The 288,358-nt window shown below is 45.3% G+C and overlaps 2 protein-coding genes across 5 annotated transcripts in view; both read right to left on the bottom strand.

The window, feature by feature from the left end:
• The window catches only part of RBL1 (RB transcriptional corepressor like 1), a 60,691-nt gene extending 50,705 nt beyond the window's left edge, over window positions 1–9,986 (bottom strand). Inside the window, exon 1 of the mRNA XM_068263488.1 lies at window positions 9,550–9,986. Coding sequence (XP_068119589.1) covers window positions 9,550–9,714 — 165 coding nt within the window. The 5' untranslated portion in view covers window positions 9,715–9,986. The remainder of the gene's footprint in view (window positions 1–9,549) is intronic.
• A 12,278-nt stretch (window positions 9,987–22,264) lies between these two features.
• CHD6 (chromodomain helicase DNA binding protein 6) lies at window positions 22,265–211,125 on the bottom strand. Of its 4 annotated transcripts, none has more exons than XM_068264246.1 (38): window positions 211,045–211,125; window positions 141,700–141,749; window positions 138,696–139,189; window positions 131,180–131,327; window positions 130,454–130,603; window positions 130,260–130,325; window positions 127,890–127,948; window positions 127,675–127,792; window positions 127,487–127,573; window positions 124,238–124,372; window positions 114,321–114,442; window positions 111,696–111,939; window positions 109,177–109,353; window positions 106,213–106,356; window positions 92,378–92,633; window positions 90,796–91,006; window positions 89,660–89,855; window positions 88,762–88,926; window positions 86,274–86,453; window positions 85,665–85,775; window positions 85,380–85,582; window positions 82,693–82,895; window positions 77,446–77,605; window positions 74,661–74,750; window positions 70,230–70,333; window positions 69,430–69,556; window positions 69,242–69,314; window positions 66,438–66,495; window positions 66,081–66,294; window positions 64,365–64,573; window positions 62,090–63,541; window positions 51,746–51,894; window positions 51,027–51,227; window positions 47,790–48,233; window positions 45,232–45,408; window positions 41,090–41,209; window positions 39,019–39,960; window positions 22,265–22,311 (listed from the first exon to the last, which is right to left on the bottom strand). In XM_068264246.1, the coding sequence occupies exons 2-37, from the start codon at window positions 141,730–141,732 to the stop codon at window positions 39,067–39,069; spliced, it is 7,974 nt and encodes a 2,657-aa protein (XP_068120347.1). In that variant the 5' UTR covers window positions 141,733–141,749; window positions 211,045–211,125; the 3' UTR covers window positions 22,265–22,311; window positions 39,019–39,066. The 4 variants fall into 4 exon arrangements, with proteins under 4 accessions (XP_068120347.1, XP_068120345.1, XP_068120346.1 ...); XM_068264244.1 differs by lacking the exon at window positions 22,265–22,311 and adding an exon at window positions 165,686–165,787 and having other exon boundaries at window positions 36,028–39,960; XM_068264245.1 differs by lacking the exons at window positions 22,265–22,311; window positions 211,045–211,125 and adding an exon at window positions 144,501–144,534 and having other exon boundaries at window positions 36,028–39,960.
• Window positions 211,126–288,358: the final 77,233 nt, after the last annotated feature.

The following is a 288,358-nucleotide window of genomic DNA, read 5'->3' on the forward strand; positions in this document are numbered from 1 at the left end:
CAGTAATTCTGCTAGAAAATCTCATAGTGTAATTCAAGTAAAGTGAAAGGTGTGTGCTTCTGACCAGTTTCACCTGACTTATACTGGCTGCCTCAAGTCTAATGACTCATTCAAATTTAAACTGACTCTCATCTAATTAAAATGGCAAAGCGTTGCAAGCTGCAATCGCCTACCAGATTGTGCAGGATCTAAGGCTACCTTCCTGACATTCCTGCAGGAGTTGGCCCACACAAATTCTTGCATCTCAACAGCAGGGCTGTGGAGTCGGTCCAAAAATCCACCGACTCCGACTCCTCAGTTTAGGATTCCACCGACTCAGACTCCTCGACTCCGACTCCTCTAATTTGCATATTACAATTTTGTTGATTAACAGTATGTAACGTGAAATTCTTCTCTTAACTGCCAATGCTTAGGAATTTTACAAGACAACTGAAGTGAGAACGATATGGAGACTACTATATTTATTCCCTTTAGACTAAAATTAGTCCTTGGTAAGAGTACTTGTAAAAGGTACAGACCGGAACAAAGAACATCTTATCAGGCCCTAGGCAATGTAACTGTGGGTGCATGTAAGAGTGATGTGCAGGTACTCTGCAGGGGAATGAGGAGATTCTTCCTCTATTATACATTCTTCATGCACAATCTGAACAAGGTTTATGAGTGACAGACTATACCTCTCTGTTCAATGTGCACAACATTCTCAGTGGATTCCCTGCAGCTCTGTGGGAAGTGCATATGTAGCGTATAGTACTACTGTGTAACAAAGTAAAGCTGAGACAGATGAAATTAAAGTTTTATACATACCTGGGGCTTCCTCCAGCCCCCTTCAGGCTAATCAGTCCCTCGCTGTCCTCCTTCGCCACCTGGATCTTCTGCCATGAGTCCAGGTACTTGAGCCAGTCTGGTGTAGTGCGCATGCACACACTCCGCCGCCGGGGGCGTCCTACACCTTCGCAGCACTATTGCGCAGGTGCAGAATGCTCCTGGCTGTGGAAGCGGCACGTAGCCAGACAGCTCTGACTGGCTGAATTACCGGGACTCATAGAAGTTCCAGGTGGTGAAGGAGGACAGCGAGGGACTGATTAGCCTGAAGGGGGTTGGAAGAAGCCCTAGGTATGTATAACACTCTTCTTTTCATCCGTCTCAGGTACCCTTTAATTTGTAGTCACCAAACCAAATTTTAACAACATATCAAATTATTTGATTTCATGAGCAAAGAGAATGCATACATTTGCATAAACCAGCATCAATGCAGAATTATTTCCATCTCATTGACCATCTCTATTAGTGACACGGCTACACATCAGGCTTTATTCTTACAGCATAGATGTTATTTAGTATATATAAGAGATTCCTGTGTACACATCATATATACTGTACAGTCACAATCAGATATGCATATCTGACTTTAAAAATACGGGGACTGCTTTATTGAAGCAGCACAAGTAACTAATTTTGATTGGTTTATTTCATTTTTGTGGACTGAGCACAGCTATTACTGTATATATACATTATTTTTAATGACTTATCTGAGAAATAGAACATTTTATCATATTTTCTATTTTAATTACAGTTACAAATTCATTAGGAGTCGGAGTCTGAGTCGGTGCATTTTTTCCCGACTCCGACTCCAGGCACCCAAAATTGCTCCGACTCCACAGCCCTGCTCAACAGGGGCGCCGCGTGTAGGCCTCCTTGTACCCCCAAGAAATGAGGGGCAGCGCAAACACCCCCACAAAGCAACCACTGCCTGGGAGCGCCACAAGCAAGAACACATGAACGGTGTACTCCCCAGACGCGGCTTACACCTAGGGGGAACCATCCATGCTGCTCCCCCAAAGGATAGATGCCCTACTCTTGCGTATTTTGCTTACCTGTAGTGCATATGCGCATCCCGGGAGCGAACACACCGACAATGGGGCGGGGACGGAGCGCAGACAACCCCCCCGGCAATAGTGTTGCACCGGGGGGGGGGGTTGTCTGCGCTCCCCCCCCTCGCCCCATTGTCTGTGTGTTCGCTCCCAGGATGCGCATATGCAAAATACGCAAGAGTAGGGCATCTATCCTTTGGGGGAGCAGCATGGATGGTTCTCCCTAGGTGTGGGCCGCGTCTGGGGAGTACACCGTTCATGTGTTCTCGCTCCCCCCCCCTTTGGGGGGCAGTTGCGGCGCTCCCGGGCAGTGGTTGCTTTGTGGGGGTGTTTGCGCTGCCCCTCATTTCTTGGGGGTACAAGGAGGCCTACACGCGGCGCCACTGTTGAGATGCAAGAATTTGCGTGGGCCAACTCCTGCAGGAATGTCAGGAAGGTAGCCTTAGATCCTGCACAATCTGGTAGGCGATTGCAGCTTGCAACGCTTTGCCATTTTAATTAGACGAGTCAGTTTAAATTTGAATGAGTCATTAGACTTTATTGCAGTAAATATAAACTAGTGCACTCACAATTTCTCCAGGGCCCCTGATGAGTGCGCATGCACGAAACGCGTAGGGCGGAGCTACGGGCGGACGGAGCTGGCGTGGAGGATTTTATATGACCTGCTTGATTTTATGGAGAAATTGTGAGTGCACTATTTTATATTTACTGCAATAAAGTGTATGGTTTTACGCTATGTGGAGCCTTTCAGTTAAGAGGCTGATGTGAAGCTTCTGTTCATTGGAGTTCTATCTGCTGAAGAAGTGGCTGTGAAAGATCCGTTGGGAGTTTGAGCGCAGTTGCTGTCTTATAACTTGGGCAGCAGAGTAGAAGGTGAGAGGCCACATATGATTCTCTGAGGGCCACCTAGAAGCACTGGGGAGAGTGTGCATGTTCCAGAGTTTAGAGGTGTTATTGTTGCTGTCTGTGGTTGGCAGCGACATCACATGGTAAGGACCTGTGTAACCTGGTGATTTGTGGTGGACGCACGAGTAATTATTGCTAATAGCACCTGGTGTTAAGGGAAATGGCACAATTATAAGACAGTATCACGCTATGGTCTTTTATTATTTCTTTCATGTTTGAGTGATACAACTATAAGAAGATTACAAGCACATGTGAGCGCAGCATCTTAAAGGAGAACTATCCACGAGTTATACTCCTCCATTTTCACGTGACCTATAGGTCTACGCAACCCTTTCAGATAAGAAGAACAGGTAGAGGAATGTCAAGGGCCGAAATTGACCATAAAATATTTACAGCCATGGAGAAGTCAGTCCACCGTGGGGTCAATGACCCCACTATCCAGTTTCACATCAGTTTAGCTCCCTCTTTCAGCAAAATACCACCAGAAAAAATATTGTGTGCCCAACTTACTAGAAATAAGGCGATAGAGCCATTTGTCAAACCAGAGCCACCTAAAGAACCCCAAGACACATCTTATTATAGCCAAAGTCATATGGGTAATCCTAATGCTCCATACCGACCCCACTACAGCCATCTTATGTCAAATCTAGATATGACCATCAAAACTATTCAGTACCAACTTATTCTCCAAGGTCTGCACAACCATACTATCCACCCATAGCACCAGATATGTCTAAAAGACCAGCTAGTCCCCTTGACCCCGATCCTGACACACCACTCTTAAAGGGACTCCGAGCACCTCTCATGGGTATTCCTAGAGACTCCGACCAGTACTGCAAAGTACTTAAAGGGAAGGTTCAGGGTAGCTCTTAAAAAAATAAAAATGCCCATCCACTTACCTGGGGCTTCCTCCAGCCGTGGGCAGCCAGGACGTGCCCTCGGCGCCGCTCCGCAGGCTCCCGGTCCCCTCCGGTGGCCGACCCGACCTGGCCAGGCTGGCTGCCAGGTCGGGCTCTTCTGCGTTTCAAAATGCACCTCACGGGGGCGCGCTGACGTCAGCAGACGTCCTCCGGGCTGTACTGCGCAGGCGCAGAACTACTGCGCCTGCGCAGTACAGCCCGGAGGACGTCCGATGACGTCAGCGCGCCCCCGTGAGGCGCATTTTGAAACGCAGAAGAGCCCGACCTGGCAGCCGGCCTGGCCAGGTCGGGTCGGCCACCGGAGGGGACCGGGAGCCTGCGGAGCGGCGCCGAGGGCACGTCCTGGCTGCCACGGGCTGGAGGAAGCCCCAGGTAAGTGGATGGGCATATTTATTTTTTTAAGAGCCACCCTGAGCCTTCCCTTTAAAGATGCATACCATTCTGTAGCTTGTGCTCTCCTCTTTCATTTGAATCGCCATTTTACAGCAAATAGTTTCCGTTCGATTTCAATTTAAAAATTGCAGCTGCCATCTTGGCTTTGTTATAACTTCCGTGTCACCCCTTTCTTCTCTGCTAGAGATGTGCATCACTGAATGAAGCAGGAAGAGTAAGTGACTCCGCATGGCCATTGCAAGAGTGGTCATAGCACAACTTTGTTGGAAGTCGTCTGGCTTGAAGACATACCCATGAGAGGTGCTCGGAGTCCCTTTAACAGACCTAAGTGGGCTTGGTAGTGGACATAAACCTCAAGAAAATGATTCAGAAAGTGAGACCATCAGCATGTGTCAATTTCTGTTTGTAGAGTGAAATGTAATATGGCCTACTTACATACACACACACTGGCCATTAGGGTTTGTATGTAAAGTTTAAAGTTTAGTTTGTTTAAAGAGACACTGAAGCGAAAAAAAAATTATGATTTGTATGTGTAGTACAGCTAAGAAATAAAACATTAAGATCAGATACATCAGTCTAATTGTTTCCAGTACGGGAAGAGTTAAGAAACTCCAGTTGTTGTCTCTATGCAAAAAAGCCATTAAGCTCTACGACTTTCAAAGTCATGGAGAGGGCTGTTTTCTGACTTTTATTATCTCAACTGTTCCTGAACTATTTACTTTTTCTCTGCCAGAGGAGAGGTCATTAGTTCACAGACTGCTCTGAAAGACTCAGTTTGAATGCTGAGTGTTGTGTAATCTGCACATATTATAGAATAATGCAATGTTAGAAAAAACACTATATTCCTGAAAATAAAAATATGAGAATATTTTCTTTGCTGCTAATCTTCTAGTAATTATTCATAGTACACAACCAATTCACTATATCATATATTTTTTTCGCTTCAGTGTCTCTTTAAAGTGAACCAGAGACGAAGTACCCTCATGTATTTTACCATATATATCAGTGGGAACATTAGAGAAAACACCTACCCTGCTCTCTGTTTCATTCTTCACTACTCAGCCTGCTTCTAATCAGCCCTGCACTTGGATCTCAGGAGGGGTTAATGACTGCACTGTTAGTGCTTACAGTATTGCAGCCAATAACCCCTCCTGTCCCTTAAGTGCTGCCAATACCTCCTCCAGGCCCCCCAAGTGCAGCAATTTTTCACTTCCTTTTATGCAGCTCAGTATTTCCTCCCCGTCCCTTTCCTTGCTAACTGTTGTGGCCAGGACTTTCTGACCCGTGTTTACTTGGAATTTCCTTTCCTCAAAGTGTCACTTACCACTAGGTACCATTGCTGCAAATGGGAATGTCACTATTAGTACACACAATCAGTATGCTCATTGTTGCCCGTGACTCGTGTATAAGTCGACCCCTATACTTTTATGAAGGGAATCAGAGCTAAATTTCTAGACTTATACTCGAGTATATACAGTATACTTATTCTTGCATGAAGGTATGCTCTTTTAATGGTTTTTATCTTTAGGAAGCATTGTAGCGCCCTTTTCACACTATACAAAAGACATAAGTGTTCAATTTTATACAAGGTGCAGCAGCTAGTGCAGGGGGTGAGAAAAACTTTTGACTTGCTAGCCACATAGGCTTCTTAAATTTAACAGAGGGGCCAGACTTATACAGGTAGCCGATGCGCCCCCAGTATTAGGCAGCCACCAGTACAAATAGCCACAGTATTAGTGTGCCCCCCTCCCCAGTGTAGGTAGCCAAGTGTGCCTCTTCCTCCCTATGCAGAGTTGTGAGCAGAGCATAAATTTAGTTTGCGCCCTGCAGCAGCATGACCAGCATCCTCTCTATGGCCACAGCATGTTGCTCTTCATGTGACCTGCTTACATGTGCTGGCAGTGGGTCACATGACCAGGGCTGTGGAGACTGTACAGAAATCTGACTACAACTTCGACTCCTCAGTTTATGAAACCACCACCTCCAAGTACCCAAAATTGCTCAGACTCCTCGACTCTGACTCCAACTCAACAGCCCTCACATGACGTCGCTGTAGCCATGAAGATAGAATGCTGGTTGTGCGGCTAAGGAAGATCGGCACTGGAAGCTTAGAGCAGGTGAGTAACTTCAACTTCATAAGACCCAAATCCACGACGTGAACCGACAATACTTTGAGCAGCGAGCGGTTGTTTCCGGGATCTCGCAACATGGGTACAGACACACAAACATTGTTTAACGTTACGCGGCAATAAAGACCATCACGGCGGATCTTTCTAAAATCCCCGACTCCTGTGCAAAGTACCTCGAGCGCTTGAAGTCTTGTTCGTGTTCATCGTGTGCCATCACGCATACCCACCAGAAAATGGACCGGGGATCGCTCATCGACGTGGCACGTCGCACGGATCCTCTCTTCCTAGGTCGTGAGGGGAGTATGTAGCTATAGGGAGGCTGAATTCGGCCCTGCATCTGTGGACACAATTACTTTGCCCATACCCGAGTTAGATCTCATTCACACGTAAAATCGCAAACGCAAGCATTTTTGTGGTGCTCCACTTTTCTAAGTGCGTTTCCAGAGCGGTTTTGTAATTCACTCACTGACGCAAGTCAGAAAGTGAATTCTTCGACCTGGAAAAGAATATATACAATGTATTTAATATAAAAAAAAAGTGAATGCAATGGCCACATAAAACGGTTTTGTAAATATAGAAGAGGCACAAGAGAAAGTAACAAAGGTCGGCACTACAGCTAGATCTACATAAAATGCGAGGGACCAGCAGGGTCACGGCAGGGCTGACCTGTGGCACAGTCAGCGTACTCAGCCTGGAAGTGAACAGTAGCTGAATGGAGGAAACGAGGAGTACAAAGTCGGCACTGCTGTTAACTGTACTTTAATCCACAGGTGGAATCACATCACATAGCGTGCAAATAAGAAGAGGTACACATACCATGAGGTGGAGGCTGTGAGCTAGTGGTGGGTGCTGGTCACAGGTTTAGCCTTACGGCCGTTTTTATGCGCTTTTACGTAGGCTGTACCGTAAAACGGTTTTGTGAGCGTTTAGCGCTCTTCCTATACCTTCCATTAAATCAAAAATGCCCCCAAAATGGTACAGGCACCAATTTGCTGAACGCACAGCGCACGAATTGCGCTGATATGAACCTTCTCAGAGATTCATTGCACAAGCGTTTTGTGGGCGATTTTAAAAATAGCTTGCATTTATAAAAAGTCCAAAAACGCCCCTAGTGTGAACGAGCCCTTACTGGATTTTACTCAGTCTCACTACTGCCAATGTGATTTGCTGCTACAATTCATTTTTACTCTAGGTAGCTATGCCTCATACACGAGGTGCTTGTTGCATAATATGTGATGATGGTTCGCTAATAACGGATATAGTGACTCGCTACTGGGACCCTTTCAGGGCAGCCTGCTCTGTCCTATGAAAAGGATGGACAGACAGTAACCCACAACAAATTTGCAGAAGGTATGACAACAGTGCTCAGCAGACTGCTAACAGGTAATGAGTCCACACTGGCCGACAACTGTACATATGGTAGAAATGCATGGGGTTACTGAGATTACAATGTAAATGTCAATAATTAGCTTCCAAATATGACTAGCCTTTCACAACTAGTATAATAATAAATGCAGAGCATTTTGTTGATTAGCTGACCACACGCGTTTTCAAACTACAATCAGAGAGGTCATCTAAAATTCAACTGAAATTAGCCCCCACCCATTCTGGTTCCTGCAGTGCAAATGTGAATGGAGTAAAATCTTAAAGATGAACTGTAACGAAAAATAACATCATGAATAAAATTGCTTATTTTTTTTTAATAATAATATTCACTTACAGATTATTTAGTCAGTGGTTATGCCCACTGTAAAATCTTTCCTCTCCGATTTACATTCTAAAAATGTATTACTGGTCTTGCCAGTAGAACTGACAGTTCTACGGAAAGAGGCAGTTGTAAAAAGGTGTTGTTTCCCACAATGCAACGAGGCTCACAGACAGCAAACTGTAAGGACTATGGTAATGACATCACACTCTGGGACACCATAATATCAGCCATACAGAGCCCCCTGACAATCTATTTGAGAAAAGGTAAAGATTTCTCGTGGTAAAGGGGTTATCAACTACTGATTGGAATGAAGTTCAATCCTTCGTTAAAGCTCCTGTTTAAACTCATCTCTGACCTCAGTTATGTGATTAACTACTACAGACAACACACTTTTCTATAGGGCACTAGGAATAATGTTCCAAGATAAGCACAAAGAAAATTTGAGCAATACTGGAATATTTGCCAGGGTAACCAGGCTAACGCAAAAACGCGAAAGCAAGGAAAAAAAATTTGAATCGCATATGGCAGAAATCGCATGGTTTACTGGACAGACAAGTATGCGCCCAGCCTCAAGAAAGATGCAAAATTGGAGCAGATGCTTATGGCGGCCACTAATGATCCAATCTTTTTTATCCAATCTACAATTTCTATGTAATATAAGGGAACTGCCTACATTATCCATTCAATATATTCATTCAATTTACCCTTATACTACATAGATTTGGTAAGATTGGATAATTTGAGGCCACCATTAAGGTGGCCATACACTGGTCGATTTGTCATCAGATTCAACAAACAGATAGATCCCTCTCTGATCGAATCTGATCAGAGAGGGATCGTATGGCCACCTTTACTGCAAACAGATTGTGAATCGATTTCAGCCTGAAACCGATCACAATCTGTGGAGCTGCCACTGTTGCCGCCGCCGCCCCCCCCCCCCCCCCTCATACATTACCTGTTCCGACCGGCGCGAGTCCCCTGGCCCCGCCGTCTTCTTCTCCGCTCCGGGCTCCAGATAGTTCCTGCAGGAAGTTCTGTGTAGTTGCAGCCGGTCCGGAACCCAGCGCGGAAAGAAGACAGCGGGGACCAGGGGACTCGCGCCGGCCAGAACAGGTAATGCGGGTATCGCTGTATTGCGTCGGTCATCGGGCATTCGAACACCGCTATCGACGCACTCCCGACCCGCCGGCGATCGAGAAAAATCTTCCGCACGGACGATTCGACAGGCACGATCAATTTCGGACGGAAATCGTTCGTTCTGTCAGCGGTGTGCGCGGCGATTTCACAGCTGATTCGATCACTGTGATCGAATCAGTCATATATCAGCAGGAAAATCATTAGGTGTATGGGCCCCTTTAGAGTGACCGACCGGAATCCCTGGGTCTGGACATATGCTAAAGTATTGCTCCAGATCTCCCTGCACAAGTTGTGACAATTATCCTCTAAATTCCCCCATCTGGTGCTAAGCAGCAGCGTGCTGTAACCATGGCAACCAACCAGCAGCCATTTTGAACCAGTGGGAATGAAGTGCAGCGGATGCTGATTGGTTGCTATGGGTTACCACGCTCGGGGTCTTCTGGACCTGGAGGGCACGTGGCTGGCCCCGCCCCGTCAGCACTCACCTCCAGGCTGAAGGTGCTCCAGGTCCGCGTGAAAGTGCTGAGGGTGCGCGCGGCGGTCTCCGGCTCCAGATTCAGCTCTGCGCACAGCTCCTCCACCTGCATCCGCGCCTCCTCCCCGGCTTCCCCCTCTGAGGACCCGGAGGACTCGCCCCCTTTCCGCTCCATCCCCGTCAGCGTTATCTACCGGCTTCTATACAACTATCCCCGGCCGGCCAAAACTCCCAGCACTTCGCCTCCTTCCCACAATCCTCCACGGTGGCAAAAAGGCGCGAAAACCAGACAGGCTCACGCCTCTGCTCTGACTGTGTCCTTCCGCGGCTGCCCGGTCTGCCTGCATGACTCCGCGTAGCACAAAGCAGAGCAGAGCCTGTCCTGTCGCACCGCGCTCTCCACATTCTATCGTCCGGTACATACAGCGCCTGCTGCTGAGGGAGAAGTGCTGAGAAAGCTGCAGAGCCCGGGCGGCGGAGGGATTCCTAAAGATCGCCGCACTGCATCCCGGGAGCTGTAGTTTGCTTCGCAGAGTTAAAGCCCAGTTAAAGGGTAGGGCAGTTTGCGCTTCATTACATGCCCTCTGTATGCTGACTCTCGTGCAGTTAGTAGATAAAGATAGGTCAGCCTCTCTTCCTAACAATCTAGGGCTAGAAAGAAGGACAAACTAATTTAAAAAATTTTTTTTGACTATCGCACCTTCTGCATTTTAATAGAAAGTACAGTGGGGGGGATGGGGGCTTTCATATTCAAATGTAGTATTAGGGCTGGTTCTGTCAGCGTGTCTTTAAACTGCCTTTCCGCAAGCGCTTTTTCACCCCTGCAGGAGACACGGTCAGTAAGTGACCCTGGAAGCAGCATGTTGCTTTCAGGGTCTGCCGAAATGATGGAAAACAAAATGGGATCAGAATACAGTGTTTGTGAAACCTACAGTAGACACTACCTATTAGTGTTGTCCGGATCATGAACGATTCGGATCCGAATCTATTTTGTGAGTCGAATCATCAAAATGAGTGATTCGGATCGCAAAAGGGGCGGGCCCAGCAGAGACACGCCCCCTCTCAGCGGACGGGAAGTTCGGATCTTTTCAATGATCCGGATGATTCGAATCGGATCATTGAAAAGATCCGGATCTTTGATCCGAATCTCGGATCATTTTACTACCGATGCATTTTGAGGATGAAATGACTAACAGGACAGGTCTTTCTCTGCTGTGGACAGGAGAAGGGGAGAAGATGGACAGAGGGCAGGGAGTGGACAGAGAAGGGAGGAGGGACGAGCAGAAATGTTTGTTTGCACACAATACCCACATGCTGCAATCATATGCTTTACATGTATTTCACCTATATGCTCATCTGTGTACTTTCAATGCAAACGTCGCACAGTGAAAGAAAGCATTCCCAGAAGATAAGTGCAGCTGTATAGAGCGAATGCAGGAGGATCATATTGCAAAGCAATCACAGTCCCTGCAAAGTTACTGAGCTGTGCTGAGCCAAAAGCTTACCATGTGATCACTGTGCAGCACTACGGAACAGACAGCCTATAATGGGCAGCACGTTATAGCCAGTATGTGTGCTCTACACATATCTGGCAGTGGCACCCATATCCCCTCTCTCTCATCCAGGGACGGATCTAGGGGGGGGGCAGGGCAAGCGGGTCTCTTGCCCCAGGCGCAGTTTGTTGAATTCTTAAAAAGGCGGCAAAATTTGGATGGGGAATGGCAGTTTAGGCGCCTAAACGTGACCTTGCCCCAGGCGCAACTTGGGGCAACTTGGTCTAGATCCGTCCCTGCTCTCATCTACCTGCTGTCCCTGCAAGGCTGGCTCCCATCCAACAGAGCGATCCATCTCAGCTCTGCTTCCAGGACCCCGCTGCCCGCTGAGAGGGGGCGTGTCGCTTCTGGCCCCGCCCCTTTTGCAATTCGAATCACTCATTTTGATGATTCGGATGATTGACTCATAAAATAGATTCGGATCAAAGATCCGAATCGTTCATGATCCGGACAACACTGGAGCAGAGATGGATTGCTCTGTTGGAGGGCAGCCAGCCTTGCAGCCTGGGACAGGTAGAGAGAGGGGACATGGGTGCCACTGCCAGATATGTGTAGAGCACACATACTGGCTGAAATGTGCTGCTCATTATAGGCTGTCTGTTCCGTAGTTGTGCAGTGAACACATTGGAAGCTTTTGGCTCAGCACAACTCAGTAACTTTGCAGGCACTGTGATTGCTGTGCAATATGATCCTCCTGCACTCACTCTAAACAGCTGCACTTATATTCTGGGAAATCTTTGGGGAAAACTGTGCGACGTTTGTATTGAGTACACAGATGAACATATAGGTGAAATATATGTAAAGCATATGATTGCAGCATGTGGGTATTGTGTGCAAACAAAACATTTCTGCTCTCTGCTTGTCCCTTCTCTGTCCACTCCCTGCCCGTCTGTACATCTTCTCCCCTTCTCTGTGTGTCCACCCCCCTCCCCTTCTCCTGTCCTGCTAGTCATTTCACCCCTGAATGCTTCGGTAGTAAAATGATCCGAGATTCGGATCAAAGATCCGGATCTTTTCAATGATCCGATTCAAATCATCCGGATCATTGAAAAGATCCGAACTTCCCATCTCTACTACCTATTCACTTGACATGGTTCCCGATCACAGATCCGTGTCACCAGCAGAGAAACCGAAGCTCTCTTACTAGAGGCTTCAGTCTTCCTGCAAAAAAAAAGTTGCCCCCAGTATAGGTTAGTTAGGTAGGCGCCTCCAATACAGGGAGCCAGTATAGTTGCCACCAGTATTGGGTAAGTAGGTAGGTGCCCCCAATACAGGTTAGATAGGTAGGTGCCCCCCAGCATAGATTAGATTGGGTAGCTGCTGCCCAGTATGTTAGATTAGGTAGGTGCCCCCCAGTATAAGTTAGATTAGGTAGCTGCCCCCGCCCCTAATGGAGGGGAGAGTCGTAGCTACTGGGAGAGCAGCCCGACCTGCCCAGGGCTGCCCTCCATGCTCCCCCCTCCCAACTGCAGACTGAGAGCAATGTGCAGGGTAGCCTGTACTAAACTACTCACCTACCTGGTTCCAATCGCTGCTCACTAGCCGCAAGTCTCCTCTCTGCATACGCCGATACACACGCTGCTTCCTGTTTAGCCGGAAGCAGCGTGTGTATCAGCATATGCAGAGAAGACCAGCGGCTAGTGAGCGGCGATTGGAACGCAGGGAGGTGAGTAGTTTGGTACAGGCTTCCCTGCGCATTGCTCTCAGTCTGCAGTCGGGAGGGGGGAGCACGGAAGGCAGCCCTGGGAGAGGTCAGGCTGCCCTCCCCGCGGCTGCAGCTCTCCCCTCCATTACAGCGCACCTCTTCTAGGGCGGCTGGGGTCACCCCACCTGTTGTGGGTCGCACCCCCGTCACAATGCTAGTGTCCCCGTCCTTGTGCTTCCGGTGATCGAGAAGCACAAGGAGAGAAAAATAAACTCAAGGTGGCCAAATAGTAAAACTACATCTACATACATCTTACATTAAAATGTACACATATAACAACATTAAAAAATTAACTATTTCCCACAACAAACTATTACCCAAATAACATTTTTAATGGAAAAAAAAAATTACAATAAAAAAAAAAACAAATAGTTACCTAAGGGTCTGAACTTATTAAATATGCATGTGAAGGGGGTATACTACGAACATTTGTTAAATTATAAGCTTGTAAAAAGTGATGGACGCAACGAAACAGAAAAAATGCACCTTTATTTCCAAATAAAATATTGTCACCATACATTGTGATAGGGACAAAATTTAAATGATGTCATAACCGAGGCAAACGGGCAAATAAAATACATAGGTTTTAATTATGGTAGCGTGGATTATTTTAAAGCTATAATGGACAAAAACTGAGAAATGTTTTTTTTCCATTTTTTTTCCTTATTAACCTCCCTGGCGGTAAGCCCGTGCTGAGCACGAGCTATGCCGCCGGGAGGCACCGCTCAGGCCCCGCTGGGCCGATTTGCATAATTTTTTGCTGTACGCAGCTAGCACTTTGCTAGCTGCGTGCAGTGCCCGATCGCCGCCGCTATACGCGTCACCGCAGCCCCCCCCCCAGACCCCGTGCGCTGCCTGGCCAATCAGTGCCAGGCAGCGCTGGGGTGGATCAGAGTCCCCTTGGACGTCACGACGTCGGTGACGTCATCCCGCCATGGCGACGGGGGAAGCCCTCCAGGAGATCCCGTTCTTTGAACGGGATCTCTTGATCTCCGATCGGAGGGGCTGGGGGGATGCCGCTGAGCAGCGGCTATCATGTAGCGAGACCTACAAAAAAAAACGTATTTGCTGCCCCCTGGCGGATTTTGACAAACCGCCAGGGGGGTTAATCCTGTTAAAATGCATTTATAAAAAAAATAATTCTTAGCAAAATGTACCACCCAAAGAAAGTCTAATTAGTGTCGGAAAAAACAAGATATAGATCAATAAATTGTGTTAAGTAGTGATAAAGTTATTAGCGAATGAATGGGAGGTGAAAATTGCTCTGATGCATAAGGTGAAAAATCCCCGCGGGCTGAAATGGTTAAAGTGTACACAAGCCGAAGCTTGGGTACAACAATCAGAGACCTGAAGAGACCGAAGCCTCAGGATCCTTTTGACACTTTCCTCAGTGCTCTGATGTTCCCCGTCGCTGAGTGCGGAGCCCTAGAAGATCAATTAGCAGGGTCACGCAGCTCTTCTTAATCCAGCATGGCCACGCAATAGCCGGCCCAGCCTGCCCTGCCTGCGTAGTAAGCCGGGGCCGTGGGTTGTGCTACTGCGCAAGCGGACTCGCACGGCTAGTGCGTGGCCCAGATCTGGAGGGGGCCACGCTTAAAGTGAACCTTAAGTGTCCCAAAAAAAATGAGTTTTACTCACCTGGGGCTTACCTCAGCCCCCTGCAGCTGATCGGTGCCCACGACGAGTCGCTCTGATGCTCCGGGTCCCGCTGGCGGCCACTTCCGGTTTCGCCGTCAGGACCCGTCAGGCTGGGGAACGCGGCTGATACTACGCGTTCCCAGCCAAAATAGCACCCCTATGCGGCCATATGTCCGCATACGGGTGCCTATGCGGACATATGGCCGCATAGGGGTGCTATTTTGGCTGGGAACGCGTAGTATCAGCCGCGTTCCCCAGCCTGACGGGTCCCAACGGCAAAACCGGAAGTGGCCGCCAGCGGGACCCGGAGCATCAGAGCGACTCGTTGTGGGCACCGATCAGCTGCAGGGGGCTGAGGTAAGCCCCAGGTGAGTAAAACTCATTTTTTTGGGGACACTTAAGGTTCACTTTAACGAGGGGGCTTCTAATCAGTGAGGGAAGCTTCAATAGGATCTTTTAAAGGACAACTGAAGTAAGAGGGATATGGAGGCTGCCATATTTATTTCCATTTAAACAATACCAGTTGCCTGGCAGTCCTGCTGATCGGTCGCAGAAAAAAAGGGCGCCGGTTGAGGGTGGACAAAAAGGGCGCCACCATAGACAGACATTAGAACATTAGCGTTTTTGAAGTATGTTATCGTTTTAGAAGCTTGCAACATTATAGTTTTAGTCATATTATTTTGTATGTACAGATTTTAGGTTTTCAAATATATCGTGTTTTTTTGTGTGTAAAAGGGTGTTTCTGCAGAGGGAGTGGTTAGGGTTAGGCACCACCAGGGGGTGTGGTTAGTTAGGCATCACCCGGGCAGTGGTTAGTTTTAGGAAACACCCGGGGGGGGGGGGGGTTAGGGTTAGACACCACCAGGGGAGGCTTGTGTGTGAGAGTAGGGTTGGATTAAGCTGTATTGTTGAATTACGTAACAATATTTAATGTTAATATCTTTTCGTTATTTCTCGTCTGTTTTTACAACGGTATTTATCGTTAACCAAGTTTGACAACGATGTTTATTGTTATCAGATTTCGTTATCCACCAGTGCCATTTTGTTATTCAGCCGGTCCCTTTTTTCACTGCGCCCTCTTTTCATGCACGCTGCTGATCTATTTGGTTGCAGTAGTGTCTAAATAACACCAGAAACAAGCATGCAGCTAATCTTGTCAGATCTGACAGTAATGTCAGAAACATCTCATCTGCTGTATGCTTGTTCAGGGTTTATAGCTAAAAGTATTAGATGCAAAGGATCAGCAGAATAGCCAGGCAACTGGTATTGCTTATAAGGAAATAAATATGCCAGGTTCTATATCCCTCTCGTTACAGTTGTCCAAGATTCATTAGTAAAATTTAGTGGCCGTACAGATGCTACTCCCAAGTGTTTATTTACCTGTCAGCCACAACATTAACCTGCTGGGCGGTCTGGACGAGCTCAGCTCGTCCAGTACCGCCGAAGCCTGCCGCTCAGGCCCTGCTGGGCCGATTTGGCTGAAATAAAAAGCAGCACACGCAGCCGGCACTTTGCCAGCCGCGTGTGCTGCCTGATCGCCGCCGCTCTGCGGCGATCCGCCACGAGCAGCGGCGAAAGAGGGTCCCCCCAGCCGCCTGAGCCCAGCGTAGCCGGAACAAAAAGCGCTAAGGGCTGGATCGGAGGCGGCTGACGTCAGGACGTCGGCTGACGTCGATGACGTCACTCCGCTCGTCGCTATGGCGACGATGTAAGCAAAACAAGGAAGGCTCATTGCGGCCTTCCTTGTTTATTCTGGGCGCCGGAGGCGATCGGAAGAACGCCTCCGGAGCGCCCTCTAGTGGGCTTTCATGCAGCCAACTTTCAGTTGGCTGAATGAAATAGTTTTTTTTTTATTAAAAAAAAACCCTCCCGCAGCCTGCCTGGCGATCTTAATAGAATGCCAGGCAGGTTAAAGGGAACTTTAACTGAAAAAAAAGTTTCACTTACCTGGGTATTCTCCCAGCCCCCTGCAGCCATCCTGTGCCCTCGCAGTCACTCATGGCTCCTCCGGTCCCCCGCTACTTTTGTTTTTGCCGACTCAGAGTAACGAAACTAGCTGGTGGCGGGGGACCAGAGGAGCCGTGAGTGACAGCGAGGGCACAATATGGCTGCAGGGGGCTGATAGAAGCGCCAGCTAAGTGAAACTTTGAGTTAACGTTCTCTTTAAGGCTGGATTTACAGTGGTCAGTTGCATAACTCATTCGTTACAAGAGGAACAGAATGTATTCAAATACAGTTTAAATACCATTATTGGTGATCCATGTGGCATTCGCAAGTCTTTGGAGAAAGTCCAAGATGGCCGATTGCTATAGAGGCCAAGAGGACCTTTGTGTGAAATAATCCAAGTGTTTTTTTGCCAGTGTCTAGCTTCTGTCGGATGTTATTCGAAAAGGATTTTAGATGATGGACTCTAGACCTTGGAGGAGGACTTCTCGGTCTCTTTTATCCCCCTATACATTCCTAGTGGTTTGGGTCACCCCGAGCTGCTTGGTTACTGTGTTACAATGACTGATCTGCAATGGAGAATGGTCATAGACTTTAATACAAAGCCTGCATGCAGCGAGTTAGAAAAACGCAATCCGTTACTGTGAACAGGCCCATAGAATTGAATGGGCAGTGAGTTGATATGCAGAATTTTTCTGCAAGGTAACTGAGCACTGTGAACCTAGCCTAAAAACGCCTGATTGCTTGGCTTCCCCTTGTGCTGCCTTTTTGTGCCCATTAACCTTAAAATATCAACCATCCTATCCAATAATTGAGATTAGAAGGAAATGATGGTAACTCATCGATCGGCTTCATAAATGGGATTGAAAATATGACCAATCCAATCATTTTAGATAGAATCGATCCACAAAATAGATAGATAATCCAATCATTTGATGCCGATTGGCACCATTAACACGCCTTAGTCTGATCGCAATTATCAGATCGAAAGGTTGATCGTATGCCAAATTGGACTAATAATGGCCACAATTACAGTGGTCATCTACATAAATGTTTATGGTCTGATTCACACCAAAATCGCTAGCGCTTAGCAATTTTAGACAGCGATCTTCAAATGAATGAGCGTTTTTGCATATTAATTCATGCAAGGATTGCTCAAAAATGCTACATGCAAGCTGTTTGCAGATTTAAAAAAAAAAAATCACAACACTGCTGTGGGAACACTCTCATAGCGCTTGTTCACACATAGGGCATTTTTTAGCCTCTTTTAAGCGCCAGCGATTTGCAAAATTGCCCTATAAGCACTTGTGCAATGATTCCCTATGAGAGTGTTCACATCTAAGTGGTTAGATTCTGATCCGCACACCAAAGGGCTGCCTAAACCATTTTTGGGGCGATTTGCCTCAATGGAAGGTATAGGGAAATTGCAAAAAACGCTTGAAAAAGCACTTTGTATAGCGATTTCCCCAGCAATTTTAAGAATAAATACATTGTATTTATCTTTTTCGTGGTCAAAGAGTTCACTTCCTGACTAATGTCAGGAAGTGAAAAAAAAACAAATCGCTCTGCAAAGGCAGACTTTACTTTGCTGCCACAAGTGCCTATAGGCTATAGCTACCGTTTCTGTGGTGCTGTTACAGGAGGTTGATGGAGAAGAACCTGGTTTGGCTGCAGTGTTTTGGGAGCTGAGGGATGGGAATAGTTTTTTTGGCTCCACCACTGAGGCATCTTCATTTTTCTGAGGAACACAAGATTTTTGCAGGGAAATCAGACTGAACAATACCAGAAAGTCCTTTTGGGAGGCAGGCAGGAGCAAGTCCTTCATCTGAGTCTATGTTGATATTGGAAGAGCTGCAAATTAGAGACAGAACAAAAGACATCTTTAAAGGAAAGATAATCCAATTTTCAGATTGATTGGGAGACTTTTGTCTGGTAGTCTTCCTGGACGATCGTTTATACGAATGATCAGAACTAACGATCGTTCATCAAATTGAATTGTTAATGCCACCTTAACAGCACAATTGATGTCCTGACATAGTTCAGTTATCCATCAAATATATACAGTACCAACACACAAGAAAAGAACTGGCCCTACAAAACACCGCACCACTCGGTATGTACAAAAATGAAAAAAGCCTGTATTAAATCCATGACAAGGAATAAAACCATAAAAACAATGGTAATTATGACACCCTAATAAATGCAATAAAGAAGTTATCATGAACAGTATAATGCAATATAAAATGTATATATATGTGCTGAGACCTGACACATGGGCCTCAATTCATAAAAGTGCTGTCGGTAAGGTAAATTCGAGCGGGGAAACACCGCTGTCGGTATTTCAGCCTTCTGGGTGGTCATTCATAAAAATGTTTCTAGTTGTGATAGGAGTGCGGAGATATTACGCTGTAGGCTGGCGTTAGGCTGTCGGAAACAGGAGAAGCTGGCAGAGTCCCTCCGTGCGGTGTTGTCTCTGCTGCTGCTTGGGAGGTCTGTCCCATTCACTGCAATGTATTCCGCACGCTTCTCGCCACATCAGAGGTAGCGGTAATCCCCGTCTGCATACCGCTTCCTCTAATCTTTATGAATTGACATTTGTTACTTTTCTTAAGATAATCACCGCGCAAGGCGGTGATTTATCACTCTGCTCGCGAATGTCGGCTTTTCATGCGGAAAAAGCCTTTACGAATACAAATTTTGCTATGTGGTCGGTAAAGTGAGCTGTTTTCAGCATTTCCGCATGCGGGAATGCTTTATGAATCGAGGCTATGGGGTAAACCTGAAAAAAAGAGTTCAGAGTGTAGCAAGCAGAGAGCAGAAAAGGTGAAAGTGTGAGTGCCCTACGATGTAGCTGTGCGAACAGGGCGAATGGACTGGAGACCGAGGGTCTGAGGACCCCAGAAAAGAGAACAGTGCATAGACCCCGGAGAGGGGAACAGTGAATGGACCACAGTGAGGAGAGCGTGGTGAGGCCACACAGAGCGGGTGAGACGGGGCAGAACTGCCCAAAGATGAGAACGCCAAGTGGGGAGTGCAAGGCCTACCATCCGTAGACAGGAGGAGGTTTACCCATGTGTCAGGTCTCTCAGCATATATATATATATATATATATATATATACACATTTTATATTGCATTATACTGTTCATGCTGACTTCTTTATTGCATTTATTAGGGTGTCATAATTACCATTGTTTTAAGGTTTTATTCCTTGTCATGGATTTAATAAAAGCTTTTTCATTTTTGTACATACCTAGTGGTGCGGCTAATTGTTCTGCAATACTGTAATACCAGATAAGGGTATACAGTAAAAGCTTGGATTGAGAGTACTTGGTTTACGGGCTTGTTCACACCTAGGGCGTTTGCTATTTATTTGAGCACCGCCGATTTGCAAAATCACCCTGAAAGCACTTGTGCAATGATTCCCTAAGAGAGAGTTCACATCTGAGCTGTTTGTTTCCGATCTGCTCAGCAGAACGCTGCCTGTACCATTTTTAGGGCGATTTTGCTACAAATGGAAGGTATAGGAAAAAGTTAAGGTACAGGCGATTGCGTTCACGCTTTGATGAATACATACATTGTATTTATTCATTTCCGTGCCAAAAAATTCACTTCCTGGCTGACGTCAGGAAGCGAAAGAACAGAATTGCACTGCAAAAGTGCTTTGAAATGCGTTGTACACAAAATGGAAGCGCAGGTAAGCCCCGGGAGGATAAAAAAAAGTGCAAAAAACGAGAATCGCTGGCGTCAGCGATTTTGATTTTAGAGGTAAACAAAGCCTACTTGGCAATACAAGCAAACATTTTTGGGAAATTTTGACTTGATATACAAGCAAAAAAAAGTCTACATGCATCACATCCCAACTGAGCCGATAGTTCTCCTTTTAGCGCCGCAGGATCTGAGTGTAGAGATTGTGCAAAGTCACATTTCCATAAAATAATCAAAAGTAACTGTTGTTGGATAAGTTCCTTGTTACAGCCAAGCAAAAAAAAAAAAAAAAATCATTCTGTTAGTTATAGCGAAAGCCTTGTTTACATTTTTATCTTATACTATTTTACTATAACCGGTTTTGGATTGTGAAACGAATCAACTGGGTTTCCATTAATTTTTATGGTGAAATTCCCTTTGATATGAGTGCTTCGGTTTACAAGCATGTTTCCGGAACGAATTCTGCTCGCAGACCAAGGTTCTGCTGTATATAGTGCAGTACACCATGTTTAGGGACTTTATTCTTTATCATTTTGGGCTATAAAACACATTGGTAGTTTTGCAAAGCCAGATGTATCAGGTTTTACTTGGTTGATGCACACATTTTCTCTTTGTTGTTAACCGTGATGTTAAACATTATAGCACAGATGATGGTTTCTGTATTGTTATTGGAAGGAATATGTGACATTTATAAGATTTTGCCCCATTTCCACTGCAACCGATTTCCGGATACTGAAAGCGGGTGAAATTCACACTGGGTGTAACAGCCATTGAAAATCATTGGTCTATTTCCACCTCATGTGGGTAATTGTGACCATTTGTTTCCGTAAAAAAAAAAAAAAATCCCGAGGTAAAATGCACCTCCCCCACGACGCACACATTTCACATTCATACGTGCCTTGTCTGCATATCTATTGATGGAGGCATTTTGGAATGAAGAAGCTTTGAACTGTAAATTACATGAAGTCCTTTGTGATTTGGAAAGCTCTTGCTAATGTAAGACAACCCTCAAGTGGGTGTGATCCCACTTGAGGGTTGTCATTTTTTTTAAATCCCCCATAGCTTTACAAATCACAAATGCTTGGAAAAGCGCTGCTAGTTGGTCCCAGGCCTGACAGCCTTTTTTGTTGCGCACAATATGGACTCTGATCCGAGGAGTGCTGTGGGATTCTGAGGTATTGCAAAAGGCAATGAGGCGTGCAATAATGTTTCTGTCTTAGAGAGGAGCTGCAGGGAAAATAACTTTATGAAGAAAATTGCTTTTTTTTCTTTTACAATATTAATTATAAATTATTGTATGAGTGTTCAATGAGTTGCCCATTGTAAAATCTTTCCTCACCCCAATTTACATTCTGAAATGTATAACATGTGGTGACATCTTTAGCCCTGCTAGGTGATCTCTTTGCATAGAACTCTGTTAGGCCTGGTGCACACCAGAGTTGTTTTTCTGAGCGTTTTGAGTTTTTAAATCTGCTGCTAATGTTATCCTTTGTGTCTGTGCACACTGGAGCAATTCATCTGCAGATCAGATCCACCAGGGTGGATTTTCAGATCTGCGGATGATTGCTTGATCTGCAGATGAATGTCAGTTAAATCATGTGTGTATGATGATCTGCAGATCTCATAGACTATCATTGCAATTTGCAGGAATGGATTTTTGGCAGGAACAGATCTTTTGCAGATACTGATCTTTTGTGTCTGTACAGCATCTGTGTGTGCAGCATCTTGCAAAGATTTGTTTCTGATGGGGAGTTCAGCTCCATAGAATAGACTGTGTAGAGTATGGCTCTCATACTACATGGAAGGGTGGTAAGATTGGTCTGTGATCTTTCATTTTCCAAAGACTATAGTCTGATGTGTGTATGCACGTTTAGGGTGAGAGTGCAAGAACTGAGAAGACCTGAAAGACACCAAGGGACCTCAAAGACTAACTGGGGCTGAAAGAGGCCCTAGGTAAGTCAAATTTTTCTCCTGCCAGGCCATTCAGATCCACTATGGGTGAATTCCAGTCTACTATACAGTATATGTCAACCTACCACATGGAAAATTATTGGGCATTGCATTTATACAGCGGACTCCAAAACATATCACAAAAATCAACTTATTCAACATCCAACACTCAAGCTCATGTAAAAAACCCACATCCAAGCATCCCAAAGCTGTGACGCAACACAAGAATTATTAACAGCATTTTTTTTATGTAGTAAAGTCCCGGATGTCAGCATCTGGATGAAGAAAACATATCAGTTACTTGCACAGTTAACATAGCCTTTCAAGGTCTTAATTTCAACATATACATCATTAATAATCCCCAAGTGTATAAAAGACAAGTGACAAAAAAAGAAAAGAAAAAAAAAATCAAATAAATAACTCAAAGGCTGAAATGTTAGGTCTGTTGTGGACACACTCTGGACCGTTCTGATAAATTAGTAACACTACAACATGAAGCAAAATGATAAGGAGAAAACACAAAGTAGAAGCAAAACCTGTGAGCACCAGATATGAGACTGAGTAACAGAAAAGGGCTTTAACACTTTAACAGCTCATCCATGTCAAAGTATGCAGTGTACAAAAACACAAAGTGTTCATTAAACATTCACAACGTGATGCCATTTTTCAATCAAGCTTCTGGAAATGTTGTATATATGTGCGTGTGCATGAATGTATATACATATATCTTATTACAGATTTATTGTGCGTTTCAAGAACAGGATAATGACTAGAATAATCACTAGAATGTGATCGGACCTTATGAACATTGGGGGTGGAGTAATCAATGTGCAAGTGACAGCGATTCGGCGTTACGCCAGTCACGCCCCCAAATAACACCTAAAAAACGAGAGGCTGTCTCAGCTGCAAGTAGCCTCATATAGTAAATAAAGCAAGGCAGCCAACATGATCCAGGCCTAAGCTAGTAGCTTCATGTGCAAATATTTTTCAGGACTCCAGGATAAAAGTTAAGGTGTGTCACCCCCGTTTAGAGACATCAGTTTTCAAATTAAAAACATAAAAATGAAATAAATTGAGTGTTTATTTGATATCATCCTCCCTTTCTAAGCTCCACAACCCTATAAGGGGCGTGGCTGAGACCAGGCTTGAGGCACTAAGCAGACCTGCAAACATATATGGTCTCCTGGCTGGCAAGAAGCTACACATCTTACATAGTTATGCTCAATATTTGCTTTGGTGTTTGGTCAGCTGCGTTTATTAATGAATGCAGCTGACAGCCACATTTAAAAAGTTAATAATATACTGTTTGGAGTTTAGACTTAAAGCAGAATTACAGTCAGTGTCACTTCTGCTGTGTCAGGTTTCCCATATTACATTAACTGCTAAGTACAGTAACCTGTACATGGTGCCTGAAATTATTAATAAGGCTACTTTTATTCTTCCCCGGAGCTTGCGTAATTAGACAGACAGGATGCGGTACCCTACTCAGATGTCATGTTATCAGATTTTCCTTTGAAGTACAAATATGTATAAACATTGTTGATGTGAGAGCAGAGAAACTTACACTTGTTCGATAAATAAAGCTGGAAGCTTCTGGATGACAGCTACACTGATCCCGAGTAGCAGTCTGTTTTTTTTTGTCTCACAGAAACAGCTCTCTCTAAACTAGCTGACATAACCATGCAATATGGCTGCTTCCAATACTAACTGTACTGTGATCTGAAAGGAATTGTGTTTTATACATAATTACTTTTGGATAAAGGGAGATCAGTCCAGAAAGTGAGGGATTAGAACTTGCCAAATGATCTGAACCCTGGGGTTTTTACTGCTGTATGTCCTTTCTCTTCTGATTACACCCGTCTTGGAAGGAAGCAAAAGGAAGTTCCCTAAACCAGTAAGCAGACCACAAAACCAAAGAGCAGCTCTAACCCTTACAAGTCTGGGCATTGCTCCACTAAATTCTGCAAACAGCACAACACTAAATGCAAAGTGCACCAATTGAGATTCTTGTTAATGATGTCATGACCATACAGGATAATGTCTGATTGGTTGTGTACAGCACTATGCTGTCAATGCTTTTTGCCTTGCACAGTCTTACTAAGTAAACCCACTCAGCTCAACAATACTATTGAAGGCAATACGAAAATTCATTGCAACATTATTTTAGGGTCGGAGATTAGCAAATGCTATTACTGTATTTCTGACAACTTTCTACCTTTCTACTACAATTATTGGTTCCACTTAGATGCAACATACACTGGTAGCCATCTGAAACTGCCCACCACAAAGTGCATATTCTACTGTTTGAGATCTTTCTGCTTAGTACTCCTTTGTAACACTGGTGTAAAGGAGGTGACCCAAAAAGTATGAAATAAAAACTGGTTAAAAAGAAGGAAGGTGCTGGCTTATCTTTAAAGCCAATGGGTACCGTTTAAAAAAAGAAAAAGTCAGATACTCACTTAAGGAGGGAAGGCTCGGTCCTAATGAGCCTTCCCTCTCCTCTCCCGGTGCCGCGCTGGCTCCCCGTTCACGTCCGCCGCCGCCAGGACTTCGGAGGTCTTCGGGACCACTCGGGCTTCCGAAGACGGGCCGCTCGATACTACGTACGCGCGAGCGCGTCATAGAGGGCGCTCGCGCATGCGTAGTATGAAGCGGCCGCGTCATCGGGAGCCTGAGTGCTCCCGAAGGCTTCCGAAAGCTCCCTTCGGCATGCGGAAGTGGCAGTATTTGACCGAACTGGTCGAATACTGCCACGGGGGATCCTGCGTGGGACCGGGCACCGGGAGAGGAGAGGGAAGGCTCATTAGGACCGAGCCTTCCCTCTCCTTAGGTGAGTATCTGGCTTTCTTTTTTTAAACGGTAAACATTCACTTTAATGACGACAAGTGTTCGATAATTTAGGACAGTTTATTATAAAAAAAAATGCTCTAAATTATTGAACAGTTTAGGTCATTGAAGGTAAGCCAACACCTACCTTCTTTTTAAAAAGTTTTTAAATATTTTATACTTTATGGGGCGCCTTCTTTTCCTATACACGAGTGTTTCTACCCCAGTTGGGGTTAAAATTTGAACATTTGTTTTCCCAGAGATGATACCATACTCACATTACAGAAGGCCAAGTGGGGACTGTACTATCCACATGCGCATATACTGCTTGTATGTAGGGCAACCAGAAAAGTATGAGTCCCATTGACTATCTCTCTTCTATACTGATGCAGTACCACAAGTACTACACTAGATTGGGCCCTCTTTGTACGCGTGTTAAGATTTACATATTACATGCTCCTCTGTAAGGGCCCATTTCCACTATCGTGAATTTGCATGCATTTTTCGCATGCAAATTCGCATAGCAATACAAGTGAATGGGACTGTTTCCACTTGTCAGGATTCCTTTGCGTTTTTCTGTGCAGAAAAAAATTTGCATGGCAGAGCCATCAGAATTCGCATACCGCTATGCGAATCGCATACAATGTATTTAATAGCAAATTCGCATGAGGTTTGGGTATGCGAATTTTCATGCGAATTCACATATAAACAATGGAAAAAGCACACCAGCGCTGCCATGGTTAAATTCGCATACATCATCATCCATGCGAACTCGCATGAAAATTCGCATAGACCCGCATGCGAAATTCACATCCGCATGCACATTTTTACTGCGGCGATTCGCACCGCACAAGTGGAAATGCAGCCTCACAGATGCTGCCCTTACTTTCCTGGTCACTGGAGGCAGCTGCTTAAAGGGAACCTTAACTGAACGGGGGTAAAGAGTTTTACTTACCTGGGGCTATTACCAGCCCCCTGCAGCAGTCCTGTGCCCTCGGAGCCGCTCTGGAATCCTCTGGTCCCCCGCTGTCACTTAGTTTCGTTTTTGACGACTCACCAGTCGCCGGCCGCCATGCGTATTATTGGACGCATTCACCAATGCAATTAGCGCTATTGCGGACCGCAACGCGTACAAAAATACGCGTTGCCGCATATCTACGCGTGCGGAATGCGGCAACGCGTATTTTTGTACGCGTTGCGGTCCGCAATAGCGCTAATTGCATTGGTGAATGCGTCCAATAATACGCATGGCGGCCGGCGACTGGTGAGTCGTCAAAAACGAAACTAAGTGACAGTGGGGGACCAGAGGATTCCAGAGCGGCGCCGAGGGCACAGGACTGCTGCAGGGGGCTGGTAATAGCCCCAGGTAAGTAAAACTCTATACCCCCCGATCAGTTAAGGTTCCCTTTAAGGGCAGGAGAACTTAAAGAGGAACTGTCAGGAAAATCTTAAATTTTAACACATGCAAATAAGAAGTACATTTCTTTCAGAGTAAAATCCATACATTACTTTTCTCCTATGTTGCTGTCACTTACAGTAGGTAGTAGAAATCTGACAGAACCACCAGGTTTTAGATTAGTCCATCTCTTCATGGGGGATTCTCAGCATGGCTTTTTTTCTTTATAAAGACACTACCTTAAAAAAAGATTTATACAAAGCTGCTGGCCGCCTTCCTGCACACTTGTTTTGGCAGTTAGACGGAGCAACTGCCATTCACTAAGGGATTTTAAAAATAAAGAAAACCTTGAGAACCCCCCATGAGAATATGGGCTAATCCAAAATCTGTCGGTACTGTCAGATTTCTACTACCTATTGTGACAGCAACTTAGGAGAAGAATAATTTATGGCTCATTTTACTCTGGAAGAAAAGTACTTATTTGTATATGTTTACAGGTATTTTAAATTTTTTAGATTTTCACAACAAAGATCCTTTAAAGAAAGCCTGTGTGTTTCTCATTTTTAAGAGTTTAATATTTTACATTTTTATATTTATTTTTTATAGGCTGTTGAAGTATCCACTGAATGTTACAGAAATACTAAGCCTTTACTCAAGGGCCCACCATACTCTATATCACAGGTGTCAAACACGAGGACTGCAGGCTGGATGTGGCCGCAAATGTCCATCACTGTAAGCAGTAAAAGAATAAGACTATGCTGCCTTCCCATCCAGAGGATGACAGGGTTTCTGGTAAAAAAAAAACATTGTCACAAAAACATAATACCTTGGCGGATGAGCTTTTTGTCCCTAGGCCTTCTCAAAGGACTAGAGGACATGATCTGCGCATGGAGGAAAAATGTTTTAGCCATTTATTTAGGAAAGGGTTCTTTACAGTAAGAGTGATTAAGATGTGGAATGCATTGCCACAGGAAGTCGTTATGGCAAACTCTATACCTGCATTTAAAGGGGGCTTAGATGCTTTCCTTGCGTTGAAAGACATCCATGGCTACAATTACTAGGTAATGCCTAATGATGTTGATCCAGGGATTTTATCTGATTGCCATCTGGAGTCGGGAAGGAATTTTTCCCTTTAGGGGCTAATTGGACCATGCCTTGTAAGGGTTTTTTTTGCCTTCCTCTGGATCAACAGGGATATGTGAGGGAGCAGGCTGGTGTTGTACTTTATACTGGTTGAACTCGATGGACGTATGTCTTTTTTCAACCAAAATAACTATGTAACTATGTAACTATGTCACTTTGAGCCTAAGTACAGTAACATCCCATGGGCCAAACCCCCTGCTAAATTAACATGTGGCCCCCTCCTTGGATCCAAATATTTACTTGCTCCAGTGCTGCATCAAGTCTCTTCCGTTTTTCCCGGCAAGCTGCATTTTTGATGCCTGCACACCTCCAGCTCCTGATCATGTGACATGACTTCAGGGCCAGAGGTATGCAGCAATGCCACATGGAGCATGTGTCGGCCAGGAAGCACCCCCACACACTGTCACTATAGTTATACCACCTTATTTGAAACTGTCCAATAAATGTTACCGGTAAATCCTGATAAAAAAAAAATGTGGCCCGTGACTTAGACTATGTTTTAGATTTCGGCCCCGCCTGTGCTTGAGTTTGACATCTCTAGTGTATATGAATGTCTTCCACTGGCTACTGTAGTGCAAAGTCACCTTAAAGGGAGTCGCTGCATATCTAAAATTTCATCTACATCAAGTAGTAATCATTCATGGATAGATCTTTCATTACCCATACACCTGGAAGAGCAGCCGGACATACCGGCATGAGGGGTCAGAATAAGCTGGAAAAACCAAACCTCCTGAAGTGGGCTAACTGGCCAAGCCATCCACATGTATGATTGCCTGATCTGTGTTTTTGTCATCTCCCGCCTAGGGGTAGCTTAGGGATATTGCAGAGAAGACTGCATTGTGTTATAACTGAAGGCTGTCCTGTAACATGTACATACTGCTGGTAAAAAATACTTGAGATCTTTCAGATTATCACCATCAAAATGCTTCAACAGGACAACATTTCTTTTTTTTTTTTAGGCTTTCTATTTTAACTAGAAAAACTTTGTTTTGATTTTTTTAAATATATATTTATATAGACTACTCTTTTACTAATTCAATAGAATACTTTATATCGTTTTCTTACGTTATGGATAAACAACATATTACACTGCAAAAGCATACTTAATTCTATGCGGCTATATACACTACACTACATATTTATATTTGAATTGATGCACACACCCACACACATTAAAATATTGCATTGAAGAGTTTAAATATTTCATATACATACATATATATATAAATATACATATATACACACACACATATACACAGTAGGAGTGATTAATAGTCAACAAGATAAAAAAAAAAAGAACAGGAAATTGCACCCATTGAAGTCTCAGTGATTTTGATGTGAGGTCCTAACTCCGCCCACCTGTCACTGCCATAGGGAGGAGGTCTCCGCCTCCTTCCGAAGATTCTCTATTGTATTTCTTCTCCGCGGGAGCATGCAGACTCCCTTGTTGGGTGAATTAGGCTGCAGCAGGGGCAGCACTAAAACTAAACCCATAAGTATCCACTCAAAATTTAAAGTTTTGTGTGCACTTGAGGTGCCCTTGAATGATACAATCTTCAGTGTACAAACTTACCAAATCTATGAAGTAGAAGGGTAAACTGAGTAAATACATTGTGGGTGGATATTTTAGGTCATTCCTCATATTGCATAGAATTGGTAAGACTGTACCATTAGTGGGCACCCTTAAATGTGGCCATATACAAGTTACAATCCAATTGTCTGACAGGTCAATTTGACAGTAAGATTGAATCAATCATAAAATTGAAGTCAAATCTTGCCTTCGACATCAAACGATCTTTTGATCAGGAAAACAATTCACAAGTAGAAAATTACAGTGGTTTGAGAAAAACAATCGTTTGTAGTTAACCACATATGTGATCAGTCACAATTTTGCTCTCAAGTACTCTGATCAAATTGTTCAATCGATCATTTCAAAGATCGCCCCATGAATGGCCACCCTTGGGCTTCAAAATATAACCAGCCAATAAGACACAAGAGTAAACTTTGAGTGGCAGTTTTTGTCTCAAGTGTATTGGAACTCTGAATAAAAATATATCTGCAAGTTCACCAGTAAAGCAGGATTAGCTGCATCGCTTTACTCTGTCTCTGTTAAATCCCATTCCTCAGATTCCCACTTCCTGCATGTGGAATTGCTTTCAGTTGACAGACAGGAAGTAAGAATATCTGAGGAACGGGATTTCACAGAGAGAAAATGAAGGTAAGTAGTTGATTCTGCTACAGATTAGGACATAAAAATACTTTGTATTTAAAAAAAAAAATACATGGCAAGATTAAAGAAAAGCTAACAGCTACCTAAGAAACTAAGCTAAATATCTCCAAAGGATGCAAAGGAGACATCTAGCTTAGTTTATGCTAGTCTATGCTAGTAGCCATTAGGTGAACTTTGCATCAAAATATCTGTTCATAGCTAGAAAGAGGGGCATTTTTACTCAAAATAATAAAGTCATTTGGCAATACTGATGTGTCCTTTCGATTATTTTCGACGGAGGTCTGCTTTAAGTGAATAAATATAAATTAAAAAAAAAAAAAAAAAGTTGATGGTCAAATCAAAAAAAGTGCTTTACGGAATACAAAACAGGCATTATTTCAAGTGTTGCCAACAGATGCCAACAAACTGCAAGTAGCCTATACTCTCACAAGACAAGCATTAGACCGGTTTTCGCTTTTTTTTTTGTATTCTGATAAAATATATGAAGGGGAACAACGGGAATCTCAGGCGGTGAAAGGAGATTCTTAGCAGTAAATTATTAGGACTGATGTAAATTGTATTCAAGTGCCATTTTATAATAAAGTATAGGCCACGACCCATGATTGCTATTAGAAAGAGGTGTGCAGCAACATTTCTTTATTACCACGTCAATCAACCAATCAGTGCAGAGCATGTTCTGTTATTGTTGGGGAGTTTCACTGAACCGGATTGGTTAGCTTGTCTCAGTTAACCTGATTGGGTGGCGTGTTTCACTTAACCGGATTGGTTTGTGTGTTTCAGTATCACAGTAAAATGTCACTGCACATCTCCTTTTAGTAAATCCCTCAATAGTGTTATAAAAGAAGAGGCTGAGAAATAACCAGAAGAAAATGCGTACTACCATGTTTCTTCTCAACCTGGCATGTCTCTAAGGCACCCCGCATGAGACCTTAATCCAAACTAGTTATCAATGTATTTATTTTTTTAATATTACCCATTACAGGATACCTTAGTGCTTAAGCTTTTTTTTTTTAAAAAGGACGCCTACTGTGTGTGTGGGGAGTTGTGCAGATGCTTACCACACCTCCCCTGCCCGGTGTTTCCGTCTGTTCTCCTGTAATTGCCGAAGTACTTCACTTCCTGGTCGGCGCAGTTGGTGCCTTCTGACCCGGACACACTACGCTGCGCATGCGCAATACATCCGCTTGGGAGCCTTGCGACTACGCTCCCCAGCAATGCCATATGACTTGAGCTCGCTCACAAGGCGCCCTAACGGACATACTGTGTTTGCGCAGTGTAGTATGTCTGGGTCGGAGGGCAACAACCGCACTGACAAGGAAGTGAAGAACGGCGGGAGACACCAGGACACAGGAGGTGCAGTAAGCATCTGCACAACTCCCCACACACAGAGTAGGCGTCCTTTTTTAAAAAAAGACAGAGCGCTAAGGTACCCTTTAAGGCTAGTGTACACAGACTCTGACATCAGTTTGAGTTGATGGTGATCACCACCAGATCAACATGGGTTCACTAGTTTGAATTCAGGTTATCAGTTGTACCTCGGTTTCTCTCTCTTCTATAGCCGAGGCCCATATCTTATATCAAACTGAAATGCAACTGATCACAAACACCCATATACACAAGACCTAAAGGTTTTATTTATCTATTTATTTTCCATTGCATTCATACATGAATGCATAATTGGTTCAGGTCATTGTTAATATTCAAATGCTTTTAAACTGAAGGTGGTATAGTGCAGAGAGGGAGTGTTTTCTTTTACTTCCTGTCCTGAGATTCCAGAAGACAAAAAAAGTTATTCTGGCTGGAGGCTATCAGGGCAATAGTGTGGAAGCCAAAAGCCAAGTACAAAAAAAACCAGATGGCTGTCACATGTACAAAGCCTTATCCAACAACCAACATTAAAGATGTGCTCATGAATATTGAGCCTGGCCAAGTGTGCAAGTTCATTCCTACTGTGAGGAAGAGGGGCAGTTGACCGCCCACTGTGAGGTAATACTAGAGCAATTGGCAGAGCAAAACCCAGCCAATCGCTATTTGTCCCAATAGGGTCAATTTAGGCATCAGAGGATACTACGGCAGATGTATGACCACCAAGTCAGTTTCTATGTCTGTACACAGGCAAAGTCATACAAATTTCAAATCTCAATTTAAGTGCAGGACTGTGGCTTATTACATAGCAGGGAAATTTGCAAGAATCTTTCTAAAAAATTATATTTTTTTTACATTTAGTGGTCTTTCAAATCATCAGGAACAAACTGACCAGTGCACTAAGTTTGATGGCTGCTGTTCAGGAGGAAAATATGGTGATCAGCTGACTGCAGACAGCACCATGTGACACTCTACAAAGGGTGGTCTACGTACTGTAAGCCAATCTGAACCCAAACTGAAAAAAGCTAATTCATAAAGCACTCTTGTTGAATAGTGTAACTGATTAGCTTTCGAACAAGCTTTCCAGTTGCATAAAAAATAATAATTAAGAGGTAGCTAGCTCTGCACCTATCCACACAGGATCACAACCTATTTTGTTTTTACCATACTGTTACCAAATAGAGGTCTTACAAGTGCTTCCTGTGTCTACACGTTTCACCTCCTCATATAGTCACTTGGGGCCATGTGCAATTACTATTTACTCCTGGGTTTTCTCCTAAGTGAAATTTTAAAATAGTCATTAAATTGCACCTTTAAATCACCAGCAAGCAAGAAAATACTTAAAATAGTTTTGATAGTATTTTTCCACCTACTTGTTGGTACTTTTTCAATTGCAAAGTGCTGAAACGTTATTCTAAATAGAATATGAAAAATGTTTTCCTAGGAGAGAACTCATGAAAAAAAAGTGAATTGCATATAACCCATGGTTTGTACTGTAATACAGGTATTCTGAGAATTGTAGTCTGGTATCTACTGGCCTTCACACTTTGGCTGTCACATGGTCACATCTGACTGATCCACCCACCAACTGCATCCAGAGAAGAGAAGGACCGAGCTGTAGTGCAGTGAAAGCACAAACAGGTATTCTATCCACCACTTCATTCACTACACTGTTTATATTCACATATCAACCTTGTTCCTAACAGAATTTGCCTTTTACAATTTTGGGTGTAGTTGGCCTATAAGGATTGTAATGCTTATTTGAGCTTAAAGTGCACCTGCAGTATTTGAGAAAGAGATATACTCCAAAGGAAGTAGAGAGGAAGGCAGTCAGTGGCTTTATTTTTCAGTTGTAGGGGTCTCAGGGTGTTTTGGAAAGCTTATATCAAGCTCTCCACCCTTTGTTCCTTAAGCCACACCCACCCATACTAGGTAAGGTCTGTCTCCCTCTAGCGTTGAAGTCCTTGACCAATGATATGAACATTTTTACGAGTTTATGCAAATGTATGTACATTTTTATGCAAATAGGTGCAGCATGAAATTGGACCAATCAATTTAAACCCAGGTTTAAATTGATTGGTCCATTTTCAAGCTGCACATATTTGCATTAAATAAAAATACATTTGCATAAACTCAGAAAAAAATTGCACATCATTGATCATCCCTAAGGCCTCTTTCACACCAGGACATTGCGTTAGAGGGGACGTTAAGGTCGCATAACGCGCCCCTAACGCAACGCATGGTGATGCGGGAGAGGATGTTAGAGTGAGCCGCGTTAGGCAGCTCTATCCGCATAAGGTCTACCAGAGTGGCGCTGATTGGCCGGCGGGACCTCGTGATGCGGAGTGAGACACTCCGCATCACGTGGTCCCGCCGGCCAATCAGCAGCCGCCAATGCAGTGCATATTAAGTAGCCATGTGCGTGGCTACTGTAGCGGCATCTCCCCGCCTCCTCTCGCCCCCCACTGAGCATGTGCAAACAGTCTAACGCGGCTTAGCCGCGTGTAAAGTACTGCATGCAGTACGTTATGTAGACGTACTGCGTTACAATGTAACGCAATGTGGGCACTGTGAACAGCCCATTGATTTTTCGTTGGGGTGCATTACAGGCTGCTCTAACGTGCGCCTGTAACGTCCTACTGTGAAACCAGCCTAAAAGTAAATAAGATTTGGATGGCAAACCACTGCTGAAATAAGCAGCGTTTCCCGCCCGACTCACCTGGTTGGGAAGCCATCTGAGGCATCTTTAGTAAACTTTTTTGAAGAGTACACTTCTCTTTTAAACCCAATACTGCCCCCCAAAAACCCCAACAAATCCTCCAACATAGGGAAAACCAAATACATCATGTACCGCTGCCATTCTCCTCATATTTAAGCACTACTTACGCAATAGGTGCACTTTAAGCTCTTAGATTTTCCTTTTTTCCAAATGTTTCAATTACCCAAATTATATCTAAAATAAAAAATGATGATTTAGGCGAATGGCGCCTATAGCAATTGGAAATCTACTGTAACCGGTCCACGGCAAGAATCAGGCCAATGAGAGTATTACCGTTGGTTGCTGTGTGCGGTTATACCCATGCTAAATGCTAAAACCCTTGTGACAAAAGTGCAGAAAAAAAATCAACAGCAACTATGTGCAAAACATAAAAGAAGAAACAAAGTATCACCAACAAAAATTGTACAAAGCAATCTGCGACGATGGGGGGGGGGGGGACACAGTAAACAGTAACAATTACACGTCAACGGCTTAAAAAAATAGAACACAGCCCCTCTTAAGTGGCTGCATCGTTAACTACTCAAGGACAAAATCTTTCTATTTACTTTTTTCTTCAGAAAATAAAAAAAATGAATATATGCTTCTCTCAATCATTCATTATATATATTTTTTTATCTAAGCTACCAGACTAGTAACCATAATAAAATATGGGTAAAAATCCCAAATTAAAAAAACAGAAAAAAAGCACTTGATTCTGTAGTGATTTCTTGGAAATAACCTTTCAGATTTAAAATGGCATCTTTTTCATGTGGTACTTGTCCCCAGGATGACGCAGAACAAGAGGTGGCAAACAGTTTAAAGTGTTAGTGTACTTATTATACTCAGACAGAAGCGGAGCTGAAAATTATAGGGTTTTCTGACCAGTCACCGCCCCTCCCCCTGAGATTCTAAGGGCTTGAGGACCAACCTCCATGCATCATATAGTAAGGTTGGCCACTGTATCCCCTCCTCCCCCCAACAGTGTGTGGTTGCCATGACTACTTGCCATGACTACCTCCACACATAGCTAGTGTGGCCACAACACCTGCTCTGGAAGGGGGTTGTCACATGGTCACACCTAACTGGACCCGCCCACCTGGCTGCAGAGGGGAGAGGAAGGGAGTTGTAATGCAGTTTGATAATCACATCTGGTCCACAACGCAGGTATTTTGTCCAGCATGTTGCTTCTATGCACTGTTTTTATATTCACGTATCCTCCTGGTTGTTATTAGAATTGCCTGGTTCAGTATTGGGTTATTTGAGCATAGCTTATAAGTATAATAACACTTTAAATCCTAGCGTGTAAGTCGAGCATGAAAATCTTTCGCCAGCAGGGGGTCAGCTTGGGCCTAACACGATAGTGTGCCTATAACTCACGCTCGTCTGACACTGCGCTTCTGGTTCCGAGAGATTCCGGGCTTAACAGGCCTCAGAGCTTCTCACTGTGCTTAAAGGGGACCTGAAGTGAGAGGAACATGGAAAGCACCATTTTGGCCGTGGAGCGATTCACCTTAACCTACTGCAAACATTATTTCAGCCCCATCATCGTGTTTAAAAAGCAACTGTAGTAAAAAACATAATGAATAAAATTGCTTATTTTTACAATATTCAATTATTTAGTCAGTGTTTGCCCATTGTTAAATCTTTCCTCTCCCTAATTTATATTCTGAAATGCGTATCTTGTGGTGACATCTTAAGTTGTGCAAGGTTATTTGTACAGAATGTTCATTACTGAGAGTTCTATACACAAAGGGAGATAATGGTTGCTTGGCGGGTTGGAAAAACCTGTTACTTCAACAAGGTTCACAGACAGCAAACTGTCAGGGCCTTGGTCATGACATCATACTGTGGGAGGGGTTTCACCACAATATCAGCCATACAGAGCCCCCTGATGATCCATTTGAGAAAAGGTGAAGATTTCTCATGGGAAAGGGCGTGTCAGCAAATGAATGGGATGAAATTCAATCCTGGGTTAAAGGGCTGGTGCACACCAAAACCCGCTAGCAGATCCGCAAAATGCTAGCAGATTTTTAAACGCTTTTTTTTATTTTTATGAGGCGTTTTGCTAGCGTTTTGCGGATTGCTGCTGCGGTTTTCAGTATAGTAGATTTCATATATTGTTACAGTAAAGCTGTTACTGAACAGCTTCTGTAACAAAAACGCCTGCAAAACCGCTCTGAAGTGCCGTTTTTCAGAGCGGTTTGCGTTTTTCCTATACTTAACATTGAGGCAGAAACGCACCCGCAATCCAAAAAATGCCTCACCCAGGCATTTTTCGTTTCTGCAAAACGCCCCCCGCTCTGGTGTGCACCACCCCATTGAGATACATTGACCAAGCAGATCCGCAGCCGCAAGCGGATCTGAAAACGCCCAAAAAGCCGCTCGGTGTGCACCAGCCCAAAGTTCCTCTTTAAAGAAACTGGAAGATATGAGTGTAAAAATTCAAGCTTGTGTAGCGGAGTATTAACTCTAGCCGTGCCCAGCCAATTACTTATACAACTAGGTGACGGTTTATGAGCACTCCAAGTAGACTGCTGTTGCCTTAGCTTAGCTGCAATTAGCTGAGGGCAAGCTGAATGGAAAGATCATTTTTAACAACATTTAGTTACAAAAAGATCTGTAGCAGGGCTCTGGGCTGACAGCAAATGAATAACAAACTGAAATTTTTAAAAAAAGTGAATAACGTCTTAGCCTCTGTATTCCTTTTACTTCAGGTTCCTGTTAATGCAGGTGATAAGACATATCAGATGCTGAATGAATTAGAAAGATGCAAGGAAAGATGGGACAGAAGTGGGGCACCTATATCTATACGCAGGTGTACTCTGCGGCCCCCTACTGGAAGCCTGTACACCAGCGCTAAGTGCTCATAAGCCCCTCCCTCTGCCCGCCTCCCTAGCCAATCATAAATTCAGCAGGCATCTTTTCTCTTATACGTGTGTTAAACACTAAGTTATGGCCCTTTATGTATCCTCAGCTTCATATGACTATCTGAGCGCCTGATCCACGCTGACTCTGTTGTGACCATCTTACTTATTATTTAAAGCAGCAGCCCCTCCTAAAAAACTTGTACTGATGCATCCATTTTTCCTTTTCCTAAATTGCCAATGCTACTCTACAGTGATTTCCTACCTTTTAAATTCATATATAAATCTCTCTATATATAATTTGCCCAAAAAGGCCAGGCCTTTGATAACTCACAAAATAAGGTGACTTTTTTTGGGGGGATCAAGTGCTCCTTTACATTAATCTAATGGAGAGTAGGTTGTTTAGGGAGTGTTAAATTGGGGCAAGTCAAAAGTGCCTCACAAATTCAGGGTGCTTAAGATTAAGGCATCTGTTTTTAAATTGCTGTCTGAAGAGAATCAGTAAGGGATAACACTCCAGCTGCTGTTGAACTACATTTTCCCATCATGCTCTGCGGTTTCTTGAAATGCGTCAAGCTGCCAGTATGAATACGGAGCAGCTTGATATAAAGCTTTATGAATGCGCTCAGAGAAGGTGGAACAAAGAAAAACTATGAATAATTAGTAGGACTAATCACTAGGATTATGGCACCACCAATCAGAATCCATTTCACATTTGAGCCATCTGTAATATACTGAATTCTAATTGGTTGGTTTGGTTGGCTAAAGGGGGCAATGCACATGGCAGGGAGTGTGTGAAGAACAGCATTTTCCACCAGGGCGGGAGGAAACTTCTTGCTTGATCCCTGGGCTGTGCTGTGACCTAACAACCATATTGCTACATACATTCACAGACCACACCTGCACTCAAACATAAGTGGTCAGCAATCAGTGGTTTCCCATCTAAGACACTTGGATGATGAAGTCAATGGGATAACCTGCCTTTTACCTGGCAGCCTTTTTTCTTTTTGTTTAATAACAATGTTAACATGACCTGCCCATTACTATAGTACACGCCCTCCGTTCCCACCAACCCAACATACAGATTATTTTTCTTGCGCTAATCCTCATACGTACAGGAGGTGGGAAAAATATTAGTGTTTTATCAATGTGATTTAGCATTTTGTGTGCATAAAACACATATTGGTAGGGATTAAAGAAGTTTGGGAAATAATGGTTTAATGTAAACCCTTAAAGGAGAACTATGTGGAACATAGGTTGGGATCCACAGAAAGGTGCATATCATACTTGTTCTCCACTGTGATGATCCAGAGGACCACTAGGCCAAGACTGGGTCAAGCTTCCTTCAGAGACATGAATGTCTATAACCAATATGATTTGAAGTAGCCACATACTTCATGATGATTTTATACAGCTTCGATGTTGCTCAAGAAGCTAAAAGAACATTGTGTCATTACAGAAGCTGCCTGAAACCCAGTTTTGGAGCAGGAGTTATCTGGATTGCCATAATGGAGTAAGGCGTAATTTCCACCTTGGTAATGAAGTACCTCCCCGGGATCCAGAGAACTTCATCTCATGAAGTCCTTCCTTCAGAAGGAACACATTACCTATGTGCTTGAAAATGTCCCATAAATACCAACCCAACCCGTGCAGCCCTGTCATGGTACAAAAATGGTGTGCTTTTATATTGTTCTCTACTGAAACCTGGGAGTTCAGAGTTGAAGACCTAAACAGACTTTGAGCTAATTCATTCTTCCTGTTGAAGTGCCTTAAACCTCATGACGGGCATGTCTTTCCTCAGCTGCAGACAAAACACAATTGATCCTCCTAACAGCTTTTTGGATCTCAAGCTTAAAACGTAACAACAACAAAATATGAGAAAACAAAATAATATTTTGTCCAACTTTTGGTAGCTTCCTTATCATGACGCGTTGTTTAGAGGGCTCTTTTTCTAAAAGGTGTTGAAGAGCCACGCTTTGTAAGCAAATAACACACCGAAGCAAAACAGTTTTCCTTTACAAACTGATTGAGGACAGCACCAGTTCTATTGCTTTAGCCAAACGCCTATCTTTGGATGTAGGGATTGCTGCTTTAAGGCCTTGTGCTACACTGTGCCTTGAAATCAAGAGGCTGCTATTATGACGTAATGGGAGAAAAATGTGCGTTGATCAGAAATGAGATGGAAAGAAAAAAAAATTAATGGAATGGAGAAAAAAGCTAAAACTCAATTATTTTCAGCGTTCTTACAACACCTACGGGTTGTGGGTTTTGCCTACTCCATAAAGTACAGAGCTGTTACAGGCATACCAGGGAGAGAAAAGGTAAAGTGGAGCAGTTTAGGTAGAATTTACTGATGGACACACCAGAGAGTTAGAAATATTCATGAGCGAATGAACTCACAAAGTCACAATTTCTGAGGAAGGGATGAGGGGTGGGGGGGATCAAGTTCTAAACGCTATTGTCTGGAGTCTCTCTTAAACCAGAATCGTCCTCGTCCTTCTCCGATGCTGGGGTTTCGCTTATATCTACACAGTTCTGACCACTGAGAGACTGCTGCCCCTGGTCCGTGGCTTCAGATAAGAATTGTGACTCAGACTCAGGAGTCTGGGAGTCCCCCTTAACCTTCTTCCTCTTCCTCCGCTGTGAGTCGTGAATGCCTGCCTCCGTTGTACGGTTAGATTGAACACCTGGTATTGCCATGCCGATGCCTGGTGACAAAAACATGGAGGGGTAGAGCAGACTTGGGGACATGCCAGGGATAAGGAATGGGTTAAAAGCTACAGGGCTGCTGGTAGTTACTGAAGGTTCTGCCTGTTCTTTAAAAGGGGTGCCTGCAGCTTTCTTTGGAGTTGCAGGATCGTTGGGACTCTCCTGGGAGATATCCTTGTCCTCAGTGGCTTTCTCCGTATGGCCGGCACCACCTTTTATTGTGCTTCCTAAGGATGTTGGCACAGAAGAAGAAATGGGAGAGTTGATAATCCCTCCGACGCCGAACATCTGAGGCATGGTGGCCATGCCCGGGAGCATCATGGGCAACATACTCAACGTGTTCTTTACATCCTCACTGGCAGATACAGTTGTGAATCCCGTAGGAAAGCCTACAAGCCCCGTTAAGGGAATACCCTGCATATTCCTCATGTTCTGCAATCCCACTATATCCATTCCAGCAATGAGGCCGTTCATGAAAAGAGGGTTCATGCTCGAGGATGAGGAATCCGATCCCACTGTTCCTGGGGGCTTTATCAGATCGCTGCGGGGTCTCCTGCCTCTTCTCCGGACACCTGCCTCGTGAAGAAGGGGCTCAGACAACAGCCGCCCAAACTTTGTTTCCGGGAGGAACCCCTAAAGATGAAAATGAGAAAGTAAAGAATTAGTGTGGATTATTGTGTGGATTGATAACTGCTTCAAGGTTATTTCAATAACATGTAATTAAATTAGTTGCCCCCTTCTTGATCACCCCCAGCCCAGGTTGACAAGATGGTTAAAGGATCTTCAACCACAACATCAGTATTCACAGCATTGAGGGGACAGGTATTTGTCCATGCAGCTCCCTAAACTAAATCAGACCCTCAAAATTGGGGGCTTATTACATCCTGTGCTTGGGGGCGGGACATCAGAAGGCCCGAGAAGTATATTAGAGGACACCCGAGGCGAAAATAAACTAATGAAATAAACGATTGTATCCATCTTCCTTCTCCTAAAAATGACTTTTTAAGATAGTCTACATTTTTTTTTAGGTTTGAATCTAATTTTTAAGTTTTAGCAGTTTTATTGGTTTTTCTTAATGACACATTCATTGAAGTATGGCAGAGCTAAAATCTATGAACTATTGACCCTTTTTTTTCCCTCTTTCCTGCTCTCAGAAGCCATTTTCTGCTAGGAAAGTGTTTTATAGTTAAAAATGTCTCATCAGTGAGGGTCACACTGCAGTCACTTCCTGTCTGAGTCAGGACTGAGCCAGCCACTTACATACCTGATATTTAACTCTTTCAGGCAGAGAAAGAAAAAAAAAGGAACACAGCATAGTTATTTGTGTGCTAGGCACTGTACATACACATGTCTATCTTATCAGGCCACTTCGGGTATCCTTTAAATGTCATTTACAGGTTGTTTTTTTTTTTTTTTAAAGGAAAAGCTGATGGCTCGATTGATAATTTCCGACAGGTCTGATCACCGCGCGTATCGATTCCCTGCTCGATCCCCACGGGCGGACAATAGAGGGGAATCGAGCGTAAGATAGGGAAACACCCGCGAAGACGAGGGGGATTCGATCCGGGGAGGCCGCGGCGGGAGTCGATACGGCAGCTAATCGAGCCGCCGGATCGCTCCGTGTATGCCCAGCATGAGATTGAACAATACTGCATGTTCTATGACCGGCCTTACCAATCCTATCCCCCTTTTCCTTCACCTTATTACAACATTGCTCTAATATCGATACGCTTGCGTAGGCAGCATTGGAACACTTAGTTACCCGGCGTCCTGTTTCTTTATTTACAGCCGAGGTCCTCTCTTCCGCAGCCAGCATGCTGATGTCCAGTTTGACCGGGTCCTTGCACCGCTGACGTCTTGGTTTAGGTTTGTCTGAAAAACTCTGGTAACAGAAACACATCAATACATGTGTCATTAATCTAACCATACAAGATCATGAGGTTCTCCAAGAAAGAGCCAAGCTCTGCTTATTCACTCTCAGCGCAAAGCTTCCCTGAAATAAGCTAGGGGGCTGTGAGAAGTCTGAGCCCTTTTTACAAGAAGCTACTATAGAGAACTCTTCACTTCCTTCACCACTTATAGCAGGACATATAAGTATGAATACATGGTGGATTACAGTCGCCCAAAGCACCCTAGCTTTGTAAGAACTACTGTCATTTGCCCACTTTTTCCATTCCTAGTGACATACTGCACCATTTGGGCTCCTTTTGTCCCTATGCTTTCTTTTAAAGGTGGCATCTTATCCCTCTCCAATAGTTGAAGAGGAATCCACACTGGCGCTAGTTTATTAAAAAAAAGTGATGTCATTTCCTGTCCAACCAATAAAGCTAAGAGGTAGACAAGGGAATAGAACTTCTGATGGTAGGGGGGAGAGTCACTCACAATCAGGGAGAGGTTTCAAGCATCACAAACACAGCAGCATTCCCAACCACCAGAAGCCCTGCCTCCTGCCCACCACCTAGATTTTCTGGGTAGGCAATAAACATCACTATTGTTTAAATTTCCCACTGTGGACGGAGATGGTTGCTAAGCCCCAGTGGCCAGATTTTGGTAGCTGTGTAGTAACTGTGCTTATATGAATAAGTAAAGTTATCCTCAGCAATGGTGACCACAGAAAAGAGCTCAAACAGTAGTCATGTACACGACCATAAGGGCCCGTTTCCAATGGTGTTTGTGCTGTGATGCGAACGCCGCCTCACATCCCGCTGCAGGTACTTCAAGTTGTCGTCTGAACAACCGGACGTGACGTAATGCGGCTTCCTGTTAGCGGCAATGGGGATCCGTGCTGCGGAAATCTGCAGCATGCTATGCATAATTTCCCCCACTACGCATCGCAAAATTTGCGTCAATAGCAACTGTTCCATTACGTGAGCTGCAGATTAAATGCGGTGCGATGTAATGATCACACCGCATGTAGTGGAAAACAGCCCCCTACTGTAATGCCATGCAATTTCCCGGCAGATGGACGGGTCAAAATTATTATTTCCGACATGTCTGATCTGATTTCCGATCATTTTTTAGATTGATTTTTCAATCACTTCTACACAAAATTGATCAGAAAAAGGATCAGAAATCAAATTGGACATGTCAGAAATAAAACATTCGACCTGTCTATCTGATGGGAAATGGCATGGTGAGCACCAGGCATAAGGGCGCATGCACACAACAGCTGTTGTCACCTGGAGGGATTGGGGCTCGATCCCGTGGGCATAAGATCAGGGGCCAAGTGCTGTAGGCCACGGTGGTTTGACTAAAGCTTGACCACATGAGCAGTGTTCTCCCCAGGCTCTTTTAGCCGGGTGCTCCACCCGGCTAGATTTGGTGACCACCCAGCTGTCATCAGCTCACCTTCTCACCTCCTCCTATGCTGTAAGCAGAGTTGCCCTGCATTTTCATCTCGACCCACCCGGCTACTTTTTCATGCCACCCGGCTACTATTCAATGCCACCCGGCTGGGAAAAAATTCTGGGGAGAACACTGATGAGCTTCATGCTTGTTTCAGGTGTGAGATTCACGCACTGCTAAAGTCAGTGAGATCACCAGAACAGCCAGGCAACTAGCACTGTTTAAGAAAATGTGGCAGTCAAAGGTCATTCAAATGATCTTCCTTGGTCCTTCAATAGATGTGACAGCTCTGGAAGAAGACCAATCTCACACATATGTTTCTTAAAGTGGACCTGAACTCTTGCACAAGACCGAAGAAAAACAGAGAGAAATGCACCCTGTGTGTATTTAGAGAGTTTAGCCTGTCTAATTCCCCCTCATCTGTGACTAATCACAAGTTGTAATTTGATCCCTCAGAGGTGTCAGCTCAGGAATCTCCTCTGCCACGTCAGAGGAGCTCATTTAAAAGCACAGGATGTTAACAATATGTCTGCTTCCATGAAAGCAGGAAGTAGAAACAGCAGATTTTTGTAGGATTTGTATCAGCTGCAACAAAGATATGTGGTTATTATGCTGTTGCATATCTTTTAAAGCAGAGAGGAAGTTCTGAGCTCAGGTCCACTTTATGCTTTCTACACACACTAGATGAAACTAGGCTGAGGCTGCTGATAACAACCAACTCTGCTGAGAATCTAGCGTGTGTCCAGCGGCCTGTGACCCCCCTCAGTGATCAGAATGCATTTGGACTATAAAGACGCAGTGACTTTTGTACCCCACTTTTGGGGGAGAAAATGTGAGTCTTATAGTCCAAAAAATACAGTAAGTTTTAGTAATTATCACACATACTGCCCCTAAGGAATGCCCCATGTAAGTGGACTCCCACTTTCACTGTGCATAAAGGTCTACAGTAACTGGTATGTTATATGACTACTCATCAAGAGTACTTCATCAAGACAGGAGCAAAGAAAACTGGAGAATAGGGTGAGCAGTTGCAATACCATTTCATTCATTCACAGTATATAAAACTTGACTGGAGTGCTTTGGGAACCTACACTTATGTTGCTCAACTTTTCTTTGCATCTGCCTTAAAGTGGAATATAACCCTGCATTTCAACTTTGCTCTAAAACATTATTTACAGCATATTATATGCAAAAAGCATTTTTTTTTTTTACTAGACCAGCATTGGAAGGGTTAAACACAGAGGTTTAAAGTTCCGTGGAGAGATATGCAGAAGTTCAGATTTAACTAAATAGAATGTGACAATGTATCTATTAATAAATGTTACACACTCTTTGGCTGTCCTCCAGCTCCTTCTCAGTCAGAGAGAGTGAGTCACATTCAACACTTAGATACATTTATGTAAACAAAATGTATCTATGTCAGCTTCGGATGCGTCTGCAGAAATCTCCAGGAACCCTTCCAATGCTGGTGTAGTAAAAAAAAAAATATGCTGGTTGCATATAATATACTGTAAATAATTTTTTAGAGCAAAGTTGAAATGTAGGGTTATATTCCGCCTTAATAAATCAGCCCCACAGAAAACTCTGGGCCTGATGCAGTAACCAGCAGTAATATTGGCATGCGGAGAAAGCGCATGGCAACATTACCAGTACTACCACAGCAGTGTACCACGAGTTACGCTAATAGCGCAACCCACAGTACTTGAGTACCACAAAAGTGTCTATGGTAACGTGTTAAGAACGTGCATCACTGTAGCAACGCTCCCATTACTTGAGTCACGCTAATAGCGTACCTCGCGATACACTGCTGGTGGTAGCGCCGGTAATATTGCCATGTGCTGTCTCTACACAGCAATATTACCGCTGGATACTGCATCAGGCCCATTGCTACTCGGTTGCCCTGTGCTATAAAAGGTATCTAAGACCTGCAGTGGGTATATCATAAATGATCAAGCACACATGGACATAAAAGGGGATGCAAACCCCTGCAATATGAATCAGCCTTCACAAATAACCTAGCCAAAATAAACTGGATAGGACCAGTGGTCAATAGTATACCTTGGGTAGTAAAAAACAAAAAAATACTTTTTTTGTTGTCTCAATAGCCCCCCCCCCTTCCCCCTTATTCCCGATGATAAAACCAACTGATGTAGCCCACCAAGTAATAACTAACTCCAGCTTGTCACTTCCTGTAGCTAATTCAACAAAGCGCATGTGCGCACATAGCACTGCAGTTTAGGCTGCTAAAGTCTCCTCTTCCCTGTGACAGGGTGATTTCTGTGTGATTTGTGCGTAAGCAGAAGCAGCAGCCTAGAGTAAGCAGACAAAGCAAAGCTGTAGATAATTTTCCAGTCAGTGGTATAGAATTTAACCAGTGGAATAGAAATAAAAAAAAAAATCCCACAGTGCAGGTGTGATGGATCGGTTAAGATAACACCACTAGAGGTAGCTGGTGATCTCTAGTTAATCAGGCCCGGTGAGTAGAACATGAGAAACTCTATGCCTGTGCTCAGTGTTGGTGAAAACACAACTCAGACTGGCAGGATATCGTGCACTTACACCTCCGTATGTTGGCATGTCTATTGTGCAGTCAGACTGCTGCCGCAGCCACTCTAGGAGGCTCTTGTTGGGAAAGACCTTTTCCGAATGCAGCTTGGGAACTGTACTGGTGGACTGGGAGGGCGACGGGCTTTCTGAATGCGTAGAGACCAAATGGCTGGAGTCTTCCCGCATACCCTGTGGGGAGAAGAGAGAAGGTTAAAGTAAACCTGTCATGAGAGAAGTACGGAAAAGGCAGCTGTTCAATGCCGCTGCACAAAAATGCTGGCTGACCGGATGTCATATCAGTCCTCTGGCTTTAGAGCTTCAGCCATTGACCTGTAACAAGTATGCAGTTCAGGTGTTACAAACATTAGATACTTTCCTCAGTAGTGGTAAGCATTTGGATGGTCCAGAGGCCTTCCAGATCCATCTCCAGCCAATCATTCTAGCACTGGGCCCACGCTTTATCATCTGGCCAGGAACATGCACATCCATATTGGGCATACACAACTACAGTCAGTCTGGGCATGCCCTACTGAGCAAAGCTGCCTATGTGTGGATTTTTTCCTCTGAGCAGGAGCGCTTTGTTCTACTGGGCATGTGCGGACCTTACTCGTGCATGCCCAGTGTGCGCTTGTTCAAAACCATGATCCCAGTCAGAAGAAGCATATTCAACTTGCTTGGTCATATATGTTTAGGGGGACCCATCGCTTGAATTATGGGTTGGATAAGGATGCAGGAAGCCTCTGAACCACCATCCCATTTTTCCCCACATGGGATGCGCGTTGGCCATACCAATGTATTCCGCCTCATCCGAAAAATGGGGAAACTTGTGAAAAATCATGTGCAGGAAACGGGATTGCCAACGCACTATGATGGAAAACCGGGAATTGTGGGGGAAACCGCCCCTGCAAGTGTCTTCCCTGCCTTATTTGTATGTAGCTTCAGTGTGGGAACGATATCTAGCATCAAACTGACCAAGCCCAAAGATAATAAGAGTCAATGAGAACAACAGATTGGGCTTGGTCCTGCCTGTCCTGCCTGCAAGAATCTCTTTATCTTAATTGGTACAAAAGGCTTTGGAAATGGTTTACGGAATTACACAAAAATAATAAAAGAAAACCACCACAAACTAACTTTCCAGGTGCAGAAAATCATTCAAGGGGGATTATAAGTGAAGACTATTCAAAAATAAATTGGGGAAAAAAAAAAAAAAAAAGACATGGAATGGTATTAAAACACACCTGGAACTGAGAGGGAATTGGAGGCTGATAATTTTTTTTTCTCTTTTAAACAATGCACACTGCCTGGCTGTTTTTTCTGACTGAAGTCTGACTAGATAAGCTACATGCTTGTTTCAGGTGGGTGACTCAGATACTACTGCAGCCACAGGGATCAGCAGAACTGCCAGGCAACTGGAATTGTTTAAAAGGAAATAGATATGGCAGCTACCATATACCCCTCAGCTCAGGTGTCCTTTAATCCTTTAGCAGCCAATTTATTTAGAGGCTTGCAAGTTCTCCAGACCAATTTATTTTAGCACTTTTTCTATTTCTTATTTGTTACATTTCCCTGCTTCTAATTAGTACATCTGTAATGTGTATTTATGGCCACTTGTCACTAGGGGGCAGTGTTAGAGTGAGACAATAACAGAGGACTTCTGCTTTCAGTTTCTATATATTCTGCTACTAGAGAGAGATCAAAGCATTCCAAGAATTTACAGCACAACAAATTCTGCCGACTGAAGTCAAAAGCAGTGCACTTCTCTCAAAAAAGCTAACACTATTGAAGCTGCTGATGGGTTAATGTTATTTAATATGATGGATGGCCTCAATTACTAATAGGACAGTTTAGAAGGGCTGGTGTCAACCTATGCATACAGGTATGTCTGCTGGTATATTTATGTGCTGCTTGAACAAACTAGAAAAGGAACCATGAAATATACAGGGGGATTGATGAGGCATCCATGGCTTACCATATATTTGCAAATACGTGCAAATAATGCCTGTTCTTCATTGCAACTAGAACACGTCCGATGTCTGTCTGCAGTACCTCCTCTGTGCCTCCAATGCCCCCCTCGCTGTCACCTCTGTTCCCCTCTGCCTTCATTGTCCCCCTCTGTGCTACCTCTGCCCATGTGTCATCTCTGTCTCCGTTCCCTCAGTGTCTCCATCTGTGCCACTACTGTGTACCTCTGCCTTCACTGTGTCCCTCTGCACCACCTCTGATCTCTGTCCCCCTTTTTGCCTCCTCCTGTGTCCCTTTATCCAGGGCTGGATATAAGGTCTGCTTTAAAATGTGTAAGCAGAATTTGGAACTCTCTATATAGTATAGTGTACAACAGCAAAATGCCATTTTACTGAGTTTAAAAAAAATTCTTAGAATTTTCTAAAACTGATTTTCTCAAAAACTATAAGGTCTATTTGCAAAACATTTTTTTGATTTGTTCCATTTTTGAGCTGTTCGTAAAGGCGGGTCGGTCGTAAGTCAGGGACTGCATGTACACCCAAATTTGTATAGTATTATAAGGTGTTACAAATACATTACAGGCCTGTTTAGAAGAAGTCTCATCTTACCACAATTCCGGCATGCATTCCCCTGTCCTTCAGAAACAGCAGGTCCATCCCTTCCACATTTTTTCTCCTTCCTCTCCTCCTCCGGAGTGCAGACTCCTCCCTGCGCAGGCTGCCATTCACTATCTGGCCTGTCACAGGATGGATCAGACCGGCCTGCAGGATCCCAGATAGGTCCATGCCCAGAGATCCCTGCAGCCCTCCTATCCCGGCCAGCTTGGGCGAGCTGCTGCTGAGGGAATAGGCCGAGCTGCTGGCTGCTGTCTGCTCTCTGCACAGCTCCATGGCAGTCTCTCTCCAGCCGTTAATGGCGGCAGCGCTCCTTCCGTGAGATGGAGTGAGATGCTGGACGAGGCGGGGCTTAACATCCGACCGCTCGCCATCAAACTCAAACGGTCTTCTGGGCTTGCGCTCATCATTCGAGAATGCCGGGGCGGTTATCGCCTCCTGCAATTGTAAACAGCGTGAAATCATTTTGCAGAATTACTTTACTCAAAATCTTTTTCATGTACTTTCATTAAAATAACTTTTTCATTTAGTAATTGTGTAAATTTTAAATATTAATATTTAAGCCAGCAGGTGGCAGTCTTAACCCTCCCTCTACTGATGCCTAACCCTCAACCCTCCCTTTACCAATGCCTACCCCTCAACCCTCTCCTCTACCGATGCCTAACCCTCAACCCTCCCTCTACCGATGCCTAACCCTCCTTTTACCAATGCCTAACCCTCAAACTTCCCTCTACCGATGCCTAACCCTCAACCCTCCCTTTACCAATGCCTACCCCTCAACCCTCCAGCTACCGATGCCTAACCCTCAACCCTCCTTCTACCGATGCCTAATACTTAACCCCTCCTCTACTGATGCCTAACCCTTAACCCTCCCTCTACCTATGCCTAGCCCTCAATCCTCCCTCTATCGATGCCTATCCCTCAACCCTCCCTCTACCGAAGCCTAACCCTCAACCCTCCCTCTACCGATTTCTACCCCTCAACCCTCCCTCTACCGATTCCTACCCCTCAACCCTCCCTCTACCGATTCCTACCCCTCAACCCTCCCTCTACCGATGCCTAACCCTCAACCCTCCCTCTACTGATGCCTAACCCTCAACCCTCCCTTTACCAATGCCTACCGCTCAACCCTCCCTCTACCGATGCCTAACCCTTAACCCTCCCTCGACCGATGCCTAACCCTCAACCCTCCCTCTACTGATGCCTAACCCTCAACCCTCCCTCTACTGATGCCTAACCATTAACCCTCCCTCTACTGATGCCTAACCCTCAACCCTCCCTCTAGTGATGCCTAACCCTCAACCCTACTTTTACCAATGCCTACCCCTTAACTTTCCCTCTACCGATGCCTAACCCTCAACCCTCTCGCTACCAATGCCTAACCCTCAACCCTCCCTCTACTGATGCCTAACCCTCAACCCTCCCTCTACTGATGCCTAACCATCAACCCTCCCTCTACTGATGCCTAACCCTCAACCCTCCCTCTACTGATGCCTAACCCTCAACCCTACTTTTACCAATGCCTACCCCTTAACTTTCCCTCTACCGATGCCTAACCCTCAACCCTCTCGCTACCAATGCCTAACCCTCAACCCTCCAGCTACCGATGCCTAACCCTCAACCATCCTTCTACCGATGCCTAATACTTAACCCTCCCTCTACTGATGCCTAATACTTAACCCTCCCTTTACCGATGCCTAACCCTCAACCCTCCCTCTACCTATGCCTAACCCTCAATCCTCCCTCTATCAATGCCTAACCCTTAACCCTCCCTCTACCGATGCCTATCCCTCAACCCTCCCTCTACCGAAGCCTAACCCTCAACCCTCCCTCTACCGAAGCCTAACCCTCAATCCTCCCTCTACCGAAGCCTAACCCTTAACCCTCCCTCTACCAATGCCTATCCCTCCTCAACCCTCCCTCTACCGATGCCTAACCCTCAACTCTCCCTCTACCGATGCCTAACCCTCAACTCTCCCTCTACTAATACTTAACCCTCAACCCTCCCTCTACCGATGCCTAACCCTTCACCCCCCCCCTCCAAGTAAGCATAACCCTCAGCTACCCCCCACTGCAAAGCCTAAACCTTAAGCTCCCACCCGCTGCAAAGCCACACCCACTATGTAATGGCACAATTTGCATAGCAGGAAGCCTTTGTACACACTATTTTATCGGGCAAATCAGTGCACCTAAATTTACTCCAGATGCCGTAAATTGTGGCTTTTATAAAGGGCACCTATAGCGTTGCCTTTCTTTCCTGTGGTGCTTTTTTTACCTGGCTTTGCAGAGATACTGCTTCTGCCTCATAACCAAGGCTTTGCAGGATCAATTCTGGCTTACTCCAAATGTATTCAGCTGCCTGAAACTTACACTTTACTTCTGAATGTGATTTCACCTGTTAAGCTCCCACAGACAGCAGCGAGTGCGTGAGCAGAAAAAAATAATATGTTCAGTTATACACAACAGCATCCCTGCTGATAGAGGCAAAGGAATGTAAGATGACATTAGGGTCAGACCATGTAGTGCACGGGAACACCACTTTGGCTACAGCTGCTTCCTGACGGGAAATCAGCGGCTACTTGCAGGCATTTTTTCTAAGCCAAGCCCTATGAAGAAATGTATGCTGTGCCTATTACACAACTGATTATAGGAATATTAGAACAGGATACATTTTGCCATAATGCCCCTTCAAAGTACCCCAAACCTGGTTTCAAACAAATTACTTTTCATAATGTTTTATTAGTGGTGCTGTAAGAGGAAGTGTCAGTTCTTCCTGTTCCCTGGTCGTTCTTAGTTACGCCCACTCCACGGGCCGTTAATAGTTCCTGAAATGTATGTATTACTGCACATAGCTGTATTAGTACACTATCATTCTGACCTCAATTACCACAAGCCCGCACACAGCAGTAATACATACATTTCAGGAACTATTAACGGCGACTGGAGGGGGCGGAACTAGGATCAAGCAGAGAGGAGGAAGAACTGACACTTTCTCCCCGCCCGTCATCCACATTCTGCTCAGTTAAATATTACGGCTGAGCAGAACACAGGGGGTGTCGGAGAAGGAGGATGGTGCTGTGACACATATGTCACAGCACCACTAATAAAACCGTATGAAAAGTAAATAATTCAAAACCCGGTTCAGGGGTACTTTAATTGTGAAATATCTGTGAGTGGAATAACCACAGGCAGCGCCCATATTGCCCTCCTCATAGCTAGTGCTGGCCTCACCTTGTGCACATGTGAGCTGCTCGGGGAGCCATTGCTGTAGGCTTGTGCTTCTGAAGTGCTGTAGTTGCTCCTCACCGATGTATTGCTGTGTAACACTGACGGGACCATGCACTGTGCTTCAAACTGCTGGCTAGACGACGGCCATTTTCCCTTCAACACTGAATGGCAAATGTTGTCTATCCGGTTAATGATCACTCGATCCTATAAAGTGGGAGCAAACAATAAAGAGGCACCGTAGTGACAAAGGGACATGCAGTACATTATTAAGGATACGCCCTTTTATGGTAACTTTCCTGGTTTCAGCATCATAAACACTTCCTATATCTATATATTGGGTATGTAACCCCACCGTCCCCAGTGATGTTTAGCCTAGGTTGTTTAGCTATGTGGCATTCTCCTCCCAGAGCATTCTGGGAGACCGAGCATTATTTTTACTGGCTTCGGAATTCTCAAGAACAAACATTCTGCAGAGCTGCATCTGATAGGACTTAAGATGTCGCCGCCTGTGATAAATTTCAGATTGTAAAACAGGATCAGAAAAGATTTTACAATGGACAAACACTAATTTAAAAATGAATATTGTTAAAAATAATGTTTTAGTAATGCACACAGTAAAAAAGTTGCAAAAACTGGGGCTTTAGACAAACTAAACTTGTACTATGTATTTGCCTGAAATGTTCCTGAAAAGAAAAGGTAAAGAGAAGGTAGGGGATAAACACCTTGGGCCATTCAGAGAAGGAATAGAGGGTCTTCTCCTGAAGAAGCTGAGCTATGGTGGGGGCTCGGCCATCGTGGAAGTCCTGCGTGGCTTCCCTCGACGTGGACATCGGGCAGCTTTTTACTTCTTCTGGATATTTATCAAGAAGATCTATAAAACACAAAGACCAGAAAGCATTACAAGAAAAACAATGCAATGAGTAAGAAGGAAGAACTCCCATCACAGTCTCTCATATAATGGAGCAGAGTGGTCTGTACATGCAGATCAGCACCCATGTCAAATATATAACATTGCATTCTTTCCTTATTTCATTAATTTTTATCTTTTGATTTTCTTTTAGGTCATAGACTCAAAATTACTGCTGAAATGATTAATCAGTTTTTATATAACCAGTTTTTGTATCTTGCTTAAAGAGTAATGATGTGAAATTATTCTCATTTATTTCCAAGCTGAGAGTGACCTAACCGATAGCCGAAAAATTTTAGCAAGCACATTAGCTAAAGGGACTCCGAGCAGTGCAGAAACTATGGAAAGATGCATATCATTTTAAAGCTCTCTTTCTCCTTTTTCCAATGATATATAAACTGTCGCCCTACGCCTTTTAGTTTTCGCTATTTTCGCGATTGAAATTGCCGCGGCCGTGATTTCGATCGCGAAAATAGAGAAAACTAAAAGGCGTAGGGCGACGATTTAGGTGTTGCCAGAAAGAGAGCTTTAAAATGATCTCCATCTTTCCATAGTTACTTGTATTACACAGGACGACACTTTCCCCAGTGTCAGCAGCTCCATTCAGCAGAATGGAGCTGCTGACTTTAGGAAAAAGTCGCCCTGTGTAATACAATGTAACTATGGAAAGATGGATATCATTTTAAAGCTCTCTTTCTCCTCTTTCTGGCGACACCTAAATCGTCACCCTACGCCTTTTAGTTTTCTCTATTTTCGCGATCGAAATCACGGCCCCGGCAATTTCAATCGCGAAAATAGCGAAAACTAAAAGGCATAGGGCGACGGTTTATATATCATTGGAAAGAGGAGAAAGAGAGCTTTAAAATGATGTGCATCTTTCCATAGTTTCTGCACTGCTCGGAGTCCCTTTAATACTTGGCTGAGGTCTCCTAGTATGACTCATAGGTTAGAAAGAGAAACTGAAAGCAGATTACATTTCAGAAATTATTTCTGATGATGTAATTTGCTATGACATACGCGTATGTTAATTAGCAGGAGGAGTTAGTCTCATTTTCTGTTTAACACTATAAGATAGAGGTAACAAGACAGAACTCTATGCTGTTGCTCTGCTACGTTATACGCTCTTAGGAACTGGCATGCATTTCATGCAATATATTTTGGTGGACATTCTAATATGTTAGCAGATATCTTAGCAATAGGCATCTTAATCATATCCTTTTTATATGCAATTTTTGTATATTCTCTGTACATTATCACAAGAATACATTATATTTAGTGATAATTCTCTTGTCTGTGTGTTCTAATTATTTCAATCTGGGATATACTGAAACAAATCTATATGCAAGCTTTCAGTGGCTTAACACCCATTGATATTAACAGCTGGAAGCTGTAACGCTAAATTATGAGTTGCACTTCTTATCTGTTAGTAATCCTTTATAAAGTATAGGAGCTGGCACCCAGTATAATAAGTTAGAACTCTACTGAAGAAAAAGTGCAGAGATAAATCCTACAACACCACCAGGAAATGCAGCCTACTTAGAACAGAGAGGAACACAGAATGAACAGGAAATCACAATACCATAGAGATCACTGCAGCATAGAACAGACAGTAACATCTTGTGGTTGCTCTACTATACTGCAGTTTAAATTAATTCTGTTGATACCAACATGTCCACCTTGTTTCAGCCTCCAGTCCTGCCTACACATGCGAACAGGGCAGAAAGCGCTCCTATAGTAATAACTCCCTACATGATGTCTCTAGAACAGTGTTTCTCAACATTGTATTGGTATGTACCCCTTTTAAAACCCTGTACTCACCAAGTACCCCCATAATAGTAAACATTATCACAAGTACCCCTTGACAAATACTGTATATATTTAATCGTAGTACATGTTAATTGGTTCTAAACAATTTCCAAGCATTTACTATTGCTTTAATTACCGGTAATTAAAATGCTAATTTGGTGTTGTTTAACCATTTCAGCCCGCGGGTATTTTTCACCTTATGCATCAGAGCAATCTTCACCTCCCATTTATTCGCCAATAACTTTAACACTACTTATCACAATGAATTGATCTATATCTTGTTTTTTCCACCACCAATTAGGCTTTTTTTGGGTACATTTTGCAAAGAATTAATTTTTTTTTATTAATGCATCTTAACAGGATTAATAAGAAAAAATATGGAAAAAATTCATTATTTCTCAGTTTTCGTCCATTATAGCTTTAAAATAATCCATGCTACCATAATTAAAAACTATGTATTGTATTTGTCCGTTTGTCTCGGTTATTACACCATTTACATTTTGTCCCTATCACAATGTATGGCGCCAATATTTTATTTGGAAATAAAGGTGAATTTTTTTCGGTTTTGCATCCATCACTATTTACAAGCTTATAATTTAAAAAATGTTCGTACTATACCACCTTCACATGCATATTTAAAAACTTTAGACCCTTAGGTAACTATTTATGCTTTTGGGTTTTTTTTATTGTAATTTTTTTTTCCATTAAACATTTTATTTGGGTAATTTTTTGGTGTGGGAAATAAACAGTTAATTTTAAATGTTAAAATGTGTGCGAGTTCCCTTCAAAAATGTTTGTAGATGTAGTTTAACTATTTGGCCAAAAGATGGCCACCTTGAGGTTTTTTTTTTTTTTTAATCTTGTGCTTCTCGCTAACTGGAAGCACAAGGAGGACAGGGAAACTTTTTTTTTTTGGCAGAAAGACTGCAGCCTCTGGTAAGAGACCATTGTTTTTTCTGCTGGGGATTTTGATCAGTGATCGGGAACCATGTTCCCGTTCACTGATCACAGGGCTACCGGGGAACACACGGCACCGCAGCAGAGCAGCCAGCCGCCTGGACGTGAGGATCACGTCTAGGCGGCTGAAATGGTTAAAAAAGTTCAGACCCTTAGGTAACTATTTATGTTTTGTTTTTGTTTATTTTTTAATTGTAATTTTTATTTTTTTCCATTCAAAATTTTATTTGGGTAATTTTTGGTGTGGGACATAAATCGTTAATTTTAAATGTAATGTATGTTTATTTCATGTAAAATGTATGTAGATGTAGTTTTACTATTTGGCCACAAAATGGCCACAGTCAAAAAAAAATTTTTAATCCTGGAAGTGAACGCTCTCGCTTCTAGAAAGCGTAAAGACTATGGGAAACTTTTTTTTTATTAGAAAGACAGCAGTTTCTGATAAGAAGCCATTGGTCTTTCTACCGGGACTTAGATCAATGAAGGGGAACCATGTTCCCGGGGGGTGGGGGGGCAACATGTCCCACGCGCAGCAGCGATAGAGCAGCCGTGACAATCACGTTCAGGCGGCATAAATGGTTAAATAAGATTTATCATTTTCTAAAACTCTAAATTTGTTATTCTTGGTTAAAGAGAATCTGTATTGTTAAAATCGCACAAAAGTAAACATACCAGTGCGTTAGGGGACATCTCCTATTACCCTCTGTCACAATTTCGCCGCTCCTCGCCGCATTAAAAGTGGTTAAAAACAGTTTTAAAAAGTTTGTTTATAAACAAACAAAATGGCCACCAAAACAGGAAGTAGGTTGATGTACTGTATGTCCACACATAGAAAATACAACCATACACAAGCAGGCTGTATACAGCCTTCCTTTTGAATCTCAAGAGATCATTTGTGTGTTTCTTTCTCCCTGCAGTTCTCATGCACTGAAGTTTCAGGCTGCTCTTTTTTCTCCTGCAAACAGCTTTGCCCTTGTCTGTAATTCTTCAGTATGTGAAAGCCCAGCCAGCTCAGAGGACGATTTATCCAGCTTGTAAAAGATAAGAGAGAAGAGAGAAGCTGCTCTAATCTAAATAATACACAGGCAGTGTGCATAGAGGGGCCTGGAAGGGGGAATTCATAGCAGAACCACAACACTGAAGAACTTGGCAGCCTTCCAGACACAGACTGACAAGTCTGACAAGAGAAAGATACATTGATTTATTACAGAGACTGTGATAGCAGAAAGTGCTGCAGTAAGCCAGAACACATTGGAATAGCTTTTGGAACTTGTAGGATGATAAAAAACAGGATGCAATTTTTGTTACGGAGTCTCTTTAAGTACATCACGTACATCACGTACATCACGTACATCACGTTAAGTATCCCCATGAACTATCAGAAGTAATCCCTGGGGTACGCGTAGCACATGTTGAGAACCTAGGCTCTAGAAGACTCCAGTCTATGGCATTTTATCACAGATTATAGCACCAGACAGATAACAGATAAAGGACTGTAGAAAAGCTAGTGTGAGTTGCTTTATTTTTAGGATACAATCTGTGGGGCAGAGAGGACAAAACTGCCCTCTGTCACTGCAGGTTTTAATGACCCATCACAGATGGAAGACTGCTCAACCACAGAAGGTGAGTATTGTAGGAATCTAACTTAGACACTGAAGCGAAAAAAAATTGATATAATGAATTGGTTGTGTAGTACAGATAATTACTAGAACAAAGAAAATATTTTCATATTTTTATTTTCAGTTATACAGTGTTTTTTATAACATTACATAATTCGCTAATATTTTCAGTTTACACACTACTCAGCATTCTAAATGATTTTACAGAGTAGGCTAGTGAACTTTGACTTGTCCTCTGCATAGAAAAAGAAAATACAGTGACTGACAGTTGAGATAACAAGCTTCAGAAGACTGAGCTCTCTGCGACTTTGAAAGTCTTGGAGCTCAATGGCTCTTTTGCATAGATAAATGAAGTTTCTTAACTCTTCCTGTACTGGAAACAATATTAGACTTATGGGTCTGCTCCTAATGTTTTATTTCTTAGCTGTACTACACATACAAATAATTATATCATAATTTTTTTTTCACTTCAGTGTCTCTTTAAATGTGCAAACTTCAGACAGCACACACGTAGTGAGGATGTACAGGCAGTGTAAGGAAACAAAGCTGGTTTCTGGCCCTCCTTATGCTCAAATGCCAGTTATACCATCCATAATGGGGCCACAGTTTAGCAGCTGGCATAAATGTGGGAGAAAGGTGTTAAAGGGTACCTTTAGTGAAAAACACAGAGCCTGACATGTAAAGTTCTTTGTAAATTCTGCCTGGTAGGTCTCAGCATTAATATCTCACCCACTGGTGCGTAATTCATTACACAGGTGAAGCTTTGCCCCCACCATCGACAAGACAGTTGCAATGCTTTTTTTCCCCAAACTTTGGCCACCCCCACCTGCGTTGTCACGGCCTTCCCCCACAGCTTAATAGCCAAAAATTAGGCAGAGGCTGTCACACTAGGGGCAGGCCGCACCAACGCGGCTAGGGGTGGCCAGAGCTTCAGAAGACATTCAAGAAAAAAATACCACAGCAAGTTTGCTGAAGATGGGTGCAGAGTGTCTTACATTGATAAATTAAGGGCGAGTGGGTGAATTATTAACCCCCAAGACCCACCGATCCTGGCAGCATTAAAGGAATATTGTGGGGGGGGGGGGGGGGGGGAGAAAATGAGTTGAACTTACCAGGGGCTTTTAATGCCCACATAGGTTATCCTACGTGCTTTTGTCCTAAAGTAATGTCACCTGTGAAAAAATCACAAGTGACCCCCAGCTCACAGTACAAAGTTGCTAGGATCTGCCACTGCATGATTATTGTATCATCAAATTCATTCCGAAATCTAGGAGAGCTGCTTTATATATGGACAGAAATGCATACAGAATTTTCCTCACCAAAGTCACAGGATCCTGCAGGAATACATCCCTGCTGTGTGTAAAGTCTTGTGCGGACATATGAGAACTATCAGGAATTGCGACTCCTCCTGTGACAGTGTGGGCCAAGGCTCTACATACACATTGCTAGCCTCCAGGCTAAGGACACACTGTTGCTATGGAGGAGGGCCGACAGAGTAGCACAGAGCCTATGGGGCGAGTGGGGAGAACAATGCCGTCAGCCAGAGCTCGGCCTCAGACGATCTACCAATTTCTGGCAGGGGCTTCGAAGGGGTTCAATGGTCGCTGTACACACGCTAGACTGTCCGCCTTGGCCAAAAAAGGTCTAGTGTGTGTACAAGGCTTTTATCACATGCAAATAGTGTTTAAAGTGGACCTGAACTCTTGCACAGGACAGAAGGAAAATGTAGAGAAATGCACCCTGTATATATTTAGAGAGTTTAGCCTGTCTAATTCCCCCTCATGTGTGACTAATCACAACTGTAATTTGATCCTCCCCTGTGTCACGTGACTGCCTGTTGTGTATCTTTTAGAGCAGAGAGGAGTTCTGAGTTCAGGTCCGCTTTGAAGCACAACTTCTGGGGCACTGCGCAATGTAACGGATAAGCTTCAGAACAAAGTGAAATGCAATCTCGATTTACTCTTTCAGTACCTTTTCAAGAAAGGTTATCATGGTGTAGCTAATCTTTTATCATGGCGGAAGTTCTGTAAATAGCTCCACTTTCCAGTGTTAGTGTACTTATACTGAAGGGGGACTAAAAGGCTTTAAAAGGAGCTCTGATCGATAATGCAAGGTAGCTATAATTAGCTCTATTTTCAGATGCTGGCAAAGTACTGGCATGGGATTCACACTATCCAGATGAAGAAAATACTCTTCATGAAGCTTTGTACACACGTTATGCTAAGCTTGGCTGAGGCAGCCAAAGGAAAACGATTGAGAAGTAGGTTTCTTCCAGTAAAATGCACTATAAATTACTTTTCTCCTTTGTTGCTGTCCCTTACAGTAGTTAGTAGAAAAAAACAGATATATCCAGGCACATTGCCTCTAGTTAGGACATTAAATAAATGATTAAGGAAAGGGAGGTGCTGAAGGGGGTGTGGCCAGAAAACAGCAAAAATCTATTAACCCTTCGCACTCTCGCATGCAAATGTTCAAACAAATGCATTCACAGATTCACTCATCCAGGCACCACTGTTATCCCTACAGCTAAGTTAAAGCCGGGGTCTTAGTTCACAGAAGAATGCATTCCTATGCTTAGTCACATATATAGCTCCCTTGTGCGATTGGTAAGATGCACTATCTGTCCCAGGAGAGGACGTCAGGATGTGTGCTCCTAATCCATTGATAGGTTTGATGCAATGAATGTGTTTGCATGTCTGCACTATGCATGTTACAGGGCCAGAGTTAGGACACCTATGGTTACCTGGGTACTTCTGCGCAGTATAGGTGACTAAGCATAAGAATGCATTCTTCTGTGAACTAAGACCCCAGCTTTTAACTTAGCTGTAGGAATAACAGTGGTGCCTGGATGAGTGAATCTGTGAATGCATTTGTTTGAACATTTGCATGCGAGAGTGCGAAGGGTTAATAGATTTTTGCTGTTTTCTGGCCACACCCCCTTCAGCACCTCCCTTTCCTTAATCATTTATTTCATTTCCTAACTAGAGGCGATGCGCCTGGATATATCGTTTTTTTCTTGTTACTGACCCCTGTGGCTAGGGTTTTAATTCAGTGCACTCCCTCCTTCCCCTGTGTTTGTCAGCATGCACACAGCTTATGCTGGTGTATGTGCATGGTGTGCATGGATACATTACGTTAGCTCCCTTGTGCGATTGGTAAGATGCGCTATCTGTCCCAGGAGAGGAAGTTAGGATGTGTGCTCCTAATCCCTAGATAGGTTTAATGCAATGAATGTTTGCATGTCTGCACTATGCATGTTACAGGGCCAGAATTAGGACACCTATGTTTACCTGGGTACTTCTGCGCAGTATAGGTGACTAAGCATAAGAATGCATTCTTCTGTGAACTAAGACCCCGGCTTTTAACTTAGCTGTAGGGATAACAGTGGTGCCTGGATAAGTGAATCTGTGAATGCATTTGTTTGAACATTTGCATGCGAGAGTGCGAAGGGTTAATAGATTTTTAGAGTAGTTAGTAGAAATCTGACAGAACTGAAAGGTTTTTGACTAGTCCATTTCCTCACGGGAGATTCTCAGTAATTTATTTAATCTTTACAGATGCACTTCAAGGAGAGGATCTATACAAAGATGCAGGCCATCCTCCCCATCAGTTTGCAGACTATTCTGGCAGTTGGACTGAGCAACTGCCGTTCACTATAGTGCTTTTGAAAATAAAGAAAACCGTGAGAATCCCCCATGAGGATAAAACTTGTCAGTTCTGTCAAGATTTCTACTGCCTACTGTAAGGGACAGCAACATAGGAGAAAAGTAATTTATAGTACATTTTACTCTGGGAGAAATATACTTCTTATTTATGTCATATTTTCATGCATTTTAGATTTTAATTGTAATTTTTCATTATAAAGGAATCTGCCAGAGAACGATGCCGCAATCTGCCCAATCATAATTTTGATTAAAACTATCAGTTGCATGGGATAAAAAGAACTCGCTTGAAAGGGGGGCGGTAGGATAAACTGCGGTAGACTTCAGGACAACTGACAACTAAGCTGTATCCTTGTGAAGGGACTTGCTAGCTCAGTGTACAATTCAATTTCCATTCAACTTCAGGAGTAGCTGGGCTCAGTACAGCCCCCTTACAGCGGACCTGAACTCAGAACTTCCTCTCTGCTCTAAAAGATAAACAACAGCATAACAACCTTCAAAGAAAAAACATTTCTTTGTTGCAGCTGATACAAATCCTGCTATAAATCTGTAGCGAGTCTACTTCTTGCTTTCATGGAAGCAGGCAAATGATTAACACCCTGTTTTTACAAATAAGCTGCTCTGCCCAGGCAGCCAGCTGACACAGCTGAGAGATCAAATTACACAGGTGCTTAGTCACCGATGAGGGGGAATTAGGCTAAAATCTCTAGATACATACAGGGTGCATTTTTCTGTTTCCTTCTGTGCTGTGCAAGAGCTAATTTAATGAACATACCCATTACTTACGTTGGTAAAGGTACATACTATGCAGCTTTACCACCAGTTGGTTTACAAGAATCCACTACAAGATCACTTGTAAGATATTAGTTGGGTTTGAAGTCTTCTTAGAACAATTAGAGTATTACTGTGAAATTAAGTAGAGCCTTCTGTTAGAGTATTGACTCAGCTTATGTGTCCACCAGTATCAGTTCTAAACTGCAGGTTCTGACTTCTAAATCCAGATACTGCCACAATTCTTGCCATTCTCTGATTGGTACACACACAAAAGAGGGTAAACAGGTCCTATGATCAAAGTTTATTCTACTTTGTCAAAAATCATCCCCCCCCCCCCCAAAAAAAAAAAAATCTCCCGTGGTGCACTAGACACGCTGAAAGATTCAAAAGCTACTGCGAAGAGGTAGGTTCTTCTCCCTGTCTTCTCCAATTAAAATTCCACAGGCAATCTGTCAGAGAAGGAGAGAACAGTGGTATTGTGGGAAAACCTGCTGGGGGGACTTCAGCAGGCTCTAGATTGAGGGCAACACCTAGAGGCCTGCATTATTTCCCATAATTCCCCCATCCGCGCACCTCCTGATTGCGCTCCCTTGCACAGTACGAAAAATCTTTACTGTGCATGCAACAGAACACTCTCGGCGATGGGAGCATGATCGAGGACGCTCGTGGCCATGCAAGTGCAGTGGCCCGTCGGCTAAAAGAGGGTCGCTGCGGGGGACTGGAGGAACACTTAGCGAGAGCGCAGGCACAGGGTGCCTGCAGGGGGCTAGAAGCCCCAGGTATGTTAAACTTGTTTTTTGTTTTTTTTTTTACTTCGGTTTGGGCTTCCTGTAATGCTGGTGACTAGTATGACTGGTGGCAGCTTCCTAACCCCCCCCCCCCCCCTGTCGGCAGCCTCTACACGCTCCCCCTTCCTCTGCAGTCACAGTGACACGATCCATGTCATAGAGGCGTAATGGCAATCTCCACCACTGCTACGCCTCTCTTTGTTCTAGTTGGCAGTCAATGGATGCCAACATTTCTGGAAGCATTTTCTGTACTACTCACCAGACATAATCACTTACCTACACTTCACTTTTCAACAAATGTAAAAATGGGCAAATCAAAGTCACAAACTGACAGAGTTTACTTTCAATTAATAACTAGGAAAAAAATGCCACAACTGCAAACTTTGCCAAACACATTTAGCCCCTCCAGATATCATTATCGCTCTAGTTCTTCATGCTTCTACTTCTGTGTTAGGTCCATAGAAAGCACTGTGTAAAAACATACAAGTATACAAGTACCAATGTGAATTACAACATGTCAATGATCAATACACTTCATAACCCAAATGCTTACCTTTACATAGATACTCCTCCTCATTCTCCGTCTTAACCTCACATTCTTCCAATTTTAAATTTCCATCAGAAGTAGATTTTGATCCCTCAGCGACTTCCTCTTCTGAGTTTTTCATTCTTAATTCCTCACCATTTTGCTTTAATAATCCAGAAAGCATCTGGCCAGTTTTGTACCTCAGCTCTGAGTCTTTATCTTCCAAAGGAAGAGCAGTGCACTCTTGGTCTAACTTCAACACATCATCCTGCATACTCAAGTCCTTTACTTTGTGCTCTTCAAGGCCTTCTTCCAAAGGAAGATCCTTCATGTCATCCAATTCTTTCTGCCATTTGACAATAGGGTCATCTTTTATTTCCTGCAGTTCAGCTCCCCAGTCCACTTTATCTTCCACTGGAAGATGGCTACATGTTGGGCTCTCTGGACTCTCTCTCAATAGGCTACAGTCTTTGTCCTCGTTTACATTGGGGCTCAAAGTTGAATGTTCATCGTAGGTTTTGTCCAGAAACTCCAGATCAAGACCTAAGGACTGCTCAGCAGTCTGGCCAAGATCAGTACAAAAATGGTTATCATTTAAAGTCTCAGTGTCCCTCTGCCCTATGCTTTGATGTTCATCCTCCTCTGCTGATAAACTTATATGGTTCTCATGGGTGTTAAACGGTTTGCCCAAGTTAGTATCTTGCACTTCCAAAAGGTCCTCCTGCTCACTGGTGCCCAGAAAGCAGTCTCTAGAAACAGGTTCCTCACTTTGTGATAAGTTGTCCACCTTGGTCTTACTCAGAGAGTAGTCAGTCGGCTCAGACTTTTCTTCCAAGTTCAGGAAAGTGTCCCGAATTAGGGAGCTCTGTTCACTAGTACTAGCTTGAAGAAGAGAGCTACTGCACGCCTTCTTGTCATACATCATACATATGAGAGAGTCAGGCACAGAACAGTCATCATTATTTGCCAATATCTCGCCAACTTGGGAGGGAAAGTTTCCTCCATCTTTAGAAGTGCAAATGGGCCTTTGGATTGGTTCTTCCACAGCTTCGATTTTAATCTCATTTTCAGCCTCCACCTTGGCTGCATCAAATGTCCTTTCTAAGTGGCAAATAGCAGGTTCATAAATCTTGGAAGCCAGCTGGTAGTGGCAGCACATGTTGTCGCCACTGCTTCTCTTATGCTGAGAGTAATTTCTGTAGGCATCTAGAAAGGACAGCTGAGAATCGTTCATAATGTAGTAATCTGTGCGGCTTAGTCCATGCTTTGCAGTTCCAATGAGGAGGTCTCTATCATGTTTCCCGCACTCCCACCACACAGGTAGATAAAGGCTAGGCCTACAAAGCTTGAGGCGCTCATTTAGCTGAGGGTGTCTGAGGACCTGTTCCCGAACCTTACGGAGCAGTTCAATACGATATAATGTTCTTGCTGCGCGCTCTTCTGTTATCGGATCCAGGTAAATTGAGGGATCAGCAGAGCCTGCAGAAATAAAACAGACAGGGCATGTATTCAGTTATTAATGGTTATTCAGGATTTGGAAAGGCCAAATACAGACCATCAAGTCAAAACAGGATCAAAGATGAACCCCAGGAACAATTTAAAATAATCACTGTATTCCCAGATGCCTAACCCTGCCCATTCCAACCACCCCCCTTCTTCTACCCTGCTACTAGTGCCTACTGAAAAATAGTCACTGATTTTTTTACTTGCAGATGGCCACCTGCAAGTGAACTGCTACCTTAAAGGGGACGTTAACAGAGAGGGATATGGATGTTTCCTTTTAAACAATACCAGTTGCCTTGCTGTTCTGCTGATCTCCGAGTGCCATAGTGGTTGAAACACAGATCTGAAACAAGCATGCAGCTAATCCAGTCTGACTCCAGTCAGAGCACCTGATCTGCATACTTGTTCAGGGGCTGTGCATGAAAGCATTAGAGACACAGGATCAGCAGGAGAGTCAGGCAACTGGTATTATTTTAAAAGGAAAAATCCATATCCTTCTCAGTTTAGGTTCCCTTTAAATTTAGCTGCCATGCAGACAAATCTTTTTCATCAGTACACAAGAGTGTTTCTCAGCCCCACAGTGTTTTATAGCCTCTAATTAGTTAGCAGTGAAAGTTACACAGTTCCAAACTGCAGAGAACTGGATGAACATATGTTTATCTCATCATTTTACATGTGATTTCAGATAATTCCACTTCCCTTACTTCTAGATGTTAGACAGGAGGATTCTAAGAGCAGTAAGCTGGCTATACCTAAATCACACGTTCCTTTAAAACAAAAGGTTTTGTTCTCCTCTTACCATCGTCTTTTCGGAGAGGGAGGCGGCACACATTCCTGCACATAGCTACAAAGCTGTGGAAGTATTTCTCTAAGCTCTCATCTGTCTTCTTATCCAGACGTGATAATGCACGGAATTGCGTCCAATCAAATAGCTTCTTATCTGAGTCAAATATAACTCCGAAAGACGACACTGTTCGATAGAAATCAGCTTGCTCCCTTCTTGTCCACCTATAAAATGAAACAGTATCGAGGTCTTTAGTAAGTAAGAGACAACTTCCCAGTATACTGGTGTATATAGGCAATGTACAGTAATATCACAGCAGCCATAGTGGTGGCACGTGACCAAAGGCAATCACAACAATAAAAGCTGATGATTTTAACGAGAGCCCGAGTCAAATTTGACAACATAAGAAAGGTTTTATGAGGCATAACCATAATCTCTGCAGTGTTCATTACAGATATCCTACTACCTAATTCCGATATAAAAATATAAATGTTTACCAATATTCTACTAACACCTTACTTAACCATATTCTCATATGAGCCCTCCCTCTATTGATGCCTAACCCTATCGGATCCCCCGCCACAAAATTTGCTGATATTTACGCCTGACCCTAATCCACTCTCACACAAGCACTACCTCTACTGATGCCAACCCTAGCCAATTCCCCCCCACCCCCAGAAAAATACCTAACCCTAACTGACCAGACAACCAAAGCAGTCTTCACCCACCCTCCCGCCAGAAAGTAGCTTTGGTGGGTCGCAGTACAAAAATGCAAAAATGGAGGGCGATGGAGAACGGGTGGAGCAGTGGGCACGAGGAGAGCCCACCGGACATGCCTGCTCCCACCATTTTTAATTTTTGTTAAGGTATCCTTTAAGTGTTTACTGTATGGAGAGAGCTGCATTAATTAGACACTTTGATCTGGCTAAACAGAACACAAAGCAGTACATTTCTTCAGCAACTATATGTGTAATAAAGACACTTCATTGTGTGCTGTGCAAGAGTTTGGTCCGCTTTACCCTGCTAAATAGCTTGGCTTTACAGGCTATAGTTTTATTTGAAAAAATTATATTCAGTAGCCTTACAGATTAAATAAATTTAATAAAAAAATTAAAAAGTTCTATAAGGTAAAAAATTAAGGGCTTGGTTTATACTGGCAGCCGTTTATTTTCATATACATACAATATGTTGGATACATTTTTACCATCGCTAACTCCGGTAACCCAAGAATTGCTTCAGGCAAAGCACAATGCAGCTTTACCCTTAGCGGTACGGTTTTGGGTCTGACACCGACTCACTGCATAGTAACTAGTGGATCATGAATACTGTAGATAGTTTCTATTTGTTCTGGAGTACAGAGAGATTATACCCGAGGCAACTTGAAACTTAAGTGTAAACTCGGCAGAGAACTGCGGCATGTCGAGGTGGCTGCGACCGCGCTCAGATCTCACTCCTGGGGCGGCGGGGGGGCGCCTGCACATGGTTGGTACCAGGAGCTAACAAGCGCCCGGACGGTGAAGGAGAGCAGCTGACAGGCGGTGACGTCACCACTTGTCAGCTGTCCATGTGAAAGGGGGGCGCCTGTACACTGTTGGTACCGGGAGCTAACAAGCGCCCGGACGGTGAGGGAGAGCAGCTGACAGGCGGTGACGTCACCACTTGTCAGCTACCCGTGTGAAAGGGCCCTTACTGAGTGCCACCTTTTGTAAACACAAATACACCACTGAATACCTTTTCTGCATTTCCTTCACAATGGGGTCAATCTCTGCCCTCCGGACCATTTCCTCTTGCAACCAATAGCTATGGTTAGTCGGAGCCAGAATCTCCGGCCGAGAGATCTCCTTGCGGGTGCAGCGTTGGTAGACGGTGATCAGCCGCCGCAGTCTGGCAGTCAGGGCTGAAGCAACGGGCCACAGGAGTTTGTCTGACTCAGGGCTATCCTGGGCTTCAGACACCATAGGAAACATGAGCAACAGACAGCAAAACAACACAAAGCGGGAAACAATCATGTGACAGAATAACATATCCTCCTACTGCTCAATAAGATAATGCTAACGTTAGGTGTGGTGTCACAGCTCATAGCCTCACCTGCAACGCTTTCCTCCTCCACAGGTTCCATACTGGTCTCCGGGACCTTCGGGCTCTCCTACAATGACAAATATTTTAACAATAATACTAATTACTTGGTACTGGCAGAATTCCTCAGGTTATGGCGCTTTCACACCAAAAATCGCAAAAAACAACCACGTTCTGCATTTTGCATTTTTCACTATGTTGGTCTCAATAGAACAGCAAGAAAAATGCAGCAGAACTACGATTGCCTTTTTAGAAAATCGAAAATGCATTCAGTATGAAAGCATTCCCACGATTCCAGTTGTAAATTTACTGTACTTGTGTTCGGAAAATCACAAGCCTTTTCGAAAACAAGACAGAACGCAGATGGTGTAAAAGGCTGTTTGGGGTCCGATCCAATTTTTGAAACACATACAGTTTGCTGATCGCAAGAATTTCACTGAACACACAATCCGAATAGATGAGCCCTACTACCTTATATAGTGTTAGTGAAAGCTGCTGAACAGCTATTGGTGCCCTCAAATCAAGCCTGATAATCCCTATACTGTTAGCAAGCACTGCTGTATCAGAAGATACAAAATAGGGACAGAAAGTTATCAGTCCCCCAGCATCTACTGTTTGCATAGCCAGATGAGAGGGTCACAATCAGGGCCAGGCTGAGGTAGAGGCGAGAGAGGCTCCAGCCTCAGGGCGCAGTGTAGGAGGGGGCGCACAATTCACTCAGCTTTCATTCCACTATTGTGTTTGAAGCAGAGAAATAAGAACAAGGGATACATGGCAGAGACTGCAAGCCAGATAACTAGAGCACTGAAGGACCTTGTCCCTGCTCTGCCCATTTACACTTAATTCTCCCCCATTTATACTAAAAACTCCTCCATTTATACTAAATACGTCCCCACTTATTCTAAATACTCCCCCACTTATACTAAATACTCCCCCACTTATACTAAATACTCCCCCACTTATACTAAATACTCCCCCACTTATATTAAATACTTCCAATTTTATACTAAAAACTCCCCCATTTATACTACATACGTCTGCATTTATTCTAAATACTCCCTAATTTATACTAAATACTCCCCTATTTATACTAAATACTCCCCCATTCATACTAAGTACTCCCCCATTTATACTAAATACTTCCAATTTTATACTACAAAAACTCCCCCATTTATACTAAATACGTCCCCATTTATTCTAAATACTCCCCGATTTATACTTACTACTCCCCCACTTATACTTACTACTCCCCCACTTATACTTACTACTCCCCCACTTATACTAAATACTCCCTCACTTATACTAAATACTCCCTCACTTATACTAAATACTCCCCCACTTATACTAAATACTCCCCCACTTATACCAAATACTCCCCCACTTATACCAAATACTCCCCCACTTATACCAAATACTCCCTCATTTATACTAAATACTCCCCCATTTATACTAAATACTCCCCCATTTATACTAAATACTCCCCCATTTATACTAAATACTTCCAATTTTATACTAAAAACTCCCCCATTTATACTAAAAACTCCCCCATTTATACTAAATACTCCCCCATTTATACTAAATACTCCCCCATTTATACTAAATACTCCCCCATTTATACTAAATACTCCCCCTTGTACTAAATACTACCCCATTTATACTAAATACTCCCCCATTTATACTAAATATTCCCCATTTATACTAAATACTCCCCCATTTATACTTCATACTCCCCCATTTATACTTCATACTACCCCCATTTATACTTAATTCTCCCCCATTTTTACTTAATTCTCCCCCATTTATACTTAATATTCCCCATTTATACTTAATATTCCCCATTTATACTTCATACTCCCCCATTTATACTTCATACTCCCCCATTTATACTTAATACCCCCCACACCCTTATACTAAATACTCAGCCATTTATACAAAATACTCAGCCATTTATACTTAATTCTCCCCCATTTATACTAAATACTCCCCCATTTATACTAAATACTCCTCTTATACTTATACTAAATATTCCCCCATTTATACTAAATACTCCCCCATTTATACTAAATACTCCCCCATTTATACTAAATACTCCTCTTATACTTATACTAAATATTCCCCCATTTATACTAAATACTCCCCCATTTATACTAAATACTCCCCCATTTATACTAAATACCCCCCCCCCACCCTTATACTAAACACTCCCCCATTTATACAAAATACTCAGCCATTTATACTTAATTCTCCCCCATTTATACTAAATACTTCCCCATTTATACTAAATACTCCCCCATTTATACTAAATACCCCCCCCTGTACTAAATATTCCCCCATTTATACTTAATATTTCACCATTTATACTTAATATTCCACCATTTATACTTAATATTCCACCATTTATACTAAATACTCCCCCATTGTCAGAACTGATAGTGCTGATTCAGGTTCAGGAATCAGACCAATGAAAATGTGTACTGCTGTCTGGTTGCATGGGGTGGGTCATCACCTGTTGATAAGAGCAGTGGCTCCTTACCTACAGCAGTTTCACCAATAAATCCCCATCTACTGTTGTATAGCCAGAGAGGTGCAGTAGAGCAGACCTGATCAGGCTTGGCTATTTACGCCAGAGTAAAAAGCCACTAGTGAGCTTGCACTGACAAGGGGATTTTCGGGGCTGCCAGTGCTGGATCCCTGAGGGGGACGGGGGAAGCCTTTTTAGGGCCTAGAGGCTTTCCCCTCCCGAGAGGAGTACTCGCTAGGGGAACTTTCTTTCCCCATCGGGTACACTTTAAATAGAACCAGGACCACTTTCTTACCTCCTGTTCCACCTCCTGCACCACCTCCTGCGGCTGCTTTGCTTCATTGTTCTCTTCTTTTTCGGTAACCGGCCTTCACAAAATAAAAGCAACGGCACCATCATTCTACAGGTTCCATATACGGTACATCATGCTTATTTTTTATTTAAGGACACCAATCATTTGCAAGACTGAACACAGTCACTTACCTCTCTACCAGTTCATTAACGGCATCATTAACCCCATCAGCCGACAAGGAGCTCTCATCTGGCATGCCCACTTTTTCCAGGAAGCAGAGGGCAGGATCTGCTCGCATGGCATGGTAACGCTCATATCCTATAGAGGGCAGCGATGGGCACATGACACAAAGACACAGTCATTGGTGGGCTCCATTATTGTAGATATATCATAAAAATAAATATTTATCAATACAAAGTGACACCAGGTAACCAACGTGTGCGCGTGTGTGTGCGTGTGTGTGTGTGTGTGTGTGTGCTGGGGGGCTACTTCTCTGAAGACGTGTATGTGGAGGTGAGTATTAACCGTATAAACTTCCTGAAGAAGATAGCTCTACTCCCTACCTTTTGTTTCTATTTACATTAGGGAATGAAAATATACTATAGATGGTCCAAGTAGCAAGCTATGTATTATATTTTTGGAATATAAGATGCTCCGGGACTATAAGACACACCAAGGTTTACAGGGCAAAAAAAAAATTTATACTAAAACTGGTGCGGCTATGGTCCAGGAGCGTTTTGTAGATGTTCTTCACCAATTATGGTTTCCCCTTGTACCTCCTGTGTCCTAACACCCCGAGGTAGGGATCTTTACAGTGTAGTGCCAATGTTGTACAGATGCGTCACCAGCCTCCTGGCTAGCGATGTGTCTGTTGCTATGGAGAGGGGTGGAGGGGAAAATGAGCAGATTTTGTTGTGCAGCAATACATCTCACACACTGCAGAGCCATTAGATGATACAGGAAGGAACCCAACACTGGGTGGTATACCTACCATGCTTATAAACACCAAGCAGCAGCGACTTGTCAGCTTCAGCATCCCACCACTCCACAGGTATCTCTACATAATCTATGTCCGGTAACAGGACATCCAAGTCTCTGAAATAGAAGGCAGAACGTCACGGGAGGTCCTATAACCAACGGGTAAAAAATGAGAGGATAGAACACAAGGTTACAATAATCCAAACAGTTGTATAGCGCTTTTCTCCTGTTGGACTCAAAGCGCTCAAGAGCTGCAGCCACTAAGGATGCGCTCAAGAGGCCACCCTCTTAGGGAGTTAGGGAGTCTTGCTGTGAACTCCTTATTGAGTAGGTAGTGACCCTAGCCAGGATTCAAACTCTGGTCTCCCACGTCGAAGGCGGCTCTGTTAATGGCAGGTGTAACAACATGTGATCAGGCTCTGCACCAATGTTTTTATGGGGCCTCTATTTTTAGGAAAACATCTCACCTCAATAGAAGAAGTTAATTTGTAAATAGGTTGATAGTTATCTGGCCTCACATAGAGCTGCACCCTTCCTGCCTATAGAATATTTGACAGCAAGGGGGGAAAAAAATGCAGTACCGTATATTCCCCTCAAGCATCTGCTCTATTCCTCAATTGTCCATCGTTTTGCATTTAGTAGTCACATAAAAAGAAAGAAAGTATCTCTATAAATTTAAAGTGGAGACATGCACTCTGTATGTCTTTACAGAGTTTAGCCTGTGTAATTTCCCCTCATTTGTGTCTAATCCCAAGTTGTCATTTGAGCCCTGTGTCACATGACTGCCATGGCATAGGATGGCAGATAAGCTCATTTGAAAGCACAGGATGCTAACAATATGTCTGCTTCCATGAATCAGGTTGAGTTTGTATCAGCTGTAACATAGAAATGGTTTTTTTTGTTTATGGACACCAGTCATAAAACCCCTTAAAATGTTTAAAAAGTGTTTGGGGGCAGTGGTGGGCTTACCCCCTATAAGCAGACACTGGAAAAATGTCTATTTCAAAAATAGTACACTCCAAGGGGGCTGCAATGCGTTTCACAGGCGTAGACCAGCTTCCTCAGGCAATACAAATAGGAGTACACAACTGGAGACAATGGTAGACAATAGTGTATATAAGAACCTAATACATTCAAACAGGGACAATATATGATATATACAAAATTGTGCACGTTATAAGGTAACGTAAGACAAATTATGATCTAACTATGTGATTACCTTGTGTAACACTAAAGGCTGCAAAAAAGTGTCACGTGGTATCGCCGTACTCAGGAGAAGTAGTATAATGTGTTTTGGGGTGTATTTTTACACATACCCATGCTGTGTGGGAGAAATATCTCTGTAAATGACAATTGTTTGATTTTTGTACACACAATTGTCCATTTACAGAGATATTTCTCCCACCCAGCAGGGTCTAATCTGATGGTTATGATGGGTAGCAGTGACAGGTGGTAACAGGGGGTGATTGATGGGTGATCAGTGGGTGATTAGAGGGGAGAACAGACGTAAATAATGCACTGGGGAGGTGATCGGGGGGGGGGGGGGGTCTGAGGGCGATCTGAGGGTGTGAGCGGGTGTTTGGGTTCCCGCAAGGGGCATATTAGGGGTCTGATCTGATGGGTAGCAGTGACAGGTGGTGACAGGGGGTGACGGGGTGATTGATAGGTGATCAGGGTGTGATTAGAGGGGAGATTAGATGCAAGCAATGCACTGGCAAGGTGATCGGGTGGGGGGGGTCTGAGGGCGATCTGAGGGTGTGGGCGGGTAATTGGGTGCCCGCAAGAGGCAGATGAGGGTCTGATCTGATGGGTAGCGGTGACAGGGGGTGATTGATGGGTGATCAGTGGGTGATTAGAGGGGAGAACAGATGTAAACAATGCACTTGGGAGGTGATCTGAGGGCTGGTCTGCGGGCGATCTGAGGGTGTGGGCGGTTGATCAGGTGCCCGCAAGGGGCAGGTTAGGGTCTGATCTGATGGGTGGCAGTGACAGGTGGTGATTGATGGGTGATTGACAGGTGATCAGTGGGTGATTACAGGGAAGAATAGATGTATACAGTACATAGGGGTGTGTGTGTGTGGGGGGGGGGAGGGTGATCAGGAGCCCCCAGGGGGCAGTTTAGGACCTAATCTAAAATATAGCGTTGACAGATAGTGACAGGGGATGATTGATGGGTGATTATGGGGTGATTGGGTGCAAACAGTGGTCTGAGGGGTGATCAGGGGGGGTCTGAGGGGTGCTGTGGGCGATTAGGGGGCAGGATCAGTGTGTGTGTGCTTACTAGGGGGGCTGCCTCCTGCCCTGGTGGTCCCTCGATCACTGGGGCCACCATGGCAGGAGGCAGCCTATATAATACGCTTTGTATACATTACAAAGCGTATCATATGCTTACTATGCGGCATATCAGGGGTTAACAACCCGCTGGCGCTGACAATTGGCCAGTCGGTTGACGTCACTGGTGGTCAGAGCCTAATGCCGGCGGATGTGCGTGCATCACTTTGCACGATCCCCGGCAATTCAGTCCCCCAGGAGCCTACGCCAATTGGCATTACGCGGTCCTGGGGGTGCCCCTTTGCCGCCGCTAATTGGTAGTGGGCGGTCGGCAAGTGGTTAAAGGTTATATTATGCTGTTGCGCATCTTTTAGGAGGACGTTCTGAGTTTAGGTCCGCTTTAAAGGTAAGAGCTATATGGTGGCTGAGATCTTTATTTCATTTTAAACAATGCACATTGCTTGGCTGCCCAGCAAATCCTCTGCCTCTAACATGTTTAGCCATAGACCCTGAACAATCTTGTAGATCAGATGTTTCTAACAAAAATCTGACAACATAAGCTGCATGTTTATTTCAGACAAAAATCTGACAAGATTAGCTGCATGCTTGTTTCAGTTGCGTGTTTCAGACACTATTGCAGCCAGGAAGGTTGGCAGGGAATCCAGGCAACTGGTATTGTGTAAAAGGAAATAAATATGGCAGCCTCCATATGTGACTCACTTCAGTCACCCAAAAAAAAGAGTTTTACTCACCTGGGGCTTCCCTCAGCTGATCGGTAGCTGTAGCTGATCGGTGCCCTCGCCGTGTCTCTCCGATCCTCCCGTCCCCGCCGGCGGCTACTTCCGGTTTCGCCGTCAGGACCCGACAGGCTGGGAACGTGAGTGATTTTTCGCGTTCCCAGCCACAATATCTCCCCCTATACTGCCATTGCGGCCTTCCTTGCCACGGGACACGGCGAGGGCACCGATCAGCTACAGGGGGCTGAGGGAAGCCCCAGGTGAGTAAAACTCTTTTTTTGGGTGACTTAAGTGCCTCTTTAAAGAGACACTGAAGCGAAAAAAAAATTATTATATAATGAATTGGCTGTGTAGTACGGATAATTACTAGAACATTAGTAGCAAAGAAAATATTCTCATATTTTTATTTTCAGTTATATAGTGTTTTTATAACATTGCATCATTCTCTAATATTTGCAGTTTACACACTACTCAGCATTCTAAATGATTTTACAGAGCAGGCCAGTGAACTTTTGAACCCCTCTCTTTAGAGAAAAAGAAAATACAGTGACTGACAGTTGAGATCACAAGCTTCAGAAGACAGAGCTGTCTGCCACTTTTAAAGTCGTCAAGTTCAATGGCTCTTTTGCATAGATAACAACTGCATTTTCTTAACTCTTGCTGTACTGGAAACAATATTAGACTTATGTCTCTGCTCCTAATGTTTTATTTCTTAGCTGCACTACACATCCAAATCATTATATCATATTTTTTTCCACTTCAGGGTCTCTTTAACTTGATTAGCTTGACATCATAGATTGAACACCCTGTTCAGTCTATGCCACAATGTTTCGGTCAAACAAAGAAGTCCTCAGCCTTTCCTATTGTAGCCCAGTGATCTAGAAAAATTGTCTGCATTTATGTTTTGAATCAAAATGTTGCTTCCTGGCTGTAGACCCTCTTTTACACTGCATGTTGCAAAACACAATCGCTAACGCAATGGGGCTGATACATGAAGCTACGCTGCCATAGCAGCGCGAGCTCCATGACCAGCAGCGCACTAAATTCAAGGCTGCACACTACGCTCGCTCTTGTAGCATAGCGTACCTACCTTAGTTACGTGTGCTACTTACCTAGCAACGCGCATTCTTTTAAATGCCAGCCACTGCTGTGATGTATCACGACCACAATACTTCACTAGCGCAGCCGCTACTATATTAATTAAAATGGTTACTATGTAAACTATGTCAATTATGTTAGGAACACGAGGAAAAACACAGAATACAATTCAGAATGCCAGACTTTTCCAATCAGGCAAAATCAAATTGCAGTGGTATAGAACAGTTCCTGTGATTTTCATTACTTTGCTGATGTCTTTGCCTTTCGCCGTTTGCATGTTATTGGAAAGTGCAGCAAAATCGCAAGCAGTATAAAACAGCCATAAAAAATAGCCTTACCTGGCATTTGTACCTTCCAAAGCCTTGGCTGCCGCTTCCCCGAGCACCTCTGCCTTCAGATAGTACAACATCCGGACACGCAAGAGGACCCTGAGAGGAAATAGAGAGATTAAAAATGCTGTGCAGCCGTCTCAGCTGGATTTATCTTCTGGTACCAGTTCCTTACCACTAGTGTAGGTGTTTTGAATTCGGTGTAGTGAATTTGAACACCCGAATACTCCCGACCGCCGTTCAGCACCAGAACTAGCGTACAGGGCCAGGAGGAGGTCACTGACCTGCGTGTTGCATTGTGAGTCATGTGATACTTCCTCTCACCAAACCACATCGTAACTACGGTATACATCTAAACCAGATTTTGGGTCCAGTCAATATTCAGACTCACACCACTTACAAACATTAATGGGGACATGCATATGAAAATTCATGGCTTTAAGCCATGAAAAATGTCTAAGTGTAGGGACCAATTTACCACAACAAAATATTGCCATTACATTGGTCCCTACATTCATTAAAGGAAGTCTGAATCGAAAATGATAAAAAATACAGATACTCCCCTAAGGAAAGGGAAGGCTCCGAGTCCTATAGAGCCTTCCCGTTCTCCTCAGGGTGTCCGCGTTCCCCCGTTACCAGACTACGACCAATTGGTCGTACACTGCTCTCTTCCGCTTCCACAGGGCGGAATCTCCCGCTGCAGGGCTTTGGCAGTCTTCGGAAGCACTCTGGCTCCCGAAGATGGGCTGCTCCTTGCTGCGCATGCACACGCACCTTCTCCCCACTCGTGCATGCGCAGTACAGAGCTGCCGGTCTTCGGGAGCCAGAGTGCTTCCGTAGACTGCCAAAGTCTCCCACAGCGGGAGGTTCAAACGGAGGAGCCTGCTGGGGAACAAGGACACCATGAGAATGGGAAGTTTCTATAGGATTTTTTTTTTTTTGCTTCAGACTTATTATAATACAGGCTGCTGTAGTTGTAAACTAAAATTCTCAGTTTTAAAGAGAGCCTATAGTAAAACGAAGCCACCCAGTTTATCTTGCCTGGGGCTTCTTTTAGCACCCTGTAGTCCCTTCTGGTCCCTCGCTGTTGTTCTGGTCTAATCCATTCAGCAGCTTTCCAATCTGAAAGCTGCATGTGTGGACCCAGGCCGTGTGCCACCTCAATCGTGCTACTGTGGCCAGGAGTGTTCTGTGCTTGTGCAGTTTATAAACATTTCAACAGTACATGCGCCAGACTCTCCCAGCAACAGAGCGTGATCGAGGAGGCGCGTGGCCGTCACTGGCCCAGTCAGTCAGCTTTCGGAGGGGCATAGTGACTGAAAGGAAAAGGGCAGAACAATGGTGAAAGACCAGGAGGACTACAGGAGTCTGGAAGAAGCCCCAGGTAAGTCAAACCGAGTGCTTTTGCTTCACTTTAGGTACTCCTTGAAAAGCATTAGAAGTGGTTTTATTACTGGTTGTGAAAAAGGCAACTGTGTGTATGAACTTCAGAGCGGAAAAGATTAACATGTGTATGTGTTGTCTAGTACTTCAGCTCCTCCCCAATTCCATCTTAAAAGACAGCTATCTATTAACATTTTTTTAAACTAGGGTGGGAATAGCTTGTGTAACAACTGCTGTATATTTGCCCCTGCTTATCGTTTCCTGTAATGTTATCAAATTTCTTTCATGGGGTGGTGTTGGACCAGGGCACCCATTACAATCATGAGGGTAGTGGTGGGGAACCCCATTCCCTACATCTGTTAACCCGTGTGCACTTTACAAATGCAGTGTCAACTGCAAAATAAATAGTTTCGTCTCTCTGAGTAGCTCATTCAGAGAGACAAAACTCGGGCTTTAAGGTTTGGCTGTCTGAAAAGAATAATGCACTGACATGTGCCGAGCTAAAAGGCTTAAAGGGGTTCTGTGGGGGTTGTGCAAGAGAAAAACGGACACTTACCTTGGGCTTCTATCAGCCCCGTGCAGCGGTAATGTCCCACGCCGTCCTCCTCCCATCTGCCGTTCTCCGCCGCCGGCCCCGGTCTAAGCGGCATGGGATTCAACTGCGGCTGCGCTAGAGTGGCCGTGCACCCGCTCGCTTCCGCCTGCGTCATCGGAAGCTTACTGCGCAAGCGCAGTACAAGGCTCCGTTGTACTGCGCCTGCGCAGTAAGCCTCAGATGACGCGAGCGGAGGCACGGCAACGCGCATTATTCGTCTGTATGTCAGACGAATAATAGCCCGGTGCCGGCTGCGGGGAACGGCGGATGGGAGCAGGACGGCGTGGGACATTACCGCTGCACGGGGCTGATAGAAGCCCAAGGTAAGTGTCAGTTTTTCTCTTCCACAACCCCCACAGAACCCCTTTAAATGTATCTATCTACAGCATAAATAAACATTCTTTTTTGTGTATGAAACCTGATACTAAGGCACAATGTTCATGCTAAAGTGTTTTGTTTTTGTTTTTCTGTACTCTGTAGTCTTCTGAGAGATGCAGAGACCAGCACTGGCTGTATTGTCACTTTTCTCAGAAAGCTCAGACTCCCCTTTGCTAATAAATCATTCCAATGCAGCAAAAACCTACACACAACGAATAACCACTTTTGCCTCTATTTAACATGAAAAGTAGGAAAATGTTACACAGCTACTTAGACATAAAATTGCACATTGTAATTTTAGAACACTTGGTTATGGATAGTTGTCCTTTAATGTCCCCATTGATTTGTGTGTGTGTGTGTGACTATAATCCTGTCAGATGCAGTTAAAAGTGATGCAGTCAATAGATATACATGCTGAATCTCTCCACATGTACTCACTTGTTGCAGTGCTGTTTGAGATGCTTCTTGTAGCTCTCATCATGCAGGACTATTTCAGGGTTACAGGTAGCCAGCCAATCGGCATTCTTAATCTCTGGCAGAAGCATCTGGTTCTTCATTTTCTTCCCTTTCCTTCCACGGGGGACAGGGGCTGACAAACCTTCAAATACCCAACATTCACCATCAAACACCTAGCTAGAGACATTAAAGTGGACCTCAAGTCTGCATGTTGCTAGGTTAAAAAGGGAAACGCAAATTGTGCATATATTGGCAATAATAAACCAGGCATTCCCTACAGGAAATCTTTCTTAGCACCTGACCTATTTTTTTCTCAGCTTAATAAGGAGAGAATGTTGTTTGAATACCTAGGGATTGCGTGTACACATGCTTGATTCCTGGCTGAGGCAGCCATGAATGGCAGCCCTTCCCAAGCTTAGAATAACATGTCTATGCACCTTAAAAAGGGAGCCGATATCCCCTTTACCATGAGAAATCTTTACCTTTTCTCAAATCGATCATCAGGAATGTCTGTATGGTTGGAACCCCTCCCACAGTGTGGTGTCCGGGCCATGATCCTGATAGTTTGCGGTCAGTGAACGTCGTTGCATTGTGGGAAATAACGGCTGTTTCCAACTGCCAAGCAAACAGCATCTCCCTCTTTGCATAGAACTCTCTATAACGAACATTCCGCAGAGATCACCTAACAGGACTAAAGATGTTGCCACCTGTGATACATTTCATAACCCTGAGTAAATCATTTATAAATGAAGATTGTAAAAAAAAAAAATCAACATTATTCTCACTACAGTTCCTCTTTTAAGAGACACTGAAGCGAAAAAAAAATGATATAATGAATTGGTTGTGTAGCACGGATATTTACTAGAACATTAGTAGCAAAGAAAATATTCTCGTTTTTATTTTCAGTTAGAGTCTTTTATAACATTGCATTAGTCTCTAATATTTGCTGTTTACACACTACTCGGCATTCTAAATGATTTTACAGAGCAGGCCAGTGAACTATTGACCTGTTCTCTGCAGAGATAAAGAAAATACTGTGACTGACAGTTGAGATAACAAGCTTCAGAAGACAGAACTCTCTGCCACGTCTTTTCCATAGATAACTGAAGTTTATAAACTCTTCCTGTACTGGAAACAATATTAGACTTATGTCTCTGCTCCTAATGTTTTATTTCTTAGCTGTACTACACATACAAATCATTATATCATTTTTTTTTCCTGCTTCAGTGTCTCTTTAAGCTATCTGGTAGAGGGTGGGGAAGGGGATTTGCCGTCACAGAGGACAAGCTTTCTCTTCTGTACTGCAGACTATACAGCACACAATTTATTTATTTTTTTATTTCATTAATGCATGAAACTGAACAAAAATTGATTTAAAACTAGACATTAATTCAGTCAAATGATTTTGATGGAGTTATGGATTGAAAGCTGACTGCAAAATGTGGTAATTTTGTATGAATCAAGAAGAGCGGAGGAGGGGTGGCAGTGTATTTCCAGTGGAATAGCTTTGTAGTACAATTAGTGCAAAGCTAGCGGATCATTTCTGGAAGAGAATTTAGAGCTGTTAGGTTGAGGGGACTCAGAAGGAAACCTCATAAGTAAATTCAACTAACGTGATGTTTGAGGGAGTAAAACAATTGTAACTCGCCAATTCATTTATTGGTCATCTACCAAATGATTGCAGGGCCACATATTGTAGGTCTACCTAAATCTACACTTTTCAGTTATCACTTGATTTTGTTTTTAATCGATATTACGATACGTTATTAAAGCTAACCCTGGGGTGAACTCCCCCCTTCTCCCCAAACAACAAAATACCACCCAAAACAGCAACCTACACAGAAAACCAATCCAGTGTTTTCAATCCGTGAAATGGTGCTGACCTCCTCCTTGGTTTACATTTGATAATGCCGTAAGACAGCTCACCCTGCTGCAGGTAAATTGCTGGGTGTCATTAGTGCTATTACCCCTCCGCGTTGTCGCAACTCAGGGGAATAAGTACTGTATATTCTGGCGTATAAGACTACTTTTTAACCCTTGAAAATCTTCTGAAATGTCAGGGGTCGTCATACGCCGGATGTCATTGATGCCGGGTGATACGCCCTATCCCGCCTCTCAGATCTCGCTGCTGAGGACTGTAGTGAAGCGGCGCAGGCGCACATGTGCGAGACTGGAGAAGCAGAGAAGGAGGTAAATAGGATACAAGGGTGGACCTGACAGGTGAAAGAGGTGTGTTTTATGGGCACAGCACGATCTATTCTTCCATATCGCTCTGATAAACAGGTAGACAAGGAGAGCTGACCAATCCACTTAGGGAGAGGGAGAGTTGACCGATCCAACCAGTCAATTGCCCAGGGGCGTAGCAATAGGGGGTGCAGAAGTAGCGACCGCATCTGGGCCCTTGGGCCAGAGGGGCCCCAAAGGGCCCTCCCTCAACTGCAGTATTAGCTCTCTATTAGGCCTGTGCTCATAATGACTTCTATAGATAATTTTAATAGTGGTAATCATTAACAAACTGTTCCCCATCCCCTTCTTGCACCTCTGACACTGTAGTTGCCATTGACAGGTTTTGGTTTGCCACATCAATTGTTATGTATAGAGTGCTTGGGGGGACGGATTGTTAATCTTGCATCGGGGCCCACAGCTCCTTAGCTATGCCACTGCAATTGCCTATATACTGTTATATACTGGGTACCACATACAGTACAGCACCAATATCTGTTCATACATAGCACCCGTATATGATGTGAGTATATCCCAAACTCTATATTTTAACTGGAAAAGTGTGTGTGTGTGTGTGGGGGGGGGGGGGGGTCATCTTATACGGCCCGTCTTACACGCCGGAAAATATGGTAATTAAGGGCACCGGCTTTTGCCAGTGACCGAATTATCTCTTCTTTTTTTTTTTTTTTTTCTTATTTGAGCTCCAGTTATTGCCGGCGCTCAAATTAGACAACTCTGGCTACTGGTTCTTCTGTGCTAAGTGCGCATGCAGAGATGGGCAGCGCAGACAGAGAGGAGGACTGGAAGAACTGCGCATGTGCAGCCATACAACTTCCAGGGCAAGGCCTTTGAATGGATCCAGTCTCTACAACTACCAGAGGGGATTACCAGGTCATGGAGCATTTTGGCATGCAACAGACACAGCGGTAAGTCTGTCTCGGTTTCTGCTGTTCTGGTTGTCTCCGGTATCTTTTAAGGACTAACATTGATCAAAAGACTGATCCGCTATGTTGGTTTTTAAAGGAGTGCCACTGCCTTGCAATCAGCGTGGACAGATCAGAGAGGGCAAAATTGTGGTGGCTTAGTGCAAGGTCCAAATGGTACAATTGAAAGCCCTGGATTTCCACATGGGTATCCAAATTATGCAAACTAGACTTTTATAATAATTACTGGTGAAAGAAACAGGATACAACTGTCATTTCACAGTTTTGCTCTAGAAGCAGAGATGTCAAACAGGTCCTTCGAAAGGCCAGGATCCTCACAGATTTTTGACACAGCTCAAATGAATTGAAGGGCCTGAAGCAGGCAAGGTGTGGTCCATCAGGTAGAAGACATTCCTCTCTTTCTCAGTCCATCCTAAACACTGGCTCCTAAACACATCTGGCCCTCCAGGCCTGGAGTTCCACACCTGTGCTCTGGGGGAAGATTTTTGCTATTCTCTCAGTTTATGATGGACAACCCCAGCAAGGGAACTTAAAAGTCAGGTACTTGAATGGAGATTCCACTTGTTCCACTGACAACCCATTTGAGGAGACAGAAGAAACAGCCCAGCACCTGGAGTGATCAAGGGGAGTCCAAAAAGCGCATTATGACCAATCTAACAGTGGTCACTACAACCGGGTGAGTTCTCTCCCACAAGTAGTGATCGGTGGTGGAATTTTAAAGGATCATAATTACTATCGTGATCGCAAACAAAAATCGAGCGATTATTGAGCAGTGTATGCCCAGCTTCAGTCGTGATCAACAAAAAATTCTAACTTGTCAATTAGCTTCACCAAGAAGGTGGATATTGGAACCAGCAATTACCGGAGTAATAAAAGAGGATCTGTAGTGAAAATAAAGAATAAAAAAGCATATTTTTTCAATAATATTAATTTATATAGATTATTTAGTCAGTGTTTGCCTATTGTAAGATATTTGCTCTCCCCGATTTACATTCAGGTGGCGACGAATTTAGCGGTGCATTACGGCGGAATGTTTGGGTATTCTGTGTGCCAAAGCCAGTAGATATAATACCTAGACTCCCACAATGCCTGGTGAGGAGAATTCCCCATAGCTAAACAGCCTAGGCTATGAAATCACCAGGAGAGCAGGGCTACATATGAGTATGCAGCAATATATAGATATAGCAAATGCTTTTGATGCTGAAACCAGGATAATGTAAAAGTGGGTATACGGAACGTGCGATTATGCAAATCCGCATCCAAATCCCTCTGTCATGCCAACCCAGCAGGTTTTATCCCCTCCACCCCGAATTGGAAGCATCCTATCTATTTCAATAGGCTGCTGCGATTCCACATCAGAATATGCGTGTGCAAAACCAGAGGGGATCACAGCCAATGGGAAAAGGCCATTGCTCAAAGCAACTATGTGCCTTTTTTCTATTCTCCTCAGTAATGCATCATATGCATCTGATGAACGCAGTCCCGGAAACTATGATGGCTAACTGGTTGGCACTGGACAGTATGGTTGCTAACTGGTTGGCACTGGACAGTATGGTTGCTAACTGGTTGGCACTGGACAGTATGGTTGCTAACTGGTTGGCACTGGACAGTATGGTTGCTAACTGGTTGGCACTGGACAGTATGGTTGCTAACTGGTTGGCACTGGACAGTATGGTTGCTAACTGGTTGGCACTGGACAGTATGGTTGCTAACTGGTTGGCACTGGACAGTATGGTTGCTAACTGGTTGGCACTGGACAGAATGGTTGCTAACTGGTTGGCACTGGACAGAATGGTTGCTAACTGGTTGGCACTGGACAGAATGGTTGCCAGCTGGTTGGTACTGGACAGTATGGTGGCTAACTAGTTAGCACTGGACAATATGGTTGGTAACTGGTTAGCACTGGACAATATGGTTGCTAACTGGTTGGCAGTGGACAGTATGGTTGCTTACTGGTTAGCGCTGTTACCTTGCAGTGTTAGGTATCTGAGAAAGGACACTATCTGCATGGGGTCTGAATGTTCTCCCAGCTGCCAGAAGGTCTGGGCAATAGGACAAGTACCTGAGTGGTTCTGTAGGGCCTGGTTGTGGACGCCGTCCTTTGTGGGAGTGATGAGGTCCCATATAAAGCTTTTGATCTTGTCGTCTCCCTTGTAATGTTTAACACAGTAAACCAGTAAAGCTCTGCAGATCATCTCCATATCCTTCTCGTTCAGGTGCCACTTAAACCGCCCCAGCGTAAGGATGTCCTTCCAGCGACCCCAGCTGCAAAAGGAAAACAGGTGTATGAAAAAGGTGGGAATGTAACACAGCCATGATTGCCACTGATTTCCTGTAAGGAGCGTACAGTAGTCAGGAAATGTCACCAAGCATTGACAGTAGCATTCGGTGTTGAACTTCGGATAGATTTCGAGTAGTTTCCTTCTCAAAATCACTCGAATTAGAAACGTTAATAGGAGCACCTGAGTGGGGGCGGCTGAGGGAGAGTTAACTTGCCCATGCTGCCGTCTGCTTTAATTCGCTTCAACTGCGTCCCAAATCGCATTCGCGTCACTACCATACTTCCTCCTTTAACCTGGAAGAAGGAAGCACGGTAGTGACGCAAATGTGACTTGGAATGTGGCGTAAGACGCAATTGAAGCGCATTAAAGCAGACGGCAGCATGGGTTAGTTAACCCTCCCTCAGCCACCCCCACTCAGGTGCTAAAATTAACATTTCTAATTCGAGTGATTTTGAGTAGGAAACTACTCGAAATCTATCCGAAGCTCAACACTAGTAGCATTTAAAGTGTTCCAGAGGCGAACCTTGGGTTTATCAATGAATATAACCAGATCTTGCGTATAAGTCTACCTCAATATCAGACCCTCATAAGCTTGAATCTTTCAATGAATGTATAAAGTCTATCCAGCAAAGTTAATCCTGTGCGTTTTGATAACGTGCGGCGCACAACCGCGGGAGGGTTTTTGTGACCTAATTTTTTTTTCCATGTAGCTAGCCTATCGCTAGCTACATGATTCCACCCTCCCTGCTCTCTCCCTCCCACCCTTCCGATCGCCGGCGTAATTCCCTATCAGGAAATCTCGTTCTGAACAGGATTTCCTGCAGGGCTTCCCCCGTCGCCATGGCGATAAACGGAATGACTTAATCGGCGTTGTGCCGTCACAGGGAGTCCCGATCCACCCCATAGCGCAGCCTGACGGTGATTGGCCAGGCTGCGCAAGGGGTCTGCGGGGGGGCCCTCTTTCGCGGTGGGTAGCGTCGGATCGGCTGCGAGCGGCGGCGTTCGGGTAAGACGCGCAGCTAGCAAAGTGCTAGCTGCGTGTATAAAGAAATATTATGCAAATCGTCCCACCGAGGCCTGAGCAATCCACCGCGGCGTTACTGGACGACCTGAGCTCGTCCATAACGCCCAGGTGGTTAATGGCTACACTTTGGGACCAGGAAGGGTTAATAACTCCACTGCATAAAGTATTGCAGCTATTAACCTCTCCTGGTCCCGAGAGCAGTTCCTTAGTAGGCAATGCAGCCAGTATCTTTACCCCTACCCTATGTAATCAGCACAACCAATACCAGTCTCTATCCAACCCCCCCTCCCCCCCGGGTGATCAGCATTGCTAGTGTCTGTCCCCATTCCCCCCAGGTGATCAGCGTGGCTAGTGTTTGTCCCCATTCCCCCCAGGTAATCAGTGTGGCTAGTGTCTGTCCCTATTCCCCCCAGGTGATCAGCATGGCTAGTGTCTGTCCCCATTTCCCCCAGGTGATCAGCGTGGCTAGTGTCTGTCCTCATTCCCCCCAGGTGACCAGCATGGCTAGTGTCAGTCCCTATTCCCCCCAGGTGATCAGTGTGGCTAGTGTCTGTCCCCATTCCCCCCAGGTGATCAGCGTGGCTAGTGTCTGTCCCCATTCCACCCAGGTAATCAGCGTGGCTAGTGTCTGTCCCCATTCCCCCCATGGGGGTGATCAGCGTGGCTAGTGTTTGTCCCCATTCCCCCCAGGTGATCAGCGTGGCTAGTGTGTCCCTATTCCCCCCAGGTGATCAGCATGGCAAGTGTCTGTCCCCATACCCCCCAGGTGATCAGTGTGGCTAGTGTCTGTCCCCATTCCCCCCAGGTGATCAGTGTGGCTAGTGTCTGTCCCCATTCCCCCCAGGTGATCAGCGTGGCTAGTGTCTGTCCCCATTCCCCCCAGGTAATCAGTGTGGCTAGTGTCTGTCCCCATTCCTCCCAGGTGATCAGCATGGCAAGTGTCTGTCCCCATTCCCCCCAGGTGATCAGTGTGGCTAGTGTCTGTCCCCATTCCCCCCAGGTGATCAGTGTGGCTAGTGTCTGTCCCCATTCCACCCAGGTAATCAGCGTGGCTAGTGTCTGTACCTATTCCACCCAGGTAATCAGCGTGGCTAGTGTCTGCCCCCATTTCCCCCAGGTAATCAGCGTGGGGCTAGTAAAAAAGGGCGCACAGGGATAGTGGACAAAAAGGGCGCGTTTATTTAACCTATTCAGCACTAAATTTTCGTTTACAATCCCTTAAAAGAAAAATATGGTTTTGCATTAAAACTTAAAATTCCGGCTATACCCCGCGCCCTTTTTTCCAGGCGCCCTTTTTTGATACACGCAATCAGCATGGCTAGTGTCTGTCCACATTCCCCCCAGGTGATCAGCATGGCAAGTGTCTTTCTTCATCATTGTACTGAATAAACCTAATTCAAATAACATATTCAGTGTTAGTCCCGTACTGCAGCAGCCACATACCCGAATATCAGCAGGTTCTTCTCCACCCTGAAGCACTCCGCCCGTAGATAACGACGCGTTTTTTCATTCAGTCGCCGTGACCTGGTGGGCCGCTCCTCGGAGTCACTTTCCAGCTCTGAGAATTCCATCAGCTCATCGTCCTCAAATGAGTTGTAATGCTTGGTTTGCCTCCTGACACGAGGGCGGTCAATAACCAGACTATCCTATACCAAGAAAGTGTAAAAGGTTAGTTGCAGTTGAGAATGGTCACCAGGAGGGGATGCTATTATACAAGGTTTTGCTTACTTTCTCATTCTTGGCATCGGTGTCCAGCTCAGCAATCTTTGCCCATTTCTGCCAGAAGTTGGGGTCATCTAGGGAGATGTCTGTTCTGTTGCCGGCAGATACAAAACTGGCCTGCACAAGAAAGAGTAATGCAACATTTTAGGTGACCCTGTAGTGTAACCGATGGTATGGAGTCGCTAGTTTCTAACGGCGTTTGTCTGACAATAGAGCGGAGCATGTGTACGTGATGTCACGTGGTGGAGCGGTGTGCACAATGAAGTTAGTCGTCGCTGGGGATGAGTTGATCCGTAAGGTGGATCGCTTGCAGTTGTGGGCCGCAAGCCCCTGTACACACACCTGATTATTGGCTGAGGTGGTCCTTATCGGCCATCTCAGCTGACTTTAGTCAAACATGTGTACTAGGCTTTGCAGCGTTCCATACTAATTTATTATGGTGTTTAATTCATTAGTGCAAAAATGTTATGTTGAAAGTAATCACACTTTTACAGAACCTCAAGCCCATGGCTCTGCATCCATAGTTCTCTGAAAGACATTGTAGCCAAGTTGCGGTGCAACCTACACACACAGATTCCTTAATATGGCAACAAATCAACAGTTTGACTGGATTACCTTGGCGAATGTCGAGCCTTTCCCTTCAGACTGAATGGTTATGGTTTGTGTTCTACGCTGGAGAATCTGATCTATGTCTTCTTCACAGAACTTAGAACCTTCATCCTCCTCATCCATTAGAGCACCATACGCTCCCTTCCGGAGAAGATCCTCAACCTCTATTTTGGACAACGGCTGCACCTTGAGAGATGGGACACACCACAAAAATGAGAACAACCACATCTTTGCCATCAGCTGTTACAATAGAACTCAATGCTATGTAAAAAGTAGACATGAGAAGTAAAGTTTACTCTACAACCTTAAAGTGTACCTGAGACGAGAAAGGGGGGGGGGGGGGGGTATGTATACATACCTGGAGCTTCCTCCACCTTGTCGCTCTCTTGCCACCCTCCTCCAACTCCTGGATATTCAGCACCTGCCTCCGAATAGTATTGCAGTTAGGGCCAGTTGGCACAGACGCAGTCCGGCCACGCCCACTCCCCCGTTGTTCTCCCATAGCCAGGAGTGAGACGGGTGTGTGCGTGCGGCCGGGCATGCACAGTGCACCTCAGTTCGAAGGACTTTCCATGGCTAATTTGAGAAGATCCAGGAGGTGGAAGAGGGCGGCGAGGGAGCAATTAGCCTGGAGGGGGCTGGAGGAAGCCACAGGTATGTTTATAACTTTTCTTTCCTTCCCTCATAGGTTCTCTTTAAATCACTTCTTGAAGTCATATGAGCCCTTAATGCAGCCACACTACTATATATAAAGTGGTGTGTTTGTGGGCCCACTATGAGTCACCTAGACAGGTCAATATTTTTTAAGAGAAAGCAGAGAATCCATTTAGTACATCAATTATTAATTACAATTTATGGAAATCCCCCCAAAAATCCTGAAGTTTAACTTGGTTTTACTTTTGCAGAAGCCTCACTATAAACTATAAGGAGAGCTACCTCCTCCAGCCAGTATTCACAGTTGCTGATAAGAACTAATTAGACACATTGATCGGCTTAAACAAATACAGAACACAGAGAAGTGAATTTCTTCAGCAACGATATGTGGAATAAAGAATTTTATTGTGTGCTGTGCAAGAGATCGGGTTTGCTTTAATGATCTGATGAAGGTCAATTAACAACTATCAAATAAGTTTCTGCTAACTGCCATCAATCCTAGTCTAAAAAACATGTTTAGGTAATGTTAAAGGATACCTAAAGTGACATGTGACATGATGAGATAGACATGTGTATGTACAGTGCCTAGCACACAAATAACTATGCTGTGTTCCTTTTTTTCTTTCTCTCCCTGAAAGAGTTAAAGGAGTTACCAGGGAAAATTGAATAAAATAAGTGCTACTTACCGGGGGCTTCCTCCAGCCGCAAGCTCACAGCCTGTCCCTCACCTTAACTCTACATATTATATCCCTAGGGTAACTATGTTTTTTTAACTGTCACTTTGTCTCTCTCTCTCTTTTTTATTTTCTTTTTTTTTTATTGGGGGGGGGGGGGGGGAATACTTCGGAGGTGGGAAGAGGAGACAGAAAGGGTTAATATCTATGAGAGATGTATTTTTTCATGTACTTTTTATCCACTAGCTGTCCCCACACACTTTATCTTTTGTGCTTAGAACAGTGTTCTGAGTTCACAGGTAATGTTTGTGTATTAATTTCAATGAATGATCACTGGCTTATGGCTGAAGCTGGAATCATTCAGGCACAGAATCTGTCTATGGGTGTCAGCCTGCTTTGGAAACACAAGTTCTCATTCACCAATCACTGCTGAGTCCAGCTTTAAATGCGCCACGGGAGCACACATCCAGGCCAGGTGTCGCTGATTGAAATGGCGTGCCTGTACATCCTGTTTGCAGCAAAGGTAAGACAGAGTAACAGAGCAGCTCGGGGTGACCCAAACCGCTAGGAATGTATAGGGTGATAAAAGAGACCGAAAAGCCCCCCAGCAAAGGTAAGCAAACTGGACTCGCATGTAACAGAGGTGCTGTACTTGGCTAAACAACTTCCAAGTTACTCCTATCTGTATTATTGCCAGAGGACCCGCGAAACGTGTTGGATTTGTTCTGGAGTATGAATTAAATCTTGTTGAAACCATACATAGTGGTTGTGTTTGGTTTTGGGGAGGTAAGTCCATCCTTGCCCCCCAACTTTTATCTGTTTTTACTATGATCAATTTTTACTCTGCTGGCGCCTCTGTTCCCATTGCAATTATTGTTAGCCACCTGGTGGATGGGTGAACACCCCTTGTTTCCCTTCTACAGAGAGCGACTTTTTAGCCTGAGTGGGGACAGGCCTAATATCCCCATAAGTGCTTTAAGTGGTTGCCTGAACCCGGCGGCAACCCATACTTGTGAGTATATTTGTATTTGCTACTACCTTGGCATTCCTTTATCATTAATAATACACTATTGGGGGCTCTTGATTGTGTTTTTCCTTTCTTTTACATATAGACTTGCATGTACTTCCTGTTTGCGATAAATGGTTAAGCAGTTCATGAAAATTACCCCATTTGTGTTTCCTTTCCTGTTGATGTCTTGTAGGACTGCCTTGTCCAATCCCAGCTTTAGGCTGGCCTTGTCAAACATCTCCCGCTCGTAAGAATTCCGCGTGATCAGGCGATAAACTTTCACTGCCTTGCTCTGGCCAATACGGTGGCAGCGCGCTTGGGCCTGAAATTATTAGGATACAACATAATAATTCATACTATGAAAATCCAAATGCATGGCCGACATTCAACATTACAAAAGACATTATTACAAAATTCCAGGAAGCAAGTCACGAATACACGGAGGCTGCAATGTGTGTAGGAAGGAAGGCAACACTATCCTTTGAACCTCCTACTTTAATATGTAACGCTCTCCATAATCTTTCTCTCCTATACATCACTTCACTGGTTTCCATATACCACCCCAAACACCAAACTTCACTCTGCGCATGACCTTCTGCTGCTCTCCTCGAAAATCAACTCTTCATGCTCATATACACACACAAGACTTCTCATGAGCCACCCCCTTCTGATGGAATTCCTTTCCTAAGAACGTCTGTCACTCTCCAACTTCTAAAACCTTTAAGTGCACCCTTTAAAAAAACTCACCTTATCAGATAGGCATACAAACTAACTTAGGCTATTCACACTCAGCCCCTGACAAAGCCCTATATTAGAAACCAATATTAAGAAGAACATGCTTTAATGTAGGAAGAATGGTCCTATTCATTTCCAACTTCCAATAGTCTGCTGAGGAAACAGCAGCGTAATGGCTCAAAGAATTCAACATGAATTGAAGTTTATAAGTAGTACCATTATGAATTAGTACGCGAGACTATATTGAGCTTTTTTTTTTTATAACTGTTAAGTTTCACTGAGGATACTTTGGGTGGAACGGCAGATCCCGTAACACTTGCCTGCAGATCATTTTGAGGGTTCCAGTCAGAATCGAAGATGATGCAAGTATCAGCAGCTGTCAAGTTTATCCCCAGGCCTCCAGCACGAGTGCAGAGCAGGAACACGAATCGATCAGAGTCTGGTTTACAGAATCTGTCTATGGCTGCCTGTCGGAGATTACCTCTCACTCTTCCATCTATGCGTTCATAGGTGTACCTGTAACCAAAATAAACCAGTACAGTGATCAGGACCTGATCCCCTTAGGCAACATCACTGGGCGAGGCTGCAAAAACGCACAGTGTTGCTATGCGGGGGGAAGGCATGTGTGACGACATGCGGCAGAGTGGCGTGAACAATGGGATCAGTGTCGCTGGGGTTCAATAAATCCGCTGGGCGGATTGCTAGCAAGTTGGGGATTGGAGGCTGCCGTACACACGCCTGATTATCGGCTGAGGCAGTCGTTATTGGCCACCTCAACCGACTTAAGTCAGGTGTGTGTATGGGTCTTAAAGAGAACCCGAGGTGTTGTGGGGGGAGGGGGGAGGCAGATGGGACACAGAGGCATGTTATCTGCCTCATGACATGCCTCTGTGTCCCCACACCGCTGCGGTTTCCCCCCAGCCCCCTCCTCCCCTTCAGATTAGCAACAATATTTAGAGGCGTTCATGCAAAGTTTTCCGAGCTGCCATTGGGCAGCTATCTCTCCCTGGCCACGTCCCCTGCCGCTCCTCCGCCTCCCTGCACACTGTGAGAGAGAAACAATCTCTCCTTCCAGCGTCGTGACCCAGAGGTCACGAAAGTAAAAGTGGGCCAATGCGGCCCACAGTAACGGCGGCGTGAGGCGTGGATGGCGGCAACCTTATCTGCTCAGCCCCCTGGATCAGGAAGCATAATATATATATATATATATATATATATATATATATATATATATATATATATATATTTTTATTTTTTTTTATGAGCCCACCTCGGGCTCTCTTTAAGGATGTATTCTTTTGTATGTAGAGATGTTTGTTTTGTTTTTTTGTTATGGAAAAAAAACATACCAATATTTGCTGATGGGGGGGTGACAAGTTGTGATTTATTATGGCACCAAAAAGGGGCAGAAACAGCCCTTCTCATGCTTTCCTCACATTCCAATGATAGGCCTCACCTCCTCTGGATGAGATAGTCCTCCAGGATATCCAGGCAGCGAACCATCTGGGAGAAGATGAGAACTTTGTGTCCTCCAGCAATAAGCTTTGGCAACAGCTTATCAATCAGCACCAGCTTTCCTGCCCCTTGTATCATAGCCTGGAGCTGGAAATCTGAGGCATCAGGGTTGTGCGCCTTGCGAAAATCCTCTAATATCTTTTCTTCAGCACCTACGGAAAGGATGGAATTTTGTTTTTACAGCGCACCTGAAGTGAGAGCAATACAGAGGCCGACATTCTTACTTTTCCTTTTAAACAATGCAAATTGCCTGCCTGTCCTGCTGATCTTTAAGCCATACCCCCTGAACAAGCATACAGATCAGGTGTTTCTGACTGACGTCCGACTAGTTTTTACACATGCTTATTTCAGGTGCGTGATTCAGACACTACTGCAGCAAAACAGATCAGTGGGACTGCCAGACAACTAGAATTGTCTAAAAGGAAATAAATATGGCAGCCGCCATGTACTTCTCACTTTAGGTGTACTTAAACCAATAAACTTCTCCAATGATTTATCCGTCTTTTTTTTTTACTATAAAGAAAAAAGTAGTGGTGGTGAAAATGCTGAAACAATGTCTGATATTACGACAAACTTTTTTAACAGCAGACCCTGAAAAATGCAAAATCTAAGCAATGTAACAAAACAAAACAGAGCTTCTGAAACATGAGGCCTTACAACTGTGAGGACTTAAACTGCACTAATGATGCCTTCTAGGACTGTAGAAAGACCAGTTTTCTAGCAAGACCGCCTTTCTCTCCCTGGGTTACATAGACTTCTCTGTTTCTTGCCACCATTAGTAAAGCTGAACTGGGTGGGTTTACATTTTAAAGAGGACGACTCAAAACAAATTTGCCCAGTCATCTGGTGATTTAAAAAGTTAGATATTTTATGCTGGAGGTACACAATTTACAAACCTTCAATGACACTTCCCTTCTGCAATCCAGAGGCACTGTAAGTTTTATGGTCACAGTATTCATGCTCATACTGAACCTCAAAAGGACTGGAGGGCATACAAGATCTCTGACTCTCCTACACGAGGACCGGTGGCGGGGAACGTTGCATCAGAAGAGGACGGCGTGGGACAATCCAGCTGCATGGGCTGATAGAAGCCCCAGGTAAGTGGCAGTTTTTGTTTTTTAAAAGGTCAACAGAAGTCAGTATCTGATTGTATTTGCCTCGAGTACACTTAAAGTGCTCCTGTAAATGGCAATCAATGTGTTTAGATGACTTGGGAAGCCTATAAAGCTTCCTCATAGGAGGCCAGGCTACAATTACAACAGCATGGCCAGGGTATAAGGTGTGGCTGGCTGAACTTCCAAACCAGAGAGTCAAGCCAAACACAAGGCGTCCGTGAGGTAAAGCAGAGCCCTGTTAGTGGCAGCAGTCTGCACTGCTGAAGTGATAATACTGCTCTATGCAAATTCACCACTAGATTTCTGTCATGCAATCCTCTATTAGCTCATTTAGTAAATTCTGGACCTCCTTGTTACCAGCAGTTAATATGAACTGGACAATGATAGTGACTGTTACACCGAACTCACCATTTATCAAGTACGGATGATTGCAGCACTTTCGTAGTTCCATCATAGTGTTAATAAGATTGGGCATGTTATGCTGGTTGGCCCCCTTGGCCAGGAATGTGAAGTTCTTCTCCAGGATTGCCCGGTAGTACTTCTTCTGAATATTGGTCAGCTCCACCTCAATGATGGTTTCTTGCTTTGGAGCCAGGTTCTTCTCAACGTCATCCTTCAACCTCCTCAGCATCATCGGCTTCAGGATGGACTGCAGCCTCTTCACCTGAGGAAGTGCCAAACAATTTATTGATATATTCGAGACAAGAAGCCTTATACCCAAAAGCAACAGATTCCACAACTCCTGGCAAAGGAACACAATTTATGATGCATTCACTGAAATCATCACATTTCTAAATAAAACTAGCAAATTCTGCATATCTAAGAGCTTCCTATAATTCCCTGCACAGCTGGACTCATCCCAACTCTGTAAGGACTGCAATACATAAATTAATACTTCCATTCAATCGTGCACTCTCAGTCTTTCAACAATTTGAATGCTAATGCATTCTTTTATTTTTGAATGTGCATATGTTATGCCTCTCACATAACTCAGAAAGGGAGTCCCTTCATTATCACAATTAAGCAGCTTGTTCCCTAAATAACACAAGCTATATACAGGTCGTCCCCAACTTACGAACGCCCCGCTGATACGAACGGCATGGATTCAGTGTTTCCATGAGAACAAGCACAACATTTTTTTTTTTCCAAAATTGGACTTCTAGTTTTTGAGAAAATCAATTTTAAAAAATGCAAAGAAAAAATGGCTTTTAAACTGTTATAAGTATGCACAGAGGGCAGAGGTGACACAGAGCGGGACACTGGAGGCACAGAGGAGGTACAGGGGACAGAGATAACATATTGTTCCGACTTAAGAACAGATTCAGGTTAAGAACGAACCTACAGTCCCTATCTCGTTCGTTAACCGGGGACTACCTGTACTTCAAATAACACGCAGAAAGCAGACAGGCATGTCCCCAATGAAAACAATTTGACAGCATGGTTCTCAAATAACATAATTAACTTCCCTAGCAATCAATTTCCCCAGGATTTCTGTGCAAAAAGTGGTTAAGTTAATTTCAAATCATTTTCAAGCATTTTTTTGTACTTACTTTTTTTAAAGGATACCCTAACTGAAATGTGACATAATGAGATAGACATATGTATGTACAGTGCCTAGCACACAGATAACTTTGCTGTGTTCCTTTTTTGTTTTTCTGCCTGAAAGAGTTAAATATAAGGTATGCAAGTGGCTGACTCAGTCCTGACTCAGACAGGAAGTGACTACAGTGTGACCCTCACGGATAAGAAATTCCAACTATAAAACACTTTCCTAGCAGAAAATGGCTTCTGAGAGCAAGAAAGAGGTAAAAAAGGGGAATTTTTTATCAGTGAGGGTCACACTGTAGTCACTTCCTGTCTGAGTCAGGACTGAGTCAGCCACTTACATACCTGATATTTAACTCTTTCAGGCAGAGAAAGAAAAAAAGGAACACAGCATAGTTATCTGTGTGCTAGGCACTGTACATACACATGTCTATCATTATGTCAGTTGGGGTATCCTTTAATATTGAATTCAATATAGGTTATTGTATTGAATTCAATAAAAAAAAAATAGTTTGCCGCCAGATGTTGATGACACAGCGTGACCCTGGCGTCATAAACACTGATCGCCAGGGAACATGTTATCGCCGAGAGAGACGCGAATCTGCCGAGGGACATGTAAGAAGATGCGGGGGGAGCTATCAGAGGTACAAGAGGCATCAGCACGTGAATGGTGAGTATAAACCCCAGTATAGGTTAGCCAGCTATAGGTGCCCCAATATAGGTTAGCCAGCTTTAGTTGCCCCAGTATAGGTAAGCCAGCTATAGGTGCCACTGTATAGGTAAACTAGCTATAGTTGCCCCAGCATAGGTAAGGCAGCTGTAGTTGCCCCAGTACAGTTAGCAGCCAAAATCTCCCCCTCCCTCCTGATCCCCCGATGCTGCTGTGAGTAGAGCCGGCGAGTATTACTCACCTTGCCTCTCTCCAGTGATGATCTTACATCCTCCACCGTACAGCTCAGGGCTGCTGTCACAGTACCGGGGACGCGGAAGTACCGGGGACAGGGAATCACAGTACTGAGGGTGCTTGATAAAATAGCGGACGCCGAGCCTTCCCGCTATGCAAATTACAGCTCTGCATAGTGGGCGTGGCGCAGATATTGTTGCCATAGAGAGAGAGTGTGAGTGCGTTTCCTTATGTGCAATTAGTGGTGTTCGGTATCGACTCCTACTACATGTACCATTATTGGCCTTTGCTTTTAGTAAGGTGGGATTGGTTTGGTTATAGGGGATGTGTTCTTATGTGCAGATATGCACACATCACTTCAAGGGGCGGAGCTAAGGCACCGGGAAACCGGACCGGCGTGGCGTAGCCATTCTGAACCGCAGTCAACTGTGAGAGTGTTTAAGATTGATTACTCTTGGGTAAGATACTTTATTAGCCTCTGAGGAAGTGTTTGTAACGTTAAACGTCTGTCAGGCTTGTTAACCTCCACTGCTAACCACGCTGTCTGTATGCATCGGTGATTAACTACTTGTTGCACGCCATGCAGTATATTCAAGGCCCTGCAAAATTGACAGGATGCACCAGGGCCATGAATACAAGTCTGCAGCGGCGTGCAGCCGACGCTCACTCCCGTTCGTCCGCGTGCACCACCGTTACCGCCGCTTAGAGGGGAAGTTAATAAATGGGACCGCAGGTGCTTATGTAAGTGAATCGGAAATAATGACTGAGGACATCTTGTGGCCAAATAGTATATTACACCAAAATTCATTTTGTTTAATAAAAATCCCCACACTGACTTTTATAATTAACTATTACCCTCCCACACCCTCTCATAGTACCCAAGCATACATATATACACACACATATAATATATTATACATATATATATATATATATATATATATATATATATATATATATATATATATATATATATAAAACATTAAAAAAATATGTATAAGTAGTTACCTTAGAGACTGGACTTTTTAAAAATGTATGTCAAGGCGGTATATTACTATTAATTTTTAATTTATGGGCTTGTAATTAGTGATGGACGCAAAACTGAAAAAATGCACCTTTATTTGCAAATAAAATATTGGCACCATACATTGTACTAGGGAAATTTTTTAAACGTTGCAATAACCGGGACAAACGGGCAAATAAAATGTGTGGCTTTTATCCACAGTAGAACGTTTTATTTTAACACTATAATGGCCCAAAACTGAAAAATAATGCACTTTCAATTTTTTCTTATTATTCATGTTAAAATGCATTTAGGATAAAATCATTCTTGGCATACTTTACCTCCCAAAGAAAGCCTAATTGCAGGGCTGTGGAGTCGGTACAAAAATCCACCGACTCAGACTCCTAAGTTTAGGATTCCACCGACTGACTCCTCGACTCCGACTCCTCTAATTTGCATATTACAAGCTTGTTGATTGAAAGTATGTAACATGAAATTCGTCTCCTAACTGCCAACGCTTAGGAATTTTAAAAAACAACTGAAGTGAGAAGGATTTGGAGACTTATTCGCTTTAGTCATAGACTAAAACTAGTCCTTGGTAAGAGTACTTGTAAAAGGTACAGGCCAGAACAAAGAACATCTATCAGGCCCTAGGCAATGTAACTGTGGGTACATGTAAGAATGATGTACAGGTACTCTGCAGGGGAATAAGGAGATTCTTCCTCTATCACACATTCTTCATGCACAATCTGAACCAGGTTTATGGGTGATAGACAACACCTCTGTGTTCAATGTGCACAACATTATCAGTGGATTCCCTGCAGCTCTGTGGAGAGTGCATATGTAGAGTATAGTACTACTGTGTAACAAAGTAAGCCTGAGACAGATGAAATTAAAGTTTTATACATACCTGGGGCTTCCTCCAGCCCCCTTCAGGCTAATCAGTCCATCGCTGTCCTCCTCCACCACCTGGATCTTCTGCTATAAGTCCAGGTACTTGAGCCAGTCTGGTGTAGTGCGCATGCACACACTCCGCCGCTGGGAGCGTACTACACCTGCGCAGCACTATTGCGCAGGTGGAGAACGCGCCTGGCTGTGGAAGCGGCATGCAGCCGGACTGCGCTGACTGGCTGAATTACCTGGACTCATAGCAGAAGATCCGGGTGGTGGAGGTGGACATCGAGGGACTGATTAGCCTGAAGGGGGCTGGAAGAAGCCCCAGGTATGTATAAAACTTTTCTTTTCATCCTTCTCAGGTACCATTTAATTCGTAGTCACCAAACCAAATTTTAACAACATATCAAATTATTTGAATTCATGAGCAAAGGGAGTGCGTACATTTACATTTGCATAAATCAGAATCAACGCAGAATTACTTTCATCTCATTGACCATCTCTATTAGTGACACGGCTACACATCAGGCTTTATTCTTACGGCATAGATGTTATTTAGTATATATAAGAGATTCCTGTGTACACATCATATATACAGTCACAATCAGATGTGTATATCTGACTTTAAAAATACGGGGACTGCTTTATTGAAGCAGCACAAGTCATTCATTTTGATTGGTTTACTTCATTTTTTTGTGGACTAAGCACAGCTATTACTGTATGTATAAATTATTTATGATGACTATTATCTGAGAAATAGAACATTTTATCATATTTTCTATTTTAATTACAGTTTAAATTCATTAGGAGTCGGTGCATTTTTTCCCCGACTCCGACTCTAGGCACCCAAAATTGCCCCGACTTCGACTCCACGACTCCGACTCCACAGCCCTGCCTAATTGGTGGCGAGAAAAACAAGATATAGATCATTATGCTGTGATTAGTAGTAGTTAAGTTATTGGTGAAAGAAAGGGAGGAGCGCTGACAGATGAAAATTGCTCTGGTCCACAAGGGGGAAAACCCCTCAGTCATCAAGTGGTTGAAAGGTACCGATAGCATTCACTGTGCCTCCTTCCCTCTTCTTCATTCAGATGTGCACATATGCAGTTGTGACCTATAAAGATTTTGTACTTTTCTAATTACTAGTGAGTGCAACCCTTCTTTTTTGTTTATGAGTTACACTGAGAAATTTTCCTGCAATGGACAGACTTCCTGTGCCCACGTACATCAAGCATGGATTACAAAAGATTACAAAAAATACAGACCACAGAAAAGAAATCAGAATTGTATTTTATTTTTTTAATACCGGTTCACTGTAAATTGTTCCAGCGATCTAAGCTGTCCAAGGAAACTAAATGAGCTCTCTCTTGAAACACCACTGATTGTGAAGCTGAGAAAATGATTCTAGACCTTTTCTAACACAGAAAGAGCCAATCATTAAATTCATTACATGCGGTTACCCTCCTATAGTGCAAATAGACTGTCTACCGTGCCAAATTACAACCTTCTCTGTTCAGAAATACCCTGCAGCACTGATCTCCACTCCGCAGCTAATTAGTGGAAACAATCCCCCAAGCCCGTGAGCTCAGGGAAATCCATCTCGGCAATAATCACCATTTTCTCCACCGCCGCATGCAATTTTCACCATTAAAAACTTTACAGAAAGTGACGACTACCAAATCCGTTCACAGGTTCTCAGGACCTCCGACCGCTGTAATTACACTGTAAGACTGTAAACAGTGCAGCGTAGGAGGTGTAACTGATGATTAGTGCCCTCGAGTCTCCTCACCTGTGCCGCTAAGTGTTTTACTGTAATACAGAAACTGGGAGGAACGAGAGGTAACAGAGAATAATTACTCAGGCCTTCTTGTCAGATTGAATCAGAACAGCGATAAGAGGAATGCTGCATGAGGCACTTCACCACAGCTGCTCTGAATACTAATATGGAAATCTTATGAAGCGCACAAAAATGTATCATGCTGCCTGAACTGTCCACTCCATCCGCATCTCCTAATATGCTACATCAAAATACAACAGGGGCACAAACTTTTATAAGGTATGCAAAGACTTTCTTAAAGGACAAATGAAGTGAGAGAGATATGGAGGCTGCCATATTTACTTCCTTTCAAACAATATCAGTTGCCTAACAGTTCTGCTGATCTATTTGACTGAAGAAGTGTCTGAACCACACACCAGAAACATTTGCTTAAAAGGAAATAAACATGGCAGCCTCCATATCCCTCTTGCTTCAGCTGTCTTTTAAAGGATACCTGAGGGGACGTGTGACATGATGAGATAGACATGTGTATGTACAGTGCCAAGCACACTAATAACTATGCTGTGTTCCTTTTTTTCTTTCTCTGACTGAAAGAGTTAAATATCAGTTATGAAAGTGGCTGACTCAGTCCTGACTCAGACAGGAAGTGACTACAGTGTGACCTTCAGTGAAAAGAAATTACAACTACTTAACCACTTGAGAACCGTAGGGTTTACCCCTCTTAAGGACCAGACCCTTTTTTTCCATTCAGACCACTGCAGCTTTCACGGTTTATTGCTCGCTCATACAACCTACCACCTAAATGAATGTTGGCTCCTTTTCTTGTCACTAATAAAGCTTTCTTTTGGTGCTATTTGATTGCTGCTGCGATTTTTACTTTTTATTATATTCATCAAAAAAGACATGAATTTTGTCAAAAAAAATGATTTTTTTAACTTTCTGTGCTGACATTTTTTAAATAAAGTAAAATTTCTGTAAACATGCAGCACGAAAAATGTTGCCAAACATGTTTTTGATAAAAAAAAACCCATTCAGCCTATATTTATTGGTTTGGGTAAAAGTTATAGCGTTTGCAAACTATGGTGCAAAAAGTGAATTTTCCCATTTTGTAGCACCACCTGTCTGACCACCTGTCATGATTCATGAAGGGCTTGAGTTCCAGGATAGTGTAAATAGCCCCCAAATGACCCCATTTTGAAAAGAAGACATCCCAAAGTATTCACTGAGAGGCATAGCGAGTTCATAGAAGATATTTTTTTGTCACAAGTTAGCAGAAAATGACACTTTGTGACAAGGAAAAAAAAAAAAGTTTCCATTTCTGCTAACTTGTGACAAAAAAAAAAAAAAAAATGAAATCTGCCACGGACTCACCATGCCCCTCTCTGAATACCTTGAAGTGTCTACTTTCCAAAATGGGGTCATTTGTGGGGTGTGTTTACTGTCCTCGCATTTTGGGGGTTGCTAATTTGTAAGCACCCCTGTAAAGCCTAAAGGTGCTCATTGGACTTTGGGCCCCTTAGCGCAGTTAGGCTGCAAAAAAGTGCCACATATGTGGTATTGCCGTACTCAGGAGAAGTAGTATAATGTGTTTTGGGGTGTATTTTTACACATACCCATGCTGGGTGGGAGAAATATCTCTGTAAATGACAATTGTTTGATTTTTTTTTTTTTACACACAATTGTCCATTTACAGAGATATTTCTCCCACTCAGCATGGGTATGTGTAAAAATACACCCCAAAACACATTATACTACTTCTCCTGAGTACGGCGATAACACATGTGTGGCACTTTTTTGCACCCTAACTGCGCTAAGGGGCCCAAAGTCCAACGAGTACCTTTAGGATTTCACAGGTCATTTTTGTTTCAAGACTACTACTCACGATTTAGGGCCCCTAAAATGCCAGGGCAGTATAGGAACCCCACTAATGACACCATTTTAGAAAGAAGACACCCCAAGGTATTCCGTTAGGAGTATGGCGAGTTCATAGAAGATTTTATTTTTTGTCACAAGTTAGCGGAAATTGATTTTAATTGTTTTGTTTCACAAAGTGTCATTTTCCGCTAACTTGTGACAAAAAATAAAATCTTCTATGAACTCACCATACTCCTAACGGAATACCTTTGGGTGTCTTCTTTCTAGAATGGGGTCATTTGTGGGGTTCCTATACTGCCCTGGCATTTTAGGGGCCCTAAACCGTGAGGAGTAGTCTTGAAACCAAATGTCGCAAAATGACCTGTGAAATCCTAAAGGTACTCATTGGACTTTGGGCCCCTTAGCGCACTTAGGGTGTAAAAAAGTGCCACACATGTGGTACCGCCGTACTCAGGAGAAGTAGTATAATGTGTTTTGGGGTGTATTTTTACACATACCCATGCTGGGTGGGAGAAATATCTCTGTAAATGACTTCTCCCACCCAGCATGGGTATGTGTAAAAATACACCCCAAAACACATTATACTACTTCTCCTGAGTACGGCGATACCACGTGTGACACTTTTTTGCAGCCTAGGTGCGCTAAGGGGCCCAACGTCCTATTCACAGGTCATTTTGAGGCATTTGTTTTCTAGACTACTCCTCACGGTTTAGGGCCCCTAAAACGCCAGGGCAATATAGGAACCCCACAAGTGACCCTATTTTAGAAAGAAGACACCCCAAGGTATTCCGTTAGGTGTATGGCGAGTTCATAGAAGATTTTATTTTTTGTCACAAGTTAGTGAAAAATGACACTTTGTGAAAAAAAAAAAAACAATAAAAATCAATTTCCGCTAACTTTTGACAAAAAAATAAAATCTTCTATGAACTCGTCATACACCTAACAGAATATCTTGGGGTGTCTTTTTCTAAAATGGGGTCACTTGTGGGGTTCCTATACCGCCCTGGCATTTTACGGGCCCAAAACCGTGAGTAGTCTGGAAACCAAATGTCTCAAAATGACTGTTCAGGGGTATAAGCATCTGCAAATTTTGATGACAGGTGGTCTATGAGGGGGCGAATTTTGTGGAACCAGTCATAAGCATGGTGGCCTTTTAGATGACAGGTTGTATTGGGCCTGATCTGATGGATAGGAGTGCTAGGGGGGTGACAGGAGGTGATTGATGGGTGTCTCAGGGGGTGGTTAGAGGGGAAAATAGATGCAATCAATGCACTGGGGAGGTGATCGGAAGGGGGTCTGAGGGGGATCTGAGGGTTTGGCCGAGTGATCAGGAGCCCACACGGGGCAAATTAGGGCCTGATCTGATGGGTAGGTGTGCTAGGGGGTGACAGGAGGTGATTGATGGGTGTCTCAAGGTGTGATTAGAGGGGGGAACAGATGCAAGCAATGCACTGGCGAGGTGATCAGGGCTGGGGTCTGAGGGCGTTCTGAGGGTGTGGGCGGGTGATTGAGTGCCCTAGGGGCAGATAGGGGTCTAATCTAATGGGTAGCAGTGACAGGGGGTGATTGATGGGTAATTAGTGGGTGTTTAGGGTAGAGAACAGATGTAAACAATGCACTTGGGAGGTGATCTGACGTCGGATCTGCGGGCAATCTATTGGTGTAGGTGGGTGATCAGATTGCCCGCAAGGGACAGGTTAGGGGCTGATTGATGGGTGGCAGTGACAGGGGGTGATTGATGGGCGATTGACAGGTGATTGACAGGTGATCAGTGGGTTATTACAGGGGGGATAGAGGCATACAGTACACAGGGGGGGGGGGGGTCTGGGGAGAATCTGAGGGGTGGAGGGTGATCAGGAGGGAGCAGGGGGCAGTTTAGGGAATTTAAAAAAAAATAGTATCGACAGATAGTGACAGGGAGTGATTGATGGGTGATTAGGGGGGTGATTGGGTGCAAACAGGGGTCTGGGGGGTGGGCAGGGGGGGGTCTGAGGGGTGCTGTGGGCGATCAGGGGGCAGGGGGGGAGATCAGTGTGATTTCATGCAGACTAGGGTGGCTGCAGCCTGCCCTGGTGGTCCCTCGGACACTGGGACTACCAGGGCAGGAGGCAGCCTGTATAATAGGCTTTGTATACATAACTGTCACGGAATAGCCGTGAGAAGCGCAGGTGAATCTAGAGAATTCACAGTGGCTTTCCTGATCGCTCCCTGTCGGATCTGAGCAGTCGTGCAAGCGATCCGAAAATGACATTTTGTGTTATTTTAAATCCAGAGATATGTTCCCCTGTGAGCCAGAGCAGTCCCCTCACCCCTCCGGAATGTCGCACGTGGCTGGACTCCCTGCAGGGCCCAGCTCATTCCCCCTACAGCAGATGTCCCCATGAAAAGGACCAGGAAACTGGCTCCACAGGGGGGCCATAGAAAGCCAGCCGATCCGGCACCGAGCATGGGCCATAAGGAAAGCATGGGTGATATGATTTCCTGTCGGCATACGAAAACCATATGTCGCACAGCTATAAAATTCATATCGTCTTGTCCGGTAAAATCTGGCCATCGTGCTGATATGAAATTCCTTGGGATAGACCGTCCGGTTATCGAGATATGAATCTTCTCAGGAGCCTGACCCGCTGGCTTAGCCGTGTCTGATGTCATATTAATCTGTATTTTCCAACAAGTCTGAAGCTGTTACCCCCCTAAATATACCGTGTATGGTTCAGGAGTTACAGCATTTCATAAGTTTAGCCCTAAAATCTCTCAGAGGGAATGAACTGTCATTGGTGGGTGACTCAGAGGGGCCGGCATTGCCACACCCCCAAACCAGCTTCATCAAAAGCACCTGGCCAGCAGGAGGGCATCAATTCCTCCCTTTACCATCTTCATGACACACGGCCACTATGAGGAACAAGTGGTGGCCATCTTGACAGAGCTGAAACAAAGGACATCCTCCATTTTGTTTGGATTTTAAATCTTGCTGAACTTTACTCTGAAACAAAGAACTCTAAGAACTTGAAACCGTTTTGCTTGAACTGATGATTTTCCCACAAAAAGGACATCTTTCCAGGAACTAAGTATTTTTCTCCCTTCTTTTATTTTTTATACTGGCTATTACCGTCTTAATAATTGTGATTTTAATAATTGTCTGTATATATTAATTATTTATATTGTGTGAATAAAAGACTTCCTCCAAGTCATTCACTGTTCCGCTACCCTGCTTATCAGCACACACAGAACTGATCCCGGGTCTCTGAAGATACGCTACCGTTTGTTTGTTGTTGGCTAGACAGAATATCGTGTGTTTAACCGTTTTATTCGCAGGACTAGTCAGTTAGTGGGCTCCACGGTCCCATGATAACCGCGGTGGTGGCAGTTTACAACTTCACCCACTGGTTCAGAGTAATCACCCGTGTCTCACAGGCTCCCTTCTGAGTTGTCTGCGGCTAATTCTTAACGGTTCCTGCGCATTGACTGCGACCAGAGTTCGCACGATCTGTGCGCTGGCACCGTTTAGAAGGCTAAGTGCGGTCAGCCACTAGGGCTCCTGTGACAATAACAAAGCCTATTATACGCTTTAATTATGCGGACGTGTATTCCTCCGCCCGCCGGCGCTGCTAAGTGGCCAGCGAGCTGGAGGCTAAATCCCCGGCCATCGATCCCCGGCGGAGGATCGCGTCACGGATGACCGCCGCCTCTGTGCAGTCCTTGCGGGATCCACTTTCCGGCTGCCCCTGTGCGGTGGGCGGTCGTTAAGTGGTCAAACATTTTCCTAGCAGAAAATGGCTTGAGAGCAGGAAAGAGATAAAAAGGTTCAATAGTTCACAGATTTTAGCTCTGGAATACTTCAATGAATGTGTCATTGAGCAAAAACAATAAAACAGTTAAAACTTAAAAAGTAGCTTTAAACATAAAGTAAAACTGTGGAATATCTTAAAAAGTCAATTTTGGGAGAAGGAAGATAGATACAATCGTTTATTTTCGCTTTGGGTGGCCTTTAAGTTTTGCAATGCCCTGAGCAAAACTAAACTTTGCTGACCTCTCCGCAGATTTTAACCCACGCTGTTAGCAGGATTGCTACGGCTTTAGGGAAATGCTGCTACAGAGAATACTGTGTTCTCGCTAGTTGCAGGTGTTCAGTAGCTATGTATGCCCCTAGATTCTAGTATTAGGAAGCCAGTTGTGTCCACCAAATAATATTAGGCAGTCAAATGTGCCCCCCAACAGTGCTAGATGGCCAGAGGTACCACCATTACAACATGACTACCACCTAAAGCATGCATGCACACCACAACTGCCGCAAATGACTCAAACCCCACCTCCGCACAAAGCCTGCACAGGTGCACACCAAAGCCTGTGCCCTCTCACCACAACTGCTGTGCAAGCTTTGCTGTTTGGATGTCACCATAATAACTTCCGTCGCCTCTGCCTGCAGTTCTCGTGGTGCCATTTCTTGCTGTGCGTAGTGATCACGCAGTGATGATTCTAGTGGGCGGCTACATAGTGCAGGCTTTTTTGAAAGACAGCTCAATGCAGCAGTTTTGGTGTGTGCGCACGGGCTAGTGTGTCTGTGCCTTCAGTTAGCATAAAGGATGAATGAATATGTAAGAAAATACAACAATTAATCTAAGTCTGGTAGGCTCTGATAACAAAACAATTTTTTTAATTCAACAGAAATTAGGACAAAACTAAAACTGCACAGAGCTAACAGGGATACTGCTGGAAAACAAAGTACAAGCAAATAAGTAAATAAATACTGGCGTTATGAAATGGAAGTCTCCTCCTTCTGACAGTTACCTATAGCAGGGTCAATAATTTGCACGAAAAAATATGGCTATTTTTCGTGTGGATATGATATATTGGTGGATCCCTATTCGCAGCTGAGTCTTATATCTAGAAATCCAGTGTATTGTTCTACCTGTATAATGAACTATTAGATATTTCCATTCTTTCTAGTAACTGCAACTTCATTCTATCCAAAAAATATATCAAAATTGCACAGCTCCAATTATCTCCTTCAACCTAAAAACAAGGTTAATAAGCTATAGTAGAGCCCCCACCTGAGAGCACAAATGAGAAAGATTTTATACTTACCCAAGGCTTCCTGCAGTCCCATGAGCACATCCGAGTCCTTCGCCATCCTCCCACGTGCCTCCGTTCAGCCGCAATCAGCCCCGGTAACAGGCTCGGTCACGTCAGCAAGACTCTTCTGCACATGCGCAAACGGCCACGCATGCGCAGAAGAGCCAACTGGCGTGACTGAGCCAGTTACTGGGACTGATACCACGTGAACGGAGGCACTCGGGAGGATAGTGAGGGACTCGGCGGTGCTTATGGGGCTGGAGAAATCCCCGGGTAAGTATAAAATCTTTCGTATTCGTACTCTCAGGTTTCCTTTAATAGTAAACTCCAAGGGACAAGGAAGAGTGGTTTACTATATCAGAATTGGTCATACATTGAATATTTATACAGTCCCATTTGCAGGGACCTGAGAACTGAGATACTGCATTACTATATCCAGAGGTTTACTATATAAGAGTTTACTACGAGATTCTACTGAACCTTCCAAATTAGCCCTAGACTATAGTAGGGATATAAGATTGTGAGGACAGTTAGGGACATGTAATGAGAAAAACCTCCCCTGGGGGGTGCTCACCTCGGGTGGGGGAAGCCTCCGGATCCTATTGAGGCTTCCCCCGTCCTCCTCTGTCCCACGGCGGCGGCGAAAATCCTCCCGGAACAGCGGGGATGTAAATATTTACCTCCCGGGCTCCGGCGCAGTATCAGCTCTCTGCCTCGGAGATAGGCGGAAATAGCCGATCGCTGTCGGGCCGCTCTACTGCGCAGGCCACAAGTCTCCTGCGCCTGTGCAGTAGAGCGGAGCCTAAGGAGATCGGCTATTTTCGCCTATCTCCGTGTGGAGAGCCTTACCAGTGCCCCCACTGTAGCCAGGAAAGGTAAATAAATCAGCGCTTGCCGAGGGAGGATTCCGGGACACTTCGAGGGAGACAACGCTGAATTGCTTGCAGCTACAGGGGAGTGGGGAGCCTCATTGGGACCCTGAGGCTTCCCCCTCCCAAGGCGAGTACCCCCAGGGGAAGTTTTGTTTGTTACAAGTTCTCTTTAAAGAACTCTGTAAAGCCTTACAGATAATGTCAGCACTGTATAAATGCCCAAAAATACTATAATCAATCAAACTGTAACAACCAAATCAGTCTTCTAATTGTACTAAAGGACTGCAAAACGTGACGTACCTGATCTTCTGTCTTCAGGTCACCAAACTCCTCCAGGAAAGTGCTTTCAGAAGGGAACTGGTTAGGCTCTAAGAAATTGAGCAGGCTGTACAGTTCCTCCACCGAGTTCTGCAGAGGTGTTCCAGTGAGAAGGACTTTATGTTCCTAAGGTGCAAAGAACACTAAATTACTATTTATACAGGGCTGATATTTTATTCTTGAAAAACTAAATTGCTATTGTGTGACGTGGAGCTCTGGTCTAGGCCAACTAGAACACTAGAACAGGGGGCAGTCTTGGCCAGTTGTTTGATCAGAGGGACCAGGCCCAACTGCTCCTCAGGTGAGGGGCCAAGCCAACTACCTGAGCACAGATTTAGAAGTGTAAGCTCACTGCCTCGTTCACATCAGGGCCGTTTCTGTGCGCTTTCCACAGCGCACTGCCCTGTGCGTTCAGCAAGGTATTGATTTTTCCATGTAACTAAATGTAGCTGGTTCACATCTATGCGCTGCGCTGAGCAGCGTTACAGAAACGTAGTGTTGCAGGCATTTCTGTGCGTTGAGCTGTAAAGCGCACAGCAATGCAAGTGAATGGGTCCGCTTTTTTAGCGCATAGAAGCGCGTACAAGCGCATAGAAGCGCATGCGTTTTTTACCCCTAATTGGAGAAAAAAACACATTTACATACAAAAACAAAGTTTTATTGATAACTGCTGCTGCTACAGTAAGCAAAACGTGCTTTAAAGAAGCGCAGCGCAACGCATAGAAACGCGGACTAAAGCGCGCACAAGCGCATGCGGTTTTTACCATGCGCTTTAACACGTTTTTCAGCGCAGCAGATGTGAACGAGGCCTAAGAATGTAGAAGCAGACTGGCAATTCAACAATGCAATAAATTGTTTTTCAGATTTGCTTATCACGGTCTATTGTAGGTTTTTACATACAATTTATTTACATAAGTTAACATGTGTTTCTGGTGGCGTTTCACGCGGTGAAACAAAGCGCCCGCACCAGCGAGCTGTGTCTAATGTATTCTCTCCATCTGGGCATAGGAAGAGGTTAAAAATCAACTTGAACTATATCTAAATAGAGTCAGCTTATTACTACTACGGAGATTCATTATGATTTTAAACTCTGCGAGTTCTGGAATCTATTATAATTATCCTGATGGCTGTGATCCCCAGTTTGGATACAGACTTTGTGCCTACTGGACTGTAAAGTAGTACATTTCCTACCCCATCTGTCTTTCCCGGCTCAATTGGAATGATGTGGTTAAAACCCATTTAAGACTATGAGACATGCCACACTGTTTTCAAGGGAAGTGCTACAGACGTCGCAGAAGTTATGCACAAGCTGCAGTTAGTCCCATCCCTTTTCCTACCCTCCTGTTCCCTATAACCCTCCCATACCCCTAAAATGTGTCAGCTTACCCTATTGCAAGGCATTCTATTTTGTGTTAGGTTTTGTTATTTTCTCACTCTCACTGATGCTCTCCCTGCGTTGGGATTCAATGAAATAGGACTAACCCTGCTGTTCATGCTTTATAAGATTCAGTAAACACCCTTGAACCTCAAGAAGTACGGTATATTTGAAAATGTACTTTTTCACTGAGCCTCCGAGGAAGCAGCATTTTGGCCAGGAAATGTGTGTCATGCATTGGTTATGTAATGCACTATGAACATTGAAGTATTAGGGAGAAAATGTTTTTGCATGATCTGATGAAGTGTAACATACTGATAAACTTGATGTGTTTTTTTGTTGCTGTGGTGTGCGTGTGCATTTTTTCAATTGCGATAGGAATTGTTTTGGAAGTGCTGATAAGTACTTGTGTATACATTTGACTGCTAATCTCTGTTTACTGTTCTCAAATTCCTTTCACACTTCCCTGACGTGGATTCTGATGGGCCAGTGAACCTTGAAAAGAGGGGGGACTCCCTCACACTACATTTGGTAACCCTCTGTGTGAGAAAGCTCTCAAGGCAGCTGCCTGTCTCTGACTGAACTGTGTGCAGAAAACAGAGGAAATGTATCTTCTGTGCAACATAAACATTTGTGATAGTATGTGAAACCTGACACCAGAGCCATTTCATATAACTCTGCTTCAATATTACACTGTTCTTAGCATGTCAGACTGCAGAGATTCACCTATGCAAATGAGGCAATCCAAACGTAGCTATAATCTACATACAGTGAATTACACCTTTTGCCTCTGATATTTGACATGAAAAGTAGGAAACTGTTTACACAGCTACTTAGACATTATTTGTACATTGTCATTTTAGAACACTTGGTTTGATAGTGTTCCTTTAACAGTTGTAAACGCCTTTTTTCTGTTTCAGTGCAAGCAATCCCTTACAGTACATCTGCAATGTATTGCAAAAGTCTTCCAGGCCTTATAAGTAAAGTATACCATGTATGTGGTCCATTGTTAGTGGTTTGTTAAGGTAAACCTGAACCGAGAAAATTATTTAAAATAAACACATGACGTACCTGCAAATGAATATTACATACTTACCTCGCTGTTAGTTCCTCTCAGAAGCTCACCATTTCCTTCTTCCAATGATTCCTTTCAGCTCTGACAAGATTTTGTCAGAATTGAAATATATCAGTTGCTGTCAGTTATAACTGAAAAGACAACCGATGAGCAAGGAAATGTCCATATTTTCCTATGGCTGGAGTGGGTTACATTATATTTTAACGGTATGCTGACTAGGAAGCTGTTATGGGGTAATGGCCATTTTCAAAATGGGACAGATAATTCCATTGATCATAGTGGACCAACAGGACGCAGGAGATGAGAAAGAGATTGATGAGTAGACTACACCGGAGGCAAGTACGACGTGTGTATGTTTATTTTTACTTTTCAGTTCAGGTTTGCTTTAACACCAAGCTTGCATGAAGATCATTTCAGAGCTCAGTGTAGGAAGCATCGACTATTTGGGCCTGTTTTGTGCTGTATTACAGAGTGCTGCAGAGCTGCCTTCACTCACCAGTGCCATAAGTTTGAGGCCCTCCAGAAGTTTGCAGTTCCTGTTCTTCAGCCGGTGGGCCTCATCAATGATGACACAGCTCCACCTGAGTTTCTTCAGCTCCGGGCAGTCAGCTAGTATCATTTCAAAAGTTGTGATGACCACCTGGAACTTGAAGATTCCTGGGACCGGCGCTCCCTTTAAATAGATTAAAATGGATAAAGAGAGGAGTAATGAGAAAAGACAATGCATGTTACAATTATTACACACTTGAAAAATGTCTGAAATGCTTGAAAACATGACTAGTGGTGGTGTTCAAATTCAGCATCGCCAAAACAGAAGAACGCCTGAATTCTCCTGAATGTTGCTGTTCAGCACCGAACAAGTGGACGGGGTCAGAAGTTCACTGGCTTGCGTTTCACTGGAAGGCATTGCGTTTCACATATGCTCCCTCCTTCCAAACTGAAAGGAGAAAGTATTGGAGTCAGGTGAATTCCTCCTGACCATGTCTGCTCGTTCGTTGCTGAACAGCAGCACTCGGGAGTATTTTGGGGTTCTGAATAACAGGTACATTGTGGTTCAGCAACATCGCTACATTCTCTCTCTGCCAGTACACTGCAGTCTCTCTCTATGCAACACATGTGCAGTATTACATGCACTGCTTCACGTGATGGGTGCACACATGCTAAGATCGTGGGAAGACAGGAAGTATGAACATATGAACAAAGAGTTAAAACTGCACTACTGGCATTGTGACATTCAAGTATCGCCACAGTTCAAAGAGTGCAGACTAAATCTAGGCGCATACAAAATACTGCTGCGCTCTCCAGACCCGCGCCGTCCACTGTTAGGTATAATAACTGTGTCCTTCACCTGCAATGAAAACTTCACATAGGGTGATACCGTTCTATAACATTAAAGAAGGTCTCTTCAATTTACACTCAAGTTCCACCAAGTGAAAAATTCCCCTCCGTGTTCAGTGCTCTCACTCAGTGCTCACTCCGTCCCAATCCCCAGCCAATGTGTGCCAAAACGCTCACCAGATGTAGCCCACCTCAGATTGCAGGTGGAGATTTCACTTTGGCTCACTGCCAGTCAATGCCACAACACTATGTCACCATAAGTCTTCATTTATTCCAATAAAAGCAGCTCCATAAAAAACATATAAAAAAATGACATAGCGTAATACTGTCAACCACAAACTCCGGGCGCATCTACAATTGCACTTGCGCGTCCCGGTGTCAGAATCGCATGTAACAATATCCTCTGCCAGTGCCCATTCGCCTGTATGTGGGATGGATGTCCACGTTAGTACCGCTCCTGATCCTCCCTCTAACCGCAGGGTGTATGCCGTTCAAACGTACTGCTTACTCTCGACCGGCCGGTCAGCTTACTTCCGTGTGTACGTCTCGACGCTCTCTATCAGCTCCGCCCTACGCACGTTTCGTCCTCACATCCAGACTCATCAGGGGCGAATGGGCACTGGCAGAGGATATTGTTACATGCGATTCTGACACCGGGACGCGCAAGTGTAATTGTAGATGCGTCCGGAGTTTGTGGTTGACAGTATTACGCTATGTCATTTTTTATGTTTTTTATGGAGCTGCTTTTATTGGAATGAATGAAGACTTATGGTGACATAGTGTTGTGGCATTGACTGGCAGTGAGCCAAAGTGAAATCTCCACCTGCAATCTGAGGTGGGCTACATCTGGTGAGCGTTTTGGCACACATTGGCTGGGGATTGGGACGGAGTGAGCACTGAGTGAGAGCACTGAACACGGAGGGGAAATTATCACTTGGTGGAACTTGAGTGTAAATTGAAGAGACCTTCTTTAATGTTATATAACGGTATCACCCTATGGGAAGTTTTCATTGCAGGTGAAGGACACAGTTATTATACCTAACAGTGGACGGCGCGGGTTTGGAGAGCGCAGCAGTATTTTGTATATGAAGTATTCCTGAACTGGACTTTCTGTAGCGATCTCTGACACTGGTGCAATAGGTTTATGCTTAAATTTGAACTGTGGCGCAACGTTTATCGATTGATAAATCTAGTCGCAGGTCGCTATCGAGCAAAATAACAGGCACACAGAGCATATGTGGAGAGAACAGGTACAGAGTTGAGTGTCTGCAAACATGTACCAGTGTGAACCAAGTGTCAGCTGGCCTCAGGTGAGTATCTGGATCACAGGGAGTTCTAGTGGAATGAGAGACCCATCACACCACTCTTAGCAGTCCAAACACACAGCAAAAAATGTTTTCCACAATGGACTCAACCCTTCCTTGCATAATTATCCAGCTTCTTTATTGCATTTCAGTGCGGATGCAGCATACAGATAGCACAACATTTCAGGCCAACCGCCCTTTCTCAAGTGCTTATTTATCCAAGGAAGGGTTTTTGCTGTGTATCTGCAAACATGGCCACACCTCTATATGGCCTAAATTTCTCCCCTTCAGTTCACCTCAGTTATCCTTTAAAAAGTGTAGAGACTAGTATGACAGCAGCAGCAGCATTAAATAGGGTGGGCATAAAGCTCACTTGAGCATCCCTGTAGAACATCTCATACTGGTGGATCATTTGCCGACTGATCTGGCTCCCGTGGTAGACCACTGCGTTCATCTCCGTCCACGTCCGAAACTCCCGCTCCCAGTTGGTGATTGTAGACAGCGGAGCAATAATCAGGAATGGTCCCCTGATGCCCATGAAGAAAATCTCCGATAGGAAGGTGATAGACTGGATGGTTTTACCAAGACCCATCTCATCGGCCAGGATACAGTTTTTCCTGTAATGTAAACAAACATTATAGATGGCAGCGCTTATGGCACAATATATCACCCACCTGCCTGATAGCATCTCTTCCATCCCTCAGTAGGTATATGTTGTCTGCACGCTTAAAAGAACCTGACATATTTGAATAAGGGGGGTTTTCACTAGCGCCGGCCATCCATCTCCCACAATCGGTGTGCCACTTGTGCACACCGATTACCAACCTGAATCCCTGTAGCTGTGCAATGCACGTCTATGGGGATTCGGATGGGCTGTACGGAATTCTGAAGCAGTGCTTCAGATTTTTTTTCACGCGCACAAATTCAGAAGCAGCCTATTGATTTCAATAAACTGAGATTCCAGGCCCGTTTTTGTGCACGCGAATTCGGGCACAGAGTGGAAATGGGCCCTAAGGAATAAAACAAACCTCCCCTACAGGAATGCTCACTAACCCTCACCCCCCCCCCCCCCCCCCCAACACACGTCATTTATGAACCTCAGGAGCAATCATCAGAACGCAGTTATCTTTAATTGATAACAAAGCTTCCAGTCATAGAATAAGACAAACTCATCTATCTATATGTAAACAGCGCCCTCTAGCATCCAGTAGATTAGAGATACTGTACTTTTAGCAACACGCTCATTACCAACTCCAGCATATTTGATAGATGGAAAAGTAAAAATGTTTAAAGCGGTATTGTCACCATAAAAATAAAATTTCAACAGCAACTGGTCTGAGTGTATTAACTGATAAAGATGCTAATCCTGCATTCAAAACTTGCAAAACTTTTTCTGCTGTTATGGTTTGTAGTTATCACATACTTTAGGAGCACTGACCCTATTGCAAAACCGTGCCAAAGAGTTGAATGCTGGGAGTTCTTTTTATCTATAATATATTCCTCCTCTTCTATTTATTTCCCTGCCTCGCTGCTTATCAGAAACACCCTTTGATTACTTGTGTTTACAAGCAAGGCTGAGGTGAATCAGCGATTGGAGGATAAGACAGTTTAGTTCCTAGTATACACCTCAGTGGGAGTGTCTGAAGACTCCGGGAGGAGGGCAGCTAATGAATACACAATGAGCAAGAGAAGGGAGGGGGGAAAACAAGAGTCAGGGAGGATATGATGTCAGCATTAGCTTTGCAAGATGGCCACAGCCTAGAAAATGATTTTCTGCTTTCCCTTTATAAAATTCACAGGAATCATTACGTGGATAGCACAATGCATGTGTTATGTAAGTAGAAGTAGTATTTATCTACTTATATATGTGTTTTTTATTTCTAGGTTAGCATGGGTGTCGCTTGTTCTTTAAAGTGGGCCTGAACTCTTGCACAGAACAGAAGGAAAACAGAGAAATGCACCCTGTATGTATTTAGAGAGTTTAGCCTGTCTAATTCCCCCTCAATTGTGTCGAATCACAAGTTGTAATTTGATACCTTTGCTGTGCCAGCTGTCTGCCTTGGCAAAGCAGCTAATTTGTAAACCAAGGATGTTAACCCCATGTCTGCTTCCATGAAAGCAGGAAATAGACACTGCAGATTTATTGCAGGATTTGTATCAGTGGTAACAACAAAATGTTTTTCTTTAAATGGTATTACGCGGGTGCTTATCTTTTAGAGCAGAGAGGAAGTTTTGAGTTCAGATCCGCTTTAAGGACACATGAATGTCCACTGCAATCCAGCGCTGCGACCCCCTAACAGCGGCAACATAAATATTTACCTACCATGATCCTGCGCATGCGCAGTAGCGGCTTTTCGTCCAGGCTAAGGCAGAAACAGCTGAGCCCGATCATATGCTCTATAGAGCGCAGGCGCAAAGGACTATTTTCGCCTTAGCCCGCACGAATAGCCGTTACTGCACCTGCACAGGATCGCGGTAGATAAATATTGCGCCACTTGTCTAGCCTTGTCGAGGAGGTTTCAGGGGGAGCCAGCACTGGATTCCCCCAAGTTACAGCGATCGGGGAAGCCTAATTGGGACCCTGAGACTTCCTCCTCCCAATGTAAGTATATCCCAGAGGATTTTTTTCATTACAGAGTTTCTTTAAAACAGAAGGTATTTGCGATAATTCAGCTGCAAGTGAGTAGCTGTGCCATGACAAAGAGGACCCTGTGTGGCCCCAAAACGATCACTGGTTTTATGATGGATTGTGTGTATATGGCGATGAAGCAATAAAAAGTTCCCGTGAAAGTGGCATGTGAGCCTTCTGTGGATACTTGATCCATACAGGAAGTAAGACATCACTTCCACAAACCAGTGTTGCTTTAGGAGAATTCCTCAAGCTAACATGGCACTAATCAGATTTGATGCCCTTACCAATATAGTTTTTCCAACTCCTGCAGCCAAACTTCAAAAATACTTTTGATTTTCAAGCACTCCCCTACACAGGCCGCCTCACCTGTTGAACCAGTTGAAGAGCAGCCAGTTCATGCCTTCCAGTTGGTATTCCCGCAGCTCGTTGTTATTTCTGTAGGTGCGTGAGCACTCCAGCTTCTTCCACAAGTCAGAGGAAGGCCGCTCCTAGTGAAACAAGAGGATGACAATAATGATACACCTGTCACATGGTACACTGTGGCCACCCGAGGTGAGAGGGGTATGGAGGCTGTCTTACTTATTCTCTTTAATGCACACCGCCTGGCAATCCTGCTGATCCTCTGCCTCTAATAAGTCTTGCTATAGACCCAAACAAGCATGCAGATCAGATGTTTGGCTGAAGTCAGACTGGATTTGCTGCATGCTTGTTTCAGGTGTATGATTCAGTACCTACTGCAGCCAGAAAGATCAGCAGGGCTACTAGGCAACTGCTATTGTTTATAAGGGCAGCACGGTGGCGTAGTGGTTAGCTCTCTCGCCTTGCAGCGCTTGGTCCCTGGTTCGAATCCCAGCCAGGGCACTATCTGCAAAGAGTTTGTATGTTCTCTCCGTGTCTGCGTGGGTTTCCTCCGGGCACTCCGGTTTCCTCCCACATTCCAAAAACATACGGATAAGTTAATTGGCTCCCTCTAAAAATTGGCCCTAGACTACAGTACTTACACTTCATAATATAGACATATGGCAATGGTAGGGATTAGATTGTGAGCTCCTTTGAGGGACAGTTAGTGACAAGATATATATATATATACACTGTACAGCGCTGCGTAATATGTCGGCGCTATATAAATACTAAATAATAATAATAAGGGAATGAATATGGCAGCAGCATATATATCTTTCCCCTTGGGTTCCTTTTAAGCTTTGAATAGTGTGGTAGTGCATTAGAGGAACACCATTTGGATTTTTTTGCTGTCCTGTGTCCCACTGAGAACTTTCAAAACTTCCTGTTCTACCCACACAAAAGTAAGAACATTTCTCTAAGAGTGATAGCAATAAGCATACAACATATTTTGTAGAGATAGATCAGCAGGGCTGCCAGGCAACTGGTATTGTTTAAAAGGAAATACATATAGCAGTCTTATATACAGTGGGATGCGAAAGTTTGTGCAACCTTGTTAATCATCATGATTTTTCTGTATAAATCATTGGTTGCTACGATAAAAAATGTCAGTTAAATATATCATATAGGAGACCCGCACAGTGATATTTGAGAAGTGAAATGAAGTTTATTGGATCGACAGAAAGTGTTCAATAATTGTTTAAGCAAAGTTAGGCAGGTGCAGAAATTTGGGCACCACAAAAAAGAAATTAAATCAATATTTAGTAGATCCTCCTTTTGCAGAAATTACAGCCTCTAAACGCTTCCTGTAGGTTCCAATGAGAGTCTGGATTCTGGTTGAAGGTATTTTGGACCATTCCTCTTTACAAAACCTCTCTAGTGCATTCAGGTTTGATGGCTTCCAAGCATGGACAGCTCTCTTTAACTCACACCACAGATTTCCAAATAAATATATATATTATATATATATATATATTATATATATATATATATATATATATATATATATATATATATATATATATATATATACACATACACACACACACACACACACACACACATACACATACATATATATATTTATATTCAGGTCTGGGGACTGAGATGGCCATTGCAGAACATTGTACCTGTTCCTCTGCATGAATGCCTTAGTGGATTTTGAGCAGTGTTTAGGGTCATTGTTGAAAAATCCAGCCCTGGCGCAGCTTCAGCTTTGTCATTGATTCCTGGACATTGGGCTCCAGAATCTGATACTGAGTGGTATCCATGCGTCCCTCACTTTGACAAGATTCCCAGTCAGGCCCGGATTTACATCACAGGAGCCTATAGGCACAGATGTCCTGGCACCTTAGACTTCACTCTCCATGAACCTACAAACCCCACCAAACCGCAGAGCAAGTGTCCTGGCTATTCTACCGGTCACTTCTCCCTTTGTTTTCTTGCCCATCGTAGGTAGCTATAAGTGCCCCTTAATACAGAAGGTACCTCTGGCTACCTAATACTAAGTAGCTAGAGATGCGCCTTAGTATTAGGAAGTCAGAGCTATCCTCAATATTAAGTAGCTAGAGGTGCCCCCAAGTATTAGGTAGCTAGAGGAACCTCAGTATTAAGTAGGTAGAGGTACCCCCAATTATAAGGTAGCTAGAGATGCCCCTGACTGAAGGGTGGCTAAAGAGGTAGGAGGCGCCCGTGGACATGAACCACTAATTTCAGATCAAATATACAAAGATTCCAATATAGTACTAAGGTTCCTACCTTATAGCAGTAAACCTCACTGGTAAGGCAGTAGTAAACACTTCGAAATTTATTTGGGGCACAATTGACAACGCGTTTCACGGTTAAAACCGCTTCCTCAGGTCTATAGAAGTGCCTGGGAGAAAAGTATCCTGTTCCTGGGCACCAGAGGCCTCTTAACCGTGAAACGCGTTGTCAATTGTGCCCCAAATAAATTTCGAAGTGTTAACTACTGCCTTACCAGTGAGTTTTACTGCTATAAGGTAGGAACCTTAGTACTATATTTGAATCTTTGTATATTTGATCTGAAATTAGTGGTACATGTCCACGGGCGTCTCCTACCTCTTTCGCCAGTCTTCTTTACTCCTGTACAGGGGAGTGTACACTTGGAAGTCCTTCCAGTGACCAGCCTGTTTTTGGAGTAGCGACCTCCCACAATATCAGAAGCAAGGCCGAGTGAGGACGGTACTTCCTCACATGCGAGAAAGGTGGTTGCCGTTTTTTTGGCAACCCAATTTTGTGAGTATAATACCTCTCATTACATATATATACTCCTGGTATTCCTCGGATAATACACGATCGGGTTCCCGGTCTCCCTGTGTCCCCTTTTTTGTCTTCCATAAGAGCCTACCTGAATGAAGGGAGATCTGGTCAGTGGAATGCCAAGAGCTGCGTGAGTTACCTCTCATTTACAATCCACTCGGGACTCTGCATAGGGAAGGTGGGAGAGGGACACTAGGGTAGGGAAGGGAGCCGCCTTTCCATCATCAGGCATCTGTAGGCACGTGCCTACAGTGCCTTATGGTAAATCCGGCCCTGTTCCCAGTCCCTGCACTGGCCATACAGCCCCACAGCATGATGGAACCACCACCATATTTTATTGTAGGTGGCAGGTGTTTTTCTTGAAATGCTGTGTTATTTTTCCTCTATACATAACGCCCCTTGTTATGCCCAAATAACTCAATTTTAGTTTCATCAGTCCACAGCACCTTATTCCAAAATGAAGCAGGCTTGTCCAAATGTGCTTTAGCATACCTCAAGCAGCTCGGTTTGTGCTGTGGGAGGAGAAAAGGCTTCCTCTGGCATACAGCATCTCTTTGTGTAAAGTGTGCCGAATGGCTGAACGATGCACAGTGACTCCATCTGCAGCAAGATGATGTTGTAGGTCTTTGGTGCTGGTCTGTGGGTTGACTGACTGTTCTCACCATTCGTCACTTCTGTTTATCCGAGATTTTTCTTGGTCTGCCACTTCGAGCCTCAACTTGAACTGAGCCTGTGGTCTTCCATTTCCTCAATATGTTCCTAACTGTGGAAACAGACAGCTGAAATCTGAGACAGCTTTCTGTATCCTTCCCCTAAACCATGAAGGTGAACAATCTGTCTTCAGGTCATGTGAGAGTTGCTTTGAGACTCTTATGTTGCTACTCTTCAGAGAAAATTAAAAGAAGCGGGAAACTTACAATTGACCCCCTTAAATACTCTTTCTCATAGTTGGATTCACCTGTGTATGTAGGTCAGGGGTCACTGAGCTTACCAAGCCACTTTGAGTTCCAATAATTACTTCTAAAGATTTTGAAAATCAATAAAATGAAAATAGTGCCCAAATTTATGCACCTGCCTATTTCTATTTAACCACCCTGGCGTTCTATTAAGAGCGCCAGGGTGCATGCGCAGCAGTATTTAAAAAAAAAAATTCCCTATCATGTAGCTAGCCTAGCGCTAGCTACATGATGCCCCCCCCCTCTCTGCGCTATCCCTCCCACCCCTTCGATCGCCGCCGGCGCACTCGCCCATAAGGAAATCCTGTTCTGAACGGGATTCCCTTTAGGGCTTCCCCCGTCGCCATGGCGACGATAGTGATGACGTCATCAATGTTGTGACGTCATCCGGTGTTCTGATCCACCCCACAGCGCTGCCTGGCACTGATTGGCCAGGCTGCGCAGGGGTCTCGGCGGGGGGCGGCAGTTACGCGGCGGATAGCGGCACATCGGCGGCGATCGGAATCAACACGCAGCAAGCAAAGTGCTTGCTGCGTATTCGAAAAAAAAAAAATAGTGAAAATCGGCCCAGCGGGGGCTGAGCGGCGCCTTCCGGCGGTAATCCGCTAAGAAGGTTAAACAATTATTGTGCACTTTCTGTAAATCCAATAAACTTCATTTTACTTCTCAAATATCACTGTCTGTGTCTCCTATGTGACATATTTAACTGATATTTTTATCGTAACAACCAACAATTTATACAAGAAAATCATGACGATTAACAAGGTTGCCCAAACGTTCGCATCCCACTGTATATATACAGTATACCCCTCTCACTACAGTTGCCCTGTATCCTTCCCTGGTGGTAACCCCTGAGTCAAGCTCAGGGTGGAAAAAAGGAGCCAGGAGTGGTAATCCCGAGCCTGAATCGGGGAAGCCGCCGGGAGGTCTATGCAGAGCCTGAAGCGCAGCAGGCGTTTCAGCTCACCTTCCCCGGGATCCAGATGCTGACAGCCATTCTTCTTCTGGCCCTCAGAGATTCTGTGTCATTTAGGTGAGATTGCCGTTTGTGGTTATGATGACAGTTGGCGATCTCACTACAGGGTTACATCGCCACTGGGAGGACGGAGGGAGAATTCCAGCGCTGGATCCCAGGGAGGTAAGTGCAGGGGCTGCCGCAGATCTCTCTGCGGTATGATTTTTTTCCTGGTTTTAGGGTCTAAAAGTGTGCAAAATTTGCAGCGCTTTTAGACCCTAAAATCCGGAAATAATCACACCGCCAGGTAGGATAAGTTACCATTGTTCATCTGCTAAGCACCCGGTGATAATTGTCAACATGCCAGGAACACAGCTGCTGGCAACAGATGTGGTCAATTAGTCTCTCATTAGCAACAAAGTGCCACCTGGGAGCAATTTGTGGCTACACCGACCTGCTCTGCAGCCAGCCACAAGATCAACTCAGAAGCCATATACACATCACTAATGAGAGTGATTTATAAAAGTGGATATCTCTGCGGCATGACACCTCTGTGGCCTGGGCTGAAGTAAATATTTACCCTAATTCAAACACAACTTTTAGACACATTTGTATTAAAACCTTTCAATGTAAAATCTGTATGAAAAGTTTTCTTACAAAAAACAAAACAAATAAAACAGTATTTGCTAAATACAAAAGAGAAAAAAAACTGGTGCACCAATTCACACATCCTCATCTCCTCCTCCAAGACCTAGGAGCTGCCTGCTTACACCCAGTCATTCTGAACCACTCCCTCCCTGCTGGGTACACACTATGAGATTTTATGGTCGATTTACTGTCAGATCGATTATTTCCAACATGTCCGATTTGCTTTCCGATCGATTTCCGAGCATTTTCCGATCGATTTCCTACTCAAGTTAACAGAAATCGATTGGAAAATGCTCGGCAATCGATCGGAAAGCAAAACGGACATGTTGGAAATAATCGATCTGACAGTAAATCGACCATAAAATCTCATAGTGTGTACCCAGCATAAGTCACATGGGCATAGTGTGCAAAAGGACTGAGGACTGCTCTGTCAGCTGAAGCCTCCCAGCTGACTGATAACCTATCATGGTTGCCACTCTCAGAGGCCTGGCTTCAAATTCACCAAGATGGATGAGGCAGTGACCAGGCAGCCAGAAGTTTCTGAAGAAGAGAGGATGGATAAATGAGTGCAGCATGTACTGTATGTAACATAATTTTACTGAAGCTAAAATAATTTTATAGCAAATTCATGTAAAAAAAACTGTGCATGAAGTTAGGATTTAAACATAGTGACCATTTAAATGTGTTACATTAAAATTAAAAAGCACCCCGATTAGCAATGCAAGTATTATTCTGCCTCACTGAGAGATCCTTGCTGTTTACATGTGCTTCCCCTTCTTTACCAGCCATCCGTACACTTACACTAGCATTGCTAGTGACATTCTCATGCCTTTACCCACTTCGGCTCGGTCCACACTATGCACGGTTGCAGAATGTAATCCGTGGTCCGGGCTCCAATTTTCTAAACCTAAACGCAAAACGGATCCATGCTGCCCTTTTGCAGCATACGTTTCAGATCCGTTTGCGTTTGTCTGTGGGTGGGGAGGGGGCCGCCATGCTGGACAGGGTAGCGGGCAGGAAGGGGGACAGCGGGCACAGCAGCGGGGAGGGGGGTTGCCCCCCCCCCCCAATCTGGGACCTCCCTTCCCTGCTCCCTCTCCAGCTAGTTTCTTTTAAAATAATTTGGGCAGCGAGCGAGGAACTCACTCACTTCCTTATTCCACAGCTCGCCACCTCCCTTTCTGCAATGCCGCCCACTGAAGTACAGAGATGTGAGAAAAGCGACCCCCCCCCCTCCCAGCCCCTGTGCCTGCTGCCCCCTTTCCTGCCTGCTACCCCCTCCAGCAAGGCGGCCCCCTCCCCACCCACAGACAGGGCTGGGACACTGGAAACTAATCCGTTTCTGTGTCCGCAGCTGTCTGTGTTTTTGCATTTGGTTTCACCACCCCTGCGTATATCCGGGGTACGTGAAAACCCTTCAAATCCGGACCCTCCATTCAGTTTTCATAAGCGGATCCCCTGGATCGCCCACCGATCCGTTTTTTAAGTGGGTGAAGACAGCCCCTATTTTAACAGTTGTATCCATGGCTCCGGTTTTGGTCCGGGCCCAAAAACGGAGCCCACGGGTATGTTATTAAAACAAGTTAATGAAAATGTACTGTGTATAGCTAAATTTTGACCACAGTCATCCAGTGAGTAATTGTGCAAAGTTTGGAAAGCTTGGCATTTCAAATGTGATAACGGTAGCAGTATATGTTTTAAATCTGATTGGAAAAAAAAAAGGTGGGCCAATAAAACAGCCAATCGATTAACCCCATTCACCCAGTGCCCAACACGTTAAAGTTTGGGAAGCCAGGAGTTCAAAGTGTAAAAATGCCCGCAGTTTTCCTTTCCCAACTGAAAAGCAGTGAGTGAAATTTGATTAGTTGGTGGCTCCGCCCACTTGCTAACCCTAAAACAAAGTCACCCAATAACCAACTGTGTTAACTTTGGGGTTCTTGGCATCAGTAATGTAAAAATGGGAGCAGTTTGAATCTCTCCATTGAAAACAATAGGTGAAATTTGTTTGGGTGTTGGTCCCACACGCCGTTTCAACATTTTACACACACCCCTCCCCTTCCCGTGACATTGTGACTAAGTATACAAAGTATTCGGACTTTGACATTAATACTTTTGTAAAATGGCAGCATTTTTTTATTATCCCACTGAGTAGAAATTCAAAGCTATGAGAGTGACAGCAGTTGGAAAATTTAAACTGTCACTTTCACCTGCCATAAGGCAGTTTAGCTGCTGATGATGTCAGGTGGATGAGATGGTCCAGAGGTTTAATGTCACTGCCTGCTAACCGCAAGGTTAGCGGTTCAAGTACCACCCATGACATGGGGAGGCAGGCATAATTTCTGAGCCAAGGACACCACAGAATTTTTGTTTTTATGTCACTGTAGTTTTTAGACAAAGCATAGCAGAGACTATTTTACACTACATCGGGTCAATGGCCCTTGTGCTGCATTGGCATTTAAAAAAAATATAAAAATGAATGCAGCAGTGGTTTTAACAAATGATTGCTTAATGAAAGCCCCTTTGCACTGGTGCCCGGTTGTTTTTCCTCTGTTTGTTGCGGTATAGCGGACAGTGTTGACATGGTAGCCAGACTGCCAATGAAGCAGCTTTACCAGTACTACCAGTCAGCATTTTAAATTAGCAGTAACTTAAATTACTTTGTGCATTGTTACCTCTTCCTAATGGCTCCAACAGGAATTCTAGGAGTTGGTTTATGTAAATTGTGCCCTTGAATGTGGTATGAGTGATTTTTCGGGCAGGGTGTTCCTGACGCCCACTATTTATGGGGCACTCAAATTTCTGCTTTTGGCACCTAATAGCAGATATTTGTGTTAGCGACAATAGCAGCGCCCAAATTTTCCATTAACCACTTGCGCCTAAATTTGCTGCTTCTGAAGGGAAGACCACTGTAGCGACTGGTAAGCTGGTGAGAGCCAGGTGGATTAGTTTTACACTACAGATGTTCTTTATGTTAATTTTGTGTGGAATAACCTGTTATTTCTACCTTACCGGGTAGAAGATTCTTGTTAAGTGTTGCCAGTAAGTACTCTCTGTGAAATTTGACAGTACTCTTCATCTGCTCAGGCAGCTGCAATGAGGTTATTAGGCACATAAAAAGCTTTTTTCAGGCCTTTTACTGTGTTTTCAGACAAGCATAATCTGATAAAACTGAAAGGTTTATAAATTGTAAATTATCTGCGTTCTCTATATAGCTGTAATGCATGTATCATAGGACTTGTTAGTGGTCCAGAAGTACAGGTTTGACAAATATTATTTAAAGTTTATTCCTCAAAAATAGTTCTACCTTTTATTTTTCTGGTTTAGAAGACCCTTATTGGAACGTGTGCTCTCAAAAGGTGCCCTGTTGAAACTACCTTATTAATGATCCATGAATCCATTTTCTAGTTTTAATGATTCATTTTGTTTTGTTTTGTTTCTGTTATGACCTTTTAACTGAGAACCTTCACAGGTGTAATGGTTTAAAGTGTAGCTGTAGTGGAACTTCAGCCTTAACAAACATACTGTCATTAAGTTACATTAGTTATGTTAATTAAAATAGGTTATATATTCTCTTAACCACCATGTTTTAAAAGAATAGGCAAATGTTTGTGATTTCATGGGGCAGCCATCTTTTTGGTTGAAAGGAGGTGACAGGGAGCATGACAAAAAAAAACCTAATTTGCACCAAAACAGCAGAAGGAGAACAACAACAAAAAAAAATTGCACGATGGTGTAGTGGTTAGCGCTCTCGCCTTGCAGCGCTGGGTCCCCGGTTCAAATCCCAGCCAGATCAACATCTGCAAGGAGTTTGTATGTTCTCCCCGTGTCTGTGTGGATTTCCTCTGGGCATCCCGGTTTCCTCCCACATCCCAAAAACATACAGATAAGTTAATTGGCTTCCCCCTAAATTCACCCTAGACTATGATACAGGCATTACATAATACATAGACATATGACTATTGTAGGGATTAGATTGTGAGCCCCTCGGAGGGACAGTTAGTGACAAGACAATATATACTCTGTACAGCGCTGTGTAACATGTTGGCGCTATATAAATACTTAATAGTGTGAACAGAGCCTTCTTCCAAACCTACTGGCTACTGCCCATTACAAGTATTACTTGAGAAACACAACTGTGATCTGATACATGCACATCAGAAAGGCAGGGAATGGATCACAGAAAGCAACACATAAACCTAATAAGCAGATTACAGATATGCAAGTCAGAAAGCAAAAACCACAGTAGAGCCATTTATAATGTATAGACTGCTGGTAAAGGAGATCACATGTAAACAGTACGCACCCAACGGATTCTCAGTTCTCTTCAGGGGACAGAAAAACACAGTCATTTGATGTAGCAAAATTTTTTGTTCATTTACCCAAAACTTAGGAGACATTTTGTAAAAGTTTGGAGTTTTTCTGTACCACAGATATCAGTTGTGTCTACACTACTACTAAAGTAACAATACATTCTGGCCTCCACAGAATCTTGCCTGCTTTTACTGTAGTGATAGTATAAGGAACATAAGCAGAAATGTACTTACTGTAAGAAAATGCTCTGGCACAACCTGAAGTGTCTCAAACTCCTTGACTTTACCGGGATCTACATCTTCCTCCAGCTCCCAAGTGCTTTCTTCATAGGACAGTGAGCACCACTTCACCAGGTAATGCGTCACTTCCTAAGAAAAACAGATGACAAACATATTTCCACATCACACATATCAACAAACATCATCAAACACACTTAGAGAAACCGCAATTAAGAACTGAACTTCATCCCAATCATTGGCTGATACCCCATTTCCCACGAGAAATCTTTTCCATTTCACAAACGGATCATCTCTGTATGTCTGATCAGGGGCGTAGCAAAAGGGGGTGCAGAGGTTGCGACCGCATCGGGCCCTTGGGCCAGAGGGGCCCCAAATGGCCCTCCCTTAACTGCAGTACGAGTTCTCTATTGGCCCTCTGCTCATAATAATCACTTCTACAGATACCGTACTTTGAATAGTGGTAATCATTGTGGATATTTGAATAGTGGTAATAGTAAATACTATCGATTCACATATTTTTTTTCAATTGACACAGGAATTGTTTGGGAAGTGCTGCTAAGTACTGGTGTATACATTTTAGTAGCAACTTCTTTGTTTACCGTTATCAAACTTTACTGACGCCAAAACTGATGGCTGACTGAGCGATGAGGAGAGGGGAAATTCCCCTCACACTTGATCAGTTAACTCTATGTGTAGCTCTGTGTGTGACAGAGAAGAGGTCTCCCAACAGCTGCAGCTCCAGTGTCCTGTGTTTCTGACTGAAGTGTCTGAAGAGAGAAGAGGAAATGTAACTAATTGTCACAGCTTTTTCATACTGTTTTTGCTTTCAGAGTTTGATATGTTTGATATTTACTTTCTGTAGTCTGATATGCAACTCTGGCTGTGCATTGAAGCAGACACCCCTTCTGCAATTGATTTGTCCCAATATAGCTAAATCCTACCCTCAATAAATTACAGCTTTTGCCTCTGATATTGAACATGAAAAGTAGGAAAATGTTTACACAGCTACTTAGACATTATTTGCACACTGTCATTTTAGCACTCTTGGGTATCGATAGTATTCCTTTAACAAACTGTTCCCCATCCCCTTCTTGCACCTCTGACAATGTAGTTGCCATTGGCAGCTTTTGGTGCACCGTATCAATTGTTATTTATAGAATGCTTGGGGGCCCCATTGTAAAACTTGCATCGGAGCCATCGGCTCCTTAGCTACACCACTGTGTCTGATATTGTGGTGAAAGCCCTCCCACTGTGTGACGTCAGGACCAGGGTGCTGACATCACACTGTGGGAGCCTTGTTGCATTGTGGGAAAAGAACAGCCGTTTCCAACTGCCTTTAAAAATGCATAATCTCTTTCCACAGATATTAACTGCCAGTAGTAAAAAATGTCACCATGTGATAAATGTCAGAATGTAAATCAAGACGAGGAAAGCTTTTACAATGGGCAAACACTGACTAAATCATTTATAAATAATTATTGTAAAAATGTAAGCACTTTTTTTTCATTATGCTATTTTCACTGCAGTTCCTCATTAACAGTGGCACTCCACTAGCCTCCACAATGTTTTTATTTCACTAAGTGTCAGGGGGGGGGGGGTTCTTCCTGACTTCCTGTACCTAGGGCTGTGCCAAACCTTCCTGTTTTTCCCCGTTCAGAGTTCACTCTTCACATCCAAAGGGTGCCGACCTTGTTAGTTGCTCTGTAGTAGATACTCCTAATGCTGGATACACACGGTGCGTTCCAGCACTCGATGTGCCGCTCGATTACCGGCCGCTCGATTATATCCAAGCATTTCCGAGCACATTTCGATGATTGTTAGGTCGATTCACATGTAAAGTATGCCAAATCGACCTAACGATCCATCAAAACAAGAATCGGACATGTCGGAAATAATCGAGTCGACGCGAATCGACAGGAATTGAGCGGCGCATCGAGTGCGGGAACGCACTGTGTGCATCTAGCATTAGGTATCTTTGCAGAAAGCTCTCTACAGAGTAGAAACAGAAAGTTCAACTAACAGCAATTACTATGGTGTCACCATAGTAGGAAGCGAAGGTAAACCAGCGTTTAACAAAATATCTAATCCTTCTCCACTAGCTTATTGTCCAAGGTGGCAGCAAACACCCATCTAAAGATTGCCTAGCATTTGTGTGCGGCTTTAAGCTGGCCGTACATCTAACGATATTGCTGCTTGATCCAGCATCCGATTCGATAATTTTATCAAACTGTATGAAATTTGGTGCTACAACAAGCATGCCAGATCAACAATTTGACCAAATTCATGCTGAAATCCATCAAATGTATAGATCGAGCAAGCTGGAAAATCTCTGTCCAACGTGGATGAACGGGCGGGCAGCGGTAACTGCGCGTGATATTGCGACATCAAACAAACGTGATGGACCCCAGGCTGCTGTCCCTCCAAATGCTTTTGTAAATCTCACCTGCTCTAGCAGTGGTGACTCCAGGTCTCGTCTGCTCGTCCTCCCAAGCAAGGCCAGGCACGTGTATGTGATGTCAAACACACGCCACGTGGTATACGTGCCACCGGCTGTCAGGGGAGACAGCGAAGGAGAGTGGGAGTCAGTGTAGCTGAGGTTACAATGCACGGGCAGAACTTGGGGTGGCATCACAAGACCGATTCCTGAGATATTTCATACTGAAAATTATCGGGAATCAGCTTGCCGTATATAGGCAGCCACTGGATCGCTCTGATCAGATTGAAATCAGAGAGATGTGTTTTGATCGGCGCAAGCATCACTAGATGTATCAGTGTGCCTCTTAGTGTGGGCAGTGCAATCGTGGAGGAAGGCTTTGGTGCAGCGGTGCCTTAAGCTCAACACACACCATACAATCTTGGTTGTACAGATTTACCAAATCTATGTAGTATAAGGGCCAACAGATTGAAAATACCTTCAATGACTGATTGGATAAGCTCTTATACTACATGAAAGTGGTAAGATTGAACAACCAAGATTGTATGGTGTGTGTTGAGCCTTAGTGTGGGCATCACCTTAGTGTGGCGGCTGTGGTGTGTGTGCTGCACGCAATTCTTTTGAAAATCAGGGACTTCCTGGTAACTGTATATATGCCACTGCAGGTGCTGTTAAAAAGCTGCTGTATAGATGGTGGTGTAAAATATACTATACAGTACCCTAATTTTCACACATGTAAAAATTGTAGAGAACACCCTATCAAAACAGTCTCATTCACTATATTCTGTAAAGAGACAGAGAATCCTCACCTCTCCCGTGTCAGTGTCCTTCGTATGAGCCACTTCTAACACTCTGTCCACCTCCACATAGTCTGGATTGAACATGTCTTCATCTGGCTAAGGGAGAAAAATGACGATAACAGAAACAACTCCGTCATAAAAAAGGCATAGGTCTTCATCACAACAAAACGAGAAATGAGGAGATCTGTTAAGCTGACCTCAGTAAATATATGCTTCATCTGAGCCTGCTTGTTACGGAACCGCTTGATCTTCTGCTGGATCCTGGGGTCTTTCTCAAGGTCTTCTAGAGTTGCCCACTTGCAGTGGAGGTATGAGCTGTGAGGGTAAAACACATACCAATCCTAATAAATTCAACGCAATTAAAAGGAGGCTATTATCCAAGTGTGTGGAAAAAACATAACTGTTGACCTACAAGTTTCTGTACTTGACATAAAATTCCTCCACTTCCACGGGCATTCCACCCAAAGCGTGCTGGAAGACAAAACACAAGAGTATTCTGGTAAGTAATGTGAATTTCAGGCGACATATCCAGAGTGATGCCAACATCTTGTTAATGGCACAATGCATTAGCATACTGCCCAAAATGCTCACTTCCCCAACTCTACATTTCTCCACCTGCTGTGGCAAAGCCCTCCTCTGGAGAATTTCTGGAAACAGGTGGTTAACTTTTTGCAAGACAACATGGGCACCCCAATCTCTTTTTTATTTTAAACTTTACAGATGACGATCTGCCCAAGTATGATACATCTTTTCTTAGTACAGTCCCAGTGAACCAGAACTTGACCAGCCAGAAGTCTTAACTAACTGGAAGTCAACGATGGAACTATAGGGGCATGCCTTTTGCATTCTGCAGAGTAGTGCACAGCGGAAACTTACAAAAGCTCCAGGGGTCCTCTGCTCTCCTGCAGCTGCCAATTGCTCTGCTGCATCTTTATACAGCTCCTGGCGTGTCATGTGACCCACATCGGGTCACATGCATGCATCGGGAACTGTACAGAGTGGATGCAGCAGAGTAGCTGGGAGCTGCAGGAAGTGAAAGGGACCACAGAGTTTTTGTAAGTTGTTTATGCTGCGCGCTGCTCTACACTTAATCTGTGGGGAAGGTTAGTGTTTAATTTAGGCCCCAGTCACTTGGCTTCTCAAGCAAACTGCAAGAACACATACCCGGCAACAGGCAATCCCCACTGATGCCAGATACACGGGACAGTGTATGTCCTTTTGTTGGCTATCCCCACTAGCCCTTCCCTTGAAGACTGAAGTCCAAGATCAAGGCTACACTACCATTTAAAAAGCTGGTTAACAAAGGGGTTGCCCCAAAAAGTACTCCAACTTTTGGGACAAATGGTCAACCAACCCGCATTTATAATAATATTAATCTCTGTTTTATATCATCACACTTTATAACAACATTTACTATGTGCTGTTTGCAAATGTTGCTACGTTTTTTTCTTTGCACAAATTGCATTTTTTAATATTTTCTGTAGGATTCCTGTATACATCATCAATTCAACAGCATTTTAATGTAATGTTCTTTTAATAGTTTTCAACAAACTCCTTTGGTTAATGAAAAATAATTTTAAAAAATTAAAACTCTTGGTAATGGCTTGAGATATCATCAATGAAGTTAACCTTGACACCCCAGAACTGCCCCTTGGCCCTGCCTTATCCAGTGACCATGCTTATAGCAAAGGTTCCTTCCCATTTGTGACATGCACCATGAAGTTATTGGGCGTATGCCAGGGATGCAGTTGGCTACAGGGGCTATGATAATGGAACCCCCCTTAGGCTAATATGTAGTAGCCAGCTGTGGGGGGTGAACTTTCAGGCTGCTCAAATGGAACTTTAGTATCCGATCAGGTTTCCCTTCATTATTGTAGAGTCACCATAATCCTTTCTCTGATTAAATCCCAAAAATAGCCTTTCACCTGACTGTACATTAACTTATGGGCAAAATGATCGATAATCCTGACTTCACATCAAAGTGTTCCTTTAAAGGTGGCCATACATCTCTAGACTTGGTGGTCGATCGACAATTGGATTTCATAATTATTGTCAAAACTGATCTCGGTGCCGCCAAGATCTTGCCTGATCAACAACTGTAACAATTTCAGGCCTAAATTAGTTGCATGTATCGATTGGACATGCTGGAAAATCTGAGGTCAATATGCGCGATTGGATGTGCGGCGGTAAAGGCATATAATAATTGCGGACGAAACAAGAAACCACCGATCGCTGTCTTCCCTAATGTTTTATGTAACCCCCGCCCCCCGTGCAGCTATACTTTACCTGTCTACGCTAAGTGTCCAAGCACTATTACCACATTCGGGCCCCACATGACTACCGGCATAAAGCATGAGGGGTGTGCGTGTGACCTCACACACAAGTCTCCCGTGCTAGAACGCTGGGAACCATGTGAAAGCACAAACGTGAAAGTACAATGAGGACAGTGGACAGGTAAAATATAACTGCACGGGTTCCGAAGGGGCAGACATAAAACATTAGGGGGGTAGTGGCAAGGTGGTGTCACAAGGCCATTTCCCAAAAGATTTCATGCTTGGGAAATCGGCCTGCGGTTTATGGTGGCCAACAGGTGTCTTTCTGGTCAGAGAGAGATCTGTCTCTTGGACCAAACCAAAAACACAAATATCTGACAGTCACATACAACAAAGAGTTACAAATGTCACTGGACGTTTTAGTAGCCTGTTTGGATAGAAAATACACAGGAAAAAAATAAATATAGCAACAGTAACAAGTAGACAAAAATAATACTAAATAGATTTACCTCTTGCTGAACAATTCTTGAGGACAAGATCCTTTCTATTATGTTAGCATCATCTTCGGGCGGCTCCTACAATATACAGAAGAGCAGTGATTCCCAACATTAGGGAGACTTTATAGAACAAATCTACACTACATCAAGCATGGCAACAGCCTGTACTGTAAGCAGTGACTTTACACATTGCCTAAATGTCTGACCTCAGCCTGCCAGGCCAGTGTGGATGCAGTCAGTGCAGACGCTCTTCCGGCTCCTAATACAGCGATGGTTTCTCCATCATCGTCCACCACTTTAAAATCTAGATCTTCATTGTACTTCCGCCTCTTCACCTGCCGGCCAGACCTCCTCTTCTGTATTAAAGCAATAAATGGAAAAGAGTTAGTTTCAATACTGTGCAGATATTACAGTTTTTGAATATCTGTTTGCTTTTGTCTGAGACGTTGTAACTGGGATGAGTCTCTGGTGTAAAAAACATTAGACTCCTCTGTGCTCTGACAATGGTATGTTCTATAATCAGGGAGGGTAATGGGGTACCTGACTATCCAGTGACTCTATAGACTCCTCTGTGCTCTGACAATGGTATGTTCTATAATCAGGGTGGGTAATGGGGTACCTGGCTATCCAGTGACTCAGACTCCTCTGTGCTCTGACAATGGTATGTTCTATAATCAGGGTGGGTAATGGGGTACCTGGCTATCCACTGACTCTATAGACTCATCTGTGCTCTGACAATGATATGTTCTATAATCAGGGAGGGTAATGGGGTACCTGGCTATCCAGTGACTCTATAGACTCTTCCGTGCGCTGACAATGGTACGTTCTATAATCAGGGTGGGTAATGGGGTACCTGGCTATCCACTGACTCTATAGACTCATCTGTGCTCTGACAATGGTATGTTCTATAATCAGGGTGGGTAATGGGGTACCTGGCTATCTAGTGACTCTATAGACTCCTCTGTGCTCGGACACGCTGAGTTCAGCATAGACATGTCACTCTCCATGCTCTCTTCACATGATTCTACTTTCCTCTTCCCTTTCTTCTTCTTCTCTACCGGCGTTGGTCCCTGTTCTTTGCTGAAAGGCAACACACAAAGTCAATGCTTTCCTATGAGTTCCGCTGGAGTTTGAATCATACCTGCTGTCATTTATAAAGGGTTACTAAACATGGATACATAGCATCACTATATAAACCACCATGTAACAGAATGTCATTAAAGTGGATCCAAGCTGAAAAAAACAACCTACCGTCTTTCCCCGAATATAAGATACTGTCTTATATTCTTTTTGGGGAGGAAATGTGTGCTTGGGCTTATTTTCGGGGGTGGGAGGGGCTAGACGCTGTGTGTATGGGCAGGTGCGTGGCCTCTTACCGCACCTCCCTTGTGGCTGCGTCCCCCTCCGTTCCTGGTAATTCCTCCGGTGGCAGCGGCATTGTAATGGATCTGTGAGGGCGCCCTTTGACCTTCACGCAGTACGCCAGGCCGGCTCTGCGCTGGCGCTCTCTTCCTGTCATCATGTGCGCCTGGCAGATGCGTCCCAGGCGCACATTGATTAATCAATGTGCGCCTGGGACGCATCTGCCGGGCGCACATGATGACAGGAAGAGAGCGCCAGCGCAGAGCCGGCCTGGCGTACTGCATGAAGGTCAAAGGGCGCCTTCACAGATCCATTACAATGCCGCTGCCACCGGAGGAATTACCAGGAACGGAGGGGGACGCAGCCACAAGGGAGGTGCGGTAAGAGTCCACGCACCTCCCCATACACACAGCCCCCCCCCCCCCCCCCCCAGCTAGGCCTTATTTTCGGGGTAGGCCTTATATTTCAAGCATGCTTGAAATATAAGGGAGGCCTTACTTTCGGGGTAGGTCTTAAATTAGGGGAAAGACGGTAGAACAACTGACGATTGTACCAGCAGCATTATAAATATAACGTACAACAGTACTATCTAGCTAAACCTCACCCACTGTTGAAAATGTCTCAGTTTCTGTATCAAATTTAGCCTACCACCATCTTAAAAACGCAGAACAAGGTTTTTCATACTGCGCAGGACGCTCCTGGCAATGGGAGCACGACGCAATGGCCGTCGACTTGTTATTTGGTGAAACTGAGCTGCTGCGGGGGACCGGAGGTCCTGTTTGTCCCGGCGCAGGCACAGGACGTCTGCAGGGGGCCGGTAGAAGCCCTAGGTAAGTTCAACTCTTATTTTTTTTAAATTCATTACAGGTTTCCTTTAAAGACAAACTGAATAAAATTGCTTATTTCTACAATATTTATTTATAAATTATTTAGTCAGTGTTTGCCCATTGTAAAATCTTTCCTCATCCCAAGTTACATTTTGAAATGTGGTAGCATCTTTAGACCTGTCAGGTGCAGTTCTGCGGAATGCTTGTATACTCTGTGTTCCAAAGCCAGTACAAAATATTCCTGTTATCCACGGATGTTCTGAGATCAAAATCGATCGATCGCAAATCGATTGACCGATCGATCGATTTGCGGCCGATTTCAATCGATCTGACATGCTGGAAAAACAAGGTCGATCTGTTGAGATTGCTTATCATTTTGCATTGGGCCTAATGGAAATCTGATGGCAAAAAATGCCATCAGATCGATTTTCAATAGATTTCATCCTGAAATCTATTGGAAATCTGTTCCTAGTAAAAAATGTTCCTAAACACATCAGATAAATCAGAAATCTATCTGATGATCTAGCTGCTGCTAATCTAACGAGCGTATGGCCACCTTTAGTGTCAAAGACTTCTCATCTGTCTGGCACTTCAGTTCATAAGTCTGCTGGAAACAGGAAGTGAAATGTATTGCTGCCTTCACACCTCGGATTTGCTTACTTTACTACGAGGACACATGCATTCCACAGTGAGGATTGATCCTACACATATGTAGAAGTGCTGGGGTGGCTTTGTGTATAAGGCAGATGGAGTAATCACTCGCATCTCAATAACAGCTGAGAGCAAAGCAAGGCAACTTTTGCAATGAAGCGTATACAGGTCTGCAGAGGAGTGGCTTGGGAAACACCAAAGTAATACCAGATATATAAGTAATATATTTCAACTATGTTAAGATGATTTGATCATTTTTTTTTTTTTTTTTGAGGAAACAATTTGTACGGTTATGGTGCCCAGTAATGATGAAATTTTACCATTTCTATGTAATATAAGGGACAACCTAAAATATCTCTTCAAAGTATATTCACTCAAGTGATTTCAGCAGATTGTACAAAAAAGGATTGTATCATTAGTGGTCACTTTAAGGCCGGTTATGCACCTGGCCATTGGGTTACGGTGTAATGCTCCGCCTCAATCGCATCGCAGAAAACCTCATACATGTGACCCCGCAGCAGAGTACAGCGACAGGGTCACATGCAATAGTGCAGCCCCCCCCTCCCCTTCCTGCCCCCTCATCCAGTGCTGGACAGGAAGTACGTCACTGGGATTCCCAGCTTCGCCATTGTATTCACGTCATTCTGCAGCTGCCAACATATTTACGGTTTCTGTGCCGCCCATTGCCATTAATTACTTCCGCTGCCACCTTCTGTAGCCTCAGAAGTCCAACGGTAACACGCTAATGACTTTATGGTGGCTCAGCGGCCAGTCGAGCACTTACGGGTCGGATGCAGTAGGTGTGCTAAGCCCCATTGCCTTGCATTGTTGTTGCATTACCCTGCAGTAAAAGTGTGTGAGGCAAGTGTAAAAGGGGCCTAAGGGTGGCCACACACCATACAAGTAGTGGGTAGGATGGAGGCGCCCAATGTGCGTTCTATTTTAGCATTTTTAAATACAAATAAATTATATAACAAAAATAGAAGTAATTGCTTACCTCTCCAGAAGATATAGACACCAGTTCAACTGGAAAAGTTTTTATCCAAAAAGCAATCTGACAACACGTTTCACGGGTCATGGCCCGCTTCCTCAGGTCAATACAAAATGCCTTGATAGCATAGGGGATAGAGTGTAGGCGCCTCTAATGCAGTTTAATAATGCTGTTACGCAGGGACGGTTAATTCCCTGCAGGCCTATATGGTGGTTGCAGGAACTGCAACCCACCTTTGTGAGTATATATCTATATAAGTGTATCGTACCTATACGTGACGATACTGCCAGGGCTGTGGAGTCGGTACAAAAATCTTCCGACTCCTCAGTTTCTGAAACTACGACTCCAACTCCGACTCCGGGTAGCCAAAATTGCTCAGACTCCGACTCCTCGACTCTGACTCCTTAGTCTAATACTTAACAGGGCTGTGGATTTTGTACAAAAATCATGCGACTCCGACTCCCGACTTCTCAGTTTCTGAAACCACGACTCCAACTCCGGGTGCCCAAAATTGCTCCGACTCCGACTCCACAGCCCTGGATACTGCACCATTGGGCTCCCGGTCTCTCTCCCCTATTTCTCACCTAGGTATTCTTGGCCCTTACAAGAATCCCCAAAGAAAACAAATCCTATACACACCATACCATTTTTATATTTCTTTTCAATTCAAAAATAATCACTTTTTCTGAAGGATTGTAACATTTAAAAAATCTGATCAATGTACCACACACGTGTGTTCCATTGTTCCCTGATTATGAAAAAAATTATTATAGATTATATATCTCAACACAATAGTCTTTATACCATTGCCCTTTCAAAAAAAAAAAAATTATCCTCCCAATCTGCTTATATGAATAAAAAAAAAAAAAAAGAACACTAATAGGGGACATTTGATCACATTTCTCCAACAAATAAATGAAAGCTTTTGATTTTTCTGTACAACCAATCATTTTTATCAAATTGCCATAAAATCGGATCATTTTATTGTATGGTGTGTGGCCACCCTAACTACAAAGTACAGAAATTGAAGTCCAGAGGCTTCCCATAGCACCCAGTCTGGTGTATCAGCTCCTGTGTATTCTGTGTACACTATGGAGAGCAGAGGGAAAACCTCACCAGTAAGCATGGACAACAGATGTGAATAATTCATTTCAAATGTTATGCTGATTTCAGGCAAATTCATGCCACTTTTATTTGGTCTACTTCAAAGCTGCATACATTTGCATGAAATTAGCATGAAATAAGCATCAAGCTGGAATTATTAGAATCTGGCAGCTGACAGGTGTAGAATTCACAGCCTCTCAAGCTGCTCTCCTGCACTGGCCAGGCACTTGTTAGCAATCAGTACCAGCACTGGACAGGTGTGTAAGAGAGCTTACCCACACATTATGTTCATAGTATACAAAATCTGTTGGCCCTCATACAACACGGAGGTGGTAAAATTGGCCAATCAAAATTAGATGTTTGTACAAACTCTTAGACCAGAGGTGTCAAACTCAAGGCCCACGGGACAAATGCGGCGCTCCTTGCCATTTCATGTGGCCCTTGAGAGTTTCAAAAGGGCACCACTGTAAGCAGTAAAGAGCAAACAGTACACTGCCTTCCCATCCGGAGGAGCACATCGGTGATAGTATTTCTGGTTGAAACATTGTCAGTTTGAACCGGGGTGCGGCAACAACTAACACGTCCCCTTGCTAAAACTTGAGTTTAGCATTGAGTTCCTCCCGAAATTCAAACTTCCTCATATAACTGGCAGGGCCAGAATTAAGCGAAGGCCACATAGGCCATGGCTTAGGGCACCACAGTATCAAGGGCGGGTGGGCAGCAGGCTATCTATATGGAAGGTGGCAGGGTCATCTGGCTTCTTATACTAGAGGGAAGGGGGGAGGCGTCATCAAGGGGGTGGGGGTCATCAGGCTACTCTAAACTGGAGGAGGGGGGTTATCTAGCTACCTATACTGAAGGTGGGAGGGTCATCTGGCTGCCTATTCTAGAGAGAAGGGTCAACGGGCTACCTATACTGAAGGGAGGGGTAAGTGTCATCTGGCTGGCAATACTGAAGGGGGGCGGGTGCTGACAGTGGCATTAGGCGGTAATGAGTACAAATCCGGCCCTGGTGACTAGTAAAACACACGCGCACGCACACACACACACCACAACAACAACAACAACAACAACACCCTCTCCCCACAAGGCAGAGTAGCGAAGCAGAGTAATATTTACTTGCTCCAGCGGTGCACAAGATCTCTTTTGCTCTTCTCAGCAGCTACACGCTCTATGCTTCCATACCTTCTTCTCCCGATCACGTGACATGCAGTCAGAGCCAGAGGTATGCAGCATAGAGTGTGCAGCTGTCAGGAAGAGCAGAGGAAACCCGAAGCAGCCCTGGAGCAGGTAAATATTAAACTGCTCCACTGCGCTACTCTGCAGAAGGTGGCGGAGCAGGCTTTCCACGATTATAGTTACGTCACTTATGGTAGTTTGTTCAACAATTGTTAAATCCTAATAAACAATTTGGCTCACAAATTAGAGTAGGTTTTTAATTATGGCCCCTTACAGGATTGAGTTTGACACCCCTGCCTTGGACTTTAAAGCCCCAGATAAGTTTAACATTTTTATTATTTATCATATAGGTGAATGTGTGCATCCATCAACACAAGCAAGTCATCTAATCAATGCTAACTCACAAAGACAGTTCCTGGCATTTTCCTTGTTGTGAATGGGAATCTATAGGTACATCGGAGATGGCATACATGTGGTCACTGTCTACATTTACAAGGCTCTGCAGCAACTGGGTGGTAAAAGAAAACCACCTGCAATGGACACCTGAAAACTCCTCAATTGCCCTTCAGTCACCATGCTCCTGCAGTCACTATTCATTTATAAATGCTGTGACAAATGCACACAAACTTGAGTGGGTGGCAACAGGATCTGTGACGTGGGGGAAATACCAGGGTGAGGGTCTGTGTAAATAGGCCTGTCAATAACTACAATAAAAGCAAATAATTGAACAACTGAGTATACCTTCCTCTAAGGGTGCATACACACATCTGACTTGACTGACCAATCATTGGCCAATTTTACACTCTGTAAGTATGAGAGCTCATCTGCACTCTCTGTTCACAGTATTGAAAATCTGTTGGCCCTCATGCTACATGGAGGTGGTAAATTGGTCAGTAATTGATCAATCAAAGTCGGATGTGTGTACCAGGCTTTGGGGTGCGTAGACACATCCAATTTTGATGATTGGCCAATTTTACAACTCCTATGAACGGATTTACATGAAAGTGGTAAAATTGGCTAATCAAAATTGGATGTGTGTTCGCACCATGAGGGTGACTTGCTGTCATAGTGGTAGATGTCTACTAAGGATAAGCGAGAATGATTTTGCAAAACGTGACAGTGCGGGTGTATGCGGGGGTCAACTCACCTAAGCCACCTTTTCCCTTCTGATGCGCTCCATGCCACTTTCCATCTTCTTACACTTCTGCCTTCAGACTGGAAGTTCAAGTTAAGAAGGCAGAAGTGTCAAAAGATGAAACACGGTATGGAGCTCATCAGATATGGAGACGGTGGTGGCTTAGGCAAGATAGCCCCTGCATACACACCCCATGCCCCCCAAAAACTCTGGGAAGATTTTCCTTTTTGCAGAATCGTTCTTGCTCATCCCTAGTTCCGATCAGAACTCATTGAGATGCATGTAATCAGTTTGATTAGAGCGGTACAAATCTGTCACCCGATTTGCTGGTCAGGATCATGTGCTAAAGCAGGAAGGGATGAACTCAGATAAGCAAATCAAAGCCTTGCAAATGTATAAGCTGATCAAATGTATTGCAAGCCTCACCAAAAGTTCTCATACAGCTGAACATGAACCTCGGATAGTGTAATGAAGCTGCTCTGAGAGGTGGGGGCACAGCAAGCACTGGAGCGAATGCCCTCTCCAATGGCGATTGGTCCTGATTTAGGAGCATCGGGCCATCCTCTAGACAGACGGATCAACTATCAAATGCTACACTCCGGTATGGGCCCGCCCATTCTACCTGCAACATGGAGGCTGCAAATGTAAGCTGCACTTCATGTGACCACAAGCGTTTCTTAGCATTTTACCTAAAGCGGACGTGAACTCAAAACTTTCTCTATGCTCTAAAATATAAGCAACAGCATAACCTTTAAAGAAAAACATTTCCTTGTTACAGCTAACAGAACTCCTACCGAGATTCTTCAGAATGGTAACTTCTTGATATACTGGGAGCACAAAAAGGGTTAACCTTCTGTGGTTTACATATTAGCTAAGAATTCAGCTGGCAGCTAAAATTACAATAGCTCATAACTTGCTGAGAGGGGAGAATTAGACACGCTGTTCTCTAGAAAACACACACAGGGTGGATTTCTCTGTTTCATTGTCTCCTGTGCAAGAATTTAAGTTCGCTTTAAAGAAAACATGACAACCACGGGGAAAGCCTGTCTCCATGCACTTAGTTCTTCCAGTAAGGGGGAATTTGGTCCATTCCCAAGCTGTATAAGTCAGCATAGTATTAGCATGAATCTTGCATCAACACGGAATTATTTGCAGGTCACTGACCATCCCTCATACATAATAGCTAAGTATATGCTCACCTTGTTTTCTTGGATTTTGTTTTCACAACTGCTTCCGAATTAGCTTTCTTCTCTTTCGGAGGCCTTGGCTCCTTGGGTTTCCTTGGCTTCTTGGGTTCCTTGGGGTTCTTAGGTTGCTTGGGTTCCTTGGCCTCTTTGGGCTCTTTTACTTTTTTAGGTTCTTTAACTTTCTTGGGCTCCTTCTTTTTCTTTGGTTTGGATTCCTTTTCCTCCCCCTGTTCCTTTAGTGCCTTTTTTTTCCGTTTTTTCTTTACGCCGGTCCCACCCCCTCCGCTGTCCTCCATCCCGTTAAGATTGTTTGGCGAGCTGAATTCGCAGGGTTCCTGCTCGGAGAACAGTTCATCCTCAGCCAAGAGGCGTGTAGGGGTGTCCAAAAGGGTCACAGGGTGGAAATCTTCAAGACTGGACTCAGAGAAGGGAGCAAGTACTTGGCGTTCGCAGGTTATAGAGGCACTGGACATTGGTGAATAGCTAAGTGCTTTCAGGTTGGGTAGCTGTCATGGAAAAAACAAGAATCATTAAGCCAAATGAAAAACTTACAAATCCTTTCAAGTTCATTTTCTATAAAAACATAAAAAAATGATGAAATATATAAAGGCAGCAAAAGTCAGGCAATAATTTAGTGAAGTAAAACTTTACCCATTGCCATGATGGAATCAATGGTGGCGAGTGCAGGTATGCCACTGATACTTGCCACTCCTGCCCCCCCCCCTTCTTGTCCGCCACTTTATAAAAGCCTTCCATTCCAGTGATCCTCACTCTGGCCTGGTGCACACCAAAAACCGCTAGCAGATCCGCAAAATGCTAGCAGATTTTGAAACGCTTTTTCTTATTTTTCTGTAGCGTTTCACCTAGCATTTTGCGGTTTTGGAAAGCGTTTTTGGTGTAGTAGATTTCAGATATTGTTACAGTAAAGCGGTTACTGAACAGCTACTGTAACAAAAACGCCTGCAAAACCGCTCTGAACTGCCGTTTTTCAGAGCAGTTTGCGGATTTCCTATACTTTACATTGGAGGCAGAAACGCCTCCGCAATCCAAAATCTGCAGCAAAACGCCTCACGCTCTGGTGTGCACCAGCCCATTGAAATACATTACCCAAGCGTTTCCACATCCGCAAGCGGATCGCAAAACGCAGCCGAACCGCTCTGGTGTGCACTAGGCCTCTGTCCCTCTCTTCTGACTGCCACACTCTTATTAGATGAGTTTACTGAGCTTCCATAGACACATCTAATGCAGACATGTTCAAAGTCTGGCCTGGGTGCCAAATGTGGCCCGCTGAGCCTTTTCGGGTGGTCTCCAAAGCGCTCTACAGTTGTTAATTCCATGCATCCCACAGTCCATAGCCTCTGTGCCGCATGCACGGACTACCTTGTGTCGCCACTCTGCCTCCCTCTTTGTTCACCTGTAGGTTATCAGCCACCACCGTGCGGTAATAGCCACTGATTAGCAGCTGCCACTGTGCTAGCAGCAACAACAGCCACTGATTAGCAGCATGCCACTGTGTCAACCTCACTTGGTATAAGGGTTATTTCCTGTGGAAAGGCTTTATTTCACAAAAATGTCACAAGCATAGTTTACCTATCGGCAATCAGCAAAAACTGTGTTTAATTTCGCCAGTTTGGCCCCCTAGAACTCTCAGGAACGGTGATATGGCCTTTGGCCTACACAGTTTGTATGCCCCTGATCTAATGCCTTGAAAAGGAAGTGTGAAACATGGAAGTATAAGGCTGAGTGGTGGCCCTGGACACGCACATGATGACACGCTCAGGCATTTTCTAATATGAGATAGTGAGAAGACTTTGAGGAGGTAAATATCAATTTTACATACACCTCTGTCTATCAGAAATATTGCATCATTCTTAATGATTTTTTTTCTTTATAACTTTCTTGTTTTCAAGTTGTCATAATGACTGGTGAAACATTGTAGAACGGATTTATTTGATGGTGTGAAAATTGGGGGGCTGGTAATATGATATTATATTTTTTGATAACATAACTGATGACCAATACTATTGTTTCTTGATTTTTTAATTTTTTTTTGAATGAGGATTATAATCCTTGTTCTATGCATTTTTTTTTTGAATATAACTACTGGGATACATTTTATATAACAATAAATTATATATATATTGTGGCCAACAGTGGTCTACAAACCCATATAACTAACTCTGGGAGAATTAACACTGTACTGGTGCCCATACATTGCTCGGAGAGAAGGAGAATCAGTGCTGCAATGTGGCCGCTTGATCATTCTTTTGATACATTTTCGTCCAAAAGAAAATGTCATCAGCAAGGGCTCGACTGGGTGCGTGGCAGTAACGGCAAATGATTTCCCAGACGACTGGCCATTGACCACCCAAGTGTGAGTGTGTGTGGTGTGGTGTGTGTTGTGTTTGTGTGGTGTGTGTTGTGTTTGTGTTGTGTGTGTGCGCAGTGTTGAAGGCTTACCTGTCAAAACACCTCAAATCATGACCCCCTACACTGTATGAAGCAAAACTAGTGACTGTATCCTATATTGTATAGGAGCTATGATGCCTAAGCCATCATGATATGGGAGTACAATTCCACTTTAAAAATATATTTTTATAAAAAAAAAAAAAGGGCTAAAAATAAAAATAATCATCCAGCACCATTTCCCCTTTACATATTACCCTGCCAGGAGAGTGCACCGATAGGGTAATATGCATAACTCCGCAGCTCCGATCAGTGACATTCTCCCTACTGGACAGGAAGTACATCACTGTTTTTAAAACGCACCGCCCCAATCTATATAAATTGTTGAGGTGCCATTGACTCAAATTAAAATGCGGAAGGGCTCGGCAAACCACTGCATCACGTTTGCATGATCTGAACCACTTCTGCCGCATCGAACCGCTGGTAGTGTAGGCCAGTCTCAGAGACTCATGGCCACTGCAACGGGAGAGTGGCGAACGAGCGACGCAACATGCTAGTGTGAAAGGTGCATAAACGTAAAGAAATTTTACCAAATCGAGAACTTACTAACCTGTTGTTCTTGTTTCTGTATTTTCATTATCATAAATTAAAATGTTGACCCTGAAATGCAAACACAGTAACATTTTAAAATTAGAAAACACACAGGTATTGCTAAATAAAAAACAAACAAAAAATAAAAAAACTAAAATCTGTGCCACAAAACATCATTATTAGCAGTAAAGCAATAGTGAAGTAACACTTAAAGAGACACTGAAGCGGAAAAAAATTTATGATATTATGATTTGTATGTGTAGTACAGCTAAGAAATAAAACATTAAGATCAGATACATCAGTCTGAGGGCTCGTTTCCACTATAGCGAATCCGCATGCGGGCACTGCATGCGGATTCGCATACTTAATGTTAGTGGATGGGGCGGTTTCCACGTGTGTGGCGTCGTTTTTTCGGTGCGGGGAAAATCTGCACGACAGGGTCGTGCAGATTTGCGTGCGGCAGGAATGCGGGCGAATCGCCGCTAATGTATTCAATAGGGAAATCGCATGCGGCTTTGTCATGCGGATTTCCCCGCGATTTCGCATGCGATTTCGCATGAAAGCCAATGGAACTTAACACAGGCAGTGACATGGTTAAATTCGCATGGCTCCTTGCCATGCGAAATCGCATGCGAAATCGCGGGTAAATCTGCATGCGGAAACGCAGCCGCATGCGATTTCTTCAACGGTGGAATCCAGGCGATTCCGCACCGCTACAGTGGAAACGAGCCCTAATTGTTTCCAGTACAGGAAGAGTTGAGAAACTCCAGTTGTTATCTCTATGCAAACAAGCCATTAAGCTCTCCGACTAAGTTAGTCGTGGAGAGGGCTGTTATCTGACTTTTATTATCTCAACTGTAAGTGAACGGTTTACTTTTTCTCTGCTAGAGGAAAGGTCATTACTTCACAGACTGCTCTGAAAGAATCATTTTGAATGCTGAGTGTTGTGTAATCTGCACATATTATAGAATAATGCAATGTTAGAAAAAACACTATATACCTGAAAATAAAAGTATGAGAATATTTTCTTTGCTGCTAATCTTCTAGAAATCATTCATAGTACACAACCAATTCATTATATCATATATTTTTTTTCGCTTCAGTGTCTCTTTAAAGAGACACTGTAACATCAAAAAGATCCCCTGGGGGGTACTCACCTCGGGTGGGGGAAGCCTCCGGATCCTAATGAGGCTTCCCACGCCATCCTCTGTCCCACGGGGGTCTCGCTGCAGCCCTCCGAACAGCCGGCGACTGTGCCGACTGTCAGTTCAATATTTACCTTTGCTGGCTCCAGCGGGGGCGCTGTGGCGACTTTCGGCACGGAAATAGACGGAAATACCCGATCTCCGTCGGGTCCGCTCTACTGCGCAGGCGCCGGAAACTTGCGCCTGCGCAGTAGAGCAGACCCGACGGAGATCGGGTATTTCCGCCTACTTCGGCGCCGACAGCCGTCAGAGCGCCTGCGCAGGAGCCAGGAAGGTAAATATTACGTCACCGCTGCACGGAGGGCTACAGCGAGACCCCTGACGGATGGAGGACGGCGTGGGAAGCCTCATTAGGATCCCGAGGCTTCCCCCACCCGAGGTGAGTACCCCCCAGGGGCCGTTTTGTCGTTACAGTTCCTCTTTAAGGAGAACCCGAGGTGGATTTTCGGGGGGGCCTCATGAGATGGCTCTGTGTCCCCAAACCGCCGCTGCTCTCTGCCTCCCATTGCACTCTGAAAAGCTGTGGGCGAGGCTTGTTTAGTTTATAGGGAATTAAAGTATTACAACTAAAACAAAAAAGTATTTGGCTTGAGGAATGCCCTATAAACTATATGAAAGGAACACAATTATGCAATTAGTAAAAGTTTATCTCGGATCCACTTTAACCAGTTCACCCCCAAGGGTCTTTACCCTAACGGACCAGAGCAATTTTCACCTGTCCTTGCTCCTCCCTTTTATTCTCTAATAAGGTTATTACAACACAAGAAAATGATCTATACCTCGTTTTTTTCGCCACCAATTAGGCTTTCTGTGGGTAGTACATTTTGCTAAGAATGTTTTTATTCTAAATGCGTTTTAATGGGAAAAATACAAAAATAATGGAAAAAAATCTTTCTCAGATTGCAGCCATTACAGTTTTAAAATCAAACATTCTTCTGTGGATAAAACCAACACATTTTAATTGCCCAGTTGTCCCAATTATTAAACCGTTTAAATTATGTCCCTATCATAATGTATGGCGACAATATATTATTTTGAAATATAGGTGTTATTTTTCTGGTGTTTTTTTTTTTTGCTCTGGCCATAATTACAAGCCCCTATGTAGTAAAGTAAAATCAATTTTCCCTCATAAAATATAGATTAAAAAAGCTGAGTCCCTAAAGCAACTATTTATTTATTTGTTTTAAGCTGATTTTTTTTTTACAAGTGTTTTTTTTGGGGGAGGAGCGGGGGTGTTGAAAGTGTAATTTATTAATTTTATTAATATTGTGTATGTACATAGTATGTATGTGCAATATACTTCTTGGCCACAAGATGGCGCTAGTGAACACTCTCCCGTTACGGGAAGTGATCACTTTTTTTTTTTTACATTTTGTTAAAGAGAATCAGAAGCGAGTATAAAAATCGCTTCTTCTCTTATATTCAGCAGGGGCATGTGTGCCCCTGCTAAACCGCCGCTATTGCGTCGAACAACGGGGGTACCTTACCCCCCAAATCCCCTCCGTCCTCGCCGGGGATCTCTTCCTGATGAGGCAGGGCTAATGGCTGCAGCCCTGCCCTCACAGCGCGTCTGTCAGCGAGTATCTCCGCCTCTCCCCCGCCCCTCTCAGTCTACCTTCCTTCTATCTCTTCATAGGGGATTCTCAGCAAGGCTTTAATTCTTTATAAAGACATTCCCGAAAAAAAATGTAAACAATGATGCTGGCCAGCTTCCCTGCTCGCTACACAGTTTTTTGGCAGTTAAACAGAGCAACTGCCATTCACTAAGTGCTTTTGAAAATATATCCCTGAGAATCTCCTATGAAGAGATGGACTAGTCCAAAGCCTGTCACTTCTGTCAGATTTCTACTACCTACTGTAAGTGACAGCAACATAGGAGAAAAGTAATTTATGGCTCATTTTACTCTGGAAAAAAACGTACTTCTTATTTGTATATGTTTGCACATACAGCATTTTACATTTTACAGTTTTTCGCTGTAGTGCCCCTTTAAAGAGACTCCGTAACAAAAATTGCATCCTGTTTTTTATCATCCTACAAGTTCCAAAAGCTATTCTAATGTGTTCTTACTTACTGCAGCACTTTCTGCTATCACAGTCTCTGTAATAAATCAATGGATCTTTCCCCTGTCAGACTTGTCGGCCTGTGTCTGGAAGGCTGCTAAGTTCTTCAGTGTTGTGGTTCTGCTATGAACTCCCCCTTTCAGGCCCATCTCTGCACACTGCCTGTGTGATATTTAGATTAGAGCAGCTTCTCTCTTCTCTCTTATCTTTTACAAGCTGGATAAATCGTCCTCTGAGCTGGCTGGACTTTCACAGGAAATTCACAGGCTGGGCTTTCACAGGAAATTCAGACAAGGGCAAAGCTGTTTGCAGGAAGAAAAGAGCAGCCTGAAACTTCAGTGCATGAGATATGCAGGGGGAAAGAAACACACAATGATCTCTTGAGATTCAAAAGGAAGGCTGTATACAGCCTGCTTGTGTATGAATGTATTTTCTATGTGTGGACATACTGTACATCAACCTACTTCCTGTTTTGGTGGCCATTTTGTTTGTTTATAAACAAACTTTTTAAAACTGTTTTTAACCACTTTTAATGCGGCGGGGAGCGGCGAAATTGTGACAGAGGGTAATAGGAGATGTCCCCTAACGCACTGGTATGTTTACTTTTGTGCGATTTTAACAATACAGATTCTCTTTAAAGGGAACCTTAACTGAGAGGGATAATGGATGTTTCCTTTTAAACAATACCAGTTGCCTGGCAGACCTGCTGATCTCTTTGGCTGCAGTAGTGGCTGAATTACACACCTGAAAGAAGCATGCAGCTAATCCAGTATGACTTCGGTCAGAGCACCTGATCTGCATGCTGTTGAGGGGCTGTGGCTAAAAGTATGAGAGACACAGGATCAGCAGGCGAGTCAGGCAACAGGTATAATTTTAAATGGAAAAATCCATATCCTCAGTTTAGGTTCCCTTTAACCGCCCTGGCGGTATGATTATTTCCAGAATTGTTTTCCAAAAGTGGTGCAATTTTTTCACAAGCTTTCAGACCGTAAAATTCATACCGCTCAGCGGCAGCCCTGCACATTCCACACCTCCGATGGATCCAACTTGGGATTACAGCTCTGAGCTGCGGATTTCCATCCCGAGCCTGACTCGGGGTTACCGCTAAGGAGTAAAGGACATCTGAGGGGAAAGGAATATGGAGGCTGCCATATTTGTTTTTACTTTAAACAATACCAGTTGTCTGGCTGTCCTGCTGATCTCTTTGGTTTCAGTTATATCTGGATCACACACCCGAAGCAAGCTACTCCAGTCAGAAACATCTGATCTGCATGCTTTTTCAGGGTCGATGGCAAAGTTTTGGAGGTAGAGGGTCAGCAGGACAGCCAGGCAACTGGTATTGTTTAAAAGGAAATAAATGCGTTAGCCTCCATATCCCTCGGATAGGAGAATTTGAAGACTGCATTTCCGTGCACGGTTACTAGATAGATATACAGGCAGTAGAGATCAGTATAAGGGCTCAGGCATACTATAAGCACTTTTCTGGGCGCTTTTTGGCCTCCAGAGCTTTGACAGCTTTTTAAAAACCGCTCCCATTGACTTGCATTAAAATGCAGGATTCTACCACAATTTTAATGCAAGTCAATTGGAGGGTTTTTTTGTTTTTTTTTTAGTCTCAGAAAGCTCTGATGGTGCTCTGAAGGGCTCAGAAAAGCGCTTATAGTGTGTCCGAGCCCTAAAGTCCTGTGGCATCAGGACATCCTGGTATGAACGTTTTGCAATGCCACATGCATGGTACTGATGCTGCATTGCCACTTGCCTATGGTCACGGTGGTCAGATTTCAATGCTAGCACACCAAGAAGTCCTGTCACAGGGCATCACAAGAGGTGCTGAGAAGGCAATAGGGGTGGGAAAGGGCACGGCCAGCCCATCCCCCGACCTCGCCATTACTCCCCATGGAGCAGCGACACCCAATCCTACACCCCTCCCAGGACACAATAGCGAAAGCAAATCTGTAGCTGAGCACAGGTGCCAAATCAAATTGCTTTGATCTGGGGGATGCAGGTGGAGTTCAGACAGCTGGAAGCCAGTTCCGGTGGGTGGAAGATCAGGTCAATCTGCATCCCCCCAGCCATGTATGAAGAAGGTTTGGGTGATGGTCCATCTTTCTTTTAAGTACAGGATAGAGAGAAGGAGAGTAAAAACCTTGAACTGGACTTTTAAAGCAGACAGTTAAGTTCTCGAATGATCCCCAGCTTGGAGATGCTTCAGTAAATCAGGACTATAGAGTAGAGTAGAGGCGTCCCAAACTTTTTCAGCTTACTATCTACTTCAAACATTATGAATTGAGAAAGATGTACCAAGTAGAATCTACTTAAAGGGATACTGTAGGGGGGTCGGGGGAAAATGAGCTGAACTTACCCGGGGCTTCTAATGGTCCCCCGCAGACATCCTGTGTTGGCGCAGCCACTCCCCAATGCTCCGGCCCCGCCTCCAGTTCACTTCTGGAATTTCTGACTTTAAAGTCAGAAAACCACTGCGCCTGCGTTGCTGTGTCCTCGCTCCCGCTGATGTCACCAGGAGTGTACTGCGCAGACACAGACCATACTGGGCCTGCGCTGTGCGCTCTTGATGACATCAACGGGATCGAGGACACGGCAACGCAGGCGCAGTGGTTTTCTGACTTTAAAGTCAGAAATTCCAGAAGTGAACCGGAGGCGGGGCCGGAGCATCGGTGAGCGGCTGCGCGGGCACAGGATGTCTGCGGGGGACCATTAGAAGGCCCGGGTAAGTTCAGCTCATTTTCCCCCGACCCCCCTACAGTATCCCTTTAAGGTGCATACACACGCACTACTAAATGCAACGAAGGGTCCGCCGGACCCTCCCACTGGGCGGTCTTTAGCCGACAGTATGCGCGTGTGTACGCGCTGTCGGCAGACTGATGGGGCTGTTTCTGGAGCGGATCGTTCAGAAGCAGCTTTATCAGTCCGCCAACAGCGCGTACACATGCACTACTGTCGGATGAACGTCCGCCCAGTGGGAGGGTCCGGCGGACCCGTCGTTGCCAGCGGTAGTGCGTGTGTACGCACCTTTACAGATACAGGCAGCAACTGCAGCACATGCCCAGCAACAGTCCATGAGGGCTGGAACCCACAGGAGCGCTTTTGGCAGCGTTTTGGCAGCACTGCGATACACTAGCAGTTTGCCAAAACGCTGGGCTAATGTTAATGGATGGGGCAACTTCCACAGGAGCGTTTGCGTTTCTCAGAAACGCAAACGCAGGACATGCAGCATTTTGGGAGCGTTAGCGCTTCAATGTAAAGTATTGAACCGCTAGCGGAAACGCTCAGCAAAACCTAAACTGAGCGGTTTTGCTAGCGTTTTGCGGTTCAGCACACTGTAACAAAATGAAAAATAATTCACAGGACCAATCAGGATAAAAACGCAAAACGCAAGGCACCCGCTGGGGAAAAAAATACAATGTTGCAAAACACGACCAAAAACGCGCATGAATCCGCTTGCAAACCGCTCAGACAAAACGCTAGCGGTTGCGTTTTGCGTTTGCGGTTTTCAGTGGGTTCCAGGCCTTAGTGATTACCACAAGCCGCCAGTCAATTAGATGCATATCATACAGTCCTTATCAGTAAGCCAAACAGAACAGTGTTTGACCAAATACCCGAGTCACAATATCATGCATAGTGTCAGGCAATACCGTTATCAGCAGTAGCACATTATGCTTCTAAAATAGAATTATTTAGTATTTATATAGCGCCGACATCTTACGCAGCGCTGTACAGAGTATATTGTCACCAACTGTCCCTCAGAGGGGCTCACAATCTAATCCCTACTATAGTCATATCTCTATGTATGTATTGTGTAGTGTATGTATTATAGTCTAGGGCCAATTTTAGGGGGAAGCCAATTAACTTATCTGTATGTTTTTGGGATGTGTGAGGAAACTGGAAAGCCCGGAGGAAACCAACACAGACATGGGGAAAACGCATACAAACTCCATGCAAATGGTGCCCTGGCTGGAACTGGAACCGGGGACCCAGTGCTGCAAGGCGAGAGTGCTAACCACTATTACTGCCCATCTTGCTCATAATTCTCTAAACTGCTGTGCACAATTTCAGGACAGCACACCGCACTAAAGGCAGTAGTACATTACTTGATTTTTCAATGAGCGATTAAGCAATCAACTTTACTGGGCGATCAACTACAGTGAGTTCATCGAAAGCTGATCACCTAGTGGCACCCACACTGCATGCGAGATCTTATGTCACTTTCTTTCCCTAATCAATCTATTTGATGTTGTGCCCCCAAGCTCTGAAACTAAAAATCGAGTGTCGATCGAAATCATGTGAACACAATTACAATTGACGGATATTTTCCCCCTTTTGATCGCGTAAACTGGTCATTTCAACCAGATATTGGCCAATTTTCTTCGACCAAGCAGAATGGAACATAATCGATTCTCCCTCAATCCGATAAAGTGATCAAAATGAATGGTCAAACGTACAGGAAAATGAAGTAATGTATGGGCACCTTACAGTGAGCCTCCAGACTAAAAATCTACTCAGCAGCACTGAAAAGGCTTGGTGTTTCTTTAAGTTTTACAGCATCAGAACTTTGTTTTTCTTACCAAAGCCTCATTTTCAGTTGCACAGGAGCTAAGCCCCGCCCCATAAAAGAAATTTGCCCGGGCATTTTTCTCCTGATGCTGTGCAAAGCATGATGGGATTTATGATGTTGTTCTCGTTGCTTAGCAACTGGGAGGGGTCATTAGGACACAGGACAGTTGGAACTATGCCTCATGCTCCCTGTCACCTCCTTTCAACCAAAAAGATGGATGCCCTCATGAAATCACAAACATTTGCCTGTTCTTTTAAAACAGGGTGGGTAAGATTATATTACCTATTTTAATTAACATAACTAATGCAACTTAATGACAGTATGTTTGATCAGGCTGAAGTTTGCTCATTCAAGTATGACCCGTACTTCACTTAGGTGGACGGTGTGGGATCTACCCAGAAGTCCTTTGCAATCTAACAGTAGATCACATTCTACGCAAATGAGCAAGTGATACCAGTTTTAAAGAGAATCCGTAAAGTAAAAAAGTGCCCCTGGGGGATACGTACCTCAGGAGGTGGAAGGATCCTAATGAGGCTTCCCCAGTCCGTTGCAGTAGCCCCAATCCAGCGTTGGGACCCCGGACAGAAGCAGACCTTTTGGATCCAGCAGAGATGCAGTACTATCTTCCCCCTTGGGCTCTGGCAGAAATAGCCAAGCCCGATTGGGCCTGCTCTACTATGCAGGTGTCTCGTGCCCGAACGGGCTTGGCTAGTTCCGCTGAAGCCTGAGGTAGAACGATACTGCACCTGCGCTGGATCCAAAAGGTAAATATCGCCGTGTGCTACAGGCCCTACACGGGGGGGGGCCACACTGGATCGGGGCCACTGCGGAAGATGGATCCTAATGAGCCATCCCTCTCCAGAGGCAAGTATCCCCAACAGGCCCTTTTTTTTTAGTACAGATTCTCTTTAAATGTTCAGTGCCAAGTATGCCTGCCACATGCAGTCCACTGGGCAGCGGTCCTGTAAGTGGGCTGCTTCCGGCCTGCAGTTTCCGACATAAGCCTGTTTTCTACGCTTTGTATTTTTATTTCCCCTTTTGCTCCTATTTCAAGGCATTTCCCAATCCACAGCTCCGCAGTCGGAGAAACCTATTTATCCAGCTTACGTTCTAGGTTGTCTTCAAAGATAATTATCAGCTTGTCAGACACTGCTGGGTTTACGCTCTATGTGTGGGCTGAGTTCTGGGGGAAAGCACACAGGAGATACAAGCAAAACACAAACACCAGCGTAATGATATAGCTAGTTAACTAGGCTGAAAAGCTACATGTCCACTGAGCTGCTGATCTCAAACGCTCAAGTACGCTGCGCATTGTTCCAGGAAGGAAAAGTTTTCAAACAAGGAAAACAAAAATGTTCTCAGATTAAAGTAACCAAGGCCCTGCTCAGAAGGGGCTGGCTTATTAGTTTAAGGCCACCTCCCATTTACACTAAATCCATCAGGTTATTTTAAACCTATCTAGTTCAAAGAATCAATTAGAAACTGCTTTTCTCTTACAGTTAACTGGTCCGACTACCAGGCTGATAAGTATCTCGCTTAAAGAGAAACCGTGAACAAGAATTGAACTTCATCCCAATCAGTAGCTGATACCCCCTTTTACATGAGAAATCTATTCCTTTTCACAAACAGATCATCAGGGGGCGCTGTATGGCTGATATTGTGGTGAAACCCCTCCCACAGAAAACTCTGAGGACCATGGTCCTGGCAGTTTCCTGTCTGTGAACCTTGTTGCATTGTGGGAAATAGCGGTTTCCAACTGCCAAAAAAGCAAGCAGCAGCTACATCACCTGCCAACAGTAAAAATGTCACCATGTGATAAATGTCAGAATGTAAATCAGGGATTTAAAAGTTTTTTTTACAATGGGCAAACACTGACTAAATCATTTATACATAATTATCGGAAAAATGAAGCACTTTTTTTTTATTACATTATTTTCACTGGAGTTCCTCTTTAAAGAGGAACTGAAGATAGATTTAAAACAAATTGTTTCTTCTGCAAGCCCCCAGCAGCCGTCCTGTGCCGGCCCTCCGCGAGCCTCCGTTGTCCCGCCGTCAGCTACTTTCGGTTTCACCGCCAGGCCACTGCGCGGCTCGGGCCACACATATCCTTCTTTGTGTTCCAGTCCGCAATAGCGCTATTGCAGACAGGAACGCGTAAAAAGGATACGCTTAGTAGGGATGCGCTGGCCTCAACTTACAAGTCGCGGAACGGAGCAGCGGCGGGAGAATGGAGGCTCGTGGAGGACCGGTGCGGGACAGGACGGCTGCTGGGGGCTTGCAGAAGCCCCAGGGAAGTGAAGCAGTTTGTTTTAAATGTATCTCCAGTTCCGCTTTAAGTTTCCTTGACAATATCAGATATTTATTTTATCATAATTAAATAAAATAGAATAAAACAGGCAGTACTTGTCAATAAAAACTTTGAAACAGAAAACAGGCAGTCCTTGGGTGCATATTTTTCCCCGAAGAATCACCATATTTTTCAGACTATAAGACGCACTTTTCCTCTTGGCGAGAAAAAGGCAGTGCATCTTATAGTTAAATAATACAAGTACGGTTTATCCCATACATAAACCGTCCTCCTGTGTCCCCCTCTTTCCCGGTAGTGCAGTGATTAGCTCCATTGATAGAGCCTTGGTACTGCCTTCAGGACCTTCGGCTCCAGTCAACGCATAGTAACTTGTTACTATAGCTACCCACAGGGCACAGGGCATACTGCAGCTCAAGCTGCGCGGCAGGGCATAAAGCATCTCAAACGCTGGCGGGGGGGGGGGGGGGGGGGGGGGGAATTAAGGCAGGTTAGGACACATGCCGGGACATAGTGCAGCTCCATGGCTGCAGGACACAAGAGGATGCCACGCCAGGAAAGAGAGGTACACAGGACAGCTTATGAAGTGGCCAGGGGTTTCCATCACGTTCGTTATTCGTGAATACGACACGTAGTTCATACCGTGCACCCGATCAAAGGTGTCGACCCAACATCTTGTAGCATGTCCGAATAAATGCATACGACCAATTTCAGCCAGAAATTGGTCTAATCGTCGATCAGGCATGCTTTTGGAGGCACGGATTTTAATCTGAGTTTATAATTATCCAATCAGATAGTCCGTCAGCTGCTAAACCAGTAGATGTATGGGCACCATTAGTATTCTGACACTGCTCATTGACCTCTGGGTACCATTAGGCTGCATTGTGTTCCCTACCCGTCGAAACGACTGCATGACCAAGCGATTGCATGACTTGCATTTTCCATGCACTACCCAAATGAACGACCAACTCACTTGCATACTGCGCACACAAGTAAACGACGGACTGCACAATATGGCCGCAATCAAAACAAGTACAAGTTGCTCAAACGACCTGTACACACGTGGCCAGCTGGACGATAGTAGCCCAACAGTCGAACTGCCTGTTGGATCGATCAAACCGCTTGTTACCAGTCGCTCGTCTAGTCTGACAATTTTTTGGGTTTGTGAAAACAGACCAAGCTTGGACTATAGTTGGGTAAAGAAAAAAGTTTCACATGTGTTTGAGCCTTCAATGACATTGTTATCTGTGTTCCCACACTGATAAATTAATTTGTCTTCATATGCGTTTCTGACCACTGGGAAGTGTTAGTGGAAGAATTTTTACATAGGTTATTAGTCAGTCTCACACACACTGACCGATTTTCACACAAATCACATTCACGGCTGCTGAGAAGGAAACTTTTTCAGCAATTTCCTACTCGTGTTTGATATGAAAGAACTGGTAACGCTTTACTGGATGCAAATATGCAAGCCATTGCTTGATGTGACATATGGGCACGCAGAAATCGTTTTCTGCCAGAGTTCGTCCTTCAGGGCCGTACATCACGAAGAAAGAAGGGCGCTGCGGGGGATCGGATAATCGGTTTTTCCTGGCGTGGGCACAGGGAGGATGCAGAGGGCTGGCAGAAGCCCCAGGTAAGTTAAACTTTTTTTTCCAATTTAAGTTCACTTTAAGTGAATCCAAATCAGAAATAAACTGATGAGAAAAACAATTGTATCGATCCTCCTACTCCTAACAAAAAAAAAACATTATTAGATATCACATGGTTTTATTTTACCTTTAAAAAAAAACAACTTAAAAAGTAGATTTAATGTTTTATTGTCTGCTCAATGCCACAATCTTTCAAGTGTCTCAGAGCTAAAATATATGAAAAATAAAAATAACTATTGATCTTTGTTATCTATACACTGCACTCAGAAGCGGTTCCTTGCCAGGCAAGAGAGTTTATGCCTGTAATTCTTTATCAGTGTGGTTAAGGCTATAGCCAGTCGCCGCTGAAGAGAAAGCGTCACTTGCATGCCTGAATAGTTAACTCTTTCGGGCAGAAAAAAAAAAGAAAAAGGAACACAGCCTATTTATTTGTATGCTTGGCACTGTACATTCACAAGTCTATCTCATAATGCCTCCTTGGGTACAATTCAAAGTGTACCTGAGACAACAATAAAGATTTGGTACTTACCCGGGGCTTCCTCCTAAGCACCGCTGAGTCCTTCGCCGTCCCCCCAAGTGCCTCCATTCTCTGGCTATCGGTCCTGGTAATCTTGCTCAGTTGAGGTCTTCCGGACATGCGTGGTCCCCTCCGCACATGCGTAGAAGAGCCCGACTGGCGTGGGTGAGCCAGTTACCAGGACCAACAGCCTGAGAATGGAGACCCTCAGGAGGACGGCAAGGAACTCAGCGGTGCTTATGGGACTGGAGGAAGCCTCGGGTAAGTATCAAATGCTTCTTTGTTGACATCTCAGGTTTACTTTAAGGCAAAGCTGAACATGTTCCAATAATAGGCTTTGGGAAACTGTAATAGTATCAGGAAAAGAAAGGACACTCCATTTGTAAAACCTTCAGGATGGTACGAGAGCAAATTATAATTAGTCACTGTTTTTGTGATTGGCATTCCACATGCAGATGCAGGTTGTGTGTAGGCGACAGGTCCGCTTTGTGTTCCGCAGACACCATTAGCAGAGTAGCAGCAGCGACATGGAAACAGAGAGAGGGGGAGGGAGGGGACATCTCTGTCCTTCACACACACAGCACATCCCTTGCTTACAGGTCTGCACATTAATCTCCTCCTGGCACAGTCACACTGCCAGGCAGGCTGTACTCTGCGCTGTGCTGTAGTGTGGAGCCGCTGCCAGCAGTCTATGCTGCTGGAGATCTCGCGGGAGCTTGGGGTAGGGGAAAAACACACACAAAGAACAGGAGACGTGTTGTTACTTGCTGCTGCGATGTGGGAAAGATGGGACTTCAGCAGCTAACAGAAAACATATTTGCAGTGCATCACTTAGCACCATACACCTGCCTTCTGCTTCAAGGCTGTGAGCTTAGCAGAGCTGATACACTCCTCTCATGTGATAGCCAAGCAGCAATCCCACCCCTAATCCACTCTGCATGGAGATAATACCCCAAACATGCAAAATAGAAGCTTATCATGCACGGGCTCAAGGTGTCCATACATTATCCGATTTGCGGGATCGATATCCGGCAGATTCAATCAGAATGATTACATTTGCCAGAGATCGATGCCGCAACATGGCTACCCAATCGATAGTTTCAGGCAAAATGGATCGAAATCCTCAATCTGGCATGCTGGAGAGATCTTGCTTGAAAGGGCTCAGTCAGGTGTACAGCGACAGACCCCCAGGGGGTCTCCCCCATGTGTAATGTGCTCCGCCCTGAACCCGTGATGTGTGTCGAAGCAGTGCTTAAAGGAGTACTGTAGGGGGGTCAGGGGAAAAGGAGTTGAAGTTACCCGGGGCTTCTAATGGTCCCCCGCAGACATCCTGTGCCCGCGCAGCCACTCACCGATGCTCCGGCCCTGCCTCCGGTTCACTTCTGGAATTTCAGACTTTAAAGTCTGAAAACCACTGCGCCTGCGTTGCCCTGTCCTCGCTCCCCCTGATGTCACCAGGAGCGTACTACGCAGGCTCAGACCATACTGGGCCTGCGCAGTACGCTCCAGGTGACGTCAGCGGGAGCAAGGACAACGCAGGCACAGTGGTTTTCAGACTTTAAAGTCTGAAATTCCAGAAGTGAACCGGAGGCGGGCCGGAGCATCGGTGAGCGGCTGCGCGGGCACAGGATGTCTGCGGGGGACCATTAGAAGCCCCGAGTAAGTTCAACTCATTTTCCCCTGGCCCCCCTACAGTATTCCTCTAAGCTCCCCTTCCACTGACACTTTCCTCCTGTGCTCCGGGTCTTTTCTCCATCCCTGCCAGGCGCTTGTACCACATGACCTGACTGCACTACGAGGTTAAACACGTGCTACCGGGTCACAGTGTACAGGCGTCACGGCGGTGATGTAAAGAAGACACAGGAGGAGGCGTGAGCTCTGCAATGCCTAGTACACACAATGCAATTTTCCATCAGATTGAGGGTCGAATCAATTATTTCCAACAGATCCAATCTGATTTCCGATCCTTTGTCGGATCAATTTTGTATAGAAGTGATCAGAAAATCAATCAGAAAAACGATCGGAAATAATTTGCCCATCAATCTAATGGAAAATTGCAGTGTGTACTAGGCATAACACGCACCACGTGCCAAAGGGGGTTTTACATTAAATGACGGGGGAGGGGACTGGCAGGCAGAGGGGGCTGCTCAGATTTCATGCTAAAAATCTTTTTGCCCAGCCAGCTCCTGCTATACTGTCCTCAGACTTTGACCTTGACAGGCAGCCTATTGGGCCAATCAAAGACCTTGATTCACTTTAACAAATAGCGTGCCTTATCAGAGTTAACATGCCTTATTAGCGTGCCTTATCAGATAAGCATAGCGAGCGCTACAAACTTATCCCTGCTAATTGTCAATGGCGAGAGCTCCACTCGCCCTGCCCTGAGCCCCTGCGGGACCAATCACTTTAAAGGACATTATCTCTGCACTTTGATTGGCCAAATAGGCTGCCGGTCACTTGACAGGAAACTTGACAGGCAGCCTATTGGGCCAAAGTGCGGGGATAATGTTCTTTGGAGTGATTGGACCCGCAGGGGCTCAGTGCAGGACGAGCGGAGCTCTGGTCATTGCCAATTAGCAGGCATACATTTGTAGCGCTCGGTATGCTACTCTGATAAGGCGTGTTAACTGTGATAAGTAAGGCACACTAAGCGTGCAGTTAGGGGAGCAAAAGTAGATAGCGAGCTTTACAGGAGGTAACACTTGCTATTTGTTGTAGTGAATCAACCCCCAAATGTCCCTCCACAGGGAGGGTGAGAAGCACAACCGGGGTAAAGTAGCTCTGTGTTCAGCTATTTGCAGTAGTTGGCACTATAATAAGCCTGAGGAAGTGAACTTAGACTAAAAAAAAACCGCATTGCAAGTGCATACATTTTATTGCTTTATAAAAGTATCATTGTAGAGGCAAGCCACCTGTTTTATTTCATTTTAGTTCTTTTTAACTAATTTTATTAACCCCTGGTTGCCTCTTACATGTCCCGGCTGGCATGTTCCTCTGTCAGTCTGTCCCAACTTTGTTTCCGCAGAAGCGTCTCCTCCTCCCGGCACAGAGATGTGGACTGACAGCGAAGCATGCCAGCCAGGACAGGTAAGATGCCACTTTGCTGAAGACTCTGAGGGGCCCGGGGACCATGTTTAAGTTGGGGGGACGGCCTGGGGCCCCTGCAGCTGGCCCATGGACCTGGGGCAATTGCCCAAGTTGCCCCAATAGTAGTGCTGGCCCTGTTTAAAAAAAAAAATTAGCACAATTTTTTTATGTCTATAAAGGTAGCCATACATGTAACGATTTGGCCCGAGCATTCGATTTGATCATTTCACAGAATAGAACGTCTTCCAGAATTCCCAGTCAATGAAAAGTGGCTGATTTCATGTCGATTCGACCAGCTTAGTCGTTTGAGTTGGAGTCAAGATATCGGTCAAACGTGCAATAATCGGCTACTGTTCACACGTGACTCGATCGACTGAGACACATCGGTCAAATCGAACGTGAATGTAAATTGCATAGGAGATCGCTTGTAGTCTGTGAGTCACTAGTTGATCAACCATACTGAAGTCAATTCCTTAAAAAAGTTGATCGCTTTGTCGATGGAATCAGAATCACTAGTAACGTATGGCTACCTTTAGTCTGTATGGAGATGGATGAAAAAGTGTTTAACCTCGAATTTTCAAACCAAACAAAAAGGACAAAGACATCGAGGTACCGCACCGGACAATAAAATCTGTACAAATCAATTGTATGAATCCATCAATCCACGTAATAACATTTAAAACAATAGATCGCATAAGATGGGGTAATCACAGTAATTACTAAGTGAGTAATGCTTCATACACACTTGAGATAAAAGTCTTTGGAAAAGGCAAGATCACAGACCAATCTTACCACCCTTCATGTAGTATGAGAGCCATACTCTACACTGTCTATTCTATGGAGCTGCACTCCCCAACAAATAAAATCTTTGCAGGATGCTGCACACACAGATGCCCGTACACACTCAAAAGATCATTATCTGCAAAAGATCTGTTCCTGCAAAAGATCTGTTCCTGCAAAATGCATTATAGTCTATGAGATCTGCAGATCATCATACACACTTGGTTTAACAGACAATCATCTGCAGATCATCTGCAGATCAGATTCAACAGGGTGGATTTTCAGATCTGCAGATGATTGCCAGATATGCAGATGAAGTCTGTTAAACCAAGTGTGTATGATGATCTGCAGATCTCAGACTATAATGCATTTTGCATGGAATGGATCTTTTGCAGGAACAGATCTTTTGCAGATAATGATCTTTTGAGTGTGTACGGGCATCTGTGTGTGCAGCATCTTGCAAAGATTTTATCTGATGGGGAGTTCAGCTCCATAGAATAGACTTTCTAGGTATGGCTCTCATACTACATGGAATGGGGTAAAATTGGTCTGTGATCTTTCATTTTCCAAAGACTGTTATCTCAAGTGTGTATGAAGCATAATTCATAACAAGTGCAGGCAGGCAGCTAATAAATCCTAATAAAGGGGAAACACTATGGGAGAGATCCCCCTAGGTAAAGCATGAGACAATGATAAAGTGCATAGTGTATGTACAATGATCTCCCTGCAGTCGATATGTGAAAAGTGCATGCGTGCAAATTACCGCCTGAGTAAACCAATGAAACACACTACACACACACACACACACACACACACACACACACACACACACACACACACACACACACACACACACACACACACACACACACACACACACACACACACACACACACACACACACACACACACACGCAGGATCCTGTGATAAATAGTAAGCCATAATAAGTGTGTAACAACCTAAATACAGAGACTGAGGGAGCAGTGCAGCAGTGAAGAGCTTACCAAGCTGGGTGGACTGCAATACATCACACCCCACCAAGGTTACTTTCACTGCTGCACTGCACTCTCAGTCTTAGGCCTCATTCACATTGGAGCATCTTACTAGTGATTTCAGTAGCTGGTGACAGGGGCGTAACTAGAATGTCCCCATGTAGATAAAAACAGACGACAGTGAAACACTGCACACATTTTCTCTTTCAATTACATTTGCTTCTGTGATAAAACATGTATGTATTCACACATTCAGACACACATGGTGAGCAGAAAACGCATACAGAAAACTGACAGACTAGTGTGCACTCACTATGCCCTCTGATGGAGAAGAACTGGCTCTGCAGACTTCTCCAGCATCACTACAGCACACAGCGCTTGGGGAGGGGTAGAGAGGTTGGGGGCTGGGGGCTGTACCCAAGAGCCTACTGAATAGGGACTGTCTACAAAACTCTAAATGATTCCTTGTCATTGGCTGAGCAGATGCAGTCATTAGAACAATTGTGCAGAGAACAGAAAGTTTCTTCTCTCTGTGCCCTCAGTTGTCAGTCTCTAAGGACAGGGAAAAGAAACTTCTCCCCCCATGGGGCCCCCTGCTGCTTCTAGGCCCCCCTTGCGGCTGCATCCCTTGCAGGGTCTATTGATACGCCCCTGGCTGGCGATCTCTAGCATTTTGAAAAGCGATACTGCAATGTAAAGTCACACAAAGGCAGCACGTGATTTGTACTTTACTGATCACCAGGGATCAGCAAAGCGCTTCCGCACAAGTAATCCTATGGGAGTACTCACAAGGCAGCTATTGCGGCACATTTGTGATTTTTCAATTATCGCAAATGTGTTGCATGTAGCATTTTTTCGGCAATTGTGTTGCAATTCTTATTCACTTAAAGGGACACTGTAGGGGGGGCTCAGGGGAAAATGAGTCGAAGTTACCTGGGGCTTCTAATGGTCCCCCACAGACATCCTGTGCCCACGCAGCCACTCCCCAATGCTCTGGCCCCACCTTCTGGAATTTCAGACTTTAAAGTCTGAAAACCACTGCGCCTGCATTGCCGTGTCCTCACTCCCGCTGGTGGCACCAGGAGCGTACTGCGCAGGCCCAGTATGGTCTCTGTCTGCACCGTGCGCTCCTGGTGACATGAGGGGAAGCGAGGATACGGCAACGCAGGCGCAGTGGTTTTCAGACTTTAAAGCCAGAAATTCCAGAAGTGAACCGGAGGCGGGGCCGGAGCATCGGTGAGTGGCTTCATGGGTACTGGTTGCCTGCGGGGGACCATTAGAAGCCCCGGGTAACTTCAACTCATTTTCCCCCGACCCCCCTACAGTATCCCTTTAAATGAGAATCGCAAAATGCAATTACTGAAAAATCGTTAATCTCAATTGCAAACCGCAATCACTAGGCAAGAAACAAAGGGAAGTAAAACTTACCTCCCCATAGAAGAGTGAATACTTGTACAGAAATGAAAAAACACACAAGGACACCGGAAGCCCAGTCTTGCTTAAAGTGGATCCGAGATGAACTTTCATTCATTGCATAATTGTGTTCCTTTCCTATTGTTTATAGGGCATTCCTCAAGCCAAATACTTTTTTGTTTTAATACTCTAATTCCCTATAAACTAAATAAACCACGCCCACAGGTTTTCAGAGAGCCTTGGCAGTTGCAGCGCTGCACTGGGGACAGCCATGTGACACGGCTGTCCCCTTGGGGGACAAGAGTGCGACCGGCTCTCATAGGCAGAAGCCTATGACAGCCGATCACGTGATTGGCCGGCTGGGGGGAGGGAGCGGTTTGCTAAAGATACAAAAACACACACAAATATTTATTTAAAAAAAAAAACAACTGGGGGCAATCAGACCCCACCAACAGAGAGCTCTGTTGGTGGGGGGAAATCACTCCTCTGCTGTGTTGTTCGGCCCTGAAGCTTGGCCTTAAAGCTGCAGTGCCCATTTTAGTAAAAATTAGCCTGGTCTTTAGGGGGGTTTAGCACTATGGTCCTCAAGTGGTTAACTTATCTGTATGTTTTTCGGGTTATGGGAGGAAACTGGAGTGCCTGGAGGAAACCCATGCAGACATAGGGCGACATACAAACTCTGTACAGATAGTGCCCTGTGGCTGGGATTCAAAATAGGGGCCCAGCGCTGCAAAATGAGAGTGCTAAACATTACGCCACCGTGCTGCCCACAGCACAACGCCAAATGTATAGAAAAAGTTACATACTTGCCTTAGTAGAGGGAAGCCTCTGGATAATTCACGAGTTTCCCCCATCCCCCTTGTTGTTCCTGCGCTGGGACCCTCTGAACATATTAGACAAGGACTTTTCGAATATGTTCGCTCGGCTGCACTCCTGTTAGTGTTCAAGCGAGGCTGCACTAGGCAGACACAAGAAAGCAGCAGGTCACTCCTGCACAACTTTGTCCTTATTACATGAGTAGCTCTGTGCACCTGCACAGTGCGCCAAGATGAAGAGGGTTCCAACGAGCAATGGTGGGCTCAAGAAGGATAGGAGAAGTCTCTGGAGCATTCAGAGGTGCCCCTTCACTGAGGCAAGTAAAATTAAAAAAATTAAAAAAAAAAAAATCACAGGTTTGCTTTAACGGGAACATGAAGTGAGAAGTACATATGGCAGCTACCATATTTATGTCCTTTAAAAGAAAATCTGTACATCTGTACTGAGAAAAACGCTCAGAAGTAGGCGGAAATACCCGACCTCAGTCGAGTCCGTTCCACTGCGCAGGCACAAGTCTCCGGCGCCTGCGCAGTAGAAAGGACCCGACTGAGATCGGGTATTTCCATCTACTTCTGAGCCGAAAGCCGAAACAGCGCCCCCGCTGGAGCCTGGAAAGGTATATATTAAACAGGCTGATGGATTTGTCGGGACGGCTTTGAAGGGCTGCAGCGAGACCCCCGTGGGACAGAGGAGGACGGGGGAAGCCTCATTAGGATCCTGAGTCTTCCCTCTTCCTAGTTACAGTGTCTCTTTAAACAATACCAGTTGCCTGGCAGCCCTGCTGGTGTATTTGGCTGCAGGGGTGTCTAAATCACACCAGAAACAAGCATCCATGGTTGAAAGTATTAGCCCTCATGGCGGTAACCCCAAACGTAGTTCGGAGTAAGCCGCGCAGGAGGATTTCTCAGGCCCTGCTGGGGCGATTTGCATAATTATTTTTTTTTGCTTTGCTAGCTGCGTGTGCATCCCAATCGCCACCGCTACCCGCAGAGGCTTGTGCGATCTGCATCTGGCCAAAGTCATGTAAGTCTATGGCGATGCATGTATTTTTAAAAATGATGATGGTATCGGTGCGGCTTGCATGCGCAGAAGCTCATTTTTTACAATACACTTCCGTATTTCCAAACAGGAAGTGCCTGCAAGGGCCATCACTTCCTGCTTGCCCGGATGCTAGAAGGGGAATAGCGTGAAGTAACGCGGTATTCCATGAAGGCTGGTTTTTGGCGGTGCGGAGCGTACACCGAACCGCTGACACCTGTTTGTAGTGTGAAACCAGCCTCAACTTACAATTTAATTTTCACTTAAAAACAATCCATACAAAAAAATGAAAAACATAGAAGTGGACATAGGGTAACTCAGCTACTGCTGGGTGTAATAGCTTGAGAAAGGAGTAGACAAATTAACATAACATTTAGGAGCCAGTTTTTCCAATCCAGGAGCCAGAAGGGCCCAGTCCATCTGACACAAAAAGTCAATTATGAACCAGCTGTCATTTTTAAAACAGAACTCTAGGCAAGAGTGATACTGAGGCTGATATATTTTATTTCCTTTTAAATGATACAAGTTGTCTGGTGTCCTGCTGATCTCTTTGGCAGCAGTAGTGTCTGAACCTCACACCTGCGCATGTGGCTAATCCAGTCAAACTTCAGTCAGCGCACCTGATCCACATGCTTATTGAGGGCTCGTTTCCACTGTAGCGTTGCGAATTTGCATGCGTATGGAATGTACACAGGCATGCGAAAACGCATCATGATGCAAATTCGCATTCGTTTTTTCATGCGAATTTGCATAAAAATATGCATGCGGATACGCATGCGATTTCCCTATTAAATACATTATATGCGATTCGCATGCATTCCACTCGCAGGCGAATTCTGTGACTCTTTTGTGCGTTTTTTCACCGCTGAAAAAACGCACATCACCAACGCAATAGTGGAAACAGGCCCATTCACTTGCATTACATGTGCGAATCCGCATGCGTTGGACGCATGCGGATTCGCGATAGTGGAAACGAGCCCTTAAAGAGACTCTGTAACGTCAAAAAGATCCCCTGGGGGGTACTCACCTCGGGTGGGGGAAGCCTCCGGATCCTAATGAGGCTTCCCACGCCGACCTCTGTCCCACGGGGGTCTCGCTGCAGACCTCTGAACAGCCGGCGACAGAGCCGACTGTCAGTTCAATATTTACCTTTGCAGGCTCCAGCGGGGGCGCTGTAGCTGCTTTCCGCCCCGAACTACACGGAAATACCCGATCTCAGTCAGGTCCGCTCTACTGCGCAGGCGCCGGAAACTTGCGCCTGCGCAGTAGAGCAGACCCGACGGCGATCGGGTATTTCCGTGTAGTTCGGAGCCGTCAGCCGTCAGAGCGCCTGCGCAGGAGCCGGGAAGGTAAATAATGACGTCATCTTGTACGGAGGGCTGCAGCGAGACCCCCGTGGGACAGAGGACGGCGTGGAAGCCTCATTAGGATCCGGAGGCTTCCCCCACCCGAGGTGAGTACCCCCCAGGGGATCTTTTGATGTTACAGATCCTCTTTAAGGTCTATGGCTAATGATGGGAATACACAATGAGATTTTTCAGTAGATTTACTGTACAATCTTATTTCCGATCATTTTTCCTATCGAGTTTCTTATCAATTTCCATTCACTTCTATGATAAATCGATCATAAAATCGATCGAAAATAAGATCGGACATGTCGGAAATTATCTATCGAACCATCTATCGGCTAAAAAAACTTAAGCTGAATTCCCAGCATAAAAGTATTATGCCTGGCACACACCATGCAATTTCCAGTCAGATCAACAGGTTGAATCAATTTCCAATAGGTCCGATCTGATTTCCAATCGATTATCTAATCACTTCTGTTCAGAATCTATCGGGAACAAGATCAAACCTGTCAGAAATGATCGATTCCATCTGACAGGAAATTTCATGGTGTGTACCAGGCCTTGAAGATAGTGGAACAGGAAGACAGCCAGGCAATTTGTATTGTGTATAAGGAATGTGTCAGCCTCCACAACCCTCTCACGTCTGGTTATTTGGTTCCTGGGATTAATCCGGCCCTAGGGTAGAGGAAATTCTCAAGTTACATGTATGTATTTCAAAACGCCGCATCATTTAACCACTTAAGGACCAGCCGAATTTCTAATGATCAGTGCTGCGTGGGCTCTACAGCCCGCAGCACCGATCAGGATTACACCAGGGCGATCAGACTCCCCCCCCCCCCCCTTTTTCCCCACTAGGGGGATGTCCTGCTGGGGGTGTGTGATCGCTGCTGGCCATTAGTGAGTTGCGGGGGGGGGGGGGGGCTCCTCAAAGACCCCTTCCGCAGCGTTTTCCGCCCTCTCCCCGCTTACTTCCCTCCCCTCCTTTCCTTAGGTGGCGCAGGACGGATATGCGTCCTGCGCAGTTAGATAGGCTTCAGCCTATCATATGCCAGCGATCCCCGGCCAATCAGAGGCCGGGGATCGCCATTCTGCCTTACGGCGTTGCTGCGCAGCGGCGCCGTATGATGTAAACAGCGCGTGTTTACTTCTTCCCCGCGTGTTTACATTACGTGTGCAAGCCGCGATCGGCGGCTCGCACACTGTTCACGGAGGCACCCTCCGTGAACTGGCATGGGTTTCCATGCTATACCACTAACAACCAGGCTCCGCCCATCGGCGTTAGCTGGTCGTTAAGTGGTTAAACAAATCCCTGTTCATGGCAGTGGGAACGGTTATAGGCCTAGTGCGCACGGAGCGGTTTTGGTAGTGTTTTCAAAAACGCTGCCGATTCTGAAAACGCTTGGCTAATGTATTTCAATGGGATGGTGCACACCAGCGGTTTGAGGTTTTAGCAAACCGCAAATGTGGGTCCTGCGGCACTTTTGCTGTTTCCAGAAGCGTTTCTGCCTCAATGTAAAGTATAGAAAAAGCTCAAACTGCTCTGAAATACACTAGATCAGAGCAGTTTTCCAGGCATTTTTGTTACAGTAGCTGTTCAGTAAAAGCTTTACTGTAACACTATATCACATCTTCTACCCAAAAACGCTCCAAGAAACGCTAGGCATGATTAGAAAACCTCTCTAAACATGCCTAGGAATCACTCTGAAAATCTGCTTCAAAAACCTCTAGCGTTTTGCATATCTGCGAAAGGTTTTTGTTGTGCACTGGGCCATACTGGTAAACAATAAAATAATGAAAACAGCCAACCACATACTTGCCACTGCTGCTTTCCTGGAGCAAGGAGGGCCGCTACATGAGGAAGGGCTCCGCCCAAAATATGCAGTGTCCCCCTTACTCCAATACAAACAACAACTGCAGGCCAGTAGTGCTTTGTCTCCACCAGGTCACTGAGCGTTGTGCCTGCAAAGAACTTGGCAGTGGCTAAACTGCATCAGGTAAACCGCTTGTGGAGTATTTCCACATGGAATTGTTATATAGTGTTGTATTTCACCTCAGTATTGCTGAGCATACTTATACATTATAAGCTAAATATGGGAGCTGCTAAACCTATTTCAGCTGCATCTACCAACACAGTTCACACTGCAAGTGAAACTGTAATGACATTCCCCTATAAAGCTATATATACACACACACTATACAATGGTATTTAGATTTACCTTTAAAAATTATATCAAATTGAAAAATCTCTTGTGACGCTGTGCTTGCAAGCTGCTGTGCACCTATCCATGTGCCCCTATTCATTCATGCTTAAAAGACACCTAAAGCCAGAAATAAATATATACAAAAAAATTATGTTTCAATCTTAGAAAAGATAAAAGAAGTCTCTGAAGATGACAGAAAGGAGATACAAAAGCATGCGTGAAATGAGAGGAATTTGGAGGCTGACATTTATTTCCTTTTAAAAAGGTCAAGTAGTGAGAGGTAAATTGAGGCTGCCGTATTTATTTCCTTTTAAACAATACCAGTTGCCTGGCAGCCTTGCTGGTATATCTGGCTATAGTAGTGTTTGAATCTCACCAGAAACAAGTATGCAGCTAATCTTGTCAGATCTGACAATTATGTCAGAAACATCTGATCTGCTGCACCCTTGTTCAGGGTCTGTGGATAAAAGTATTTAGAGGCAGATCAACAGGACAACCAGGCGACTGGCAGCTGCGGCTCTGCCTCCATTCCTATCAATCAGCGGCGGATCTCCGCCTCTCCCCCGCCTCTCTCAGTGAAGTAGGATGAGAGGGGCGGGGGAGAAGCAGTGATCCGGGCTGACAGACACGCTGAGAGGCAGAGCTGCGGCTCATAGCTCTGCCTCTCACAGAAGCGCTGCTCGGATTTCCCCCCAGGGAGTTGGGGGGGGGGGGGGGGATTTAGTTAGATTACAGCAACGGGAATGCAGCAGTTTAGGTACGGCAATAATGTTACACAGGATTTTGTAATAAAAAGAGGATTTTTAAGAGACCTCAGAGTCTCTTTAACTACTTGAGGACTCAGCCTTTACCCCCCCCCCCCCCCTTAAGGACCAGCGTGTTATTTTATTATTTTATGATCTGTGCTGGGTGGGCTCTGCAGCCCCCAGCACAGATCAGGTTGCAGGCAGAGCGATCAGATCGCCCCCCTTTTCCCCCCTATGGGGATGATGTGCAGGGGGGGGTCTAATCGCTCTTGCTTGCCTGGGTGTTGCGGGGGGGGGGGGGGGTGTCACCTCACAGCTCCCCTCCGCGGCAAAATCCCCCCCCCCCCCCTCCCTCTCACCCCTGGTGATCGGGGCTGCCTGTGACCGGCTGTCATCTGTCACATGGCGGCGATCCCCGGCCGCTGATTGACCGGGGATCGCCGATCTGCCTTACGGCCGTTCAATGTAAACAAAGGAGACAAATGTCTCCTGCGTTTACAATTAGTCTGCGAGCCGCGATCAGCGGCTTGCAGGCTATTCACGGAGACCCGCTCCGTGATCTAACAGGAAACGGCCACTCGCGCGAGAGGCCTTTCCTGATTAATTAGGGAGGCACCTGGCGACGCAGATGTGCGTCGCTGGTCCTCCAGCTACCACTTTGCCGCCGCACGGTATGAGTGTGCGGTCGGCAAGTGGTTAAAGGGACACTTAAGACTAAAAAAAAAAAGTTTTACTCACCTGGGGCTTCTAGCAGCCCCTTGCAGCTGTCCTGTGACCACACAGTCTCGCTCGGATCGTCCTGTCGGCAGCTACTTCCGTTTTCGACAACAGGCCCGGGAATGCAAGTGATTCTTTACGTTCCTGGCCGCAATAGCAGTATAGAGGGCACTATTGCAGCCATGGATGCGAAGAATCACTCGCGTTCCCAGGCCTGTCGTCGAAAACGGAAGTAGCTGCCGACAGGACGATCCGAGCGAGACTGTGTGGTCACAGGACAGCTGCAAGGGGCTGCTAGAAGCCCAAGGTGAGTAAAACTCCTTTTTTTTAGCCTTAAGTGACCCTTTAAGCAATGAATATCACCTGGCTATCCTGCTGATCCTCTGCCTCTAATGCCTAATACACACAATACATTTTTCCGCTCGATTTTCCACCCGAACGTTTTTTTCCGCTTGATTCTGCACTGGATTCTCTTATCTTTCGCTCGTTTTCCTTATCTTTTTCCATTCACTTCTATGAGAAATCGAGCGGTAAAACGATCAGGAGTAATATCGCACATGACGGAATTTATCAATCGGATGCATCTATCGTACGGAAAAACGTAACTTGTGTACCCAGCATAATACTTTTAGCCATAGACCATGAACAAGCATGCAGCAGATCAGAGGTTTCTGACCGTCTAACTGGATTTGCTGCATACTGGTTTCAGGTGTGTGATTCAGACACTACTGCAGGCAGAGGTCACCGGGACTGCCGGGCAACTGGTATTGCTTAAAATCAAATAAATATATGACATCCTACAAATCCCTCTAACTTCAGGTGTCCTTTAGGACCTCTAGTGCCCCAATATCCACACTGTGACACAGAATTAAAGAGAAATATACCCCAGAACTACCATAGCATCATTGCTGGGAACATGCAGCTTTTCAGTAGTCTTCCGTGCAGCCCCTGACAGACACACACTCTGTGCTGCATACCTCTGGCTCTGACTGCATGTCACGTGATCGGGAGATAGCGGTAAGGAAGCACTGAGTGTGCAGCTGCCAAGAAGAACAGAAGTGACACTATGGTAAATATTACACTGCTCTGCTACTCTGCTATGGCTGGTTTCACACCAAATAGCAGCGTCAGCAATGCGGTGCGTCAGGCCCAATGGACCGCATCGCACCATCAAAAACAGGCCTTCAGGGAACAGCGCGCTATTGCGCGGTGTTCCCCGTCTGGCCACCAGCCAAGCAGGAAGTGTCGGCGAAGGAAGTGACACGCTTGCCATCTCTTCCCGCTTCGGGTATGTGGAAGTGTATTGTTTAAATACACTTACGCGCATGCGCACCGCGTCAGTAAGTTTTTAAACATCGACGCGGCACCATAGACTAACATGACTTCCGGCCGACGCAGATCACCACAACTTGACGCAGTGCTGCATCGTTAACGTAGTCCTTGACCTGCATCAGGGATGCTTCGAAAACGTCACTTCCGTCGCCTCGTGCCGTAACGTCGTTGTATTGAAGTCTCCATATACTTTCATTGCACGGCGATGGGATACGGTAAAAATACCGCACCGCCTCGGTGTGAAAGGGCCCTATGTGTTGAGAAGTTGGTGGAGGAAAGGTGTTAGGAGGGGAATAGGGCCACATGCTAATTGTGCAGCGGGGTCCCGTGGGTTGTTTGTGCACCCGGGCTCAATCTGACAATGTTTCAACCAGAAACACGGTCATCCTTTGGATGGGAAGGCAGTGTAATTTTGTTCTTCTGCTGCTACAATAATGCACATTTAAAGCTCTTGAGAGCCACATAAAATGGCAAGGAGGGCCGCATTCGGCCCGTGGGCCTCGAGTTTGACACCTGTGCTCTATGCCAAAGGCTGGAGTGACCAAACTGCAAAACTAACCCACAAGAGCATTAATAAGGTCACCGAGTACCTGGCTAGTCAGTACAGCAGCGGTGTGAGAATAACCCCAGTGGAGAAAAAATAAATAAATCCAAAATGCTCTATTTTGTGAGGCTAAGCAGCTCTCATTGATGCATTGCAACTGCGTATTTGGATGTCCAAAGTTCAGCATTGAATGTTTTTTTTTGAGTCATCAACAGGAGGTGAGCCTGCTTTAAAATTGTAAAATACAGTGTTTCTGCTTTTGTGAGGTAAATGTATGCTGGTGCCCATTATCCATCTCTTGATTGTGGCCTTTACTGACTGTAAGCTAATGGATTTCCAAGCAGGAGGTGGTACGAAGCGCTACAAAACTGAGAAACCAGAAATCCAATATTACATTAGGAGGGGTTGTTCTTATTCACAGTTTAAGAACAAGTGTTCAGAGGTGTCTAGCAGTAATGTATTTTCCTGAAATGTCTATCGGGAGGCTGGTTTATAAAGTGGTTCCTGAAAAACATAAAGTGGTCACTGGCTCACTCACTCCAAGTCTACAAAATGACAGGTCACCAATTACAAACGATTGGCGTTGCTCCTGTGCATGAGAATTCAGGGAGGAGCTTCTGATCAGCTGATAGATTTGTGTTGCTGTGATTTGCTGTGATCGCTTCATGCTTTAACAACATCACTGTGATAAGCAAGTCAGTTAACCCAATTAAACCGTTCCCATAATTTTTTTTATGTCTACACAAAAAACAGTACTATAAAAATGCAAAACACAGGCATTACTTTCACAGATTTAATTTTGTCTATAACTGCATTCTGTTTTTACGTGTTTTTGTACACACAAGAAACACCATTATAAATAGTCCAAGCATAGGCACCAGTTGCACATATCTAGGTTTTGTCTAAAACTATTCACATTGTTTTACATTGGTTCTTGTAGACACAATGAACACTATCATAGCATTGAAAACACAGGCATTAATTGCACATATCTAGGTTTTGTCTATTGTGTTATTCACTGTAGCAACACTAAAAGAATATCCACTTCAACAGTAGAAACTAGAGGTTGTACCACAAATCCCTTTGGTGGGTGTAGATGGACACTGACTATACCAAAATGGCTGCTTCAGTAACTATTGCTGTACCAGTTAACCAGACAAAAAGAAAACTGACTAACTATCTGCTTAGAACAGTTTATAACATGCTGCTGAGAGAAAAATACAGTTGCCTCAGAATCAGCACTCCCAAAAACTGCTTAACCACTTCGCATCCAGACCTTGTTTTGTACTTATTGACTAGAGCAGTTTTGACAGTTTAGCTATGTCCCTATTTAATCAGAAATAACTTTATCCCTACTTATGACACAGAAATGAAATATATATTGTTTTTTTCAAGACAAACTAGGCTTTCATTGAATGCCATTTTTTCCCTAAAACTATTTTGTTTTCTATGAATTTTAATGGGAAAACAAAGAAAAAAATAGAAAAAACATGTATTTTTCAGTTTTACCAATTCCAGTTTAAAAATAAAAAGTGCTACTGTAGATAAAAAACACAAATTTTATTTGGCTATTCTTACTGCTTATCACAAAACTTAGATTATGCTCCGGTCACAATTTATGGTGAAGATATTTGATTCTAAAATAATGCTACAGAGTGTGTTTTTCACTATGAAATGAGAAAATACAAGTATTTTTAATAGTAAAAATCAATCTCATTAGCTCAGGAAACATATATTCCCATTCACCAATTAGTGCTGCATCAGATAGTGCCAGAAATGTGCACAGGAGCAAGCCCAATCCTGCACAGCACTGCTTCTGCTACAAGACATATATCTACTGACCTGTGGTTTAGATGAAGTCCCAGAGGACGTATATCTACTGACCTGTGGACGAAGTGGTTAATTAACATATTCGTCTCCATTATTGCCTCAGACACCGCACTACCAATACCAGTTTCATAGACCCAATAGTCTCCATTATTGCCTCAGATACAGCACTACCAATACCTGTTTCATAGACCCAATACTTCCCATTATTGCCTCAGACAGCACTCCCAGGACCTGCTTCATAGACCCAATAGTTTCCATTATTGCCTCAGACACCGCACTACCAATTACGGCTTCATAGACCAATAGGGCTTGATTCACAAAGCAGTGCTAACTTAGTTAGCACGCCCTAAAAGGCCATAGCACGTCTAAAGTAATTTATGACGCGCTAAGTTAGCGCGCGTGGTGCGCCGATAACGTCGCATCGGATGCGCCAAAACCATCGCATTAGGTGCGCCTATAACGTCGACCGGGTGCGCCCGAATCGTCGCTACATGCGCCAATTTGGGCACACCCGGTGCAACGTTATAGGCGCACCCAATGCAACGTTTTAGACGCATCCGGTGCGACGTTAGCGGCGCACTGCGCGGCACAAAACTTTGCACGCGCTAACTAAAACCTTTGTCCGTTCTTACTACTTAGCACTGTGCTAACTAAGTTAAGTTAGCACTGCTTTGTGAATCTAGCCCAATAGTCTCCATTATAGCCTCAGACACAGCACTACAAATAAATGCTTCAGAGACCCAATAGTCTCTATCATTGCCTCAGATACAGCACTAACAATACCTGCTCCATTATTGCCTCAGACACAGCACTACCAATACCTGCTTCATAAACCCAATAGTCTCCATCATTGCCCCAGACACAGCACTACCAATACCTGCTTCATAGACCCAATAGTCTCCATTATTGCCTCAGACACAGTACTACCGATACCTGCTTCATAGACCCAATAGTCTCCATCATTGCCCCAGACATAGCACTACCAATACCTGCTACATAGACCCAATAGTCTCCATCATTGCCTCAGACACAGCACTACCAATACCCGCTTCATAAAGCCAATAGTCTCCATTATTGCCTCAGACACAGCACTGCCAATAACTGCTTCTTAGACCCAATAGTCTTCATTATTGCCACAGACACGGGACTCCCCATACCTGCTTCATAGACCCAATAGTCTCCATTATTGCCTCAGGCACAGCACTGCCAATAACTGCTTCATAGACCCAATAGTAGGCCTGAACAATTTTAGGAAAATATTGACTTGCACGATTTCTGTCAGAAGTTGCAATTTTGATTCGATTTATGATTTTTTTTTTCAAATCAAGCTCAATGTACAGTAACATTTACAAACATGCGTCGACAGAAAATGACAACATACTATCAAATTGACAGTAGTATGATGTCATTTTTGGTCATGTTTGTAAATGTTACTGCATTACGTAAATTTATCAAAACAAATAGCTATATACTAATATAGCTAATTTAATGTAATGATGAAAACATTCTTTAAAGTTTTGAAACTGTTTGAAGGATGCAGTTCTTTCCCTGCCCTGATTGACCTAGGATTTTCCATCCTGTTCAATCTAGACATTCAATCAATTTCTGGTCCAAATCGAAACTCAATCGATCAGACATCTTAAAGGAATTAATTCCTATCCCATCAGGGGGGCAGATCCACACAGCTACACCAATCACTGGACAGCGATGGTATGACGGCAGCAGTGGAAGGCAGAGCTGTATAGAGCAGCACAGCTTCTGCTAATCACTGGCTCTTCTTGCGTATGACGGTGCGGCAGTAGGTGGAGCCATACAGACCAGCACAGTGGGTTCCAGGGAAAACCACAGCTATTGATGATCACTAGATCGTCTTCACAGGAATCATGGTTTTAAACCGTTCAGCCCTACTCAATAGTCTCCACTATTGCCCCAGACACAGCACTCCCCATACCTGCTTCATAGACCCAATAGTCTCCATTATTGCCTCAGACACAGCACTACCAATAACTGCTTCATAGACCCAATAGTCTCCATTATTGCCTCAGACACAGTACTACCAATACCTGCTTCATAGACCCAATAGTCTCCATTATTGCCTCAGACACAGCACTACCAATTACTGCTTCATAGACTCAATAGTCTCCATCATTGCCCCAGACACGGGACTCCCCATACCTGCTTCATAGACCCAATAGTCTCCATTATTGCCTCAGACACAGCACTACCAATAACTGCTTCATAGACCCAATAATCTTCATTATTGCCACAGACACGGGACTCCCCATACCTGCTTCATAGACCCAATAGTCTCCATTATTGCCTCAGACACAGCACTACCAATTACTGCTTCATAGACCCAATAATCTTCATTATTGCCACAGACACGGGACTCCCCATACCTGCTTCATAGACCTAATAGTCTCCATTATTGCCTCAGACACGGCAATACCAATACCTGCTTCATAGATCCAGTAGTCTCCATTACTGCCTCAGACACCGCACCACCAATAACTGCTTCATATGTCTGGTACACACCATGCAATGTCCTGTCAAATTGATGATTGAATCTATAATTTCGATCCGATCTTTCTTTTTCTTATCTAATTTGTATAGAAGTGATCGGAAAAATAGATCAGATCAGAAAAACGTTGGAAATCGTATCGAATCTGGTGGAGATTATCGATTTGACCGTCAATATGATGGGCAATTACGTGGTGTGTACCAGGCATTAGACCTAATACTCTCAATTATTGCCTGAGACACAGCACTCCTAGTTACTGCTTCTCTGACACAATACTTTCCATCATTGCCTCAGATTTAACAACCTAAATTACAGCTTTTAAGACTCAATACTTCTAATTATTGTCTCACTGAAGATGCCCATTAACGATACAATTTTAACGATTCTTAATTTCCATCTGATAATTCCAATCGAGTCATTAAAAAAAGTCATAAATATTTTTTGTTGATCCACTCGCAGCCTTTTCATATCGTATCCGAAACTTATTTGTACCACTGAGGCCTCATTTGCACTGGGGAGCTTTCCTAGCAATTTCCGCAGTGCTTTGAATTGCTAGCACTTTGAAAAGCGCTAGTGTAATGTATACTATATGGCAGTGATCTGAATGCAGAGATCGGTAGCGATTCGCTGAAATTCCAAATGTGGTACATGTAGCAATTCTTTTGCGATTTTTCAGTGATTGCAGTTTAATGATAAAGAATCACGTGATTGCTGCTGGAAAGTGCGATTGCGTGAGTTACCACCCAATCTCCCCGAAAACTCTTTTTCCAGAGGGAGGAAGGGAGACACTCTAGCTGCAGGCCGCATTCTAGCGGAATGCAGCCTGCAGCCAGAAAAGTTTGCCCACCCCTGTATTACAGTGTGAATTAGCAATAGATACGGCAGGGCTCTGAGCTGCTCTGAGTGAAGAAAGACTGGGATTCATAGCACTGGGTAATTAATCTCAAAAAACAAAATAAGGAAAAAAGAAAAGCAATGACCTACTGAACATGTCTGCTCACTCCTTGCCCCTTCCCTGCTGTCTGCAGTGCTTCCCAACAGTCACACACAAGTTTCTGTGACCTTTTTATCCAGTATCAGGGAGAGACTGAGCAATGGAAAGGGAAAGACTCAGTCTCACTGGAATTATAAACACCTTACAACAAAAATAATAAAAAAAAAGGGATAAGACGGCAAGCTGTAAGCCAGATCTATACCTTATCTACACACGTTTTTTTTATTTTACTGAAATACAGGACATTTCATAATTCAATGTGCAAGTAGGTAGTGAAGCACCACTCCTCCAATAAGCGAATGATGTGCCGTGACTAGGACCTGGCAGCACTCCTAGGTCAAATATCCAGCAGTAGAGAAAGCAGTCGGCACCATCCAATATAAATGCTCTTTTATTCTTCAATATCCAAATCAGCCATAATTGCAACGTTTCGGAGTGACAACACCTCCTTTATCAAGCTAAGCTGAATGTCAAATACATCACAATACAAAATCATTATCCTTTTATACCCAACATGGAGGGCTACTAGCCAATAGCGCTGCTTTACAGCTCTCAACCTATCACTGCAGCCCGTGCTTAAGCCGGACCTGATGGGGAACTGCGCTGCTATGTGCCCATTGGTCGCTGTCAGTAGGCTCCCGCCCATTCCCATTTCAAATTTCAAACCCACCGGTCAGCACGATGCGTCCAAACGGCCGCTTGCGCCACGCGTCTAACCGCCGGACCGCCCATTGCGGACCTGACGGGAGACTGCGCGGCGTGACGCGTGCGACGGCCGCGTCCAACGCGTCCAAAAGTACGCGTGGCTAACGCGCACAAATGCGCGTCAAACGCGGCCAAACGCACGCGTACCTGGCCATCTATGGCAGAAGAGGCAGGCAATTCAATGTGCCCAATAGTAAACAATAATGGAAAATCCTTTACATATCTCATATAGCCAGGTAGCATGGTGGCCTTGTGGTTAGCACTCTTGCCTTGCACCGCTGGGTCCCCGGTTCATAACCAAATCAGGTCAACATCTGCAAGGAGTTTGTATGTTCTCCAGTTTCCTCACACATCCCAAAAACATACAGATGAGTTAACTGGCTGCCCCCTAAATTGGCCCTAGACTACAATACATACACTTCATGTTGCATAGATATAAGACTGTGGTAGAGATTACATTGTGAGCTCCTTTGAGGGACACCTAGTGACTAGACTACATAATCTGTACAGCGCTATATAGATACTAAATACCATATATTCCGGCGTATAAGACGACTGGGCGTATAAGACGACCCCCCAACTTTTGCAGATGGAATATACTTCCCATATAAGACTACCCCTCTTCCAACGCACACCAAATAAAATAAAAAAAATCATAAACTGGTGCTGTGTATGAACAGATACTGGTGCTGTACTGTATGTGGTACCCAGTATATAGGCCATTGACTTGGATTGGTCAACTCTCCCTAACTGGATTAGTCAGCTTTCCTTGTCTACCTGTTTATCAGAGCGGTATGGAAGAACAGATTGCGCTGTGCCCATAAAACACACCTCTTTCACCCGTCTGGCCCACCCTTGTATCCTATTTACCTCTGCCTCTCAGATCTCACACATGTTCGCCTGCGCCTCTTCACTACAGTCCTCAGCAGTGAGATCTGAGATTCGATATCAGGATAGGGCGTATCACCCGGCATCTATGACACCCGGCGTATAAGAAGAGCCCTGACTTTTCAAAAGATTTTCAAGGGTTAAAAAGTAGTCTTATACGCCAGAATATACAGTATTAATAATAGCCATTAGGCACATGACCCAAAGGCTGGTGTATTCCTGTGATATGGACAGCCTTGCTTTGTACAGTTCAGAAGCCAGGCAGTCTGACCCGCACATCCTCCTATAGGGCTCTACAGATGGAGGGTGTGTGTGTGTGGGAGCTCAGGAAGCACCTCCTTCCATATATGGAATTGGAGACAAAAACAGCATGGCAGCCTGGACCAATCCCTCCCACAGGGTCTTGCAGAAGGAGGGTGCATGGCACTCTTTAACGTGATCCCTCCCATAATGGAATGTTGGAAGCAAAGCGATTCTGAAACAATAGGAAGAAGCCAGCCTACAACATACAAGCAGCCGGTACAATAATTCTTTAATTACTAAAATGAAACCATGTGTTGTGGTTGTCAAATGTGGTTTGAACTGCTCAGCCGGGGGTTCATAGAGAACTCCGGAACTAGTAGAAAATGTATCAGAAGACAGTTCTGCTCTTAGGCTACGTTTCCACTAAGGTGCCGCGTCTGTTTCTGAATCTGACGTGACACCCCTGCTGATGCAAAATCGCATCCGGATCCAATAGCTGTGCCAATGCATGACTATGGGGTTGTCTGAAAAAATGCAGCAGGCACTATTTGTTTTCCCCTGCATGGAAATGTACACACAAAGAAAAGTATGCAAATCTTATGCACATTTTTGCATTCGGCTAGCATACTGGATAATCCTCCATTGATTTCTATGTCAGTATCCCTGACTTTTTTCCTTTCCTCTTGTCAGTGTATCGTGAACCTAAACAGTAAATACTTTTGGCTGCTGGATTCTGTGTTTAATTCTGTTGCTGCGTGTCTCATTCGGTGAGGTTGTGACTTCCTCTATTCCTGTCAGGTGTCATTGAAACAGGAAGTGCATAGAAATGTTCCTGTCGGTGAAGTTTCCATGCAAGTCAATATGAACACAGAGAATTGGCATTACAATTTGCATTTTGCATGATTTGAGGCGAATCAGATACATTTTCATTCAACTTCACTTCATTATCATTCACTGAAATATTGCAGTAAAATGTTACATTCAACCCCCCCCCACATGAGGAAAAATGAAAACTTAAAATGCTATGTCAAGTGTGAAAACTGCCGCCCCCCCCCCCCCCCCCCCCTGACTGGATTAGCTGCATGCTTGTTTCAAATGTGTGATTCGGACACTACTGCAGCCAAAGAGATCAGCAGGACGCCAAGCAACTGGTATTATGTAAAAGGAAATATTGCAACCTCTATATCCCTCTCACTGTATGTGTACTTTAACTTTAAAGCAAGACTGATGGATCACACCTTTACCACTTGTACCCAACAACATTCTGCTTATTTTGGGCTTTGAACAGCAGCTAGTCGTTACACAAATACCATTTCAACAGCGTGCTTGTGCACCAACCAATTGAGATTCAAGCTGCAGAGAGACGATCTGTGAGCTGCAGCTTATAGCACTGCTGTTCACAGTCAAACGTTAACAAAAAAAAAAAAAAAACAGCAGATAAAATGTTCTTGGCTCTTTCCTCCTCAGTACTCTCCTTTGATGTAAAAAAACGTATCCATCATCAGCATCACAAGTTTGCAAACTCAGCACCAAAGTCTGCCACAACGCTAGCGTGCTTGCTGCAGGTGCCCAGCCATGCATTACGGCAGATTCCAGTGCTCTGTGCACGGAGAGATGCTTAGTTTGAAGGGTAACAACTACTACATCTACTACTGTATTTAAAGGAAACCAGAGGTGAAAATATACTGATAAGATCAACAATTGTATCTATCCTCTTACCCCTAAAAATATGACTTTTTTTTTTTTGTTTTAGAATCCTGCATTATGTTCTGAAGCCATGATCATTAATTCATAGGCACTTTGGTGAATGGGAACATGTGTTCCCTGAGCCAATCAATCACTGCAGAGTCCTGGAAGGTGGGCACACGCATGGCAGCAGCAGATGCAAGAGATGCATTAAAAATATCCTGTTTGCAGCACAGAGGGTCAAACAGCGCGCTTTAATGCATCCATTTTGCGCAAAGCAACGACGTCAAAATATCCCCTCTGCTCCAATAGGTTATGTACACCATAAGAATGAATTTGCTACATAGTTACTAAACAGACTAATAAAAAGTGTTTCACTGTGCTTAGAAGATTATCAATAATATGCCACTGCTGCCCAGCTGTCTTTTGATCACTAAAGCCATTTATGCACGCTATACTTAAAAGGAAACCTTAAAGTGAACCTCCGGACTAAAAATCTACTCAGCAGAACTGAAAAGGCTTAGTGTTTCTTTAACAGTTTCACAGCATCAGAATTTTGTTTTTCTTACCAAAGCATAATTTTTAGCTGTATTTTTAGCTAAGCTCCACCCATCAAAGAAAACTGCCCGGGCTTTTTTTCCCCGGATGCTGTGCAAAGCATGATGGAATTTCCTGTTATTCACGTTGCCTAGCAACTGGGAGTGGTGATCAGCACACAGGACAGTTGGAACTGTGTCTCATGCTCCCTGTCACCTCCTTTCAACCAAAAAGATGGATGCCCTCATGAAATCAAACATTTGCCTGTTCTTTTAAAACAGGGTGGGTAAGAGATTATATTACCTATCTATTTTAATTAACATAACTAATGTAACTTAATGACAGTATGTTTGTTTAGGCTGAAGTTCCTCTTTAACTGTGAAATCATGTTTAACCACTTAAGCCCAACTGGACGAACATTCTTGTCCAGTTGGGCTGCGTGCACTCCTGCGGGGCGTGCGCACGCGCCCGCTACCGGCCGTTAGCCCAGCGATCAATGAAAGGGATTATAGATCCCTTTCATTGATCGAAGCCGCCCGCAGAAAAGCCGACAGCATCTCATCAGACGACGCTGTTTTTCTGAGTTACAAAAATTTCCGTATTCATTCTTCTTCCTGGAAGCGTACGACCACGCTTCCAGGACTTTTTCACTGTGGCCATCTTGTGACCAAATAGTAAAACTACACACACATCCATTTTTAATAAATAAATACATTTTTTTACATTTAAAATTAGCCGTTTACCTCTCACACCAAAAATTACCCACATGCAATTTTTAATAAAAAAAAGAAATTACAATAAAAAAAAAAAAAAGTTACCTAAGGGTCTGAACTTTTTAAATATGCATGTCAAAAGGAGTATATTAATATAATTTTTTAAATTATGGGCCTGTAAATAGTGATGGGACGCAAATTGAAAAAATGTACCTTTTTTTCCAAATAAAATATCGGCGCCATACATTGTGATAGGGACAGAATTTAAACGGTGTAATAAGCGGGACAAATGCGCAAATAAAATACATGGGTTTTAATTACGGTAGCATGTATGAATTTCAAACTATAATGGCCAAAAACCGAGAAATAATGATTTTTTTTTCATTTTTTTCTCAATATTCCTGTTAAAATGGACTTAGAATAAAATAATTCTTAGCAAAATGTATCACCCAAAGAAAGCTTAATTGGTGGCGGAAAAAAACAAGATATAGACCAATTCATTGTGATGAGTAGTGATAAAGTTAATGGAAAATGAATGGGAGGTGAAAGTTGCTCAGATGCAAAAAATAAACAACCCTTCGGGCTTAAGTGGTTAAAGAGAACCCAAGGTGGGGTTTACTTATGCTAGTGGGGCACAGAGGCTGGTTGTGCACACTAACACCAGCCTCTGTTGCCCCATGGTGTGCCTCCAAGAACCCCCTTCCCCCCCGCTATACCCCCCGCAGTGCTGGCAACACGCAGCGTGTCGCCAGCACAATGTTTACCTCTCGCCTGTCTGTTAGCGCCGCTCCGCCGCCTCCTCCGTATCGGCGCTACCCGCCCGCGTCACTTCCCTCCAATCAGCGGGTGCGGAAGGGACGTGGGCGGGTAGCGCCCACTGCCGCCCGCATGGCAGGAGGAGGGTCCTCTGGACTAAGTTGTCGGTGGTGAGGTGAGAGGGCTGGCGGCGTGCTGGTGCCGGTCTGCACGAACGAAAGTGGTAGCTGGATGGCGGCGTTGTCTCTGGCTGCTATGCTGAAGGTATGCTGAGTCTGCTGTCCCGTGAAGCAGCATTTGTATTTGCGGCATGTGGGTGGGTGAGGGAGCAGCTGATCGGCATGCTTCGCCATCCATAGCAAGTGTTTTCCGGATCTTTAGCAGTGGATTGAACGGGAAGTGAATCAGACTGGAGACGCTGCACCAGACGCCATTGCACTCACTCAATAGCAGGGACTGCAATAATTGGCCCCAATGACGGAGCTCTGATCCCGCCCTCGGACCGGCGGCTCCTATTAGGAACTGAACGGGGCAGTGGGCGGCTATGATCGGCGGTCTGGGGCAGCGCCCCCCACCTGATTCGTTGATCCATCCATCAGTTTCAGCACTGGACTTTATTTACATAGCGGGACAGCGGAAGGTACGGGGGATTAAGCAGACTGAGGGGGCAGAGAACTGGGAAAGCGATTACTGGAGGGCGGCCGAGGGTAGACCAGTGTAAAAAAATTGTAGTATGCGGACTATAAGACGCACCTAATTTCCCCCCCCCACACACACACACTTTTGGGGGAGAAAAAGTGAGTTTTATAGTCCGAAAAATACAGTAAACACTGCTACTGTGCATAAAACCCACACATTTTATCTGCCTATTTGTTCTGGTTATCACAAGATTTTAATTATGTCCCTAGTACAAAGTATGGTGACAATATAGTATTTGGAAATAAAGGTCTATTTCCAAATGGCGTGCCACGGGGCTGTGTATTAACCTGCTGGGCGGTCTGGACGAACTCAGCTCGTCCAGTACCGCCAGAGCCTGCCGCTCAGGCCCTGCTGGGCCGATTTGGCTCAAGTAAAAAGCAGCACACGCAGCCGGCACTTTGCCAGCCGCGTGTGCTGCCTGATCGCCGCCGCTCTGCGGCGATCCGCCGCGAGCAGCGGCGAAAGAGGGTCTCCCCAGCCGCCTGAGCCCAGCGTAGCCGGAACAAAAAGTTCCGGCCAGCGCTAAGGGCTGGATCGGAGGCGGCTGACGTCAGGACGTCGGCTGACGTCCATGACGTCACTCCGCTCGTCGCTATGGCGACGAGGGAAGCAAAACAAGGAAGGCCGCTCATTGCAGCCTTCCTTGTTTATTCTGGGCGCCGGAGGCGATCGGAAGAACGGAAGAACGCCTCCGGAGCGCCCTCTAGTGGGCTTTCATGCAGCCAACTTTCAGTTGGCTGCATGAAATAGTTCGGAAGAACGCCTCCGGAGCGCCCTCTAGTGGGCTTTCATGCAGCCAACTTTCAGTTGGCTGCATGAAATAGTTTTTTTTTTATTAAAAAAAAACCCTCCCGCAGCCTCCCTGGCGATCTTAATAGAACGCCAGGCAGGTTAAGCCCTCTGCTCTATGCACTTTTCACCCATGACTGCCAGCCTATCCATACCTCAAACATAATTGTTAAGTTTTCAGATGATACGACTGTCATTGGGCTTATATCAGACAATGAGGAAGCTGCATACAGAGAAGAAGTTAGGAACCTGACTGCATGGTGCGACATTAACAACCTGTTATTGAATACAAAGAAGACCAAAGAAATTATTCTGGACTTTAGGACCACCAAAAAGACCACTCACCTACCGCTAATGATCAATGCAGAGGCTGTGGAGAGTTTCCAGCTTCAAATTTTTGGGAGTCACCATCGCAGAGAACCTGTCCTGGGCTGACAATGCTTTAGCTCTAACTGGCAAAGCACAACGCCTCTACTTTCTGAGAAAACTAAGGAGCGCTAACCTCCCACAGTACCTGCTGGTTAATTTCTACAGATGCACTATAGAAAGCGTTCTGACCAATTGCATGACGGCCTGGTACAACAGCGGCACCAAGGCTACTAGAGAAGCCCTGCAGCGAGTTGTTAAAACAGCAGAAGCCATTATCGGCAGTGAACTACCATCACTGGAACTTTTGTATAATACTCGCAGCGTGAAAGGGCCAAAAACATTATCAAGGACAACACTCACCCTGAAATGCCTTGTTTGAGCTCCTTCCAGCAGGTAAACGATTTAGATCAATCTGCACACACACAAACAGACTGAAAGACAGCTTTTTCCCATCTGCCATAAACTTGATGAACTCTGAATCCTCTCTGAAATAACTAACACTGTGTACAAATTGTTTAAACATCTGTAATACCTGGCATACTTGTATAATTTCTTCTCTTCCTTGTTACTATCACTATGTTCCCTATATGCACCGTGGGGTTGTCATGAAAAGTAATTTCGTTGTGTTACACAATGACAATAAAGTGAATTGAATTTTTTCCCACTATTTTCACGTGCACGCGCACGGTAATGCTCATGCACGTGCGGCAGCGCGCACGTGCACAGCGGCAGCAGCACTGTCTGACTTGTAAAAACATCCTGGAGCCGTTAAGAGGCTCTAGCAGGACGTTTTTCTAAGTCAGCTTGTCATTAAGTGGTTAAACATGTAGAAAGTTTTTTTCTTTTGCAGGATAGAGATTGAGCAAAGCCTTGAACCCACTAGATGACTTTCAGGCAAAGGTGGCCTTTGCCGGCAATTTAGCATGTGTTTGCCAGCCACTGATGCATCGCCGACAGATCTTGACTACCAGATAAACTCATCCAAGCACCGGCAAAGTCCACTGTCCCGCTCGGCATGCTCCTCTATTAGTCTTTGCATCCAGTCTTCAACCACGCTGGCCACATCTTCTTAGAGACCCAGTGGCATGTTATTGTGTAACATGTGCCAGGTCACAGAGGAGAGGTCCCCCTGTAAGGATAAAGACTGGAACGCACAGACTGATGGAGGAGCTGGGACTGGTGAGTCACTATGCTGCCAAAAACTTTGCAGGGGGGTTGGTGGGGGAATATGCAACAAAGGGGTCCCTAATGCTGCTCTGTGGAAGGGGGGCAGTCAGATGGGCTTTCAGGTTAATATTTCCAGGGGGCCACACTAAAACCTGCCCTGTCCTTACCCCTCCTGCTCTATCATGTGTTGTCCCTCCTCCCCTCTCCATAGCAGCAGAACACATCTCTAGCCTAGAGATATGTCTATCCTTCAGGCTTAAGTCCTGTACAAAGTCCCGATCCCTGTAGGTGACAGTATTGTGCATGTGTTTAAACCTTAAGCAGAAGAAAGGAAGTTTACCTCAATGTCAAGTGTGTACACCTGCTCTTGACCAAGGCGACAAGTCTGTCGAGAAATCACAAATGCTGAAAAAATGCTGCCTGCATTTACATTTTATCAAAAAATCGGAGGCATGCAGTCTCGCTTTTTAAACTTTTGTCCGAAAATAAAATTGCGCCAGTGGAAAAAAGGGTCAGGGATCAGCACAGTGCATGCGATCCAAAAATGTAATCGAAAGTCTAATAACCTGAAGTGTCAAAAAATTAAATTAAAAATTAATAGAAAAATAAAATAAAAACATATGGCCTTGGCAAGACAGCAGGCACCATAATGTGCCCTTTCAGCCGTGCTTATGGAAATGCGATCGCAGGGACATCAGAGAGTGCACACATTGCACTTGTCTGCTGTTTCCATGCATGCGCTGTGATTCACCACTCAGTGCATGGTTGCCTGCATTTCGGGGTGATTGCACCGCGATCCCATTCAGTATAATCAATGGGATCGCAAGCGCCACCACCCACCCCCCCCCCGGGAAGACACATGCAATGCAGAGCCGCGCGGCTCTGCGTTGCAAGTAGAAAACGAGCACTTACCTAGTTACACACTACTGCACCACATCCTGCCTAAGCTTTCTGGACTGTTTACATGACTGCAGTGGGGAACATGGATTCAGGTAATATTTCAGACTTGCTTTAACTGCCGATCTCCACAGACATGGCCACCTTTCATGTTATCAGTGTTCCCAACATCTCCGGTCCCTAGGAGCCAAACTTTCTGTGCGGAGAAGTAGTATGAGACCTTTGCACAAATGGAGACATGGGCAATGCATACACATCTAACCTCTTGCCACACTGTCCAAAACTAAAGTAGATTTTATTTAACCCTTCTGGCGGTCTATTAAAAACCGCCAGGGGGCAGCAGAGCAGTTTTTTTTTTTAAAAATCATGTAGCGGTAGCCGCTGTGCAGTGGCATCCCCCCCACCCTCTTCGATCGCCTCCGGCGATCTCCGATCAGGAAATCCCGTTCAAAGAAGGGATTTCCTGGAGGGCTTTCCCCGTCGGGCAGCAAGACGTCTCCGACGTCGTGACGTCATTGGGAGTCCCGATTTACCCCTCAGCGCTGCCTGGCACTGATTGGCCATGCAGCGCACGGGGTCTGGGGGGGGGGGGAGCGGCGCGCGGCAGGTAATCGGCGCGGAGCGGCAGCGATCAGAGTGCACACGCAGCTAGCAAAGTGCTAGCTGCGTGTTGCAAAAAAAAAAATTATGCAAATCGGCCCAGCAGGGCCTGAGAAATCCTCCTGCGCGGCATAGCCCGTGCTCAGCTTACCACCAGGGAGGTTAATGTAATGGGAGCTGCCATCTTGGTGTGATGTCAGCACTGTGTGCTAAACAAGGAAAATCCACAGCATTTTCAGGTCCAAGAGCTTTGCATCAAATCAGCAGAAAGCTTCAGCTTCTAATCAGTACTTTGTAAAAGAGTTCCACAGTGAAAATAAAGGATAATATAATAAAAACTCTATTCAAAATATAAGTACAGTTATCTGCTTGCCCCATATTAGGCATAAAAAAAACCCTCGTCTTTCTATCTAGCTTGCCCTGATACGAAGATCTGACCACTGAGAGCAGTTCACAACAGTGGACCGGGAGGATCACTAGGAATCAGTGGATCTCTGTTTCTGGACATCCTTGAGTAGAGGGCCTATAGCAGCCTAGTTCACTTTGCAAGCGCACAGGTAAATTAATTGATGTGTATAAAAATAGATATGGCCTGACCTTCCTGGAGGGGGTCCTCCGGATAGGTGTGTAATACAAGTAGGTGGACTTACACCTGACAGCCAGCAGATCATATGACCAAGCTGACCACATCATCGCGTTGCCAAGCAGATTGTCTGATGCGCACAGCTATGCGTTCTGACAACACACTGCTGCATGCATTTCTGTGCGCACCCTGGTGCTGCCCCATTCATTGTGACTGAATAAGCTCCGGGCTGCAACGCATTTTTGCCTTGCAGCGCTGGGTCTCCGGTTCCAATCAGGGCACTATCTGCATGGAATCTGAATGTTCTCCCCATGTTTGCGTGGGTTTCCTTCAGGCACTCCAGTTTCCTCCAGACAGTTCAAGGACAACTGAAGTGAGGTATGTGGAGGCTGCCATATTTCGTTTTACGCAATACCAGTTGCCTGGCTGTCTTGTTGATCCTCTGCCTCTAATACATTCAGCCATAGTCCCTGAACAACCACGCAAATCAGGTGTTTGACATTATTAGCTGCATGCTCATTTCTGGTCTGGTTCTGACACTGCTGCAGCCAATAAGACCAGTGTCAGGCTTGTCTGGTCACCTGCTGTGGGTCAGGCTGTATGCCCATATGACTGACATATAACCCAGCCCTAACACCTGCGGAAGCTCCTGCCTAATTAAACTACAATACCCTGCAGGCAGATGTAGCATACAAACTGGCAGACAGCAATCACTAAACACAGCATATGCAAAGTAACACAGTAGACTGAATAGTCACCTGAGGCCTATAGGTTAACCATTTCTGCCTCACGTCCAGGCGGCTGCTCTGCGATCGTGGTCGTGCCCCCATGCTGTCCCCCGGTAGCCCTGGGATCAGTGAACGGGAACATGGTTCTCGATCACCGATCCGTGTCCCTAGCAGAAAAAACGAAGCAGTCTTTCTGGAAAAAAAAAAAAAAAAAAAAGTTTCCCCGACCTCCTTGTGCTTCTGCTGATCGAGAAGCACAAGGAGAAAAAAAATGAACTCAAGGTGGCCATCTTGTGGCCAAATAGTAAAACTACATATACATATTTTTTACATTAACATTTACACATAACAACATTAAAAATTAACTTTATTTCCCACACCAAAATATTACCCAAATAAATTTTTTAATGGACAAAATATAAATAATTACAATAAAAAAAAAACAAATAGTTACCTAAGGGTCTGAACTTTTTAAATATGCATGTGAAGGGGGTATACTACGAACATTTTTTAAAATTATAAGCTTGTAAATAGTGATGGACGCAAAACGGAAAAAATGCACCTTTAATTCCAAATAAAATTTAAATGGTGTCATAACCGAGACAAACGGGCAAATAACATACATAGGTTTTAATTATGGTAGCGTGGATTATTTTAAAGCTATAATGGACGAAAACTGAGAAATAATGAATTTTTTCCATTTTTTTCGTATTAATCCTGTTAAAATGCATTTATAAAAAAAAAAATATTCTTAGCAAAATGTACCACCCAAAGAACGCCTAATTAGTGGTAGCAAATTGCTCTGAGGCATAAGGTGAAAAATCCCCGCGGGCTGAAATGGTTAAGGCAATGCAGATGAAGACAAGGAGGCAGGTAATGGCAGAAGTATCACTAGACAGGTGAGTGGTCAATCAAGCCAGAGTCAGTCCAGGCAGCGTGCATGCAAATCCTATAACAAGCCCGGTCGGTATCAGGTAATTCAGTACAGAAGAGTGGTCAGGTTCAAGCCAGGTTGGTAACATGTAATCCAATACAGAAGCGTGGTCAGATTCAAGCCGGGTCGGTAATGGGTATCCAATCTAGAAGAAGCTTAGTCAAGAGATACACACACACACACACACACACAAGTCAGCAGCAAGACAAGCACTTGGCGTGAGCGCAATCTCAGCAACAAACCCAGCATAGGCTATCACGAGCACAGACTGAAGCGCTCACCAGCTTCAAATACCAGCCCTGACCAATCGGAGCTCGGTGTGTCAGCTGATCAGCTGATACGTAGGGAGACACGTGGCTACTGTTTATGTAAGCAGAGCATGCACTGCGACGCGTCCTCCGCCTGCCGCCCTGCACGCATGCGAGTCAGCGGCAGGGCCGGCGGTCTGCCGACTCCTTACAACCAGCATGGTTGCCAGGCAATTGGTATTTCTTAAAAAAAAGAGTTAAATATGGCATCTTCCATATACCTCACACTTCAGTTGTTCTTTAAGCGTCAAGACAATATACTCTACAGCACTGCTATATATAGGTAAATACTAAATAATAATATAAAAATATGCCTTGCTTGGATAGCGGGAAGGAGGCAGCTGGTCTTAACATGACACAGTAGTGACATATAGTACAATATAATAAATTAATCAGGATACCCACTTTTACAATAATTATCCTGGTGCCACCATCAGAGCTACTTCCTATATCTATATATTGCTATATAATATTTTATATATTGCTATATAATGGTATGTAAACCCGCCCTTCCAGTGATGTCACAGTCTAGGCTGTTTAGAGCAGGCATTATTTCTACTGGTTTTGGGACACAAAGTAAACAAACATTCCACAATGATGCACCTGCCAGCAGTAAAGATGTCACTACCTGTGCTAAATTTCAGAAAGTAAATCAGGGTAAGGAAAAATGGGTAAACACTGACTAAATACTGTAATTTTTAAATTAAAATTGTGAAAAAGAAATAAGCAATTTATGACATTATTTTCAAAACAGTTCCTCTTTAAAGAGAACCTGTAACAAAAAAAAAGTTCCCCTGGGGGGTACTCACCTCGGGTGGGGGAAGCCTCTGCAGGCAGTCCAGCACTGGCTCCCCCGAAGTGTCCCGGAATCCTCCCTCGACAAGCTCTGATTTATTTACCTTTCCTGTGTTATGATCACTTCTGCAGCATGTACTGCTGGCTGCAGTTTTACTGAAGACAAGCAGTTTTTGATCTCTTTGCGTGCATTTGCTCGCATAGTTTTGCGTGCGCTTACACTGAGCGTTGATTCCATCTGCAGTCGCTCTGAAGTTAATGACAGATGAATATGCTTTTGTGAAAATAAACATTGTCTGTTGCAATGGAGCTGCAATCCCTTTCTTGCAGGCTGCATATCATTGTCTGCCCTTTTCTGCTGTCAGCCTGTGATTGATATCCATTCACCTGTGTGGGAATCTGCATGTCTGCTCCCATTGGATGACCTCAGTATAAAGAACTGCTTCCTGCAGTGCTCCATGGGCTATCATAGTCTCAGATTCAGTCTGTTACTCTGTCCGAGGCCCCCCCGTTCCTAGATCTCGTGTGGACTGCACTGACTCCTGCAAAGGGGTCAGCGAGTCCAGGAAGGAAGTTCAGCTCGTTATCAGTAATTGTTACTTTGCTAATCTTGCATCATATATCGGTTCATCGCCAATATATACGCATACTAGCGCGTTTGTCATTTTCCTTGTATTCGTGTTACGTTAATACATCAGTGTCACTGATATATACGTACACAAACTGTTTATATCCTGTGTTCAGTCAGTCAGCTTCCAGCACGTTTTGGTAGGTTGCGCGTATCGTGATCACCCGTGCTTAGCTAGTCAGTCCTGTTCCTGTTGCCTTGCGTGGATTGCGCTCGCTTCTGCGTAGAAGTGGCGAATCCTTCCTAGTCCTGCTCCAGTTCTTAGTTAGTGTTCCTTGCTTATGTCATATATTGGTTTATCGCCGATATATACATATGTCAGTTCGTCGTTTGTAGTTCATTGATAGCTGTAACCGTAATACGCTAGGAAATCATACCTATTGTATATTTGTGTGTATTACGTCTGTCTTCTTTGACTCTATTTCCCGACTATTCTGTCTTGTCCTTGTGAGGCACGCCACCGCTGCATTCGCATTGGCTGCCTCATTCCAGTCTGTCCTTGTCTTGGACGTTTGCTGTCACTTAAGCAGTGACCAGTTAAAGGGACTCCAAGCAGTGCAGAAACTATGGAAAGATGCATATCATTTTAAAGGTCTCTTTCTCCTCTTTCCAATGATATATAAACCGCCGCCCTACGCATTTTAGTTTTCGCTATTTTCGCGATTGAAATTGCCGTGGCTGCGATTTTGATCGCGAAAATAGAGAAAAATAAAAGGCGTAGGGCGACGATTTAGGTGTCGTCAGAAAGAGGAGCTTTAAAATGATATCCATCTTTCCATAGTTACATTGTATTACACAGGGTGACTTTTTCTGCTGAATGGACCTGCTGATTTTGAGAAAAAGTCACCCTGTGTAATACAATCGAAATCGGCCATTTCAATCGCAAAAATAGCGAAAACTAAAAGGCATAGGGCGGCGGTTTATATATCATTGGAAAGAGGAGAAAGACAGCTTTAAAATGATATGCATCTTTCCATAGTTTCTGCACTGCTCGGAGTCCCTTTAAGCAAGCGTTCATTCTGTTACCTGTCCTGATCTTCTGAGTTCTGGTTTATGCGCTCAGCGCTACCTTGCGCTGAGCCACTATAGTGGAAGGATTGTTTGTGGCTGTTCAGATCTACGCCTGCTCTGTGCGCCACATCTCCTGTTGGAGTCAGTCCTCTCCTCCAATAAACTGGGTATATCCTGGTTCCTTGTGCTAGCGTGTGCCTCCTTCACGTCAGAATCCGCATTGTGTGCTGACCGTGGAGGATATACCACCAAGCGTAACATCCTGGCTCCAGCGGGGGCTCTGATCTCTGTCGGGTCTGCTCTACTTGCGCCTGTGCAGTAGAGCAGGCCGGCAGCGATCGGCTATTTCCGTATTTCTCCAAGGCGGAGAGCCGATACTGCGCCTGCGCAGGAGCCAGGAAGATAAATATTTACATCCCCGCTGTTAGAGGAGCTTTATCGCCGCCGCTGTGGGACCAAGGAGGACGGGGGAAGCCTCAATAGGATCCAGAGGGTTCCCCCACCCGAGGTGAGAACCTCCCGGGGGAGGTTTTTTTTTGTTACAGGTTTTCTTTAACCTTTGCTGGAGACACCATGAGCAAAGCAACGCAATTACAGATAAAAAGACAGTGACTTCCATGTACATTGAGGCTAGGACATACATGTCAAACTCTGGCCCGCAGGCCAAATCTGGCCCTCAAAGCCATTAAATTTGGCCCTCGAGTGGTTTCCCCACTTTGCATTATGTTTGGCCCACTCTAGACCACCAGGGAAGCTATACTGGAGGTGAAGCCCTAGAACACCAGGGAAGTCATATGGGGGAAGTAGGGGCAAAGCACTAAACACTTTGGAACTGTATAGGGGAGGGGTGGGGCACTAGACACCAGGGAACTGTATAGAAGGAGGAGGACCACTAGATTCTGAGAAACTTTATATGGGTTGGAGGGGGGCACTAGACACCTGGGAACTTTATAAGGGAAGAAGGTGACCAGCAGACATTTAGGTTGGCCCGTGACCAGGTCCCAGTGTTTAATTTCAGCCCACTTTGTATTTGAGTTTGACACCCCTGGGCTAGGATAAACAGCTGTATTAGTGTCTAACTATGGTACAAGTTAACAATTAGCATTAGTGTAAGGTACAATACTGTCAAATCTGATAAATAAAAGATGTATCCTTTCATTCAAAAGAAAAATCACAAAAATAAGTCATCGCTATAAGCATAAGGCCGGGGTAACACTTAGCAGAATCACTAGCGTTTCCCACATAGCAGAATCGCATGCGTTTCTTCACTAAGTGTGATCCTGGCCAAACAGTAGCTGCAATATCCACAGGTAACAAGCATCTACTACCTAACACACAGGCGACGTCGCATTTTCAATAAAAAGTTTTAAACCATTTGTTACCGTGAATCCACATTTCGAAAATAGTTTTCACTTCTCCGTCCCAGTATCCACTCTCTGCACAGAGGTAGGCGAAAATAGCTGAACTCCATCGGGTCCGATCTAATGCGCAGACGACTTGCGCCTGCGCAGTAGAGCGGCCCGACGGAAATCGGCTATTTTCGCCTATCTCCAGGCAGAGAGTAGATACTGCGCTGCAGCTGGGGAGGTAGATATTTACATCGCCGCCGCTCTAGGAGGATTTTTGCCGCTGTCTTGGGACTGAGGAGGACGGGGGAAGCCTCAATAGGATCCGGAGGCTTCCCCAACCCGAGGTGAGTACCCCCCAGGGGAGGTTTGCTCATTACAGGTTTTCTTTAATAAAAGGAATCTGAGGATTCTTGTCACGCTTCAGTGGCACAGAGCCACAAAACTTTTTCTAAACTTGAACATAACATCTGAAGGCTGCATTCACTGTGTAATAATAAAAACTTGTCATGCAAACATAAGGCAGTATACATCCTGTTTCTTTTCAGTATACTTCCTGTTGCGGCGGCCATCTTTACTGTTTACAAAACAGTTTACAAAAAAATGTCACAGAGGGGGCAAGGCGATGTCCCCGAACAGGCTGATATGTTTATTTATATAACATTTCTTCAAAACAGATTCTTTTTAAATTACACTATCTAGTTTTTGTTTTGTTTTTTGTTTTTAAAGAAATTAGAGGAAGCCTAACTGGTACTTTGCACATGGCTAATCATATTTTAAAAAGTAATGATTAATTATCTGACACCTTGATGAATGAACCATATGGTCAGCTTATTAATCATCTTCTACCGTAAACTCTTTAGTCTTTTCCAAAGTTCCAGTTCAGGCTCCTATAATTCCAGTTTCCATAGATCAAAAGGAAGGAGGGGGGAAGGTGTCAAATTCTGTCAGTTTACCACTACTGTCTATCACTTTCTATTCACCTGTTTATACAGTATTCTTTTATAAACCTGATTGCTGTTAGAATTAACCCTTTAAAGCGGACCGGAACTCAGCACTTGCTCTAAAAGATAAGCAACAGAATAACCTTTAAAGAAAGAACATTTCTTTGTCACAGCTAATACAAATCCTGCAATACATCTGCAGTGTGTCTACTTCCTGCTTTCATGTTAACACGGCAATCTGGATTTCGGCCTGCCCTCTCAACCGAAACAGCTCTCACAAAAGTGGTCAATGACCTCACCTTAGCTAGAGCTTAAAGAGAATCTGTACTCTAAAATTCTTACAATAAAAAGCATACCCCCCTCTGTGCTGTTGCGATCCTGGCTTGTAATTGACCGTTTTAGGCAGTGTTTACAAACAAAAGACATGGCTGCTAAAAGCTTGTGATAGGCTCTGAGAAGCTCAGTCTATGACTCATACAGAACCTGGAGGGGGCGTGGAGAGGGTGTGTATAGCTTCTATCCCATCACAGCAGACCAGGAGATTCCTGCCTGAGTCAGACAAAGCCTTCAGAGGAAAGAAGATTAGATTATATAACAGAGATAATACAGCCACTGTGCAACTAGGAAAGGCTGCAGTAAGACAGACCACATTAGAACAGGTATAGGAACTTACAGTATAGGATAGAAGAAATAAGGCTGAACATTTTGTTACAGAGGTAGTGGGAGAGAAAGCACAGGGGGTCCGGGAGCCCAATCCGGCGCAATACGTTACTTGGTATGGGAATATTTAGTAAGTACAGTAAATTTTATACTCACAAGAGTGGGTTGCTAGGTGAGGCAACCACTCGTGCTCGCCTGTGGGGAAGTACCGCCCCCACTCGGCCTTTGTTCCTGGTCGCCGTTCCCAAAAAAAAAAAAAAAAAATCTATCTCAGAGACTTTCCGATGTGGATCTTCCCCTAAGACTAGGGGTTTGGATAAATTTGTGGAATGGGTAGGAGGCGCCCGGTAGAACGTAAAGGTATATTCACTCTATACGGTAGATACAGCATTCAATATGAAAATGGTGTGATCCTACCTTCTAGATGTCTTCTTTCGGGAAGTATAGAAACTGGATTTTTTGCTTTTGAAATTCTATTTATTTTGCACAAGACAACGCGTTTCACGGTCAAGACCGCTTTCTCAGGTCAGTGATAATGCCTCAGTTCAGTTGCTGGTGATAATCCGGGCGTCCGCAAAAAATCCCGTTTGTATACTTCCCGAAAGGGGACATCTAGAAGGTAGGATCACACCATGTTCTTATTGAATGCTGTATCTACTGTATAGAGTGAATATACCATTACGTTCTACCTGGCCCCTCCTACCCTTTGCACAAATTTTGTTACAGAGTCTCTTGAAGGCAAATACTCAATTCTCCTCGTCGAACTTTCAGCAGCTTTTAACACAGTGGACCATCCCCTACTCCTCCAGTCCATGGGCATTCATGACCTCGCCCTAGCCTGGCTCTCATACTACCTCTCCAACTGCTCCTTCACAACCTCCTTCAATGAGTCCTCATCTACCCCCAACCACCTCTCGGTGGTAGTCCCCCAAGGCTCGGTCCTTGGCCCCCTACTGTTCTCCCTATACACATCCTCCATTGATAAGGTTATCTCTTTCATGGGTTTTAACTATCATCTGAATGCAGATAACACCCAGATATACCTCCACACCCCTGACCTATCCACCACTACCATGGACAAGATCCGCTAGGTTCCTGAAACTAAAAATAGAAAATAAAATTAGCTGCTCTGCTGTGGCAGAGGAGATTCCTGAGCTGATACAGCCGAGAGATCAAATTACAGTGGTGAGGAGTCACAGATGGGGGGGGGGGGGAATTAGACAAGCTAAACTCTCTAAAAACATACAGGGTGAATTTCTCTCTGTTTTCCTTCTGTCCTGTGCAACAGTTTAGGTCTACATTAAGGCTCTATTCAAACTTGTGATTAGGGGCCTGCAAGGGATGAAGCCACAGGGGAGCCCAGAAGCTGCATTGGGCCCTGTGGGGAGAGAAGTTTCTTTTTCCTGTCCTGAGAGACTGACAACTAAGGGCACAGAGGGGGGGGGGAAATAATTCTGCTCTCTGCACAATTGTTCTAATGACTGCATCTGCGCAGCCACTGATAACGAATAATACAAAGTTTTGTAGACAAACATTTGTAGACAGTCCCTATTCAGTGTGCAGCAGGGTCTTGTGTACAACTCCAAGTCCCCCAACCTCTCTACCCCTCCCCAAGTGCTCTGTACTGTAGTGATGCTGGAGGAGTCTGCACAGCCAGTTCCGCTCCATCAGAGATGGACGGAGTGAGTGTAATAAGCTGAGGCTGGGAGCACACTCGGCTGTCGGTTTTCTGCATACCGTGTGCGTCTCTATGTGTGAGTTGCACATTTTATCACAGAAGCAAATGTAATTGAAAGAGAAAATGTGTGCAGTGCTTCACTGTTGTCTGTTTTTACCGGCATGGGGAAAACACATTCAAGTGTGCACTGGCCAATTGAACATTGGTTCTCAGTTTACCCGTGCAGAAAGAGATAAGGGTGGGAGGGGGGGCCTAGTGATTTCTAGTTACATCCCTGCCTGTGATGCATTGCGTCGGACAATATAATTGCATTGCTAAATTCGATTTTCCCTTCACTTTCAGAGCGATTTACGCTCATCGCTCATGTGACAAGAGTCACATAGAGCAACATTGCAGAAGCGCTTTCATGGTAATTTTAAAAATCAACATCGCTTAAAAATAAAAAAATAAAAAGTAAAAACACTTTAGTGTGAACAAGCCCTTAAAGAGAATCTGTACTCTAATATTCTTACAATAAAAAGCATACCATTCTATTCATTATTTTCTCCTGTGCCCCTCTGTGCTGTTTCTGCCACTCTCTGCTGCAATCCTGGCTTGTAATTAACAGTTTTAGGCCGTGTTTACAAACAAACTAACCAGCTTCTAATAGGCTCAGCTAAGCATAGTGTGTGAGTCATTCAGAGTATGCAGGGGGCCTGCAGAGGGTGTGTATCGCTTCTACCAATCACAAGCAGCCCTGCACATTCCACACAATCAAGCTTTAGCCCGACAAACAGGACAGAGGAAAGATACATTGATTTATTACAGAGACAGTGCAGTTAGGAAAGACTGCAGTAAGCCAGAGCAGATTAGAACAGGCATAGGAACTTATAGGATAGAAGAACTAAGGCTAAAAAAATTGTTACAGAGTCTCTTTAACGTGCATGTGTATGATTCCGTTGAAATGTTCATTTCATTGACTGTATGCTTCATATTCCCTTTGTTGTGATTCTGTTTTCACAGGTAACGCGACACCCCGGTGTGAACTTAGCCGCGGCAAAGCAGACTTTTTCCAACGTACAATCCTAACTGGTTTGGATACGATAACGCTAGATTCTTTAATGCTGTGGATAAATACAAGCTTTTCTTTCAATCTAAATATTATCGAACATAAGATCAAGCGCTAAAAGCTGCACATATTTTACACACACACATTTTAATGCGTACGTGTGAATGCAGCCTAAAGCTCATTCTCACAATGTGCGGTGTTGTCAGTTATGACGCACACTCTGTACAACGCGCATGGTAAAATAAAAAGCCAGTGCCATTCATGTTATTGCTCCCAGCACAGGAAGCATTCCCGCACGTTGTGATTTAAACGCATTCGGGAACATTTTATCTCACAGCGCATGCATTTCCCTGTCAGGTTCTATTGTGTTGGTTTTCAAATTAAGACAAGTTGGGTACACACTAGTATACAGATTGGTATTGTGTATTAGTTTGAGACTCCTCCTCCCAATTAAACATTGTTTTGTTAACGATCTGGTCAGTGGGATAATAACAGGGAGTATTATTTGTCGTTTTTAAAGTGTACCTGAGACGAAAAGCATCTCAGGTTCCAATACTTACCTGGGACTTCCTTAAGCCCTCCTTGAGGCCGCTCAGTCCCTTTGCCGTCTCCCTGGGTGGTTTCTGTCCCTCACAATTCGGCCCGAAAGCCTGGCTGAGTCACGATTCATCGCACATTCGCGGCTGCGTGACCAGGAGTGTTCTGCACCTGCACAGAACTACTGCGCAAGCACAGAATGCTCCCAGCACTGAGCGCTCACAGAACGCTCTAAGTGCGAAAAGGGGAGCGCACATGGCCAAGCCACGCATGCGCAGCGCAGGGCAGCTCGGCCAAGCTTTCGGGACGAATTGGGGGGGACAAGAGCCATCCGGAGAGAGACGGCGAGGGAAGAGCGGCCCTAAAGAAGCTCCAGGTAAGTATGGAACCTAAAATGTTCATATTTTATTCATATAAGTTAAAAAACTGTATAAAACAACTATGAATGAACTCAAAACTAGGTTCATGATTCAACATCAATTATGTCAGGTAATCATTAACCACACCCACAACCATAAGTGGGATATACAATTAGTCTAAATGATTAAGAGCAAACCATCTCTAATATCTCATTGGGCTGTGCGGGATTATATCACTAATATTTTCTCAAGGCCAGGCATAACTTCGACATGTTTCATGAAATAGGTTTCACTTCTTCAGGAATCAATCGGCTCTTGAGTAAAAAACAAATAAAAACTCATTCATGAGTCAAATCCTAACCCAACTAGAATTCAAACAACAACTGACAGGACAGGGAGGAAAAGGACAATAACCATTCCACAGTGTGATATGTGGTAGATGTGGAAGATCAGTTGTCCATGTCTGGAGTTCCAGATACCTCAGTATGGACAATCCATATAAAAAGTATGTTGGCTATCTGCAAGTGACTGGTAACGTGAGGAGCAATCCCCAGAAAGGCTATTGTGTCACTGCCAGGGCTGTGGAATCGGTACAAAAATCTACAGACTCCAATTAGAGGTACCCAAAAATTGCTCCGACTTCAGTTAGTGCAAAAAATCATCCACATCTCCTACACACCACCCGGTTGAGGTCCAGGGCAAACAAGATACTGAATGACTACTCCCACCCCAGCAGGCACTACTTCAACCCCCTCCCCATCCGGTCCCCACCTCAGAACACTTTCCATCAGAACCAACATGCACAGGAACTCTTTTTTCCCCCTCAGGCCATCCTCCTGAACTTATGCACCCTCACTTGCATAGGTCCCTAGTGTCCCTCTCCCACCACCGAGCAGCCCCTGTACCCAGTTTCTGAACTTGTTAAACCCCTCTGTGTTCTTCTGTATGTCGATATACCTATTTGACTGCATGTTTACTATTCCTTTTTCCTATATTGTGTGTACCATAAACAATTCCGGGTGCGACCTGGTCGCACTTGGCGAATAAAGTCGATTCCTAATCCAACTCCGACTCCTCAGTTTATGAAAGCACCGACTCCAGGTACCCAAAAATTACCCCAACTCCTCGACTCAGACGCCACAGCACTGGTTGCTGCTGGCGACGTTCACCGCACCTCACATGCTGTGTGATGGAACATGCAAAAAAAAGAAAAAAAAATTACATCTGTGCATACATTCTTTATGTTCATTTAAAAGAAACAACAGTTCTCTGTCTGTAATACCGATCTTTTGGCATCATTAGTGTCTACACCACAAGCCTGTTGCAAGTGTATTGTCAGTATAGTCAGAACACCTCACCAGCTTGCTCATTAAGGGTCAGTGACTATGAACCTTTTAAAGGCAGAGAAATACCAGAACAGCAAAGCAAACGCATTTTCAAAAAATGGTACGCAGTGGCTTCCTCCATATCTCTCTCTCTCACTTCACAAATCCTTTGTAGTGCCACTGCACTTACAAAATTACTCTACCACCACCTACACCTGGATCCACACCCACAGGAACCAGAAGACCAGTGATCGGAAAAACTGGTACGGTTTGCTACACCCATCACTGCTCCCTTCAGCAACTGGATCTACTTTGCAGTATTATGTAGATAGTCTCTCTGGAAAGACACTGCTTGCTTTCTACTCAACAGTACCACCTAGTGGCTGGAGGGAGTGGTGGCACTGGATATAAACAAAAATACTTCTTCTCAAATCACCTGTCTAAACGAATGCACTACTATGCAGGTCAATGTGTCGAAGTCCACATTAGTAAGTAGTGATCGTCTCGGAAATGCAAAAATTGTGAGATAATGGAAAATTAAGGTACTGTATATACTGTAAGCCTGCCCACGTATAAGCAGAGGTCCCCACTTTTGCCTCAGAAACCAGGAAAAAGTGATTGGCTCGCGTATAAGCCCCCTCCATAGTATTAATAATCAGATGTGTCCCCAGTATGAGCTATCTCCATACCCAGTATAAATAGCCAGCTGTTCCGCCAGTATGAGGCAGCCACACCCCCTGTAGCCAGATGTTAGGCAGCCTCCCTCTCCAAAGCAAGATATGCCCCCAGTAAGCACCCCCTTGCCCAAAGCCAAATGTGTCCCCACTAATCAGCTCCACACGTGGTCAGATGTGCCCCCAGTAGGCAGCTCCACTCCCCATAGTCATATGTGGCCCCAAAAGGCAGCCCCGCTCCCTATAGCCAAATGTGCCTCAGTAGGCAGCTTCCCACCACGAGAACCCACACTGGAGCATGAGAGAATGTGCAGGAGGAACCCTGCATCTGCCAGTGCCTGTGTTCCCAACTGTGTCTGTCTCCCCCCGCAACCAGTTTAGTGTGGCTGTGTGCAGTGATAAATTACCCATGAACCCCGGTGCCTGTGCACCGAAATATGTTTAGAGAAGCTGTGTTCTTTTAAAGATTACCTGCGACCTCCGGCTTGGCAAGCGCTCCATGAGGCAACGTGACAGCACCAGCGTTTATCAGGGATTCCCTCTTACCGCTGTGTAGAACTCGCTATGTCTGAAGACCCCACTGGATGGCATCATAGATGTGAGACACAGCGAGTGCTACACAGCGGCAAGAGGAAAGCCCCGATAAACACTGGCACTGACACGCAGCCTCACGGAGCGCTTCGCAAGCCGGGAGTCACAGGAAATCTATTAGAGCACACAGCTGCGCTAAACATATTGTGGGGAGGGCCCAGCAGGGAGCACAAACACCGGGCGGGGAGGGGGGAGAGGGTAATCATAGCCACACTGGTTGCAGGGGGAGGACACAGGCACAGCGGGAAACACAGGCAGTGGCAGATGCAGGGTTCCTCACCCACATTCTCTCATGCTCCACACAGTGACTCGCGTATAAGCCAAGGTGTGGACTTTTCAGCACATTTTTTGTGCTTAAAATTTCGGCTTATATGTGAGTATATAAGGTAAGTAGTATGGTAGAGAATCATGCTAATTATGTATAACAGACTAATGAAATCTAGCAGTGAAAGCATTTGATTCACTGGTCATTTTCAAGCTGCATAGATTTGCAGTAAGATAAGCATAATTCTGCATTATCTTAGAAGTATTTGCATATTTTAAGTAGCACTGAGCCAAAACTTTGTACTATATGCCTTTACATGTCGGTAGCAAAGGAGTAAGGGGGGGGGGGGGGGGGGGGAAACAACATACAGACATCCACGGAAGGTGAAATAAGTTTTGTACTGAAAACACCTTTAAACATCCATAGCATATGGACACAGAAACAAAAACAGATCTAGACATTCGCGGCATCTCAATACCTGGTGCACACAATGCAATTTTTTTCCTCAGATTGACAGGAAATTTCCCGTCATTTGATAATTTGCAACATGTCCAATCTGCTTCCAATTGAGAAAGGGATCGATTTTGTGCAGATCTGAAGAGAAAGTTGCATTGTGTGTACCCAGCCTAGGGGTTAAGCTTCTTCAGGACTCACGGCTCCACTTTAAAAATGGAGGTAGTTAATAATACATTTTCATAATAAATTCATGTACAGATCAATAAGAATCAGTGAATAGCACAACAGATATACACTGTATCTGTGTCATGCATATTGCACTTGAAATGAAGACAGCAATGGCAGCCTCTGCATTCTGAACCCAGCAGGGTTAGTAGGAAACATTGGTGATGATGGTCACCTGATACAATGATTGTTGACAGATCACACCACTGAAACATCCTGTTTGGCTCTCTACTACAGATGAGCCCATACTTGTATAAGCAGCCATGTTCTCTGCCTAATGACATGGCACTGTGCCCCCCACCGCCGCACTATAGCCCCCCGAGATTAGCGACAAAATTTGTCGCCAACTCAGAGGTAAGCAGAGGGGAGAGGAATTCCCTGTTTAACACTCTCGCCAGGGGTGTTCCTACAGGGTTTCCTGAGCTGCCGTTGGGCCCACAGGAGCAGCGGTTTTTGTGGCTACCTGATCCGCTCAGCCCCCGGGATCAGGTAGCCTACTTTTTTTTTTTTTTTTTTTTTTTTTAATTTCTTGAGCCCACCTCGGGCTCTCTTTAAATCATGACTAACAGGACTTAGTGGGGGTGTAGCATAACCCAAAACTTGCTGTGCTGCACACGGCAAAACTAATGCAAACTTAAGTAGGAGTAAGCCACAAGTCTGTATAGGCCGTGTCCTGACAGCCCATTCGCTGGATGATGCCCCTGCATTATTTACCTGACCAATGGGAATGATCAATAATGTGCAAATATTTCCAAGTTTATGCAAATGTATCTGCAAATATATGCAGCTTGAAAATGGACCAATGAATTTAACCTGGGTGGGACTTGATTGGTCCATTTTCAGGGTAGGAACACACTAGGCAGAATCGCATATGCGTGTTCCACTATGTGCTATGGGGAAACCTCATGCGATTCTGCCTAGTGTGTTCCCAGCCTCAAGCCGCATATATTTGCAAACAAACTGACACATTCGCATAAACTCAGTACTATCTGCATATCATTGATCATCCCTTCTGACCAACTGTCTGCCAAAATACAGCTCGCCAATCTATCAGCAGTCACAGGTGGTCTCTGACTGTCTACATTTATTGTGCAGTGCAGGGGGCCCCCCAGTGATCTGCAAACTTGGCTCTCCAGCTATTAGGCCCGGTGCACTCCAAAAACCGATAGCAGATCCGCAAAACGCTAGCGGTTTTTGAAGCGCTTTTTCTTATTTTTATGAAGCATTTCACCTAGCGTTGTGTTTTTGTGTAGCGGTTTTGGTGTAGTAGATTTCATATATTGTTACAGTAAAGCTGCTGTTACTGAACAGCTTCTGTAACAAAAACGCCTGCAAAACCGCTCTGAACTGGCGTTTTTCAGAGCGTTTTGAGTTTTTCCTATACTTAACATTGGAGGCAGAAACGCCTCCGCAATCCAAAAAATGCCTCAGCCCGGGAGTATGCGTTTCTGCAAAACGCCTCCCGCTCTGGTGTGAACCACCCCATTGAAATACATTACCCTAGCGTATCCACAGCCGCAAGCGGCTGTAAAAACACGAGAAAACCCGTTCGGTGTGCACCAGCCCTTAAAGGATACCCGAAGTGACATGATGAGATAGCCATGGGTATGTACAGTGCCTAGCACACAAATAACAGTTATTTTGGTTGAAAAAAGACATACGTCCATCGAGTTCCACTAGAGAACAACACCAGCCTACTCCCTCACATGTCCCTGTTGATCCAGAGGAAGGCAAAAAAAACCTTATGGCCCATACTCATGGGCAACTTCTAGGGCCTGTCGCCAGCACACGTGAGCATGTGGGCGACAGGCCGGCGACAGCTCCTCGGCAGGTCCCTCCACGTACACACGTGGAAGAGGGACCAGCGGCGCGACTGAAGCTGTCGCCGACGTTCCTACTCCCCCCGCCGGAACCTCCATATACTTCAATGGAGGTAGCTGTCGCTAGTCCGCGTACTCACGCGGACTAGCGACAGTTGCGGCTGAGTTGCGGCGGCGACTGTCGCCAGGCGATTGAGCAGTTCAATCGCCTGGCGACATCAGCGACGGGCGACAGTTCGGGGTGCGCGCCCGTGCAACGGCGCATACTCACGGGCGACCTGTCGCCGCAACACGCGCGCGCCGCATGTTGCGGCGACAATTGTAGCCCGTGAGTATGGGCCATTACAAGGCATGGTCCAATTAGCCCCAAAAGGGGAAAAAAAAAATCCTTTCCGACTCCAGATGGCAATCCGATAACATCCCTGGATCAACATCATTGGGCATTACCTAGTAATTGTAGCCATGGATGTCTTTCAACGCAAGGAAAGCATCTAAGCCCCCTTTAAAGTGAACCTTAAGCCAGAAAAAAAAAATGAGTTTTACTCACCTGGGGCTTCTACCAGCCCCCTGCAGCAGTCCTGTGCCCTTGCAGCCACTCACTAATCCTCTGGTCTCCTGCTGCCAGCTAGTTTCGTTTTTGCCGACAGGCCCGTCAGGACCGACCATGCGTAGCTTTTTCCGCATTCCCGACTGTAATTAGCGCTATTGCGGGCCGCAACGCGTACAAAAATACGCGTTGTCGCATATCTATGCGTGCGTAATGCGGCAACGCGTATTTTTTTGTACGCGTTGCAGCCCGCAATAGCGCTAATTACAGTCGGGAATGCAGAAAAAGCTACGCATGGCCAGTCCTGACGGGCCTGTCGGCAAAAACGAAACTAGCTGGCAGCGGGGGACCAGAGGATGAGGGAGTGGCTGCGAGGGCACAGGACTGCTGCAGGGGGCTGGTAGAAGCCCCAGGTGAGTAAAACTCTTTTTTTTTTTCCTGGCTTAAGTGTCCCTTTAAATGCAGGTATAGAGTTTGCCATAACGACTTCCTGTGGCAATGCATTCCACATCTTAATCACTCTTACTGTAAAGAACCCTTTCCTAAATAAATGGTTAAAACGTTTTTCCTCCATGCGCAGATCATGTCCTCTAGTCCTCTGAGAAGGCCTAGGGACAAAAAGCTCATCTGCCAAGCTGTTCCTTTTTTTCCTTTCTCTGTCTGAAAGAGTTAAATATCAGGCAGGAAGTAACTACAGTGTGACCCTCACAGATAAGAAATTCCAACTATAACACGCTTTCCTAGCAGAAAATGGCTTCTGAGAGCAGGAAAGAGATAAAGAAGGTCAATAGTTCATAGATTTTAACAAAAACAATAAAACAGTTAACACTTAAAAAGTAGATTTAAACATAAAACTGGAATTTCTTAAAAAGTCATTTTTAGGAGAAGGAAGATAAATACAATTGTTTATTTCATTAGTTTATTTTCGCTTTGGGTGTCCTTTAAGGAACTACAACTCCCACAATGCATTGGAAGAGTCTGACAGCCACAGTCATAATTCATCAAGGCAAATGCAAGTTTGCAGATCACTGGAATATACTAAATGAGCTCATACAATACTTGACTTTCCTGTGCGATCGACCATTTGATCATGTTAACGGTTCGGGGGAGAATAGATTGTTTCATTCTGTTCAGTCGACTGAAACTGGCCAATAACTGGTTCAATCAACCAATTTAATCGACCGGGCAAGGTGGAATATATATTGGTCGAATGCAAGGGAATCGGCTACAGTTCACATGATTTAGATCGATACAGAATCAATGTTTTGTTTCAGAGCATGCAGGTACAACATTGTTTAGGTTAATTAGTAAACGCAAATTGCATAGGATCTCGTCTGTGGTGTGTGAGTCACTAATCAATTGGCTCTCGGTCAACCACACAGTCGGTGATCACCTAATAAAATCCAGTGCTTAATCACTCAATGGAAAATGATTGTTTATTTATAAAGCACCAACATATTCCGAGGCATTGTACAAAGAAACAAACATGGGGTACAGTAAATTACAACAGACAATGGTATACACCAATACACAAATTACAGAATTGGTACAAAATACAGAACTGGTCATTACAGAGACAAAAGTAACATGATGAATAAAATGTATAACAAATTCCAAGACACAAAAGGGTGAGAGAGCCCTGCCCTTGGGAGCTTACAATCTTAGGGCTAGAACCCACTAGAGCGGATTTTTTGAGCGTTTAGGGAGCACTTAAAAATACTAACGATTCCCCTAAACGCTCTACCAATGTACAAACATGTAACAAATTCCACAGTAGCGATCGCGATTAGCAAAATCGCAATCGCAGGACATGCAGTGGAGCGCCGGGAGGAGGAAGGGGAAAAAACGCTCAAAAAAAATCGAAAAATCGCTTCAGTCAGCCAGCTAGTGGCTGTTTAGTGTAATGGTTAAGGGCTCTGCCTCTGACACAGGAGACCTGGGTTCAAATCTCGGCTCTGCCTGTTCAGTAAGCCAGCACCTATTCAGTAGGAGACCTTGGGCAAGACTCCCTAACACTGCTACTGCCAATAGAGCGCGTCCTAGGGGCTGCAGCTCTGGCGCTTTGAGTCCGCCAGGAGAGAAGCGCGATATAAATGTTCTGTGTTTGTTTGTTTGAATAAAGTCTTAGAGTGGAGGACGAGACTAAAATGTTAGGAGAGATTTGGGGCTGCTGAGACCAAGTTAAAGTGGACCTGAACTCTTGCACAGGACAGAAGGAAAGCCTAGAGAAATGTACCCTGTATGCATTTAGAGTTTATCCTCTCTTATTCCCACTCATCTGTGACTAATCACAAGTTGTGATTTGCTGTATCAGCTGGCTGCCTCGGTAAAGCAGCTAATTGGTAAACGCAGGATGTTTACAATATGTCTGCTTCCATGAAAGCAGAAGGTAGACACACAGCAGATTTATTGCAGGATTTGTATCAGCCGTAACAAATAGAGGTTTTTTCTTGAAAAGGTTAGTATGTTGTTGCGACTCTTCTGGAGCAGTGGGGAAATTCTGAGTTCAGGCACGATTTATAGGGAACCTAAAGCAAGGGCTGCCATATTTATTTCTTTTAGGCTACTTGCGCACCAAGACGTTGCGTTAGGTGCTACGTTAAGGTCGCATAACGTGCACCTAACGTAAGGCCTGGTGCTCTTCGATGTGGACGTCAGAGTGAGCCGCGTTGTGCAGCTCACTCTGGCGTCCGCGATGCCGTGATGCGTACTCTTGGACGCATGCGGCATCACGTGGTCCCGCCGGCCAATCGCCGCACAGAGCGGCCGCACCAGGAACTAAACACTGCACGTCACAACGTGCAGTGAATATTAATTAGCCATGTGCCTGGCCGCTCTCCGCTCCTCCCCAACATGACTGAGCATGTGCAAACAGTCTAACGCGGCTTAAGCCGCTGTAACGCCGTAGCATGCTGCACTTTCGGAAGAACGTGCAGCGTTACATGTAACGCAACGTGGGCAGTGTGAACAGCCCACTTGCGTTACATTGCTGTGCGTTGGGGGAGCGTTACAGGCTGCACTAACGTGCGCCTGTAACGTCCCTGTGTGTAAGCAGCCTTAAACAATACAAATTGCCTGGCTGTCCTGCTGACTGTTGATTCTCGGCCACTAATACCTTTAACCATAAGCCCTGAAATGTCACTTTTGCCTACTTTACAAAATGAGTATTATTATTTTTATTTTTGCTTTCTTTGTCACTTCCAGTCTAGTTGGAAAGTGAAGGAAATTAAACAGACAAAAATTGCACGATAAACATAACACAATAATAAACAAAAGGTCTTGACGCCTTTGGCATGTGGTCCGGTATTAGTCGTAGAGAGAATCGGAAGACATAACAACAAAAGTTGTTTAGGTGATACATTTAATGACTAACTGTACAAGATTTCTTTGCAAGCTTTCAAAAACTTTAAGCCCCATCTACACGATACGATTCTTTATACGATTCGATTACGATTCTATTTACGATCCGATTAAATCCAACATGTCCAATTGGGATTCGATTCGCCATTGTTTTGCAATGACAAATCGAATTGAATCAAATCCCGATCGGACATGTTGGATTTAATTGGATCGTAAATAGAATCGTAATCGAATCGTATAAAGAATCGTATCGTGTAGATTGGGCTTTAAAGAGACACTGTAAACTCAAAAAGTTCCCCTGGGGGGTACTCACCTCGGGTGGGGGAAGCCTCAGGATCCTAATGAGGCTTCCCACGCGAGTCTCGCCCACCCTCTGGGTATCCCATGGTGGTTTGGGGGCCCCAGCAAGTGAGAGAGGCTGGGGCCCCCAGCTGTCGTGCGAACCAGTGTTTGTGATTTTAAATTTCTGTTTTACAGCTTCCAGGATGCGGTTGACAGGTGAGTGGTTAGGGAGGGGACTGTGTGGGAGATGCCTACACACGGCAATCCCTGTAAAAGATGTAATCAACGATAACATCCAACCAAGTCTCCCACCTGAATGCTAATTTATGCAGATCCTGCTAGATCAGTATGGCAGGCAAAGGGTGTATGCCCGTGCACCTGATTGGCTGACTGGCGCCTGCTGGGCAGATAGAGGTAGGAAATTGCCTGAACTGGTAGTGAGCAATTGTGTGTTGCAGTTTGCATTCAGTTTAGAGGTGATGGGGGTGAAGTCCCTGGAGGTGAGAGAGCCAGGGCTCAGCCCCATTTCCCTCTGGGTATCGCATGGTGGTTTGGGGGCCCCAGCAAGTGAGAGAGGCTGGGGCCCCCGGCTGTCGTGCGAACCAGTGTTTGCGAACAAAGCCCAACTCACAGCAATAATAAATCAATGGGCTGTTCACAGTGCCCATGTTGCATTGGAGTATAATGCAGCACGGTAAATGAAAGTGCAGCGTGCTGTGCGTTATACTCGTATTTGGCTGCATTAGACTGTTTGCACATGCTCAGTAAGTTTTTGTTGTTTTTTTTAAATGTCCCACATGCGCCGTTTTCGTTCGATCCGCATGCGTCATAAAGTACGCATCACGTGACGCATAACGCAGATCAATGTAACGTCCAACTTCAAAACATGCGTTGCGTTAGGGGCACATTATGCGACCTTAAAGCCCCATCTAACGCAACGTCTTGGTGTAAAACAGCCCTAAAAGGTATCACCTAAACAACTTTTTTTATTATGTCTTCGGATTTACGCCTTTCCACACTGTCCAAAGCTATTTAATTTCACCTTGAATCGGGCTTTAAAAGAAACCTGAGGCGAGACATATAGAGGCTGGCACATTAAAGGGAACCTAAACTGAGAGGGATATGGATGTTTCCTTTTAAACAATACCAGTTGCTTGGCAGCCCAGCTGATCTCTTTGATTGCAGTAGTGGCTGAATCCCTCACCTGAAACAAGCATGCAGCTAATCCAGTCTGACTTCAGTCAGAGCACCTGATCTGCATGCTTGTTGAGGGGCTGTGGCTAAAAGTATTAGAGACACAGGATCAGCAGGAGAGTCAGGCAACTAGTATTATTTTAAACTGAAAAATCCACATCCTAAGTTTAGGTTCCCTTTAACTTCCACATTAACTTAAAGCGGATATAACCCTGCATTTCAACTTTGCTCTAAAACATTATTTACAGCATATTATATGCAAAAAGCATTTTTTTTTTACTAGACCAGCATTGGAAGGGTTAAACACAGAGGTTTAAAGTTCTGTGCAGACGTTCAGATTGTTACATTCTATTTAGTCAAATGTATCTATTGAGAAATGTTACACACTCTTTGGCTGTCCTCCAGCTCCTTCTCAGTCAGAGAGAGTGAGTCACATTCAACACTTAGATAAATTTATGTAAACAAAATGTATCTATGTCAGCTTCAGATGCGTCTGCAGAAATCTCCAGGAATTTTAAAGCTCTGTGTAACCCTTCCAATGCTGGTCTAGTTAAAAAAAAAAATGCTGGTTGCATATAATATACTGTAAATAATGTTTTAGAGCAAAGTTGAAATGCAGGGTTATATTCCGCTTTAAATGCACACTGCCTGGCTGTCATACTGATCATCTGCCCCTAAGATTTTTAGCCATAGACCCTGAACAATTATGCAGATCAGATGTTTCTGACTGAAGTATAACTGGATTAGCTGCATGCTAGTTTCAGGTGTGTGATCCATATACAGTGTTCTCCCCAGGCTCTTTTAGCCGGGTGCTCCACCCGGCTAGTTTTGGTGAGCACCCGGCTGTCATCGCCTCACCTCCTTCTCTGCTGTAAGCAGAGTTGTGCAGAGAAGCGCCAGCCCTGCATTCTCTCATATCGCCACACCCGGCTACTTTTTCATGCCACCCAGCTGGAAAAAAATTCTGGGGAGAACACTGCATATAATACCAGGGCTGTGGAGTCGGCACAAAAATCATGTGACTCCTTAGTTTATGAAACCACCCACTCCAACTTCATGTATCCAGTATAGCTCCAACTCTTTGACTCTGACTCCACAGCTGTTGCAGGGCTATAGAGTGGGTACAAAAATCATCAAACACTGACTCCTCATTTTATGAAACCACCGACTTCAGGTACCCAAATATTACTCCGACTCATCAACTCCAACTCGACAGCCCTGCATACTACTGATGCCAGAAAGATCTGCAAGACTGCCAGGCACCTGGTATTGTTTAAAAAGAAATTCATATTCCTCATAGTTCAGGCATGAAGGGAGGACAGCCCCACGTACTCCCTCACTGTACTCCCAGGCCGCTCTGTTCTTCTACCACAGTCTCCTGTGATATCTTCAATCAGGACGCCCCTGGCAACGGGAGCATGCTGCGCAAGCACAAAAAGTTCCCCGCAACCGGAAGCACTTTTTATTAGGATTCACTCTTTGTTGCAACGCGTTTCGTGGGTAGAACCCACTTCCTCAGGCAATAGGTAACTGTGGGTTCTCTCACTGCATAGGCACCTCTCTTTTGAAGCAAATTTGACCCATGAGATGCATCGCAAGAGAGGCCCAAATAAAAATGGTGTTCTATACTGAAATAGACCGATTGTGTCATCTTTTGGGAGGCAAGTCCGCCACTACCTCACATTTTTAAAAACAGTTCTAGTGTATTTTATGCTGTTTTGCCGCTTCTGTATTCCTAAGCCAGTCTATTTGTTGTTTCCCCTTGGTGGAAGGGTGGCACCCCATTCCTACTACTACAGAGAGCGACTTCTTAACCCGTGTGGGGTTGGGTCTAATCTCGCCACCTGCATCTACAGTGGTTGCCTGAGCAGTAACCCACACTTGTGAGTATTATTTCAGCAGTCTGTGTTGTTGTTACCCACAATAAGCCCTTACGTACTACAAAGTAGTGGGCTCTATATTGTTTCCCCTCCTTTTCTTCCGTGGCTGGATAATGTAATGGTTAAGGGTTCTGCCTCTGACACAGGAGACCTAGGTTCAAATCCTGTTCAGTAAGCCAGCGCCTACCCAATAAGGAGTCATTGGGCAAGACTCCCTAACACTGCTACTGGCTACTAAGCGCGCCAGAGTGGCTGCAACTCAAGTGCTTTGAGTCTGCCAGGAGAAAAGTGCAATATAAATGTTCTTTATCTTCAAGCTACTCCAAAAATAAGCCCTAAATACAGACCATAAAAATATCAATTTAAATGGTGTCCAAGCAGTTATGACATACATGTAAAAAAAAAAAAAAAAAAAAACACAGTAAAAGCAATTGGCAATAGAATACAGCAGGACAGATAGACCCTTCAACAAGGAAAGCAGACACCTCCAAAAGAATTGCACTCATGAGACCCAAAACAATAAGGCTGGGTTCACAGTGGGACGTTGTTTTTCCTGTAAAGCAAAAGTCCATAAAAGTCCTCAACACTGCACGTTATCTGACCGTTGCATCGCATACAGCAGGGGTGTCAAACTCAGTCATGTAAAGAGCCACAATGTAAAGCATAGTCTAAGTCACGGGCCAAATTGTTTATTAAGATTTGGCATTTTATCAAACAGTCTCAAACCAAGTGGAATAACTATAGCGGCCGTGATAAGCCTGCTCCTCCCCCTTCTGCAGAGTAGCGCAGTGGAGCAGTTTAATATTTGCTAGCTCCAGGGCTGTTTTGTATCTCCTCTGATCTTAGTGACAGCCACACTCTATGCTGCATACCTTTGGCTCCTCAGGCATGTCACTGCTTAGAGCAGGCGACTGCCAGAATGAATAAAAGAAACAGGATGCATCACTGGAGCAGGTAAATATTTCACTGCTCTGCTGCACTACTCCGCTATGTGGGGAGATGGTGTCAGATGGGAGTGGATGTGTTCTACCAGTTTGTTGGGGGGGGGGGGGATGGGTTACTGCTGCACCCCGAATCAAACGGACAATGGTTCAAACAGTAACACGGTCACCGGAGTGCTCCTTTGGATGGGAAGGCAATGTGCTGTCTTTCCTTCGCTGCTTACAATGATGGACATTGGACGCTCTTGAGGGCCACATAAAATGGCATGTTTGGCCGCATTTGGCCCACTGGCCTGGAGTTTAAAACCTGTGGCATATAGTGAAACATACAGTCAATGAAAGTATGCTTTACTGTTGCGTTGAGATGCCACTTGCGGTTATACAGCAACACACTATGAACGTCTGTCGCATAATAGCATCGCTGCAGCGTGAAAAGCCGTGTCAGTTACAATGTAGCCATTACCCCACTTCACTGTGAATGAAGAACCTCATGATGGAATTGAGAGTTTGGAGAGTAATGACAATGTTCCAAAATGTGACTACAGAACTATATTTGAATAAATGTTGCTTTTATTCAAGAATAAATATAGATTCTTCATATACAAATAAGACATCCATTGAAAATAAGCCCTAGCGCATCTAATATGACCTATAAACAGTCCTATAAACCGCAATCAATTGCCTATCTGGGATTTATATAACCAAACACTTCATAATAAAAAATAATTTAAAAAACATCAACAAGCCCAGAATCCAGTAGATGAATCACAAAAATGAGTATCTGACAGACCCCCATCAGTACACAAGCATAGCTAATGCACCCATATGCAGCTCATCTGCAAGTTGTGTTCCCCCACAAAGTGTAGCAGCAGCAGCACACAGCCCCAGGCAGGAAGCAGGTGAGACACTAGATGTAGGCCTAGCAGCAGGTAGCTATGTGCAGGCAGATGACAACAGTCCTCCAGCACAGAGCCCTCTGCAGTACATACACATGCATGCTACACACATGTTCTGATGGGATGATCAGTCAGCACCCCCTCCTTCTCGCACACAATGGACTGATCACTGCCATGGCTGCAGGATGCACGCATTGCTCCATAGGCCATTCCTCCCCTAAGCATTTCCATGCCCTTTCAAGCTCTCAGCCTCCCCCCTTTAACCCCCACTTGGTACTGCCCACAGCGCACGCTTCAGTGCAATGGGCAGAACCATGAAGGGGCACTCGGGGGGAAGATGCTGGAAACCCCAAATACGAACCCTGTGAGGGAATCGGGAGGCACGGAGACAGAGGAGGAGGGGTTAAAAAGACAGCTAAGGTGCCCACAGCGGCCCGGCGCTCTCCCCCTCCGAGGCGGACACGTTTACAGACGCCCCCTCTCCGGGAAGCCCCCACACACAGCAAAATCACAGTTTCATTCATAAGGGGCGCCCCGGGAAGGAAGCGGGGGGCTGCCACACACCCGCGGCGGGCCGCCAACTCGCCGAGACGCCGCAAATTAAAAGTTTTAAGAGGAGAACTTACCTAAAATGGCCACTGCTGCAGCCAAAATACAAACAGCTATTATTTGGTGAAGTTTAGCACAAGACACCCTGCAAGGACACCCTAACCTGGCCGGGGAACGCCCCCTCGCGGCGCTGATTGGCGGCTGCGGTGGCAGGCTGGAGCCCAGCTCGCCGAGGATTGGTCGGTGGCTTGTCAAACAAGTGGTGGTCGTTTCAAGGCTGGTTGCGGTGCGATGATTGCTTTGCTCCATTGTGCTGCTATTTGCATGGATGAGATGGGCTCCTGGATTGGCTGCGGAGAGGATGAGGGGGGCTGGGGGTGCAGTGTGTGTGTGTGAGAGACAAGGGGGGTCCTGCTGGATATTTGAGCTGCTTTTTCCTGCTGCCTTCTCACTAATCTCTATCTTTGCATTTCAGAGCATGCAGCCCCAGGTGTGCCGAGAGGTGGGTATTGGGGAGCTGGACCTGCATAGAAATGATGGGATGGGGGTTCACTGAAGAGGCACAAGAATTGATCTGTAACATGTTTGGCAGGAGTCCTGCTCCAATGCATGTGAACCCTCCTACACATTCTATTGGAGAAGAATGGCTCTTTGGGACAGAAAAAAAAAGTTATTCTGGAGCAGCACAAATATTGGCAATTATAAACTTTATAAATACAGATAAAAGTTGCACCAGGGTTTCTCTGCTCAAATTCATAAGCTTGTTCATTCTTTGACTTTTACCACTCAAGAACTGCAGTGTCACATATTGAGATGAACCGGAGGCTTCATCTCACGTTTACCATCAATTCTTATTTAGTCAAGTACTGTGGTCGATCGAAATTTCCCAAGCACTACACATGGCCACTGGCATTCACGGTTACAGCCTACCCCTCTAATGCTGGTATTAGGCTAGGTTTCCATTTGTGCGGCGGCATGCGTCTTGCGAGACGCGATGCCGGCACAGCTGTTGCCTCTCGCAGCCGAATCCCTCTAGCCGTGCTATGCACGGCTATGGGATTCGGACAGCTACGGACGAAATTATGCTGCAGGGCCTCAGATTTTTCCTCGGCCACGAATTCGGATGGCTCTCATAGACTTCTATAGGCTGCTGAAATCCATCCGAATTCGTGGGCGGGGAATCGGCCTGGATTCGCAGCAGTGGAAACCCGGCCTTACACGATAAGTTTTTTTTTTTTTTTTTGAAAGAATCGTTCCGATAGATGCCTACGATGATAAAGTTCTGACATGTCCAATGTTCCGCTCGATTAGTTTCCGCTCAATTTTTTTTTTATAGAAGTCAATGGAAAAAAGAAAAGAAAAATGAGTGGAAGAGAATCGAGCAGGAAATCGAATGGTTAATAGATCGTGCGCCGAATCGAACGCAAAAAAAGTATTTTGTAATCCCAGCATAGGGCTCAAATGTGATGGTAATGGACGGCAAGCGCTCTTCTGTGCAGTAGCAGATAAAACGTCTGGGTACAGGGAAGTGAGCAGCCAGCTGTATGAACTGGCCCTTAAAGGGAACCTTAACCGGCGGGGAAAAATAAATTCACTTACCTGGGGGCTTTCCCAAGCCTCCTGCAGCCATCCTGTGCCCGCGCCGGTCCTTCGGTGCCCTCCGGTCTCCCTCCGCCGCTAAGTTTCGTTTTCGGCCGACCGCCAGTCGTCCTCCGGCAAAGCATCCTCTTCTTCCGTATTCCTTGTAAAGAGCCGTAAAGCGCGTCCGCATGGCGCGTTTGGCGTCATGTGGACACGCTTTACGGCTCTTTACGACGGGGAATGCGGAAGAAGAGGACGTATGGCGGGATGTAAATATTTATCTTCCCGTCTCCAGCGCAGGTGCAGTAGCAGCTCTCTGCTCGGAAAGAGGAGGAAATAGCCGATCCCAGTCGGGTCCACTCTACTGCGCAAGCACAAGTTGCCTTTGCAGTAGAGCGGACCCAACTGAGAACCGGAGACCTGCAACAGCGCCCCTGCTGGAACAGGGAAAGGTAAATATTGCACAGCCTGACAAATTGTCGGCTGTGCATTCAGTGGGCTGCATTGTGGGACGGAGGAGGACAGGGGAAGCCTCGATAGGATCCAGAGGCTTCCCCCTACCGAGGCGAGTAAACCCTAGGGGAACTTTTTTCAATTATAAAATCTCTTTAAATAAAATGGCAATGTTTTGACTAATGAACGTTCAGAAATCAGTATTTGGTAGAATAACCCTAATTTGCAATCACAGGTTTTATGCATTTTGGCATGCTGTCCACCAGTTTCACATTTGTGTTGAATAATTTTATGCCATTCTTTCAGCAAGAAGAAAAAAAAAATCAAACAGCTCAGCTTTGTGAATGTCAATCCAGAGGTTCTCAGTTGGGTTCAAATCTGAAGATGGGACTGGGGAAGAAAGACATGATTTGGTGATCATACAGCCAGACCTAGAGTCCACCATACCTCCCAACTTTTTGAGATGAGAGAGAGGGACATTTAAGCCACACCCCTGTCACACCACTGATCACGCCCCGTCACACCCCTAGTCACGCATACCATAAATAGTTTAATAGAAAAATATTTTGTTTTATAATCAAACCACACTGGTCTTTTCTTTCCTGGTTCATTTTCCTTCATGTTAACATTTTAAAATTAGTAATATATCAATTTAAAAGATGGGAATAAGGGTTAGAGTCAAACACATTTTTAGTAGAGAAATATATATATTTACATAGAAAGAAGGACAAAGTCCTGAAAGAGGGACAAATGAGGAGGAAAGAGGGACAGGGCTCCCAAAGAGGGACTGTCCCTTCGAAAGAGGGACAGTTGGGAGCTATGGTCCACTGGCTGTGTGGCATGGAGCATTGTCCTGCTAGAAATACCAGTCTTATAAGTTGGGGAACATAACCTTAGCAGAAGGAAGCAAATGTTTTTCTAGGATAGCCTTGCATGTAGCTTGATTCATGCATCCTTCACAAAAACACATCTGCCTGATTGCAGCGTTGCTGCTGTTCATCACTGACCCTATTTCATATTTTACAGTTGGAGGGAGACACTGTGGGTGTCCAGGTCTCTATCTAGTAAAATGAACAGGTGTTGGTCAAAGCTGAAAATTGGACTCGTCAGAGAAGATGACCTTACTCCAATACTCTACAGTCCACTTGCTGTGGACCTCAGCCTGACTCTTCCTTGCCTCTCACTGATGAAGGGCTTTTTTATGGCCTTGCTTTAATTCAGCCCTGCTTGTAGTAGTCAGTTTTAAACAGTTGTGAACTTCACTTGGAGTAAACTTGAACTCTTGCACAAGACAGAAGGAAAACAGAGAAATGCACCCTGTATGTATTTAGAAAGTTTAGCCAGTCTAGTTCCCTCTCCTCTGTGTCTAATTACAAGTTGTTATTTGATCTCTCCCGTGTCACCTGAGTGCCACAGTAGATAAGCTCATTTGAAAGCACAGGATGTTAAAGGGACTCCAAGCACCTCTCAATGGCATGCCTTTAAGACATACTACTTCCAATAACGTCGTGCTATGACCCCACTGGATGAGCCTCTTGCAATGGCCATGCGTGTCACTTCCTCTTCCTGCTTCATTCAGTAATGCACCCGGAAGTTATAGCCAAGATGGCAGGCGTGATTTGAAATCCAACGAAAACTATTTGGTGAAGAACGGCGATTAAGGCATCAAATGAAAGAGGAGAGCACAAGCTACAGAATGGTGTGCATCTTTAAGTACTTTGCAGTACTGGTCGGAGTCTTAAAGGCATGCCCATGAGAGGTGCTCAGAGTCCCTTTAACTATGGGCTCTATTCACAATAAGGAGTTCAGTAAAAGCATTTTTGGACAGTAAAATACCTCCTGCGGTATTTTACACTTTTTTTTTTCCCAAATTCACAAAAGTTTTCCCCTATGAGGCAGTAGTTCGGCAATTTACCCAACAAACATGCTTCAGTTCACTAAGCCCTGGTAGGTAAGTGTCACTTACCAGCCTTCTAGCAGGGCAGTGGGCAGGCAGGGAGCTGCGTAAGGTTTTCTGTCCTGTGCATCTCAGCTATCCCTTTAGATGTGCTGCAGCCACAAGGGGGAGCTCTTCTATGTGCTATAATACAAATATGCTCATCTAAAGGGATGCCCGCAAAATTGTAAGCTTCTTCTGCTTTGATACACTGAAAGACCAACTGGCATCCCTGTCACATCCAATCAGAGTGAGAAGTAGGCTGTGTGCCTTTCCCTATTGGATGCCTGGCTCTCCCCAAAGGCTGTCTGTTAAGATACTGAACAGAGACAGCGTGGGGAGAGCCAGTTTTCGGCTGCTGTGGGCTGGAGGGGAAAAAAAAACACGAACCCATTTGGCCGGCAATTGAAATGCGGAAATCTTTGTGAACTGACAATTCCCAAGTTAATTACCTCACAAGTCGGTAATTTACTTCACTAGTCGGGAACTGTGATTTTTCTGTGCGGAGTTAGGTTTAGTGAATTGTAACTTGGGAAGGTGATCGGTAAAATCAGCTGTTTTCAGCATTACTGAATGCGGTAATGCTTTGTGAATAGAGTCCAATATGTCTGCATTCAAGAAATTAGGAAGTAGAATCTAAAATGATGGTATAGCCCAAAAAAATTATCAGAAAGCTCCAACTAGATACCTTCTTGTCTTGTGCAACAATCCATAGATTGTTATCTCCTCCTTACAGTACAGCTACCAGCTCACTCCCAGTCGGTCTAATGCTGGGTATACACTGATCGTTTCTGCCGCTCAATTCTGCAGTTGATTCTCTTATCTTCCGCTCGTTTTTTTTCTTATCGTTTTCCATTCACTTCTATCAGAAATCGAGCAGCGAAAGGATGGAATGGGAGATCGGACATGTCGGAAATTATCTATCTGCCTCAAAAACGAACCGTGTATTCCCAGCATAAGACCTGGAACCCACTAGGAGCGCTTTTCTAAGCACTTTGTGATGTGAAAAGCTCTTGCTAATGTAATGCTATGGGTGTGATCCCAGTTGAGGGGTGTGATTTTATAAAAATCCCCCATTGCATTAGCAAAAGCTTTTTCAAATCACTAGTGTTTAGAAAAGGCTGCTAGTGGGTTTGATTCTGGGTACTTATCGCAAAATCAATCGGAAACAATTTGGGCGTCTACACACAATGTAATTTCTTATCAGATCACCAGTCGTTCTGATAGAAAATTGTACCGTGTGTATGAGGCTTAAAGGCTGGTTCCCACAATGCACTTTTCCATCAGATCGACGGATCAAATCGTTAAAGTGCACCCGAGGCGGAATGTCTGTGAATATTTCGACACAGAAGCATGTCAGTGATATAATTACATGCCTCTGTGTTCTTTCCCTACTGATGCTGGATCCACCTGGCTTCCCCCCTCCCGCCCCCCAAAAATGCCAATGTCGATATCAGCGCTGCAGAAGGGGCCTCCTTTGTCTGGGAGGGACTACAGCAGAGCACCCTCTCAGGTGTCAGGAACGCCCCGTCACTGCCTCTTCCCCACCCTCTGTTTCTACAATGTAAAAAAAAAAAAGTGCATGAGAGGAACTACTGAGCATGCCAAAAGCTCAGGTTCTGTCGTGCACTGTAGTCAGGCATGTGTCGTGACCCCCGAAGGTCGCATCCATCTTGGATTTTTTTTCTCATTTTCACCCAGGAGGACGAACAAAGCAGTGGAGAAGAGCGTGAAGTGGCACGTCGGGATCCGGAAGATGAGCTGCATTTTTTTTCCCTTTCTCACAGCAGCACCTCAGGTTCTCTTTAATTTACGCCATGTCCTATTTCCTGTCAAGTGGGACCGATTTTCAGATTAGAACTTCTCAAAATATATCCCGTTTTCAATCAGGAGCAAATCGGACATGCCGGAAATTGATTTGACCTGTTGATCTTATGGATATTTACATAGTGTGTACCAGAATTAAGGCATTTCCCAGCTAGTGACATGCAGGGGGTAGGTTACTGTCACCTGAAGCTATACCTGCCTTCTTGCTGAAAGCCGTGAGGCTTCAGACACACTTTGAGCACTTTTCTGACCATCAGAGCTTCCAGAGCGGTTTTTAAAAAATGCTCCCATTGACTTGTATTAAAATTGCAGTAAAATTGGTGCTGTAATTTTAGCGCGACTTTACCACGATTTTAATGAAAGTCAGTGGGAACATTTAAAAAAAAAAGACGTCGCGGCACGCGTGCACGAGAGCGTATTTAAACAATAAGCTTTCGCATACCCAAAGCAGGAAGTGACGGCAATCGCGCATCACTTCCTGCTTGGCCAGACAGGGAACACCGCACAATAGCGCAGTGTTCCCTGAAGGCCTGTTTTTGGCGGTGCATCAGGCACGACGCACCTCATCGCCAACCCTGCTTAACAGTGTGAAACCAGCCCGAATCTATAGCAAGGCGACATAGCTTCAGCCTAAATGGAAGGCGAGTGAGCAGGTTGCTGAGGAGGAGCTTAGAATTGGTGCAGCTGGAATCTCCTTTTTTATTTTGGGAAAACTGCAACATGCATAATGTAATTTTAAAATAAAGTTTTATAAATTGAACATATAAAAAAAAAACTGAGCTTAGTCTTTCTGGTTAAAAATGTATAGCATTTTTCATTGTTATGACATACGGTCTTTTACATATCAACAAAAAGAAGAGTAGAATACAAGGCTAGTGAACATCACAGAAAGGGCCTAATTATACTTGCCAATGGCCACTTACAAGATTATGTAATATGCTGTACTATAATGGTGACCACACACTGCAATTTTTTACATTTTTTTTTTTTCAGAATAAAGAATAAAACTTTTGTAACCAACGTAACACACACATATGTTCGATTTTGACACAATCACATAAAATATATAAATTTGATATAATATATTCATTTTAATTTATAAATCTGTATGGGGCTAATCGAGCCGCCGGATTGCTCCGTCTAGATGAGGCTTAAAAGCGGTGCAATTTTTTGCATGCTTTCTGACCCTAAAGGGCTTGTTCACACTAAGGACGTTTTCGTCCTTTTTTCAAGCGTAGGCGATTTTCAAAATCGCCCACAACACGCTTGTGCAATGATTCTCTATGAGAAGGTTCATATCAGCGCGTTTCGTCTGCTTTGCGGTGCCTGGACCATTTTTGGGGCGATACCGTAGCTCAGGGTTACCACCAAGGAGGTTAACAAATCTGTTCCTCATTTATTTTAATCAACAGTTAACACTACATTTATTACGGTGAAATATACACATCAACTAATGTGTCCCTTTAACAAATAAAGTTTCTTTATTCCTGAAATAAAGCTTAAAATTAGGTTGAATTACTTTTATACAACCTTCCACACACCATTCAAATTCTGGCAAAGATTTGATCTGGTTTTTCAAGCCTTTCCAATCGATTCTAATAGAAAAATAAGACTCTTCACGCAATCAATTATTTTAATTAAATTGGGGTAAAATCGAATATATAGTATATATATTGTATTGTAATATGTGTGGTCACCATTAGACTTGAGTTTGGGCTTCAAGTACTTTTTGGAATGGCAGGGTTTTGAGAGCACAGAAAAAATGTAAGCAAGCTTAAATCTATAATAGGAAATTTTCTGTCCTTTATATAACTTATGATGTCGACTCTAAATCCTGGTACACGCATCCAATTTTGATTGGCCAATTTTACCACCTCTATGTAGTGTGAGGGCCCTTTCACACTGACGTGGTGCATTGGGGCAAATTGACGCACTGCTACCACAGCCTGATACCCTATAGGGAAGTTCATATTTTTCCACATTGCGATATGCTGGGCCAGAAGTGCCCGATTCAACGTTAGTGCATACCTACGTTAGCATGCAGCTCCTGCAGCGACCTGTGGCAGTCTGCGTCCTGCCAGAATTCATGTTAGTCTATGGCGACGCAGGCTTCTTTTAAGAAGTTGGTGTCACAGCATGCATGTGCAGAAGCGTGCACTTCTGCATCCCCGAAACAGGAAGTGACCGCAAGCGTGCATCACTTCCTGCTTGGCCAAATGCCAGACAGTTAGTATACAGTGTTCCCTGAAGGCCTGTTTTTGGCGGTGCGACAGGCACGACACACCGCATTGCCTTGGTTGCAGGCAACGCCCACACTGAATTCTAATGCAGGGAAGGGATGGAGAACAATTAGGACAAAGTTCACACCATTTCCCTTGCCTATCCCTGGTGACCCTGGGGGTCCATTTTGCAAGGGTCATAAAACAAGTGGCTGTGAGGAGGCCATGGAGACCTGAAGAGGTGTAAGGAGAGATGTTGGACAGGTGAGATACTTTCACTCTGCTCGCAACACTGCATAATGCCCTCACCCAGTGTCACCCCCTCTGACAGGCTCGTGTGGGTCACCAGTTTCCTGCATGACCATGGGTGTCATGGAGGCTATATTTATTCCTCTGCTGGGGGTACTTGACTGAAATGGAGTTGTGATAGGGGGTACTTGATTTGGAGAAGCTGAGAGACAAATGACTAACGCATGTTACAGTGCCCCTCTCCCGATCCTGGTGCTTTTTATTACTGTGCTCCTTATTGTACTGACCCCCAATTTGGTGGTTCTTTTTCTAGTAACTTCTATAATAGCGTGCCGTGTTATACGGCACCCACCACCAGCCAGTGTAGCCAAATCATGCCTTTCAAGGAAACCTGTAACTTTAAAGGATACACGATGTGACATGATGAGATAGACATGTGTGTGTACAGTGCCTAGCACACAAATAACTATGCTGTGTTCTTTTTTTTCTTTCTCTGCCTGAAAGAGTTAAACATCAGGTATGTAAATGGCTGTCTCAGTCCTGACTCAGACAGGAAGTGACTATAGTGTGATGGTCGCTGATAAGAAATTACAACTATAAAACACTTTCCTAGCAGAAAATGGCTTCTGAGAGCAGGAAAGAGATAAAAAGGGTCAAGAGTTCATAGATTTTAGCTCTGGGATACCCCAATGAATGTGTCATTGAACAAAAACAATAAAATAGTAAAAACTCAAAAAGTAGATTTAAACAAACTAATACTGTGGAATATCTTTAAAAATTATTTTTAGGAGATGGAAGATAGATACAATCGTTTATTTCATTCGTTCATTTTCTCCTTGGGTGTCCTTTAAAAAAAAAAAAAAACATCAGTAGGAGGAAGCTTTTGGATCCATCACGACCCCTCCGTTGCTAGACGGGATTTTCTTCACCTTTGAGGCCCCGCTCCCCTCTGTGTACTGCGCGGTTGCCAGTGGGTTTGTAGCACGGAGCCGCTCGTTGCTTGGGGAAAAAAAGCTGTGCAGGAGCGGCTCCATGCTACTATGCAGGCACAGACTGTACTTAGCGTCAGTGCAGTGCAGCCGTGTACAAAACAGAAGGGAGCGCGCCGGCAAGCAATTTCAACATTAATGATGAGGGTCCCAGCACAGTGCAGCAGGTGTGTAGGCAAACCTCAGTGGGGGGGGGGGGGGGGAAGCCTCTGGGTGGTCCCCCTTCTGAAGTAAATAGAAATATAACTTTTTTGCAAGGTTACAGGTACCCTTTAAAATTAAAGAGAACCTGTATGAAAAAAAGAGCCCCTGGGGGTACTTATCTCAGGAGGGGGGGAAGCTTCTGGATCCTAATGAAGCTTCCCTCTTCCTCCTGTGCAGCACAGGTTCCAGCATTGGGACCTCCGGACTGTCAGGAACCGGCCCGCGGCACGCCTGCGTATACGGTTCCCGACTGCGGGTTTGACCAGATCAAGCGGGGAGCAGCCTTATTTAAGCTACAAACAAGGCTGTGACCCCCCAGAACACTTCTCACTGCCACCACTAGCGATTTGCTAGACACGTCCACTATGCTGTCGAGTGCTCAGCGCGCAATCCGTGTTTTCGTATTCGGGTCAGCTTTGCGCTTTAGGCAGAATACGGGAACGCCACGCACCCACACACACACACAGTTGCAATCTTACACTGTAGTGAAGCAAAACCATTAACAGTCGTTCCAAATGATACTGTTAGCCACTCTGCTGTCGCTACTCGCACTGGCGGTTTTGTACATTGGGTCAGCTGCGCGCTTTAGGCCAATGTATGACAAACGCCCCCACACACAATGCAATTACAATTTCATATGGTAGTGTTGCTCAAGCATACAATTAGGCATGGACTTATACACGGTTACACTGCAGTCTCTTCTAGGCTATGAGTGTTAGTTTAGTATAGCAGAAGTCAAGCTTATTAAATAATAATTTAATATTCCAGGAAAAGTGGAACAATGCAGAACAGAATATATACAAAAGATTGCAAAAAAAAAAAACAAAGTAAAAAGTTACAAAATTAAGAGTCTACAAAGATACACACAAGACAAGTTGCCGAAAATAAAAATGGAATAAACTAAAGTAAACTTTTACCATCGCAAATGTCCAACCGTGGAGAGACGCGGATTTACCGATTTCCTCTGGATCATCTCTAGCAATGAGCTACTCTCGAGAGAAGATAGCTGTGACTGTTCTGGACCACCTTAAATAGTCTGAAGTGTCTCCTGGGGCACTTAAAGAGAATCTGTATTGTTAAAATCGCACAAAAGTAAACATACCAGTGCGTTAGGGGACATCTCCTATTACCCTCTGTCACAATTTCGCCGCTCCTCGCCGCATTAAAAGTGGTTAAAAACAGTTTTAAAAAGTTTGTTTATAAACAAACAAAATGGCCACCAAAACAGGAAGTAGGTTGATGTACAGTATGTCCACACATAGAAAATACATTTATACACAAGCAGGCTGTATACACCCTTCCTTTTGAATCTCAAGAGATCATTTGTGTGTTTCTTTCCCCCTGCAGCTATCTTCCACTGAAGTGTCAGGCTGTTTCTTCCTGCAGAGTGCAGACAGCTCTGCCTGTATGTAATTCCTCAGTATGTGAAAGCCCAGCCAGCTAAGAGGAGGATTTATCCAGCTTGTAAAAGATAATAGAGCAGAGAGAAGCTGCACTAATCTAAATAACACACAGCAGTGTGCAGAGAGGGGCTTGGAGGGGAGAGATGCATCACAGAACCACAACACTGAATAACTTGGCAGCCTTCCAGACACTGGCTGACAAGTCTGACAAGAGAGAGATAAGTTGATTTATTACAGAGATGGTGATAGTAGAACGTGCTGCAGTAAGCCAGAACACATTAGAATAGCTTTTGGAACTTGTAGGATGATAAAAAACAGGATGCAATTTTTGTTACGGAGTCTCTTTAATGTCCAGCCCCCAGGAACTAATGCAAGTTCCCCGTTTGTGACATCACCGAATGCTTGTCATAATCTTCCTGTGATATGCGAACTTCAAAGGGTTAATGTTTCAGCTTTTTGAAGGTTGCAGATTTCACAGCAATTCCATTTCCATAGATCTAACATCCACAGGTGAAAAGTGTACTATAGCACACACACAACAAAAGACTTCCCTAGTCCAAGTTACAGGTGACAATTGATTAAGGCTTTCACATTCCAGCAGGTAAAAGTCTATACATCAAAAGATTGTAGTTTGGGTGAAGCTTCCTGGCTGTCATGTGAATTTCAAACATTCCTGTTCCTATTCACCATCGGTCACCTTCAGAGGCACCTGTAGTGGTCATTGACAAACAGACCATCACACCTGAGACAGCAGATGGCCTAATGAGCCATTTCCTTGCCCCAAGCTAGTAATTCCAGGCAACAGCTCCCTTCTAGCAGACAATGGTAGAGTTGATCTACATACAGACTACACATTAGCATTCAGGTTCCTGGCCAGGTGACACCTTCAAGAGCCAGACTAGCTTTTAGCAGACATCCGTATCGGAGGCAGTGCAGACAGAAAAATGACAAAATATGTCCCTGGATTACCCTTAACCTCATAACTAGCTGCTATATTCCTGACACGGACAGCAGCAGACGGCAGCGTCTCGCGCCTGCGCAATAGAGCAGACCCGATCAGGCTCGACTATTTCCACCGGACCCCCGAGTGGGAAGATGATACTGCACCTGTGCTGGATCCCAAAGGTAGATATAGCCGCACGCTGCAGGGGCTACTGCACCTGCATGCGGATTTTCAAGGGGAGTCAGCGCTGGATCAGGGCTACACAAGAGGATGGGGGGGGGGGGGGGGAGCCTTATTAGGATCCAGAGGTTTTCCCCTCTTTGGGTAAGTACCCCATAGTGGCACTTTTTCTCTCACAGATTCTCTTTAAGTATTGACACATAAATTATGGGGCTAGGCAGATGCAATTTAGGCACTGATTATGTGTAAGTAGCCCCAGAACCTGCATAACTTAGATGTCAGTATTTAAAAGGCATGATTTGGCAACCCTGGTATGAGTACATTGGTTATAGTTACCGGCTTGATTTCTCAATGGCCTGCTCATCCACTGCACATCTATCCTCATATCTGGCTTCCCACGTGTTCATTCATCATTGCAGCATGATGGTAATACTGGATGTCATAACAATCACATGTCCATTTTACAAGTGAGGAAGTAGGGAGGCTGGAATTTGAGACGGGCAGACCGTGAGAGAAGAAAACACAGAGGAGCTAATTCTGTGTGAGAAAGTCAGATTTACAACATACATCCCACAGATTACTTCAGTAGGCATATATTTAAACAGGGACGCAGAGCTTCTCCCACTGTAGGCAAAGAAGAAAAAAAAACAGCAGCCAGAGTTAGGTAACCTCTGTATCCCTAGACGTCTTCTCGTTCTCCATGATAGTATATGAAACCTTTTTCAATGAATTCTCTGTATTCTACAGAAGCACAATCTGTGTTTAACCCTTTGGGGACCTGCTGCCTAACCCCCCCTTAGGGACCAGGCCATTTTACATGTGGGGGGCATATTTGGGGGGGGTCAGGCAGCCGGATCCCCACTATAGATGGCGGGGCGTGGTATCCCGTGTGTGGCCAGGTGTCCCCCGTATTGCCAGCAGCCTTTGCTCACCTCCCAGGCTCCAGCGATGAGCAGCTCTAGCCCCTCCACTCTTGCCGGCTCGCACTGCTGTTCAGTTCCAGGTCGCGGCTTGAAGACGTCATCAAGCTGCGACCCGACACTCAGCTCAGAATGAGCTGCGTCTTAAGGGCAGAAATCACATTGCAATGCTAAATTGGAGGCATAAAGTGCTTTAAAACATCTTGCATGTGTATACATCAATCAGGGAGTGTAATTAGTGCAACTTCAAAACAAAAAAAGGGAGCGCTCCATAGTGCATTATCATAAAAACCTTTTAATTCGCAAAATCAAGTTATACTCACAAAATATATGATCAACAGTTCGCTTATCAGCGGTAAGCCTATCTGCTTAACTCCCAGGCAGCTGAAGCTCTCGATCTCGGTGGACTCCGCAGCTGGTCTCTGGAGGGTGGGCGTGGCTTACTCCGGGTGTGCTTGTACCATCATTACGCATCTCGGCGCTCTGCGCCTTCGTCAGATGACGCTACAAGCTCTAGCACGCCCCTTATCTGAGCTTCTGCCACCGTGGTTATAGTAACCAAGAGGGCGATTTGGGAGAACCAACGTCACGCGGGAGGGGGGCGTGGCTGTAACTAAGCAACCTACTGAGCTGCGTCTTTAGAATGTAATCAGGACTGCTCTGCTGGACCCATCTAGCATGTGTTACATCTCATAAATAATTTCTGATGAAAATGGGGCCATTTGCTCCAGGACACATTTTAAGCCTACATCTGGTAACTCCTATCTTCATGCATCCAGCTGCCATAACCGCAGATGCAACCAAAAAATCCCTAGGAGCCAGTATTGCAGGTTGAGGCGAAATTGTACCTCTGATAAAGATTACTTACACAGCAGGGGGAAACACTATCTAGGAAATTCATTGAAAAAGGATACCAAAAAGATTGTGTCCAGTCTGTATTCAATGAATTCAAAACAAGGCCCCTGGAAAATAAAGAACGTATCAATCCCATCAACACTAAACCAGAAGTATCGTTTATTACTCCATATACAGAGGAATCTAGAAAAATCAGGAGCATTATACTACAGAACTGGCCAATTTTAAGACAGGAGGATCCCTTGCTGAAAAATATCTTACCTGATCAGCCTGGGATCATCTTTAGAAAGGCGAAATCTATTAAGAATTGTATTGCTCCCAGTAACATAAAGGACAACACAGTCTAAAAACAAGTTCCCTGCCATTCTTGGTAATTTTAAATGCAATGTCAAAAGGTGTGGTTGTTGCCCCTTTATGAGGCATAGAACAAAAGAAGTAATAGATGGCAGCCAACAGGTCACCAAGATGAAAGATTTCATCAACTGCGGGAGTGATTATCTAGTATACCTCCTCTCCTGCAACTGTCCAAAATTGTATGTTGATAGAACCACTAGACCCCTCCGGCAAAGGTTTGGTGAACACAAGCGGAACATTCTTGATGGGATTGATAAACATAGCGTCCCAAGACATTTTATGGAACATCACTGTGATGAAACAGATCATAGGCCTAGAAACCATTCCTAAAAGATTCCATCAGGGAGAAAGATATAGGAGGCAATGTGAGAGAGAAACCTATTGGATTTTTAAGATGGATTCCTTGACACCAAAGGGTCTCGATGATCCACGAGAGATCTCCACTTATTTGTAGATAAGGCATGGTGCCCGTTATTTAGATCCAGGTACTAACTTCCATCTGTTTTTGCTCCTCCTTCTTTCCATTTACAGCCTCTGTGTCTGCTTCTCATACTAGTCGTCTATATCAGTGTTTCTCAACATTTTATTGGTATGTACCCCTTTTAAAACCCTGTACTCATCAAGTACCCCCTAGCATGGTAAACATTATCACACGTACCCCTTGACAAATATATATTTAATCGTAGTACATTATAATTGGTTCTAAACCATTTCCAAGCATTTACTATTGCTTTTAATTAGCTAAAATACTAATTTGGTGCTGTTTAAATAAGATTTATCATTTTCTAAAACTCTAAATTTGTTATTTTTGGTTAAAGGGACACTTAAGTCAAAATAAAAAAATGAGTTTTACTCACCTGGGGCTTCCAATAGCTCCCCGCAGCTGTCCGATGCCCTCACCGTCTCCCTCCGATCCTCCTGGCCCCGCCGGCAGCCACTTCCTGTTTCGGTGACAGGAGCTGACAGGCTGGGGACGCGAGTGATTCTTCGCGTTCCTGGCCACAATAGCGCCATCTATGCTGCTATAGCATATATCATATACCATATAGCAGCATAGAGGGTGCTAATGTGTCTGGGAACACGAAGAATCACTCGCGTCCCCAGCCTGTCAGCTCCTGTCACCGAAACAGGAAGTGGCTGCCGGCGGGGCCAGGAGGATCGGAGGGAGACGGCAAGGGCACCGGACAGCTGCAGGGGGCTATTGGAAGCCCTAGGTGAGTAAAACTCATATTTTTTTTGTTTGACTTAAGTGTCCCTTTAAGTATAATCAAGCCCGAGTACCCCCTAGAACCCTCAGAAGTACCCCCTGGGGTACGCGTACCACACGTTAAGAACCTATGGTCTATATTACCAATTTACTACCTGAGGGTGGTGAATACTTCCTAGATAACATAGGTTGGTAGGAATTTGCATGGTATTCTTGCCAATAAACCTGCAGTGCTGACATATAACCGTAGACACTCGCTTTTGTTCCTTCCCCCTTCTTCCCCCCATTCCTCAATTACTCCCTTTTTGTCCTCCCTCCCCCACCTCCCCCCCCCTTTTCCCATGCGCATAAGTTTATAAAGGCACATCATCTGTTATGCGTTATTAATTTTTTATTTTTTAAGTTTTCTTATGCTATAGTGGTGTTAGATGTGGCCACAAGCTAGATCATGAACAAAAGAGTTCAGCTTAGATGGATAGATTGCCATTGGTTTTCTAACTCTTCCGATATTGCATAGGAGTTTTAATGTTTGATGTTACTCATAGTTTTATTTTATTTTAACCTTTCATGTGTATTTTAACACTACATAACTTGTTTTTTTTTTAATATCAGGCACTAACTGAGTTTTGTTTACATACAGTTTATTGTATTAAATGCACAAGTCCACATGGTGTTGATAGGTGACAGAATCATCAGCGACTCACAACGCTGTCACCATCATGACCATCCATATTGAGATGGTGGAAATTGAGTAATGCATATGTATTTTTCAATGATGAAGTCAGATGTATTGAATCTTATTGAGGGATAAACCTCATAGTTTTGTATGTTCATTCCCTCATTTTTTATGTACATCAAAATTATGCACTTTTACATTGATATTTATGGAAAATGTTATATTTATGGTGTAGCCATTGGTTGCTGTTTAAATTATTTATGAGATTTAACACGCGCTAGCTGGGGCCAGCAGAGCAGTCCTGATTACATTCTAAAGACGCCGCTCAGTAGGTTGCTTAGTTACAGCCACGCCCCCCCCCTTCCGAGTGACGTTGGTTCTCCCAAATCGCCGTCTTAATGGTTACTATGACCACGGTGTCAGAAACTCAGATAAGGGACGTGCTAGAGCTTGTAGCGGCATCTGACGAAGGCGCAGAGTGGCGAAATGCGTACACGCCCAGGAACGCCCAGAGTAAACCACGCCCACCCCCCAGAGACCAGCTGCAGAGTCCACCGAGACTGCGCTGCTGGCCACAGCACGTCAACTTCAGCTGCCTGGGAGCGGATAGGCTTACCGCTAATAAGCGAACTGTTGATCATATATTTTGTGAGTATAACTTGATTTTGCGAATTAAAAGGTTTTTATGATAATGCACTATGGAGCGCTCCCTTTTTTTGTTTTGAAGTTGCAAACATCCCAGAGTATTGGAGCTGAGCCGTGCATTAGGACCATAAAGGCTGCAAAGATTTGTGGAACTTTCTGAACCCAGTATTGGAGCGCAGAGGTTTTTCTTGTGGCTTTCTTGGAACATTGAGACAGCGTAATTAGTGTACTGCTTCACACTGACAGACCAAACTCACTGTGCAATGCACCGCACATAGCTGTTTGTGTAGTGACGGCCGTGCTTGATTGGTGTGCACCATGGCGAGAGTGCAGGCGATAGCAGTTTTCAAGCCCATATGGTCGCCGGGCTGAGGTAGCTCAATGACAGAACAACAGTGACTGTCCAGCTGATCAAATTTGATCTGTCCACAATGAAGCAACAACCTTATTATCTTGGATGTGCCCCCCAACACACACATATAGCCGGCGGTCATTGCTTCATTGTGATACGCGAGCCCCATCACCGCGGCAAGGTAGCGATCACGAAGGGTAATTGACACATGTACATGCCTTTTGTTTTGTTGTTGCAGCCGCAGTGCAGCTAGAAACATTAGGCAGGCATGTGCACGCACCAAATTCAGGAATCCACCTGGAGTCCTGAACCCTGTTGGTGGTGGCGGAGAAAGCAGTCAAGCGGCCTGCAGGCAGAGATGCTGTGTATGGGGAGGGACCGACTTAGTCTTGGGGCAGGCAGTCACACGGCGTGCAGGCAGAGGTGCTGTGTGTGGGGACTGACTTAGTCTTCGGGCAGACCTGACCGTGCTTTGCAGACCACGTGGTCAGATGGACCCTTGACCCAACGCTTTGTGCCCAAGATAACACCACTTGCCTTTCAACATCACGGTACAGTTTAGGTATCGCCTTTTTTGATAAATAATTGCGGCCTGGTATCTTCCACTGCGGTGTGTGGCTTTGCTTTTGTGTGTTGCTTTTCCTCAGGTGGTAATCCCATTCCAGTTTGTGCTTTGTCATCATGTGCCTTCGTAAGGAAGTTGTCCCTACGCGGGTCTTGTATTTCCACGGCTCAATTTTTGGTGGCAGAGAGTACAGCTGGCATTGCTCTCATCTGAGGCAGACACACAAAAAATGTCCACACCGCTGAGCCCTGGGATGATGGCACTTTGGTGGTGGCGGCTGACTGAGTGTTAAATGGGTTGCCAGAATCGGAGCAGGAGGAGGAAGATATGTCACGGTTCCGTGCGGAAACTGCGGAAGATGAGGTGTTCTGTGTTAAATAGTCAACTACGTCCTGACAATCTTGGGGGTTGATGGCACGTGCCTTCTGAACACTGTACTTTGGTCCAGGGCCGCACGAAATCACGACAGCACGATCTCGAACAGACCTGCCGGGTGGCCTGCCTCTGGCTCTGCCTCTGCCTGTTTTGTCCATATTGGGGAGGATGAAGTGAAATGTATGCACTGACTTGACTAATACAATGTGCAGTCACACAGGTACCGTGAACAGGTATGCAGTGACTGGTATCAATACAATGTGCAGCAGTCACACAGGTCACAGGTCAGGTGCAGTGAACAGGTAAGCACGGACTGGTATTACAAATGTGCAGCTGTCACACACACAGGTACACTGAACAGGTATGCAGTGACAGGTATATAAAGCTGCGTGCTATCACTAATATCTGAGCAGACTGAGTGAGAACATGGCCGACGCTGCTGCCTTTTATAAAGAGGGGGGGGGGGGGTTCCAGAAGGGAGTGTAGACTGATTGGCTACCATTTATCTGCTGACTGTGATGTAGAGGGTCAAAGTTTAGCCCAATGATGTAGTACAAGGGGCGGGTCGAACTCGCATAAAGTTTGCATTCGATTGCGAACCACCGATGTTCGCGTGAATACGTTCGCATGCCATCTCTATACAGGAAGAGGTAAAAAAACAAACAAACGAACAAACAAAAAAAAAACAACTTCAGTTATGCACGCAAAAGAGCTTCTCTGAAGTATTCAACCCACTGGGTCAAATACAGTCCTGTTTTCTGAAGCACTTAGAAAAACTTTGAGAGACAGCTTGAGATAAGGTTTTACTGCAGGAAAGTTCAAAGGATCATTATTTCTACTTTATTTTATAGCTTAACCACTTCAGCCCTCAGTCATGTTTCACTTTATGCATCTAAGCTATTTTACTGTGAATGCATTTTAACATGAAGAATAAGAAAAAAAACGGGAAAAAATCATTATTTCTCAGTTTTCAGGCCATTATAGTTTTAAAATAATACATGGCTCCATAATTAAAACCCACGTATTGCATTTGCCTAATAGTCCCGGGTATTACACTGTTTAAATTATGTCCCCATCACAATGTATGGCAACAATATTTTATTTGGAAATAAAAGAGCATTTTTTCCGTGTTGCATCCATCACTGGTTACAAGCTTATAATAAAAATAATAGAAATATTTCCTCTTTACATGGATATTTAAAAAGTTTAGACCCTTAGGTAAATATTTCTCTTTTTTTTATTGTATTTTTTTTTTTATTAAACATTTTATTTGGGTATTTTTGGGAGGGTGGGATGTAAATAGTAATTTTTTAATGTAAATATGTGTATTTTTTTAAAATCTAGATGTAGTTTTACTATTTGGCCACAAGATGGCAACCATGAGTTCGTTTACATTACGTCACTCTAAGCATAACATGTATACTCAGAGGGACGTAGGGGGGACGTAAGAGGCAGAAAGAGAGAGGCTTCCAAGAGAAGCCGTCACTTTTTCTGCCGGGGAAAGGGATCAATGATCGGGCAACATGTCCCGATTCATTAATTCCCTGGTTAACGAACCGCGGCGCTGGAGCGCGCATGCACGCGCGCGATCGGCCGCGGGAGCGCACATGCGGCCTTTTAAACCACAAAATATATTATACATCCAAAAGGCCAAGGTAGTTAAAAGACAGAGTGTGGTTTCAAAACTGCAAATATGACAGAATGATGCAATGTTATAAAACAAACAAAAAAACGATATAACTGGAAATAGAAATATGAGACTCGTATCTTTGATAGTTATGTTCTATATTCATTATCTATACTATTCATACAATTATTTATATCGTTAGTTATTCTTGCTGCAGGTTTTCGAAGTGAAGAGAAAAGTAATGAAATAACTATATCTATCATCCGTCTCCTAAAAATGACTTTTTAAGATATTCCACAGTTTTATTTTATATTTAAATCTACTTTTTAAGTTTTTACTGTTTTATTGTTTTTGCTCAATGACACATTCATTAAAGTATGCCAGAGCTAAAATCTATGAACTATTGACCCTTTATACCTTCTTTCCTGCTCTCAGAAGCTATTTTCTGCTAGGAAAGTGTTTTATAGTTGGAATTTCATATCAGTGAGGGTCACACTGTAGTCTGACTCAATCCCGACTCAGACAGGAACTGCCACTTACATACCTGATATTTAACTCTTTCAGGCAGAGAAAGAAAAACACAGCATAGTTATTTGTGTGTCAGGTACTGTACATTAGAGTTGGGCCGAACGGTTCGCCTGCGAACGGTTCCATGCGAACTTCAGTGGTTCGCGTTCGCGTCCCACAGGCGAAGTTTTGCGGAAGTTCGGTTCGCCCCATAATGCACCATGAGGGTCAACTTTGACCCTCTACATCACAGTCAGCAGGCCCAGTGTAGCCAATTAGGCTACACTAGCCCCTGGAGCCACTCCCCCCTAATAAAAGGCAGGCAGCGGCGGCCATTAAGCTCACTCGTGTGCCTGCGTTAGTGAGAGTGTAACAATTGTGGAACTTTCTCCGTGATCAGCGCACAACGCGTGCGCTGACACAGCGGAAATCCTCCACAAGCGTATATTTGCAGGCACCCAGCAAAAGGTGCTACGCACCTGTAGAGGGAAATTCCTGTCGGCAGATGGCGCTGGGGAGTGCAGAGGAACCAATCCTCTGTGCCTCCACAAGTGCCAGACAGGAATTGTACGAAGCGCAGAACGCAATCGCAAGAGAGGCGATTGCGAATGAGATTGAGTAAAGGGACAGGTTGTATGTGTGTGCGCCAATCCAGTCGCCACCCCGCGACCGCGCACACACAACAGCAGATACGAAATAGGAACGCGATCGCGAGAGGTGCGATCGCCAGACGTGACACAAGGCAGATCAGAATAGAATACGAGGGTAGCAAAGGCACAGCAAATAATACAATAAGGAGATTCGGAAAATAACAAACGCTAGCTAACCGCGAACACCGCACTCATTCGCAACAGTGCACGCGGTTATGCGCGATCTCCACGTGATAAGCACAATAGAGACAAGCACGCCTAACTAACCATTAACAGACAAACATGAAACAGAGGACGCGAGCGCTTGCTTAACGGTTACCTCACCGAGCCTCCAGCAAGCGTAGTGGACAAGACAGACACACGAAAACTGGGACAAACGAGAGATAGGATCCACAGCACTAGCGAAAAGTGGCTAGCGTGATCCAGGTACAGAGTAGCAGAACAGAAGGATCCCCAGCGCTAGCGAAAAGTAGCTAGCGCGATCCCAGAAGACAGAACAGAAGGATCCCCAGCACTAGCGAAAAGTAGCTAGCGCGATCCCAGGAGACAGAACAGAAGAGATAGCTGGTAGCAACCGCTGCACCAGCTATACTCCAAGAACAGAGATCAGAACCATTTCCTGTTGACCACCATTGGGACAGGACAATGGCAACAGGCAAGACAAGACAGAACAGGCAATACAGATAATACAACCTGACTGGGCTAGAAGGGGAGCCTAAAGCAACCCCCAGGAATTAACTATACTAGATAGCAATGGCTGACACTCCAGCAGGGTCCATCAGGAACAGACCATGGAAAGGAAATGACCAGCAAAGCCTTCTGGGAAACACAAAGCTCCCACAGCGCCAGCCACCAGAGAAGGCAGGCAGGGGACCCGCACAACGAATGCACGCAAATTCCCCAGCAAGAGAACAGACCAGAAACCCGCAATGGAAAGACAAGTCCCCGCTCCAGAGACCCGCAGCCCACAGACCAGAGGAATGGACAAACAGCTGTCCGCCCGCGCAGCCAGCCGAGCGGACCATCACAGAGAGTAGGGCGAGCTGCTGCAGACTGTCTCTCATAGGGAAAGATTAGTTAGGCTTAGCTTGTTCCTGGCTGCATACCTGTTCTGTTCAGTGAGCCCACCATACCTGTTCTGTTCAGTGAACCCACTGGATACCTGCATACCTGTTCAGTGAACCTGCCACTGCATACCTGTTCTGTGAACCCACCACTGCATACCTGTACTGTGAACCCACCACTGCATACCTGTTCAGTGAACCCATCACTGCATACCTGTTCAGTGAACCCACCACTGCATACCTGTTCAGTGAACCCACCACTGCATACCTGTTCAGTGAACCTGCCACTGCATACCTGTTCTGTGAACCCACCACTGCATACCTGTACTGTGAACCCACCACTGCATACCTGTTCAGTGAACCTGCCACTGCATACCTGTTCTGTGAACCCACCACTGCATACCTGTACTGTGAACCCACCACTGCATACCAGTTCAGTGAACCCACCACTGCATACCTGTTCAGTGAACCCACCACTGCATACCTGTTCAGTGAACCTGCCACTGCATACCTGTACTGTGAACCCACCACTGCATACCTGTTCAGTGAACCCACCACTGCATACCTGTTCAGTGAACCTGCCACTGCATACCTGTTCTGTGAACCCACCACTGCATACCTGTACTGTGAACCCACCACTGCATACCTGTTCAGTGAACCTACCACTGCATACCTGTTCAGTGAACCTGCCACTGCATACCTGTTCTGTGAACCCACCACTGCATACCTGTTCTGTTCAGTGAACCCGCCACTGCATACCTGTTCAGTGAACCTGCCACTGCATACCTGTTCAGTGAACCTGCCACTGCATACCTGTTCTGTGAACCCGCCACTGTATACCTGTTCTGTTCAGTGAACCCGCCACTGCATACCTGTTCTGTTCAGTGAACCCGCCACTGTATACCTGTTCTGTTCAGTGAACCCGCCACTGTATACCTGTTCAGTTAACCCGCCACTGCATACCTGTTGTGTTCAGTGAACCCACCACTGTATACCTGTTCAGTGAACCTGCCACTGCATACCTGTTCTGTGAACCCGGCACTGTATACCTGTTCTGTTCAGCGAACCTGCCACTGCATACCTGTTCTGTGAACCCACCACTGCATACCTGTTCTGTTCAGTGAACCCGCCACTGCATACCTGTTCTGTTCAGTGAGCCTGCCACTGTATACCTGTTCTGTTCAGTGAACCCACCACTGCATACCTGTTCAGTGAACCTGCCACTGCATACCTGTACTGTTCAGTCAACCCGCCACTGCATACCTGTTCTGTTCAGTGAACCCGCCACTGTATTCCTGTACAGTGAACCAGCCACTGCACTCTCGCCATGGTGCTCACCAGTCCAGCACGGCCGTCACTACACAAACAACTGTTTGCGGTGCGTTACACGGTGAGTTTGGTGTGTCAGTGTGAAGCAGTACCTTAATTACACTACCTGATTGATGTATACACATGCAAGATGTTTTAAAGCACTTTAGGCCTGTCATTTAGCATTCAATGTGATTTCTGCCCTTAAAACGCTGCTTTGCGTCAAATCCAGATTTTTCCCGGGGACTTTTGGCATGTATCCCGCTCCTCCACCTGGGGGTCCAGGTGTTAGACCCCTTGAAACATCTTTTCCATCACTTTTGTGGCCAGCATAATTTTTTTTTTCAAAGTTCGCATCCCCATTGAAGTCTATTGCGGTTCGCAAACTTTTACGCGAACCGAACCTTACACGGAAGTTCGCGAACCTAAAATCGGAGGTTCGGCCCCACTCTACTGTACATACACATGTCTATCTCATCATGTCACATGTCACCTCGTGTATCCTTTAAAACTGTGCCTGAAGCAGGGGAAAAAATATAGATACCTCAGTAGAGGGAAGCCTTTGGATAGTTCAGAGGCGACCATGTAGCCAACCATTTTAGAGCAGGGTTCCTCCAAGCATACTCAACGAGGGCTTGTCAGATATGCTTTTGTGGCCGCACTCTCGTTCATGTACTGTGCAGACATGAGTACAGTCTGCACATGCCCAGTAGCACAACAAGCTCCTGGTGCACAGCTGTTAACTCCATGCACAATCATGGTACTGGACATGTGCAGACTGTACTCACCCCTGCGTGGCATGGCCGTGCATGTCAAAGGAAAGCACAGTCACTTAGGTGAAGCGGATCCTGGCCAGCAGCAGTGGGCTCGCAGAAGATGTGGGAAGCCTCTGTAGTATCCAGAGCCCCTGATCCCCCTCGATGCACTGGCCGATCGACTCGGTCAAGTGCTGGCCAAGATTCAAGAGTTTGGAGAGCTATGGAATTTAAAAACCAGCATAGCATTACTATACTAATGTAACGATTGGTGTCAGCAAGAACAGATTTTCTGATTATTACACAGGGATCAGCACTCCAGCAAGCTGGAGATGCAGATGAACTAGTAATCAGTTCACCCGAGGAGCGGGTGGTGCACAGTAAGGCCTTGTGCACACCGAGCGGTTTTTGGAGCGATCCGCCGGCCGCATCTGCCTGGAAAAACGCTTGGCTAATGTATTGCAATGGGATGGTGCACACCGGCGGTTTGAGGTTTTTGCCAAGCCACAAACGCGCCTGCTGCTGCGCATTTGCGGATTTCGGAAGTGTTTCGCCCTCAATGTACAGTATAGGAAAAACGCAAACCGCTCAGAAAAACGCTACTTCAGAGTGGTTTGCCAGGCATTTTTGTTACAGAAGCTGTTCAGTAACAGCTTTTACTGTAACAATATGTGTAATCTGCTACACAAAAACGCACCCAAAACCGCTAGGTATGTTTAGAAAACCTCTCTAAACATACCTAGAATAGCTCTGAAATCAGCTCCCAAAACCGCTAGCGTATTGCGGATCTGCTAGCGGTTTTGGTGTGCACTGGGCCTAAGACAACATATACTGATCACCCGGGGAGCGGGTGATTCAGACTGTACTGCAGCAGGTGATCACCTGAGGGGCAGGAGATCAAGACTGTACTGCAACTCCTAATCACCCGAGAAGCAGGTGATTAAAATTGTACTGCAGCTACTGGTCACCTGAGGAGCAGGTGATTAAGACTGTACTGCAGCTACTGGTCACCTGAGGAGCAGGTGATTAAGACTGTACTGCAGCTACTGGTCACCTGAAGAGCAGGTGATTTATCTGTACAGAGAATCCCTCACCAGAGATTAGGCTCACTGGTGAGGGCAGGAGAGTCAGACAAGCAGATTCGGCAACAAATACAGTACAAAGACAGAAGGCTTAAATCAGAGTAGAGTTCAGGCTGAGTCGGCAACAGGATCAGATAGGCAGAAGCACAGAATCAGTAAGCAGAAGAGTAGTCAAGGCTAGCAGAAGGTCATAACAAATAATACAATTCAATTAGTACTTAAGCTATCAACAGAATCTGGCTAAGTGTGGATCCCCAGCTCCTGCTGGTTCTAGCACACTTTGGGATCTGACTAAGGTCTGAGTGCTAACACGTAGCATTTGCAACAGCAGACGAGGAGCTACTGACAGGCAGGTCCTATATATACTGAGAGTGCCCCACAGCGCTGCCCCAGTCACTCAACCAATCAGGAGCACTGCTGGAGTCAGCTGACCGGCCGATCAGCTGACTCCCCTTCTATTCGCATAAAGGTCCTGTCACCTGGCGCAAGCGTGCGTAACCCTCAGTCTATGTGCAACTGACGGACCAGGCAAAACTCCACCATGTAACTGCCGCCGGCTGAGACGCGGAGACAGCCGCCATGCCGCTCACCGCTGCGGTGGCATCTCCACAACTAATTACTGAAACATTACCTTTTACAATATATCATCATTATTGTTATTACTACTAGTATCATTGTTGTTCTTTTAAAGGGAACCTAAACTAAGAAGGATATGGATTTTTTTTTTAAATAATACCAGTTGCCTGACTCTCCTACTGATCCTGTGTCTCTAATACTTTCAGCTACAGCCCCTCAAGCATGCAGATCAGGTGCTCTGACTGAAGTCAGACTGGATTAGCTGCATGCTTGTTTCAGGTGTGTGATTCAGCCACTACTGCAGCCAAAAAGATCAGCTGGACTGCCAGGCAACTGGTATTGTTTAAAAGGAAACGTCCATACCCCTCTCAATTAAGGTTCCCTTTTAGATTGTACATTGAAAGGAACCTGTAAGGGAAAAAAAGTGCCCAATTTGAGTGCTTACCTCAATAGTTGGAAGCCTCTGGATGATCCAGAGGTTTCCCCATCCCGCTTTAGCTTCGCCATTCCTCCTCTGTCCCCTCCAAAAATATGCTTGTTGACGGCTCGCGCATGAGCTGTAGCACGGACCTGCTCGGGCTTCGTTGGAAACAGCCGAGCCTGATCAGGTCCGTGTTACTGCGCATGCGTTAGCCTTCTGCGCAGAAACACAGACCTGATCGTGCTCTGCGCAGGTGCAGTGTGGCCACACCTCAGGGGTCCCTCCTCGCTAACGGTTTGGTGGAGGAAACCTCTTGAGTATCCAGAGGTATCCCCCTTCTTAAGTATCCGTTTTTCCCCTCCACCAACCTCACAGATTTGCTTTAATTGAAGAAGTGAAAAGACCAGTGAAACGTGTTGCCATAAGGCTTTTTTTGTGTCCTTCAGATAAGGCGTGCCATCCCTGCAACCCTCTAGACTTGATTATTTTAATGGTTCTGTGTTTGTCTAGCACCTCTATTCATTTTTAGGCTATTTAGTAATACTCAGCCTATTTTGCTATCCGAGTGGGATAGCTGAAAGACATTTTAACAATGACTTGTTTAGGTAGGTACTCTACTGTTTCCCCCTTAGGCTACGTGCAGTGGTTGCCTATTTGTGCTTACCAGGATTGGCGAGTTGGTCAGCGGAACACTGTTCCATTCTGCTATCTGTAAGCTACTACAGCTTAGGTTCCCCCTTTTTGTTTTATCTCCTTTTCTCATCCTCTTCCAGGAATAATTTGTGTATTTTTCAGTTAACCACCTGGGAATCTATGCCAAGCTTGTGGTTGCAAGACAGGACAACTGAAGTGAGAAGAATATGGAGGCGGACATATTTATTTCCTTTTAAACAATACCAGTTGCCTGGCAGCCCTGCCAATCTATTTGGCTGTAGTAGTGTTTGAATAACACCAGAAACCAGCATGCAGCTAATCTTGTCAGATCTGACAATGTCATTAACAGCTTGTTCAAGGTGTATAGCTAAAGGTATTAAAGGCAGAGGATTATCAGGACAGTCAGGAAACTGGTATTGCTTAAAATGAAGTACGGTAAATATGGAAGCCTCCATATCCCTTTCCCTTCAATCTTTGTTGTAAAACAATAGCACATAAAAACAATTAAAAACCAAAGATTGGTGAGGACTGAGTTATATAGGGATGGACAGCAGAGAATATATAGCAAATATACCGTATTTTACAGCATATAACATGACTAGAAGACGCAAAAAAAAACCACAAGGAAAAAAAGTATATATACTAAACCTGGTGTGTCTGTCCTACTCCTTGGCCCAGGACCATCTTGTAGTAGTTCTCCCCAAATGATTGTGTCCCCTTCTGTCCCCTCAGGTGTCCCCTTCTGTCCCCCCAGGTGTCCCCTTCTGTCCCCTTCGATCCTAGTGTGTCCCCTTCTGCCCCCTATGTGAAGTAATCAGCACAAGGGGAGCCGTGAGGGAGAGGTCTCTAATCGCCACTGGAGCCAATGAATTAGGTGAGCTGTGCTGCTGCTGCTTTACATTTTTCAGAGGGAGCGAAGGAGGACACATGGGGGGAGTGGAAGACACAATACAGGAAGTTCCCGACATCGCGGCGGTTCCAATCGGGGGGCGTTTCTAAGTCGAGGACTCCCTGTATTTGGCATTTAAGATGCAGGCACTTTTTCTCCCCATTTTGGGGGGAGAAAAAGTGCGTCTTATATGCCCAAAAATACGGTCGTCAATGTGATACCAGCAAATCCCTACAACACCCACATGTTCTGGCTACAGGAACAAGAACCTGTGGTCCAAATAACATCTATGCATACAGTGCTACCACACAGACGATGCAATCAATCTCCCTGCTATGCTACATATCAATACTACAGAGCAGTCAGGTAGAAAATAGAAAACAAAAAAACAGTGCTGTGTGGTAAAGGATCTTCCCGTGCTGTCACTCAGTCCCCTCAAAACACCCCACACGTTTCTCGGCAACTGCCGCTTTCCCAACTCCCATAGACTGGTAGCAGGTGGCGGCAGTCTTTGGTGGACAACGCGCAAAGGGTGCAAAAATTGTCTACAGGAAAACGCAGGTGTTTTCCGCAGACACAAGTGTGGCCTCTCCCTAAATTTGGGCACAGTGCGCCCTGATAAATTTGGGTGCTGCTATAGGAGCCCAGGTAAAGCACCGCTAATATCAGCTATAATAGTAAATTTGGGTGCCAGACTTGCCTGAAAAAATAGCGGGTGATGGGACTGCCCAGTGTGCCCACTATAGAAACTGCCTCTATAAATGTAGCGGCTCTAAATATAAAAATAGCAAGTGCCACAGCACCTATTTATAGCTGGAGTTTCCCCAGAACATATCCTACAAGAGATTGTCAGATATGTAATGTGGGCCATGCTCCTCTTGTTAAATCTATTTTTATTGAACAATATTGAAAAGAATACAGCAGAATCAACATGAGGAAATACCCCCAATAAAGAGAGCAAACAGGTACATAAGACTACTGAACAATACATCAGCATCAGCACGAACTGGAGCCATACCAACTGGACTGCTGTAAAGACGAGAAAAGAAAAATGCAAGAAAGAAAAGAAGAAAGAAAGGAAAAAAGGGAGGAAACCTGTTACTCCGCTTTTGGTTCTCTTTAAGGACCAATAGGCAGCTTTACGTTAAAAAAAAAAAAAAAAAAAAAATTGCACAGGATTGAAATTCAAAACATGGGCCTCCCCAGAAACATTCTCCTAACATTCACAGGGCTACTTCTGAGGTGGCCCCCACAAGCAGGAAGCCCATCTGCCTGGAATCCTAGGACAGGTGCGATCACCATGACTCTGGCCTGCTCTGTAGAGGCTGCCCCTGTATTGGAAAGATGGTTACGAAGTTTGGGCCCGCCACACCTTGGGCAGTTGCAGCTGCGCGGGCTGCTAGTCCTGCAGTGATGCTTCTGCTATGACATGTAGCGGTGGTACCAAAGATATGGATTTCAGAAAAGCACCACCTTACACATGTAAGCCACGCTTGAACAGTCACAACCAAAACACGGGAAGAATCCAGACTACACCACTTGCAACGATAAACCAATATCCATTATATAACCACAAACGCAAAAAATATATATTCATATACTATACTGCAAAAAGGTGGGTTTGTGAATATACAGACTGTAAACTGAGTAGTGCATGGAAAGTGCTAGTACCCCATTGTTATTGCACAGGATCAAAAAGTGGCAAGTGTAAGCAATAAAGAAATACAAGGTAACGGGTATATGAAATGATGCATGCACAGGATAGTAATACATTATTTTATAGGTCAAAGGAGAGATACTTCCTTCCATAGCAGTAGCATTCTGCCACTTAATTACAATATTAATTTGCATTAATTTCTCCACAGTGTATCTCTGGACCAAAAATCATTTTCTCATGCAGTTTTCACAGAAGGTAATTAGCCATTTTTAGTATGCATTGTTTACATTCACTCTAGGGTCATTTTAGCATTTTTACAAATGTCTCTTTTGTGATTTGTAAAGGTGCGTACACACGTCCAACTTTTTCTAACAACTTGTCATCCGACTTGTCGTTTCAACGACGTAGTACAAACAACAAGTCCTTCAGACATCCTGTACACACTGACCAACAAAGTGGCTAATATGCTAATTTACCTAATTTACATGTAGTTTAACCAATTTGATAATGGACTGGATAGAACAATGGACAAGATTAAATGACTGATCAAACAACTTGTTGTTTGAACATCTATTAGTTGGACAAATGACTAAAAGTCATTTGTACACATGTGCAGACCTAACAGTTGTTACAGACAGAGGCGCTTTGTACTAGAACTACATGAGTTTTATGCTCCGTTCATAGCCTGAGGAAGCGGGATATGATTGCGAAACGCGTTGCACTTTCTAGAGTATGTGAATAAATATTTGGTTGAACCTCTATCAACAGTTTGTTGTGTCTATTTGGAGGAGGGAAGTCCAACTCTCCTGATTTTTAAACTTTTTAATCGACTTTTATCCTTTTGGCACCTCTGTTAGCCTGTACATGTTCTAAGTCCACCCTTGGTGGAGGGGTGTTGTCCCCTTTTTTCTGATCTACAGAGAGCGACTTCTTAATCCTGGTTAGAGTTGGGCCGAACCTCCGATTTTAGGTTCGCGAACCGGGTTCGCGAACTTTCGCGGAACGTTCGGTTCGCGTTAAAGTTCGCGAACCGCAATAGACTTCAATGGGGATGCGAACTTTGAAAAAAAAAAATAATTATGCTGGCCACAAAAGTGATGGAAAAGATGTTTCAAGGGGTCTAACACCTGGAGGGGGGCATGGCGGAGTGGGATACACGCCAAAAGTCCCCGGGAAAAATCTGGATTTGACGCAAAGCAGCGTTTTAAGGGCAGAAATCACATTGAATGCTAAATGACAGGCCTAAAGTGCTTTAAAACATCTTGCATGTGTATACATCAATCAGGTAGTGTAATTAAGGTACTGCTTCACACTGACACACCAAACTCACCGTGTAACGCACCGCAAACAGCTGTTTGTACTAGTGACGGCCGTGCTGGACTGGTGCGCACCATGGCGAGAGTGCAGGTTTTGGTGGCTTTACAGCCCATATGGTCGGCCTGGCTGATGTAGCTGAATGACAGAACAGTGACTGTCCAGCTGATCAAATTTGGTCTGACCACAATGAAGCAACGACCTTATTATCTTTTGTGTGCCCCCGAGACACTCATCTAGGCGCCGGTCATTGCTTCATTGTGATACGCAAGCCCCTTCACCACGGCAAGGTAATGATCACGAAGGGGAATGGGCGCATGTACATGCCTTTTCTTTTGTTGTTGCAGCTGCCCTCAGTGCAGCCAGAAAAATTAGGCAGTCATGTACACGCACCATAAAAATTATTACAGCGGCCGCTGCTAGCAGCGGCCTAAAAAATTCAGCAATCCACCTGGAGTCCCGGACCCTGTTGGTGGTGGCGGAGAAGGTAGTCAATCGGCCTGCAGGCAGACATGCTGTGTGGAGGGACTGGGAGCGACTTAGTCTTCTTGGGGCAGGCCAGGCAGCCAGTCACACGGCGTGCAGGCAGAGATGCTGTGTGTGCGGGGACTGACTTAGTCTTGGGGCGGGCAGCAGCCCTCCGGGATCCATGCCTCATTCATTTTGATAAAGGTGAGGTACTTAACACTTTTGTGACTTAGGCGACTTCTCTTCTCTGTGACAATGCCTCCAGCTGCGCTGAAGGTCCTTTCTGAGAGGACGCTTGCGGCAGGGCAGGAGAGAAGTTGGATGGCAAATTGGGACAGCTCTGGCCACAGGTCAAGCCTGCGCACCCAGTAGTTCAAGGGTTCCTCATCGCTGTTCACAGCAGTGTCTACATCCACACTTAAGGCCAGGTAGTCGGCTACCTGCCGGTCGAGGCGTTGGTGGAGGGTGGATCCGGAAGGGCTACGGCGAGGCGTTGGACTAAAGAACGTCCGCATGTCCGACATCACCATGAGATCGCTGGAGCGTCCTGTCTTTGACTGCGTGGACACGGGAGGAGGATTAGTGGCAGTGGTACCTTGCTGGCGTTGTGCTGTCACATCACCCTTAAAGGCATTGTAAAGCATAGTTGACAGCTGGTTCTGCATGTGCTGCATCCTTTCCACCTTCCGGTGAGTTGGTAACAGGTCCGCCACTTTGTGCCTGTACCGAGGGTCTAGTAGTGTGGCCACCCAGTACAGCTCATTCCCCTTGAGGTTTTTTATACAGGGGTCCCTCAACAGGCAGGACAGCATAAAAGACGACATCTGCACAAAGTCGGATCCAGTACCCTCCATCTCCTCTTGCTCTTCCTCAGTGACGTCAGGTAAGTCAACCTCCTCCCCCCAGCCGCGAACAATACCACGGGAAGGTTGAGCAGCACAAGCCCCCTGCGACGCCTGCTGCGGTTGTTCTCCTGCCGCTGTCCCCTCCTCCTCCTCCTCCTCCTCCCCCAAAGAAACACCTTGCTCATCATCCTCTGAGTCTGACTCGTCTTCTGCACACGACCTCTCTTCTTCCTCCTCCTCCCCCCTCTGTGCTGCCGCAGGTGTTGAGGAAACAGCTGGGTCTGATGAAAATTGGTCCCATGCCTGTTCCTGCCGTAACGGTTCCTGGTCACGCTCATTCGCAGCTTCATCCGCCACTCTACGCACAGCACGCTCCAAGAAGTACGCGTAGGGAATTAAGTCGCTGATGGTGCCCTCACTGCGGCTCACCAGGTTGGTCACCTCCTCAAACGGCCGCATGAGCCTGCATGCATTTTTCATCAGTGTCCAGTTGTCAGGCCAGAACATCCCCATCTTCCCAGACTGTTTCGTTCTACTCCAGTTGTAGAGGTACTGGGTGACGGCTTTCTTCTGTTCTAGCAGGCGGGAGAACATGAGCAGGGTCGAGTTCCAGCGAGTGGGGCTATCGCAAATGAGGCGTCTCACCGGCATGTTGTTTTTACGCTGAATTTCTGCAAATCGTGCCATGGCTGTGTAAGAGCGCCTCAAATGCCCACAGAACTTCCTGGCCTGCTTCAGGACATCCGCTAAGCCAGGGTACTTTGCCACAAATCTTTGAACCACTAGATTCATGACATGTGCCATGCAGGGTATGTGTGTCAGCTTCCCCATATGCAAAGCGGCAAGCAGATTGCTGCCGTTGTCGCACACCACGTTGCCTATCTCCAGGTGGTGCGGGGTCAGCCACTCATCCACCTGTTTCTTAAGAGCAGCCAGGAGAGCTGCTCCAGTGTGACTCTCCGCTTTGAGACAAGCCATGTCTAAGATGGCGTGACACCGTCGTACCTGGCATGCAGCATAGGCCCTGCGGAGCTGGGGCTGTGTAGCTGGAGAGGAGAACTGCCACTCAGCCAAGGAGGAGGAGGAGGACAGCGAAGAGCATGTAGCAGGAGGAGAGGAGGTGGCAGGAGGCCTGCCTGCAAGCCATGGAGGTGTCACAATTTGGTCCGCCGCTTTCTGCTTGCCATCGTTCACCACCAGGTTCACCCAATGGGCTGTGTAGGTAATGTAGCGGCCCTGCCCGTGCTTGGCAGACCAGCCATCCGTGGTCAGGTGTACCCTTGACCCAACGCTCTTCGCAAGAGATGACACCACTTGCCTCTCAACTTCACGGTGCAGTTGGGGTATGGCCTTTCTCGAAAAATAAGTGCGGCCTGGCATCTTCCACTGCGGTGTTCCGATGGCCACAAATTTACGGAAGGCCTCAGAGTCCACCAGCCGGTATGGTAACAGCTGGCGAGCTAACAGTTCCGCCACGCCAGCTGTCAGACGCCGGGCAAGGGGGTGACTGGCCAAAAGTGGCTTCTTCCGCTCAAACATTTCCTTCACGGACACCTGACTGCTGCTGTGGGCAGAGGAGCAGGAACCGCTCAAGGGCAGAGGCGGAGTGGAGGAGGGTGCCTGTGAAGGTGCAAGGGAGAAAGCGGCAGAAGCAGATGATGCACCTGAAGGAGGAAGAGGAGAAGGAGGGTGACTTTTCTTTTGTGTGCTGCTGCTGCTTTTGCTCAGGTGGCCATCCCATTGCTGTTTGTGCCTTTTCTCCAGGTGCCTTCGTAAGGCACTTGTCCCTACGTGAGTGTTGGCCTTTCCACGGCTCAATTTTTGTTGGCAGAGCGAACAGATGGCTTTGGTCCGATCTGAGGCACACACATTAAAAAATTTCCACACCGCTGAGCCACCCTGGGATGTGGGCACTATGGGGACCTCAGCAGCTGATGCTGAAGGGCAAGTTGGCTGGCTGTACATAGGTGGCGATACATGGTGCCGGACTCTGCCACCAGCTGTTTCTGACGAAGAGCTGCCCCAGCTTCTTTCAGCAACTTCTCTCCTCCTACTACTCTCTGACTCCCCCTCTGAACTGTCCCCCTCTTCATCTCCTCTATTGGGAACATACAGAGGATCCCTATTACCGTCATCATCGTAGTCATCCTGCCCAGCTTCGCTTGCCTCAGACAAATCCAAACTTGCACCATCAGTAGGTCCTTCATCCTCCTGACACGTTACATCCATAGTGTTGCCGCGTAACTCAGACATATTAGCTGGTGAAAATTCATCTGGCTGTAACAACAATGGCTGTGCATCAGTGATTTCAACACTAAATAATTCTTGCGAAGTGTCAAATGCAGCGGAAGTGGTGCTAGTAGTAGCGCTGGTGGCTGAGCAAGATGAGGTGTTCTGTGTCGCTAAATACTCAACCACGTCCTGACAATCTTGGGAGGTGATGGGACGTGCCTTCTTCCGAGCACTGTACTGTGGGCCAGGTCCACACGAAATTACATTTACACGACCTCGCGCAGACCTGCCGGGTGGCCTTCCTCTGCCTCTGCCACTACCTCTTCCTCTTCCTCTACCTGTTTTGTCCATATCGGGTATGCACGGAGTGGTATATCACACTGCGTGCACTCACGTAGGTAGGTGGGTTCACTTAACTGCACAGGTATGCGCACTGATGCGGTGGGTTCACTGAACAGTACAGGTATACAGTGGCAGGTTCACTGAACACAACAGGTATGCAGTGGCGGGTTCACAGAACAGGTATACAGTGGCGGGTCCACTGAACAGAACAGGTATACAGTGGCGGGTTCACAGAACAGGTATGCAGTGGCAGGATCACTGAACACAATAGGTATGCAGTGGCGTGTTCACTAAACAGGTATACAGTGGCGGGTCCACTGAACAGAACAGGTATACAGTGGCGGGTCCACTGAACAGAACAGGTATACAGTGGCGGGTCCACTGAACAGAACAGGTATACAGTGGCGGGTCCACTGAACAGAACAGGTATACAGTGGCGGGTTCACAGAACAGGTATGCAGTGGCAGGATCACTGAACACAATAGGTATGCAGTGGCGTGTTCACTAAACAGGTATACAGTGGCGGGTCCACTGAACAGAACAGGTATACAGTGGCGGGTCCACTGAACAGAACAGGTATACAGTGGCGGGTCCACTGAACAGAACAGGTATACAGTGGCGGGTCCACTGAACAGAACAGGTATACAGTGGCGGGTTCACAGAACAGGTATACAGTGGCGGGTCCACTGAACAGAACAGGTATACAGTGGCGGGTTCACAGAACAGGTATGCAGTGGCAGGATCACTGAACACAATAGGTATGCAGTGGCGTGTTCACTAAACAGGTATACAGTGGCGGGTCCACTGAACAGAACAGGTATACAGTGGCGGGTTCACTGAACAGGTATACAGTGGCGGGTCCACTGAACAGAACAGGTATACAGTGGCGGGTTCACAGAACAGGTATGCAGTGGCAGGTTCACTGAACACAACAGGTATGCAGTGGCGGGTTCACTGAACAGGTATACAGTGGCGGGTCCACTGAACAGAACAGGTATACAGTGGCGGGTCCACTGAACAGAACAGGTATACAGTGGCGGGTCCACTGAACAGAACAGGTATACAGTGGCGGGTTCACAGAACAGGTATACAGTGGCGGGTCCACTGAACAGAACAGGTATACAGTGGCGGGTTCACAGAACAGGTATGCAGTGGCAGGATCACTGAACAGGTATGCAGTGGCAGGATCACTGAACAGGTATGGAGTGGCAGGATCACAGTACAGGTATGCAGTGGGCTGAGGGCTCACTGAACAGAACAGGTATGCAGTGGCAGGATCACTGAACAGGTATGGAGTGGCAGGATCACAGTACAGGTATGCAGTGGGCTGAGGGCTCACTGAACAGAACAGGTATGCAGTGGCAGGATCACTGAACAGGTATGGAGTGGCAGGATCACAGTACAGGTATGCAGTGGGCTGAGGGCTCACTGAACAGAACAGGTATGCAGTGGCAGGATCACTGAACAGGTATGCAGTGGCAGGATCACAGTACAGGTATGCAGTGGGCTGAGGGCTCACTGAACAGAACAGGTATGCAGCCAGGAAGAAGTTAAGCCTAACTAATCTTTCCCTATATGAGAGACTGCAGCAGCTCGCCCTACTCTCACTAATGCAGGCACACGAGTGGCCGTAATGGCCGCCGCTGCCTGCCTTATATAAGGGGGGGTGGGGCTCCAGGGGCTAGTGTAGCCTAATTGGCTACACTGGGCCTGCTGACTGTGATGTAGAGGGTCAAAGTTGACCCTCAGTGCATTATGGGGCGAACCGAACTTCTTCCGCAAAAGGTTCGCGTGCGGTACCCGCACGCGAACCACGTTCGCCGGCGAACCGTTCGGCCCAACTCTAATCCTGGTCTAATCTCCCCACCTGCCTTTACAGTGGTTGCCTGAAAGGTAACCCTGGTTTGTGAGTATTAATATCAAATTCTTGCTTTGTCACACCCATATTACCAGTACATACTACACTATATTGGGTTCTCGGTGTCTCCTTCTGAATTCATAGATTGTGGCTATAAACTATGTCAGACTGTGTGAAAGACTGGGGCAATAAAACATTAAACCGACTATTTTCTTTGCTTTCAAACAGAAAAGAAAACTGTGGGAATCATTTTTAGGCTAAGGAGGATAGATACAATTGTTTATCTCATCCGTTTATTTTCAGTTCAGGTTTGCTTTTGAGATCTGGCTTGCTGTATGTTTAAGGGACCTCAGGGAACGGCTGTACACACACCAAATTTTTGCCTGAGACACGCCACCGAATGGCCGATTCGGTTGTGCATATGATTTTTTTTATAAAGAGAAGTTTTATTTTGGATGCAACAATATGTAGCAGTCGTAACCTGTGTTTGATATAATATTTAGTGTTTGCGGTGTGTTCCATTTTTTCCAAATGCAACCTGTCCTATTTTCCTGTCTTTGAAGTCCTGCTATGATTGTTTGCAATCGAGTGGCTGGCTAGGAGACTGAGCCCAAATGCTATTCAAACACAACTGAAGAACAAAAACTGTTGCAAATGATATACTAATCAAATGCAAATGGAACTCAACTGACCATATAAAGTAGCCTTTTTTCAGCGATTTTTGGGAGATTAATGGAGTGAAGCAAAACATCCCCTAAATGAGTTGATACTGACATCGGCTCGCCTAGAAAGGGAAAGTTGGGGCTTGCAAATCATGCAATTACAGTTACTGTTTAAAGTGCATTTATTCACATATTTCTATAATATTAATGTGTTCCCAAGAGGGCACTTTATGGCATTAGCATATTGTTGTCTTAGCAAGATATACTGTTACCCAAAACAAATGCCATCTGTTTCTCTGTATCTTTCTTTACTGCAGCTCCAGTGGATATTGTGTAAGCCCAGCAGTGTTGCATGCAGGGAAATCCAGTCCATGGCTCTAGCCAGCAAGCAGAGAGCAACAAAGGCAGCATAAATGTAGGAAACGTGTAATCCAAGGAAAAGGGATGGAGTACCACCAGAGCCGGCTTTACCAGTAAGCACTGTAGGCTCGTGCCTACAGACTGCTACTGGCTGAAAGGCAGCTCACTGGCCACCCATTATACCCCCACTTCTCTCCCTCCTTCTGCAGAGAATGAGAAGGAACTCACCTGCCCAACGTTCCAGTGTGACCTCTCTCCACAGCAGTGCCCCCATTGTCCTCTACTTGGTAAAAGCGTAATACGCCAGTACATGCGAGCGTCACATGACAGATGCTGTTACTAAGGAGATGAAGCTGGGCACGTGGTGTTGCTGTCGAGAGATGGAATGTCGGGCCGGGCGAGTTTCTTCTCAGTGACGCTCTGCTCGCCACTCTGCAGAGGGAGGGAGGGTACAAACTAACTGCTATACTGCGCTGAGGGCTGGGCACATCTGTACAGGGTGGGAGGAGGCACATTTGGCTAATTGACTTTGGTAATTTCTATATTTGTTTGTGTGGTTTTATTTACTAAGTAAAGGAATATAAGAAGAGGGGTCTTGACTTGAGAGACGTGGCTTGTGTTAAGGGCGGAGAATGGGACGCCAAAGCTCGTGTGCCTATAGGCTCCTGAGCTGTAAATCTGGAACTGATTACCACTATTCTAAGCACATATAGGAGTGAGTGAACATTACCAATATAGCAGCAAGAAAGAGATAATGCAGTAATTGGAAGAGGGCTCCTTAAGGTGCGTACAAACGCCATACCGCCGCAAACGACAGGTCCGTCAGATCCTCCCGCTGGGCGGACGTTCAGCCGACAGTAGTACGTGTGTATGCACTGTTGGCAGACTGGTACGTCTGTTCCTGAACGATCCGCTGAGCAGATCATTCAGAAACAGCCTCATCAGTCTGCCAACAGCACATACACACGCGCTACTGTCGGCTGAACATCCGCCCAGCGGGAGGGTCTGACGGACCTGTCGTTTGCGGCGGTATGGTGTGTGAACGCACCTTTAGGCTGAGGGGCCCTGGTGCGGTCACAACCTCTGAACTCCCTATTGCTACAGCTTTAGCTACTAGACTTAATGAACACATGGGAGCTGCAGACAAAGATAAACGTGTATGAATAGTCCCAATCCTACATAGGACTAGCCTGTGTTCCTTTTCTCTCACTAAAAGGCCTGGTACACAACATGCAATTTCCCATCAGATCGATTAGCTGAAATGATAATTTCCGACAGGTTCGATCAGCTCCCGATCTATAACGGGATCGATTTTCAGATTACTATTCGCTTGGCGGATTGGTCAAAATCAGTCTTATCAGCCGAACGATCAGACGTGTGTACGCACCTTTAAATGTGTGCTAGTAATTATCTTACCTTGCTAGGCTCTGACAAAGATATGAGATTATATGCCCTATTTGTGGGTTCCTAAACTTAAAAGGGTACCGTACTTAAAATCTAAAAAAAAAAGTTAGATACTTATATCAGTAAGTGGAAGCTTCTGGGTGGTCTAGTGTCTTCTCCAGTCTACTACACCCGTCTGTTCCTCTGCTGGGATTCTCTAAACAAAACACTACATTAATGTCCAGAATCAAACCTGTTTGTAAGTAGGAGATCGCCTGTATTACCACCTGTAGTGGGGGCATGGGCGGTGCTACACTGGGGTACTGGCCCCCCTGGGAATCACTGTGCCCCCCTCTCTGCTCAGTAACAGTTACCGTAACTTTTTCCAGTGTACAGCAGTGTACAGTGAACAAGATAAGATCTGGAAAAAATTTCCATTTCAGCCTGAGTCTATGTAGGCATTAGGTAAACCAAGGGTCTTATCTATTTGTCATAGATACCTCACAATCCTTTCAAGATCCCTTGTAATTAATGTATCTGAATGATACATTAATCTCTCTACCTCCTTCTGATTGTATATTCTAACATTGTCATTCAACAGTAATAGAGTCTGAAGAAGGCTTACAAGCTGAAAGCTTACTTGTTTCCTTTGAAATTAGCCAGTAAACTAGAGCTTGTTGTAACGCTCGGTGAAGCACAGAGAGGTCTGATTACCGGTGATCTGCAGTATCACGGGAAATACAGACGTATACGAGATTATATGTGATCTGCAGTATCACCGATAATCCAATATACTAGCTAACCTCTGGTCACCTGAGTAGAGTGTAGTGATTGGTGCAACAGTAATACAGAGGACAAGCCTCAGTGCAGCGAGGAGAACTGCACCGATCCCTTCCGCAGGTCTGAGTTCTCCAAGACGGGAGGAGTCAGACAGACAGTGAAAAGGGAGGTCCGAAAGTGACACTCAGGCGGAAGTGTCACTAACGGGACGGGGAACCGCCTCAAATCGTGAGGTCGGTTCTCGAGGTCGGACAAGCCAGGTCGTAACCAGACGGGCAGATAAGTACAATATCAGTAGGCAAAGGCGGAGTCAAAGTACAGGCAGGGTTCAGCAGCGGGGTATCAGAAATATCGGGGTACAAAATCAGGAGGCAGAGGCGGAGTCAAAGTACAGGCAGGGTTCGGCAGCGGGGTGTCAGAAATATCGGGGTACAAAATCAGGAGGCAGAGGCGGAGTCAAAGTACAGGCAGGGTTCAGCAACGGGGTATCAGATATAACGAGGTACAAGGTCAGAGTTCAGGAGGAAAGTCGAGGCAGGCAAAGGTCATAACAGATAATCACAATCAAACTAGTACTTTAAGCTATCAACAGAATCTAGCTTAGTGTAGGATTACAGCTCCAGCTGGTCCCGGCACACTAACGGATCTGACTACGGATCTGGGTGCTCCCACATGTGTGAACGCAACGCCAGACCAGGAACAAGTGAACAGCCAGCTGTATATATACACGGAGGCCTCTCCAGCACCTCCCTAAGTGCTGGACCAATCAGGATGGGAGCCAGAGTCAGCTGACCAACCTGGTCAGCTGACTCATCTCTGGCTGACATAAATTCTTCCTGAGTGCACGCGCGCGCGCGTCACTCTAAACCTTGAGGGACTACGAGTCCCAGCCACAACTGCCCCGCTCTGCGGTGTCTCCGCAGCGGGGGCATGCGGACCAACCGCCGCGTCTGACGCGGCGGTTTCCCCGCTCTTCATGCGTCCCTGCACGGAGACAGCCGCCTCACGCTGAGGAGAGGCGGCTGCCCCCCACTTGTGTGTGGCGCGTGTGTGCGCGGAAAGAGCCGCCTGCCGCTGGATCATGGCGGCGGCTCTTCCGCGTTCTCACACTTGTATTTTACAGGAATGCTGATTCAAAATTTCCTGTCTGTAAAATACAAACTCTAGTCTTAATCCATGCTTACAGCTACTGAGATAAGTAATTACACACACAGGCCCATATGCAACTCACCTTTTCACCTTAGTTTTCTCCTAGGTGATAAGTTCACAACTTGGAAATAAAATGCCCTCTAAACCACCAGCAAGCAAACAAATACTTACAATTATTTTGACATTATTTTTTTTTTTGAAAAATTTATTTTTATTCAAGGAAACAGCAAGATAATAACAGATGGTTATCATCAAGGTAATAATATTCACATTCAGTTGCAACAGTGAAAATACTTATAGATAGACTGTAAGATAAGATGGACACTGTGACAACACGCTAACATACTTATCAAATGACAGCACTGTATCCAGATTTTATATACAAAAACAGGGAGAGGGGGAGGGGGGGGGAGGGGGAATAGGGGGAAGGAATTGGGGTTGGAGTGGGAAGGAGGGGGGGGGAGGGAGGGGCGGGGGAGGAAAGAGAGGGTGTCACCAGCCCCTGTGGTGTTACTTAGCCTTGAGGAACCAGAGGACCTACAATTATACCCATCTCGTGGGTGGGACACCTGGCCCCGACACTTCCATCAATTGGGTAGAGGCCCAACGACTAGGCGGAACTGCAGAATGCAAGCGCTTTATCTGTATCCCTGAAATCAATCCAAATTGCCCATCTTTGGGACCATAGATCCTGTTTCGCTTGGGCGGATAACATTAGATTGTCTAGTCTCATTAGCTGGTTTATTTCCTGAAACAACTCCCTTCCCGAGGGGCGCCTGGGGTTCTTCCAAAGTCTGGCGATCAGCAATCTGGCGCATATCAGAATATAGCGAAATATGGATTTCTTGATGTTTTTGATAGATCCTGGTAGGATAGATAATAGAGCTATCTCTGGGAGGTAGGGGAGGGGGGTTAAGTACAGTAATTCATGTAGTTTAAACACCTGTTTCCAGAAGGGCTGGATAGATTCACAAGCCCACCAGGTGTGAAAATAGGTGCCTATTTGGGTTAAGCATCTCCAACAGATGTCAGGTGTCTGTGGGTCGAATCTGTGTTTGGTTTGTGGATCTCTATACCATCTACAAAATATTTTGTAGTTTCTCTCCTGGGCTAAAATTGAGGGAGATGTTTTGTGGGAAAGGGTAAAGCATTTCTCCCATTCTTCTGGTTCAAGAGCCCTGCCCAGATCTTTGTGCCATTTGTTCTGGATGTTTTCTAGGTTGATCTCCCCAACTGAGCAAACCAGAATCGAATATACCTGTGAGATCATATGTTCTGGTTTTCCCTGTAGGGAGCACAGTTGTTCGAAGAAGGTGAGGTCCCTGTGTATATTCCCTGCATTAGATAATTTTCTGTAGAACCCCTGGAATAAGGAATTCGCCAACCATTGCATGGGGGGTTGAGGAGTATCTCTCACATCCCATGTTTCAGAGGCGGACAATGAACGCCCTGTGATATAGTGTCTGATCTGCGGCCAAGCAGTCCTGTCCCTGCCCAGGAACCTTGGGGCGTGCATAAATAAGCTGAATTGTGGGTTGTCCAAAATACTGCTCAAAGGACTGGGAATGGAGGATATGTGGTATGCTGCTCTGGCCCTGTCCCACCCGTCCATTAGTTCCCTGATCCAGAATGGTAATGCGTTTCTGGGTGGTCTAAGATTTTTGGTAGTCCATAAAAGAGCTCTAGTGTCTACCGGAGATTCTGCAGTTAATATCGGAACCCAGTGCTTTTGCGAACCATTATGGAATATGTCTAAAATTAGGATCAGCTAGGCAGCTTCATGGTATTTTTTAAAACAGGGAATGCCCAGACCTCCTTCTGGTTGGGGCCTGATCAACAGATTGAAGTGGCAACGTGATTTCCTACCGCCCCACAGAAACATAATGACTGTACTTCTAAGTTTGGAGAAAAAAGGTTTAGGGATGTTTATTGGGATGGCTTGGAAGACGTAAAGTAGACGTGGCAGTATATCCATCTTGAATACGTTTGCCTTGCCTAGCCAGGAAATTTTTAATTTGGACCAGTTTTTGAGGTCTTGGGTTATTTTGTCTAGCAAGGGAATGTAGTTTAATTGGTATAGTTCTGACAGATTTGCTGGGATATGAACACCCAAGTATGTAATAGAGCGAGATGCCCATCTGAAAGGGAAGGAAGTCCTAAGAAGATCTGCTTTATGCTTTGGAATAGAGATGTTGAGTATTTCGGATTTGGCTAGATTAATTTTAAAGTTGCTGAGGTTTCCAAAGCGTTCCGCCTCTCTTAAAAAATTTGGTAGGGTGATCTGTGGTTCGGTTATAAAGAGAAGCAGGTCATCAGCGTACAGGGCTATTTTGGATTGCTGGTCACCAGACTGGAGGCCTTTGATATCAGGGTTCGTGCGCAGAGCCTCAGCGAAATGTTCCATACACAATATGTAGAGCAAAGGAAAAGAAGCACGTAGGGTGGCACTAGATGCTCTGATTGGCAGCTCCAAGGGGGTAGCAGGGGTTATACGCTGTGCCTCCGGAGTAACCAGGTACAATTGTAGCAAAGGAAGGCAAACAAAGTCCGGGCACCAGCTAGCAAAGGTCATGCAAAAAATCCTTTATTCCTTCGCCAAGATCCCTGACAGAAATTTGCAAGGCCTAACAGCCGTTTCACAGATAAATCTGCTTCTTCAGAGGCAACAAATATACATAATGTGACGGCAAGCAACATTTATACATTTACAGATAAGTGTAGATAGGCTTACCGCACTTCAAAACGCCCCACCGCCGAGCGCGCGCCCTATATAGGGCGCGCCGCCCCGAGCCGCTGATTCGCAGGCCAGTCATGACGTCACCCTTTCGGGAGCGTCTAACAGGCCATGCCTGATTGGTCCACAAAGGTCCCTGGCGCCTCCCTTTCGGGAGTGTCCAGTACAAGGAACCTAATTGGTTCACACGGGGTCAGATGACTCGTCCTTTACCTCCCCTCCTTCAATCCTGCGCAGCGGTATCGGTGAAGAGTATGGGCTGGCGTCTAGTTGTCTAGGCGACCAGTCCTGAAGCGCGGCGTGCCTAAAAAGTAAACAAATAGACAAGAGAGCATTAAAATCGTTATAGCGAAACCAGTTAATATAAAACCTGTAAGGATGAAAACACCTTAGTTACGAGAATTAATCATAATAGAGAGGCTTGCAATTTGGATGCAGACCCAATCCAGTGTTAAGGAGTACCTCTAGACCACTGTTCCCCTGGAAGGGACAATATTCCCATGTGGGCTTGGGGGGAGACTTAAGGAAACCCCTACTAGCAACCACCCTCAGGGGCCTCTGGTTGCAGATCCCCACATAGAAAAGCCCACATTAGTGACAGGCAGAACCAGCGTTCCAAAGAATGCTACTACATCACTGCCTAGGAGGTAGATGGTAAAGGGTAAAGGTAGGACAAAGGGAGAACCCAGGAGGGAAGGACAAAGGGGAGAAAAAGGCAGAAAAGGGAGGGAGGGGGGGGGGGAAAGGAAAAAAGGGGAGAGAAAAAGGAGAGAAGGAAAGAGAGAGGGAGGGGGGGGGGGGGAAGAAAAAGGAAGGAGGGGAAAAAGAGAGGGGGAGGAAGGAGGGGGCACCAAGGACTTCAAGACATTAGGGATCAGTGCTTATCCAGAAAGCACCATAGTTCATTGCGTTCGTTGAGTCCCATTCTCCCACAGGCCTCAGTTTGTGAGATAAGCCTCGCTTCCTCTCTGCGTAGACATAGTTCCCTGTTTCCACCTCTATGTGGGGTATCCACAATTTTCAGGCCACAGAATCGTAGGCAATCAGCATTTCCCCCATGGGTCTCTCTCACATGGGATATGAGTCTACCCGCCCCTTTTCCGGTTTCAATAGATTTATAGTGTAGAGCATTGGGGACAGGGGGCAACCCTGTCTCGTCCCATTGGAGATGGGGAAGGCATCCGACAGGATCCCATTAACACGGACCCTTGCAGATGGGCCAGCGTATAACCCTAAGATCTTATGAATCAGGTTTTGTCCCAACCCCACTTGCGCTAAAGTTTCTCTGAGAAAACCCCAGTGGATCCTGTCGAATGCCTTCTCCGCATCGATAGTAAGCAAACACATCTGACAGCCATCTTTCGTTGCTTTATGTATCAGAGAGGTGGTTTTTAGGGTGTTATCCCTTGCCTCTCTCCCTTTGACAGTACTTTTTCACCTACTTTTTGGAACTTTTCCCTTTGCAAAGTGCAAAAAAGTTATTTTAAATTGAAGATGAAAAATTATCTCCTAGGATAAAACTCAGGAGGAAAAGTGAATTGCACATGGCCCACAGTGTTTATCTCCCTCCTGCCTCTTCCCCCTCCCCTTGCTTGAAGAGCGAGACACAAGCTGAGGCCTGGAATTCAGGGGCGTTTTCAGGTTCCTGGGAGATCCGGGGCCGCCCTGGCCACCAAGAGGAAAAGATTGTGTGGCGCGCTGCTGGAAAAATTGGGCGTGGCCATGCCACGGGAAGTGGGCGTGGTCATAGGTGGGGCCAAATGTACATGAACATAGCAGTGGTGTAATTTAAATATATTCGATAGGCAGTATTTCACATAAATAAGCCCCTCACCTGGCTTCTGTCTTGTTTTTGGCTGGCTGGCCTGTGTGCTGTACTCAGCTGGTGGTGATGCTGGGCTGCCTGGCTGGTGGTGATGCTGTGCCGGCCTGGCTTTGCTGGGTGCTGGGCTTGGGGCTTTGCTGGGCAATTTGCTGCGGCCTTCACTGGGGTGAGGGAATTTTTGGACGCTTTGCTGGGTAGGGGGCTTTGCTTTGCTTGTCTGGGGCCCAGGGACTTTACTTTGCTGGGCCTGGGGGCTTTGCTTCAGCATACGTAGCTAGGTATAGATGCCTTCAGGATAGGTACCTAGGTATAGATGCCTTCAGTATAGCTAGGTATAGGGGTCTTCATTATAGGTAGGTAGGTATAGGGGCTTTCAGTATAGGTAGGTAGGTATAGGGGCTTTCAGTATAGGTAGGTAGGTAGGTTTGGGGCTTTCAGTATAGGTGGGTAAGTTTGGGGCTTTCAGTATAGGTAGGTAGGTATGGGGCTTTCAGTATAGGTAGGTAGGTAGGGGGCTTTCAGTATAGGTAGGTAGGTGGTCCTCAGTATAGGTAGGGGGCTTTCAGTATGGGTAGGTAGGTATGGGGATTTCAGAGAGGCTGCTCGGCTGCACTCGTCCCCCCCCCCCCCCCCGCTCATCCCCCCTCCTCCTCCTCCCCCCCCCACATATACAAACAGCGGCTGCTTACCTCTGCCTGGATTCCAGTGTGGAGCCTGGAGACCAAAGCCGCAGACCTCTCTCTTCCTCCAGCTGTTTCCCCGATGCTCGGTTTCTCCTAATGACGCGATCATCATCATTAGCAGAAGCCGGTCACTAGGGGGAACAGCAGGAGGCTATTTGATCCGGGGCACTTGCATTCGGTTGTGCATTTGCAGTGGGTCTTATTGTCATTTGCAATCACTCTGCAGTTCTGGGCAGCTCAGGATGCTGTCATCATTCCATCAATTGCTTGTTGCAGCTGAGCTGCGGCCAGATAGCCCTGGATTTCCTGCATGAATGTTGTTACATAACACTGCAGGTATTTCTTATGGGGTCCTTTGCATTCACAGCCAGCTAGCAAATGGTAATCAAGCCAGCTCAGGATTGAGTGATTACCATTCAGCTGTGTGGAGATTTGCATACCTACAACCATTGGCTGATGCCAGCATAAAGGTCTGCCTCCCATTTCATACCCCGCCCGTCATAGTGGTCAGTACGCTGATCTACTGGGCACCTTGTTACTCTGTATAGTTCTGTTATTTTAGTTCTATGTGACGTTATTACTTGTGCTTTAGCTAGTTCTTGATAAATATATATGTAGACTTGCTAATATATATTTATCCGTTAGTTAAGCCGTTTTGTTATTTTTCTTATCATTGTGTATTGCCTAGTTCCATGCTTGATGGACGTTCGCTGCATCCGCGGTGGATCAGTGAAGTCCATTATCCAGATAGCTTGGATTCTGCCATCACCACGTTGGTGACTGTAGTATTCCTGCTTCTCTAGTTTCTGGGAACGTAACTATAGGCTGCAGTTGCTATTAGTTACGTTCTATCCTGTAGTCTTGCCTGGGTGGATGCTTGCTGGTGACTGTTAGCCTGCTTGCTCTGCTTCTGTGGACGTGACTGTGAGCTGCGGTTGCTACTAGTTACGCTCTACTCTATAGTCCTGTCTTGTACCTGTCTGAAAGCTTGCTATCGCTAAGGCAGCACAGTGCGAACTAAGGCAGCGCAACATCGCACTGCTCTGCCATTGTGTTTTATTTGAAGCTATATCGGAAGCCCAGAGCTGCAGTTGCTCGGGCAGCTGGTGCAACCTCTTCCATTATCCCACTCTTAGCCTTGTTGTGCTGGGTGGTCAGAAAGTATGGCCCCCCAGCATTACAATAGGATCTTGAAGCGGATTCTGAAGCGAATTGGAAGCCCGTGAAGAGATTTGCAGAGAGGAGTCGTGGAGACAGAGCGGTGGGATGAGTAGATTAGTCTGGCTGCTGCATTCATGATGGTTTGTAGGGGGGCCATGCGGTTTTGAGGAAGGCCTGACAGGAGGGTGTTGCAGTAGACCAGGCGGGAGATGATGAGGGCATGGACAAGGAGTTTGGCAGTGTCTGGGGTCAGGAAAAGCCAAATCTTGGAGATGTTGCGTAAATGAAAATTGCAGGCGCTAGCAATAGTTTGGATGTGGGGCAGGGTTGCCAACTCAACCCTGTAAATAGCGACACATCTAAGTTATACAGGTTCTGGGGCTTCTCACAGATAATCAGTGCCTAAACTGCATCTAATTAGCCATAAGACATGTATAATTCATAAGCATCCGTATTTACAGGGATGAGTTGGAAAGACTGATGTGGGGGGTGAAGGAGAGGGCCGAGTCCAGGGTGATGCCCTTCACAGCCTCGGGGCCCATCTCAGAAGGTTCATAAAACAAGTGTGGCCACCATGATCTTCACATCCATAACATGTGTACCAACCATCTGAAGTAAAATCCCCTAAGGTAAGGAAGGTTAGTAGATGGGGACCTCCCACAGCTCTGGGCCCCCCTATGATCACAGATGCTGCTCTCGTCTAGTTACATAGCAAAGAAATGAACAGCGCTACTTAAAAACAGATGAATGCTTACCTGCAAAAAAGTGCAGACCCCACTCATGGGATACAAATACACAATGAGCACACATACAACCTGCCTCCCAGGGACGAGTACCTAACAAATTGCATTGCAAGCTGTTAGTGGAAACTAACATCCTCCAAGTGGTAGACAGGTTGTATGTGTGCTCATTGTGTATTTGTATCCCATGAGTGGGGTCTGCACTTTTTTGCAGGTAAGCACTCATCTGTTTTTAAGTAGCGCTGTTCATTTCTTTGCTATGTTTGATTTAATTCTGGTCAGCTGCTCCCACTTGTTAGTTTTTCTTTGGTGTATATGCAGAGCCTCTGTTTGGGTTCTAGGTGCGTTTGTAGTTCCTGCGGGGGCTCAGCGCATCTCTGAGCTGAGGCCATTCAGAGGCGGCCTGGTGATGCGCTGATCCCACTTTTTCTGCGCAATTCTCGTCTAGTTACGCCTCTGGAACCTTCCATCATTTCTGATACTTTAGAAGGGGATGCTACTCTTTGAGGACATCACTGGGCTACATAGTAATGACAACTCCTTGTTTCTGCTATTCTGACATTTTCTAAGCGGCTGCTCCAGAGTTGCTGTATTGCAGCCAAAGGTTAAGCACATTTCACATTGTATATTTACAGAGTACAAACATCACATCACTGGGTTTTCTCATTTACATAGTGCGTATTAGTCAATGTCCCATTTCACTGTAAATAAAACGCTGATAACCCTTATGGCTCTGCAGCTCAGCGGGCTTACACATCCCTGGACCAGCGGAGGCCACTCATCACACCAATGCTAAATGATATTCAGGTCCTAATGTTACAAGCCCATCTTCAGGGTGGGAGGCCAGTAAAACCTTTTACACCCCTAAACCCACGGCACGGGACAAGGGCTGATAAACAGAGTCCCGGGAGAAGCATCAGGCTCCCATGGATTGCAACAGACTAAAGGGAATTCTCCCACCCCAAAGACACAGACGGAGAGTTTTAGCCAGCAATGATTACATTTGCCGATTAGTCAGAGGCAAGAGACCCTTGATCTGTTGAGTGAAAGTAAACTTTTTACACACAAGAATGCCTGGGAATGCCTTCGTAATGCTGGTTACTAGAGTTGGGCCGAACCTCCGATTTTAGGTTCGCGAACCTGGTTCGCGAACTTCCGCGGAAGGTTCGGTTCGCGTTAAAGTTCGCGAACCGCAATAGACTTCAATGGGGATGCGAACTTTGAAAAAAAAAATAATTATGCTGGCCACAAAAGTGATGGAAAAGATGTTTCAAGGGGTCTAACACCTGGAGGGGGGCATGGCGGAGTGGGATACATGCCAAAAGTCCCGGGGAAAAATCTGGATTTGACGCAAAGCAGCGTTTTAAGGGCAGAAATCACATTGAATGCTAAATGACAGGCCTAAAGTGCTTTCAAACATCTTGCATGTGTATACATCAATCAGGTAGTGTAATTAAGGTACTGCTTCACACTGACACACCAAACTCACCGTGTAACGCACCGCAAACAGCTGTTTGTGTAGTGACGGCCGTGCTGGACTGGTGCGCACCATGGCGAGAGTGCAGGTTTTGGTGGCTTTACAGCCCATATGGTCACCTGGCTGATGTTGCTGAATGACAGAACAGTGACTGTCCAGCTGATCAAATTTGGTCTGACCACAATGAGGCAACGACCTTATTATCGTGGGTGTGCCCCCCGAGACACTCATCTAGGGGCCGGTCATTGCTTCATTGTGATACGCAAGCCCCTTCACCACGGCAAGGTAATGATCACGAAGGGGAATGGGCGCATGTACATGCCTTTTCTTTTGTTGTTGCAGCTGCCCGCAGTGCAGCCAGAAAAATTAGGCAGTCATGTACACGCACCAGAAAAATTATTACAGCGGCCGCTGCTAGCAGCGGCCTAAAAAATTCAGCAATCCGCCTGGAGTCCCGGACCCTGTTGGTGGTGGCGGAGAAGGTAGTCAAGTGGCCTGCAGGCAGACATGCTGTGTGGAGGGACTGGGAGCGACTTAGTCTTCTTGGGGCAGGCCAGGCAGCCAGTCACACGGCGTGCAGGCAGAGATGCTGTGTGTGCGGGGACTGACTTAGTCTTGGGGCGGGCAGCAGCCCTCCGGGATCCATGCCTCATTCATTTTGATAAAGGTGAGGTACTTAACACTTTTGTGACTTAGGCGACTTCTCTTCTCTGTGACAATGCCTCCAGCTGCGCTGAAGGTCCTTTCTGACAGGACGCTTGCGGCAGGGCAGGAGAGAAGTTGGATGGCAAATTGGGACAGCTCTGGCCACAGGTCAAGCCTGCGCACCCAGTAGTTCAAGGGTTCCTCATCGCTGTTCACAGCAGTGTCTACATCCACACTTAAGGCCAGGTAGTCGGCTACCTGCCGTTCCAGGCGTTGGTGGAGGGTGGATCCGGAAGGGCTACGGTGAGGCGTTGGACTAAAGAACGTCCGCATGTCCGACATTACCATGAGATCGCTGGAGCGTCCTGTCTTTGACTGCGTGGACACGGGAGGAGGATTAGTGGCAGTGGTACCTTGCTGGCGTTGTGCCGTCACATCACCCTTAAAGGCATTGTAAAGCATAGTTGACAGCTGGTTCTGCATGTGCTGCATCCTTTCCACCTTCCGGTGAGTTGGTAACAGGTCCACCACTTTGTGCCTGTACCGAGGGTCTAGTAGTGTGGCCACCCAGTACAGGTCATTCCCCTTGAGGTTTTTTATACGGGGGTCCCTCAACAGGCAGGACAGCATAAAAGACGACATCTGCACAAAGTCGGATCCAGTACCCTCCATCTCCTCTTGCTCTTCCTCAGTGACGTCAGGTAAGTCAACCTCCTCCCCCCAGCCGCGAACAATACCACGGGAAGGTTGAGCAGCACAAGCCCCTTGCGATGCCTGCTGAGGTTGTTCTCCTGCCGCTGTCCCCTCCTCCTCCTCCTCCTCCTCCTCCCCCAAAGAAACACCTTGCTCATCATCCTCTGAGTCTGACTCGTCTTCTGCACACGACTTCTCTTCTTCCTCCTCCTCCCCCCTCTGTGCTGCCGCAGGTGTTGAGGAAACAGCTGGGTCTGATAAAAATTGGTCCCATGCCTGTTCCTGCCGTAACAGTTCCTGGTCACGCTCATTCACAGCTTCATCCGCCACTCTACGCACAGCACGCTCCAAGAAGTAAGCGTAGGGAATTAAGTCGCTGATGGTGCCCTCACTGCGGCTCACCAGGTTGGTCACCTCCTCAAGGTTCACTGAACACAACAGGTATGCAGTGGCGGGTTCACTGAACAGGTATACAGTGGCGGGTCCACTGAACAGAACAGGTATGCAGTGGCGGGTTCACTGAACAGGTATACAGTGGCGGGTCCACTGAACAGAACAGGTATGCAGTGGCGGGTTCACTAAACAGAACAGGTATACAGTGGCGGGTTCACAGAACAGGTATGCAGTGGCAGGTTCACTGAACACAACAGGTATGCAGTGGCGGGTTCACTGAACAGGTATACAGTGGCGGGTCCACTGAACAGAACAGGTATGCAGTGGCGGGTTCACTGAACACAACAGGTATGCAGTGGCAGGTTCACTGAACAGGTATACAGTGGTGGGTCCACTGAACAGAACAGGTATGCAGTGGCGGGTTCACTAAACAGGTATACAGTGGCGGGTCCACTGAACAGAACAGGTATGCAGTGGCGGGTCCACTGAACAGAACAGGTATGCAGTGGCGGGTTCACTGAACAGGTATACAGTGGCGGGTCCACTGAACAGAACAGGTATGCAGTGGCGGGTTCACTAAACAGAACAGGTATACAGTGGCGGGTTCACAGAACAGGTATGCAGTGGCAGGTTCACTGAACACAACAGGTATGCAGTGGCGGGTTCACTGAACAGGTATACAGTGGCGGGTCCACTGAACAGAACAGGTATGCAGTGGCAGGTTCACTGAACACAACAGGTATGCAGTGGCGGGTTCACTGAACAGGTATACAGTGGCGGGTCCACTGAACAGAACAGGTATGCAGTGGCGGGTTCACTGAACAGGTATACAGTGGCGGGTCCACTGAACAGAACAGGTATGCAGTGGCGGGTTCACTAAACAGAACAGGTATACAGTGGCGGGTTCACTAAACAGAACAGGTATACAGTGGCGGGTTCACTAAACAGAACAGGTATACAGTGGCGGGTTCACAGAACAGGTATGCAGTGGCAGGTTCACTGAACACAACAGGTATGCAGTGGCGGGTTCACTGAACAGGTATACAGTGGCGGGTCCACTGAACAGAACAGGTATGCAGTGGCGGGTTCACTAAACAGGTATACAGTGGTGGGTCCACTGAACAGAACAGGTATGCAGTGGCGGGTCCACTGAACAGAACAGGTATGCAGTGGCGGGTTCACTAAACAGAACAGGTATACAGTGGCGGGTTCACAGAACAGGTATGCAGTGGCAGGTTCACTGAACACAACAGGTATGCAGTGGCGGGTTCACTGAACAGGTATACAGTGGCGGGTCCACTGAACAGAACAGGTATGCAGTGGCGGGTTCACTGAACAGGTATACAGTGGCGGGTCCACTGAACAGAACAGGTATGCAGTGGCGGGTTCACTAAACAGAACAGGTATACAGTGGCGGGTTCACAGAACAGGTATGCAGTGGCAGGTTCACTGAACACAACAGGTATGCAGTGGCGGGTTCACTGAACAGGTATACAGTGGCGGGTCCACTGAACAGAACAGGTATGCAGTGGCGGGTTCAATGAACAGGTATACAGTGGCGGGTCCACTGAACAGAACAGGTATGCAGTGGCAGGTTCACTGAACAGGTATGCAGTGGTGGGTTCACAGCACAGGTATGCAGTGGTGGGTTCACTGAACAGGTATGCAGTGGTGGGTTCACAGCACAGGTATGCAGTGGTGGGTTCACAGCACAGGTATGCAGTGGTGGGTTCACAGCACAGGTATGCAGTGGTGGGTTCACAGAACAGGTATGCAGCCAGACAGGAACAAGTTAAGCCTAACTAATCTTTCCCTGAGAGACAGTCTGCAGCAGCTCGCCCTACTCTCACTAACGCAGGCAGCACACGAGTGACCGTAATGGCCGCCGCTGCCTGCCTTATATAAGGGGGGGGTGGGGCTCCAGGGGCTAGTGTAGCCTAATTGGCTACACTGGGCCTGCTGACTGTGATGTAGAGGGTCAAAGTTGACCCTCCATGTGCATTATGGGGCGAACCGAACTTCCGCAAAGGTTCGCCTGCAGTACGCGAACGCGAACCACTGAAGTTCGCATGGAACCGTTTGCAAGCGAACCGTTCGGCCCAACTCTACTGGTTACACACGGTGCGTTCCCGCACTTAATGCTACGCTCGATTCCTGGCCGCTCGATTATTCCCGAGCGCATTTTGATGATTGTTAGGTCGATTCTCATGCAAAGTATGCCAAATCGACCCAACAATCCATCAAAACGGGAATCTGACATGTCGGAAATAATCGAGCGGCCGGGAATCGACGGGAATCGAGTGCAGGAGCGCACCATGTGTATCCAGCATAGGGATCCCTCCTGTAGCGTATTCTGTCCGTTGCAGTGAAGCTGCAAACAGACAGTTCTGGCTTATCTGCTTGCATTCGGTTGTGCATTTGCAATGGGTCTCATTGTCATTTGCAGTCGCTCTGCAGTTCTGGGCAGCTCAGGATGCTGTCATCATTCCACCAATTGCTTGTAGCAGGGTGCATTTCTCTATGCTTTCCTTCTGTCCTGGCAATCTGTTAGCTTGCCAGATAGCCCTGGATTTCCTGCATGCAAGTTGTTACATAATACTGCATGTAATACTGCATGTATTTCTTATGGGAGTCCTTTGCATTCACAGCCAGCTAGCAAATGTTAATCAAGCCAGCTCAGGATTGAGTGATTACCATTCAGCTGTGTGGAGATTTGCATACCTGCATCCATTGGCTGATGCCAGCTCAAAAGTCTGCCTCCCATTTCATACCCCGCCCGTCATAGTGGTCAGTACGCTAATCTACTGGGCACCTTGTTACTCTGTATAGTTCTGTTATTGTAGTTCTATGTGACCTTATTACTTGTCTAGTTCTTGATAAATATATATGCAGACTTGCTAATATATATTTATCCGTTAGTTGAGCCGTTTGTTATTTTTCTTATTATTGTGTATTGCCCAGTTCCATGCTTGATGGACGTTCGCTGCATCCGCGGTGGATCAGTGAAGTCCATTATCCAAATAGCTTGGATTCTGCCATCACCACATTGGTGATTGCAGGGCCGTTTCTACCCCCGTGCGGGCCGTGCGACTGCACTGAGCGCAGGCCAGCAGGTGAAGGAAGGGGGGCGCAGGATGGAGGACACTGCTGGGAGCAGCTGAACAGGTGACGCGCGGTGCAGGTGAATGAAAGTACACCAGCGCGATCACCATCCTTCCCACATTCCTCCTGGGCGTCCAGCGGCTTTCTACTTCCGCTCTGACGTCCACTAGCGTGCTGAGGGTGAGGGGATGAAAGATGGGCAGGGGTGATGGCAGCCATGCGCGGACTGGCCGGGGACGATTGTGTCGTCGCCCCCCCCCCCCCCCCCCGGGCCGCCTCTTCCCGCTTCCTGCTGGCCGAAGTAGCAAGCAGAGTCCTGTGTCCCCAGTCGGCTGCCGAGGTGCACCACAGGCTCCACGCTGCAACGATCAGCACCTCTGCTCCGTTCTCTGCGGTGGCCGCCCGTTCCCCACTTCCTGATTCTTCTGCATACCACGTGATTACAGGCGAGTAGAGAACAAGCGGGCGCGCGGAGGATGGAGAGAGGCTGATCATTGCAGTCTGGAGCAGGTAAAACTGAAGCGCTGCAACTGCTGCTGCATACAATTCTGCCGGGGAGGGTTAAGCTCAGCCTAGCACGCAGCACTAGAAGGAGGGGCCACACGGAGGATGGAGACGAGAGACTGATAATTGCAGCCTGGCCCTGGAGCAGGTGAGACTGAACGGCTGCTGCTGTATACAAATCTGCAGGGGGGGGGGGGGAGGGATTTGTAAGCCCAGCAGCACCCATTGTGTGTGGGGGGAGGGGGAGTTGAGCCCAGCAGCACCCATTGTGTGTGGGGGGGAGGGGGGGGTTGAGCAGCACCTATTGTGTGTGGGGGAGTTGAGCCCAGCAGCACCTAATGTGTGTGGGGGAGGGGGAGGGGGCCTGTGGTGGTATTGTAACTACCACCCAAGATCCTCTCAGCAAGAGACCCCCACTCAGTGCCGGTTACACTCCCTTAGCTAGAGAGCACCCCCCCAAGTGGCACTTGCAGGTCCTCCAAAACAACCTCAGCCAGAGTTTCCCACTTAGTGCAGATGATAATGGCACTGGCAGGCCCCTAAGCCAGAGTTGTAATTGTATACACCACCTGTACTGAGAAAGGGTGTTCTCTGGCTGAGGGCTTTTTGAGGCCTGCTTTGAGGAGTCGGAGAAGTTTTGGGGTACCTGGAGTCAGAATGTGGGGGGGAGCAATACAAGAGTCATTATTTTTCAGGAGTTGTAATTTGTTTAAATGGGTGCATTTGAGCATTAAAGGAAACATCAGGCATTTAAAAAAATAGATTTACCTGGAGCTTCCTCTAGCCCCTTGCAGCCTATGTGTCCCTCGCCGCAGCTTCGCTCCCAGCCAGTGTCCTGGGGTCCTCTCTATTACAGCATCGGTGGCGCCTGCACAAGTGCACAGCTGCAAAAGTATTCGCCTGCTCTACAGAGGGGACACCGGGAGCGGAGCTGCGGTGAGGGACACATAGGCTCCAGGTAAGTAGATAATTTATTTTTTATAATGCCTGATGTTTACTTTAAAGGATACATGAGCTGGAATAAAAAAATTCTCCTACGGCCTAGAAAAAGGCGGGGGGGGGGGGGGGGGGGCTAGGCGGGGATTGCAGGGGGTAAGGATGAAAGGGGGGGGCGTATTTTTTGACACTCGCCCTGGGAGAAATTTAACCTAGAAACTGCACTGGGTGACTGTAGTATTCCTGCTACTCTAGTTTCTGGGAACGTAACTATAGGCTGCCGTTGCTATTAGTTACGTTCTATTCTGTAGTCTTGCCTGGGTGGATGCTTGCTGGTGACTGTTAGCCTGCTTGCTCTGCTTCTGTGGACGTGACTGTTAGCTGCCGTTGCTACTAGTTATGCTCCAACCTATAGTCCTGTTTTGTACCTGTCTGAATGCTTGCTATCGCTAAGGCAGCACAGTGCGAACTAAGACAGCGCAACATCGCACTGCGCTGCCATTGTGTTTTATTTGTGGCGATATCGGAAGCCCAGAGCTGCAGTTGCTCTGGGCAGTCTGTGTAACCTCTTCCATTAACCAGCTCTTCGCCTTGTTGCGCTGGGTGGTCAGAAAGTATGACCCCCCAGCATTACAGCCTTCAAGTGGTTTTTTTATGTACCCAAGTAGTTATGAAAATTTGGTTTGGGAGTATAATCCCACTTTATTAAGTGTTCATATAATTTAAAAACTAGGGTGAGGAAGGGGAAAGAATAGGCTTTTTAGGTAGTGGCGTATGAACAAGGGTGCAGCCATAGCGTGTGCCATGGGCGCTGGTATTCAGGAGCGTACAAGTGTACATTGGTTGGTAAAGTCACATTTTGTATGAGAGTTTATCTCAGGGAAAGCTGTGTGATCTGTGTCAGAGTGAAGCCCAACCTCCAACCTACCTCACCCGTGGCGCCACCCCCTTCAGTCATATCACTGTAGCCTCAATGTCTCTGCTTTGTCCACCCAGAGTAGTGAAGTCCAAAGTCCAGCCCAAGGGACATTTATATCCTACTGAGCCTTTTATAGGGGCCAACGATGTTTTGTATGTGGCCCCGTGGCCACCCAAGGTAACCCCATCCCCTTTTATGACAGCCATGCCCCCTTTCTGCAGTAGTCCTGTCCCTCACTCTGATGTTTAATGCTCATGTGAACTAGCCTTAAAGTAAATTTGAGCGGAATAAAGGGTTAACAGAATTATATACCTGACACTTCCAGGCTACTTACTGTATCCAGCCTCCTCTCCATCTTGCCACTGCAGCCTCTGTTCGGGATATTCAGGGCACATGCACATCTGTCTTTTTCAAGCTGCACATGCCCAGGATGCTCTCGACCATGGCTGCTGCACACAGCCATACAGGAGCACAAGACACGTGGCCAGGGCTGGTGCTACAAGTAAGGCGCGGAGGACAATTTCCCCCGGGCCTCAGAGTCTGTAGGGACCCCCAAGCATCTCCCATTTTGCCCCTTTAAAATTCAATTTGTCCTGCCACTGATGCTGGGTATTGCGGCCGCAGCAAATGTGTGACTGTGTGGTGTGGTGGTGTCAGCAAAGCAGGTAGGGGAGGGAGGCAGGGATACATACTTTACTTGATTCTTCTGGCATCATGGTTACCATGATTCCCATCCTGGCCGGACCACCACAGTGGAGCTGTCCCCAACGTGACGTCACATGTCTCCATCACATCGGGGAGAGCGCTGCTGCGGTCCACCAGACAGGAAGGGAACCACAGAAACCATGATGCCGTTGGAATCCAGTATGTGCGTACATGCCTGCGACCATGTCTCTGTGCCGCAGTCACTATGACCTCTTAGGAAGCTGCAGTCGCATCTCCAGCAACCCGCCTATGACCGGATAGCATTCTGGAATGTCCACCTGTGTGAGTGGCTTCAGTGGGGGCTCCGCTCTGTGTGTGTGTGTGTGTGTGTGTGTGGTGGTGGTGGGGGGAACGACTTTGTTCTCAGTAGTTCTACCAATTTGTTTTTCCACAGCGAAAGTGTGGCACCAGCTGCCTTTGCTAAAAATTCAACTGCTTACTGCGCATGTGTGCTCACACAGCTACGCTGATAGAAGAGGAGGTTGCGGGCTGGTAGGATTGGCAACAATGCCTTGTCGCATTAAATCCAGGGATCTTCCAGGGCGGTGCTCAGTGAGGGGGGTGGAGGGCATCACAGCAATGGGGAAAGCCTCAATAGGATCCTGAGGCTTCCCTCTTGGCAAGTATCTCATTTTGTACCCAAACTTCATCTCGGGTACGCTTTAAGCAACCTCAGCACACCTCTAGGGACACCAGTACAAGAGCCAAAGAGCCAAAGAAGGCCTTAACCAACCGCCATTGACTCTCCTCAGAGGAGCTCACAATTTAATCCTTGCCATCTAATCTCTACCATAGTCAGGCCTCGATTTACATCAAATGAGCCTATAGGCACAGATGTCCTGGTGCCCTAGACTTTGCCCTCCATGAACCTACAAACCCCTGATGAACCACAACGCTAGTGTGCTGGCTGGCCCAGCTGTGACTTCTCCCTTACCTGTCATAGGTAACTACAAGTGCCCCTTAGTATTAGGTAGCCAGAAGTACCCTCAGTATGAGGTAGCTAGAGGTGCCCCCAAGTATGAGGTAGCTAGAGGTGCCCCCAATTATGAGGTAGCTAGAGGTGCCCCCAGGTATGAGGTAGCTAGAGGTGCCACCTCCAAGTATGAGGTAGCTAGAGGTGCCCCCAAGTATTAGGTAGCTAGAAGGGCCCCCAAGTATGATGTAGCTAGAGGTGCCCCCCAGTATGAGGTAGCTAGAGGTGCCCCCCAAGTATGAGGTAGCTAGAGGTGCCACCTCCAAGTATGAGGTAGCTAGAGGTGCCCCCAAGTATGAGGTAGCTAGAGGGGCCCTCAAGTATGAGGTAGCTAGAGGTACCCCAACTGAAGGGAGATCTCTTCAGTGGAATGTCATGACCCAAGTGAGTAACCTCTCATTCATACTCATCAGGACTCTGCATAGTTGAGGCAGGAGGGAGGCACTTGGGGAGTGAACCTGTAGGCTTACGCCTGGAGGCTCGTGCCTACAGTGCCTTATGGTAAATCCAGCCCTGACCATAGTCAGTCTACTGTCCCACCATATTTTTATTACATAATAATATTAACAACAACTATTCACTATTTATAGTCTAATGTCCTTATATATTATTATGTATTTCTATAACTTTGACATCATCTGCAGCACTTGACAAAAGTGCTTGGCAAAGGCGCCATTTTTCCTAGATCCGCCACTTGTTTTAGGACGTGATAAGGAGTATACTGGAATTAACTCTTGCATTCGTTTAATGAAGCATTTACAAGATAACTTTGCAGAATTTTTTTTTTTTTTTTTAAATGTTCATGTTCCTCTTGGGGTAGTCGGCAATTCAGTGTTCATAGAATGCAGACTGCCATACAATGTAAATGCAAGGTGCATACAGAGTACCGCTATTCATGGCACATGAATGTTTAATAGCTACACATTGTAAAATGGCTCCATCTACAGCCAAATCATTTCTTGCAAATTACTTCTGCAGCTGAAGCTGCCCTGTAGATCTCCTGCACTCCGAGTGATGGCGGAGGGGGACCTTGACCTGAGCTGACTTCAGCTTACAGCGCGAGTCATCTGACTTCGCTCCATTGTCAAAAAGCATTGTACTTTTTGCAAAGTAGATGTTTAATCAGTCATCCATGTTGGCAGAGGCAGTACACGGTGCCAATGCATTTATTCTTGTAGTTCTAGAGCTCCAGCATAATACGTAGCGCAGCGAACTGGTCACGTCTGTCCCTCGAAAGAGCTTGCAATCTGATGTCCATACCACATGGATAGAAGACTCACAGTACAGCAAACATTGCTACATACGAGTTACTCCACCGGCATGTTTCTGAGTTGGTATGAAACAACAATTTTACCTTTTAAAAAAAACAAAAACAAAAAAACAGAAGTTATTTTTAAGTTTCACCCCTCAGTGAGCAGGTGTAACATCTATATTGCATCATCTTAGGACAGCAGGAGGCAGTGGCGTACCTAGGGTATTTGAGACCCAGTGCTGAATATTTACAGCCGCCCCCGTCAATTTTTTTGTAGGGGTGACACGCTAGTGGTACCTCCCATGTGGCAGCCCTGGTCGTCTATGGGACCCCTCCCATTAGACATCCCTGATGATCTGGTGGTAACCCAGTGGGCTAGCTAGGGGTGTAATAATAGCCATAGCAGCTGCTATGGGGTCCTGGAGCATAGGGGGCCCAGTGGGTACTGAATGTATTCACTGTTAACTTTTTTGTGTTTCTCCACAATGTGACTTCATCTCAGTGGCCATTTGTTTATTGCATGATATTATAAAATTGCCTAATTAACTCATATCCATAGGGTAGGGGCAGGTGGCATTGCTTAAGACTGCTCCAGCGAAGCATCGGTGTTCTTCCTGACAGTCACACCATCTGTGCTTCCATACCTCCAGCTCCCGATCACATGACATAAAGCCAGAGCCGAAGGTATGCAGAAAGAAGCATATGGCTCTCAAGAAGATTAGAGGAGACTGGAAGCAGCACTGGAGCAGGTAAATATTAAACTGCTCAACTCTACTGAAGGGGAAGGAACGAGCTATAGTTGCGCCACTTAGTTGGAGACAATAAAGGACCATGCTAATTTGCTGATATCGGTGCTGCGTGGGCTCTCCAGCCCGCAGCACCGATCAGGATTGAGTCTGGGCGATCAGACTTCCCCCCTTTTTTCCCCACTAGGATGTCCTGCTGGGGGTCTGATCACCGCCGGCTTTCTGCGCTTTGCGGGAGGGCTCTTCAAAGCCCCCTCCGCAGCGATTTCTGCCCACTCTGCCCACTTCTCCCGCAGGCTGTGGGCTGCGCAGGACGGATATCCGTGCTGCGCCAGATAGGATTTAGCCTATCAGATGCCGGCGATCCGCGGCCAATCAGAGGCCGGGGATCGCCGATCTCCGTCACGGCGCTGCTGCGTAGAAGCGCCGTATTGATGTAAACAGCGGGGATTTCTTCCCCGCGTGTTTACATTATGCGTGCGAGCCGCGATCGGCGGCTCGCACACTGTTCACGGAGACACCCTCCGTGAACTGGCATGGAAAGGCCGCTCGAACGAGCGGCCATTTCCATGCAAAACCACAAACGACCAGGCGCCGCCTATGGGCGTTAGCTGATCGTTAAGTGGTTATATCTTAATAAATAATATGGCCCGCGACTTAAACTGTTTTTTAGATTTTGGCCCCTTATTGAGTTTGACACCCTTGCCCTAGCGGCTCAAAATGTGATGTGACAACAAACTGACAGGAAACAATGCCAAAGGCTTTTCTGCTCAGTAGCATCAGTGAAATGATCTGCCGGCCTTTGCCCGTGTGAACTGGTCCATACAGTGCTGGGGGTGCAGCACACGGACACACACACACACACACACATTTTCTATATGTCTGGAACTTCTGAGCTCCGTCATATATACTTATTTTGCCCAGGTTTGTGGATCTACTATTTAATGCTACCTTCAGCACTGTCAGAGACGGCATTGTGGATGCAGCTGCAGCTCGATCAGAGCATCTTTATGACTGCCATCCTCATTTAGCATGCTGGTGTCTTTCATGCGTCCTGCCCTGTTCTCATCCGGGGATTCTCAGCCAGTTCACACGCTGAATACGTGCCAGCTCTGCATCTGTCTCTGCCCGGGGAGTGGAGACACAGCCGATGATTATGTCGTTACTGAAAATTCTTACTGCAGAGAGATCAATGTGGCTTTCTGTCTCACGCTCTAAACATACGGACCAGTCACCATGTCCACATTAGCATCGGTATAACCTACCTCAGGGAACGCGCCGGGTGTTGGAAATACCTCCCAGAAGGGTCATTTTGTGCTAGATTTGTAGAATGTTTGTAGAACTGGCATCTCTGAGGACTTTTAGCAAACCTGCCTCTGATTTTTTCATCCTAAGGGCCCTTTCACACTGGGGCTGTGCCGTGTGGTAAATTTACCGCACTCCACCACAGACTAATGAAAGTCTATGGGGTAGGTCATACTACGCATGTTGCGGTACGCTGCGCCAGAAGTGCCCTATCTAACGCGCAGACAACCGTGCAGCTTCTGCCTCAAGCTGCATCGAACTGGAAGTCATGTAAGTCTATGGCAAATGGCCATAGGCCATTGGCATTGCGCCGCACATGCAAGGAAATAATTTTTTATTCTTCCGCGCTCTTCCGTATTTTCAAAACAGGAAATGAGCGCAAGCGAGCGTCACTTCCTGTTTGGATCCTGGCCAGAAGGGAATTACCACATACTAATGTGGTAATCCCTGAAGGCCCTGCCAATACTCAGTCTGAAGCCGGCCTAAAAGTTTGTATACAAATAATTTGCCTGAAATGATGGTGCTCCCTCAAACAGCAAAACAATCGCTATACAGACATTTCTCAGCTGTAGCCAAGCGGCATGTACTGTTTGAGGAAGAGAAAAACAAGGGTGATGGGGCAAGGGACAATGGTGCGGTCTCTGTTGGGCGGAGTAAGCATGAGAGCATTGCACTTGTCAGCGGGGCGGATCTTTATGCTGTGTCGTGGGACCTGTACACACATAAGATTGTTAGTGGAGTTCCCTCTAGCGTGTACAGAAGGGATCACGCAACTGACAGATGTCTTTCAATATATTTTGAACACTGTCAATGGAAAAGTGCTATTGGGCTGGCTGCTGGCACCACAGTCAGCCTGTGGTGAGTCTGTCTTGAAAAAGGGGATCCTGTGTGGCCCCAAAACAGTTGTTGGTTTCTGCCAAGGGCATTTAGATTAAGGCTTAGGGAAATCCCATTGCACTTCTAACATTTGGATGACTACCAAAGGAGCTTACCAGATAAGTGGTGCCAACAATGGTAACAAAAAAACTGAAAGCCAGTTAAAAAGGGGGAAAGAGATAGACTTGTCCAATCACACAAACCACAATGGGCAACAAGATAATAGCTTGATGGATAGACTGAGCCAGTAAATTGTAGCATTGTGGTTTGTATGATTATTGGCAGTACTATTTTTCTCTTTTCTGATTTATTTTGATTTTATTTTTTTTTTAATCATCACTGGCACTCATGGGCGTAAGTAGACCTTGGTGGTCCCCACAGCAAAACTCTGCCAGCTGCCTCTCACCCCCTCCTAAAAACTCTATCCCCACACACCCCTTCCACTCAAGAGCGCAGTACAAATACCTGCTTTACTTACAACTATAGTAAAACTTAAAGCGGAAGTAGAGTCTGGCATACCATACAATAAAAACAATTGTTTTCCTATTCTGTATTGCCCATAGAGTTATCCTATTTACATGTGTCCCACTGTAATGTCATCTGGGTAAATGCAAGTTCCCCCAGCTCAGAGTACAGCATTACTAGGATCTGGCATTACATAAATATGCTATACTGTATCATCAATTACATTCCAATCTTTGTAGTGAGATAACTTTGCCTGTTCTGCATACAGAGCTGCTCAAAGTCACTGAATTCTGCAGAAAAATTCTCTGCTATGTTTTATCAATTACAATTAGTTTTCAAAAACAAGCTGGGAAGTTTCTACAGCAATGATAAGCTTCTGTGCCATGTAACTTTTGAAATACCGTACATACTCGCATATAAGCTGACCCGCGTATAAGCCGAAGTACCAACTGTTCCCTCAGAAACCAGGAAAACAAAGTGTTTGACTCACGTATCAGCCCCCTCCACAGTAGCCAGATGTGCTCACAGTACAAATCATTCCTTCTCCCCATAGCCACGTGTCCCAAGGATGATATGGCTGTGTCTCAAGACACCACTAGATGGCATCATAGATATGAAATACAGCGATTGCCACTCGGGAAGTACATTGGATCATTGCACCCTGACACGTTGCTTGCACGCTCCGCTCCACAAGCCAGGGGACACAAGTAGTCTTGAGAAGCACACTCTGCACACCATGTTGCAGGGGATGCAGCAGGAAGCCAGCTGGTAAGAGCAGGATGACTAGTGCAAGATTCTTACACTCTTGTGCCAGTAACAAAACCTGCTCCACCATCTGTTCTAATCCACTGACTCACGTATAAGGGTAACTTTTCAGCACATTTTTTTTGTGATGAAAAATTAGGCTTATACGCAAGTATAAGGGTACCTATAATTTGTAACATAGGTGAGAATTGCAGAAGCTGCTTGTTGTGGTACAAAAAGCTGAAATGTAAACAAGTTTTTTTTTTTCAAAAAGCATAGGGAACAGTTTTAGAAACAATTATACAGATTTCGAAACAATTATTTGTAAAACAATGGGTTGTTGTCATCGATAAATTTGGTATGGAAATGGAAGGTAAAGATTCCAAGCGATATAGTTGTTTTATATTTATGCGCCGCCCTTTTTATTCAGTTGGCGCCAACAGAGAAAAGATTTGCATTGATGCGAATGGGGCACCCTTTAATAGGTGCCATTATTAGTTTCTCCCGAGCCAAAAGGATGATGTTGGTTCCCTTGGGAAAGCGTAAGCTAGGCTACCAGTTTTGACTCTGACTGCAGAGAACTTCCCAGCTTTCTACATGAGTAATCAGCTACATAGAACAAGAGTCTGTGTTACTCATTTTCAACACCCAGACTAGTCAGTAGCTAGCAGCAGCTTAGACACTCTCATTTGACTCGGTTAGGAACACTATGGCATGGCTGTGGCTTGTACACAATTCCTCCCTCCCTTCCCCAACAGATAAAGTAAGTGAAATGTTTGCTATAAATCCTTGCAATGTATTGAGCTATAGAGAAGGGATTGTCTTTTTCTCAACCAAACAGGGCCTGTTGGTTCTGTTCCAGTAAGCAACCTAACTGGCAGTGCGCTAATGTTACGGTGAGTGGAGCTTCTCAGTTTATTGGGATTGGGTTGCCATGGTTGCTTATGGTCCTCGACCTTAAAGAATCTGTTTGAGTGGATTGTGTTTATGGCTGGAAACATTTCTATGTCAGGTAATATGAACAACTGTTTTCTTAAAGCGGAATATAAGCCTGAATTTCAACTTTGATCTAAAACATTATTTACAGCATATTATATGCAACCTGCATTTTTTTTTACTAGACCAGCATTGGAAGGGTTACACACAGAGCTTTAAAGTTCCGTGGACAGAAATGCAGACGCATCCGAAGTTTAGATAGATACATTTAAGTAAACACAATGTAACAAGTGGTGAATGTTACACACTCTCTGGCTGTCCTCCAGCTCCTGCACAGTCAGAGAGTGTGTTACACACTTGTTACATTGTGTTTACTTAAATGTATCTATCTAAACTTCGGATGCGCCTGCATTTCTATCCACTGAACTTTAAAGCTCTGTGTGTAACCCTTCCAATGCTGGTCTAGTAAAAAAAAATGCTGGTTGCATATAATATGCTGTAAATAATGTTTTAGAGCAAAGTTGAAATGCAGGGTTATATTCCGCTTTAAGCAGATGTTTGGCTGAAATAGTCAAGTAGTGGCCACTTGTCAGGGTCCTGTTTATCTCCACACTAGTGGAAGAAAGGGGGCTTTCCCAGGAGGCTCAGTCTACTGGTTTTCAGAGTGTCCTGCAAGGGCCAATAGACCGTTACCACTAGCGGGCAATGGAATACTTTGCTGCAAGTGACCATCAGGACATGAGCCCTGGGGCAACTACCACCTGTTTAGGAGTACAGGAGTGTGTGAACTAAGCAGTTTAGAGAAGGCAACATTTGGATAGGGGAAACAGCAACTGACAGGTTGGAGTGCAGACCAAGATAGGACTGGTAGCAGGTAGGATAGGACTGAGGGTGACAGGCTGCTGGTCAAGACTGGGCTGACAGACTGGCAGGACAGGGTCAGAGGCAACAGGTTGTGGACTGGACTGACAGCCAGGTTGACAGGACAGAGTCAGAGGCAACAGGTTGTGGACTGGATTGACAGACTGGCAGGACTGGACTAGGAACATGTCTCAATCTCAACCTGACCATGTTATGAGGAGTGGGGTAGGCGGTACCTGAGAAACAACCAAAGTCTGTGTTTCAGAATACAAATCAGGATGTGTAAAGATGTTAAAAAAGGCAAACACTGACTAGATAATTTATAAAGGAATATTGTAAAAATTATAAGTAACTGTATTCATTAAGTTATTTTCACTACAGTTCTTGATGGAGCAGAGTGGTCTGCACACCTAGATCGGCACCCAGCATAACAAGTTAGAACTCTTTACTAAAGAAAAACGTGCAGAGATATATCATACACAACTATCAGGTAATGCAGCTTACTTAGAACAGAGAGGAACACAGAACGAATACAGGAAATCGCAATACCATAGAGATCGTTGCAGCATAGTACAGACAGTGACATCTTGTGGTTGCTTTACTACACTGCAGTTCAGGTAATTCTGTTGATACTACAAACACTTCTTTAACCACTTGAGGACCCAGCCTTTACCCCCCCTTAAGGACCAGCGTGATTTTGTATGATCTGTGCTAGGTGGGCTCTGCAGCCCCCAGCACAGATCAGGTTGCAGGCAGAGCAATCAGATCACCCCCCTTTTTTCCCCCCTATGGGGATGATGTGCAGGCGGGGTCTGATCACTCCTGCCTGCCTGGATGTTGCGGGGGGGCACCTCAAAGCCCCCCTCCGTGGCGAAATTCCCCCCTCCCTCTCCCCCCTGGTGATCGGGGCTGCACAGGACGCTATCCGTCCTGTGCAGCCTGTGACAGGCTGTCCTCTGTCACATGGCGGCGATCCCCGGCCGCTGATTGGCCGGGGATCACCGATCTGCCTTACGGCGCTGCTGTAGCAGCAGCACCGTTCAATGTAAACAAAGGATACAAACGTCTCCTGCATTTACATTTAGTCTCCGAGCCGGATCAGCGGCTCGCAGGCCATTCACGGAGACCCACTCCGTGATCTAACAGGAAACGGCCGCTCGCGCGAGCGGCCTTTCCTGATTAATTAGGGAGGCACCTGGCGACGCAGATGTGCGTCGCTGGTCCTCCAGCTACCACTTTGCCGCCGCACGGTATGAGTGTGCGGTCGGCAAGTGGTTAAAGAATGATTAAAGTGACACTGAAGCAAAAAAAAAAAAAAAAAAAAGCCTTATGATATAATGAATTGTATGTGTAGTACGGATAAAAGAACAATAGTAGCAAAAAACCCTCATATTTTTATTTTCAGTTATATAGCACTTTTTTTTTATAACATTACATCATACTCTAAAATGCAGAGTGTAGTTTGGAAACTGCACATATTAAACTATGAGCAGAGCTGAAGACCCTTAGAACTTCTCTGCAGTAAAATCTTATCTGAAGTTGTCTTTCACTGCTTCCTTAATGTAGAAATGCTTCAGAAAATAGCATTGCTTTCCGACTAAATTAGTCAGACAGCCCAGAGAAGCTCTTTTGCATAGAAAACAAGTGAAGATTCTTAACTCTTCCTGTACTGGAAACAAATAAGAGACTCATATCTTTGCTACTGATGTTCTATTTCTTAGCTGTACTACACATACAAATCATTATCTCATAAGTTTATTTTCACTTCAGATGCCCTTTAAGATCTTAGTTACTGACAATCATGGCAATCGCAATGACGGGTCGGTGAAATCCCGGGAGTCTCTGTAGTTAGGGGTACTTTTGATCTATTGCTTGTGGGCTTATTAATGAATCCATCCCCTCTAATAATATTTCACTGTTTGCCTATATAAGTTTAATGTCAGTAAGGCAGAGCAGACGCACAAGCCAGTTAAACCATTCTGTCTCCCCTGTAAAATTAATTATCTCTTAAGCCTCATTATATTTCATTTTTCCCCTGGAAATCTCTCGGCTTTGCAGTTTAACGTGTCAGTTTTTATTGTACGTCGTAAAAGGACAAAGCATAATCAGATCATGTCTCATTAGCCATTAATGACTGGAAGGGCTCCGCATTCGGAGGGCTTAGCATAAAGAAATGCAGCTAATTATTTCACTGCCTCTTAAAGGAATTTTACGGGGACAGTCTTCTAGGGAAAGTATAACCAACTGGGATTAGTTTCAGGTTTATATCTTTGTTTAAAGTTTACAAATCATGCTTTGTATTATGGAGCCGGGACAAGGTCCTCCAGCACCCAAGGCTGGGCACCAAAGTGCGCGCCTCCATTCCTCCCAACCCAACCGTCACACTGGGCTTGATTCACTAACTGGTGCTAACATAGTTAGCACACCTAAAGAGTTTGGGTGTGCTAACTAACCAGTTAGCACGCCCAGAGAAAACATTTTGCGGTGCGACGTTAACGCGACGTGCGACGTTATGGTCGCACCAGTTGCGACTTTTCCAGGGCACCAGGGGCCATGGTTCACGTGAAGGCAAATCACGGTGCGAAGGGTGCGACGTTAACGTCGCACTGCGACATGTTTTCGGCGCACCGCACACCATGCGCAGAGCCATTTTTGGCGTGCTAAAGGGCTTTTCATAAGCGTGCTAACACTTAGCACCGCTTTGTGAATCAACCCCACTGATTGTTATTATGTTATTAGACCATGCATGTCAAATCTGGCCCTCAGAGCCATTAAGTTTTGCCCTCAGGTGGTTTCCCCACTTTGCATTATGTGTGGCCCACTCTAGACCACCAGGGAGACAATATTGGAGGTGAAGCCCTAGATCCCCAGGGAAGGCATATGAGGGAGGGAGGGGGAACGCACCAAACACCAGGGAACTGTATAAGCGAGGGTGGGGGCCACTAGACACCAGAGAACTGTATAGAGGTTGGAGGAGGGCCATTAGACACTTGGGAACAGGGCAGCCATGGGGGGGGGGGGGGGATTGACACTGCAGTGAGGGGCCCAGGGCTTCTGGGGGCCCACTGAGAGGGCCGCATGTGCTGGCTGCAGGCCCGTGGCTCACTAACCAGCACACCGCGTTCCAGCACTAAGAGAAGAGTGACATCAGCGCTTGAATGCGGGGAGCAGATGAGTGAGCCTGCTACTGCAGACTTTCTATACTGGAGCGCCACCTATATCTGGCTACTGGCTACAGGCTACCTATACTGGGCCACGACCTGTACCTGGCTACCTATACTGGGGCTGAAACCACCTATACCTAGCTACCTATACTGGGCCACTACCTATACCTGGGTACCTATACTAGGGCTGGAACCACCTATATCTAGCTACCTATACTACAATACAATAACATTTGTACAGCGCTTTCCTCCCATAGGACTCAAAGCACATAGTTGTGTCTCAGATTAATACAGGGTTGCAGGCTGGGTTGTGTTACAGAGGAGATAGTCAGATGTTCATGAATGCCAGACTGAAGAGGTAGGTTTTCTGTTTAGACTTAACCACTTGATGACCCACCCTTTACCCCCCCTTAAGGACCAGCGCTGTTTTGAGTGATCTGTGCTGGGTGGGCTGTGCAGCCCCCAGCACAGATCAGGTAGCAGGCAGAGAGATCAGATTGCCCCCCTTTTTTCCCCCCTATGGGGATGATGTGCAGGGGGGGTCTGATCTCTCCTGCCTGCCTGGGTGTTGCGGGGGGGGGGCACCTCAAAGCCCCCCTCCGCGGCGAAATCCTCCCCCTCCCTCTCCTACCTGCTCCCCCCCCCCCCCCCCGGTGATCGGGGCTGCACAGGACACTATCCGTCCTGTGCAGCCAGTGACGGGACGTCCCCTGTCACATGGCGGCGATCCCCGGCCGCTGATTGGCCGGGGATCGCCGATCTGCCTTACGGCGCTGCTGCGCAGCAGCGCCGTACAATGTAAACAAAGCGGATTATTTCCGCTTGTGTTTACATTTAGCCTGCGAGCCGCCATCGGCAGCCCGCAAGCTATTCACGGAGCCCCCCGCCGTGATTTGACAGGAAGCAGCCGCTCGCGCGAGCGGCTGCTTCCTAATTAATCAGCCTGCAGCTGGCGACGCAGTACTGCGTCGCTGGTCCTGCAGCTGCCACTTTGCCGACGCACGGTACAAGCGTGCGGTCGGCAAGTGGTTAAATGCTTCCAGGGATGGAGCTGTCCTGATTGGGTGTGGCAGGGAGTTTCAAAGTGTAGGGCCAGCATGACAAAAGGCTCTGTCTCCAAAGGTTTTGAGGTGGACTCTGGGGGTGACCAAGGTGTTACGTCCTTTTGATCTAAGATTGTGGGGGGTGTGATGCAGTTGCAAAAAGTCCTTCAGGTATCCAGGGCCCAGATTGTGCAAGGATTTGAATGTCAGTAAGCCAATCTTAAACAGAATTCTCCATTTTATCGGTAGCCAGTGGAGTGAGCACAGGGTTGGTGTTATGTGGCAATGGCAAGGTTGGCTCGTTAACAGCCTTGCGGCGGCATTCTGTACTAATTGCAGGCGGCGTAAGTCTTTCTTATGCAGGCCTGTGTAGAGGACGTTGCAGTAGTCTAACCTTGATGTGACGAAGGCATGAACTAGGGTTGGAAGATCCTCCGAAGGAATTAGGTGTTTAATCCTTGCAATATTCCTTAGGTGAAAGAAGGAATGTTTCACAACAGCTGAGATTTGATTCCTGAAGCTTAATTTCCCATCAATCTGTACTCCCAGGCTGCGCACACAGTCTGAGTTGTTCAGGTCTGAGCTCCCTATCCTTAGCGGTGTTGGTTGAGACTGGGGCTGCTTTGCTGTTGAGCCCTGGCCCTCGATAACAAGAACCTCAGTTTTGTCAGCATTAACTTTTAGCCAATTATTATTCATCCACTCCTGAAGCTCAGCTAAGCATGCGTTTATTTGTGGAGTAGGGTCTGTGACGTCAGGTTTGAATGACAAATATAGCTGGGTGTCATCAGCATAGCAATGATATGTCAGGCCATGTTTTTGTATGATTTCTCCAAGTGGCAGCATGTACAGGATCTTCTCAAAAAATTAGCATATTGTGATAAAGTTCATTATTTTCTGTAATGTACTGATAAACATTAGACTTTCATATATTTTAGATTCAAATACACACAACTGAAGTAGTTCAAGCCTTTTATTGTTTTAATATTGATGATTTTGGCATACAGCTCATGAAAACCCAAATTTCCTATCTCAAAAAAATAGCATATTTCATCCCACCAGTAAAAGAAAAGTGTTTTTAAAACAAAAAAATTCAACCTTCAAATAATTATGTTCAGTTATGCACTCAATACTTTGTCAGGAATCCTTTTGCAGAAATGACTGCTTCAACGTGGCGTGGCATGGAGGCAATCAGCCTGTGGCACTGCTCAGGTGTTATGGAGGCCCAGGATGCTTCGATAGCGGCCTTAAGCTCATCCAGAGTGTTGGGTCTTGCGTCTCTCAACTTTCTCTTCACAATATCCCACAGATTCTCTATGGGGTTTAGGTCAGGAGAGTTGGCAGGCCAATTGAGCACAGTAATACCATGGTCAGTAAACCATTTACCAGTGGTTTTGGCACTGCGAGCAGGTGCCAGGTCATGCTGAAAAATGAAATCTTCATCTCCATATAGCTTTTCAGCAGATGGAAGCATGAAGTTCTCCAAAATCTCCTGATAGCTAGCTGCATTGACCCTGCCCTTGATAAAACAGAGTGGACCAACACCAGCAGCTGACATGGCACCCCAGACCATCACTGACTGTCGGTACTTGACACTGGACTTCAGGCATTTTGACGTTTCCCTCTCCCCAGTCTTCCTCCAGACTCTGGCACCTTGATTTCCGAATGACATGTAAAAGTTGATTTCATCCAAAAAAAGTACTTTGGACCACTGAGCAACATTCCAGTGCTGCTTCTCTGTAGCCCAGGTCAGGCGCTTCTGCTGCTGTTTCTGGTTCAAAAGTGGGTTCATGCTTCCATCTGCTGAAAAGCTTTATGGAGATGAAGATTTCATTTTTCAGCACGACCTGGCACCTGCTCACAGGGCCAAAACCACTGGTAAATGGTTTACTGACCATGGTATTAGTGTGCTCAATTGGCCTGCCAACTCTCCTGACCTGAACTCCATAGAGAATCTTTGGGATATTGTGAAGAGAAAGTTGAGAGACGCAAGACCCAACACTCTGGATGAGCTTAAGGCCGCTATCGAAGCATCCTGGGCCTCCATAACACCTGAGCAGTGCCACAGGCTGATTGCCTCCATGCCACGCCGCATTGAAGCAGTCATTTCTGCAAAAGGATTCCCGACCAAGTATTGAGTGCATAACTGAACATAATTATTTGAAGGTTGGGACTTTTCTTGTTTTAAAAACACTTTTCTTTTATTGGTCGGATGAAATATGCTAATTTTTTGAGATAGGAAATTTGGGTTTTCATGAGCTGTATGCCAAAATCATCAATATTAAAACAATAAAAGGCTTGAACTACTTCGGATGTGTGTATTTGAATCTAAAATATATGAAAGTCTAATGTTTATCAGTACATTACAGAAAATAATGAACTTTATCACAATATGCTAATTTTTTGAGAAGATCCTGTATATGGTGAAAAGTAAAGGGGATAATATTGCGCCCTGAGGTACACCATATTTTAGTGGTACAGGGATGGAGAGGAAGGGCCCTAAGGCTACCCTTTGTGTTCTACCAGCCAGGAAGGTATAGCTACCTATACTGGGCACAGCTTATACCTGGCTACCTATACTGGGGCACCACCTATAGCTGGCTACTTATACTGGGGGAACCTATACCTGGGTACCTATATTGGGAGTACCTATGCCTGGATACCTATACTGGGGGCACCTATACCTGGCTAGGGCAGGGGGACAAGCTGAGACAGAAGGGGACAAGAGGTAAAACAGGGGAATAAAAGAGGCACAGGGGGAACAGGGGTGGCCAAAAGAGGCACAGGGAGAAAAGAGATGAGACGGGAACATGAGGTCACGCAGAGGGACACAAAAGAGGCACAAACTTAGGTGAGACAGAGGGGGACAAAAGAGGCACAGAAAGAAAAGAAGGGGACAAAAGAGAACGGATAAAGGATAAGAACAGACCTACAAGTCCCTATCTCATTTGTTAATCGGGGACTACCTGTATTTTGCTAGTTTTTTGCTAGTATTTTGCTCCACCCACAACATGCCATGGTCACGCCCACTTTTTGCCGCATCATGCTGTGCATGCTGCTTTCTTCAGTGTCGGAGCCATGCACATTTTTCGCCGCAGCACAATTCAGGCACGGACACGGAGGTGGGGTGGCTAGTGGGCAGGCACAGCAACCAGTGGGTGGGCCCAGGGAGGAAGGGGCACAGGCCTGATGATGTGTGAGGACTGAGGACCCCCAAAATTTCTGATGGCAGCCCTGCTTGGGAACTTTATAAGGGAGGGAGGTGGCCAGTAGCCATTGAGGTTGGCTCGCGACTTGGTCCCAGTGTACAATTTCTTCCCACTTTGAGTTTGACACCTTTGTATTAGACTAAGAGGTGCCCCAGGGCGCCCAACACCTTAATCTCTAGTTCTCTGGTTTGCAGCCACTGCCATGTATCCCCTTTTCTTATGTCTCTCTGCTTCAAACACAATAGGGGAATGATAGCTGAGTAGCTGAGTGAGTTGTGCGCCCCGTCCTACACTGTGCCCTGAGGCTGGAGCCTCTCTCGAGCCTGGTGCTGCTTGGAAGGAGTCTCCGTTTATGCCACTATTACAGGAGTACATATTGCAGCACCGCCACTAGTGATCAGCACAAATTGTGCATAATTGTAATTACGTATGAAATTACGGCGCAAAATCGTAATGCAATATTTTAGAAAAATTAATAATTTTGCATATAAACTTAATCCATCCGTAATTTAGTGCCAAATGTAACAGTTAATAGCAAAGACCCCATACATGCCATCATCACCAAAATTGCTCAGTACGTTAAGGGGAATACTGGAAATAAGCCCCCAAAATAAGAATTTTTCAAAAAGACCTTTCTAGTTTTTGAGATAAGATAATTGATTTTGAAAATACAAAGTTTTAAACTCCAAACAAGGAAAGTAGGAAAGTTTAAAAACTCTTTTTCCTTTACATTTTCAAAATCGATTATCTCACAAAATTACAAGTTCTTTTTGGAATTTTTTTTGTTATTTGTTCCCAATATTCCCCTTAAAGGACAACTGTAGCAAGAGGTATGTGGAGGCTGCCATATTTATTTCCTTTTAAACAATACCAGTTGCCTGGCTGCCCTGCTGATCTATTTGGCTGCAGCAGTGACTGTATAACACCAGAAACAAGCATGCAGATAATCTTGTCAGATCTGACAATAATGTCAGAAACAGCTGATCTGCTGCATGCTTGTTCAGGGTCTATGGCTAAAAGTATTAGAGGCAGAGGATCAGCAGGATTGCCAGGCAACTGGTATTGCTTAAAAGGAAATAAATATTGCAGCCTCCATATACCTCTCGTTACCGTTGTCCATTTAACACAGTGCTCCCCAACCCTGTCCTCAAGGCCCACCAACAGTGCATGTTCTGTGGAAATCCACAGAGGTAATTAATTAGCTCTTCTCAGACACTAATTACCTCACCTGTGCATGTTTGTGGTTTCCTGCAAAACATGTACTGTTGGTGGGTCCTGAGGACAGGGTTGGGGAACTCTGCCTTAACATACGTAGCAATTTTGTTGACTGTAGCATGTATGGGCGATTCAGACCCAAAGGTCTGGTACAATAAGGGCCCGTTCTCACCTGAGCGGGAATCGCGCGATTCCCGCCCACAGCAAACTGCTAGCGGTTTAGCAAAAACCGCTACACAATGTAGCGAGTGGCAGTGTTCTCACTGCCGCGGTTGCGGTTAGCGATAACCACAACTGCGCTGCATGCAGCAGTTTGCCGGCGACGAGCATTCCGCTATTAGCGATCGTGATTAGCGTGCAAAGCACGCTAATCGCGATCGCTCCAAAACCGCCGCAGTGTCCAGTGATTTTTCCGCGGTAATCGCCGGCGTTCTGCGATTATAAGTGTGAACGGGCCCCAAGTTACACAAGGTATGTAACCCTATTGGCTAGTATACAACTATGGCAAAAAATTGCAAAATTTTAAATATCAGCAAACAAACAAATACGTATGTTTTGAGCCATAAATTACTATTCTCCTATGCCGCTGTCACTTACAGTAGGTAGTAGAAATCTGACAGAAGCGATAGGTTTTGGACTAGTCCATGTCTTCATAGGGGAGTCTCAGGGATTTATTTTCAAAAGCACTTAGTGAATGGCAGTTGCTCTGTCCAACTGCCAAAAACTACTGTGTAGCGAGCAGGGAAGCTGGCCAGCATCATTGTTTAAATCCTTTTTAGGGAATAGCTTTATAAAGAATAAAAGCCTTGCAGAGAATCCCCTATGAAGAGATGGACTAGTCCAAAACCTTTCGCTTCTGTCAGTGACAGCAGCATAGGAGAAAAGTAATTTATGGCTCATTTTACTCTGGAAAATATGTACTTCTTATTTGTCTATGTTTGCACATATTTTACATTTTACAATTTTTCGCCATAGTGCCCCTTTAATTCTCAGAAGTTTATTTTCAGTTCAGGCTTGTTTTAAGACAGTTGGGATCACTACCAAATACAAAAGTAAAGGAGACCTCCAGGTCACTGTCAGCAGGTGTGGAGAATGCACAAAGTTGCATTGTTAACATCATCCAATGGAATTGCTGCAAACAATGAAACCCCAGCAATAGTCTGAATCTTCCTAGACTTGTATTATAGCTGCTGTAATAGCAGATATACTATTGCTGCACAGCAGAAGATCGTTACTGCTACATTATAATCTATGGAGCTGCAAGCTGAGGCTGGTCCCTCATAGCAGCTGTGCTAGGGATTTCCAAGGGATATGTGGTTACTGTTAACCTCTGATTTAAAAAGCACTAAAAGCACTTCTATCACATCCACATATCTGTAGCTTTATGGTAATCCATTGGTGCCAATACAGGGCTCCATATTGTGGGTCAATCGACCTTCCGATTTGATAATTTTATCGAATCAAAAGAGTATTGGTGCCACAAATATGGTCTCCTGATCTATCAATTTTGTTTCCATCTGAAATCGGTTGAATGGTTCGATCAGAAATGGCAGAAAATCTCGGTCGTAAGGGCTCATTTGGGTGTGTGCAGGTAATGGCAATATTGTGACCACCGACTGACCCCTGGCCAGTGTTTCCCTAAGTGTATATGTGACCCTCCTGTGCCTGTACTCAGTGTTAAAGAGAAACAGTGACCAAGAATTGAACTTCATCCCAATCAGTAGCTGATACCCCCTTTCCCATGAGAAATCTTTCCCTTTCATCAGGGGGGCTCTGTATGGCTGATATTGTGGTGAAACCCCTCCCATAGTGTGATGTCGGGACCATGGTCCTGACCGTTTCCCATCTGTGAACCTCATTGCATTGTGGGAAATAAAAGCTGTTTACAGCTGGGTCCAACTGCCAAAAAAAGCAAGCAGCATTTCCTTCCAGTGACATCACCTACCAGCAGTAAAAATGTCACCATGTTTTAAATGTCAGAATGTAAATCAGGGAGAGGAAAGATTTTACAATGGGCAAACACTGACTAAATCATTTATACATAATTATTGTAAAAATTAAGCACTTTTTTAAAATTACATTTTCACTGGAGTTCCTCTTTAAAAGGCTGGTGCTCATTCGCGGCTGCTGGCCTCCTCCAGTTTCTGGCATCACTGTGCTTGTACTAAATGACACAGGTGCATGTTTGGCATCAATGTGAGCCCCTGTACCATGTGACTCGGTGCTTGTAGTGATGTCCAGACACCGGAGGCCAGAAGTCGCACCAGCAGGGAACCCAAGGCGGCTATTACAAATCTTAAAAGCACACAGAGGCATGTCCTTTGCAAAATGACATGCCTCTGTGTCTCGCTATTGCCGCCTCTAGTAATCCCCCCCCCCCCGGGGTCTGCGGTGGCCCCCCTGTAAAAAGCGCCAGGCCAGCGACAATCTGCTTGTCGTTAGCCTTGTATTTACTGGGCTAAGGGAAAATATCTGCACTCACCAACAAGTAGCTTCCATACGCTTTATTAGACATCCATAAAACAGCATAGTTAGGGCCTATGAATAAGGACAAAATTGTCCGAAACATGTCAGCCTTTCTTTGCTGTTTTATGGATGTCTAATAAAGCGTATGGAAGCTACTTGGTGAGTGCGGACATTTTCCCTTTGCCCAGTGTTGCTGCTTGTAATCCAGCACCCCGACACGGATCGGATGCAAAGAGTGCAGAGGTGTTTTTCTTATACATTTAGGCAGGGAACACACTAGACTGTTTTCGTATGCGTTTTCTGCACAGAAAAAACAGAAAACTCATGTAAATCAATAGGCTAGTTCACACTTAAAATGTTGTTCGCTCACAGGAAAAAAACTGACATTCTGCATGATGACTCTGCACATTTTGTCAGTTTTCTCTATCAATTACATCAGCTGCTGTGAAAAAACGCGCACATTTTCCTGCATAGAAACACACCTTGTTGTGCAGAAAAACGACCGCAGAGAACTGAAAGACAAGTGTGTTCCCTGCCTTAGCCTTGTATCTACCTGCAGCCTGTCAATTAGCCAGCGCTCCCCGCCTCCGTGAGCTTACTCCAATCGGAAGCTAAGCCACAACCTGGGAGGTATTTCCTGGGTCGCGGCTTAGCTTCCGATTGGAGGAAGCTCACGGAGGCGGGCAGCGGCGAAGACAGAGGCGGGGGAGCGCTGACTAATTGACAAGCAGATTGTCGCTAGCCTGGCGCTTTTTACAGGGGAGCACGGGGGGTGGGGGGATGGGGGGACCTAGAGGAATGTGATTATGCACAGGACATGCCTCTGTGTTCTCTTAAGTTTTAAAATATCCGCCTCGGGTTCTCTAACACTGAGCACAGGCATGAGTGGGGGGGGGGGGTCATTGTCAAGGCTATGGCGCTGACCCCGACATAACTTGGAAGTAAAAAAAGACAGACAAATAACATATTGCGCTTTTCTCCTGGCGGACTCAAAGCGCCAGAGCTGCAGCCACTAGGACGCAGTAGCACTAGGGCAGTAGCAGTGTTAGGGAGACTTGCCTAAGGTCTCCTACTGAATAGGTGCTGGCTTACTGAACAGGTAG

This window comes from Hyperolius riggenbachi, chromosome 12 (assembly GCF_040937935.1).
Source record: "Hyperolius riggenbachi isolate aHypRig1 chromosome 12, aHypRig1.pri, whole genome shotgun sequence".
Classification (NCBI taxonomy): Eukaryota; Metazoa; Chordata; class Amphibia; order Anura; family Hyperoliidae; genus Hyperolius; species Hyperolius riggenbachi.

Coding starts and splice junctions, on each gene's coding strand:
- CHD6 (XM_068264246.1), bottom strand. CDS start 141,732: ATGATAATGAAAATACAGAAACAAGAACAACAG. Junction 109,354..111,695: donor TGTTCTACAGGGATGCTCAA/GTGAGCTTTATG, acceptor ATCTATTTAAAG/GGAGCGCCGGTCCCAGGAAT. Junction 41,210..45,231: donor ACATGCCAACATACGGAGGT/GTAAGTGCACGA, acceptor TTCTGTTACCAG/AGTTTTTCAGACAAACCTAA.